Source organism: Marmota flaviventris, chromosome 17 (assembly GCF_047511675.1).
Source record: "Marmota flaviventris isolate mMarFla1 chromosome 17, mMarFla1.hap1, whole genome shotgun sequence".
NCBI classification, from domain to species: domain Eukaryota; kingdom Metazoa; phylum Chordata; class Mammalia; order Rodentia; family Sciuridae; genus Marmota; species Marmota flaviventris.
In genome coordinates this window covers 41,615,411-41,899,926 of record NC_092514.1, presented here as the reverse complement: position 1 = coordinate 41,899,926, position 284,516 = coordinate 41,615,411, and the positions used below count along the sequence as shown (strand labels likewise).

The 284,516-nt window shown below is 38.8% G+C and overlaps 3 protein-coding genes, 1 long non-coding RNA gene and 5 pseudogenes across 10 annotated transcripts; 3 read left to right on the top strand and 6 right to left on the bottom strand.

The window, feature by feature from the left end:
- Window positions 1-9,828: 9,828 nt before the first annotated feature.
- On the bottom strand, window positions 9,829-22,119 carry Chct1 (CHD1 helical C-terminal domain containing 1). Of its 3 annotated transcripts, XM_027950344.2 has the most exons (5): window positions 21,975-22,119; window positions 19,661-19,762; window positions 18,705-18,804; window positions 14,736-14,931; window positions 9,829-10,059 (listed from the first exon to the last, which is right to left on the bottom strand). In XM_027950344.2, the coding sequence occupies exons 2-5, from the start codon at window positions 19,693-19,695 to the stop codon at window positions 9,974-9,976; spliced, it is 417 nt and encodes a 138-aa protein (XP_027806145.1). In that variant the 5' UTR covers window positions 19,696-19,762; window positions 21,975-22,119; the 3' UTR covers window positions 9,829-9,973. The 3 variants fall into 3 exon arrangements, with proteins under 3 accessions (XP_027806145.1, XP_071459358.1, XP_071459359.1); XM_071603257.1 differs by lacking the exons at window positions 19,661-19,762; window positions 21,975-22,119 and adding an exon at window positions 19,217-19,386; XM_071603258.1 differs by lacking the exons at window positions 19,661-19,762; window positions 21,975-22,119 and adding an exon at window positions 19,310-19,345.
- A 17,185-nt stretch (window positions 22,120-39,304) lies between these two features.
- On the bottom strand, window positions 39,305-39,951 carry LOC114104196 (isopentenyl-diphosphate Delta-isomerase 1-like; annotated as a pseudogene).
- A 5,834-nt stretch (window positions 39,952-45,785) lies between these two features.
- Window positions 45,786-50,609, bottom strand: LOC114104232 (glyceraldehyde-3-phosphate dehydrogenase-like; annotated as a pseudogene).
- Window positions 50,610-51,160: 551 nt separating this feature from the next.
- On the top strand, window positions 51,161-218,520 carry Usp32 (ubiquitin specific peptidase 32). 3 transcript variants are annotated; one of them, XM_071603755.1, is made up of 34 exons: window positions 51,161-51,273; window positions 103,450-103,577; window positions 123,385-123,490; window positions 128,797-128,915; window positions 135,998-136,157; window positions 141,353-141,484; window positions 143,128-143,235; window positions 145,216-145,331; window positions 145,720-145,782; window positions 149,152-149,235; window positions 151,008-151,069; window positions 155,166-155,268; window positions 162,107-162,299; window positions 167,828-167,979; window positions 168,418-168,558; window positions 177,374-177,533; window positions 181,032-181,186; window positions 182,290-182,371; window positions 183,611-183,685; window positions 184,079-184,217; window positions 184,651-184,756; window positions 186,451-186,624; window positions 187,365-187,539; window positions 188,118-188,269; window positions 190,038-190,149; window positions 191,868-192,079; window positions 198,707-198,891; window positions 202,580-202,666; window positions 204,331-204,451; window positions 210,142-210,333; window positions 212,175-212,463; window positions 214,620-215,044; window positions 215,557-215,649; window positions 216,267-218,520. In XM_071603755.1, the coding sequence occupies exons 1-34, from the start codon at window positions 51,216-51,218 to the stop codon at window positions 216,438-216,440; spliced, it is 4,833 nt and encodes a 1,610-aa protein (XP_071459856.1). In that variant the 5' UTR covers window positions 51,161-51,215; the 3' UTR covers window positions 216,441-218,520. The 3 variants fall into 3 exon arrangements, with proteins under 3 accessions (XP_071459856.1, XP_027806041.1, XP_071459855.1); XM_027950240.2 differs by having other exon boundaries at window positions 167,804-167,979; window positions 177,374-177,491; XM_071603754.1 differs by having other exon boundaries at window positions 167,804-167,979.
- Window positions 70,793-76,978, bottom strand: LOC114104224 (large ribosomal subunit protein uL22m pseudogene; annotated as a pseudogene).
- Window positions 174,792-175,879, bottom strand: LOC114104223 (high mobility group protein B3 pseudogene; annotated as a pseudogene).
- A 14,312-nt stretch (window positions 218,521-232,832) lies between the features above and the next one.
- Ca4 (carbonic anhydrase 4) lies at window positions 232,833-241,735 on the bottom strand. Of its 2 annotated transcripts, XM_027950348.2 has the most exons (8): window positions 241,570-241,735; window positions 236,937-236,987; window positions 235,643-235,795; window positions 234,818-234,963; window positions 234,612-234,710; window positions 234,336-234,402; window positions 234,045-234,208; window positions 232,833-233,148 (listed from the first exon to the last, which is right to left on the bottom strand). In XM_027950348.2, the coding sequence occupies exons 1-8, from the start codon at window positions 241,625-241,627 to the stop codon at window positions 232,954-232,956; spliced, it is 933 nt and encodes a 310-aa protein (XP_027806149.1). In that variant the 5' UTR covers window positions 241,628-241,735; the 3' UTR covers window positions 232,833-232,953. The 2 variants fall into 2 exon arrangements, with proteins under 2 accessions (XP_027806149.1, XP_071459633.1); XM_071603532.1 differs by lacking the exons at window positions 236,937-236,987; window positions 241,570-241,735 and adding an exon at window positions 236,029-236,116.
- A 30-nt stretch (window positions 241,736-241,765) lies between these two features.
- Window positions 241,766-247,156, top strand: LOC114104283 (uncharacterized). 2 transcript variants are annotated; one of them, XR_011705044.1, is made up of 3 exons: window positions 241,766-242,011; window positions 244,788-244,901; window positions 245,801-247,156. It is a non-coding gene; the product is annotated as an uncharacterized lncRNA (long non-coding RNA). The 2 variants fall into 2 exon arrangements; XR_003584817.2 differs by having other exon boundaries at window positions 241,786-241,993.
- An 18,686-nt stretch (window positions 247,157-265,842) lies between these two features.
- On the top strand, window positions 265,843-267,604 carry LOC114104230 (eukaryotic translation initiation factor 3 subunit E pseudogene; annotated as a pseudogene).
- The last annotated feature ends 16,912 nt before the right edge of the window (window positions 267,605-284,516 follow it).

Sequence of the window (284,516 nt, the reverse complement as noted above, 5' to 3'; positions counted from 1 at the left end):
TGAGAAATCCTAGGAAATCAAAGTCACGTAGTTAAAACACACTGAAATTCCACACGTGGACTTCTTTTCTAAAGAACTTGTTTATTATCTCAGTGTAGAAGTCTTGAGAAAAATTTTGCCTTTGAGCTCACAGATCACTAGCACCACCCAGATCAGAAGGATAGTATAGACAGATCCACTCAAGTTTGAGGCTCCTCCATGTTCCCAAGGATCCCTCTGCCCTAAGGATATCCTCCATCATTTCCTAACTTCTTTTGGCTTGACATCCCAGAACCATCTCTAGTAGGGTTGTGGGTATTGAAAGCCATATATGAGCTATGGATTTTGCTTGAGCCATTAAGGTAGGGAAGCTGCTTTTCTGGGAACTCCTTGGTGAAATTCCCTGGTTTAAGAAAGCCCAGATCACACTGGTACCCTGCCTTAGCTCACAGCCCTAGGATCTGCCAAGCACCAAACAACCTGTTTTCCTGAAGAAGCTCCTTACTGATACCGCTATAAATAAAGCATTTGCTGGCTTTTCTCTTTGTTAGGATCAGACCTACCAGGTCTATCCAGAGTGGATAATGCTTTATTTATAGCGGTATCAGTAAGGATATTTCTTAATATTACTTTCGTAGCTTTTATTTCTCAGCCAGCCCACACCTCTTACAGTTACTCACTGCCCCCCACGCAGGACATGGGCAGAATGTGGGCACACATTTGGAACTAGACTAAAATCCCAGATCTGCCACTTAGCAGGAAAACACCCACATTTTTGGGAGGACAAGCTGATCACTCATAAAGGTATTATAGATACCACTGAGTTCTCTGGCTGCAGACCCTCAGCCCTGAACCTAGAAAGCTACCTTTCTGCACTGGGAGAAATTATACTGGGGGGTGGGGAGGCAACAAGTGTCTTTGTGTATAATGAAATAAAATAATATTAAAAGAAGTCACATGAGCTCCGGAGGGAAAGCATTCCTGCCCTGCACCCGGAGATATGTGGTGAGCCACCCCACAATGGGGTTCCTTATTCACCAAAGCATGGCTCCACAGCCCAACATCAGGGTACATATAGGCTTGAGGCTGCCACGACCACAAAACTGGGATATCTCCGCTTCTATCAAGGGATAACAATAAGGACTTGGTAAGAAGTCACCAAGGTCCCTGTGGGCGTGGCTGCACCAGAGGTTTCTCTACTAGGGGTGCTAACAATTATCCTGTTACTGAGGTAAAAGAGAGTCTTGCATGGGGTTGCCTATCTCTTGTTTCTCCTACTAACAGCCAACTTATTATGATTACCCTCTCACTTGTCATATAATCCAATACCTCCATATTCTCACATCCTACCTCATAAACATCTCAGCCAACTCCCCAGACCCCCATTCTACTGTAAACCATTTCACAAACCTATTGACTATAAAGTAGAAGATAACCGAACTCATGATTTCTGATTATAATGACAAAACTGTAAATATAAAAACAGAAACTAACTGATATATAGTTGCACGTTGGGTACAGTGACTGCTGTAATATTGATCTCTCCCTTAAAAGTGAGGTATTGGTAACCTACAGGGACACTATAAGACAATAAGGCAGAAGCTGTCATACTTTGGATCTACACTGCAAGAGAGGAAGACTCATAAACATCATGAAAAAAACAAGGGAGGAAAGTGCCCCCAACAAACCAAGATACTACAACAATAGAATCCATAGATAGCACAGTAGGTGAAACGTCAGAGAAGGAGTTCAGAATATACATAACTAAAATGATTTGGGAATTAAAGAATGACCTAAGTGAGCAGATACAGGCAAAAATTGATCACTCCAACAAAGAGACAAGAGAACAAATTCAGGCAACCATCGATCACACCAACAAAGAGATAAGAGAGCAAATACAAGTTGCAAGAGATCACTTCAAGAAAGAGATAGAGATACTGGAAACAAACAAATAAACAGAAATCCTTGAAATGAAAGAAACAATAAGCCAATTAAGAAACTCAATAGATAGCTAGCATCACCAATAGACTAGATCACTTGGAAGTCAGGACCTCAGATAGTGAAGACAAAATACACAATCTTGAAAATAAAGTTGACCTCACAGTGAAGATAGTAAGAAATCATGAACAGAATATCCAAGAATTGTGGAATACCATCAAAAGACCAAATTTAAGATTTATTGGGATAGAGGAAGGTTCAGAGATTTAAACCAAAGGAATGCACAATCTCTTTAATGAAATAATAGCAGAAAATTTCCCAAGCATGAAGAATGAACTGGAAAATCAAATACAAGAGGCCTATAGAACACCAAATGTACAACATTACAATAGATCTACATCAAGACACATAATGAAAATGGCTGGCATACAGAATAAGGATAGAATTTTAAAGGCCACAACAGAGAAAAATCAGATGACCTATAAGGGAAGACCAATTTGGATTTCAGTAGATTTTTCAACCCAGACACTCAAAGCTAGGAGATCCTGGAACAACATCCTGGAAGCTCAAAAAGATAATGGATGCAAACCAAGAATCTAATATCCAGCAAAATTAAGCTTCAAATCTGATGATGAAATAAAAATCTTCCACGATAAACAAGAGCTAACAGAATTTACAGCAAGAAATCCTGCACTACAAAACATTCTTGGCAAAATATTCCATTGAGGAGGAAATGAAAAACAAGGTAGAACAATGAAATCTGCAAAGGAAAGAACTACAATAAAGGAAAAGCCAACCAAAGGAGAAATCAAGTCAAGCTTAATATCAAAAATAAATAAAAAAGGGGCTGGGTTGTGGTTCAGCAGTAGAGCGCTCGCCTCCCACGCACAAGGCCCTGCGTTCCTTCCTCAAATAATAAATAAATAAATGAATGAGGGCTGGGGATGTGGCTCAAGCGGTAGTGCACTCGCCTGGCATGTGCCGGGTGCTGGGTCCGATCCTCAGCACCACATAAAAATAAAATAAAGATGTTGTGTCCACTGAAAACTAAAAAAATAGATATTAAAAAATTCTCTCTCTCTTAAAAAAATTTTAAAAAAAAGGGGCTGGAGAATGTGGCTCAAGTGGTAGCGCGCTCACTGTTTATCTCTAAAACACAAAGAAATTTAAAAATATATAACCAGAATGCTATCACCCCCCTAAAATATTAACAATTATTCCTTTCTATTATTAAATAACCAGACTGTGTTCAAATTTCCCAAAATGATTAATAAATGTTTTTGTATAATTGTTCTAATTAGGGTGCAAACACAGTCTTCATCTCATTTGATCTCATAAGTTTCTTCTGATCTCTGAATTTTTCTTTCTTTCTCTTTTAAAAATAGATCTCTCCATAGCCGAGTGCAGTAGTGCATGCATGTAATCCCAGAGGCTCAGGAGGCTGAGGCAGGAGGATTACCAGTTCAAAGCCAGCCTCAGCAAAAGCAAGGTGCTAAGCAACTCAGTGAGACCCTGTCTCTAAATAAAATACAAAATAGGGCCGGGGATGTGGCTCAGTGGTTGAATGCCCCTGAGTTCAATCTCTGGTACAAAAAAAAAAAAGGATCACTCCATATTGTTTCCCAGGCCTCAAATTTGTGGGCTCAAGCCAATCCTCCTGTCTCAGCCTCCCAAGTCACCTTATTTTCTTCTTTCCCTTGCAGTTTATTTATTAAAGTAACTGGTCTGTTTTCTCTGCAATTTCCCATCATCTGCAATTTGTTAATTCTACCCTTGAGGTGTCATTTAATATGCTACTCAGTTCCCCAGAACTGTCCCTTAGATCTGGAAATTTGATCAGATTTGGGTTCAAATTTTTTTGAAAGAATACAATTTAACTAGAAGCACATAATGTCTGGTTATTTCTTTTCATGATGCCAAGAATGATCCATGATTCCTGAAAGTTCTATTTGGTTCTTTTCCAAATCCTATACTCCTTTCCTGTCACCTATTTAATTTATTTATTTGGGATTAGAACCCAGGACCTTGTGTAAGCAAAGCAAGCACTCTACCAACTGAGCTATATTCAGCCAGTAGTCACCTATTTTATTACTGTATTTCTTTTTTCTTCTTCTTTTTTTTTTTTTTTTGCAGTACTAGGGATTAGGAGGAGGAAGAAGGAAGAATATAAGAAAAACTATAAAGCCAAAAGACCAGCTCATGGTGTGGCATGAGGAGGCCTGGACAGTCAGCTGTGACTCAGCCCGTAAGCCTCAATTTGTTTCTCTGCAGTGAGGAGGAGTCTCCCCATGCATTTGACTCAAGGTCTCACCCATGCTAGGTAAAGTGTAAAGTACTCAACCCCCAAGTTACCTCCCCATCCCTCTTTTTCTTCTTTTTCATTAAGTCCCAATCCCACATGCATACACAGATGCATGGACTGTGAATAAACCCAAATAAAGCAGGAATTTATAAGAGTGGCATTATTTATAAGAGTGGCATTTTAAATAAGTGTAGAAAAATGGATTATCCCCACACACACCCACACATGACCTAGCCTACAAATTAACTCCCACACCTGCAAAGAAAAGTGTTTAACCATCTGAAAAATATATATATTGGATTCCTACTACACAACTTAAATTTCAGATAGGCCAATGATCCAGATATAAACACCGAAACCCAAGGTGTGCTAGGAGAAAACAGAGAAGAATTTTAAGTGTTCTCTGAATGAGGAAGGCTTTAAAAAGTCATACAGCCGTGAAAGGAGAGACTGATGATCTAACATAAACAAAAAATATCTGAGCTGTGCTCAGTGGTACATACCTGTAATCCCAGTGACTAGAGGCTGAGGCAGGAGAATCTTGCAAGGCAAATTGCATATTTGAGGCCAACCTTAGTGAGACCCCTGTTTCCAAATTAAAAGTAAAAGGGCTAGAAATCTAGAAATGTAACTCAGCAGTAGAGCAATATCCCAGGTTCAAGGAAGAAGGAAAGAAAAACTATAAAGCCAAAAGACGGGCTTACGGTGTGGCATCAGGAGGTCTGGACAGTCAGCAGGTGACTCAGCCTGTAAGCCTTGATTTGTTTCTCTGCCATGGGGAGGAGTCTCCCCATGCATCTGACACAAAATCAAATAAGAATGAATACAAACCACTTAGCCATCTCTCCTGAGTTACAGATATGGTGGTAGTGCTATTATGAAGAGGAGATTATGGGTTACTCTTGGGGGACTGGGGTGGGAATGGGCCTGGCAATATTCAGTTGTCATGTCTGTGGTTAGAGTTCTCTGCCATTTATAACTGCAATCCCAGGTACTCAGGAAACGGAGGCAAGAAGATCACTTGAGTCCAGGAGTTCAAGACCAATCTGGACAACATAGCGAGACACCCATTGCAAAAAAAAAAAAAGGGGTGGGGTGGGGTGCTGGGGCTGGGGCTCAGCAGTAGTATACTTGCTTGGCATGTGTGAGGTACTAAATTTAATTCTCAGCACCACATATAAATAAATAAATAATAAAGACCTATCAACAACTAAAAAAAAAATTAACAAAAACAAACAGGGGCTGGGATTGTGGCTTAGCAGTAGAGCGCTCGCCTAGCATGCACGGGGCCCTGGGTTCGATCCTCAGCACCACATAAAAATAAATGAATGGAATAGAGGTATTGTGTCCAACTACAACTAAAAAAAAAAATAAATATTTTAAAAACAAACAAACAAACAAACCCAGCCAGGTGTGGTGGTGCACACCTGTAATCCCAGTGGCTCAGGAGGCTGAGAAAGGAGGATTGCAAGTTCAAAGCAATTTAGCAAGGCCCTAAGCAACTCAGCGAGACCCTGTCTCTAAATAAAATATTAAAAAAGGTGAGGATGTGGCTCAGTGGTTAAGTGCCCTGGGTTCAATCCCCAGGGCCAAATAAATAAATAAATACAAAACAACAACAACAACAAAAGAAAAAAACTGACTTTAGGGACAGGAACACTTATGCTGTAGGAAAGGGATCCTCTTGGAGGGCTACTTGGTCTAGCTTTTGGGCATTTCTCTAGGTTGAGCCTAACCTATAAGGCAGCACAGGCCAGGTGTGATGTGGGGATTTCCACCAACCTCCCCACTTCCACATAGTCTCCCCCAACCACCTTTTTCTAGCATCTCAAAGTCTACCATTAGAAAATCATACTTTGGGTAGATACCTTAAGTAAGAAAATATAAATGATTCTAAAAGAAGTAATACATTTAATCATTTAGTCTTTTTCTTCTTTCTTTTTTTTTTGGTTGGGGGGCTGCAGGGAATTGAACCCAGGGGATCTTTACCACTAAATCACATAGCATCTCCAGACCTTTCTTTTTTCTTTTATTTGGGTATCAGAAGATTGGAATCTGGGGTGCTTAACCACTGGGCTACATCCTCAGCCTATTTTTTATTTTGACAGAGGGTCTCACTAAGTTTCTGAGGACCTTGCTAAGTTGGTGAGGTTGGCCTGCCTCAGCCTCCCACGTTGCTGGAATTACAGGTGGGCACCACCACATCTAGCCATACACTTAGTTTTGGGGGTTATTTATATTCTGTGAAAAATTAATGTTGGCTGAGAGTAGGTGGAACATATGTCGTTGGTGAATGGGGAGCAGAGTGGACTGGGGTGGTAGTGCGGGGGTTCATCAGAATTGAGTTCTAGTACTAGTTCTTACAGATCTGTAGAACCTTGGAGAAGTCACCTCTCTCTTTGGGTCTCTATTTTCCCCTCTGAAAAAGGGGTTGGATAAAATGCCCTGCTTTGGTGCATTCATTTATTCAATAAAAATTGGTTAAGTAACTACTAGGTGCTGGATACTACTGTAACTGCTGGTGATATAGCAATCAACAAGACCCCAAATAAAAATCTCTGCCCTTGTAAAACTTAACCTTTTAAGAAATGGAGACAGTCAATAAATAAGAAATACAATCATTGAATAAATTACATAATATTTGTGGGGTTAAGTGCTTTAGGAAAACAAAATCAGAGGACGGGGTATTCAGAGTATGAGGCTTGCAACTTAAAACAGGTGGACAAGCTAGGTCACATTAAAGAGGTGACACTGTGTTATGGTTTGGATGTTTTAGGTATCCCCTAATAGCTCACAAGTGAGACAATGCAAGGTTTGGAGAAGAAATGGTTGGGTTATAGCCTTGACCTAATCAGTGGTAACTAGAGGCAGATAAGCTGTGGCTGGAGGAGGTGGTTCAGTGGGGGCGTGCCTTTGGGGTATATATTTTGTGTCTGGTGAGTGGATTCTCTGTCTGCTTTCTGATCATCACGTGAGCAGCTTCCCTCTGCCACTCTCTTCCACCATGACATCCTGCCCCACCTAGAACCCTGAGGAATGGAGCTGGTCTTTTATGGACTAAGACCTCTGAAACTGTGAGCCCCTAAATAAACCTTTCCTCCTTGACAGTTGTTCTGGTCCGGTCTTATAGTCACAGCAGCGAAAAAGCTGATGAAAACACATTTGAACCAAGATTTGAAGGACCTGCAGGGGTTAGCCAAGTGGATACTTCAGGAAGAGCATTTCTCTCAGAGGAAACGGCCAGTGAAAAGTCCCTGGGACATTGGAGCTTGGGTTTGGATCTTTAATGTCCCCCGTTGCAGGTCTTAGGTCATTGGGGTGTGCCCTTGAAGAGAATATTAAAACTCCAGCTGCTCCTCTTCCGCTCTTCAGCTTTCCAGATGCCATGAGGATTCTTGCTGCACGAGATGCTCTCTGCCATTATGTCTGCTTTGCCACAACCCCGAAAGCAGCAGGGCCAACAGACCATGGGCTGAAACCATGGATGCCTGGAGCCAAAATAAGTTTTTTTTTTCCTTATAAGTTGATTATTTCAGGAATCTTATCACAGTGACAGAAAGCTAACACAGTGGTGTGCTTGACAAGTAGGAGAAAAGCAGGATGAAGATGGACAGGTGGCAGAGTGGACGGACAGTGGGCATAGATCTTAGAGGGCCTACTAGGCCCTTGCAATGCCTTTTTTATTTTGGGTGAAATGAGCTGTTGGAGGGTTTTCAGCAGAGCATCAACGTGTGGGCTACTTTTCTGGAAATTCTAACCTCCTATTGAATTTGAGGAAAGAACTAAGAGGCCTCCAAACCCAGCTTCACCTGTTGCCCATTTTGCCTTCAGGCCCCTAGACTCTTCCCCATTCTCTTGATCTTCATCTTTTTTTACACACCCTTCCAGCCCTGATTGGAGCAAGAAGGTTGTACTGTCCCGTAGTTCCTCTAGGTGGCAGTGCTGCCTTGCATGAGGGGGACATCTGTCAATCTAATCCCAAAGCAGTTTGTCCCTAGGATTTAGTGAGATCTCTCACAAGTGGAAAACATCCGGGATGGCTGGGGGTACTGGGGGCGCAGTTGCACACACCTGCAATCCCAGTGGCTCGGGAGGCTGAGGCAGAAGGATCACAAGTTCAAAGCCAGCCTCCGCAACTTAGCAAGGCCCTATCTCTAAATAAAAAATTAAAAAGGATTGGGATTTGGCTCGGTGGCTAAGCACCCCTGAGTTCAATTCCTGGTACAAAAACAAAACAAAACAAAAAAACACCATCCAGGAGTCTCTAATCATCATGGTCACCTTCCCGCTTGCTTGCCTTCTCACCTAAGTTCTCTCTGCTCTGTAAAAACTGTCAGGTAACATGCCTGTAATATCTGCAATTCGGGAGGCTGAGGCAGGAAGATTGAAAATTCAAAGCCAGCCTCAGCAGCAACTTAGGGAGACCTCAGCTTCCTGAGTAGTTGTGATTATAAGCCAGGCTATGCCTGGCTTGATGGTTTTTTAACATTTAATTTTTTTTAATTGTCGATGAACCTTTATTTATTTATATGCAGTGCTGAAAATCGAACCCAGTGCCTCACACATGCTAGGCAAGTGTTCTACCACTGATGTTCTTAATGTGAAAAAAATCAAGTTTCAATATTGGCAACTGATTTTTTTAATGTCTGTCGTTTACCATGAGTAGAACCCCACTGGAGAAAACAAAACACGGTGGTAGGCTGCCATTTTTTCCTTTTGTTACCAGGGATTCAATCCAGGATTACTTAACCATTGAGTCACACCCCCAGTCCTTTTTATTTTTTGAGACAGGATCTCTAAGTTGCTGAGCTTGGCTTTGAACTTGTGATCCTCCTATCTCAGCCTCCCAAATGGCTGGGAATAACAGACTTGTATCACCACTCCCAGCTAGGCTGTCCATTTTTGACTGATGGCTAAAACAACTGATGCTTCTTCCTGTTACCAGCCTCGATCACTTCTGTTCACTTTGCTCACAGTCACCATAGCATCTCCCAAGGCTGAAATCATATCAGTTCATCCCACTGCTTGACACCTCCCTCACTACCCCACCTCAAGTTATCCACAAAATGAAATCTAGCTGATTTAAGCAGGCTGCCAGACTTGTCACTGACTGACTCCAGCTCATCCCCCCACCGCCCCTGTGTTCTCCCAGGGCAAACACTCATCAGTTCCTTTGTTCCCTCCCCTATCACTCATCCACCCCACTGTGGAGTCTTCTCACATGTCTGTATCCCCATTGGACTCTGATGATCCTTGACACAGGGACTATGGGACTCTCTCTGTGTGTGTGTGTGTGTGTGTGTGTGTGTGTGTGTGTGTTGGTATGGGGATTGAACCCATGGGTGCTTTACCACTGAGCTACATCTCCAGCCATTTTTTTTAAAAAATTGAGACAGGTTCTCATTAGGTTGTTTAGGGCCTCACTAAGTTGCTGAGGCTGACCTCAAACTTGTGATCCCTCTGCCTCAGCCTCCCTAGTGGTTGGGATTACAGGCCACTGCACCTGGTTGGCAAATGTTTTTAAAACAATTTTTTTAAAGTGAAAAAAGATGGCTATTAGCCAAGTAAACAGAATTGTCTTAGTAATGTTTATCTTCCACCCCATTTATTCATAATCAAGACCTGAGCATCCCTTCAATAAGAATGATTTTGTTCTTTCCCTCACTGGTCCCCTCCCCCCAGGTGCTGACAGGTCCAAGTCCCATTAGTGCTCTGTGAGCCAGGTGAGCAGGCCTTCTGTCCCAGCGGGTCTTCTTATTGGCAGGTCTCTGGAGTTTCTTGAGCTTCCTTAATCCTCTTTCTCTTGAGTTTTGGCTTTTGAGGAAGTTTCGTTAAAGAACCTGAAAGTGAGAAGGTCAGAGAAGGAAGGTCCTGAGGATATCATGGATGGTAAGAGAATCTCTGCAACATAGGGGAAGGTGGAGGGGGCAGAAAGGAAAAATAACACAATTTTATCTTCCTTCCAACTGTGTTCCTTTTTCCTTACTGGAACCCCATACGGTAAGGAGACAACATCACTCCCAACATATAGATGAGGAAGAGTAAGGAAGGGATCCCCGCCCAAAGCTTTGCAGCAAGTTAGGAGCACAGTCAAGACCAGACCCAAGTTTTCTTGACCTCTGGCTTTGTGTTCTGATACCTTCCTACCTCTTGGGTCTAATACCCCAATTCCAAGTGTGTTGCTGCTGGGCTGTAATCAAACACTAATTACCAAGCTTTTTGTTTGTGGTACTTGGGACTGAGCCCAGAGGTGCTTGACCACTGATCCATACCCCCAGCTCTTCTTTTTTTTTTTTTTTTAAATATTTATTTATTTATTTATTTTTTTAGTTCTCGGCGGACACAACATCTTTGTTGGTATGTGGTGCTGAGGATCGAACCCGGACCGCACGCATGCCAGGCGAGCGCACTACCGCTTGAGCCACATCCCCAGCTCCCCCCCAGCTCTTCTTATTGTTTATTTTGAGACAGGGTCTCGCTATATTGCTTAAAGTCTCACTTAGTTGCTGAGGCTGGTTTGAACTTGCAATCCTCCTGCCTCAGTCTCCCAAGTTGCTGGGATTACAGGCGTGCCCCAACATGCACCACTACACCCAGGTTACTTTATTTTTTAATATTTTTTTTTGTAGTTGTACACAATACCTTTATTTCATTCATTCATTTATTTAATGTGGTGCTGAGGATCGAACCCAGGGCCTTGCACATGCGAGGCGAGCGCTCTACCGCTGAGCCATAACCCCAGCATTCCTCCCCTCCAGGTTACTTTTAATTACAGGGGTTGATTCTGTGATTAATCTTGCCTGCTCATAGTGGATTCACCAGGTATCATGTGCTTCCTCATGTAACAATGGGCAGGACACAACCTCATCTCTCATGTATCAACAAAATGTTTAATTCATCAATATCTTTTTTTTTTGAGGGGCTGGGAATTGAAACTGGGGCCTTATGCATGCTAGGCAAGCACTCTACCCCTGAGCCACATCCTCAGCCTAATACTTTCATCTAACATCCTGTTTATAGGTAAATAAACAAGCTGAAAGATGCAAAAAAAAAAAAAAACCAGAACATGGAACATTCCATAGAACAATACTGATATCTTCAACCAGTCAAGGATATTAAAAAGGGGGCACAACAGGGGCTGGGATTGTGGCTCAGTGGTAGAGTGCTCACCTAGCATGCATGAGGCACTGGGTTTGATCCTCAGCACCATAAATATAAAATAAAGATATTGTGTCCACCTAAAACTAAGAAATAAATATTTAAAAAGGGGGACACAACTTTGTTAGGTAAAAAGATTTAAGAGACAACCAGGTGAAATGCATCATTTGGGAAAACAGAGCTATCATTATTTCTGAAATTTGAATGTATTTCAACTATCACATGAATGGAAAATGTTGACCTGGAAAAGTTTATGCCATTAACTTTTTAAATATATTTTTTAGTTGTAGATGGACACAATACTTTTATTTATTTATTTTTATATGGTGCTAGGTGAGCCACAGCCACAGCCCCTAATGCCATTAATTTACAATGTAAAAGCAGTATGGAGATTCCTGGGAAAGCTGGGAATGGAACCACCATTTGACCCAGCTATTGCCCTTCTTGGACTATTCCCTGAAGACCTTAAAAGAGCGTACTACAGGGATACTGCCACATCGATGTTCATAGCAGCACAATTCACAATAGCTAGACTGTGGAACCAACCCAGATGCCCTTCAATAGATGAATGGATAAAAAAAATGTGGCATTTATACACCATGGAGTATTACGCAGCACTAAAAAATGACAAAATCATGGAATTTGCAGGGAAATGGATGGCACTAGAGCAGATTATGCTTAGTGCAGCTAGCCAATCCCTAAAAAACAAATATCAAATGTCTTCTTTGATATAATGAGAGCAACTAAGAACAGAGCAGGGAGGAAGAGCAGGAAGAAAAGATTAACATTAAACAGAGACATGAGGTGGGAGGGAAAGGGAGAGAAAAGGGAAATTGCATGGAAATGGAGGGAGACCCTCATTGCTATACAAAATTACATATAAGAGGTTGTGAGGGGAATGGGAAAATAAACAAGGAGAGAAATGAATTACAGTAGATGGGGTAGAGAGAGAAGATGGGAGGGGAGGGGAGGGGGGATAGTAGAGGATAGGGAAGGTAGCAGAATACAACAGTTACTAATAGGGCATTATGTAAAATTGTGGATGTGTATGTAACCGATGTGATTCTGCAATCTGTATTTGGGGTAAAAATGGGAGTTCATAACCCACTTGAATCTAATGTACGAAATATGATATTGTCAAGAACTTTGTAATGTTTTGAACAACCAATAAAATAAATAAATATGTTCAAATTAAAAAAAATTAATTTACAATGTAAGTTCAAATCAAAATCACAAAGCTGTGGCAAAACAAATCAAAATCACACATACAACATAGTCTCAATTTGGTTAAAGTACATACATTTATATGCATAAAAGTGATCTGGGAAGTGTTAGTGGTAATGACAATGTAATGTTTATATTTTCTTATTTTTGCTCAGCTGTATTTAATTTTCTATGTTTATAATAGTAAAAAAAATATTTCAGTGGGGTTGTGGCTCAGTGGCAGAGCGCTCACCTAGCATGTGTGAGGCACTGGGTTCCATCCTCAACACGGCATAAAAATAAATAATTAAGGGGCTGAGGTTGTGGCTCAGCAGTAGAGCACTTGCCTAGCACATGCAGGGCCCTGGGTTTGATCCTCAGCACCACATAAAAATAAACAGAATAAAGGTATTTGTCCATCAACAACTAAAAGAAATTTCTAAAAATTTCAATAATTGCTTGAAGGGGCTTGGGAATACAGCTCAGTGGTTGAGCACTTGCCTACCGTGTGAGGTTGAATTCCCCAACACTGAAAAATAAAATATGAAAACCAAATTTCTCAGGTCACTGTCCAAGTCTTTTCCCATTACACCCCTGCACCTCTCCACCCTGCTCTCCACCTCCCGCCTCAGACTGTCCGCTCAGTGCCACCTCACCTCTGCCCTAACCTGCACCCATTCCTTTGTCCCTTTCTTTAAAGCCTGTCCCAACCTACCTGTCCTGATTAACACACCCTTTGCCCTATGGATGCTGCAAGGGTCACATGAAATGAAGATACAGAGTACCTTGCACAGTGATGGGCTGCCATAGCTCTTATTCTGATTCCTATTCTGATCCATGACTACTTGGCCAAGAGCACCTTGATTATGGACTGGCCTTCATTCTTTCAAGTGCCACTGTGTGTTTTACTTCCTCAATTTAAACTATAAGACTGGGGCTATGCATGGACCCTCACAGGACCCAGGCAGTGTTCTGGGCCTCACGAGCTGCCTAGCCCATGCCTATTGCCACTGACCGGTTTTCACTACTCTCACCTGCTGGATCCAAGGTGGGACTGGGGAAGAATTGCCCCTGAGCCCACTTGAGGCCTGCTGCCCTGCATTAGCCCCAACCAGCCAGGTCTTCAGAATTTCTGGGACTATCTTAGGACCAAAATCTGAGGTCCTCAAGCCACTTTGTTTGCCTTTGCCTTTCCTGCAGTAGTCAAGCAAGGGAAGCTAGCTGTGGCCTAGAAGTCAGTTCCAGAAGTCAGAGGTGGATGGGTGCAGTATCTCTCTGCACCAGAGTGCACAGGAGGCACCCTCGTGGGTTTCCACGTTGGCTGAAGCCCCTCTCATTAAAGAGACTCTGTTCCCCAACCTCACAGCCTCTGTGCAGACAGCCAGGTACTGTGGTTATTGTAGAGGCCAAAGCAGCTGGAAAGCCCGTCCCAGGCCATCTGGCTCACTGTGAGTGTGAGTCCTCTTTTCCCCCCACCTGATAGTGAGCATCCTGCTACAGCTTATGTGGACACTTCCTGTCTATACTCTTGGTCACTTAGAAACTGCTCAATCATGCTTCTTGTTGTATGGAAAAGTGCATTTGTTTAAATGTTAACTGAAAAATGCAGGAGTCAAAACTATGTATTCTGAGACCTGCTGAGGGGGAAATATATAGAATCCTGAAGGAAATACTCTAAATAGTACCAGTGGTGGCTTCTGGGTAATGGGTGATTTTCTCTATTTGTTTTGTTTTGTTTTTTTAATATTTATTTCTTAGTTTTCGGCGGACACAACATCTTTGTTTGTATGTGGTGCTGAGGATCAAACCTGGGCCACACGCATGCCAGGTGAGAGCACTACCACTTGAGCCACATCCCCAGCCCTCTCTATTTGTTTTTATACTTACTGGTACATGTTAAGTGTTCTATAATAAACTCACCTGGGGGAGAAGCTAAAAATAGAAAAGAGAAAGTGGAGAAGGGGAAGGAAAGAAGGATGGAGAGAAAAACTGCAGGATGAAGAGAAGGTGAAAAGGAGGCAAAGGATCTTGTCAGGCTCAGAGTGGAGGCTCCTGGGCACTCAAGCCTGCTCCAGGGATATACCCAGACTGTACTTGGGAGCCTAGTCCAGGCATTCCTCCTACCCCCACCCCCACCTGCACCAAGTGGGCGTACCTCTCTTGACATGGAGCTGGGATGTTGGCTCCCCCAGCACAGGGGCCTCTCTGCCCAGGGCCTGCATCTTGGACAGCCTCTCCTTCATGCCGCTGATGTTGCTGTGCAACCCCCAGGCATTGCAGAGCTTGGGCAGACTGTCCTCCTGGTCAGCCAGCAAGGATCTCTCCGGTGCATCCAAGGGGCAGAATGCCACCTGCAACAGGGCCACAATGTTAAGGGGAGTGTGAAGAAGAGGCCTGAATTCTAGAAAAAACTGCTGAGTCTGGCTGTACCTAACACTCGCTGAGTCAAAAGGATGGTGGGGAGAATCACAGATGGAAGAGGAAGGACCAGGGAGACATTGAAGCCAGGATGCCATTGTCTCTTCTTAGGTCGTCTTTTATTATTATTTATTTTATTTTTTATATTTTTGCAGTGCTGAGTATTGAGCCCAGGACCTCATACATGCTAAGCAAGTGCTCTACTACTCAGTTATATCCTGTTATGGTTTGGATGTGAGGTGTTCCCCAAAAGCCCATATGTGAGAACACGCAAGAAGGTTCAAAGGAGAAATGATCAGGTTGTAAGAGTCTTAACCCAATCAGTGAAGTAATCCCCTGACAGGGATTAACTGAGTGGTAACTGACGTGGTAGGGTGTGGCTGGAGGAGGTGGACATTGGGGGCTTGGCTATGAGGTGTGTATTTTGTATCTGGAGAGCAGAGTCCCTCTCTCTGCTTCCTGATCATCATGGGAGCTGCTTCTCTCTGCCACACTCTTCCACCATGATGTGCTGCCTCACCTCAAGCCCCACGGAATGGAGTCTGCTGTCTATGAATTGACACCTCTGAAACTGTGAGCCCCCAAATAAACTTTTCCTCCTCTACAATCATTCTGGTTAGATCCTTTAGTCACAGCAGCGAAAAAGCTGACTAAATCAAACCCTAGTTAGGTTGTCCTTTATTTTAAAGTTATCTTCCATCTCTTTTTTGGGGGGGTGGGGTGGGGAGGTGATAGTGTCTTTCTTGTTAATTTGAAATGAAACAAATATACTGGTTTTAAAGTCCTAATTTACCAAAATTTAAACTGAGAGACTAGAGGTATTTAAAACATTTTTTTTTTCTGGCCAATGAACCTCAGAAATTCAGGAATCACTAAAATGACAACTCCTTATATTCAGGAGAGACTCACTAGACAGAAAACTGAGGCAGGAGGATCACAAGTTCAAAGCCAGCCTCAGCAACTGAATGAGGCCCTAAGCAACTTATTAAGACCCCCCTCTCAGAAAAAAAAAAAAAAGAATAAGGGCTGGGGATGTGGCTCAGTGCTTAAGTGGCCCTGGATTTAATCTCTGGTATCGAGAGAGAGAGAGAGAGAGAGAGAGAGAGAGAGAGAGAGAGAGAGAGAGAATATCACTAGAGCTGGTTTTGTCGCCCCCACCTTGTAGTCCCAGCTACCTGGGAGGCTGAGGTGGGAAGACCACTTGAACCCAAGAGTTTGGGGCCAGCCTGGGTAACATAGTGAGATCCCTCCCACCTCTCCTTATGAAAGATAATCAGTGAAATGATCCAGCCGTTCACACTCCGAGGAAGAAGAGACAAGAGGGAGAGGGTTCCTTTCAGCTGAGTTGCGCTGCTGGAGTGGCAGGGGTGTGGGACAAGTTATTTTACCTCACTACATTTGGGATCTTCATTTACAAAACCGTGGACAATAATTCTAATTACCACTTAGGGTTACTTTTCAATCCTGACCTAAAAAGGGTTTTTACAACTCTTGGGCTGGGGTTGTGGCTCAGTATGGTAGAGTGCTTGCCTAGCACATGTGAGGCACTGGGTTCAATTCTCAGCACCGCATAGAAATAAATAAAAAATAAAAGGTCCATTGACAACTAAAAAAAATTTTAAAAACAACTATTACCTATGATTGTTATTATGGACCTATGGTTTTTCCAAGCATTCTCAGCAAACCTCTGGGGAGCCCCCCTGGGGTCCATTTAAAGAACAAAAGACAGATCAATGGATTCTAATGAAATCTAGTATATATAAAGTCCATTCATCCAAATCTGAAAAGGTACCTACTGTATGATTCTAGCTACGTGACATTCTTGCAAAACTCTGAGAACGGTGAAATATCAGTCTTTGTGAGGGTTTGGAGGGAAGAAGGAAGAAAGAATGAATAGGTGGGGCTCATGGAATTTTTAGGGCAGTCTAACTATTCTGATACCATAATGGTGGATCCCTGTCATCATACACTTGTCAAACCCTATAGAATGCACAACACAAAAACTGAACCTTATCCTAAACTGTGGGCTTTAGCTAGTAATAATGTAATGTAGCCAGTAATAACATAACAAATGTACCTCTCAGGTATTACTCTGAACTTTCCACTCAATTTTTCTAAAAGCATCAAACTACTTTTAAAAAGTCTTTTATTTTTTAAAAGTTCATTGTTATGGTTCAGATTCTACTCTGTATTTAAGAAATTGCCACCTACTGAGTTTAATGTGGTGATCAAAGAAAAAAATCCACAATTATCTGGGAATGCTAAGAAAATGCTCTCTTTTCCAAGCATATATCTGTGTGAGGCTGTTTTTTCTTCATGTACGTCAGCCAAGTCATATATCATGGCATTGACAGCAGAGGCAGATATGAGAATCCAGCTGTCTTCTCTTAAGTTAGACATGGAAAAAATTTGCTAAAATATAAAACGCTACTATATTCTCACTAATTTTTTTAAAAATAGGGTTTTTTATAAACACTTTTAGTTCTTTTTTTTTCTTTCTCTTTCTTCCTTTTTGTTTCTTTTCCCCCCACTACTGGGAATTGAACCCAGGGCACTTTACCACTGAGCTACATCCCCAACCCTTTTTATTTCTATCTTGAGATAGGGTTTCATTAAATTGTTGAGGCTGGCCTTGAACTTCAGATCCTCCTGCCTCAAGCTTCTCTAGTAGCTGGAATTACAAGTGTGTGCGACTACCTGGCTCATCAAAATATGAACATGTAATAGATTGTCCTTATTTATATTCTCAAACAAATTAGTAAATATATGTTTAAAACTTTTCTTTAATTTCTAATAAGGTAGATATTGACAGACATGACCCAAATAAATAAATGCCTTTTTTTTTTTTTTGGTACTAGGGATTGAACCCAGGGTCATTTAACCACTGAGCCACATCCCCAGCCCTTTTTTGTACATTTTATTTTGAGATAACTGTCTCACTGAGTTGCTTAGGGTTTCACTAAGTTGTTGAGGCTGGCTTTTAACTTGCAATCCTCCCACCTCAGCCTCCAGAGCCACTGGGATTACAGGTGTGCACCACTCTGCCCATCCCTTTTGATGTTCTTAACACTTTTCAAGAAGGATAACCTGTCCGGACTAAAATGTTTGAGGGTCACTGTTTGGGGACAAAGCCAGGCCAGGTTCTGTGGGCAGGCCCCTGAGACTTCCCCAAGCTGACTGACCTCAATCATCCCACCCATAGCTTCTCAGGGATGTCCCTACCCCTGCTACCATCAGAGTGTGCATGTGGAGGGTGAATTCCTATCAAGAACTTAATGCTAACCCGGCAGCTCAGGAGGATGAAGCAGAAGAACTGCAAAGTCAAAGGCAGCCTCAGCAAAAGTGAGGCACTAAGCAATTCAGTAAGACTCTGACTCTAAATAAAATACAAAATAGGGCTGGGGATGTGGCTCAGTGGTTGAGTGCCCCTGACTGAGTTCAATCCTCAGTACCTGCTCTCAAAAAAAAAAAAAAACAAGAAAGAAAGAAAAAGAAAAAGAACTTAATGCTGAGCCCCTGCCCTCTTCAGCCCCTTTCTCTGCCCAGTGCAGGGCAGAGGCAGGAGTAGTGGAGTCTTCTTCAGTCAGTGAGCCGTGGAAAGGACCCCAATGCCTGGTCATACTAGTCCTAGGCCTCCCCTCCTGATCTAAGAACACATCAAACCACCCTCAGCAGGCCCCCAGAGGAGCTTTCTGGAAAGCCTCACCAGGAACTTGGCCGGCTGGTTGGTTTTGGTGTACTTGTACAGGCGACGAAGCTCCTTGGCTTCCAATTCAGAGAAGAGGGAGACAAATCGCCAGAGCATCCTGTGGGGAGAGACTCAAGGTTGAAGGGGGCAGAATAGAGCCCTTTCTCCAACATTTGTGTTGGAGCCAGGACCTCACCCAGGGAGAAATGGGTCCATGCTGCTTCCTTGCTTTTTGGTTGAGGGGATGGGAGGTAGGGATGTGCCAGAACCAGAATATCATGTCCTAGAGATGAGCACCTGCACCCAGTATTGTTCAGTCAAAGGGCATTCTCACAGTCCACTGTGTGCACAGCTAAGGTGCCATCAATGCTGCCCTGAATGACCAGGGGGACTCTATTCTCTCTACCCTCTCTGTCACCTCTAGGATTCTGACTCCTTCACATAAAGATGAAGGACTGGGAGATCTTGACTAGTGTAAATGGGGTGGCTCAGAAGTGAGTGTGGGTAGAAAGACTAGGAGGCCACCCTACTTCTTCCAGTGCTTGATTTCCCAGGCTCGGCAATAATGCTGCAGAAAGGTATTGATGTGGTCCCCTAGGACCACAAGGCTCTGCTTCATGTACTTTAGCCTCTTCTTCTGGGGAAGGTCCTTGGGCAGGTGCAATTTGCGCAGGAACTTCTTCAGCGGCCGCAGGTATTCTTTACACTGAGGAGGCAACAGGCACAGTGAGGGGCCATAGGGAAAAGACGAGGCATTGGGGCAGTCCAAGTGACTAGCAGATAGGCCCGGATGCAGCAGCCCTTAACAAAGCTCTGGAAGGGCTGTGTATGCTTAGTGAGGAGGTTCCAGTGGACCTCTCACCCCACTTTAACCCCGAGAGTTTGACAAGTGGGGCACTGAGCTATAGGTCTAAGACCTGCTACTTCTTCACAGAGGCACAGAGGACAGACTTTCAACCTGGTTCCTTACTCACAATTTTGAAGGTGTCCTGGTCCAAGCCCTTGGCATGGCAGACAAGTGAGTCTCTGGCAGGGATGGTGCTGGAGCTCCTCTCTAAGCAGGGCACATTCTTCACCTGAGAGGAGACAGAGGGCATTCAGCTGAGGGGATGGGGCCACCACTCCTGATGGACAGTGCTTTATAAGCACCAGCCAAATGGCAGCCAAAGCCCTTCCCCGTTCTCCTTATGACTTCCTTGACCCAGCACTGATGTGAATACACTCCGGGCAAAGAAGCCCATCTCTGAAAATCTCTGCTTTGAAAACCTATTCCTTTTATAACAAGCATAACATATTATACTAGTCAGTTTGCAAAGTTCTAGATTAACATTAGCTCATTTTATTTTCCTAAAAATTCCGTGAGGTTAGATGTCATATCCATGGTTACAGAAGAGAACACTGAGACATCAAAAGATTTAAGTGAGTCCTTGAGGGAATGATCAAGGGTTCACTTATTCTTTCATTCAGCAAACATGTATTGACTGCCTAAGTCTCAGGTCCACGTCTTTACATCTATAATCTTTATTGTCATGCCAGGAATCTTAAAGGGCCCTCAATTAAAACAACAACAACAACAACAAAAGGTGATGGTGACAACATGAATCTTTTGATAGCAAAAGTGGGGCAAAAAATTGAAAGTTAACAAAGTGACTATGAATGCCAGGTGCATGCTTGTAATCCCAGTGACTCAGGAGGCTGAGGCAGGAGGATTGCGAGTTCAAAGCCATCCTCAGCAATTTAACGAGGCCCTAAGCAACCAAGTGAGGTGGTTAAACACCCCTGGGTTCAATCCCTGCTTACCGCCCCCCCCCCCTAAATTTTAAGTGACTGTGAAATATTACTATAAATCAGAGCACAGGATTAGATTGACATAAGTATAACTGCATCTTTCCAAAGTCTCTAAGAAAAATGAGCAATAATTTCTCTCTGTGTCTGGTGGGAACAAGAAAGATGCATCCCCAGACCACTCTGAGGGGACACTAGGGGAAAGTTACAGAGGATGATAGGGAGGGGATGGGACAGGACCCTCCAGGGACTAGAAAGGGGGAACTCTGGCCAAATAACTCAATAAATACACCTACACACTACACACAGACCATAACACATGAAAAAACACGTGCACATCTGCACATGCCCTTGAGTCTTCATAACCAACCATGAGATGGGACCCCCTTCCCATCATCTTGCCAGGAATACTTGTCTTAGATAAACATCTGTTTGAATGAATTATGTTCTCTTGCTCTTTGGGTCTCTTGCTAACTCAGGTACCCCACCATTTTCACTTCATCTCTTCTTCTTTGAATTTCAGATTCTCTACTTTACAAAACCAGCCCCTAGGGACCTTCCCTCCCTTCTTCCCATCCCCTGCCTTATTTCACCTTCTCTATTGGCTTGTCTCCTTCACCCCCTTGGCCATCTAAAGCCTCCATTTTAATAGGAGTGCTGGCAGGCTCCAGGGTGGCACTCCTCAGGTCCCCTCAGCCTCCTGACCTACTGCTTCTGTGACCTGAGTATCTCAGGGAGTGAGCAAGTTGGCTCCAGAACTCGGAGGAAAACCATGGCAACTGCCAACACAGAGCCCAGCCCCCACCCCTCCCGTGCCCTCATTCCTAGAGGTGGCCACCAGCCATCTCCTCCAACTGGAACTGAACAAGATGTATTGAGTAGACTGGATTGTGTCAGCTCACAACTGGCCAGGAGGGGCTGGCATCCCTTCTCCCAAGAGTACTGTCAGATGCAGTTGATTTTGAACCCTGGTAAGTAATTTTCCTGCGTGTGTACCATTCCCGCCTCCTCAGTTACAGGCCGTGGGCTCCCTGAGCATGAGGACCAGGGTTTGTAACATTCCTTTCCCTGATTTGGGACAAAGGACTAGAGGGGGCGCTGAAAGAGCGAATGGAATACAGTAGATCTCTACTGAGATCACATCTTCTTTAAGCCAGCTGTGTCAGGTGCTGGTTGGATAGGTTAAGGGAGAAGTACAAAAATAACAGCCACTGTGTCATTTCAGTAGCCACTCACAACTACTCCCGGGGGAAGGTCCCAGGAGTGAGCCCATTTCACAGAAGAAGAGCCGAGAGGCCCAGAGGTCCGCTGCCACTAAGTAAGGTGCCTGGGGTGGGAGGAAACACTGCCGGCCGGATCCAGGTGTGTCAAAGTCACTGGCGCCTGGACCAAGCGGCGTCCACCGCGCCCCCATCGCGGCGCCAGCGTCCCCTGGTGTCCCTCAACAGTGCGCATGGCGGGCGGCGGGCGATGGTGAGACCGTTGCCGCCGTAATTTCCTCACCTAAGCCTCATCTTCTTCCCTGGGACGCTGAATTCCATCCTCCGGATCTTCCTCGGTGTCCTCCCGGACCGGGGCGCAGTTTTCTCCACCCAGTTTGACCCTATTCTCCTCCTGCCTCGGCGGCCATCGGGTCGCACAGCCGTCCGCCCACCCAGCCCGAACGCCTCTCCACCGAGCGGCGGAACCTGTACACGACAGGGACTCGGTGGCTGTTGACTGCTGGAAAGGAGGCGGCCAGGAGGCCCCGGTGGAGCGCTGCTGGAGGCGGGAAGTTTCTGTTGTGTTTCTGACAATTTTTAACCTGCTCTCTATGCCATCAAAATGATAATTACATTGGCAAGGGCCAGGAGAAAGGAGTCCTCGTATGCACTTTTACTGGGAGTGATAACTGGTAAATTATGTGTTTCAAAATGTTAAGTGTGAGCTGGGTGTGGTGGCGCAGGCCTGTAATCCCAGCAACTCAGGAGACTGAGGCAGGAGGTCCACAAATTGGAGGCCAGCCTCTGCTATTTAGCGGGGGCCCCAAGCAACTTAGTGAGATCCGGTCTCAAAAAAAAAAAAAAAAGGCTGGGGATGTAAATTGACCCTGGGTTAAATCTCCAGTACCCAAAAAAAGTATTCTTTTTGACCCACCAATTCTACTTTTAGGAATTAGTCCTAAGGATAGAAGACAAGGACTGTTAAAATAGTAACATTTTGGAAACTATTGAAATGTCAGCCATAGGACAAATAAAATGTGGCATATCTACAAAAACATTAAAAATTCTACTGTAGGTCTATTGACATAGATAACAGGAATTAAATCAGGATTATGGTATAATGCCATTTTGGATATGCATAGCAAAGAAGTTTTGAAGGATACACTTCAAAATAGCAAGGGAGGGGGTTAACACTTTGTGTATTGTCTGCATAATAAGAAAATAATGAATATGCTTTAATTTTACAGTCAGAAAAGAGTCTATTTTTCAAAAGTTGCCCATAAGGACTAAACATCAATAAAAATATTATATAACGCTAATTTAAAAGAACAGAACCCCAAAAGAGTCTGTAGGCTACAACTTATACATGGAGATGAATATGCACCAAGACTGTAAGAAAAGTTAAAATAGATCTATATGAATATATGTGTCTGTATATGCATGAGTGTATATATGTGCATAAATATATGTCCCTAAATAGCTACAATTTTGAAAGAGGGAAATACATGTTAGAACCTCAGAGCTAAGCTGTCCCTGCCTGTTCCCTTATCCTATTCCACTCCTCCTTTTTCCTCCCAGAGCCTCCAGTAAGCCCTAGGCTCTGGATGGCTGCCCTACTCCCATAATGATTGTATTATCAACCACAGGGAGCAGCCTGAAGAGACAATTGAACGTAAGAACAGCAGGAATAATGGCTCAACACACAATAGTTAGCTAAGAAAAAACAAAAATCCATTGCCTTTGGGGGACATTGTTCAAAATCCAATTGGTCAGCATGAAATGACTATGGACTCAGGCAACTCATTCAATAAAGTTATTATCAGAATTGAAATTATGCTGTCTCACCCCTGCAACATCTATTTAAAAAAAAACAACTACTATGTGCCATGTACTTTAGGTATCTGGCAGGTGAGGGGTGAGCGTTGTTAATCTGTCCATAGTCCACTTTGTGCAGGCTGGCATACTCCTTGATGGCACAGAACAGCCTCATGATCATCAGGCTTCACTGCACCTCCCCCAGTCCAAAGACAGAGTTAATATAATTGTTTTATGTCCTGAATTAAGCCAACATGGAAAGTGACTCTTAGCACTTACTGCTTACACTGCTTTCCCTGGTAGATTTGATCTCTCTCTCTCTCTCTCTGTGTTAAATAGTGACACCAACTTTTCTTTCCCCAAAGAACTCTCTTCTATCATCTTCCTTGATAAGAAGCTCCAGGACATTTTAGAATTGCCATAAGAGGCCTCTTGATCTTGCTGCAAATTATTCAGTTATCTAATTCAAATCCTATCAAGATGCTATGAAAAGCAAGGCCATTCAAATTCCTGTCATAATTGGAGTGCTGGGGCTGCAGAGCATGCCTACCACTCCTAACCAGAGACCAAAGCCATCTCTACTCCAAGGCTACCAGCCTGTGGATCACTAAGACAGAGTTAAGATCACTAAGATCACTTATTGAGTTCCACTGGTGGGCTTGAGGGAGTAAAACCTTTAAGACTCTATCCAGCAGCTGGGCGTGGTGGCGCACACCTGTAATTGCAGTGGTTCAGGAGGCTGAGGCAGGAGGATCGCAAGTTCAAAGCCAGACTCAGCAATGGGGAGGTGCTAAGCATCTCAGTGAGACCCTGTCTCTAAATAAAATACAAGGGCTGGGATTGTGGCTCAGTGGTAGAGCAATTGTCTAGCACGTGCGAGGCCCTGGGTTCCATCGTCAGCAGCACATAAAAATAAAACAAAGGTATTATGTTCAACTACTTCTAAAAAATAAATATTAAAAATAAATAAATAGATAAATAAAATGCAAAATAGGGCTGGGGATGTGGATCCAGTGCCCCTGAGATCAATCTCTGGTACCCAACCCTCCCCCAAAAAACCCTATCCACCAAATTGCACCTGAAGACTCATCAGAGAGGTCTGTAATCCCAAAGATGTTAGGAACCAATGATCTAACAAGTCTAATCTAAGGATGTGCACTTTTTTATCGGTGGCTTTTGCCATTAGATGGGTCTTAGATCTGAGTCATGGAAGTCCTGAAATAAAGGCACAGAGAAACACCAGAAAGAGGGCTAGTCTTGAAGGCAAAAGGTCAGAGGAAGAAGGAAGGCAAGGAGACCTAAAACTGAACTAACCATATTCCAGGCCCAACCAGAGGAAGATTTGAACTTCTAAATGGAAGTCCAAGGGGATCCTCAAACACATGTTGAAGCTGAAGCATTGTGTCTCCTTCAGTCCCATCCAGCTCTGAGCAGTGGACAGGAGACTCCTCCTCTTCTAACCTAATGTATCAGGGCCTGTCAAGAGAGGCTGCAGGGGCAAAGTCTTTGCCTCCCCACCTGGAAGGATGTAGGCAAATCCAAGCATAGAATTCCAGGAACATTTCTCCATCTCCTCTACTCTCAAAATAGTTCTCAAAAAATATTTGGTATTTTCCTCCCACTCTTACCTGATATTTACTGTAGTTTTCCATTTAATGGAGCCCTGATTTAATTTCACTTTTTTTTTCCTTTGTAGCAATGTTTTAATTTGGGCTTCATATGCTCTAAAAATATCTTGTCAGGGTATCAAAATAACACTGCTGAATGCAACCTCAGAACTTCAGAGCATGTTTCTAAATAGTCTAATGATATGCAAGTTGTCTGTGATGGTGTCAAGTTGTTGGGTTTAATGATTTCCACTAGGATCTTTCTGGAAGGTTTTCTTTCCTAAGGTGGGGTCCATGGAGACGAGTAGGACAGAAATGCAGTTAATAAATGTTGGAGCTGGGAATGATTTTGGAGAGCAAAAAATATGCATCCCATATTTTGCAGCAGTTTCTCCCCAAAGCACTCACATTTGCTCTCTCTTTTCCAGGCTCCTATATTGGTACCCACTTTCCTTCAGGTCCTGGGGGCAAGTATGATATCAGAGTTTTCCAGACTGAAAAAAATCACCTTGCCTCAGACCTTCAGAATCAGAATCACTCAAGAGGGCATGAGAATTTTAATAGATGTCCCAGGAAATTTTTATCATCAAGCAAATTTGGAAAATACTGGTGTGGTGTGCTTGAGTCACCAGTTATCCCTTGTGCTCCTGAGATCAGTCCCTGATACCCAATTGGGTCCAACTGGGTAAGTTACACTTTCCTGTATGGTGCTAGTACTGTCTCTAACAGACTCTCCAGAGCTGATTATTAAATTTTCAGCAATTTTACTGGGTGTTTGTTAATACACCATTTTTAAATATTAAGTTGTATTGAAAGTAGGGAACCAAAGAGGTACTTGTATACTGACGTTCATAGCAGCATAATTCACAATAGTCAAAAGGTGGGAACAACTCACGGGTCCATCAACTGATGAACGTAGAAATGATGGTGATGTGCAAGTTTATGCATAGAATAGAATATTATCCAGCCATTAAAAAGGAATGAACTGTATGGTGACTCACTGTAATCCCAGCCACTACAGGGGCTGGGGGTGGGTGTTTGAGACAGGAGGATCACAAGTTCAAGGACAGCCTCAGCTATTTAATGAGATCCTATGCAATTTAGTGAGACTCTGCCTGAAAATAAAAAAAATTAAAGGGTCTGAGGATGTGGCTCAGTAGTTAAGCACCCTGGGGTTGGACTCCTGATACCACCTCCAAAATAAAAGGAATTAGGGTTCAATTTTAGCAGCACAAAAAAAGGAACTGATTCTTTTTTAAAAATATTTTTATTAGTTATTGATGGACCTTTATTTATTTATATGTGGTGCTGAGACTTGAACCCAGTGCCTCACACATTCTAGGCAAGCACTCTACCACTGAGCCACGATCCCTGCCCTGAATTCTGATATATTCTGCAATATAGATGAATCTAAAAACATTGCGTTAAGTGAAATAAATAGGACACAAAGAGCAAATATTGTATGAATTCACTTACATGAAAGATCTAGAATAGGCAAATGTATACGGATAGAAATAAAATAGAATAGAAAAAAAAATAATATAGTCTGGAGACAGAGAGGAATTGGGTACAAACTTTGGAGTATTGGGATAGTTCAGAAAACAGTGGTGAAGATTACACAACTTTTTGTTGTTGTTTTGGTATGAAGGATTGAACCCAGGGCACTCAACCACTGAGTCACATCTCCAGCCCTTTCTTTTTTTTTTTTTTTTTTGTTTTGTGACAGGGTTGCTAAATTGCTGGGCTGACTTTGAACTTGTGATACTCCTGCCTCAGCCTCCAACGCTGCTGAGATTATAGAAATACACCACCATATCTGGTTGCATTATATTATTTTAAAATTCTACTCAGAAGGCTGAGGCAGGAGAATTGCAAGGTTAAGGTCAGCCTGAGCAACTTAGCAAGACCCTGTCTCAAAATGAAATATTAAAAAGGGTTGGGGATATAGCTCAGACGCAGAATCTCCAGTACCACACACATACACACAAAGTATAAAAAGGTAAATTTCATTGTATTTATTTTACCATAATTAGGAAGTTGAATTCTGTTTAAAAATTCAATATAAATTTGTAATTAAATAGATTTTATTGAAAACAAAGCAATAAATACTTAAATCTCAGCAAATCCTAGTTAACTTTCTACAGTTTACAACTGTCTTTGCTCTTGAGCTCTATTGGGTCTATATCATGGAAATACTACTTAATGATATGCTGCCAAGTGTCTTTTCCCAACTGTGCATTTAGTCATGTCACCTTGATAGCTGGATAGTCACAGTGGTAATATTTATACAACAGAAACCCCAAACACTAGAAATCAGGGTCCCCCATTCCCATTAAGCTGGTTGTTAAGCATTTACCAGCATACCACTAACTGTGAGCATTATTACCTTAATAGTAAAAAGGAAAGAACAGAATCAACCTCACAGAGCCTCTTTGAGGATGAAAAATAATTCCAGTTAAAGGATATATTAATGGGCTTGCTGGTCATGTGGTTTGTTTAGCATTTGTTCCCTTTCACTAGAGACCAGGAGCTCCTTGAGGGCAGAATCCTGTTTGAATGAGCTGCTTATTTTCCAATTTCTCTCTTAGAGGGGCTCAATAAGTATTTGTTGAATAAGTGATTGAATGGCTAGATGTTCTTGATACTAATGTAGAAAATGTTATTATCTTAACAGCTGGCACCAGAATTACTTTTAGGAAAGGAAACAACTTCAAAAGCTACTGGGGCAGGAGGTGAGACCCAAGGGCATGGCAGGATTCTTATTACCAAAGAGAGAAAGCTAAGATGCTCTGAAAGAAAAAAAAAAAAATGAGGATTTGGCCTCTGTTTTTGTTTTTAATCTAGAAAAGGACATCAGAAAGAAGAAGAAAGTGGAGGGGACTCTGCAGAAATAGAAGCCAACAAAACACACATGGTGAGAGGCTGGGGGTGAATTGAAAGTTGGGTAGCATGGAAACTACATTTCCAATAAAACATTCCTGAGGACGAGGTGGCCAAAAGTATTATTTTGTATTGTATTTGTTTGTTGCAGGGTATGAGAAGCAACTGTTTATTATAACACAAAATCTTCAGTAAAATTTCTAGTCTACTAAAGAGGCTTGAATATGTGTTCATTTTGGAATGAGATGAATTAGAAAGAAGCGGGGCTGTTCTATTTGAGCCCAGCCTGCCAGTTAAGAGATAGAGGGATAATGACAAGATACGTTGTTACAGAGAAAAATGTGTGTCAGAGGCAGGAAATGCAATCAGAAGGGACCATTATGATAAGATAAATTCCTAGGAATTTGGAGAAACTTTGAGAGGCATTTTGGACTTTGTGGTTTATAGATTGAATCTCTGAATCAATTTCTCTAAATTTCAAGGAACTGGGAGATCCCAAATGCTGGTAGTTTACATTGGATCACCTTGAAATTTTAGAGCTATATAATATTCCAATGCTTGCCCAGGGGTATTAATAAATTTTGGTTCATTCTATAACTCAAAGTTTTAGGACATGAGAGGATTCTTTGCATTTTGAACTCCAGTATATGAATTAGGAATGGTCTGGGTGAACCCATAAAAACTAAGGCCATTATAGTGTCGAATTACCTTGCTCTCTTATTAAATGGCTTTTGATATCCATCAAAATCTGAGCTATCTGAAGAATAGAGCAGAAAAAGGAAAGGCTAACTTCTCAGTGGAGATGCCCAGCAAATACTACATTAAGCAAGTGACAAAGGTTAAGGTTAGCAGTGATGTCTTGTGAACATCATATACTCTCAGGTATTATGTGATGAGAAGGACATATAACCTCTGCAGTAAATTCTCTCAAAAAATCATTGCCCCAGTCTAATTATGAGAAAAATGCTAGATTATCCCAGATTTGGGGGCACTCTATAATCCAGCCGGTGCTTCTTCAAATTGTAAAGGAAAGACCCAAGAAACTGTCACAGAGGAGAGCTCAACATTTTAAGTGTAGTGTTCAGTGAGGGGTTTTTATTGTTTTTTGTTTGTTTGTTTGATTTGGGGGGCAGGTTGCTGGGGATCAAACTCAGGGGTACCTTACCACTAAGCTAAATCCCCAACATTTTTAATTTTGAAACAGGGTCTCTCTAGGTTGCTTAGGGCCTTGCTAAATTGCTGAGGCTGGCTTTAAACTTGTGATCTTCCTGCCTCAGCCTCCTGAAGTGCTGAGATTACAGGCTTGTACCATCCTTCCAGTCAAGTTTAATGCGTTTTAGTAATTACACCCTTATAACTTAAATAACCACAATTGAGATACAGAACACTTCTGTTGCTCCCACAAAGTTTCTTTTTATCTCCCTGCCTCTCTTTCCAGCCTCAGGCAACCATTGATGTGCTTTCTGTACCCTGGGTTAGATTAATCTTTTCTCTAGTTTCTTATGACTAGACCATACAGAATGTATTCTTCCCCATTTAACTTCTGCATATGTTGAAGAGACTCTTGCATTAGTTATCCATCTACTTCTAGGAGACAAATTTTAAAAACTTATTTTGTGATATTGGGGGGGATTGAATCCAGAAGTGCTATGCCACTGAGCTATATCCCCAGCCATTTTTAATTTTTTTATTTTGAGACAAGGTCTTACTAAATTGACCAGGCTGGCCTTGAACTTGTGATCCTCTGCCCCAGCCTCCGGAGTTGCTATAATTATAGGCATGGGCTATCATGCCTGGCATCAAATTGTTTTCAATTCAATAGCTTAGAATAACAAATGTTTATTTTCTCCCACAACTTCTGTGGGCCAAAAATTTAGCAGTGTCTTAGCTTGGTGACTCTGACTCAATGCTTCTTGGAAACTGTAGTCAAGATGTTAAGCAGGCTGGGTGCTGTGGTACACATCTATAATCCCAGCAGATCAGAAGGCTGAGGCAGGAGCATTGCAAGGTCAAAGATAGCCTCAGCAATTTAGCAAGGCCATAGGCAATTTAATGAGACCTTGTCTCAAAATAAAAAAAATAAATTAAAGCCTGGCATGGTGGCACACACCTGGAATACTGCTAAGCAACTCAGTGAGACCCTATTTCTAAGTAAAATACAAAATAGGGCTGGGAATGTGGCTCAGTGGTTGAATGCCCCTGAGTTCAATCCTTGATACCCACCCCCAATTAGTTAATTAATTTTTTAAAAGGTGGAGGGAGCTGGAGATTTGGCTCAGTGATTAAGTGCCCCTGGGTTCAAATACTGGTACCAAAAAAAAAAAAAAAAGAGAGAGAGAGAAAAAAAAAAAGATGTTAGCACTGGCTAACATCTAACTGAAGACTGGATTGGGATTGGTAGTCTACTTCTAAGATGGTGCATTCACAGCCTGGAACTTAATGTTGGTTGTTGTCAGGAGGCTTCAGAATATATCTATATATCTTCAGTATATATCTATCTACTATAGATATAGATATATCTACTATAGATATAGATATAAATATATACATATTTATTAGTTGTTGATAGATCTTTATTTATTTATGTATGGTGCCAAGAACTGAATCCAGTGCCTCACACATGCCAGGCAAGTGGGCTACTGCTGAGCCCCAGCCCCAGCCCTCCATAGGACTTCTTGAAACTCTTTATAACTTAATGTCTTGCCAGACTTTAATCTATGGAATTGTAAGATAATAAGCATGTTTTGTGTGAAGCTGCCAAGTTTGTGGTAATTTATTACTGCATTAAAAAACTAATTCACTGTCATTACAGGCATTGTGCCTTCTTATCTTATCCTCTTTTTTCTCCAACCTTTATGATGAAGTTTTCATTTCAGATATTGGTTTTTCACCGCTAGGAATTTGATTTGATTTTTTTTCATATCTTCCATGTCTTTCCTCATCATATGCATGTTTTCCTTTAAATGTTCAAGTAATTTTATCATTGTTTAAAATATTTAGTTGTTGGTGGACCTTTATTTTATTTACTTTTATGTGGTGCTGAGGATCGAACTCAGTGCCTCACACATGCTAGGCAAGTGCTTTACCACTGAGCCACAACCCCAGTCCAATTTTATCATTCTTGTCTGTTAATTCTAGTCCCTTCTGGGTCTGTTTATGCTGACTGCTTTTTTCTGTTTTTTTTTTTTCCTCCCCCTTGCTTCTTGGCATATATTGTATTACTATTAGTTTTAGTTGTAGATGGACACAATACTTTAATTTTATTTATTCATTTTTTATGTGGTGCTAAGGATTGAACCCAGTGCCTCACATGTGCTAATCAAGCACTCTACCACTGAGCCACAACCCCAGATTTATATTGTAATTTTTGATTGGATGGTAGCAAGTTACATTGTTGGGTGTTATTTTGTAGCCAAGAGTGTAGGTCTTTGTTTTACCAATTAACTCAATTTCAGATTAGTTTGATGTTTGAGGCTTGTTTTTAAGCTTCGTCAAGCAGGTATAGAATATAATTTAGGGCTACTTTAGACCTATTAGTAGGATTGCATTCTTCTGAGGTCTCTCCTGAACATCTTGAGAGATCATTGTGGTATTTCTACTCTAATTGGTCAGGATTTGAATGTTTTCCAGCCCTTTATGGGTTCTGGGAATTGTTTAGTTATATCTCTTCGACTGCTCTTTGCTCAGCCTCCTGGAATTTAACTCTATGTCTGCCCACATTAATATTCAGCAAAGACTCAAGATCCTATGCATATTTTGGGGGCTGGGGATGTGGCTCAAGCGGTAGCGTGCTCGCCTGGCATGCATGCGGCCCAGGTTCAATCCTCAGCACCACATACAAACAAAGATGTTGTGTCCGCCGAAAAACTAAAAAAATAAATAAATATTAAAAAAAAGATCTATGCATATTTTTTTTAGAGCTCTGTTTTTGCATGCTTTCTTCCTTTTTGGAATTCTATGTAGCAACTTCCAGCTTCCTTAGCTTCCCTGAACTCCAATCTCATGTCTCCAACTCATTGAAACTGCCATGTTCTCATGTTATGATCCAGAATGTACGTCTAGACAGAAAGCCAGGGCAATTATAAACTTACCTCGTTTGTTTTCCTTCTCATAATGATATCATGTGTGCTCTGCCTATTGCCCAATGTCTAAGAAGAGTTGTTTTGCATATTTTGTCTTGCTTCCTAATTGTGGATGGCAAAAGATCTCTTTTAACTCCATTATGGTCAGAAACAAAAGTCCTCTTTTTCAATGGAATTTTATTAACATAGGCCAGTCTTTGAGAAATTGATCACCTTGATAAAATGGAATTTATAAACCTAGAAGTTTCTCAGCTAAGGTGAATGTACTAGAATCATGTCAACCTGGGAGGGCTCTTTTGGATAGCCACAGCCTTGTTCAGGTTACATCTCACACCCTAGTTTCTTACACAAATGTCTGTGGAGTGAGTGAGTTACTGAGTGAGCTTATTAAATTTAAACATGGTCATTCTCGGATGAAAAGAAGGACCTGACAGATTTGATTTTTCCTAAGAATTTATCAACCCCTGGATCTATAAATATAAAGACCCAGAAATTACTTAATCAGCTGGATACAGTGGTACACACCTGTAATCCCAGCAATTTGAGAGGCTGAGGCAGGAGAATCACACATTCAAGGCCAACTCAGCAATTTAGTGAGGCTCTGCCTCAAAATAAAATAATAAAGAGAGTTGGGGATGCAGCTCAGTGGTAAAGTGCCCTAGGTTCAATCCTCAGTACCTCTTCCTCCAAAATTACCTCATCATACTTACCATGAGAAATGAGACTTGATCTATCAGAGAATGGATAGTCATCATACATGTGGCCAAAGCTTGTCAACTTTCTCAGTTAGGAAAACTAACTTTACAAAGCAGTACCATGTTCACTATTTTTCCTAACACATAATGTTAAGTGTGTAGGTTTTAGGCCTGATTCTAGATCCAGAATATTTGGGTTCAAATCCCAGTTCCATCATCAACTAATTGTACAACTTTGGGCAAATTATTTAAACTTGTTGGACCTCAGTTTTCTTCATTTCTAAAAAGGAGACAGTAACAGGGCTGGCATTGTGGCTCAGTGGTAAAGCACTCCCCTAGCACTTGCGAGGCCCTGGGTTCAATCCTCAGCACCACATAAAAAAATAAATAAAGGTATTTTGTCTGACTACAACTAAAAAATAAATATTAAAAAAAAAGAAGCAATAACAGTGGCTGTAGGTGTGGTTCAGTGATAGAACACTTTCCTAGCATGCGTGAAACACTGGGTTTAATCCTTAGCACTGCATAAAAATAAATAAATAAAACGAAGGTATAAAAAATATTTGAATTCTAGTTTAAAAAAATAAAGAAGAAATCAACATATACCTCAAAGAAGAAAACAACATATACCTCAAAGGGCTGTTGTGAGGACTGAATAATTTGATACTATCTGTAAAATCCCTTAAATCAATATCTGACATGTTTAAGAGTTGATTTAGAGCTAGCAATTATTACCAAATATTTGGGCTGGGGTTGTGGCTTAGCATGCGTGAGGCACTGGGTTCTATCCCCAACACCACATAAAAAATACTAAATAAAGATGCACACAAAGTATATTAATTTAAAAAGTATTTAATAGCATTTACCTTGACTATATAATAATCTCATAAAATGAACTCTTTAAATGTCTTTGGGTAGTACACACCTGTAATCCCTATGACTCAGGAGACTAAAGCAAGTAGATTGCAAGTGTGAGGCCAGCCTCAGTAATTTAGTGAGATCTTGTCTCAAAAAAAAAAAAAAAATGGGGCTGGGGATATAACTCAGTAGTAGAGTTCAATTACCATTCCCCCCACACACAGAGTCTTTGGTATGGTTAATTACTTCTTTTTAGGTGATAACAGTTCTGATACAGGTTTAAGGATTTCAGAATAATCAGCTTTGAAGGAACGAAATTATATGTTTATAAATAAATTTGTTAAATGGCCATCATGTGAGTTTCAGTAAGGATTATTTCTTGATTAGGGACTGTGACATTAGCTAAAAAGGCCCACCTTCTATTTAAGTGTCCCTTTCTAACTGGAAACATGAGAAGTTAGTTCTCAGAAGCCACTATTTTTAGAACTGGTGTTCCAAAGCTGATGGAGAGGTTTTAGGGGAGCTAATCCCAGTCTCTTTTGTTACAAGGAGGCTGATGTGCATCCTTTACCTATATATAGCCAAAGGAAGGTTCAAGATGCCTTTAGTAAAGTAAGAGATTCAAAGAGCATTCAAAGGCTGAGTTTCAGTCTGGCCAAATCTCCCCTCTCAAAGAGGGATTTATGTTAGAATTAGTGCTTTAAGGAAATGGGATATGTCTTTGTGTAGACATTTGTAGATATTTGAGCAAAGGAAGAGGTAAAGCACTTTTCCTCAGCCTACAAAGTTTAATACAAAAATCAAGTCAGAATTTGCCTCTGGAATTAAACATGTCAAAATATTAATGCTTAGAACTTATTCTAAGTGTATTATATTAAAAACAAAATCTTTATGAGCTAGGCATGGTGGTATGTACCTGGAGTCCCAACTATTTTGGAGGCTGAGGCTGAAGAATTGTTCAAGGCCAGTCACATCTACCTAGAGTAAGACCCTGTCTCAAAATACAAAAAGAAAAAGAAAGAAAGAGAGAGAGAGAGAGGAAGGAAGGAAGGAAGGAAGGAAGGAAGGAAGGAAGAAAGAAAACAAAAAAAAGCCAGGCTTGGGGGCAGGGTGCTGCAGGACACTGAGGATGTAGCTCAATGATAAGAGCACCCTTGGGCTCAATCTCCAGTATTGTGAGAACAGGGAAAAACAAACAAGCAAAAAAGCCCCCAACCAAACAAACAAATCAACAAAAAACAAACAAAACCCTCAAAAACAGCCTGGGCAATGTAGTGAGACCGTTTCATATTTCCCAAAATATGAAACGGGGTTGGGTGGGGGCTGGGGCTGGGGCTCCGTGGCAGAGCGTCTGCCTCACACATGTGAGCCACTGGGTTCAATCCTTAGCACCACATAAAAATAAATAAACAAAATAAAGATTTGCGTCTAAAAAATATTTTTTAAAAAGATTCTTTTAAAAAAAGTATGAAACGGTATAATATAGGCACATGACTATAATCCCAGTGGCTCAGGAGGCTGAGGCTAGAGGATCAGGAGTTCAAAGCCAGCCTCAGCAACTTAGTGAGGCCCTAAGCAACTTAGTGAGACCATGTCTCAAAATAAAAATTAAAATTAAAAATAAAAAAAGGACTGGTTAAGCACCCCTGTGTTCAATCCCTCCTACAAAAACAAAAACAAACCCCTAAACTGCATAATAAATAAATTAAATAAATTTTTAATTTGGAAATATTTTTGAGCTAACAGAAACGTTGCAAAAATGAGACTATCACAAAGAACACTTGCATACCCATACTCAGAGTCACCTTATATTTTTCTCAATTTGCTTTATGATTTCTACTCTCTCTTTCATATTCTATTCTCAGGTGTAACTTGGTATCATTTCTGCTGCTTTCTATTCATTTTGAGGTTTTTTTTTATTGTTTTGTTTTTAAATATAGTGCTGGGGACTGAACCCAGGGACTTGCTCATATTAACCATATGCTGTACCACTGAGCTACATCCCAGTTCCATTCATTTAAGCAGTCATTTAAGTCATTCATTTAAGCATGACTCAAAGGGAAATAATATCCAGAAATCTATTTATGTGTATTTGTGTGTGTGAAATAATGTAGTTTTTTTTTCCTGAGACATTTAAAAGCAACCTGCATATATTACAGTACCTGTCCTCTAAATAAACTCAGTGTATGTTTACTAGAAACAGGTGTTCAAGGCAAAAGGCATGTATCTGAGGGACCATACCTGAGATACCTCAGTCATATCTAGACCTGATCTAGACCCTGAGATCCTAGACTCCAGTCTGTCTCTGATGCCATACCAGGGATTTTGGAGGAAGAGTAAATGTATCTTGCATATGGGAAAATATAAATTGTTGTGGCTAAAAGGCAGACTGTCATAGCAATATTTCCTGGAGATTATTTCCCCTCCTCTTGAACATGGGCAGAACTTTGCGACTACTTCAATGACTGGAATGCAGCACAAGAGACTGTGTTATTTATGTGTGTGTGTGTGTGTGTGTGTGTGTGTGAGTGATTGAGCAAATTATTATTATTTTTTTATAAACACACTGGAGAAACACACAATGCGACAGCATTGAAAGCAATCCTGGACCACAGTCTGCACAATCTTGCCACTGGTCCTGTGATGGCAGAAACTTTCATCTAATCTGTATTATTTATTATGACTTCTGCGTTATCCTCAAAATAACAAACACATCGTTTTTTTTCTCCCATATAACTTTTTTGTCTCCCATATGTACCTTCTTTCTGGCTTTGGTTTGTCGTCCTTCTTCCTTTTTTTTTTTTTTTTTTAGGTACCAGGGATTGAACTCAGGGGCACTTGATATTGAGCCACATCCCCAGCCCTATTTTGTGTTTTATTTAGAGACAGGGTCTCACTGAGTTGCTTAACACCTCACTTTTACTGAGGCTGGCTTTGAACTCTCAATCCTCCTGCCTCAGCCTCCCAAACCGCTGGGATTATAGGCATGTGTCACTGCGCCCGGTGTTGTTCTCCTTAACTATAGCCATCACCATGTCACTCACACCAGCTGCAGGAAACCTGTTCAGCCATCCCTTGATCCCCTCTACAGAAATTATATACAGATTTTTGGCTCCTGTGTTGTGAGCACAAGTGATCATGGCTCCTATTGGAAGAACCAGAAAAATACAGTATTTCCTGCTGAAGGACCCACCACATACATACTTGCTTTGACAAATTTTGTTTTGTTTTGGTTTTGTACCTACTTAACCACTGAGCCACATCCCAGCCCTATTTATTTATTTATTTATTTATTTATGTTTTGAGACAGGGTCTTGCTAAGTTACTTAGGGCCCTGCCTAGCTGCTGAGGCTATCTTTGAACTTGGGGTCCTCTTGCCTCAGCCTCCTGAGCCCCTTTGGTTTGACATTTTGAATGTTGGACAAGGATAGAAAAGGAGACTGTTACATTTTAGGCTAGGTCACAAAAGGCAATACAATGCCTCTCTCTCTATCTTTCTCTGTTTCTTTCTCTTTTACATTAGGAATCTAGCTACAATGTTATGAGGAAGAAGGAAGTAACTGGCAGCTCCAACTAAGGTCTCAGCTCAACTAGCACCAAACATGTGAGAGGACAAGCCCTCAGAAGACTCCAGTCCCTAGTTGTTCAGCCCAAAGTGCAGATTCATAAGCAAAATAAATGTCATTGTTTTATGCCATTAAGTTTTGGAGGTGATTTTCTTTTTTTTTTTTAAATTTTTTTAGTTGTTGATAAACCTTTTTATTTTATTTATTTATATGCAATGCTGAGAATTGAACCCAGTACCTCACACATGCAAGTCAAGCGCGCTACCACTGAGCCCCAGCCCCAGCCCCTTGGAGGTAATTTCTTATGCAGCATTGATAACTCGGAATCACAGACAGTAGCACAGCCGCACTTCCTTGGGTAAACAAAGATTTTTCTATTAGAATGTGATTTTGATTAGTGCTTAAGCTATTTCAGAAGAACAAGAGATTAATGACAGTACTGAGGATGGAGAAAATACCGGTCATCTGTCAGTCTTCACCCTTTGAGAGATAACTGTAAGAATGAAAGATTCTTTTTTTTTTTTTAAGAAAGAGAATTTTTAAAAATATTTATTTCTTTTTTAGTTCTCGCCAGACACAACATCTTTGTTTGTATGTGGTGCTGAGGATCGAACCCGGGCCGCACACATGCCAGGAGAGCGTGCTACTGCTTGAGCCACATCCCCAGCCCATGAAAGATTCTTTTTTTTTTTTTTTAATTTTAATATTTATTTTTCAGTTTTTGGCGGATACAACATCATTGTTTGTATGTGGTGCTGAGGATCGAACCCGGGCCGCACGCATGCCAGGCGAGCGCATTACCGCTTGAGCCACATCCCCAGCCCCATGAAAGATTCTTATATTAGGATTTCTAAAATGCAAGATTAGATGTAGTAAATAAATGCATACTATAATCTATTAACTAGAATTTAACTCTGTCCATTTTTTTCCCCCATACCCATAGAAATTAGATGATTTGGGATAATTTAGCACCCCTTTTTAGAAAGATTGCTCATGACACTGGCATGTAGTCTAAGCTACTAATTAGGGGAGTGTTTGTATCATTGATAATATTTGAACCCTTCCTTTATGAATTTTCAGGGAAAATCTAAGCATCCACTGGCTGCTTCCTGAGATTCCTGTTGAATTGGGTTGGATTGGGTTGTTAATGTTATCCCCTAATGTACACAAAAGTTTGGGCTCTACCAGTCTCTTCTGAGTAACATCTGAACTGTGCTGAAGTTCATGTATAAACAGAAACCTACTTTCAACCCTTAGTTATCACACAAAAATTTATTCATTTTTTTGTCATGTTAAATTTAAGGTTTATTTTTGGGGGGTGTTGGGGATTGATTGAACCCAGGCATGCTCTACCTCTAAGATATACCCCCATCCCCTTTTATTTTATTCTATTTTGGAGACAGGGTCTTGCTGTTTCCCAGCCTGGCCCCCCAGTCACTGGGATTACTGTTGTTTGCCATTATGCCCAGCTAAATTAAATTTTATTTGCTATCTCTCTTTTTACAATAATGTTCCATACATTTTACAAACAGCTGTATGAGGGTGTGATATAAAATTATGTCAGTTGTTCTTTTCACACAATTTATTATTATTATTATTATTATTATTGGGTACTGGGATTGAACTCAGGGGCACTTGACCACTGAGCCACATCCCTAGCCCTATTTTGTATTTTATTTAGAGACAGGGTCTCTCTGAGTTGCTTAGTGCCTTGCTGTTGCTGAGGCTGGCTTTGATCCTCCTATCTCAGGCTTCTTAGCCTCTGGGATTACAGGTATGTTCCACTGCACCCGGCACCACACAAATTCTTGTTGTAAAGTATCAATGTATCATATAAAAGTCATCCTAAAAGGGGGCTTGAATTTTTTTTCTTATTCTTTTTACTTGTAAGGGGGCGCAAATTTAAAACAGCCTCATGCAATGGCGCACACCTGTAATTCTATCTAGAGAGAGAGGAGGCTGAGGCAGGAGGATTGCAAATTTGAGGCTAGCCTGGGCTACTTAGTGAGACCCTGTCTCAGTGGTAGAGCTCCCTGTGTTTAGTTCCTAATACCACAAAACAAATAGACAAAAACATTCTAAACTCACTAAATAGACATTTTTTGGAGGTAATCATTTATCTACACATTCACATTCTCTATATTTTCTTGTCAATAAAATGATTTGAATGATTTCATTTTCCCACTATTTAAAGAAAAATATTACCATAATTTGAAACCATGGAGTTATTTTAATTTCACCATTGGCTGCTGTTTTAGGAAGTTCTTCTAGTCCTTCCTTTGACACATATTAATAGGGTTAAATCTGTTGGCATCTGGATTCAAAGTTATGTTCTTCCTAACAAACAGAATGTAATCAATTTCGTATTCACTCTGATGCCATCAGATGGAACCCTGTAATGAATTCTTCTTCATTTCTTCTGAAGGATCCTCTCCCATGGGGATTCCCAATTCAGCTCCCAAATGCCCCTGTGCTGCTCCAATGGCTTCATTTTCTTCAGGCTCACCTGGATTACTTAATGGATGAATATAAGAAGTATTGGTAAAACAACTTGGAAAGGTAATTTTAACATCTGATCTCTGCTGTAACAGGAGAGTCAGTGTTGAATAAGAGGACAACTAAAAGCTCAGTGTAATGATCCTTTCTCAATGTTCTCATTCAGGTGACAATTCCTGATCTCAGTCCCAATTTTATTGTCACTGTCATCAATAGGAACACATACCTCTGCCAGGAGTTGAAACCATTGCTTCTGGAGATGATATTTATCTCAGGCATTTTTTTTTATTGGTTGTTCAAAACATTACAAAGCTCTTGACATATCATATTTCATGCATTAGATTCAAGTTGGTTATGAACTCCCAATTTTACCCCAAATACAGATTGCAGAATCACATCGGTTACACATCCACATTTTTACATAATGCCCTATTAGTAACTGTTGTATTCTGCTACCTTTCCTATCCTCAACTATCCCCCCTCCCCTCCCCTCCCATCTTCTCTCTCTACCCCATCTACTGTAATTCATTTCTCTCCTTGTTTATTTTCCCATTCCCCTCACAACCTCTTATATGTAATTTTGTATAGCAATGAGGGTCTCCCTCCATTACCATGCAATTTCCCTTTTCTCTCCCTTTCCCTCCCACCTCATGTCTCTGTTTAATGTTAATCTTTTCTTCCTGCTCTTCCTCCCTGCTCTGTTCTTAGTTGCTCTCATTATATCAAAGAAGACATTTGGTATTTGTTTTTTAGGGATTGGCTAGCTTCACTAAGCATAATCTGCTCTAGTGCCATCCATTTCCCTGCAAATTCCATGATTTTGTCATTTTTTAGTGCTGCGTAATGCTCCATGGTGTATAAATGCCACATTTTTTTTATCCATTCATCTATTGAAGGGCATCTGGGTTGGTTCCACAGTCTAGCTATTGTGAATTGTGCTGCTATGAACATCGATGTGGCAGTATCCCTGTAGTACGCTCTTTTAAGGTCTTCAGGGAATAGTCCGAGAAGGGCAATAGCTCGGTCAAATGGTGGTTCCATTCCCAGCTTTCCCAGAAATCTCCATACTGCTTTCCAAATTGGCCGCACCAGTTCTAAGCAGGAAGTGTGAATCAGGCGGTATAGCGATACCAGATTTAAAACTATATTACAGAGCAATAGTAACAAAAATAGCATGGTACTGGTACCAAAACAGGTGGGTGGACCAATGGTACAGAATAGAGGACACAGAGACTAATCCACAAAGCTACAACTATCTTATATTTGATAAAGGAGCTAAAAGCATGCAATGGAGGAAGGATAGCATCTTCAACAAATGGTCCTGGGAAAACTGGAAATCCATACGCAACAAAATGAAACTGAATCCCTTTCTCTCGCCATGCACAAAAGTTAACTCAAAGTGGATCAAGGAGCTAGATATCAAATCAGAGACTCTGCGTCTGATAGAAGAAAAAGTTGGCTCCGATCTACATATTGTGGGGTCGGGCTCCAAATTTCTTAATAGGACACCCATAGCACAAGAGTTAATAACAAGAATCAACAAATGGGACTTACTTAAACTGAAAAGTTTTTTCTCAGCAAGAGAAACAATAAGAGAGGTAAATAGGGAGCCTACATCATGGGAACAAATTTTTACTCCTCACACTTCAGATAGAGCCCTAATATCCAGAGTATCTCAGGCATTTGTTACAAAAGGTGTGATCTGTCTTAGAATACTCAGGCCTGGAATTCAAGTAAGCCTAGATATCTTGTTCTTTTAGAGCAAATTTTAGGCTGCCTAGAACTTCCTATGAAGTACCACCCATTTATAACTCAGAGATCAAGAAATTTGACAAAAAAACAAAACAAAACCGAAGAAACTCTTAGTCTACCTGAAAGCATTCTTCAGCTGCTTAACTGCTTATGATTCTTACCAAATATTAAAAGTAGGAAATATTACCTTGTTGGTTAATAATAGATTCTGATTTTTCAGTTGTTTTGGTAGCTATTTATTTATTTATTTTTAGTTGTAGATGGACACACTATATTTATTTATTTTTATGTGGTGCTAAGGATGCAATGCAGGTGCTCCACCACTGAGCCCCAGCCCCAGCCCAGCTAGCTTTGATTTTCTTGGCAGAAAAGGCGTTTCTGATGAGGCTAAGCTTCTTATCTGAGTTCTATTTTATGTTCCTGTGCCTTTACTCACATGTCTGTCTGTCTGTCTCTCCTTTCTCTTTTTCTCGGCAAGACCTCCTCTTTTTGGTACTGGGGATTATTAAACCCAGGGGCACTCTACCACTCAGCTACATTCCCAAACCTTTTTATTTTTTGAGACAGGATCTCACTAAAAATAAAAAGCCCAGGCTGGCTTAGAACTTGCGCTCCTCCTGTCTCATCCTCCTTAGTGGCTGGGATTACAGGTTTGCACCTCCATGCCTGGCTGCCTTCTCACCTTCTTTGCTTCCTGCCTTTCAGACTTTGCCTTCTCAGTCAGCTTGCTCATCCTCCATCTCCCTGAACTTCTCATTTTGGAAATTCCAATTACCTTGGAAGAGGATCACACCCTTGGAGATCTCATCCAGTCAGACAGCTTTAAATACCACCAATTGCTAATGACTTCTTCATTTGTACCTCCAGCCTGATTTTTCTAACTTCAGACTGAAATATCTAATTTTCTATTCAGTGTTTCCACTTGGATGTCTAATAGGCATCTCAAATATAACAGATCCAAGCTCAAAGCCAGACTCAGCAATTTAGCAAGGCCTTAAGCAACTTAGTGAGAACTTGTCTCAAAATTAAAAAAAAAAAAATGGGCTGGTAGGGGATGTAGTTCAGTGGCAGAGAGCTTGCCTAGCATGTGTGAGGGGCGCTGGTTCGATCCTCAGCACCACATGAAAAAATTAATTAATAAACAAAGATATTGTGTGTTCATTTAAAATTTAAAAAAATATTTAAAAACAAACAACAACAACAAAACTGGGCTGGTGATGTGGATCTGTGGTTAAGTGCCCCTGGTTTGGATCCCTGATACAAAAAAAAAAAGTAACAGATCCAAACCTGAGTTCCTGGTCTTGACTCTTGACTCATAAACTTTCTCTTCCTAATGTCTGCCTCATCTTAGTGAGTGCATTTTTATCCTTCTAGTTTCTTAGGTTATCAACTTTGGAGTCATCCTTCAATATTCTCAACAAGTCCTGTTTACTCTTCTTTCAAAATAATATCTGGAAACCAGCTTCTCACAGTTTAAACCTCCTTGCCTGAATTACCGCAATAGCTTCCCAACTAGTCTCCTATTTGTCCCTTTCCTCTCACTTCTATCTATTTTCAACATAGCAGTTAAAATGTATATCAATGCACAAGGCCCTGGGTTCAATCCCCAGCACCACACACACACAAAAAAGTATGTCAGTGCTGGGGACACAGTTCAGGAGAACTGAACTGTTACCTTATATATGTTACCTACCATATATAAGCCTTGTGTTTGACACCCAGCACCACACACATACTCACATAACAAAAGTATGACAAATCTCTTCTCCATTAAAAAAAAAAAATCTTCAACAGTATCCCATTTTCTAGAGTAAGAGCCAAAGTTTTATTTTTTAAAAAATATATGCATACATATTTAGTTGTTGATGACCTTTATTTTATTCATTTATTTATATGTGGTGCTGAGAATCGAACCCAGTGCCTCACACATGCTAGGCAAACACTCTACCACTAAGCCACACCCCAGCCTGCCAAAGCCTTTAAGGAGGATTTGCCCCACTCCCTTCCCTCACTCTGCAATCATACTTGCTTCTTTGCTGGTCCTCACACCAGCCAGGAAGTCTTCCACCTTAGTGCCTAGGACAATTTTCCTTGGATATCCACAATGATTGCTCCACCTTCTCCTTCAGATTTTTGGCTAAATATTACCTCCCCACCCCCGATCATTCTGGATGGTAACCTTCATCTTAGCACTTCCTGTCCCCCTCCTCTGCAATTTTTCTCCATAGAACATTTAATTTTTTATTCAATGTCTATGACTTACCATTTTTTTTTTTTTTACTTTTTTTGGTCATCCTTTTTCTACTAGAATGTAAATTACATGAAACTGCATTTTCACTAAAGAGTGCCTAGAACATAGTGTAGATGCTTTGCATTTGTTGGCATGAATGAACAGCTAATTTCTTATTTATTCTTCAAAACTCACATTCCCCAGGCTTCCCTCCCTCACCCGACTCCTTCAGGTTGGCCTAATATTTCTCCCTATTATTGATTCCCATATTTGTCTTGATCATAGTACTTCCCAGAGATTTTTTAAAAAACTTTATTTGTATTCACTAGCGATTAGCACACGGAAAGTGTTTTTAAAATAATTAAGATGAGGGCTAGAGATGTGGCTCAGTGGTAGTGAATTTGCCTAGTATGAACAAGGCTTGGGTTCAATCTGCAGCAACACACACACACACACACACACACACAAAGATGAGCTATTTCCAATATTTATACTAAATGTTAGAGCAATGGGGGAATGTTAAATAGGTGTGAGGGACTTGCCAACTTCTTCTTTTTTATATGAATTTCCTTCCCTTTTTTAAAAACCCACATCAGAGTACCAGTAACTGAACAGAGTTGCCAACATTTGTGTGTGTGTGTGTGTGTGTGTGTGCGCGAGCGCAAATGCTATTTTATAGCTTTTAAATTCATTTGGAAGAAATTAGGATTTTCAAAGATGGTAATTGTTGGATCAGTGACACCAAGCAAAATGTTTTGCCTCTACCTAAGACACAAATCACATGTTATATATGTAGCTTCATTTCCTAATTCCTTTACAGACTAATGATTTGCCCCATCCTCACTTCTTTTTTTTTAATATTTACTTTCTTTTTTAGTTGTAGTTGAACACAATATCTTTATTTTATTTATTTATTTTTATGTGGTGCTGAGGATCAAACCCAGGGCCTTGCCCATGATAGGTGAGCGCTTTACCTCTGAGCCACAATTCCAGCCCCTGCCCCATCCTCACTTCTGCTGTAAATCCCTAAGAGTTTTTAAATTATGGGGTTGTGTTTGTAGCTCAGAGGTACAGTGCTTCCCTTGCATGTGTGAAGCACTGGGTTTGATCCTCAGCATCATATAAAAAATGATAAATAAAATTAAAGTATAAAACATTAAACAAAATACCACAATTACTATTAAATACTTGTGCATAGGCAAGGCAATATAGGAGTTTTAGTCTTTTTAATTTTTTTTGTCCTTTCTTGCCTCTCTTCCTCCGCTCTTTCCAGTATAAGGGAATGTTACAAAGATTAAATGTTTAGCCAGGTATGCCTGTAATCCTACTTACTTGAGAGGCTGAGGCAGGAGGATTATGGATTACAAAATTGCGTTTGAGGCCAGCCTGGGCAATTTAGTGAGATCCTGTCTCAAAAAAAAAAGGGGGGTGGCGGGGGAAGTGGTGGTGGAGTTGTGGGTGTAGCTCAGTGGTAGAGGACTCAGGTGTGAGGGACTGGGTTTGCCGTCCTATCAAAAAAAAAATTACTCATAGGATTAGTGGGCAGTGTAAATTGTTTGCTAAGCATAGGTTGCGGTAAAACAGGAAAAGAGAACCTCTATAGTAGGTATATGTTGAAGGTTCTTACTTCTTTCCTATTCTTGGTTTTAGTTTAAGAGTCTTTTGAATCTTAAGCTTTTAGGGAATGAGCCCTATTGAAATGTTGCCAATTTTAAAAAGAAAGTAGTAATGTTTTTAATTGCGATTCAGAGAATGATTTATCTTTAGTCATTATTCTAATATTTGTCCGGGTTTAAACTGAAAATGAACTACATGTCTAGAAAAGCAGGAGTTCAATTCTTTGTTGGTAGGATTAATGGTAGGTAAAGGGTAATATAAAAAATTTTGCTTAAATTGGTGTTAATGTTAGTAAGCATGAAGCAAAATTGGCTTGCTGAGATTTTGGGGGGCGGGTGCAGTGTGGACTTGGGCTCCCTTAGGCCTTTCCCTTCTTTAGGGGGTCTGGGATAGAAACTGGGAGAAGGGCAAATTCTCAGTGTGTTGGCGAACTGGATTAGGGGCAGGGACTCCCTAATAGCTAAAGGCCTCTCTCTTTCTTGTGTTCTTGCTGGTGTGGCTGGTCCAGAGGCTCTTACTCCTTGGAGGCCACGTGGACCATAAAGTCCAGCACCCTGTTGCCATATCCAAATTTATTGTCATACCAAGAAATGAGCTCTACAAAGTGGTCATTGAAGGCAAGGTCATCCCCAGCATCTGAAGTAAAAGACTAGGTGTCATTGTTACTGTCATGGGAGACAACCTAGGCCCCTTGAGTAGGCCCTCTGATGCTTGCTTCACCACCTTCTTGATGTCATTGTATTTGGCAGCTTTCTCGGAGTGTAGGTCAGATTAAAGTCTGACACATTGTGGGTGGGCACATGGAAGGTATTCTGGTAAGCTTCCTATTCGGTTCAGGGATGACCTTGCTCAAAGCATTGGTAGCTCTGATAGACTCAACTATGTTCTGGGCACCGTAATAGCCATCACACCCCAGTTTCCCAGAGGGCCATCCATGGTCTGAGTGACAGCGACGGTATGGACGGTGATCATGAGTCCCTCTACAAGGCCAAAACTGTTTTGGATGACCATGGTCAGGTGGCTAAGAAGTTAGTGGCACAGAATTAATCGCTACTGATCTTGAGGGAGTCATACTTCTCATGGTTTACACCTGTCAAAAACAAAGGGGCGGGGCTGGGGATGTGGCTCAAGCGGTAGCGCGCTTGCCTGGCATGCGTGGGGCCCGAGTTCGATCCTCAGCACCACATACAAACAAAGATGTTGTGTCCGCCGAAAACTAAAAAATAAATATTAAAATTCTCTCTCTCTCTCTCTCTCTCTCTCTCTCTCTCTCTCTCTCTCTCTTCTTAAAAAACAAAAACAACAACAACAAAAAAACAAAACAACAACAAAAAAAACCAAAGGGGTGACCCCAGTGGACTCCACAGCATATTCAGTATCAGCATCACCCTATTTGATGTTGATAGAATCTTGCTCCTGGAAGATGAAGATGGAGTTTCCATTTATGACAAGCTTCCTGTTCTCAGACTTAACTGTGTCACTGAATTTGCTCTGAGTGGAATCATACTGGAACATGTAGACTATATAGTTGATGTCAATAAGGGGTCATTGATGATGACAATATCCACTTTTTCAGAGTCGGAAGCAGCCCCTGTGACCAGGTGAGCAACATGGCCAAATCTGTTTAGTATGTTTACACCATCGTGTCTCCGGGATGCAGCTGGCACCACACAAGATGTGAGATGTGGTTGCCTGGTGTGGTTAAAGATACTCTTTTTTTTTTTTTTTTTGAAAGAGTGTGTGAGAGAGAGAGAGAGAATTTTTTTTTAATTCTCGGCGGACACAACATCTTTGTTTGTATGTGGTGCTGAGGATGGAACTCGGGCCCCACGCATGCCAGGCAAGCGCGCTACCGCTTGAGCCACATCCCCAGCCCTAAAGATACTCTTTATTAGAATACAATTGGTCCCACTTTTTAGGCAAGCAATTTGGCAACATCTATCAAAAGGTTTAAAGGTGAGGGCTGGGGATGCAATTTTATTTCTGGAAAGTCTGTTTATAGATAGACTTACATATGAAAACAAGGATAGTTATTGCAGGGTATTTATTAAAGATTTTATTTGTCTAGAATGTAATACTTAAACATTGAAACAATCTAATATTCAATAGATGACTATAAAATGCATGCAATGGCATAATATACATATGATAAAGAGTAAGGTATATTTACATAAAAAGCAGTTATGATTTACAGGTGAGTGAAATAAAGGACTTTAGATGAGAATATATAGACCATGAAAAAGTATGTTAAAAAAGGAAGTACATTTGTATATTTTATATGCATGGAAAATATCATGAGTGTAGTCATAAAAATTGGAATGATACACTTACCTCTATGAAATCTTTTATATATAAACACTTGACTACTGATGGAAATTTTTTAAATGAGCATGTGTTATTTGCATAAAAATAGTTTGAAGTTATTGTTTTGTGATACTTAGGATTGAACTCAGGGGCACTCTACCAATGAGCTCTATCCCTAGTCCTTTAAAATATTTTTTTAAGACAGCATCCCACTAAATTGCCTCAAACTTGTGACTCTTTGGCTTTAGACTCCCTAGTAACTGGGATTACAAGTATATGCCACTGCACCTGGCAAGTCAACATTCTTCAGTGCAAATAAAAACATCTTCATTATGTGCCATTATAAGGTAACAGGTCCCTAATACTGGAAAATTAGTTCTCTTACTGTATAGTCACACTTTGATAGAGTGTTGGCCTCATGTTGCAGCAATCAAGTTATACATAGGGCAGGCCAGGTGCAGTGGTGCATGCCTGTAATCCCAGTGGCTCAGGAGGCTTCAGGAGGATTATGAGTTCAAAGCCAACCTTAGCAAAAACAAGGTGCTAAGCAACTCAGACCCTGTCTCTAAATAAAAATACAAAATTGGTTCAGTGGTTGAGTGTCCCTGCGTTCAATCTCCAATACAAAAACCAAACAAACAAAAAAGTTAAACAGAGATCAGGTGCCATTCCACGCTTCTTTATTCTATTGGCTTCCCTATCTCTATTTGGCTAAGCTTCTTTGGCAAGTTCTAAAATGACTGTCCTATTCTTATGTCATTTCTCTGGGAGCATAAACTAAGGAACACTGTCATTTAGGTTGCCCAACTGGAAGTAGAAATTACATAGCAATCTGCCATGCTTTAAATCTTTGTATGCACAACCCTTTCACAGGCATGTAATTATAGTTAAAGCGATGGTTTCCTAAGTACAACCGAATGCTCCAAGTGAGGTGGCCAGCCAACTCTTCTATGGATTAAGTGAAACTGAACAAACTAAAAGATTAATAGAATTCTTTTCAGCATGACAAATAGACTTTAGATTTTCTACATCATCAAACTTAAGTACTGTATCAATTTTAAGTTATAAAGGAATGTTTAACATTAGATTTCTGATTTTGTGAATACAAATCAAAATGCAGATTTTGATCCTAGCCTAACATCTTAAATTCCCATCAGATAAAACTACCTGCCTCAGTGCCTTTAATAATATGCTTAATTTAACTTAGACAAAGGAGAGAAAAAGCATTTCTTAGTTTGCTATCTCAACTCACAATCCATGATAAATTCTGTGATGGAGTGAAAATTTTTATAGCCCTTGAGGAAGCCAGACCTGAAACTTAAGTATGAAAATTTAAAAGTTCCCAAGTGTTTGTACTACTCTGAATCTTACATTATAAAGTTTTACTCTACTATTTCCTGAGTGTTTTGTAATAATTTATTATCTCATGAGATAAATTCCAATATTAGTCTCACCTTGCAAGTGGGTGAGTGTCACAAGAGAAAATAAGTTGCTTCAACAATTGAGTAGCTAAACACCCAAGTCAATCCTTCATACAGCAAGGTCATTTTTATGTACTAATTGTTTAGGACAGTAATAATGTTTCCAGCACATTGTAACTAAACTCTCCAGGAGTCTTTTCTCTTGTTACACTTTTCCTCTAGATTCACTTCCCATTAATTATGATAATCTAAGTCAGCACCCATACTGTGTAGACTGAAGATGACTGAGTTGTTTTGTCTGAAGACTGTGGGCTGTCTACACCGAACTGATGACCTGGAAATTAAAGGCTCTGAAATACATTCCCAACCCTCTGATTCAAGGCCTTTCAGCAATGCAGCTAATCGTAGGTCTTAAAATTAACTGCCTCACAGTAAACTGGAAAGGGCAGCGTTGTGACTAATGCCACGCTGCTGATCTGGTCTGCCAGGAAAGGTGAGAAACAGAATATTACCTTTCCCTGGCAGGGCATTTAATAATCTGTTGGCTTTAGGAACTAGAATCCTTTTGCTGGCCCTAAATTACCTAGTTGGCACGTTGAGTCAAATCTAATCCAGATGGTCATTTTTCAATGTTGTTTCCTAACCAGAAGCTTTATATTGTAATATGCCATTGTATTTATATGTTACATTTTGTCTACACATTCATGACACTTCCGTTGTTTTCATCTCTTGACTACTGTGCATAACGCTGCCATAGACATGGGTGCAGATTCCTTTCTTTGAATTCTTTGAGGTATATATCCTTAAGTGGAATTGTTAGAGCATATGGTAAACCTGTGAAAGTTTGACATGTGCTACATAGATGAGCCTGGGAATTGCCAAGTGAAATAAGTCAGGCACAAAAGGGGAAATATAGTTCCATTCATAGGAAATACTCGAGTAGTCAGATTAATAGAGACAAAGGAGAGTGGTGGCCATGAACTGGTGTGGGGGATGATGGAGAATTATTTGTTCAGGGGAATATAACTTTCAGTCCTGCAAGATGAAGAAAAGGCCCCAGGATGGATGAGGTTAACGGCTGCATGATGTAAATACACTTCATATCACTGAATTCACAAGAAATGACCCAAATGGTACATCGTTACATATATTTTACCATAAAAAAAAAAAAAAAAAAAAACTGCAAGTCACTCCACCCTGGAACTGTCACTCCTGGAGGAGGGCGACTCTCGCAATGAAGCAGGATAAGCCTTTGGCAGAGCGCTTCCCAAAGAACAAGAGAGGGGTAGGCTCGGAGCCCAGAAGCTGGAGTGGGGGACCAGCGCTTGGATCTGCGGATGAAAAAGGAAAGCCAAGGCAGCTGGGCGGGCGGGGGAGATGACATGGAAAGGAAGGCGAGCTCTCCACTTTGTTACAAGATTTGCTTTCCTTAGGGATCTCCCCACTGGGAATGAGTTCTTTCGTCAGAGGAAAGCCTTGAGAGCCTTCTTTCCTTTCACAACTTCCAGTCAAAAAACCCCCTAAACATTAGGAGTTCTTTGCCTGCCCATTCTTTTTTCTGACGAACCGCACCCCTCAGACCCCCGCTCCTTAAGATCCCTCCCGTCTTCCATAGTGGGTCGCAGCCGAAGATGCACCAACAGTCGGCGCTCGGGCCGTGGAGCCCAGAAAGCGAGGGCGACGGGGATAGTCCCCGAGCGCCCCGGAAGTCACTTCCCTCCCTCCACCGAGACGCCCCCTCGGGCCTCGCGTCCTGGGATTGGCGAGAAGACGATGATGCGTTACGTGCGGTGGTGCGGCCCCGCCCTTGCGCTCCTGCGCGCGGTTGGCGTGGGGCGGGGCGGAGTGTGGCCCCGGGCGGCCATTACCCGGAACAATCCCCGGCCTCGGGTCAGGTGACCCTCGGCGGGGCTGGCGGGAGGGGGGCCGAGGGGCGGGAAGAGGGCGTGAAGAGGGAAAGGAAGGGAGGAGAGAGGAGAAGGGCGGAGTAGGAGGGAAGGGAAGGGGGCGGGGTGGGAGCGGGTCACGTGATTCGGCATGGAGGCGGTGGCGGCGGCCGGGAGGAGCCGCCCGCCGGGGCAGTAGCCGCACTTGTTAGTGTTGGGGGAGGAGGGGGTCGGGGGACGCCAACACCGTCACCCCAGGACGCCGAGGAGAAGGCGGGCGGGGGGTGGGGGCGAGATCAGGCTCCGACCCCCGGCCGAGGGGATGAGGGGAGCATGGGCGCCAAGGAGTCACGGATCGGATTCCTCAGCTACGAGGAGGCGCTGAGGAGAGGTGAGGGGGGAGGGGTCTGGGCGAGCTCCCGGGGAGGCCGGCGACGGGCTGCCCTGCTGGTGGGTGACCAGGGGAGGGAGAGGAGGTTGAGGGCGTGGAGCGCCTGAGGCGGAAGGCAGAGGAGGCCGGCAGGGGGAATATTCTCGGGGAGAGAGGTTGGGTGGGAAGCTGTGTTTGGGAATTGGGACCTTATGGAACGGGCGAAGCTTTCCCAGAGAGAGGGGTATCCAGGGCTTGCAAGGCAGTGCCTGTGCTTACTGGTGGCGTTGCTAATCCTGGCTGTGTCCAGTTAAGACCTCCTCTCCCCGCTTTTCTTGGGTAGCTCCCAACCCTTGCAGCCCCCTTCATCCTTCACTGCCATTTTTTTTTTTTTCATATCACTCCTTTATAAAAACCTCCAGCAATATCCTAAGCTCGTTCCTAACAGCTTTGGCTGGAAGGAGAGACTCGAGGCGGCTGCAAAGCGCTCTTTGCAGCTAGAACTCCCTTCCTATTGGGGAGTCTGCTTTTTTCTAAGGGCCTTTGCCTGTCTCTTTGAGAACTATGGCCATTCACTCCTGCCATCTCTCACCCTTGAGCGGCTGACTTTGATAAGAAGGACCTGAAATGAAGTTGTGTTTGAGGTGAGATGAGACTGGACAGCTGGTGTTGCCACAAGACCTTGTCTTAGGTTTCATCTCTTCAGACGTTGAGTTTTTTTTTTGTTTTTTTTTAAACTGCACTTGATTCCCAGTCTAATCCCCCCCACCCTCTAAATGGCATTCGGAAATCCAGCATTGTGATACTGTGGTATAGCTCCCTTTAGACACTGGCCTTGCTGCCAGTCCTGGCCTGCTACTATTGGCTTTGATACACAGTGTGTTGTTAACAGCCCCAACCCCCTACCACTTACTTTGATACCGCTGTCCATGATCATTAAAGCACACGCTAACTGGAAGTGTCTGTTGCACAGTTTATGGCCGGAATGTGACTTAATTTTTCATGACTGAGATTTGAGTGTGTGTATACGTGTGTGCCTTGTATTTCTTTTCGACGTTTAATGGATTTTCTTGGTAAGAAGTGAACATTAAGCAGATTAGGTGCTAGGCATTATTACTAACAGGTTTCTAAGTCAAGAAACCGGCCACTCTCCAGGTGGTTTTAGTAGCTAAGGATATAAAATGAAAATCAGATTAAAAGGCATTCAAAAATTAGAATGAATATATATATATATATATATATATATATATATATATATATATGAGGGATAAGTGGACCATCACAAGATAATAACATACAGAATTTTAGATGTATTTGTTGTGGACTTAACACAATAACAAAAAATATACCTTTTATATCTTTTTTCCCCCTACAGAACAATATAATGATTGTTCTTAAGCACAATCTCATTTGAACTTTTTTTCCCCCCCTGCCTCAATATGAGAAATATTCCAAATTCTTGATGTGTTTCCAGCTCTAGTAGGCTAGTCATTTCCGGGATGCTGTTGAGCCTGACAGGTCTGGCCTCAATTAGGCAATGGCTTACATGGTAAGAGGACATCAGTCAAACTGAGTTACAGCTTTGAGGTTCAGAAGTGTTTCTAAAGTTTGAGGGTGTGAATGCCATTGATGCACCTGGCATTAAAAAATTCTAAAGTTAACTTTTACCCAACTCTAGCTTGCTTAATTATATAAAACTAAGTCTGTATTTTTAAGTGTAAACGAAGTTAATGATGCATTCTAAACTTATTTAACTGAGGTTTTTGTTCAATTTATTATGTAGTTTCTGTTGAATTTAAAAAAAAATTTTAGTTGTAGATGGACACAGTATAATCTATTTTTTAATTTTTATGTGATGCTGAGGATCAAACCCAGTGCCTTATGCATTGGAGGAGCACTCTACTGCTGAGCTCCACCCCCAGCCCCTCTTTCTGTTGAATTTTAAAACATGTATTTGAACAAATTATTTGTTAAAACTTTATTTGTAAAGATTGAATGCTTTTTACCAGTTTAGAGGAAAATTAAAGCAAAAAAGAAGAACAAGTTGATAAAGTAGCATTCCATCATCATTTTTTTTTTTTTTTTTCAGTTCTGGTTATTGGACTCAGGGCCTTGTCCATGTTAGGGAGAAGCTCTACCATTGAGCTATATCCCTGTTCTTTTTTATTTAAATTTGGGACAGGGTCTTGCTAAATTGCCCAGGCTGATTTAGAATTTTCAATCTTTCTGCCTCATCCTCAGAATTAGCTGGGATTACAGGTATATACCACCTTGGTGGGCTACAAAGTAGCATTTCTAAATGTAAACAAGGAGCCTTTTTCTTTTTATTTTTTTAAAGTAGGTAACTTAAATATGGTGCTGTTTACTCAAGTAAATGTGGGACTTTAATGTAGAATTTCTTTCAGAAAGGTTACAGAAGTTGTTTATAGAGATTTTTTTTAAATATTTTTTTTAGTTGTAGTTGGACACATAACCTTTATTTTATTTATTTATTTTTATGTGGTACTGACGATTGAACCCACCGCCTCACAAGTGCTAGGCACTAGGTGAGTGCTCTACTGCTGAGCCACAACCCCAGGGCCTTTTTTATTTTTTTTAAAAGGGTCACTTTTATTTATTTATTTTTAAAAATATTTATTCACAATACCTTTATTTCACTCATTTATTTTTTACGTGGTGCTGAGGATCGAACCCAGGGTCCCTCGCATGTGCATGCGGGACTCTACCGCTGAACCACAACCCCAGCCCCTTTTGTTTTGATATCCTGAACTGAAGGATTCTCCTGCCTCAACCTCCCAAGCCGCTTCCTGCTACCACTCTCAACTTAGAGAGCTTTTGATGAAACTAAAAAATGATCTGAAAACCTTTTATTGGCAGTTGAATAATCTACATAAATACTAAAATCTGCATCACTTAGTTTCATTTGTTTGTTTATAGTGTATAAGGTGAGTGGTGTCAGGGAAATAGGATTTGTCATTTCACATTACTCTAATGTGAACTATGTGAATCATTATACAAGTAAAAAATGAGCTTGATGAAACTACTGAAATATTTGTTCCTTGGCTCTAACTAAATGATTGAATACTATTGCTTGTTCATAATTAAATAGCATTAAAAATACACTCCAATAAGTATTATCACAAACAAACATGGAATTGTAGGCAATTTATCTTGCAAAGAGGACCTTAGAAATGAAGTCTTATGTTAATGACAGATAACTCTGGATCTGAGTGAAAGGATGCCTAGTGACTCATTTACATTTGAGAAGCTCTAGAAATTAGGAAGATTGGATTTGCAACCTATTTTAGGTAGACTGTATGTCAGTTACATAAACCTTAACATGTTGTCTGAAAGTATACCTTTAAACATTTTTAAGGAGATGTGTAAGTGGTAGCTTTTTATTTTGGGTTCATATCTTGAGTAGAGCATAAGGGAGGACTTGACTCTTGTTAGTGCATGCGATTTCTAGAGAAGTATGCCTATTGTATTTCGTTGATGCTGAGAATTTTAGCATCTATATTCTTCATTTCACTTCTCTTATTGCATCTGTTGCTTTTTTGGGGGCGGGGGTACTGGATCTTGAACTTGGGCCTCAAGAGCCCTGCCACTGAACTACAATCCTAGCCCTTTTAAGAAAAATTCAGTTTGAGTAGAGTCTTGCTGATTTGCCCAGGCTGACCCCAAACTTGTGATCCTTCTATTATACCCTCCCAAGTATCTGGGAGTACCAGATTGTGTCATCATGCTTGGTTTATAGCTTGTGCATTTTTTTTTTTTTTCCAGTACTGAACCCAGGGGTGTGTTACTACTTAACTACATCTTATCCCCCACTTCCCCCATCTCATACCCTCCCCCTTTTTTTGAGACAGAATCTTACTAAATTTCCCAAACTGGTCTTAAACTTATCCTCCTGGCTACTTGTGTATTCTTAAAATTATATTTTAAGTTCTAGGAACATAGCATTAAAAAACATTGTGCTGGGCACAGTGATGCAGAATTGTATTCCTAGTGACTTGGGAGGCTAAAGCAGGAGGATTACAAGTTTGAGGCTTCAGCAATTTAGCAAAAACCTATTTCACAAAACAAAACAACACCTGGGTTGGGGATGTAGCTCAGTGGTAAAGTGCCCCTGTACCACATAATACAAATAACAAAAAGTATTGAAAGAAAGGTGAGTTGCAGTTTGTTTAGCATTTCAGAACTCAAATCTTAAAAAATCTTCTCTAGTTCTTTCCTTCCTTTTATCCTCTGGAAATAAAATTATAAGAGTGCGCGCATGTACACGCTTTTTGAATTAAATGGTTCTTGACTTTTCAATTGTGGTAATAAAATATAGTGGATAAATTTTTCTAATTTCCTTTTTTTTTTTTTTTAAGATGGACAGCATCCTTTTATTTTATTTGTTTATTTTTATGTGGTGCTGAGAATTGAACCTAGTGCCTCACAAGGCAAGGGCTCTGCCACTGAGCTAGAGCCCCAGCCCTTCGAATCCCCTTCTTTAATTAGAATTTGGCACTTATTTTGGGCTAAGTAGTGGGCTGATGAACTGTAGTGTGTCAGAAAGTTTTATTGTGCATTTATATTTTGATTGTTCCTTTACTCATTTATTCAGCAAGTTTTTACTGAAATCTGGTTATGAATTAGGCATAGATGAAACACATAAGAATAAGTCCCTTTCTGTAGGATCATATATCCTGGGTCAGTGATCTCCATGTATACCTTAAAGTATATACAAGACTCTCCATAAATAGTGGTAATAAAATATTAGAACTTTGATCTGAAGTTCTAATTTGAGTATGTTTAATAATGGACACAAACTATTTAAAAGTAGTCTATATGCATGTCATTTATAAATGATTAACATGTGGTATATTAAGTGCCTTAGTGCCTTAAAAGGAAATGCTATGGGAATACAGAGTTAGGTTTGGGTATCTGTCTTGGAAGTGCCCCTAGTGCTGTACTCATTTCATAATATGTGCTCAAAAATGACAGGTTAAAGAACCTAATTTCCTGGTCCCTTATAGGTGGTTGTATTTGCTGTTAGAAAAATTATTTTGCGGGCTGGGGTTGTAGCTCAGTGGTAGAGCACTTGCCTGTCATGTGTGAGGCCCTGGATTCGATCCTCAGTACCACATAAAACTAAATAAACAAAATAAAGGCATTGTCCATCTACAACTAAAAAAAAATTATTTTGCTTATCCACCAATCCTAGGATGCATTAAAACACTGACTCCCTAACCAAGATTTTGTTCACCAAATTTCTGATTATTACCATTATAATTTCCTTAGTTTAATACTTACTGTGATGTTAGCTAAGCTAGTTTAGCATAATATCAGCCTCTGAATGAAAACTGAATTTCACAGCATTATTTATTCTGTCATTAAGCCTTTATTTTTCTTCATCTGAATTTATTAAATTCACCAATAACTTTGTGACATTTAGAATAGATCCTGGCCTGTTCTTATTACTTGTAATGGAGAAAAATGAGGATTTTTAAAAATTGGTCTGCTCATATGTAGTTAGGTAGGTGCCATTCTTCATAATCTCCAGTTTTTACATTTGGAGAGTCAGTGACAAATACACCAGTGAACACTGGATTTTGGGGGATGAGCAGGATGAGATGACATCAGTTGCTTATTAGTCCCACTTACCAAACTGAACAGCTTTTGTTTGTTTTTGTTGTTCATTGTCTTTGTGCTTAAATGAGACTTTACAGTGGCAGCCCTCAGGGTTGCTTTCCATAAAAATGTGCAATTTCGAGTGAGTTGGGATTGTGATGCCCAACCAGTAGCCAGATATTTTCACAGGAGAAAGGGAAGATTTTTGGCACTTGGAAGATTTTTGACTTGGTTGCAGAAAAGTAATTATTATTATTAGGGTACTGATTAGTATTATTTCTATGACTATAGAAAATCTGTTTTTTGAGCAGTAGAAATTGAGGTTGACAGTTTGAATTAGAAATTTCAATGTTAAACAGCTGCAGTGGTGGATTTTATTTATTAATTAAAAGTTAGTTTTCTTGTAGTGGTGCTGAAAAGACAAGAATGGGACTGACAGTTATTTTCATACTGTATCCAGGAAGTGTGGCTTCTCTTTAGAGGGGTTATTTATGTTTCTGTTTTTGCCTTTTGGGCCTCATGATATTTGTGTTTAAATTGAGATATTTAATTCTTTTCTGCATGCCAGTAAGTTCTTCTCATTTAATAATTGGGAGCTCATGGAAGTTAGTGGTGGATATTTAATTATTGACAAAAAACCTGATAAAACTGTGTTTTTTGAGAATATACTATTATAGTTAGAAACTTATCAATTCAACAACACCTACCTATTCAAAGATGATGGGTATTCAAGGCCTTTTCTTACCATCCCTCTTTATTAGGGATTTAGTACTCATTAACCCAAGACTTTTTTTTTTTTAGTATCTTTATTTTATTTTTATGTGGTGCTGAGAATCGAACCCAATGCCTCATGCATGCTAGGCGAACGCGCTACCACTTGAGCCACATTGCCCCACTAAGACTCTTTATTTTAGGAAATTCTCAAGTTCATCACTGTCTTATGAATGAGATTTGGGAAAAATTGATATTTTAAAACCTTTCTATAACATGTTTCTTGATACTGGACTGCATTAAAAGCAGAGTTATACTAAATAAGGTTTTACAGAGGAAGTTCTCTTTCATTTCTATAAAGAAGTTAGGTTGTTCAAGTATCTTACCCCTTTGGAAAAAAGCCTTGTAACATTCACTGTGGTTGTTTTTTGATAATATATGAGATTCTGTAGAAATTCCTTTGTGAAAAAGGATTCTTCTATCAATATAGGGCTCCACTAGTCTTACCCATGACAGTAAATGGCACCACTATTCCAACCTAGTTGCTTAAGCCAAAAATCTGGAGACATCTCAGTTTTTTACTCTCTAACCTATTTCCTTATCTCCAGTTTGAATCTGTCACCAGATCCTGTTACTTTGGGGGCCAGTCTTTTTTTTTTGGTTAATGTTTATTTTTTAGTTTTAGGTGAACACAATATCTTTATTTTACATGTATGTGGTGCTGAGGAGCGAACCTAGTACCTCATGCATGCTAGGTGAGCACTCTACCACTGTGTCACAACCCAGCCCTGGGGGGCAAGTCTTTTAACTTCTGCTGCTCATCTTCATTGCTTCTACTCTAGTCCCAGCTCCTGTCATCTCTTGCTAAGACCATATAGTGGGTTTATAATGTCACACTGTACTATGCTCTTATAATCCAAATCAGATCTTCTATCCTTTCTTTAAAGCTTATTATTATGTTAGGGAAAAAAATATAATCTTTGTAGTGGTCTACAAGGCCTAAATTACTTGGCTCCTGCTTAAAATTCCAACCTCAATCGTAGTAATTTCCCTTTTGTCTTCTTTATACTAGCCACATTAGCTTTCTTTTTCTTTTTGGAACATAATTGTGGCTTGCCACCTTTGCATTTGCTGCTTTCAGCTTGGAAAGACTATTTACAAATTTTCACACATCTAGTTTATTTTCATACCTGATGCCCCAGCTCAGATGCATTGAGGAGGTCTTGTTTATCACCTTATATAAAGTGGTATTCTTCTGTCACTCTTGTAATATTCTGAGTGAATATTAGTTTGTAGCCTTTCTGTATGATTATTATGTTTATTTTTAGGTGTGTTGCTGAATCCCTGGTACAAAGATAGGTGCAGTGCTTGCTTATTTGTTTGCAATACTGGGGACTGAACCGAGGAGGGCTCTACTACTGAACTACATTCCAAGCCCTTTTTAAATTTCCTATTTTGAGAGAGGGTCTTACTAAATTGCCTGGGCTGGCCTAGAACTTTGAATCCTCCTGCCTAAGCCTCCTGAGTAGCTGGGATTGCCTAGTGTATATTAAATGCTTGATAAATTTTGGATGATTGGGGGAATGTATAAATGTGTAATTTGTCAAGAGATGTAGAAAACTTGTATAATGTTTGTAAGTTTGGGACTAAAAAATGGAATATAAACAGGAGTTGAATATACTAAGCAACATGAGTCTCAGATTATTTTCCTTTTCAGCAACTTTAAAAAAGTTTTTGCTAGGGCTGGGGATGTGGCTCAAGCGGTAGCGCCCTCGCCTGGCATGTGTGCGGCCCGGGTTCGATCCTCAGCACCACATACAAACAAATGTTGTGTCCGCCAAAAAGAAACTTAAAAAATAAATATTAAAATTCTCTCTCTCTCTCTTTCTCTAAAAAAAAAAAGTTTTTGCTAAAAGTTTTGAACAATAGTTAAAAATATATTAGTCTTAAATATAATATATGCTTTATATATTGTGACTTGTTTCAAATATTTAAAAGTTGATATCTAACAAATACTTGAGACAACGGAATGGGAGTAAAGTAACTTTTATGCTTACGTGAACATGAGAGTGCTTTTTTTTAGTTTTAGGTGGACACGATATCTTTATTTTGTTTTTATATGGTGCTGAGAATCGAACCCAGTGCCTCACGCATGCTAGGCGAGCACGCTACTACTTGAGCCACATCCCCAGCCTTAAAAAATATTTTTTATAGTAGATGGATACAATACCTTTATTTTATTTTTATGTGGTGCTGAAGATCCAACCCAGTGCCTCACACTTGCTAGGTGAGCGTTCTACCAACTGAGCTACAAACCAGCCCCCATCTCCATCCCTTTTTATTTTGAGACAGGCTCTTACTTAGGTGCCAGGACTGGCTTTGAACTTTTAATCCTATTGCCTCAAGTCTCCTGAGTTGCTGGCAAGTCAGATGTGTGCCTCTGTGGTAGTACATTTAACTTAGAGGGGATCTCCTTGATTCCCAGTTTGTCCTTGAACTCCTGGGCTTAGGTGATCCTCCTGCCTTGGCCTCTGAGTAGCTGGAATAGGGACTAGCCGCCACAAGTACTTGGTTGCCTTACTGGGTAAAAAGCCCCCCCCCCTCCCCCAATGGTGCTGGGGATCAAACTCAGGGCCTTGTACATGTTAGGGAAGCACTACCACTGAACTACATCCATAGGCCCTCTTTTTTCTTTTTTTTTACTAGCTCCTTTTTCTTTTATACTTCATGGCTAATGCTTCCCCCCACTTCTTTTCTTCATTTGGTTTTTATCACAGTGATAGATGACCAAAATTTAGAATCAAATAATAATACAAGGCTTATTACTGAAAACAGTTGTACATACCCTTAATTCCTCTCTCCTCCACCAGTTTTCCTTTCCTCCATCAGCCAGTGCCTTAAATATTTTAAATTTCTTGGTTTGCTCTTTGCTTATATATTTCAAAATAATATGCTTATTCTGCTACTTTTGTCCATTTAAAGGCTTATTTATTGGCTTCCAACTATTGAACATGAGGATTTAGCTGTATGTTCTACCAGTTCACCAAACATTCAAATATATTCCTCCTGTCTTCCCATTACCTCATCCTTTGTGTGTGTGTGTGTGTGTATTATACACACACACACACACACACATATATATATATATATATATATATATAAAATAATTTTGGTTAAATTAATGTCAGTGTTTACATTATTAGACCTTTTTAAATGTTTTTCAAAGCTAATATGGTAGGATTATTTTTCTTTTCCCTACATGATTTCCTTATTTTTTTAATCTTTATTTAATTTATTTATTTTTATGTGGTGCTGAGGATCGAACCCAGGAAGGACCTTGCACATGCTAGGTGAATGCTCTACCGCTGAGCCACAATCCCAGCCCTGATTTCCTTATTTTAATAATTGCCTTTTTTTGTTGTTTGCAACTGTTTTTATAATTCAACCTCAAAAGCTTCTGTCTTCTCCATATATTCAGATACGTCATAAGTTGTATATCCCGTTTTCTGTATCCCTTGTTTCCTCTTTATTTATTTATTCCATATTGGTGGAGCTCATTTCTGGTAGCTTCTTAGAAAAGGTGTCCACAAGGTAAAGTTTCTTGTATCTCTACTTTTTCCTTCTCTTTAGTTTTCAAGAGCTTCTGTTTCTTTTATCAGTTAATTATTCTGAAAGTGTCTTTTAATAATCATTATGCTTGGTCTCTGGTCATTTGGATTTTTTTTTTAAACAGAGAGAGAGAATTTTTTAATATTTATTTTTCAGTTTTTGGTGGACACAACATCCTTATTTTATTTTTTTATGTGGTGCTGAGGATGGAACCCAGCGCCCTGCGCATGCCAGGCGAGCGCGTTACCGCTTGAGCCACATCCCCAGCCCATCATTTGGATTTTGGTTTAAGACTTAGGACAGTTTTCATTGCAGTGATCAGAGACTGGGGTTTCGAAATGCAGTTTTCATGACATACCAGTAGACTATAAAACTCCACGAGGGTAAGGACATATGTATCTGTCTTAACTGGTATGTCCCTAGTACTTGTGTAGTGCATACCAAATATTAACTACCAATTCACATTTGTTGAAGGAGTGAATTGGATATCAAAGCAATCTTTTCTAAAAACTAGGTTGTATTTAGTGGAAACTTAGGGTGTGTGTGTGTATGTATGTATGTATCTTAAGGCTTATAATTGTATGTGTATTTTACTTTTAAAAATAGTTGCATTCAATATGTCTGTCATTTTTGGCTCTACTTTAAATATGGTTTTGGAATTTCTTGATGAGCAGCTGTGGTAGGAAGCTGTGGAGCCTTCTAACAGTTGTTAGATTAATAAATTTGGTTTGGAGATTCTTTAGTTTAGCAAGCATCTATAAATGAACTCTTTCACTGAGTGGAGTGGAGGTTTATAGACTGATGTTATTCTTTGTCAGAGATGCTAACTTGATAGCATATACAAGGTCCTGGCATCAATCCCCAGCACCACCAAAAACAAAGACAAAAACAAAAAAAAGCTGACTTGTGGAACCACTGGTACTATAGAGATTCAAATTGAAATTGATAGAAGATTGCCAAGCAAATATACTTAAATAGTAAAAGAAATGGGAGATCACCTGAATGAACACTTGGCAGAAAACAATGTCTCATAGAAAAATGTTCCAAAGTTGGAGGTGTAACTCAGTGTTAAAAGTGCTTGCCTAATGTGTGGGGCGCTGGGTTTCATCCCTAGCACCACAAGGGAAAACAAAAAAAGTTTTACATTTTGAATGGAACATATTTTAAGTTTTTTTTTTTAGTTGTAAATGGACAGCATTCCTTTATTTATTTTTGTATGCAGTGCTAAGGATTGAACCCAGTGCCTTACACATGCTAGGCAAGCTCTCTGCCACTAAGCCCCAGCCCCAGCCTACATATTTTTTATATTATTTTAGTAGAGTCCAAAACTAAATGCAACTTATTTTTCTATAACTTTTCTTATATGTTTCATGTCTTTACGAATTACACAGGCCCAAGCCAGAAACCAGGCCATTAATTGAAATACTTTTCTTTTTTTCATATTTAATTTATTTACAATACTACCTCTTTATACCTTCTTATCTTCTGTTCTCCATCTGTAAAGTCATCAACTTAGATTAGACCTTCATGTGTACGTTGGACTGTACCTTGCCAATCTATATATTTTTACCAAAGTAATCTTTCTAAGCTCAGCATGGCAAACTGGTAGTTTCTGTGATTTGGTTTCTCCCTGAACTCATGTCTTTGCAAATAGAGTGGAGGATTATAGTCTGATCTTGAAATGTTCTACTTCTCCACAGGTTCTCCTTTCTTCTTTTATATACATATGTATGTGTATATATACAACACATATATGTACACACACATATAGTTTTTTAATTGTAGATGGATACAATACCTTTATTTCATTTACTTTTTAATATGGTACTGAGGATTGAACCCAGAGCCTCACATATGCTAGACAAGTGCTCTAGTACTGAGCCATACCCCCAACTCAACTCCCCCTTCCTTTATTACTTACATGTAGTAAAATGCACACATTTTACTGTATGGCTTGATGAATTTTTAGGTGTGCGCCCAAGTAACCACCATGCAAAATCAAATATAAATTTCCAGAATCCAAATACACTTCTTCCTTTCCTATCCCAGTTGATACTGTCCCTCACAGTTATTCTGACTTTTGTCACCATAGATTGCTTGTACTATTTTCACACCTTATGTAAATAGAATTCGTGCAATATTTACTTTTTTGTGTATGCATGGGTGAAATAATTTTTATTTTTAGTTCTCTTTGGTACTAGGGATTGAATCCAGGGGTGCTTAACCACTAAGCCACATCCCCAGCCCTTTTTTATATTTAGAGACTGGGTCTTGCTGAGTTGCTCAGGGCCTTGCTAAGTTGTTGAGGCTGTCAAGTTAAACTTGTGATCCTTCTGTCTGAGCCTCCTGAGCCACTGGGATTACAGGTGTGCACCACCATGCCTGAGTCGCTCTCCCTCTCTTTTTTTGTTTTTGATTTTTTAAAAAAGTTGACATTTATTTATTTATTTATTTGTATGTGGTGCTGAGAATTGAACCCAGTGCCTCACACATGCTTGGCAAGCGCTCCATCACTGAGTTACAACTCCTGCCCCTGATTCTCAATTTTAAGACTTAAAATTGAAGCATTGTTTTTATTTATTTATTTATTTTAGTTACACATGACAGTACAATGATCTTGACATATCTACATTTGAATCAAATGGGGTATAATTTCTCATTTTTCTGAGTGTACAGGTTGCAGAATCACATTGGTTTGAAGCATTCTTTCTGTGAAGGAAATTGCTAACAAGATTAATTACTAATGTCTTGAAATTAGGGCCAGTGTGTTTATTTCTAGCATTTGACATAGTGGTAGGCATGCTTATCAATGAACTGGCATGTATCTTTCCCTTGAACTATCAGGCCAGATTTTTTTTTTTAAATATTTTTTTAGTTGGACACAATATCTTTATTTATTTTTATGTGGTGCAGGGGATTGAACCCAGTGCCTCATGCATGCTAGACAAGCGCTCTACCATTGAGCCACAACCCCGTCCCCAGATTTTTTTTGTTTAATAGTCTTTGGTTATACATGACAGAGAATGTATTTTTTTTAAAAAACAGTTTTAATTAGTTAACATGACAGTAGAATGCACTTTGATGCATCATCTATAATGGAGTATAATTTCTCATTCTTCTGGTTACATATGTTGTAGAATCCCACCAGTTGTATAGTTATAAATGTACGTAGGGTAATAATGTCTGATTCTTTCTACTATCCTTCCTCCCCCTAGCAGAATGTATTTTGATATATCATACATACATGGAGTATATATAACTTCTCATTTTTGTAGTTGTACATAATGTGGAGATACACTGGTCATGTATTCATATATGAATGTAGGAAAGTTATTCTATTGTCATTCTACTGTCTTTTCTATTTTCCAATTCTCATTCCTTTTCTCTGCTCCCTACTCTCCCTGTTCAATCTGGTGAAGCCCCTCCCATTGTGAGTCAGCATTCACATATCAGAGAGAACATTAGGCCTTTGGTTTTTTGGGATTGGCTTAACATTTCACTTAACAAGATAGTCTCCAATTCCATTCATTACCAGCAAATGCTATAATTTCATTCCTCTTCATGACTAATACTCTATTGTATATATTTACTACCTGACCAGGTCTTTTATATTAAAAAATATTTATTTTTTAGTTGTAGTTGAACACAATATGTTTATTTTGTTTATTTTTATGTGGTGTTGAGGATCGAACCCAGGGCCCAGCATGTGTGAGGTGAACATTCTGCTGCTGAGCCATAACCCCAGTCCCCTGATCAGATCTTTATAATCAAAATTAAGCGGGGCTGGGGATGTGGCTCAAGCGGTAGGGCGCTCGCCTGGCATGCGTGCGGCCCGGGTTCGATCCTCAGCACCACATACAAAACAAAGATGTTGTGTCCGCCGAGAACTAAAAAATAAATATTAAAAAAGAAATTCTCTCTCTCTCACTCTCTTTAAAAAAAAAAAAAAAAAAAAAAAAACTAAGCCCAGGAATTGAGCTGTATTAGAAGTTTTCCCTAACACTGCCCTTATTCTTCCTCCTCTGTTTTGCTATAAAAAACTTTGTAGTAGTCATCCCAATACATTACAGCTGCTAGTTTGATTGTCTTTACTTTTTTGATGGATTTCAAAATAAGGATTAAGGGGCTTAGAGGTGACTGACAGGGGCTTATTAAAATGTTAATTGAGATTGTGGAACTTCTCCCTGTTGCCTGCCTACTGAGAACAGCCCTCTGATCCATGGGAAGAAATGTTGACTGAAAGAAGGGATAACTTGGTGCTCTATGAATAAAGAAAGCTGACAGAAAAAAGCTGGTAATGATAATCTATTAAGTTGTAGATTTTTTGGGGGGGTTGTACCGGGATTGAACTCAAGGGCACTCAACCACTGAGCCACATCCCCAGCTCTATTTTGTATTTTATTTAGAGACAGATTCTCTGAGTTGCTTAGTGTCTCGCTTTTGCTGAGGCTGGCTTTGAACTCAAGATCCTCCTGCCTCAGCCTCTGAAGCTGCTGTGATTATAGGCATGTGCCACTGTGCCTGGCTAAGTTGTAGTTTCAATAGAATAAATCATTGTTTGACTGATGTTGTTTATGTAAATAGTCAAATATTCCAGAAATATCAACATTTATTATTAAGGCATTATAAATAATGCTTCCTAATCCTAAATTAAAGTAATTTGAACCCATGAAGCACTCAGTAGTAAATATAAAAGAAAGAAGAAGACCTTTTATATAAAGGCTAGATTTTTTTTGAACCCAGAAATGTTCTACCACTGAGCTATGTCCCTAGCCCTCAGTTTCTTATTTTTATTTATTTTTGATACTGAGGATTAAACCCTCTGGTGCTTAATCATTGAGCCACAACCCCAGTCTCTGTTTTATTTTGAGACACGGTCTCACTAAATTGCTGAGGCTCGCTTTGAACTTGCGATCTTCCTGTCTCAGCTTCCTGAGTTGTTGGGATTACAGGCGTGTGCTACTGAATCTGGCCGTTTTTTATTATGAGCCAGGTTCTTGATAAGTTACTGAAGCTGGCCTTGATTTGACATCCTCAGCCTCCTGAGTCACTGAGATTACAAGCGTGGGCCATCTTGCCTGGCTCGGAACTAGTAGATTTCTGATTTGTGTATAATTAGCACCTTTGTTTAAATTTGGGTGGCCACTTTTTACAGGTTAACCTTGGTGTGATGATTCTTAGGTATGTCTCTTGAACAGCGAGTACTTAGTGTAAATAGGGGACTTGGGAAAGTCATGTAAAAATTCTATGCATTTTGGCACCTTTTTTCACCATGTAATTTAATTTGATACATATTCCTTTTTTTTTTTTTTTTTAAATTTAAAAGAGGGTCTTAGTGTTGTGCTCAGGCTGGCTTTAAATTTAAAATCCTCCTGTCTCAGCCTCCCTACTATCGGAACTACCAATGTGCACTATACCAATTGTCCCTGCTTAAAAATTTTAACCTCTTCTCCATAGTAAGCATCCTATGGGAATAATTGGTTTGCTCTTGTCATATTTCTGTCACTTCTATTATCTGGGATGACTTTTTCCTCCCCTCACATCTATTCTGATAATTGTATATTATACAAGGTGTTGACAAGACAAGATGAAGTTAGATTGTAAAGATTTATTCTCATTTGATTCTGTCTATTCTGGTCTTTGCCAAAATCTTAACTTCCTTTGCTAGCCTTTGTGGTGCATGCCTGTAATCCCAGGTACTTGAGAAGAAGCTAAGGCAGGAGGATCACAAGTTTGAGACCTCCAATTTTGTCTCAAAAATTAAAAAGGATTGGGGATGTGGATCAGTGGTAGCATGTTTCCAGTGCCACAAAACAAACAAAAATCCTGGTGTCTTCTCAGGAATTGTTGATGTATTATCTAGCACTTATTTATCTCCTCTGAAATCTTGTGACTCTTAATTTACATCCTTTATATTTGAGTATTTTTCATACACATGATATTGTTTCCTGTGTAATGGTTTACTCTCCCCACTAGATTGAGATCTTGGGGATGAAACTTTTTTTTTTTTTTTTGCACTGTTCTAAGCACTCCTTAGGTATTTACCATGTGCTTGATGATTGAGAAAACCATATGGTTATAATCATTGGTTTATATAATTGTGATAGGTTGCTTTAAAAAAATTCATAGTTCTTTCTTAAATAAGAATTTAAGAAATTTTTCTTTTTGGGGCTGGGATTGTGGCTCAGCGGTAGAGCCTAACATGGGCGGGACCCGGGTTTGATCCTCAGCACCACATAAAAATAAAGGCATTCGTTGTGTTGTGTCCATCTACACCTAAAAAAATAAATATTAAAAAAAAAAAAAGAAATTTTTTTTTAATTACACCCTTTTAGTTTCATTTCCATGTCTTCTAAATGTCAGATAACATTGGTTCATATCTCCAGCTTCCAATTTGTAAGTATAGAATGTGACTGCAGGTTACAATTATAGGTCTTAGAGAACTGCACTGCATGACAATTCTATTTGTGATAGAAGAATTTATTAGAAGATAAGACAGTTGTAGGTTGCTTTGGAATTTAGAAGACTTGCTTGCCTCATGTATTTGTGTCACTTTGAGGATTTGAAAACATACCCCAAATGTCTACTCTTTACCAGTGCCTCTTGTGTTCCTGGCTGTGGTAAGCTAAACTGAAAGAGGGTAGACTTTGCTGTTTATCTTAGTGTGTTGAGTCCCTTTGTCTGGAGTATGGTAATTATTTATGCATTTTCCTATGGAAGTGAAAATAACTGCGGGTGGATTTTTTAGCTCTTCAAAGTTTTCATATTTACTAAGTCTTCACAATTATCCTTTAAGAGTTAAGAAACCCTACTGTTTTTCTTAATTTATGTAGGGGCTAATTTGACAATACATTGTTGTAAAATATTCTGTAAAAATTAGTATATATTTTTTGAAAGTATTTTAACATACTAACACATAAATACGCATTTTTTATGTATGTTATGTATCTCTGAGAGAGAAGCAGTATTATATTTTCAACTAAGTCATTTTTTTTTAACCACTAAATTGCCTAGGTTGAACTCCTAGTCTCAACTGATCTTCCTGCCTTAACCTCCTGAGTAGCTGGGACTACAAGTGCATGCCACCACACCTGGCTCAACTACATCTTTAAAATTAATTATTATTATTATGGGTACTGAGGATTGAACTCAGGGCACTTTACTACTGAGCTACATCCCCAGACCTTTTAATTTTTTTATTTAGAGACAGAATCTTGCTGAGTTGCTAAGTGCCTCTCTAGGTTGCTGAGGCTGGCTTTGAACTCCTGATCTTCCTGTCTCCCCAGCCACTGGGATAACAGGCGCTTGGCTGAAAAAATACTTTTTGAATGAAAAATGTACATATTTATGAGGTATAGTGTGATCTCTTTCTGTCTCCCTTTCTCTCCTTTTCTTCTTTGTGAGTGCACTACCACTGAACCACATCTCAGCCCCAATATGATATTTCAGTATATATGTTTTCATATATATATATATGATCAGATCAGTAATGATTATTTCCTTATCATTACTTTGTGTTTTGAGCCTCTTCATGTTTTTTAGGATAATTAAGATACTTCTGGATTATTTCATTTGTTTTTTTTGGGGAGATGCCAGGGATTGAACTCAGGGATGTTTAATCACTAAGCCACATCCCTAGCCATTTTTTTGTATTTTTATTTAGAGACAGGGTCTCACTGAGTTGCTTATGGCCTTGATAAGTTGCTAAGGCTGGCATTGAACTCATGATCCTCATTATTTGAATTTTTGTTGAATTTTCCCATACTCAGGTATACACATTTTTTTATGGTTTTCCAATCCATTTTATTATTTTGGTAAAATATGCATAACATGAAAGTTATCATTTAAGGTTTTTTAAGTGTATAAATTATACACTATTATACTAATAGTGTCCTTAAGTATATTCATGATCTCATACAACCTTCACCACTGTTTGTTTCCAGAACTTGTTCCTCATCCCAAACAAACTCGCTACCCATTAAACAATAACTCCTCATTCCCCTTTTGCCTAGACCCTGGTAACCTCTGCTGTACTTTGTGTCTCTGAATTTGCCTGTGTAGGTACTGAATTAAATAGAATCATATATTAATCCTTTCATGCCTTATTTCACTTAGGTTAATGTTTTCAAGGTTCATCCATGTTGTAGCATGTAGCTGAATTTCATTCCTTTTTCTAGCTGAATGCTGTGTATATACCGCATCTTGTTTATACGTTCATTTATTGATGGGACATGTGAGTTATTTCCACCTTTTGGCTATTGTGAGATGTTAACATTGGTATACAGATATTCTTTTGAGTCTCTATTTTCAATTCCCCCATCCCTGTACTGGTATTGAATCCAGAGGCACTTTGACACGGAGTCTCATCCATAGCTTTTTTAGACAGGCTTTCATTAAGTTGCTGAGACTGACCTTGAACCTGCAATTCTCCTTCCTCGGCCTCCTTAGTACTTAGGATTTATAAGTGTGTACCACTGGAGCTGGCTCTACTTTCAGTTCTTTTGGCTCTCTACATAGGGATGAAATTTCAGGGTCATATGGTTATAAGTTGTATGTTTAAATTTTTTAAGGAACTACTAAACTTGTTTCCACCCCAGCTGTAACATTTTATATTCCCACCAGCAATGCACAAGAGCTCTATTTTCTCTATATCCCATTCAGTTTTTGTTATCTTTTTAAATTAGTAGACATCCTAGGGAGTGTGACTTAGTATCATTATGGTTTTGATTTGTAGTTCCTTAATGACTGATGATGTTAAGCATCTTTTCATGTACATATTGGTCATTGGTGTATATTTGGAGAAATGTCTATTTAAGCTCTTTACTCATTTTTTAATTGGATCATTTGTTTTTATTTGTTGACTTATAGGAGTTTTTATTCTGGATATTAATCCCTTATTAGAAATATGATTTGCAAATATTTTCTCTCATTCTATGAGTTACCTTTTATGTTCTTGAAAATACCTTTTGGTTAAATGTTTTAAATTTTGATGAAGTCAGTTATGTAGTTTTGAATTTAAATGTTATAGATTGTGCAGAGATTATAACCAATTACAAAGCATTGGTAGATTGACTTCACAACTGCAGAAAAATAGCATAAAAGGAGCCTTAGTCCTTACACCTGTACCTTCCAAAATGAAGAATCTGTTGGAAATATCTGAGTAATTTACAGTATGTGGGTAAATTAAAGCAGATGGTACTGGTTAAAAAAGCAGTGATGTCTGTGAAAAAGCATAGGAGAGCCAACTTTATTTCAAATCTTACCAGGAGTAAAAAAAAAATCAGGATTTTCATTAGGGAACGTCAAAAAATGTTTGTCTTTATTACTGACTACATGTACACATATTGATCTTATTACTGAATACCAAAAAAAAAAAAAAAAAAAAAAAGTAGTAGTAGTACTCTGTGTGTGTGTTTTTTTGCCTTTAAAGTTTCTTTGTTCTCTTTCCTCTCCCCTAACCTTTCTCAGTACTGGGGGATTGAACCCAGGGATGGGTGCTCTACCAGTGAGCCACATCCCCAGCCCTTTTTAAAAATTTTAATTTTGAGATAGGGTCTGGCTAAGTTGCTCAGGCTGTACTCAAACTAGTGATCCTCCTGCCTCAGCCTCCTGAGTAGCTGGGATAAGCATGAACGATGGTCTGGCTGCAGAGGTCCTGAATATACTCCATGGTGTGAGTGACTGTTGTCTTTGGTTCCTCAGGTGAATGTTGGGATCCTTCCACCAACTTGGTAAAATGATGACAATAAACTTTCTCCATGATTCCAAGTGACCTCCGCCTGTGGTTGCTAGTGGATGTGTTTCAGGCACTAGCTTCACCCTAAGGTAGACTCAGCTGTCCATAAAATGGATCTGAGTCCACATTGTGGTTGGTCTCTTACTGCCATATTTTGTGCTTCTAAAAGAACTGTTTAATTTTTTGTTCCCCTCCTTTTTGTGTCACTGAATTCCATTTGAGCCAAAGCCTGGTCAGTGGACATTCCTCACATTAATTTTGCCTTTTTTTTAACTTTGTTTTTGTGGTAGATTTTTGTTGGTCTTTGAAGTTTGCCAGGCAGTTGTGGAGGGTAAACAATTTTATTCTTCCTCTCCCATCTCCCAGAAATCTCAAGTGAAGCCCTTGTGTGAACATATGATTGGGGTAACACACTGTCAGGTGAAAAGAAGTGGTTTCAGAGGTTTCAGTCCATGGTTGGTTGGCCTCATTTCTTTGAGTCTAAGGGGAGGCAGAACATCATGGTGGAAGGGCCTGTAAGAGGAAAGTTTCTCAGTTCATGGCAACCAGGAATCAGAACAGTGCTTTATTTGTATGAATTCTTAAATTTTACCTTTGTTAACTCAATTGTCTTCGGTGGTTAAACTGACATTTGTCTAGAATACTGTAAATTTCCAGAATTCAATTGTTTATTAAAAATCTATCCAGAGGGTTGGGGTTGTGGCTCAGTGGCAGAGCACTTGCCTCACACATGTGAGGCTTTGGGTTCGAGCCTCTCCACACCACATAAAAGTGAATAAACAAAGAGATTGTGTCCATGTATAACACAATTTTTTTTTTTTTTAAATTGATATATCAAGAATAGTAGCTGAGGCGGGCTTTGAACTAATGATCCTCCAGCCTCAGCTCCTGAGCTGCTGGGATTGCAGGCATGCACCATTGTGCCCAGCTCTCCTTTTTCTTTTTTAAATATAGAAGAGCTAAGGGGATTCTACTGATAAGGCCAAAAAAAAAAAAAAGTTTTTTTTTTTTTTTGAGGGGGAGTACCAGGGATTGAACCCAGAGGCATTTGGCTATTGAGCTACATACCCAGCTCTTTTTTGTAGTTTATTTAGAGACAAGGTCTCACTGAGTTGCTTAGTGCCTCGCCATTGCTGAGGCTGGCTTTGAGCTCGCAATCCTCCTGTCTCAGCCTCCAGATCCTCCAGGATTACAGGCATGCTCCTCCGCGCCTGGCAGTACTTATCTTTTCTTATTATGTAACTAATAATTTGGATTGAGCATCTTTTCTATGTCTAAGTTTGGCTCAGTTTCCAAGTTTTCTTTTTTTGTGCTGTCAATATTGTGAAATACCTGAGAGAGCCCCTTTAATTTAATTTTTTTAAGAGAGAGAGAGAATTTTTTAAAAAATATTTACTTTTTAGTTTTTGGCAGACACAACATCTTTGTATGTGGTGCTGAGGATCGAACCCGGGCCGCACGCATGCCAGGCGAGCGTGCTACCACTTGAGCCACATCCCCAGCCCACAAGAGCCCCTTTAATTTAAATTTGTTTTTGTGAGCATCACCTCCTCTGGTCATCTTCTTTCTCTTTATTACCTTCATCTTTTTGCCACATCTTTTTAATTTAATTTTTTCTTTTTAGATATGCATGACAATAGAATATATTTTGACATACATATATGCAATATAACTTATTCTAATTAGGATCCCATTCTTGTTGTACATGATGCAGAGTTTCACTGGTAGTGTATTTATATGTGAATATAAGAAAGTTATGTTCTATTCATTCTACTGTCTTTCCTATTCTCATCCCTCCTCCCTCCCATTCATTCCCCTTTGTCTAATCTAACTAACTTCTATTCTCCCTTCCTCCCTCGCTTATTGTGTGTTAGCATCCTCATCAGAGAGAACATTCTGGCCTTTGTTTTTTTGGGGGGATTGGCTTATTTCACTTATCGTGATAGTCTCCAGTTCCATTCATTTACTGGCAAATGCCATAATTCCATTCTTTATGGCTGAATAATATTCCATTGTATATATACCACATTTTCTTTACCTATTTATTCATCTGTTGAAGGGCACCTAGTTTGGTTCCATAGTTTAGCTATTTGTGGATTGAACTGCTATAAACATTGATTTTTTTTGCTACAGTCTTGTTGAGAAGTCCACCTTTAGTAAGGTCTAGCTATATATCAACAATTCAGCATTCTCATAGTCTGTTGTTTTCTTCTAAATCTCTCTTCATGTTTAGTCCAGATATAGCATTATCACTTTTCTTTTTTTTAAATTTTTTTAGTTGTAGATGGACATGTACCTCTATTTATTTATTTATCTTTATGTGGTGCTGAGGTTAGAACCTAGGGCCTCACACATGCAAGGCAAGCACTCTACCACTGAGCGCTCTACCCCAGTCCTGCATTATCACTTTTCTTTGTTGCATTTTCATCTTTGTTGTGCTGTTCCCTTGTTTGATTATCAATTTTCATGAAATATTTTGTGGACTTACTGCACAACTACTCTGGATGAACTAAATAGCAGATACATAATGATCAATCAGTTTTGAAAGAAGTGATTTGGTCAGTTAAGATGATGTGCTTCATAGATTGAAGAACTAGCAGAGAAATTTGTTCTTAACATAGCTTTTACAGTTAATATATTGTGATGACTGAAATTTGAACTGTGTTTTGGGGGGACTTGTGCTAATTTAACTGTGGGAACTGTAATTCATGCCTACTGTAACCATGCAAGGAGGACATTAGTACACATTTATACATTAGTATGTCTAAATGTGAAACATATACCTTGACAGAGACATTTGAGGAATGTGGTGATTGGTAGGGAAAAAGATAGGAGGCTTTGCTATATAACCTCACATTTTTTTTTTTTTGTAATTTCATTTTTTCTTCCTTCTTAAAATTGTACAGGCTTCCTGTCTTATGTGGTTTATTTTCTGTGGTTAGATTTTTAGTATTAGGTACTTTTTATTTCTTGGAGAATTGATTAGCAAAGATATTAATAATTTTTTTCACCAAATGATTTATGACTATTTATTATATAATGTTTATACTTTTGAAAGAATTATGAATAACCTAAGTGTCCATTAGTAGAGGATTAGTAAAATAAATGTTTTATCTATACAATGAATATTGTACCCATTAAAGCTCATATGAAATATTTTATGTATTTTATTTTTGTAAATAATGTATGTAAAGAAAACAAATTGGATATATGTTTTGCAAACATTAACTGTGTGGTACAGCTGAAGGTAGTTTTTATTATTATATCTTTTTTATAATGAATTTAAATTGTTTTTCAAAGACTCTCTTATTACAAAATAAAATCAGAAGTAAAAAAAGAACTGTCATCTTTTAGGCCTTTTTTTCATGAATAACCTATGTTTCACATGTGATGTAATAAGTAGTTTTTTCTTTATGTTGGTATTTCATTGGAATTTGAAGTACCCTTTTAATTTAAAAATTTTTGTGATATGCCTTTTTTAGGTTAGTAGTTTTCAGATTAATGGGTAAAATGCTTTTTGTGCTTTATAGCCAGTTGCTTCATGAAAATCAAATGGTGTTTGTGATGTTTCCAATAGCTTCTTTTAAATTATTTCCTTTATTGTTTCACAACTTTTTGAAGTATTTTGAGAACCAGAAAAATTGCTGTTTGGTAATGTTACTGAAAGTATATTGATGCAGAGTATGATAAGAAAAGAGGTCTTGGCCTTTTATTCAGTTAATTATAATTAATTATAGTACACTAATTATATTTTAAAATAAAATTAAAATCTGTTTTTAAAAAGTGTAAAATTCTTTCCAATCTCAAAGTTTTATGAAGAATTTTAAGATAAATTTTGAGTTTATCCTTCAGGTAATCATCTAGTAAAGATGTGAAAAATATTTTGTTCATCTGTGTTCTATAAAGAAGTTAAAGGCAGATTATTTTAAAACTTGAAGTAGAAAAAATGAAATTTCATGAGAAATCATATTTTCCTTTAAGAAAGCTCTTCTTTTCTGTGTATATTAGTTTCTTTTCTCTTTAAAAATTATTTTTAAAAAATTTTATTAAAAATTATTTTAAAATTTTATAAAAAAATTAAACATTTTTAAATTAAATATTTATTAAAGACCTTCACTGTTCTAGGTTCTGTACTGAGAAAGAATACTACTTTCTAGGTAGTATCCAAACAGGGAGCAAGTGTTGTAAGCAAAGGCAAACAGGAATATAAACTACCAACCAATCACACTTTCATAAAACTTACTTAAAAAATTTAAAAGCTATATAAAAGTATTGTTTAGAGATTGGAAAATATGAAGAAAATTCTGCTTAATTCTGTCAGCTAACAGTTAATTATTTGAGTTAACTTTTTTCAAGTTAATATTTTCTAATTGTTTTAATCATTATGTACATGCAATTTTGTACCTTGTATTTCTGAGATGTATGTATATATACATATCTTTAACTTTATTTATTTATATTTTTATGTGGTGCTGAGAATCGAACCCAGTGCCTAACTTGTGCTAGGCAAGAGCTCTACCACTGAGCCACAACCCCAGCCCTGAGATGTGTATATATATATATTTTTTAAATATTTATTTTTTAGGTGTAGATGGACACAACACAATGCCTTCATTTTTATGTGGTGCTGAGGATCGAACCTGAGTCCCGCCCGTTCTAGGCGAGTGCTCTACCACTGAGCCACAAACCCAGCCCCAAGATGTATATTTTTAATCAGTGTTATATATGCCTATAGTTTAAAGTGTTAAATAGTTTGAACAAGATTTGTTAAATGAGAAGCAGTTCTCTTAACCTTCCTTGGTATTTTCTCCTTCCCTGAAACCACATTATATTCTGTTAGTTGATCTTTGGTATTTGGTATTGATTTTTTTAAAAAAACTTCATATACACATATATTTTTGTTGATGGACCTTTATTTTATTCATTTATTTGTATGTGATGCTGAGAATTGAACCCAGTGACTCACACATGCAGGCAAGCACTCATCCACTGAGCCACAACCCCAGCCCTGGTATTGATTTTTTTCAGATTTACACATTGACTTCCCATTTCCTTTTTTAAAAAAAAATTTTTTTAAGTTATAGATGGACACAATACCTTTATTTATTTATTTATATGTGGTGCTGAAAATCGAACCCTGTGCCCCACGTGTGCCAGGCAAGCATTCCACCACTGAGCTACAACCCCAGCCCAACTTCCCTTTTCTGAGCATGAGAATTTGGTCTTTGTTCCTCTCTCCCCCATAGCCACTTCCCTCTCTCCTGTCCTTATTACTTGTTATAACCATAGTTATATGTTAATGTTAGATAAATATTCAGTGTTTATCTTATCATGACCCTGTTTATATGATCTTCAGCTGAGTTATGTAATAGGCTGTGACAACTTTTTTTTAGCATAACCTTTGTTTCCCTGGAGCCAGTAATTGTTGTGGTTTTGTTTTTGCTTCATATTCTAAGTAGTTGTCACTTATTTAGTAGTAACCTTGGGAAATTGATTTTTGGTGAATTGTTGCAGAGGAAACCCTGTGTCCTGAAGCTATTCCTGCATTGTCCCCCATGCTTCTCCAAGTTATAACTTTGAGTCTTTCAGAAAAGACAGCCTCCTGACATCCTTATTACATATATAGACATGATTACTGACCTAAGGATGAGATTCTTTATATATATATATATATATATATATATATATATATATATATATATATATATATTTTTTTTTTTTTTTTTTTTTTTTTTTTCCTTCTCTTTCCTTTGGGAATATACATTGGCTTTGGGTACACTTCAACTCGTGAGGGCAGCTTCTTCACTTAAGTATCTTTGCCCCATAAGTCAAGTGAGAGCACCTTGGCTATGACTGCTGCGCCTGGTACTTTTTGAGGGTGGAGAGTGAGGCACATGTTACTTTACCAAGATTCCTGTCAAGACTACCAGATGTTGGCAGTTTCTTCTTCTGATGTCTCCTGTGGCTGGCCATCTCACTGGTTTCAAGCTGAATGGTTACTGTGTGAACCTGACTCATATTTATGTTCTGGGGAACTCCTTCACCATTCATCCTGGGAATTCTCTACTAGATCTTTTGTTACTTGGATTCCAGATGTTCTGCTTTCTAAATTTTGTCTCAGTTTGAAACATGACTTCCTCTTGGAACTTTCTGAGATTATGAGGTAATGTATTTGAGATAAGCTTGACAATATTTTAAACCTATCCTCATACTTGACTAAAAGTCTGAGTTAAAATTCTAAGTTAGAAATAATTTTTCTGGGGCTGGGGATGTGGCTCAAGCGGTAGCGCGCTCGCCTGGCATGCGTGCAGCCCGGGTTCGATCCTCAGCACCACATACAAACAAAGATGTTGTGTCCGCCGAAAACTAAAAAATAAATATTAAAAAAAATTCTCTCTCTCTCTCTCTGTCTGTCTCTCACTCTCTCTTAAAAAAAAAAAAAAAAGAAATAATTTTTCTTCAGAATCTGTAAAGATACCACCTCAATTTTAGCCTAGCTTCCCAAGTAGTTGAGATACCCCGTGCCATTCTAATTTTAGAACCATGGTAATTGTTTCTGTCTACAGAAGTTGATTGGATCTTTATTCTGAAATTCCACCTTTTATATGATTCTGTTTTCACCTGTTTGTTAAAATGAGTTCTTTTAGTCTGAAGACTAGTCTTCTTCAGTTCTAGGAAATTTTCTTTAATATAATAATTTCAGAGATAAATTTTTCTCTTATAGTTTTGTCTGAAACTTCTTATGTTGGACCTCTGAAGGAATCTTCTGATTTTCGTTTTGGGCTGAGGATAAAACCAGGAGCCTCATGAATGCTAAGCTTGTGGTCTTCAAATAATTTGACATTCGTATCTGAGTGTTGACTTTACTAAACATTTGTCAACATTTGGTAGTATAATTTGCAAAAAATTTTTTTGCCAATTGAATAATCTAAAAATGACAGTTTTTAATTTGTATTTTTTGGATAGTGTCAAGGTAGAGAACCTTTCTCCACATTTTTGCTAGTTGTATTTCCTCATCCTTGTAAATTTTTTTTGTTCTTTATTTCTTATCATCACTATTAGTTCTGAAAATTGTTCTTTAAAATCAATTTGTAGTTGGGCATAGTAGTACATGTCTGTAATCCCAGTTACTTGGGAGGCAGAGGCACAAGAATTGCAAGTTTAACGACAACTTCAGAAACTTAGTGAGACTTTTTCTCAAAATCAAAAATTAGAAGGGCCAAGGATGTGACTCAGTGGTAGAGCACCCCTGGGCTCAATAGCACAAAATGAAAAAAAAAAAAAAAATCAGTTTGTAGAACACTTTAGAATAAATACCTTAAATGTTAACCACTTCGCAAATTCACTGTAAGTACTTTTCTAATTAGTTTACTATCTTGCAGCTTTTTTTGCTGTTTTGAATGTGCATGAATTAAAAATTTGTTGTCAAATCTGCTGACTATTGTGTTTTACCTCTGGTATTTTGCATTTTTACTCCAACATGTGTTTGAAAAATAATACTAATTTAGGACTTCATATATTTAAACTTAATATTCAGCTTTTGAAAATTTACCTGAAATTTATATTGGAGTGTGGTAAAACATAGGGTCTGAATTTATGACCTTTTTAATTTGCTAAGCAGCTAATCCAATATGAGCTAGGGAATCATTTCTATTCTTAATTATACTCCTCCTCCCTTACTAGAGAGAATCCAAGGCTGCCTGCATGCTAGGCAAGCTTCTACCACTGAACCACACCCTAGCACTCTGGTCTTTAAAAAAATAAAAGTCTTAAAAATAATTTCTATATACATAAAAATATCTTTTCTGTTTTAAAAATTGTTTTATTTTTCCAGTTAGTTTTGTATCAGAAATGTGTGTATTTTCTCAAGAGAAACTTGCATTGCACCATATGAACTCCAGACTTCCTTATTTTAATTATTTTGTTCTGCTTTTGTTGTTTATGAAGTTTTTGTACACTTTTGCAATTATGTAATAAAACTTATGAATGTTGCCATCTTGAGGTTGTATGTAGAACCATGTATGGTTATCAGGAAATTGCTGAGAAGGATGAAATACTGTGTCCAGGAAACCCCTAGGTTTATTTTATGTTTTATCACCATCAGCATGGTCATCATTATCATCATTGTTTGGTACTGAGGATTGAGCCCAGAGCTATATCCCTAATCCTTAAAAAAAAAAAAAAAATTATACACACACACACATATTCAACACACATATATGTAGTTACATGGACACAATATCTCTTTTTTTTATTTATTTTTATGTTGTGGTGAGGTGTCTACACATGCTAGACAAGTGCTCTGCCACTGAACTACAACCCCAGTCCTTATTTAGTTCTTTTTTTATTTAAGTTATACATGGCCACAATGTCTTTATTTTGTTTATTTTTATGTGGTGCTAAGGATCAAACCCAGAGCCTCACGTGTGCAAGGCAAGCGCTCTGCCACTGAGCCACAACCCCAGCCCATCATTTAAGTCAGTATTTCTGAGCAACAACCCTATCACTCTGGCCCTGTTAGTAAAACAATTCCATCCTTCCTGCTGTAAGAGATAATGAAGAATTCCTTTCTTCTCCACCTTAAAATTTACTACATATGGGGAATGAAAGCAATCTAATGTTTGTATAAGTGTTGAGTTTTATAAAAAATTACATAAACGGCTGGGTTTGTGGCTCAGTGGTAAAGTGGTGAGGCTCTGGATTTGATCCTCAGCACCACATAAAAATAAATAAATAAAGACATTGTGTCCATATAAACAGCAAATGGTACACTGTTCAGTACTGGAGCACAATGTGAAATCTTCCATCATCTCTTGCATTTCTCTTGCAGCAAGAAGGATGGAATTGTTCTTTTAAACAGGGTCAGAGGGGTAGTGTTGTTGCTCAGTGGTAGAGTACCTGGGTACCTGGTTATAATCCCCAGTGCTACCATAAAAACTAAAAAGTGAAATAGGGTGAAGTGAATTAAGTGGAACTTTTATTTAAGGACAATCCTTGAATATTCAAAGTTTGTTGTTATTGGCTATCTTATATGATTCTTTTAAGTATATGAGATTCTTTTAAAATGTAGCCTTAAAATTCTTACCCACTTTTTGTTTTGTTAGTGCTGGAAATGGAACCCATGGTGTTAGGCATTATGTCCCTAGCCTCTCTCGTATGCTTTAATAATAGCATTGTGTTTCTGTTTCTGGAAGAAAAGCAGCACCAAGAATTTAAACAGTAGACTTAAGTGAAAAAAATTTGAGAAAATTTAATATATATATTAAAAATTTAAATTATATCTTTATAACATCCTTTATAATAAACCAGTAAATATAAAAATTTTAATTATATTTAAATACAATTCTTAATTTTTAGATTATGGAAATTAATAATCATTGGTTAGTTCTACTAAATCTAACAAAGTAATATTTCTTTTTCCTAAAATTTAATTTTATTTAGTTTATTTATTTATTTATTTATGTATTGGAATTGAACCCAGGAACTCTACCACTGAACTACATCTCAGCCTTTTTTTTGTGGGTGTGTATGTGGTACTGGGTATTGAACCCAGGTGTATTTTACAACTAAGTTGAATCCTAAGTCCTTTTTTAAAAAAATCTTTATTTTTGTTTATTTATTTTTATGTGGTGTTGAGGTTTGAACCCAGGGCCTCATCTGTGCGAAGCAAGCACTCTACCACTGAGCTACAACCCCAGCCCATCCTAAAACCTTTTTATTTTTTATTTTGTGATAGTGTTTTGCTATGTTGTGGAGGGTCTCCCCAAGTTACTGAGGCTGGCCTCAAATTTAGGATTCTCTTGCCTCAGCCTCCTGAGTTTCTGGGATTTTAAGTGTGTGCCACTGTACCTGGCTCATTTTAATTTTAAAGTGAGAGTCCTACCGTTATTGCTGTTAAAAAACAAGAATTGCTCAGTGATAGAGTGTTTGTCTATCATCGGTTTATTTCCAAGCACTGCAAAAAAAAATCAATTTCTCAAGTTATTTTGAAGCCCAGAACTTTACAGAAGTTTGGTTTAAGGCAAACTCTTTGGTGTCTTGGTTCGAATTTTTCTCTTACGTTTGTTTTGCGGCATTATTTTTGGTATTTTAATAAAATCACGTATAAACTTTTGCTTATAAAAACTTTTCTCTGTATCCTTTTCATAATTACTTTGTTTCTTAATGAGTTAATAACCATTACCATGAAGTCACAGTATAATGAAAAAAATAATACAATTTTTTGTGCTTAACTAGGACAATAATTCCTTCAGGAAATATTGAGTGAATGATTATAAGGAAGGTAATTCTTTAGTTACAGATTAATTGACTTGAAAGTTAAAATCAACTATAAAACAGTCATTTTAGAGAAATAATTTATGAAATTAGATTAACAACAATTAAAACTTGGGTTTTAATAAGAAGCAATAACAGTGAACATTTTTCTCATTTAAGTAAAACTTAACACTTATTGAAATAACTTTCTTTTCTTTTTTTCGTCAAACCATAAACAAGAAATGGTAATGTTACTGTTTATTTCTTTACCTAAATTTTTAGTGGCAATGACTTTTATCCTTGTTATTTATGAGTGGATTGTTAATATGTTGCCATCTATGCCAATGGTTTTTATAGTCAGTCACCTATCTGAAAGTTATGATTGGGAATTTAGGATACAATGAATATATAGTTATCCCTCTGAATCTGTCAAGGTCTAGATTCCCCATGGATTCCAAAAACTTTGAGTTCCTTAAAATCTCATCCAATTTCCTTATATAAAATGGTATAGTATTTGCATATAACTTAATATATTCTCCCATATACTTTAAATCATATCTATGTTACACACCTATAATACCTAATACAGTGTAAATGGTATGTAAATAGTTATTATTCTCTACTGCTTGGGGAAAAATGACAACAGAAGGTTCATACATGTTCAGTTTAGGGAATAATGACAAGAAAAAGTTTGTACATGTTCATTCCAGTTGCAGTTTTATTTTTCAATAGTTTTATTCTTTGGTTGGTTGAATCCATGCATTTAGAACCCAGGTTCAGTGGGCCATTTTCATTAGTATTATAAATTTCAGATTAAAACACTTATTACCAAGGTTGGTATGCACTATTTGTTTTGTTTGTTTTTTGATCCTTGGGAGCTACATCCCCAACCCTTTTTATTTTTTTACTTTGAGACAGGTTCTCACTAAGTTGCTTAGGGCCTCACTAAGTTGCTGAGGCTGGCTTTGTACTTTGATCCTCCTGCCTCAGCCTTCCAAATTGCTAGGATTTACAGGCATGTGCCATTGTACCCAGCTTGGTGTTTATTTTCAATCATAAATTATTGGCACAATACTGGAGAAAATATAACTCAAGAACTCAGTTTACAGTGTAAACGTGAATTTCTTTAAAGAATTCAGACTTGTTCATACCTGACTCCTATGGGTTTAAATAATTCTCTTAGATTTGCTTTTGGTATTAAAAGGGTTATTAGATATTTTTGTATTGGTATCATTAGAGGTAACGAAGATGACATTTTTCCTGTGATTTCTTAGATGTAGTGGTTGCTAAAACATCAGTTTTCATTATTGTTTCTTCCCAAATGACATCAATTTTGAAAAGTGAAGCACTGTGAGTGCTCTTCTTCACCAGTTTTCCTAGGATGTATAAAAACACCAATTATTTTCATTTTGTACAGAAAGAATAATCCCAAAATCATGAATATGTTTTCTAGTTCCATGAATTTATTCTCATCCAAAGTGGTATTTTTGTTGTTGTTGTTTGTGTTTTTTGGTATTACCTTTTAACAAGGATCTTAGAGACACATTAGGATGGCTGAATTCTGAGAATTATAGGAAAATTTTCATGTTTTTTTTTTTAACTAAAATGGACAAGGAGTTAACTTTGAATTTGATTTTTTTAAATTTTTAAATATTTTTAAACGTGGTTATAGACCTTTATTTATTTATTTATATGTGGTGCTGAGAATCGAACCCAGTGCCTCACACATGCCAAGCAAGAGTGCTACCGCTGAGCCCCAGCCCCAGCCCTAGCCCTTGAACTTGAAAATTATGGATTTAGCTAGTACTAGTAGAATGTAGATCTAAACTTCTTTCTATAATCATTTAATGGAGATGTTAATTTACATTTGTGGCTTTCTTATAAATGGGAACCTAAAATATTAAATTTGAGTTGTATAGAATACAAGATGGATCTCATTGGAGGATTGGGCTTTTCTTTTCTTTCTTTCTTTCTTTTTTTTTTAGAGAGAGAGAATTTTTTTTTAAATTTTAATATTTATTTTTCAGTTTTCGGCTGGTACAACATCTTTGTTTGTATGTGGTGCTGAGGATCGAACCTGGGTCGCACGCATGCCAGGCGAGCGCGCTACTGCTTGAGCCACATCCCCAGCCCCTTTTCTTTTCTTGATTAGTATATTAATGAATAATGAAGTTTATGTAAAAGAAGTTTAGGATAAATTACATTTTTCTTTATCATATTGTAATAGATTGCCTTAAAATGAGTAGAGGTAATAAGTGATTGTAAATTCATGGATAGGAAAATGGGTGAAACTTGAGAATATTACGTTAAGCAAAATAAGCCAAATTCAGTCAAGGGGCATATGTTTTCTCTCATGTGGAAGCTAGAGAGGAAAAAGGAGAAGAAAGGTTAGGAGGGATCTCATGAAAATCAAGGGAGATCAGTACAGTATAGGAAATGGGCCAGGGGGAATAAGGGAGGAAAGAAGGGAAAGGGAACATACTGAGGAATGATATTAGCCAAATTATATTGTTATATTGTGTGCATGTACAAATGTGTAACAACGAATTCCACCATTATGTACATACCAGTTGAAAAAAAAATGTGGAAGAAAAAAAATATCCAGCCTATAATGGGCTACAAAAACAAACAAACAACAAAACAGTGGAATCTTTGGGAGGGAGTTGAGTCATAGAAATGTGTAGTAGCCCTCATGACTAGGATTAGTGCCCTTGTAAAGGAGGCCTAAGGGATACGTTACTTTGTTAATAGCCCAAATGGACCAGTTTTTGAAGCATGATAATTAAAAGAGAAACATCACTGGTCCTTTAAGGAACCTGCAAACTTACAACTTTCTCTACAGGGTGACCTCCCTACTTTCTTCTCCATCCCCCCTTTCTTCTTCCCTTGCCTTCCCCAAAACAAATGAAGCAACACAGATACATGTTACCCTTATAAGACTGTTGTAAGGTTCTTATGTGATATTGTCTATGAAAATGCATTTTTAAAAATAATTTTTTGAGTCATACATGGACACAATATCTTTATTTATTTTTATGTGGTGCTGAGGAGTGAACCCAGGGCCTCACACATGTAGGCAGGTGTTCTACCACTGAGCCACAACCCCACCCCTGAAAATGCTTTTTAAAGAGGCACATTAATTTTCTTGTTTAGTAGGTTAAAGATTCTGGAGACAACTTGTTATTACATTTTGGTTAATTTATTCATTTATTTTTTGTGGTTACTGGAGATTGAGTCCAGGGGTACTTTACTCTCTTTTATTCTTTCTTCCTTTGTTTTAAGACAAGTCTTACTAAGTTTTTTGAGTCTCACCTTGATTTGGGAATCCTGCTTCCTCCTCTCCTATAGTTGGGATTACAGGTGTGCACCACTTTTCCCAGTTATCTTTGTTTAATTTATAAATGAGTTTGGGCTACTAGTTGTCTTTTTTTCATGTATTTTTAGTCGATGATTAGACCTTTATTTTATTTATTTATATGTGGTTCTGAGAATGGAAACCAGTGCCTCACACATGCTAGGCAGGCACTCTACCACTGAGCTACAACCCCAGCCCTACTAGATGTCCCCCCCTTTATTGGAGGAGTGGAGGGTACTTGGAAACATATTTTAATCTAGTTGAATTGATGAGTGCCATGTTTTTGTTCAGAAGTTTATGAACCAGGAGAATGATAAATTGTATTTTTGATTTGAGAAACTGCTGAAAGCAAGTAATTAAACTAGAAAATTTGTCACTAATGAGTTAGATTGTCACTTTGTTATATTATGAAAAATAAAAAACTAATGAGTACTTAAGGGCATTGTCTTTATGATGGTTTTAAACCTCTACTGTGGCAAATTTAACCGAATTCCTGTGACCATAAATTAAGTGATGCTGTTTTTGATTCATGTTTTGTTCTTATGGACAGTTTTACAGACAATTTCTTACCCCCAGATTACTTGTAGTTAACTTTATAGTGACACATTGAAATGTTCAGAATGGGACCTGTTACTCTTCTGAGAAGAAAACTTGTACAACTTGCTTGTTTCTCCATTTGTGCTCTGAAGTTGTTACTGGTTCATTGTCTCAAACAAAGATTCCATTCTGTATTATTTCTTTTTCACATTTTTACATTTGTTAATAAGAACTTTCTAATCGGCAGGAGAAAGCAGACAACTTCAATTTTTTTTTTGTGTAATGCAGCCAAACTCAGGGATGCTGGGGAACAGAAGTAGTAGCAGATGGGGTAACCTGATGCTCCGTAATGTTGGAGTGGTTCATTTTGATTACAGACACAGGCAATTTGTGAAGTGAAGATATGGAGCCACAATCTATTCTGCAGGCTGCACTAACCATGTGTGTTGTGGTAAAGCCAAGAACAGCTTTATATGGACATAGCAGAAGAGACCTGATCCATTTTTGGTTTCCAGGCATAGACCCCCACATAGCAACACTGTCAACACTGTATCTGAGCATTGAGGCCAAATGGTGTAGATATTACTATACTTTTTTTTAATATTTATTTTTTAGTTGTAGCTGGACACAATACCTTTATTTTGTTTGTTTATTTTTATGTGGTGCTGAGAATCAAACCCAGGGCCTTGCACATGCTAGGGGAGTGTGCTACCGCTGAGCCAAAACCCCAGCCCACTATACTGTTTTATACTTCGAATGACAAATGATCTGCTCAGGAATGGGATATAGTAACAGGGAATCAGATTTATACCTTCTCCTAAACAGAAGTGGAAATTTGTTTTTCTTTTATAACTATGCTTAGATGGGCTATTCAGAATTATTTAGAATTTTTTACAAGTTTGCATTGTAGAGTCTGTAATCAGTAGTGAAAAAAAAATGCTAAGAAAGCACAGTTTTAAGAATGTAAATTAGTAGAGCCACTTGGCAGGATGTGTGGCCATATTCATTAAACTAGAAAATGCGTGTGACCCTAGTTTCCAGAAAAGCACTCTATAGATATATCCAAAGAGATATGGATATGATTTTATCATGACAAGTGTTTGAAGGAAAAAGGGAAATAGCCTGAATATCCAAGCATAATTGAATAGCTAGGTGATCTGTAGTATTGTTGTATAAAGGAGCCTATGTACCAAGTAATGAATCTATATGTAAGAGTCAGTTGCATTGTAATATGTATAATGTGGTACCACTGTAAATTTTTATAGGTACATCTTATAAAAGCTTGAAAAAAGATCTGAAAAGAGATATACCAATCGTTGATTGTCTTTTGAGAGAGTAGAAGAGATCAAGGCTGGAGGCTGAAATTGACTAGGATTCAGTGATGCTGGTGTCTTTAGCTTCATTTATATGCACTTTTTTTTTTAATTTAAAAGAAGAAATTTTTTATATGCCAACTCTCACCCAAAACAATAGCTACTTTTTTCCATATGATCAATGTATATGTATTTTGATAAAGATTTTTATTTTTGTAGTACTAGGGATTGAACCCAGGACTTTGTGCATGCTGGCAAACTCTCTGCCACTAAACTATATCTGTAGCCCTAATGTGTATGTTTTGTATAGTTTTAATAATCTTTGGTTATGTACTATCTTAAAAACATGTTTTGATATTTCTGTGACATCTTTATTTCCAGCTTTAATAATACTCACATTATTTCTTTAAGATAAATTCCCTACTGGTGGGTAATGCACACCTTTATTCCTAGTGCCTTGGGAGGCAGAGGCAGGAGGATTGTGAGTTCAAAACAGCCTTAGCAATTTAGCAAGGCTCTAAGAAATTTAATGAGATCCTGTCTCAAAATATAAAAGGGCTGGTGATGTGGCTCAGTGGTAAAAGTCACCCTGGGTTTAGTCCCTGGTACCAAAGGAAAAAAAAACAAATTAAGATAAATTCCCAGAAATGAATCACCAGATCAATGGATATGGTAAATATTGGGCATTCTTATATATTGCCATATTCCTCCAAAAAACAATCATCCCAATGTATAGTGCTCTCAGCAATGATGAAATATATTAACTTCATCTCAACTTTACTGTTAGACTCCACCTCCACCCCAGCCCCTGTTCCTGGGGATCAAACTCAGGACTTTGTGCCAGACAAATGCCCCACCACTGAGTTATATCCCTAGCCTTCCCTTCCTCCCCTCACCTTTCCTTCCTCCCCTTACCTTTCCTTCCTTCCTTCCTTCCTTCCTTCCTCTCCCTCCATTCCTCCTTCCCTTCCTCACTCTAGAGATTGAACCCCCAGGGGTGCTTTACCCACTCAGCTATATCCCCCTGCCCTACTTATTTTTTATTCTGAGATAGTGTCTCACTAAGTTGCCAGGACTTCTCTTGAATTTGCCATCTTCTTGCTTCAGTTCTCTGGTAACTGGGATTACCAGTGTGTTCTACTGTGTCTAACTAGAATTTCTTTTTATTTTTTTAATATTTTTTACTTGTCAATAGACCTTTATTTTATTTATTTACATATGGTGCTAAGAATCAAACCCAGAGCCTCACACATGCTAGGCAGGAGACTTGACTCTGAGTGCAAATCCTTCTGCTGGTAGTCATTAACAGCATGATATTGGGAATGTAACTTAACTTTTGTGCTTTAGTTTCCTCATTTGTAAAATGGCAACTACAACTTACCCTATAGGATTGTTATAAGGTTTAAATGAGTTAATATTTGTAAAACACCTGGAATAGTGCCTGGCATGAATGTGTTTGATAAGTTTTAAAAGTGTATATATAAATTTGAAAAGCTTTCAAGTTGTCATATCCATAAATATATAATTTTTGAGGGCAAGCTATTTAGTCTGCTTTTAGTGATAAGGAAAAAAATGCATGTATCAAAGGTAAGAGGTTTTGAGAAAGTCATTTGTTTTTTTGTCTTTGGGTAGGTAAATGTCTAAGTTATGCCTATTCAGCATTTTAATATATTTCCCTCCTGTGTTTTATTCATTAGATTAATAGATGAAGCTGATTCCAAATTAAATCTTAGGTTAAGGAAGAATATAGGAGAGAAGATAAGTTTTAGTGATCATAAATACCAGTTGCAAGATAATGAAAAAACATTTTTATTGAATTCTTACTATGAGTTGGATAGTGTTTAGATGCTGGGGTTCAGTACTAAGCATGAGACTGTGAACCAGAGAATACATAGCACATTTGTTTGAGTATTTAAGAAAATTTGTCTTTATCCAAAACGTTTTTGAATATCAGTAATATTTAAGATTCTTTGATAGGTGTTAGAGATACAAATAAATAAGTCCATTGTTTTGTTCTCAAACAGCGGAGGGAAGATGTACATTTAAATATAGTATAATTTATTTTAAAGTTAAAATAAACTTTGAAAGTTTGACCTTAAGTGATTATAAGGAAAGCCATTCTATAGATGGATGTTTAACTTAAGGTCATTGGTCATGGAAGCATTTAAAAGAGGTTTCTAAAAAGTGAATGAGGGACTGCTGAAGCCAAGATTTGAAGAATGCTGGCCCGTTAAGAATGATTGGGGCTCATAGGCAGAGTACATATGTAAGCAAGGAACAGTAAATAGTTTAGAATAGCTGGAGCCTCTGATGCATATCTTCCTTAGTTCTAAGTTTTACATTTTTAATTTTCATCTGTTATTTCTTATATTTTAGTGTTTATTTATTTTTAATCTTAGGGATTCTCAGTCTTGGCAAGTGATGTACTTTTTGGCCTTAGTTTCCAGCGATGCTCATGAGGCGGTCTCCAAACTAGATCTATAATAAACTCTTGCTATAAGAATTGTTTTTATCTTTTAGTCTAATTTTTATTTATTTATTTATTTTAAATATTTTATTAGTTGTTGATGGACCTTTATTTATGTATATGTGGTGCTGAGAATCAAACCCAGGGCCTCACACATACTAGGCAAGTGTTCCACTACTGAGCCACAACCCGGCCCAAGTCTAATTAATTTTTAGATATAAAAATTCTTACTTGGCCTCCCATTTTTGGAGTGGTCTTTGATATTCTTGATGTATAGAAAAATATGACTTTATTGAACCTTACCTTTCTTTACTGGGATTCTGCTCCTTTGAATTTTACATTATTTCCCTCTTTCTAGTAGTATTTTTCAGCTGCAGGATTCTCACCTATAACAAACTATTTTCTGATTGCTTCCTATACATTTTTGTGTGTGAAGTAGCCATTAATTGCCCCCCCCCCCTTTTTAAAGTATCAGAGATTGAACCCAGAGGTACTCGACCACTGAACAATATCATCAGCCCCTTTGTATTTTATTTAGAGACAGGGTCTTGCTGACTCAGGGCCTTGCTAAATTGCTGAGGCTGGCTTTGAACTTGAGATCCTCCTGCCTCAGCCTCCAGAGCTGCTGGGATTATAGGCATGCACCACTGCGCCCTGCTTAATTGCTTTTTGTAATGCTCATTGTTAGGTATTTAGATCTGATTCAGAAAGTGTCTTTTTATATTCTAGTTATATATCTAGCATCTACCTTTGCACGTATTCTACCTTCCCATGCAAATTTAATTTTTGAAAGTTTAGTTTTTATAATTTTCCTGTTCATATTTGTAGAAATATCTGCTATAGAATTTCCTTCTGTGTTTTTACTTTTTTTTTTTTTTTAAATTGTAGTTGTATATGGACAGCATACCCTTATTTTGTTTATTTTTATGTGGTGCTGAGGATTGAACCCAGTGCCTTACATGTACTAGCAAGGGCTCTGCCACTAAGCTACAGCCCTAGCCACCCCCCTGGTGTTTTACTTTTATATTTAGTTAACTGTTCACATTTTGCCATTTTTTTTTTCTAATTGATTTTTTGGAAACTTTGGAAAAATAGTTGTTTTTTTTTTCCAAAATGATATATTTCTATAATTTCAAATCAAAATATTCTACATGCTTGTGAAAATGTTACTTTTGTAGATTTGTTTACTATTAGTGATTAGATTTGTACAGATAATTTTAATGACGGTTTCTCTAAACACTGGACTAATTAAATTATTGTAACATACTGTCATGAAAGAGTAAGCCCCATTGTTTTTTGAGGGTACCAGGCATTGAACCCAGAGGTGATAATCACTGAGCCACATCCTCAGCCCTTTTTCATACTTTATTTAGAGACAGGGTCTCACTGAGTCACTTAGGTCCTTGCTGAGTTGCTGATGCTGGCTTTGAACTCCTGATCCTCCTGCCTCAGCCTACTGAGCTGCTGGGATTACAGTTATGTACTACTGTGCCTGGCAAGTCTACTTTTTAAGTACAATATAGATTGTGTTCAAAAATTTGTCTGGATATAAAACTTGTTTCTCCATAGAAACAATGTTAAAAATAAAAGTGATGATTAGGTTCATAGGGTGGTGGCTTCCAGAAAATCAAATGATAATTTAGCTGAAATACTATATAGTTGCAATAAAAAAGCAGTAGGAAAAATACTATGGGAATGCTAGATGAAGCAGAATAACAGTAATGCAGGAAAAAAAAAGTCATTTAAAATTGTATCAAAATGCTAATACTTAAAGATAGGAAAAATCCTTCCTTGCTAGGTCAGCCAATCCTTTTTAGAGATTAATACAGCTGCAGCCTCAGTGTTTATTTGGTATTAACATTAATCACTTAGAGGGGAAAAGGATATTCTAAGGAAATTTTTATACATTTGTAAAGATCTGGGACGTTGTCAGTCTGATATTTTGTATCAGACTGTGTATGTAGGACAGATTTGTTAGTTTATATAAATGAGTCATTTATGGCTTGAGATAGAATAGTTGGTTTAATTAGTTACTCTGATTGCATAAATTTCACATTATATTAATCCAGCATATTATTTTGCTGTGCTGAGGATTAAACCCAGGACCTGCATGTGGTAGGCAAGCACTATACCACTGGTTCATATATATTATTTTTTAGAACTATTTATTCATCATTTCTTTAAGTTGGTATAGTTCTGTAGTTTACATTACTTGATCATTAGGGAGTATTATTCATCTTTTTAGGAAATATCTGCTTCAGTGTTTAGTGTTTTATAAAGGACTTTCTTATTTGTTCAACTAATTATGTGACTGGCACTGTAGTGCTAGGTGTTGGAGATGAGTTGTGAACAACAACAAAAAGCATCACATATAAATAAATAAATTAAAAATAAAGTCCAGGGCTGGGGTTATAGCTCAGTGGTAAAGCACTTGCCTCACATGCATGAAGCCCTGGGTTTGATCCTCAGCACCACATAGAAATAAATAAAAATAAAGATATTGTGTCCATCTACAACTAAAATAATATATTTTTTTAAAAAGGTCCATGAACAAGTAGAAAAATATTAATAAAAAAGAGTTATGGTCCTTGCCTTCATGAAATCTGTGGTGTTGTGGAGAAAAAATATTAATGAAATCAGAAACTATGCAAAATGCAATAAAGGCTGTATGAAGGCAGTATCTGACTTAGTCTTACAGAGTGAAGGCAGTATCTGACTTAGTCTTACAGAGTAGGTAAGATTCAAAGTAACATTTAAGATGAGATCTGAAGGGTAAATTAAGTTTTTAAGGGGAATTGGAGATACATGTGTGGGTTGTATTTTAGCCAGTGGGAATAGCAGTGCCAAGCAATATGATGGGAAGAACTGCAAGAACCAAAAGCTACACTGGAGATTTTGGTCTTCATTCTGAGTATATTATGGCTTGATATATTTTTTCCCCTCATTTTTTGTTTGTTTCCAGTACTGGGGATTGAACTCAGGGCCTCATACCTGTGTACTGAGCTACATCATTAGCCCAGTCTAAGAGCAATATGAATACATTGAAAATTTTTCATATATGAGGGAGTAACATGACTAATTTTGAGATTTCAAAAGATCTTGTAATTTGGTAATTATATTTTGATCATGTACAATTTGTTGCATTACTAATAATAGTGGTGAAAGTTATGAAATATAATCTTGAATTTTGTATAAAAGATATTAGATACATTTCTGTCCTTAAATCCATCTCATTGAGCTCTACCTTTTGACCTAAAACAAAAATTCCTTATTTATGTAGGTGCCTTTACCAGTGCTCTTTTATTTCTTTGTATAGATTCAAGTTACTCTCTACCATCCTTTAATCTCAGTAATCCTTTTAGTGTTTCTTGTAAATTGCAGTAGTTTTCTTAGTTTTTGTTTATCTGGGATTATTTAAAATTTTCCTGTTGTCAAAGGATAGTTTTCTTGGATATATTATTCTTGGTAGAAGTTCTTTTTCTTTCAGCACTTTGAATATGTCTTCTCACTGCTGCCTTATAATACATAAGTATATGTAAAAGTATATATAAGTATAATGAATGTGATGTACATAATGAATTGCTTTTCCCTTGCTACTTTCAAGATTCTCTTTTTGTATGTAGACATTTTGACTATGATGTGCCTCAGTGTAGATATCTTTGAATTTATTCTAATTGGAATTCATTGAGCTGTTTAGAGGGTCAGATCAATTTTTTTTCTCTCAAATTTGGCAAGTTTGGGGCAATATTTCTTTTTTTATTATTTATTTTTAAGTTGTTGGTGGGCACAATATCTTTATTTTATTTTTTTTATGAGGTGCTGAGGATCGAACCCACTGCCTCATGCATGCTAGTCAGGTGCTCTTCCTCTGAGCCACAACCCTAGCCCCTGGGGCACTACTTCTTAAAATATTTTTTCTGTGCCTTTCTCTTCTCTATTTTTTTTTTTTTTAAAGAGAGAGAGAGAGAGAGAGAGAGAGAGAGAGAGAGAGAGAGAGAGAGAGAGAATTTTAATTTATTTTTCAGTTTTCGGCGGACACAAACAATCTTTGTTTGTATGTGGTGCTGAGGATCGAACCCGGGCCGCACGCATGGCAGGCGAGCGCTCTACCGCTTGAGCCACATCCCCAGCCCTCTTCTCTATTTTTGTGTATGTATATATTCTTTCTCTCTTTTCTCCCTCCCTCCCTCTCCCCCCTCCCTCTTTCTCCCTCCCTCCCTCTCCCCCCTCCCTCTTTCTCCCCCATCCCTCCCTCTCTCTCCCCCCTCCCCCCTCCCCCCTTTTCCTCCCTCTCCCCCCTCCTTTCCTCCCTCTCCCCCCTCCCTCCTTTCACATTTTTTTATGATACTGGGGATAGAACTTGGAGCCTTGCACATTCTAGACAAGCATTGTACCACTGAGCCACATCCTCATTTCTTTTTTATTTTGAGACAGGGTTTCACTAAGTTGCCCAGACTGATATCAAACTTGGGATCCTCCTGCATCAGCCTCCCAATTAGCTGATATTAAAGGTTTGTGCCACTCTACCCAGTTTTTGTACATAACTGCTCTTGAGCAGTTTTATGGGTTTCTGAGGTTCTATTCATTTTCTTCAGTAATTCTTATTGTTGCTGTTTTAGTCAGCTTTTTTCCTATTGTGACTAAAAACCTGGACAAGAACAATTGTAAGGAGGAAAAGTTTTGTTTGGGTGCTATTGGTTTCAGAGTTCTTAGGCCATAGACAGTTAGCTGGCTTCATTCTTCCGGGCCTGAGGTGAGAGAGAACATCATGGTGGAAGAGTGTGGTGGAGGGAAGTGGCTCATAACATTATCAGGAAGCTGAGAGAGATTCTACTCACCAGAAACAAAATATATATCCCAAAGACACTTCCCCGCAATAACCCACCTCTTCCAGCCACTCCTTGCTTGCCTTCAGTTACTACTCAGCTAATCCCTATTAGCCCTATTAAGGGATTAATCTACTAATTGGGTTAAAGCTCTTATAACCCAATCATTCACCTGGAAGCCTTCTTTCATTGTCTCATACATGAGCTTTGGGGGGACATCTCAATCAAAATCATAAAAGTTAATCAGAGGATAATCTTAATTGACCTGACTTAAAGTTCTATGATTCTTCTTCAAGTTCAAATCTATGTTGAGATCCTTTAATGAATTTTTCATTTCAGTTATTGTACTTTTCTACTGTAAAATTTCTAATTGGTTTATTCCTCCACCTTTACTAGGGCCTTCTACCACTAAGCTCCATCCCCAGTCCTTTATTTTTTTTTTTTATTTTGAGACAGGGTCTTGCTAAATTGTAGAGGCTGGCTTTGAATTTGTGATCCTTCTGCCTCAGCCTCTGACTTTGCTGGGATAGGTATGTGTTGCTGAACCCAGTTTAATTGGTTTCTGTTTGTAATTTCTCTGTTAGCATTCCCTTTTTGGTGAGGCAGTGTGCTTATACTTTCCTTTATTTATACATGCTTACCTTATTCTTTGAACATATATTTTAAAAAAAATTTTTAGTTGTTGATAGACCTTTATTTTATATATTTATATGCGGTGCTGAGAATTGAACCCAGTGCCTCACACATTCCAGGTGAGTGCACTGTTGCTGAGCCCCAGCCCCAGCCCTTGAACATATTTTAAAAGGCTAACTTAAAGCCTTACCAGCAAGTATGACGTCTGGACTTCCTTAGGGACAGGTTCTATTTACTGTCTTTTTTCCTGTGTATGGGTCACATTTTCTTGTTTCTTGTATGCATATGTATGAACTTTACAAAAGTGGGTCAGATTCAGGCATTTTTGTATATGCATATGATTTCCTTTTTTTTTTTTTTGGTACTGGGGATTGAACTCAGGGCCACTCAACCACTAAGCCACATCCCCAGCCCTATTTTGTATTTTATTTAGAGACAGGGTCTCACTGAGTAACTTAGTACCTTGCTTTTGCTGAGGCTAGCTTTGAACTTGCAATTCCCTTGTCTCAGCCTCCAGAGTCGCTGGGATTATAGGCGTTTGCCACTGTGCCCGGCTGCATATGATTTCTTGAAGTAAAAAGTGTGTAGTTACAGCTAAAGTTCAGGAATTACCCATGGGAATGAAGATGTCCATCATGTGTCACTCCAGAAAAGGGCTGATAATTACTGGTATTAATAGGAAAAACAATATATGAGTTTAGAGAGGATAGCAACCATTGTGCTGTTCTTTTACATTGAGTAAGTTTTGTGCAATTATTAAAGTACATAATTTTATTTCCCTTTCAAGGACAATAAGTTCTGATCTCTTCATATGACCCTGCAAAAACCATTTAAATAGCTTCTCTAAGTCAGAAAGGAGTAGTCGTCCTGTTTATTACTGGTATTATAGAAATTGTATTAGTGTGCTCAGGCTGCCATAGCAGATTACCAAAAACTTGGTGACTTAAAAAACAGAAATTTTATTTCCTGTTGGAAGTAAGGTTTGGTTCCAAGAGGGTTGGTTTTTGGTGATGGCTATTAACTATAATTACTTACTTATTCTAAACAGAGCTATACTGTGGATTAGGGCTTCAACATATGTATTGGGGAGGGGGAACGTGTACATTTAGTTTATACAAGAAATGTAAACAGAATATAAAATATTAAAATTCTCCTATAGACTTGATCTTTATTAATGATGCTGACTTCACCTTGGAACCAAAGAGACACTTAGAAATCATGAAAGTTCATTTTTTTCCTTATCTTTTGGCAGCTCATTACTCATTAAACCCTATCCAGTTGACTAATTTTTAAAATGTACTTTCCCTTGCCTCACTTTTATGCATTCATGTCTTGTCTGTGCTAATGCAATAGCCTCTCAATTATTCTTTATGTCTCCAGTTTGGCTTTTTTCCAGTCTTTTAAAACACATTTGCACAAGTGTAAATTTAAATCTGTTTCTTATTTGTGTAAAATCCAAGAAAGGATTTTATTATTATAATAATTTATTTATTTATTCATTGATTTATTTTTATTTTTATTTTTTAATAAAAAACCTAGCTATGTTACCTGGATTGGCCTAGCTATGTTACCTAGATTGGCTTCAAACTCTTAGATTCAAGTAATTCTTTTACCTTAGCATCCTGAGTAGCTAGGGCTACAGGCATGGACCTCTGTGCCCAGCTAAAATAATACTTAAAATAAGATATAGCTGTATTTTTTTTTTCATACATAAATCTGGAAATATGACATCCATGGGTTGTTTGGCATCTTGGTTTTTCTATCTTTTTGACATTACCATACTAGTGTATGGCTTATAACTTTGAAGTTCACTCAAGGTATTAAATGGCTCCTATAAGCTTCTGAATTCCAAGTGGAAAGACTAAACAAAGACAAAAGGACATTCACTAGTTGCTACCTTTTAAGGAGCCTTCCTGGAGATCCTCTCCTAGCAATTTCTATTAACATTTTATTGGTCATTTCTTGTGTTAAGGGAAGCTTTTAGCTAAGAATATTATCATCTTGAATAGTTAGGGTTTTATTAGGTCTTTCTGTTATTCTATCCTTGTACCCTATATGCCATTTATACATGCTAGTTAAAATCTCTATCCAGAGTTACTCTCCCCCCCCCCCCCCTCAGTACCAGGGATTGATCCCAGGGTGCTCTACCACCGAAATCTACATCTCTGGCCCTTTTTATTTTTTATTTGTTTTATTTTACTTTTTAAAAGTTAAAAAAAATGTTGTTGTATTTTTTATACCTTTATTTTATTTGTTTATATGTGGTGCTGAGGATCAAACCCAGTGCCTCACACATTCTAGGCAAGCACTGTACCACTCGGCTTCAGCCCCAGCCCCTTATTTTTTATTTTGAGACAGGATCTGACTAGGTTGTTCAAATTGGTCTTACTTGCGATCCTCCTGCCTCAAGCCTCCAAAGTCACTGGGATTGCAGGTATTGCCACCACAACTGGCTCTTGAATTGTTCTTTAATCATGCATGTGTATTGCCAAAAAAGAAACCCTAAAGCAAATATAATACTTAGTATTCATGTATGTGGCAGATTATATTTTCAAACAATGGCCAAAAGATTATTTTGCATTACTTGTTTCTTACAATGTGACTTGGATAACTTCTCCCATTGATAGCCATAATATATGGTTCTTACCCTTGAGTGCGGGCAGGCTTGTGATTTAGCACAAGCACCACTCTTGTTTAATTTTTTATTAGGATATCAATAAGAAGATTTCCTTTTTCTCTTTTAGCATTTTCACTAATTTTTATCTTTGTTGTTTTCCTTTGTCCTTTGTTTTCCTCCTGCCTCAGCTTCTGGAGCCCTGGGATTATGACTCTGCTTATGACTCTGCTTCCAGTTCTTTGTTAGCTTTAAAACTTTGTTAAAAACTTTGTTAGCTTTCTTATTTTGTTTTTCTCACTTTTTTCCAGTTGTTTCCTGAGTCAGTTCTTTCTTTGATTTTGTGGCAGATGGTGGACCTTTTGCTAAGAATTCTCAAACAGAAACCCATTGGCCTTTCTTCCTTTTTCTGTTATCAGAAAATGAAATAATTAATCATTGGTAGAGTCATTGTATATCTCTCTAGAGTATCTTTTTTCAAACTATCAACTTTTTCATTGTGAACTGTGTTGTGTTTATGAACACTGTTTTTAAATCAGATTTACTTTTTCAGTATCTTCAAAATGATTTGAGAAATTTAAAAAAATTATATTTTATTACACTTTTTCCATATTTTCACCAAAAAAAAATTCTAAGAGGAATTCCTTGAAAAGTCAAAATTTATTAGCATATTTTCACTCACTTAGGTATTCCTTTCACTTGTACTTTTCTCTCTTGCAATCTTCACATTTTATATTCCATCCTCCCAAACTATAGTTCAAGCATTTCTAATATTTCCTGGTCTGTGTTTCTTTTCTTATTCCCTTCTGGCTATTGGGTATGTTCTTCCTTTCTGTTTTCTCTATTAACATAGCACTTACTTCTGTTGTTAGACTGTTTATTACTTTATACTTTGTATATTATTATGCTAATATGCATTTGAACCCCTGGGTGTTATGGTTTGGATATGCTGTGTCTTCCAAAAGCTCCTGTGTTAATGCAGGAAAAAGTCAGAGGTGAAATGATTAGATTGTGGAAACTGTGACCTAATCAGTCCATCTTAGTTTGAATGGACTGAGTTAGGTGATAACTGTTGGCAGGTGCGATGTGGCTGGAGAAGGTGGGTCACTTGGGATGTGCCCTGGAAAGATTCATCTTCCTTGCAGCCCCATTCCCCTTCCCTGAGTAGCTTCCCTCTTCCCTGCCCTTCCACTGTGATGTGCTGCCTCATCTTGGACCCAGAGTAATGGAGTTGGCTACCCATGGACTAAATCTCTGAAACTGTGAGCCAGAATAAAATTTTTCTCCTCTAAGTTGTAAGTTGTTCTTTTTTTTTAGAGAGAGAGAGAGAGAATTTTTAATATTTATTTTTTAGTTTTTGGCGGACACAACATCTTTGTATGTGGTGCTGAGGATCGAACCTGGGCCGCACGCATGCCAGGCGAGCACACTACCGCTTGAGCCACATCCCCAGCCCATACTTTAAGTTGTTCTTGTAAGATATTTTGGTCACAGTAATACAAAGCTGATAAAAGGAGTGGGCTTCTCAGAATTTGCTAAGATTTCTTTTGTAACAGAAATTTCTGGACAAACAAAATTATTTTTCTTGTCTTATTTATATTTTAAATACAAGCGAAAGCATATCCTCTAGGGAAGTCTTGGATTTAGTGAACTATGAACTAGTCTTATGTGTTTGATCAATGGATTAAATGTAAGAAGCCTCAATCTTAAATCTTCTGGTATAAGATAGTCTGTATAAGATCTGTATGTATTGAATTTTAGAGGTGACTTTAGTCTACCTATGACTAATTAGAAGTCTTGTAGGTAAGCATAGTAAATACGGCAAATGAATGTACCTATGCCTTGAGTAAAAACTGGAAATGTTGGGTTTAGATCAACCTATAGCAGGTGAATGCTACAGTTTTACTAGATTAAACTGTTTATATTTGGCAGGGGTGGTGGAGAGTGCTGGGGATTGAACCCAGGGCTTGGTGCTTGGCGTAGTTCTCTTCTTAATATTCTTTCTCTCTTGCTCTTTCCCTTTTCTTTTCCTCTCCTTTGTTTCAATGTTAGATTTTACCCAGATCTATAGGTACAGAGAAAAGAGGATAGGGGAAGAAAAATCCATTGTTTTTGTTTGTTTTATCGGTTTTGTGCTCTACCACTGAATTATACTCCCCTGCCAGAACCTTTGACCTTTTAAGACCAAGTCATCCCTGGCTTGCTTCTTTTAGGCAGTGTTCATGGCAAAATTTGTTTTATGAAAGGAGACTTCATTTTGCTTATAGTTTTATGAAATATTAAATGTCCTTTGAATGTGTCGGTGTATACTTAAAAGTAATGTGACCTAACTATATTTGAATAAGACACTACTCATGCTCAAAAAGACCATGACTTGGGTACATAATCTACAATAAATGACAGTTTTCTTCTTGTTAGTCCTCCTATCCTGGTTTTTGTTTCATTGTTAGGTCATAACTGGGTATGCTGGGTTGGAAATAAGGGTCTATAGGTAAAAAGGAGAATAGGGACAGAAAAATCTATTGTTTTTGTTTGTTTTGTCATTTTTTTATGTACTTCCTTTCTCTCATCTTTATTTTCATAACTTCCCTACTGTTTCTCTCCAGAGTTAGAAGTAAAATGGAACAGGTGAATCCTCACTATGCCCGGAAATCACCTTTTCTGAGACTATTATCTATTGGGCATCCATTATTTTTCAGTGCTTGTTAAGTTAATGTGTGTATATATTCTCTCATTAAATCCTTGTAGCAGACTATAGCTTTGTAAACTAATTATGCAAAATCAAACTCAGTATTAGGAAAGGCAAATGGCTTTTTTTTTTTCTTTTTGTACTAGGGATTGAATTTAGGTCCTCATGAATCTTAGCTAGTGCTCTAAGCTTCATCTCCACTGAGCTTCATCTCCTCCCCTCAATGACTTTTGGAATTTCAGGTTTCAGTGAAATGGATAATCAGTCACAAAGGTCATTAAGCATCATTGACTCATCATATATTCAATAAGTTTATTCATTTATTTATTTTTGGTGCTAGGGATTAAACCCAGGTGTGCTTTACCACTGAGATACATCCTCAACCTTTTTATTTATTTATTTTTGATATTTTGAGATAGGATCTCACTGAGTTGTTCAGGGCCTCACTAATTTGCTGAGGCTAAAAAGCAAAGGCAATGATCATGTTCAAAAAGTTTCCAATTTTGGCTAGGCTCAGTGGTGCAAGTCTGTAATCCCAGCAGCTGCAGAAGCGGAGGTAGGAGGATCTAGAGTTTAAACCTAGTCTTGGCACTCTAAACAACTCAGTGAGACCCTGTCTCTTTTAAAATATAAAAAGGAGTGGGGATGTGGGGATGTGGTTAAGCACCCCTGGGTTCAATCCCTAGTACCAAAAAATAAAAATAAATAAATAAATACAGGTTTCAGATTTTGGAGCATTTGACTAACTTTTAAGTCCTCAGTTCTCTTTGTTTTTGTAATGATGCTTTTTTATTCTCATGGCAATTTGATGAGGTTGGTGAGGTTGAGAGAGTATTATACTTTACTTAAAAACTTACTAGGCTTGATTCTATTCTGTTTTTTTTTTTTTTTGGTCTTGCCTAATAAGTTTTTAGCTTTTCTACTGGTATAACAAACTTTTAAAAAAAATTTTAATTTTTTAAAAAATTTGTAGTGTTGTGGATTGGACCTAGGGTATCATACATGCTAGGCAAGTGCTATACCAGTGGGCTAAAATCTCCAACCTCATACAATGAATATTTTTATGTATTCCTTATCAGTAGATTAGCCAAATGTTAGTTTATTTTGAGTAAATAAAAAGTGTTTATTTTCAGTAAATATGGATCTGTGGTAGCATTTTTGTGTCTGATATTCTAGATAGTCTCTTTTGAGTAACTATAATAACATTCAGTCTCTTCTGTTGATAGACATTGTTTGCTTTTTATAAATGCTTAGAAAAGTTTATATGTACATTTCTCTCCATTATAAAATGAATAAATTTGTTAGTTATCAGATTTCTCTTTTTTAAAAAAATATTAGTTTTTCAAATAATCTGTACCATATTATGTTTTAATGGTTGATTTTCTCATCCCCACCAGATCATGAGCAACCTAATTTGTTAGTCAAAGCATTAATGAAAATTAGGCATCATGGGCTGGGGATATAGCTCAGTTGGCAAAGTGCTTGCCTTGCATGCACAAGGCCCTGGGTTCAATCCTCAGCACCACAAAAAAAAAAAAAAAGAAAGAAAGAAAATTAGGCGTCTTGAAAAAAGATTTTCTAGTAGCTGAAGGTACCTCTTTCTTTACTGAAATCTATGATATGAGCTTTGTTCTGCTTTTCATTTTTACATTCTAAAAAGAAAAATTATAAATTTGAATATTGATGGTGTTAATATTATAAGTCTGGTTTTTAGTGGACTAAATATACTTTTTTTTTAGTGCAACTAATATACTTTAGTTACTTATTCAAGTGTTCTTTTTATTTTATCATTGCCTACATGTTGTTGTACTTGAACCCTCCCTCCATATGACAAATGTTTACTGAATGATTAGCTATGTGCCAAGCACATTTTGGTCTTTATCTTGTTGCCCTTACTGCTTTATTGGATACTGTTGATCTGTGCCTTCTTCTTGGTCTTTGGAGACCATGTTCTTCTGTTTCTCTTTTGTCCTACTGATTATTTTTTTCAACTTTTTTCTCATTTTCTTCCTGTAGACACTGTAAACATTGACTTCTTTCAGTTTTATACTTTTTATTCATTCTATAGGTATTGTTGGGTGCTGGAGGTCAATTCCAGGGCCTTATGTGTGCCAGGAAAATGTTTTGACCCTGAGCTGTTTCCCCAACCCCTTACTTATGGTTTTAATTACCACCTATATACTCAAAACTCCCTTCAGACCTCTTCTAAGCTTTATATGTTCAAAAATTATAAACACAGTGAATCTTCTTCAGATCTCCCATATTCAGTACGTCCTTAACAGTTAATTATATGTTTCTTCTTTCTTCTTTTCTTTTTTTCTTGGGTGGGGGGCAGTATGGGGATTTAATCCAGGGGCAGTTTACCACTGAGCTACATCCCCAGCCTTTTTTATTTTTAGGCAAGGTCTTGCTAAGTTGCTGAGTCTGGTCTTGAACTTGTGATCCTCCTGTCTCAGCCTCTTGAGCCACTTGGATTACAGGCATGTGCCACCACATCCCACATCATCGTTTCTTTCTGTCTTACTCGAATTCTTCTTTCTTCATTTTCCTGATAACATCATTCTTCAAATTTTCCAGGATAGAAACCTGGGTATTATTCTCTACTGTTTCCCCTCTTCAATCAAGCTTCAAGTTCTACTTTACTTCTGGATCTTTCCCAGATCTAGCTTCTTTTCTTCTGGTGGTAGCAGTGTACTTTTTGCCCCTCTACAGTATTTTAGAGTGAGTTGTCTGATTTTTATCTGTCTTGTTTCTTCTCTATCCAGAGTTTATATCTGAATTGTATCCAATCATATCCCTTCCTTTTTATGACAGAACAGTCTCTATGACTTGGTCTTGCTGTCTTTCTTGATTTATTCGTTCACCATTTACTATCTCTTGCCTTGCTTATTTTGCTATAGTAATATACTATACATCTCTATACACCTTTGTATTTTGAAATAAACTGTTAACCCTGCCTGGCATGCTGTTATCCCTTAGCCTTTAAAATTCAATGCAGTCTTCTCCATCCAGAAGCCTTGTGTTTCCTCTAACATGGATCAAGAGAATCATTTCTGCACTTCCATTCTAATTTTACTCAACACATAATATTGAGGGTAGTAATTTATCTGTCCTTGTAGGTAGAGATTATTCTATAAAGTGAATATGATCTTAAGTGCCTAAATTAATAGCTTGGTAATTATTTTGTTTTTGATAGTGGATATCTAAAAATTTTAGGTTGTTAGTCTCATCTGTTTATGGTTTCCTTTGTATAGATGATAAAAATCTGGGCTAAATTTGGGCACCTTCCTCTTCATAGATAGATGTGCTTACAGAGTACATATTGATTTTATTTATATATATATATATATATATAGAGAGAGAGAGAGAGAGAGAGAGAGAGAGAGAGTGTGTGTGTGTGTGTACGCACGTGTGTGTAAGTACTAGAGATGAAACCCAAGGTCTTGTGCATACTAGGAAACTGCTGTACCACTGAGCTAGATCCCCAGCCCTTTACCACAAATATTTATTATAAAGGAAATGAATGTATTGCTTGTGAAGTCTGTTGCCAGAATCTAATTCCATTTAGTTTATCTGCTAATTTGAAATATTTGTTACTTCTTCCTAAAATTGTTACTACTTCCAGCCTCAAATTGTACACGTATATAAATTTCTGTCTTTTGAAAATAGTGGTCAAAAATTTTTATACTTTCTATAGTAGATTTGAGAATATTAGAATTATGACTAATTATGATTATAATCTGAAAGTATTTGCCACTTTTTCTTAGGAACTGGATTTTGAGAGACTTCTTTCCTTTTCTGATTTCTTATCCACCTTCTGTTTCTGCATTGTAGTTACAGATGTAGAGCTGAAACGACTTAAAGATGCCTTCAAGAGGACCTGTGGACTCTCATATTACATGGGTCAGCACTGCTTCATCAGGGAAGTGCTTGGGGATGGAGTGCCTCCAAAAGTTGCTGAGGTAATCTTTATGGTCTAGGTTTTCTTTCAAATATTGTTCAACAGCTGGGCTGTTATTTTTTTTCAAAGTTGTTTTTGTTTTAAATTATTTTTAATATTTCTTGTTTTGTTAAATATTTTTTAAATTTTTATTTAAAAAATTTTTTTTTAGTTGTAGGTGGACACAATATCTCTATTTTTATATGGTGCTGAGGATCGAACTCAGTGCCTCACACATGCGAGGCTGGTGCTTTACCACTGAGCTACAGCCCCAGCCCTTGTTAAATGTTTTTAATTTAGCCTTTTCCCCCGTTCTTTGTAATGGCTAGGAATTGAACCCAGAGTCTCAGCACACTAGACAAATGTTCTACCACTGAGCTAGATCCTCAGCCCAACCTATTTTAAAGTTACTGGGGTGGAGGGGAGCTCCTGTTTTTAACAGATTTAATCTTCCTGACAGTTATTTTCCTTGCTGAGTAGATACATGGGTCTTGTTTTTGATATCAGTGTGGTTGTATTCTTAGAGGCTAAATGGAAATACTGTAGAGCTGTGCTTTTGGGCTTTGATAGCAGACATGAATCATGGGACCATTTATGTGATTGATCGCTTATTTTATAAATTTCATCTCTGGTATAAAATCTGTATATTTTATAATTCTTTCTTTCTATCTATCTATCTATCTATCTATTTATTTTTATGTGGTGCTGAGATTGAACCCAGTGCCTCAGGCATGCTAGGCAAGTGCTCTACCACTGAGCCACAACCCTAGCCCGAAATGCTAGTTTATTTGAGCTTATTTAAATTCTAGTAAAATTTTTAGGATGAGATAAAATATGATATGGATAGCTGATATGGATAGTCCTTTTCTAAGAGAAAATTTGCTATTTTATAGTTATATACACAGGTATGCATAGTTAGTCTAAATGTGAAAAAAATTGTAAAACAAAAATTATAATAAGAATTTTAAGTTTAGTATATTACATAGAACCTTAATTCTGTTTTTAATTTACAAGTTTGTATTTCTAAACTATGCTGTCGTGTTTTTTACAGAGATTTTTGTTTTTGTATATATGTTTTGTGGGGGTTATGTGTTGTATATATTGCATTTATTATTATATATTCCTTTTGCCTTAAATGCTAGTATACTATAAAAACTTGGGATTTAGAAATTTAAGTTCAGGGTCTAACCAGCAGTTTAATATGATGATATTAATTGTCCATTAGAGGAATGGACTAAACTTTTTAAGTTTATACTATTTACTACAGGATGCTTCCAAATTCAAATATATGCTAACTTCAGCTTTTCTTTCCCTTGAATTTCTTTCTTAAAAGTCAGAAGTGACCCAGTGTATTCATGATGCTGGGAAAAACTTAGGTCATAGTATATGATCTCTTGGAGTCACATATAAAGGTCTACATATGCATATACACAAACACACACACACACACACACACATATATATGCATATATGTGTATAAAGATAGATATCTGATCAGGTTCTTGCCCATTTTTATTTATTTATTTATTTTTAATTTTTTAAAATTTTTAAAATTTATTTTTTAGTTGTAGCTGGACACAGTGCTTTTATTTATTGTATGTGGTGCTGTGGATCAAACCCAGGGCCTTGCACATGCTAGGTGAGTGCTCTACTGCTGAGCCACAACCCCATCCCTCTTGCCCATTTTTAAATTGGGTTCTTTTTTCATTTTTGAATTTTAAGAATTCCCTATATATTGTAGACATAAGTCCCTTATAAAGATACATGATTTGCAGGTTTGATCCTGTGGCATACACCTGTAATCCTAACAACACAGAAGACTGAGACAGGAGATTGAAAGTTTGAGGCCAGCTTCAGCAACTTAGTGAGACCTCGTCTCAAATTAAAAAACAAAAAGGCTGGGGATTGTTGCTCAGTGATAAGCAACTCTGGGTTCTATCCCAAGTACAACCTCCCCGCCCCCCAAAGATGCATGATTTGCAAATACTTTTTTCTATTATTGAATTATAAGAGTTCTTTATATATTCTGGATGTAAGTCCTTTATAAAAGATATGATTTACAAATCTTTTCTCCCACTCTGTGTGTTGTCTTCTCATTCTTTTGACTGTACCCTTTGAAACATAAAAGTTTTAAATTTTGATGGATTCTAATCATTGTATTTAAAAAATAATTTTTATCAAAAAATACAAAGACTGGATAGTTTTTAGGTTAGGAGTGATATTCTTTCAGGTTTTCCATATCTAAGAGATAAAATGGGACTCCTGAAGTGTCATTTATGTCTGAATATTTCATAAACTTCGTTTCACCCAAAACTATCTTAATAGACTTTTTCTGCCCTTTGGAATGTCTTTTAAAATTCATTTCTGCCTAGAATAATTTAAGTGATTGTTTTACAAGAATAATTTTTCAATTTTCAATTGGAAAAAATCATAATGATTGTTTCAAGTTTGTTTTAATATATTTAACAATTTTTTGTGTGTAAACTCTTGAGTGCAGAAATTTTATAAATGCTTTAATAATGATGAACTTCTTTTGCTGTATTATTTTTTGATTTAAGCTTATTTTAAGTGAGAAAGGGTTTTATTAGTATGTGAATATTGATCAGTATGTATGCTAAGGATGGGTCACTATGTGAATATGACTCCTGTAAATTTTTTCTTGAAGTCCTTCAGAGAGATAGGGCCTTAAATTTGGGTAAAGAGGATCACTTATGCTTGGTGAGATTCTGGAGTCATGTTTTGAGACACAATAGCATTATTTTAATATCAACATATCTATAAGGAAGGCCACAGGAACCACTTAAGCTGCCAATTGTAGGTGCAAAGAGAACATAATTTCCTAGCTAATAGTGTTTTTTTTTAAATAATAAAGTAATAACATTTTCAAAGAACAAAACATGTATTTGGAATTTAGTGCAAAAACATCAAAAGCTTAAAAAATAATAACTTTGGGATATATTAATTAAGGAAGCAATGTTAGTTTCTAAATTATTTTCTAGAAGATAATAGCTTTATATTTTTAGAACTTTTACTTTTTCTGTAATCTTGCTATCATAAATTCCAAGATGGAGATGATTTTAATAAGAAATAGGAACTCATGGCTGTTTATAATTTTTATATGTAGACATTTTCTTTTTCAGTGCTGCAGATTAAATTCAGGTCCTTGCACATGCTAGCCAAACTCTTTACTACTACTAGTTATACCTCCAGTCCTCAGACTCATTTTTTTTTTTTTTGAGGATAGATTAAAATAATTAGTATTTTGGTACACTTCTGATCTTATTATAGTAACTGTGTACTACTTGAAGAAGATGCTAAATGCATGGTAGTATGCATCTTAGTCCAGCTACTCATGAGGCTGAGGCAAGAGATCACTTGAGCCTATGAGACTGAGGCAACATAACAAGATTCTTACCTCAAAAAAAAAAGAAAGAAAGAAAGAAAGAAATTAAGAAAGAAAGAATAGATGAATAGAATTTGAAGAGATTGAAAAAATAAGTAGAAATAAATGAAAAAATGTGTTCTACTTGAAGTTAGACTTTTTTGAACCAGGCTACTAATTATTTTTTTGCAGGGGGCGGGGGGACCGGGAATTCAACTTGGGGCACTGAGCCACTGAACCACATCCCCAGCCGTATTTTCTATTTTTATTTAGAGACAGGGTCTCACTAAGTTACTTAGCACCTTGTCGTTGCTGAGGCTGGTTTACTCGTGATCCTCCTGTCTGAGCCTCCCAAGCTGCTGGAATTACAGACATGTGCCACCATGCCTGGTTAAGGATACTAATTCTTTTTTTTTTTTTTTTTTTTAAAGAAAGAGTGAGAGAGAGAGAGAATTTTAATATTTATTTTTTAGTATTTGGCGGACACAACATCTTTGTCTGTGGTGCTGAGGATCGAACCCGGGCTGCACGCATGCCAGGCGAGCGCGCTACCACTTGAGCCACATCCCCAACCCCAGGATACTAATTCTTAATGATCTTTATATTCTCTTTAGAATACTGCTACTCTCCACCAAGAATTTTAATAACAAAACATTTCCACGCAGTATTAATTTGAATTTGTTTCCTACTGTTTTTACATTCACTTTAAAGTGGTTTTCTTGGCTGGGGTTGTAGCTCAGTAGTAGAACTCTTTCCTAGCACACATAAAATCCTTAGTTCATCCCTGGGACTTCCCCGAAGTGTTTTTCAGCATTTAAAAAATGTGATCAACAGGGTAAATTTATAGCTACTCATTAAATGTTTCTTTGAAACAGAAACTCTTGGGTTTTTTGCATTTTTGTTTTGGTGTTGGATATTGAACCCAGGGCCTTCTGCATACCAAGCAAGCTCTCTTATTACTGATCTACATCCCCAGCTCTAAGTAGAAACTCTTAAATCCCCATCCCAGAATTGATTTCAATCTTGGAGGACAGAGTAATATAGTAATACCATTTTCCCTTCCTCCAGGAAGCTCCTCTGACAGTGTTAGCTCATGCTGTTTTCCTCCTATCCCTTGAATCTTACAGGCATAAATAAAGAGTTACGTATAGAATGTAGCACAACACTTTATTAGATAATGGTTTATTCATGGAATTCCTGTCTAGCTGAATTATTATTTTTTATGACTTTCAAAAAATGTCCCAGAGTTCTGTGCATGTAATATAAACTTAATGTATATTTGGTTTATTAATGCTTTCTCTTTAGTAATTATAGTATTCAGCAAAGTCCTGTTGAAAGAAAGACCAGGATAATGACTATGAAACCATACTCTTGAAGTTAGTTTGCTTTGTTAACCTTTTAGTCTTTCAGCACTTAAACCATTTTCCAGTTAGAGGAAATGTACATTTTAAGCAAAAGTAATCTTGGAATCTGGGGTATTTTCAAACATAGTGCTCAACACGTGAAAGCAAACAGTTCATTAATTTTTCCATTAATGTTGATGAATTTATGCTGAGGTATTTGTGTTGCATTTAGATGTTTCTGGGAACTAGAGGTCTACATTTACTAGATAGTTTAGTGGCTCCCAAAATAGTGATTTGTGTTTATTTTTCCTTTTTTATTTTAATCTGTATAATTGATTAAATCTTTTTATGTTAGACTTATTTGCTTCATGGGCTGACAACTTTCTTGACAAATCTAGTTATTGATTATTAGCTCTTGATTCTATTGATCATTGACAGTTGTAACTTGCTAAAATAACTTATATATGTGTATCAATCAGATAAGCAACTAACATTTTCATTTTATAGTGAATCCTGATCTTGATGTTATAGCCAACAGAAGAACATCTTGAAATCTTTGAAATCTTTCTTAAATGCCAAGATTTAATGTAGAGTGATTTTTAAACAACTTTATAAACTATTGGAAAACAGTTTAGCTAGGCATAATAGTGCTCACCTATAATCCTAGTGACTCAGATGACTGAGGCAGGAGGATCTCAAATTTGAGGCCAGCCTCAGCAACTTAGGCCCTCAGTAACTTAGTGAGACCCTCTCTAAAAATAAAAAAGGGCTGTGGATGTGGCTCAGGTGTAATGTGTCCCTGGATTAAATTCCCAGCATCCAAAAAAGAAAAAAAAAGAAAAGCAGAATTTATAGAAGAGGTGACATGTCATTAAGAATAAAGGGGTTGGGTTGGGACTGTAGCTCAGTGGCAGAGCGCTTGCCTAGAATGTTTATGGCACTGGGTTTGATCCTCAGCACCACATTAAAACAAACATATTAAATAAAGGCCTGCTGTCCATACACAACTACAAAAAAGAAAAAAAAATAAAGGGGTTAAGGAACTCTTCCCTGTAAAAATATACCAAGTACATTACATAAATTATGAATGTTCTAAGTGACATACTAAATGTCAAAGAAGTTATTCACTTATATTGGTACTTAAAATACTCTTACAGAAAATAACTTAGGTATAATCACATATTTTGAATCCTTGTTGTATAACCTGAGCTAATGACATGACTGGTATAGTAAATGATAAAAATGATTGAAATCCTGGTCAAATCAGTCTTAATAAGATACTTCAGTGTAATAGCATATTCTTTAAATGGTGTTTTAAATAAAATAAGGTTGACTTAATTTATAACTGTCACTGTTAAAAAAAAAAACTCTTCTAAAATTTAACTGAGTTTGAAAATAAAAGCTATAAATTTCATGTAAAAAAAGAACATTAAATGGTAGAGAAGCTATCTAATATTGCTAAACAGATGATCTGGATATTTTTCATTAGACAAAGCTTATTTGCTTTTGAACTTGAGGGAAACATAGTATTCTGTTCTCTAAATTTAAGGACATTATTGGTAACTTACTTTCTTTTTTATTTTAAGTTGTAGGTGGACACAGTACCTTTATTTTATTTATTTGTTTTTATGTGGTGTTGAGGATTGAACCCAATGCCTCACATGTGCTAGCTAGGCAAGCGCTCTACCACTGAGCCTACACCCCCAGACCCGGTAACTTACTTTCTCACTTTGCCTTTTTAATTTTTTTATTTTTTTCCCCTTGTTGGAATTGGGGGTTGAACCCAGCGACCCTTTACCACTGATCTACATCCCCATCCCTTTTTGTTTTTTTTATCTTGAGACAGGGTCTTGCTAAGTTGCTTAAGTCCTTATTGAGTTGCAGAGACTAGCCTTGAACTTGAGATACTCTTGCCTCAATCTCCCAAGTTTCTGGTATTATAGGTGTGCATCATGGTGTTTTCTGACTTGTAACTTTCTATAAATTCATGCCTAGCATGTGGTAGTTATCAATTCTATAGAATGTATATTTGACACATCCCTATGGAACCCTAAAGATTTAACCCTCCTCACCATCACCACCACGACTAGGGATTGAACCCAGGGTCTTGTGAAAGCTAGGCAACATTCTGCCATTGAGTTACATCCCCAATCTTTTAAAAAAATTTTTATTTGAGACAGAGACTTCCTAAGTTACCCAGGCTGACCTCAAACTACGGATCCTCCTGCCTCAGCCTCTAGAGTAGTTGGAATTATAGGGTGTGAGTTACCACACCTAGCCTTAGGATAATATTTATGTGGAAGAAAATAATAAGGATTGTAGAGAAAATAGAATTATACTCTGAAGATGGAGCAATTATCCTATTTTTTTTTCCTGAAAATATGTTTTCTCTTTCACAATAAATTAAGCAGTTTATTCTCTAACAGCAAAATAAATTTGCAGTATAGTAATCTATATAAATAAAATTAATTTATGCCTTTTAGAACATCCTGTGAAAATAACCAGATTTATTTTTATAAAACTTGGTGATATATTTGTGGGAGACTTTCTTTTTTTATTAATATTTTTAGTTGTAGTTGGACATAATCACTTTATTTTATTTGTTTTTTATGTGGTGCTAAAGCTTATTTGCTTAGACCCCATGCTAGCAAGGGGTCTACCACTGAGCCACAACTCTAGCCCTTGGGGAGGTATTCTGTACTGTGTGGTGATTCTCTGTGTGAACCTGAAAGAGATAGGCATCCTACAGAGCATCTCATATTGAGATTTAAGAAATCCGTATGACTTGCTATAAGTACTAAGTTCCAGTAGAATGGCAGCTCCACTTTGTCATTCAGGAATTAAGAGCCCCTTTGAACAAAGAGACTTTCTGGAAGTCCACACATTGACTTATCTCTAGTTGCAAGAAATTGTGGAAAGTATATAGTTTTAATTGGACAAAAGAACTTGGGAAAAATTAGTAAAAAATTTCTATTACTAAGAAAGAAATAACAAGCTGCCTCACACAAGCTGTACTGTGAGCCACCGTGAGTAGCAACATGAATTTATTACATAGATTTGGAGTATCATAGAGTTAACTTCTTCCTACATAGATGAATTTTTTATTTAATAAAGTTACCTGTTAAGGCAGGAATGGGGGTAAACATCTTTAATCCCAGCTACTCTGGAGGCCAATGTGGGAGTATCGGAAGTTCCAGGTCAGCTTGGGTGGTAACTCAGTGAAATCCTATCTCAAAAAAAATTTACCTTTTAAAAAATATATGGGGGCTGGGGATGTGGCTCAAGCAGTAACGTGCTCGCCTGGCATGCGCGGGGCGCTGGGTTCAATCCTCAGCACCACATAAAAATAAAATAAAGATGTTGTGTCCACTGAAAACTAAAAAATAAATATTAAAAAAATTCTCTCTCTCTCTCTTTCCCCCCTTCTTTAAAAACAAACAAATAAATAAATAATAAAAAATATATGAAACACCGTAATCCCAGAAATTTAGGAGGCAGAGGCAAGAGGATTACAAATTTGCAGCTAGCCTCAGCAATTTAGGGAAACCCTGTCTCTAAATAAAAAATAAAAAGGGCTGGGGATGTAGCTCAGTGGTAAAACGTTGCTGGATTCAATCCCCATTACCAAAAAGCAAACAAAAATATATGTGATAAGTATTCTAGTCATTTTATTTTATTTATTTATTTTTGGTAACAGGGCACTTAATCACTGAGCCACATCCCCAGCTCTTTTTATTTTTTGTTTTGAGACAGTCTGGCTAAATTGTTTAGAGCCTCACTAAATTACTGAGGCTGGCCTCAAACTTGTAATCCTCCTGCCTCAGTTTCCGGAGTTGCTGGGATTACAGGCATATGCCACATTGCCTAGCTAGTTATATTATTTTAATCAAATTACAGTACTCATTTGTTTTTAATTGCTCTGTATTTCATGTCTTTTAACTTTCTGAAATATTTATTAATTGATTTAGAAGAAAGAGATAATGTTTGTTCATGATATATCTGTTGATAGTTACAGAAGTGTATTTAGTGAAAACTTAAGTCTTCTCTAAAACTAAGTTCTCTTGTCTTTTCCTTGGTACTAGGGGTTGAACCCAAGGGTCCTTTACAACTGATGTAGATCCCAGCCCTTTTTATTTTTTTGACATAGGGTCTCACTTGCCCATCCTCCTGCAATCCTCCTTCCTTAGCCTCCCAAGATCTGAGATTTTAAGCATGCACCACCATGCCCAACCAAGCCTTCTCTTTTATCCCCATTACCTAGTGTCCTTCCTCAGTAGCAACAAGATACCTCTTTTTGAAAATAGAACTTTTTATTTTATGTCCCTAGCCCTTTTTATTTATTTTTTATTTTGAAATAGGGTCTTGCCAAGTTGCTGAGAATAGCCTCAAACTTGGGCTAGAGTTACAGATATTCTCCCCCATGCCCAGCAAAGCCTTTTGAATTAAAAAAATTAATACTAAAAAAAATTTTTTTAATTGTAGATGGACACAACATTTATTTTTAAATTTATTTTTATGTGGTGCTGAGAATTGAAACCTCACACCTGCGAGGCAATCACTCTACCACTGAACTGTAGCCCCAGCCCGAAGCCTTTTAATTTTTATTTTTATCAGAGTTATAGTTTTTATTTTTACCAGAGTGCACATAGATATTATATTAAAAAAAATAGTGGGACTACACAATCAAGGGACAAATCAAGGACAGTTTAATATTACTTAGTAAAGTAGATAAGTAGAGAAGAATTCTCAAGAAATATGCAATTCTACTCTTACGTCTTCTTAGAAATGCTAGAGTATGACTATTGATTATATTTACCAGGATACACACATAAGAACGTTCCTTGTAGTTGTTTCTTTTAAAGACCTGAACAATAGGAAACACCTGATTTGTTTATAAAAAGAAGAATGCTAGAAAACTATTGGACTAATGAAATTAATGATATATACAGCTACCTGTGATATGGTTGGATCTCATAAACAAAATAATCATGTGAAATAAGAAAGCTACTATATAGATAGATAAATGACAGATCAATAGACAGATATATAATAAATTCAACCATGAATAAAGTTAAAAATAAATCATTTAAGAGCTAAGTGGTAAAGGGAGATCAGTAGAAGAAAGGGACCAAGTGGTCAGAGGTGGGCAGGAAGCAGGTAAATGCTGGAGAGTGATGTTGACCAAATCATGTTGTTAAATTTTGTAAATATATAAATATGTCACAATAAATCCTATCAATATGTAGAACTATAATGCACCAATAAAAATGTGGAAACACATAAAAAAAAAATGGAAACAAGAATCCCTGTTGTAACCTACTACAGTCTTTGCCTGGGTTCCAAAGGAGACTACTTGAGCTACATCTCTAGCCCAGTAATAATGTATTCTTAAAATTTTTAAGATCTTAATGTTTTCCCCATGCATGCAAAAAGATAATTGGGGTATTAAATATATTATTAGCTTGATTGTGGCAATAATTTTACAATGTATACTTATATTACAACATCAAATTTTATAATTTAAATACATATAATTTTTGTCTATTATACCTTTAATAAAACTGGTGACAATATAATTCATTTGTTCTTGTCCGTTGAGTAGTCTTAGTAAAGCTCATTTAGTAGATAAGCAGTTTTGAACTTAGAGAATTACTGTATATGTTAGAAAAGCATCTTATCCTGAAGTTCATGCTTTATAAGTGACCCAGAAGACTGACATGAAATTTTATTCTCTTTACTGTTATTATAATTTTATGGGGCTGGGGATGTGGCTCAAGCGGTAGTGCGCTCTCCTGGCATGCGTGTGGCCCGGGTTCAATCCTCAGCACCACATACAAAGAAGTTGTGTCTGCCGAAAACTAAAAAATAAATATTAAAAATTCTCTCTCTCTCTCCCCCTCTCTCTCTCACTCTCTATTTTTTTAAAAAAATAATTTTATGTGCTTTTTACAAGGTTATTGGTGCTTTTTAAAACTAAAACAAAAACAAAACATGCACGTTTAGCATTCTGTATCCAAAATGGTTGGGACCAGAAGTGTTTCAAGTTTAGGATTTTTTTTATTTTGGAATATTTGCATAGATTTTACTTGTTGCATACCTAAGCCAAAAATCTGATACCCTAAATCTCCCAAATCTGAAACTTGTTGAGTATGCTCATTAGCTTCGCATTTTAAATAGGAATATTGGATGAGTCACTGAATTCTCAAAAGCTTAATGACACTTGGAGTATCAAAATCCATTTGACTGCCTTTCCTAATACTGAGATTGATCTTACATACAAATGGTAGATCTGTAATCATCATTGATATTTTTTAAACTTTTAATGGTTTTATGAATCTAGGAACTGATCATAACAACAAGATAGTTAAACATTTGTTATGTGTTGCTGGATGGAGCTATATAAAGCACCAACTGGGCAATCAGTATCTTTGCCAAAAAAAAAAAAAAAAAGTAATTTATATTTGGTTAGTTTTCTTGGTTTACCTACTATTTCATAGAAATTTCAGAGGACAGAAGATATACTCATCAAAATGCAGACTTTGATAAACTCCAGAGTTTCTTGGTTTCTTCAGCAAGAAAATTGCAAAGAAAAAATTTACATGTCAAATTAGGAATAAGCTTTATAGCAATTAAAAACAAAAGCATAGAATAAGCCATATATGATGGTGCACGTCTGTAATGGCAGTGACTCAGGAGGCTAAAGTGTGAGAACGATTCCAAGTTCAAAATCAGCCTTGACAACTTAGTGAAACCCTACCTCAAAATAAAAAATAAAAAGGGATTGGGATGTAGCTCAGTGATGGAGTGCCTTAGGCTCAATCCACAATATTGACCAAAAAAAAATCTACAAAGTAAAAGTTATTGATGAGACTTTCCCAGAAAAATCATTTCTTTGTTAAGAAATTTAGATCCTTTTAAATTTGCTTTGAGAAAATTGGATTTGATAGAATATTTCCAAAAAATAGTAGAGAAAAATATTTACGTGGACAAAAACTGATGGTTCTAATCTTAATTAAAAAGTATTGATCCTCATGAAAATTATGCAAAATGAAAATTTGAAATCATCAATTTGATTCTGTTGATTGTTAATTAGTTAAAAGGGTATAATAGATGCTAAGTGAAGTTAGCCAATCCCCAAAAAACAAATGCCAAATGTTTTCTCTGATATAACGAGGCTGATTCATAGTGGGGTAGGGAGGGGGAGCATGGGAGGAATAGACAAACTCTAGATAAGGCAGAGGTGTGGGAGGGTAAGGGAGGGGGCATTGGGTTAGAAATGAGGGTGGAATGTCATGGACATCATTATCCAAAGTACATGTATGAAGATATGAATTGTTGTGAATATACTTTGTATACAACCAGAGATATGAAAAATTGTGTTCTATATATGTAATAAGAATTGTAATGCATTCTGCTGTCATACATAAAAAATTAATAAAAATTTTTCAAGAAAAAAATTTAAGGTATAATAGAGTTTCCTCAGAAAAAATATTTTCTGAAGCAAAAGTCATGAACTCATCAATGCTGATTTAATTCTTACTAAGTAACAAAGTTGGAGTCAAGATCTACCTTTTGGCCTCTGTCTTGGGACAGCATTTTCACACAGGGGTTGCTCCTTAGTCTAGGTCCTGAAATGGGAAGATGTGGTATGTTGCCTCAACAAATGTGTCATGGAATGTAACTAAGGCTCAGGAAATTAAGCAGTTTGCTTTAGGCCACGCAGCTAGTATGTTAATAAAGCCTAGTTTCAAACTCAAGTCTTTCTGATTCCAAAAGTCATGTGATATAAGATAGTATGCATCACTTTCTGCTTCCCCCAGGGAGCAGTGGGATAACCCTGTGTCCTGTATCCAAAAATGGAAGAAGGACCAGGTCCAAAGAGCAGTAGTTGAAACATGATAAAACCTTTTTCTAGACTATGGAGACCTGTACACATCTCTGCCCTTTTTGACCTCTTTATTATAAGGCAAAAGGTTGGTTTGGATATTGTAGTATAAATCTTTCTCATTGAAAGTGTAGACTGACTTCCCTCTGTTCTGAAGTAATCATATTATTTTCTGGCATGACATCATTTGTCTGAAAGAAGGCTAGTGAGATTATTACCACCAGATCATTACCATCATTGCATAAAATTAAGAGCAGGCCTAATATGTCTGGATGTTTATGGCTACCAAATATTTAAGAAAATACTTTAGTTTTTAATAACTAAACAAAATTATTAAAAGGGATTTTTAAAGAGTTTTTTTAAACAAATTATAATAATAGTTACCATTTATTAAGTGCTTTTAAAAACATATCTTAATATCCTTGCTATCCCGTGCATATACCCTCTCCTTAATCCTAAAATAGGATAACATGGCTCTTAAGTGTAATGTGCTGTCACTTGTAAGGTAAACATTGCTTTAAAAATATTTTTGAGGGGTGGGGGGAAGAAATACACATATTAGATGCATACTGATTCTGGAACATTAATAAAAGGGAAAAAATAAGTACATCATATTTTCTTAGATCTCATTTATCATACTGGGTGATTTTTTTTAAAAAAAGATGTGTGTGTGTGTGTGTGTGTGTGTGTGTATTTGTATTTAGTTGTTGACGGACCTTTATTTTATTTACTTATTTATATATATATGGTGCTGAGGATCAAACCCAGTGCCTCACACATGCCAATCAAGTGCTCTGCCACTGAGCCACAACTCTAGCCCCAAACTGGGTGATTTTTAACAAATTATTGTTGGTATATTTTGGGAGTGAAAGAGAGGTACCAACTATAGTGTCATAACATTCCAACCAGATTTATTGCAGACGTAATAGTGTGTATTCTACAAATACTTAGAAAACTGAAAGTCATACCTTACCCAAAATTTCATTATTTTTATCCTCACTAGCTTTACTGTCTAAATTAAAGTCACTGAAATGGTCAAAAATGAGGGTATTGGATTATGAATTTACAGGGGAGGGGGAGAGACACCAAAGACACATTGTTTATAAATTAATTTTGTGATCTAGTAAAATTTCTAAGTTTGATCTTCACCAGATTTCATCAAAATGACATATTTTACTGATGATGTCTTTCATGTAATTGTAGAGAAGTCAATCAGAAATGAACATACAGATGTGTGCAGTGGCACATGCCTGCGATCCCAGCTACTCAAGAGACTGAGGCATAGGATCGGAAATTTGGGACTATCCTGGATAATATAGTGAAACCCTGTTGCCTCGTTTTGAATCCTGACTCTGCCACTTTTTTTTTTTTTTTTTAAGAGAGAGAGAGAATTTTAATATTTATTTTTTAGTTTTCGGCGGACACAACATCTTCGTTTGTATGTGGTGCTGAGGATCGAACCCGGGCCGCACGCATGCCAGGCAAGCGCGCTACTGCTTGAGCCACATCCCCAGCCCCTGACTTTGCCACTTTTTGATGTATGACTTTGGACAAGGACTGTAGTTTCCCCATCCAAAAAAAAATGGACATCTGTTTTATGTGTACTTGTGTTTTGCTTTGCAACTTGTCATATGAGGTCAGGTTTGGAATCTTCCTTGTATCTGAACTTAAGGAGTTTCAGATTTTGGAGTATATTTGATTTCACATTTTCAGATTAGGGATGCTCAGCCTGTTCTATGCATGAATTATCACACTGTACCATTTAATGGTATATTAAATAGCATTTATCTATAGTATACAATAGTATACTTCGGATTCCTTCCATCTTCTCTTTTACTGTTTTCATGTATTTTACACAATACTGCAAACAGATGGGGGTTGTAGCTCAGTGGTGGATCGCTTGCCTAGCTCTTGTGAGACATTGGGTTCCATCCCCAGCACTACATATAAACAAACAAATAAGTAAACAAATAGATAAAAGTATTTTGTCCATCTACAACTAAAAGTTTTTTTAAAAAATATACTCTAAACACACATTTTAGATAACCAGTTAGTTATCTTTCAGAGCAATTAAAAGTTAAGATATTAATCTTATACTTACGTTCATTCATGACATTTCCAATAACCTTATTTTTTTTTAATGTAAGTACATGTATCTGTAGCATCATATATCCTTCAGCCTGAGTACTTTGTTTTATCTTTTTATGTAGTACAGTTTTACTGGTATTGACTTCTGTCTTGTTTCCCTAATATGATTTCTTCCTTCTTTTTTCCTTTTCTTTCTTTTGTGCTGGGAATTGATGAAATACTCTACCACTGAGCTACATCTCAACCCTTTCCTTTCTTTTTTACCAATATTTTACCAGGTGTAGCATCTATGTTGAATTTTTATCATTTTTCATGCTCTAAATATGTCACTTTGATGACTTCTGGCTCATGTAGCTTTTTTTTTTTTTTTTTTTTTTTTAAGTAGCTGATGGGCCTTTATTTTATTTACTTATATGTGCTGCGGAGGATCGAACCCAGTGCCTCACACATGCTAGGCAAGCGCTCTACCATTGAGCCGCAACCCCAGCCCCTCATGTAGCTTTTGATGAGAAATCTGCTGTGAATCTTTTTCTCAGTGAAGTTTTTTTTTTTCCCCTCTTCACTGCTTTGAAGATTTTGTCTTTGGTTTTGAGTAATTTGAATATGATTTGTCTCGCTGACTTCAGAGGTTAAAGGTGTAATGTACTTGCCTGTTTCTGAGCTGCTTCTATGTGATTTTATGTCTTTCTTAGATTTATAAAATTGTCAACCTTTATTTCTTCATATATTCTACCCTATTCTCTTTCTCTTCTAGAATTTCAGTTACATATATGTTATTGATATTGTCCCATAGCTTTTGAATTTTCTGCCTCATGCACACTTTCTTTTCCCTTTGTGTTACATTTTGGATGGATAATCTCTTATTGAGTTTGCTTTTGAGCCATTTTTCAATTTTTTTACTGTGTTTTTCTTCTCCCCTTGCTTTTTGGTGTGAGACACACACACACATACAATTTGGGGGGGGCGGGGGGGGCGGGGCCGTGCTAGGGCTTGATCCCAGGGCCTTGTATATGTGAGGCAAGCAGTCTACCAACTGAGCTATATCCTCAGCCCTACAATTTATTTTTGAAAGAAGGGAGCTTTGCGTAGGACCTAAAGACTGAGCTAAAGTAGTATTTATGTCTTTAATGTGTGAAGTTGAATCAATCTAGTCTGCAATTTGAACTGTGATGGTCTTATTGTTAACTTCCATTACAGACTTTAAAATTCCAGTCTAGGTATAAATTTTTTTTTTTTTTTAAGGTTTGGGGGCTCCTTGCCAAATAATTTTTCTAATATCTTCTCAACTCTTGACTTCTGATCTTCTCATTGTTACTGTACTCTAGAAAGATGTTCTGTCTGCACTCTGCCTTCTCCTCTAGGTATATTTTGTTATTTGTTCCTTAGTGTTTGCCAACACAATGGTAGAAGTAGGGAGTACTGGGTAGGGGGACATTCTCTGTTGCTGTATTTCTGTCTCAGATTTAGGCAGGCTTCATGTCCTTGACATGTTTTCCTCTTCTAGTCCCAAGGATAAAAGATTTTCGTGTTACCTACTTCCAACCTATTTCCACCTGTGGGTATGGAATAAAATAGTTTATCAACAAAATTTTATTTTGCTCTTTTATTTTTATTTTTTGAAGGTCCAATCTTATTTATTTGTTACTTTTAAAATTCTTGTTTCTGATTGGATTCAAGTAGAAGCTCTCAGAGAAGACAGCCTGCATCTCTTGGTGATGTGTTCCTGACATTTTTCTTTGGCTTCTTTCATTTTCTTGGCCAAAAGTTTGACATATTCTTATTTTTCTTAGTTTGCTGTTTCTTGAGAGCAATATGCTGGTGCTTGTGTTGCAGGACATGTGGAGTAATGAGACACTGAATCTTCCATGTTTTGTTTGAGTTTTTTACCTTTCTTACATAGGGTTTTCTGACAACATGTTGACAGACATCATTATCTTTAGAGAGATTGAAAACTTCGCAGAATCTGCTAGTTCTTTTGGGATTTAGGCAGTGAGGATCAGTAGTATCCTATCCATTAAGTCTGTTCTTTTTTTTTTTTACAATAACCAAATTGTGAACACTCAGATTGGTATCCACAACACAACGCCAAACAGATTTGTACTTTCTTTCTACAATATCCCTTGGTCTATAACAGAAATGCCCCTTAACTCTGTAGCAGGCGAACTTTGCTTATCATTCCCGCCACTGATTCAGACCACATAACTCTTCCATTCTTCACTCAGCATCAGCAGTAACTTTCATGTAAAAAGTATGAAGTTTGTGTTCATCTTCTACTACAGTGAGTTTCTAGCAGCCGGTGGCTAGGAAGGGGATTTTAGCGTTATCTTGGTGCAGCAGGTTGCCTACAAGGTCCTGCGAAAAAGAACCATTTTGTTGTTCTTTTTTTTTTTTTTTAAGTTGTATATGGATTCAGTGCCTTTGTTGTTTTTATGTGGTGCTAGAATAGAACCTAGTGCCTCACACTTGCAAGGCAAATGCTCTACCACTGAGCTACAACTCCAGCCCCCATTTTGTTCTTTAATATATATATGTATGGTAGATTGCTCCTTGGTTCTGGGTTCAATCCTCAGTATCACCCCAGCAAAAATAAAAACAATAAATGTATGTGTGTAGCATTTATTTTTATTTATTTTATTTTTAAATTCTGATTTGTTATATATGACAATGGAATGTATTACAATTCACATTACATATGTAGAGCACAAGTTTTCATATCTCTGGTTGTATACAAAGTATATTCACACCATTTGTGTCTTCATACATGTACTTTGGATAATCATGCCCATCACATTCCACCATCATTTCTAACCCCATGCCCCCTCCTTCCCCTCCCACCCCTTTGCCCTATCTAGAGTTTGTCTGTTCCTCCCATGCTCCCCCTCCCTGCCCCACTATGAAACAGCTTAATGATGGTTGTTTTAATGAATGATAGTAATAGCCATTATTTATCAGGTGGCTAGTATGTGCCCAATACTGTTAAAACACTTCATGAACTAGTTTTCTTTCTAAAGTCATGTTTGTTGAGATGTAATTTATATATGGTACAATTACCCCATTTAGTTTTATAGTTATATGAATTTTGATAAAACAAATATAAAAATGACAACATATATATGGATATATATAGTACTACCAACAAGATACAGAATGTTACCTTATTCTCCTCTACTTCTTTTTTTTTAACTAATAGAAAATTTAATTTTAACATATTTTTATTTAACCCAATGGATTACCAACATAATTTGTGAAGAAAATAATTATTAGGGGCTGGGGATGTGGCTCAAGCGGTCGCCTGACATGCGTGCGGCCCAGGTTCGATCCTCAGCACCACATACAAACAGAGATGTTGTGTCTGCCGAAAACTTAAAAAATAAATAAATAAATAAATAAAAACCCTCCCTCTCCCTCTCCCTCTCCCCCCCCCTCTCTCTCTCTCTCTCTCTCTCTCTCTCTCTCTCTCCCCCCCTCTGTCTTTAAAAAAAAAAAAAAATAGGGGCTGGGGATGTGGCTTAATCGGTAGCGCGCTCGCCTGCATGCGAGGGGCCCGGGTTCGATCCTCAGCACCACATACAAACAAAGATGTTGTGTCCGCCAAATAAATAAATAATTAAATATTTTTAAAAAATAATTATTAGTAAAATAGTTCATATTCATATTCTTTGTTCTAGTAATTCTTTGGAATCAAATGTCTATTTAACACATAACACACCTCAATTCAGACTAGACCACATTTCAAATACTCAGTGGCCTCTTGTAACCAGTGGCTGCCATATTGGCTCCTTTCTCCATCTTTTACCTTTTGATGAGACATATACTGTAGGCTACATAATAAGCCCCCTTGTTATGTAGTTTCTTGCTTGTTGAGTTCCATCAGAAAGGAACACCAAAGAGATGTACTTGGAATATACAAGAATAGAGCAAGGTGTTTTATTCCTCCCTATAAGATTCTGTTAAACTGTGAGTTGGTTTCTACATGCCTTTGGTGGGAATAACTTCAGTTAGGTCACCTTCTCCTACAAGTTTTTCATAATGGCTCTCTCTTACTTCACCTCCTACCTCTCCAAGTTTACGGAAGGAAAGGTGCTTCACAAAATTTGTTAGTTTCCCTCAACCTTGCTCTTACCTTTATAAATACCTTATTAAACTCTTTTTACTCTGATATATCTTTTTTCATCCTTGAATCTTGAATAATGGATTTTAAATTATAAGGGTAAAATATACCTCATCTCATATCACAGGCAATGTAATACACAGAAAATAGAGATAAAACTTTTAAAGAACATATTTGTGTAACTTTGTGAATAGAAATAGAAAAAAAATACAAAATAAACAAAACCCTGAAAAATTAGATGATATTGTAGTTAAAATTTTTATGTGTAAAAGTTTATCAAAAAGAGTTGAAAGAGACATGAATTGTATGACAGATCATTTTTGTTAATTTTTGATATTAAGCTTGATTTCTTCTTTGGTTGGCTTTTCCTTTATTGTAGTTCTTCCCTTTGCAGATTTTCATTATTGTTTTTCATTTCCTCCTCATGGAATATTTTGCCAAGAATGTTCTGTAGTGCAGAAGATTTTTTGCTGTAAATCCTTTTAGCTTTTGTATATCATGGAAGGTTTTTATTTCATTGTCAAATTTGAAGCTTAATTTTGCTGGATATTAAATTCCTGGTTGACATCCATTATCTTTTAGAGCTTGGTGTATGTTGTTCCAGGATCTCCTAGCTTTGGTATCTGGGTTGAATTAGAGAATGACTTTCTTCCAATGTAAATAATGTAAGTTTTACCGAGATTAAAGGAAGTTCTTTAATTGTACAAAATCCTTTTCACATTATCGAAGCTATTGAACCTTCTTAGATAAGTACTCCAGAAGGAAAGAATAAATATTCAGTTGTGTGAACCTATAATATATTTACTTTAAAGTGATGATTATATTCTTGACTGAGCGCAATAACAAGGTGCAAAAGAGGGTGAAACTTAACATTATTTCACTAAATAACATTATTTCACTAAACATTATTTCACAAGAACCTTGTTTGAGATGGAGAAAAGATTTATTAAAGGTGATAAACCACCTCATTCTTCCATAACTAAAACATGCCCTCAAGTTGGTGTTATCATTTTCTTCTAGGTGATTTACTGTTCTTTTGGTGGAACATCCAAAGGGCTGCACTTCAATAACTTAATAGTTGGACTTGTCCTCCTTACAAGAGGCAGAGATGAAGAGAAAGCAAAATGTAAGTACTTTTATTATCTCAAAATGATAATAATAATACACATGTGCACAATAATTTACCTCAGAATTCTGACAGGCAAAAGGTTTGAAATATTTCTTCAGAGATATACAAGTAGCCACTAACCACTTAGAAAACTCTGAACATAATTAGTCATTAGAGAAATGTAAACTGGAATCACAAAGAGATACTACACTAGGGTGGCTAAAATAAAAGATAACAATAAGTATTGACAAGGTTATGGACAAATTGTAACTCATATATTGCTGGTGGCAGTGTAAAATATTGTAGCCACCTTCGAAATTAGCTTGGCAGTTCTAATAAGTATTGTGTTACCAAATGACCCAGAAATCTTACTTATAAATATATACCCAAGAAAATATAACATATGTGGTCTCAAAAAAACACAAAAACATACACACATGTTCATAGTAGCATTGTTGATTATGATTATAATATAGAAACAGTCCTCTATCATCTGTTGATGAATAGATAAATAAGATTTGTTATTTCTATACAATTTAATATTAATCTTCAATAAAGGGAAATAAACTTCTGATTCATGCTATGACATGGATGAACCTTAAAAACATTTATTGAGTAATAAATGCTAGTTATAATATGCCACATTATGATCCCATTTATATTAAATTTCTAGCTTAGACAAATCTCTAGTGGCAGAATATATTAGAGATTTCGGGGCTTGGAGGGTAGGGGAATGAGAGTGGGCTGCTACTGGGTAATAGGTTTATTTTCAGGTTATGGAAAATATTCTGGAATTAATGGTGATTTTTTTTTTTAAATATTTTTATTTTTATGTGGTGCTGAGGATTGAACCCAGGGCCCCACATGTGTGAGGCAAGCGCTCTACTGCTAAGCCATAACCCCAGCCCCATGTGGTGATTTTTGTACAATGTTGTGAATATAGTAAAAACCATTGTATACTTTATAAAGGTGTATTTCATAGGGTATGAATTATGTATTTGTAAAGCTGTGATTTTTTTTAATACCTCTATTTCGTTTATTTATTTTTATGTGGTGCTGAGGATCGAACCCAGGGTCCCTCAGATGTGAGGCCAGCGCTCTACTGCTGAGCCACAACCCCAGCCCCAAAAGCTATGATTTTAAAAGCATTGTAATGACACAGAAGTAATAGTCTAATCTTTGCTTACTTCATCAACCAAAAATGCACTTAATAATGTCTTATGCTTAATAATTAAAAGTTCACTTAATAATTTTTGCTACAAGTTTTAATTATTTTAATGGTTTTATTTATAACTTCAGGAATTAATTTTATTAGATGAATTATCTAAGCTTAGAAGATGTTAGCACCTTTAAATTCTACTAAGAAGGGAAATTCTATTACGAGAGGGCATCATTTATACCCACCCCCAAATATGAAAGGGGTGATAGTTGATTATTGTTTATTTGTATTTCCTGGGGTTTGGATTTATTTACTTATTTTAAAATTTCATTCATTTAATTATTTATAAAGTCTTCTGTGCACTGCTTCTTTTCTTTGACTACCCCAGAGACAAATCTGGTTATTAAAAGCATTTAGAGCAATGTAAATTTCATTGACGATTTCCCTGGGGAAGTATAGAAGGCTGTTTATATAAATAGAATGTAACATTTTGCTCCTCGTTTTGATTAGGTTTTAATCCTTGGTCACTGGATACTACAGTTTTCTCTCTTTTTCCTCCCTTTTTACTCTACCTGCCTACATTCTGTCTCCCAAATTTCAAATGTTGAGATCCTAACCCCCAAGGTAATGTTATTAGGAAGTAGAGCCTTTGGGAGGTAATTAGGTCATGAAGCTAATCACAAGTGCCTCATTCATTGAATGAGATTAAGTGCCATTATAAAAGAAGGCTAGACCTCTTGCTCCCTCCCCCAAGTAAGAATACAGTGAGAAGATGACATCTGTGAACCAGGAAATAGTTCTTCAATAAACACCAAATTTGTTCACTCTTTGATCTAGAACTGTTTAGATTCCAGAACTGAGAGAATTAAATATTTGTTCTTTATAAACCATCCAGTTTATGGTAGTTTGTTATAGCAGCTCAAACACTGCCCTTAGCCGGATTCTTCTAAATCTTTTATTATCCTTTTTCTTGCTTCTGAATCTAGGCTGTTCTTTTCAATTTTTTAAAACATTTTTATTGAAGTATAATTGACATATGACAAAATACACTTAAATAAAATGTACATTTTAATCTGTTTGGCACATATATATGCCCACTGATTATTTTACCATAATCAAGGTAATGAACATTAAGTTGATTTATGTGTTGGGATATAACTATGATCCTGTTTTTCCTTTTACCAGGCATAATGGAGCACAACTGAAGTCCCCGCAATTTAGGAGGTTTAGGCAGGTGGATCACAAGTTCAAGGCCAGTCTCAGCAACTTAGTGAGAACTTGTCTCAAAATAAAAGAGGATAGGATGTAGCTCAGTGATAGCATATTTGTGGGTTCAATCCTTAGTACTCCCAAAACAGATAAATAATAACAAAAACCCAATACAGAACACAAACTGTCTCTAGGCTGCAGTAATTGAAAGAAAAAATTTTGAGTCAGATGTGGTCGCATACCTATAATTCCAGTTACTTGGGAAGCTGGGGGCAGGAGGATTGGAAGTTTAAGTCCAGGCAATTTAGGGGAGATAAAAGTGTTGGCAAAAAAAAAAAAAAAGGCTAAGGCTCTAAGGCTCTATCTCAGTGATGAGAGCCCCTGGCTTCAAACCCCAGTACTGCAGTCAATCAACAATTATCAGTTTTTAAAATAAAAATTTGATGGTCATAAGCATGAATATATTTATTTTTATTTTTTGGTGCTGGGGATTGAACCCAGGACCTCATTCATGCTAATAAACAAATGATGTACCATTGAAGTACTCCCCAGCTCACATAGGCATACATTTTTAAAGTTTCTTCATTTTTATTATGAGTGTTAATAGTTTTTTAGGGCTGCCATAATTTTTTTTGTCTACAGCATTTTTTATTTGTTCTTTTTAGATATATACATGACAGTAGAGTGTATTTTTTGAACATTTATTTTTTAGTTATAGGTGGACACAATATTTTTATTTTATTTTATATGGTGCCGAGGATCAAACCCAGTGTGTCATGAATGCTAGGTGATTGCTCTACCTCTGAGCCATAACCCCAATCTCAGTAGAGTGTATTTTGATATATAATGGAGTATAACTTTGCATTCTTGTGGTTGTACATGATGTAGAGTTACACTGGTCATGTATTCACATATGAACATAGGAAAGTTATGTCTGCTTCATTCTTTCTTCCTATTCCCATCGCCCCACTTCATTTCCCTTTGTTTAATCCAGTGAACTTCTGTTCTTCCCTCCCCCCTCTATAGCTGCCTTATAACAAAGCAGCACAGATCTGTGGCTTAAGACAACGGGTGTTAATTCTCTTATAGTTCTGATGGCTCTAAATCTAAAATTGAAGTTTCAGCTGGACCATCCATGCTTCCTCTGAAACATATATGGGAAAATCTTTTCTTCCTGCCTATATCAATCTTTGGTATAGCCCTTGACTAATACCTGCAGCTTTCCAGTCTCTTGTCTCTCTCATCATGTGTGTATGTCTTTTCTTCCTATTATAAAGACACCAGTCATATAAGATTGAGTCCCACCCTAACTACCTCATCTTAATTTAATTATATCTGCAAAGATCTAGTTACAAATAAGGTTACATTCATAATTAAAATCTATCCTGTGTGTTTTGTGCCTTCAACCAACTGTGGGAAAAAAATTGCATTTGTATTAAACGTGTATAAACTTCTTTCTTGTCATTTCTTTATTTATATGTACATGTTGTATTAGTTATTATAAGTAATCTAGAGATAATTTAAAGTATAGGGACATGATATGCAGAGGTTGTATATACGTACTATATCATTTTAAAGGGACTTGAATGGATTTTGATATCCTTTGGGTTCCTGGAACCAGTCCCACGTGGATACAAAGGGGTAACTGTACTTGAAGATTAGGACTTCAGGATCTTTTACAAGATACAGTTCAACCTATAACAACAATGTTTCAATCATATATATATATATATATATATATATCATATACTTTTACCTAGATTTATACAGTCTTAACATTGTTATCCCAGTTTTGGATTTTTTTTAATATTTATTTTTTAGTTGTAGTTAGACACAATACCTTTGTTTTATTTATTTATTTTTATGTGGTGCTGAGGATTGAACCCAGGGACTCACACACACTAGGCGAGAGCTCTACCACTGAGCCACAACCCCAGCCCCCAGATTTTGGATAGAATATTAGACTGAGATGAATCTTTCTAAGTATTCCTGAATGATTACATTCTTACCCTTCAGAGAGATTATCACTCTCATGAATTTGGTGATCATTCATTCTTTATGCATGGCCTTATATTTTATGTTTTTTATCCTTAAATGTATTTTCAACTGGTCTGTAGGTCCTAAATATTTTAATAAATCAATAGATTATTTTATAGTTTGCTTTTTCTCTGAATATTTTAAAATATCCATCTTGAAGAACTTAGTTTCTCTTAAATGCTAAATGATATTTCTTTTTGTGTCCTTATGTAATCTCAGCTTCCTTTTTTAAAAAACTTTTTTTTTTAGATGTTGATGGACCTTTATTTTATTCATTTATTGATATGTGGTGCTGAGAATCAAATCCAGTGCCTCATGCGTGCTAGGCAAGAGCTCAACCATTGAGCCACAATCCCAGCTCTCTCAACTTCCTTTTTATCTTGTTAACAAACATTTATCTTTTTTCCAACTTTTAGTGAACATCTTGTATTTTATGCACAGGAATCAGAGTTTCTGAAGGATTGAAGTGAAATTACATGCAAGTGGAGTCTTTAGCATACATCTTCATCTTTACTAGATTTGGGCAAATTACTCTCTATGGTTGTTGTATTACTCCCATTTACGTTGTATGAGACCCTTTTTCTTTCAGCCTTTGCTAACGTGGTATTGTCAGACAAAGACATTTTTGCAGATTTGGTTTGGTGTTTTCTTGTTTTTGCAGTACTGAGGATTGATCCCAGTGTTTCACACATACTAGGCAAGTGTTCTTCCACTGAGCTACATTCTCAGCCCAAATTTCATATCTTTGAAAGATACCACATTGCCATTTTGTATTGCTCTTATTTTGGGGGAATAAGTTAATTTGTATTTAGAAAGTCTCAGCTCTAATAATCACTCAGTTATTTCTCTTCTCTCCCTACTTCTACTTGGGTATATTTGTTCTATTTAAGATAACTTATTTTATCTTTTTTTCTCCTAGATATTTTTAGTCTCTTTTCAAGTGAATCTGGGAGCTATGTTGTACGGGAAGAAATGGAAAGAATGCTCCATGCGGTTGATGGTAAAGTTCCAGAAACACTCAGGAAGTGTTTCTCAGAGGTATATTTAAAGATGTACATTTCATCCCTTCTTGGTGTCGAATTGTTAACTCTTAGTTGTGTAATATCTCTATTCATGATGAATACATGTTTATGTTTAGAATATTCTTGGTGTTTTTAAAACATTTTTTATTTGTTCTTTTTAGTTGTACATGACAGTAGAATGTATGTGGCATATTATACATATATGGAGTATAACTTCCCATTTTTATGGTTGTACATGATGTGGAGTTACACTGGTTATGTATTCATATATGAACATAAGAAAGTTATGTCTGATTCATTCTGCTGTCTTTCCCATTCCCTCCTCCTCCCCCCACACACTCCCTCTTGTCCAATCTAGTAAACCTCCACTTCTTCCCCGTAATCTATTGTGAGTCCGCATCTGCATAATAGGACATTAGGCCTTTGGTTTATTGGGATTGGCTTATTTCACTTAGCATGAGTCTCCAGTTCCATCCATTTACCTGCAAATTCTTGGCTTTTGTTTTTAATATTAATTTGTTATATATGACATCAGGATGCATTACAACTCATATTACACATATAGAGCACAATTTTTCATATCTCTGGTTGTACACAGAGTAGAGTCACATCCTTTGTGTTTTCATACATGTACTTAAGGTAATGATGACCATCGGATTCTACCTTCTTTCCTACCCCTGTTCCCCTCCCTTTCCCTCCCTCCCTTTTCCCCTTTGTCCTATCTAAAGTTTATTTAATCCTCCCATTCCCCCCCCCAAAACAACCACTTAGTATTTTAAAAATAATTGCCTCAACTGTTTATGCCTTTTATGCCTCAACTGCTGTGCTCAAAGGTCCTCGAATCTCATTATATTTGAGATATGCATATATGGGATTGATATATAATATATATTTACACACATGCTACATTTGTGAATCTGAAAATTCTCAATTCTACTGTTTATATTTACATTATAATGAAAAGCACTCCCATATTATTTAACTGACACCCACATACACACAGAATTCTGCAGAACCCTGCAATAGTGCTTATGTTGTGGGCTACTGCTTTTCATCATGGATATACAGATATATCATTCATTGGCCTTGAGCCATTCTGTGATATCAAACCATTCTATTTTACTTAATGGATTTGCATAATGAAATATTTGGATTGAAATTTGTCATCTTTGTTTTCAAAAATAATTTTCATTGTATCTCTAATAGTAGAGAACCGAAGAATAGAGAAGCCAGGCATAATGGTGCATGCCTGTAATCCCAGGGCTCAGGAGACTGAGGCAGGATCACTACTTCTAGGTCAGCCTTGGCAATTTAGCAAGACCCTGTCTCAGAATAAAAAATTAATGAAAGGAGTGGAATACATATATAACTCAGTGGTAGAGCATTTGCCTAACATAACATGTCCAAGGCCCTGGGTTCAATGTCCCTATCCCTCAATAAAAGGAAAACTGAAGAGTGAAAACAAACAGTAGAGAATGTGCAACCTTACCACCCCCCACCAAAAAAAATTATTTTATTTTTCTTTTCTGAGGTCTGCTATTATGTGAAAAGTCCCTAGAGGTGATAATGTAGAAACCCTTTTAGAAATTTCTAATCCTTTCATGGATTACTAATGACTACCTTCTTTCTTATGGGTGACTGTTTGACTTACTTTCATTTCTCTAATATGACAGTACTTAATTGGTCTTGCTCTTTTTCAGGGAATTCAGCTTTATGGCATACAGCAGCCATATGCATATACCTAGTTCTAGTATCTGTTTGGACTATCTATTTTAAACTACTTAGCATCTGGTTTGAGTTTCTTCTATGTTGATAGCACCTGGTGATTTCCCTTGTTTACTTTTGAACTCAGCTATGAGTTTTTGGTGGTTATTATGGTGTTACATTTTATCCAGCATTTCTCTGTGTTAGGTGTATAACACATAGGCCTCCTACATTTTTGGTTCTACCAGATTGACTGGAAGTTGCTGTCATAGTATTTCAGTACTTCAGGATAAACTGGGCTATGGTTTCTTTGTCTTATCTGTTTCCCATAATAAAAATTTGCTACCCTAGCCAGAAAAAAAGTAATTTAGTCTTTTCAAATCTAATTTGATTTTACATAAATTGCCAAATACATTATTCTTCTGCTGTTTTTTCAGGAAGAATATATAGTTTTTCATTTAAATACAGTTTATGCATATACTCCCATTTTGTAAATGAAAACTCAATGTGTTTGGTCACCCAGTTCCCTAAAATTAGGCCTTATAGCAGGCCCATGTTTTAAGTGATGATTAGTCCTATAGGGAAAAATAAAGTAGAATGAATGGAATAGATGGTGATTTGGAAACAGCAACTGAGTGTTGCCATTTTATATAGGATGGTTAGGAAAGTCTGTCAGAAAAAATAAAATCCAAGCAAATAATTTATAGGAAATTAAAAATAAAATCATGATGATACATGGGGGAATACCTTCCATGAAGAGAATGCACAAAGGCCCTGAGGTTCAAGTATGCTTTTGCACATTCAAGAAACAATAACAAGATCAATTGATTGATTTATTAATTGATAGATAGATGCTGGGGATTGAACCCAGAGGCACTTAATCACTGAACCACATCCCCAGCCCTTTTTAATATTTTATTTAGAGACAGGGTCTTGATGAGTTGCTTTAGGGCCTCCCTGAGTTGCTGAGGCTAGCTTTGAACTACTGCCTCAGTCTCCTGTGCTGCTAGGATTATAGGCATGTACCACTGTACCTGGCAACAAGACCAATTTATTTGGGATAGATTTAGAAAGGGAATAGTAGGAAAAAAGATCATTGAGGAGTGGAGGGTAGATTATAATGTGAGTTCTTTGAATTTTACCCTGAGTCAGATAGAAAAAAAATTTAGTGAGATAGAAACCCTGTGTTACGAGCAGAGGTATAATGTAGTATAAGGATTAAAAAAAAAAAAAAAAAAAAAAACAACACCATCACTTTGTATCTTATGTGGAAGGTAGTCTGAACAGTTCAATTTCAGCTTATCCATATAGTTCAGTAATAGAGGAGATATCACCTAATCATTTAGAGTAGTGGAATAGCAGCAGGATGATTAGAAGTTTTTAGATTCTGCATTTTGAAGGTAGATTTGACACATCTTCTCTTGTTTTGATTATGGGTTCAGACAGAAAGTAGAGGAAGCCTAATATAGCGAAAAATTGGAGATGCTGTTAACTGAGATGACTAAGACTATTGGAAAAGGAGGCTTGGATATCAAGAGGGATTTAAGTAAACTCGAGAATCCCATAAGACACTGGTATGGAGTTGTCAACTGTGCTTTTACAAGTAAAAATTTGTTGTTTACAGGAAGAATTTATTGGCTTACAGGTGAGGATGAGCTCATCTAGGATATCTAGATTACCCAAAACAGATCAGAAGAATGACTCCTAAACTCCAGTGCTTAGAAATTCATAAGATAAAGAGGAATCAAAACAGGACCCTAAGAAAATGGCCTGTAGTATCCTGAAAGCCAAGTTACTCTAGCTACTAGGGAGGCTGAGGCAGAAGGATTGCAAATTTAAGGCTAGCGTGGGCAATGTAGTGAGATCCAGTTTCAAAATAAAAAATAAAAAGGGCTGGGGATATAGCTTAATGATAAAGTGCCCCTGGGTTCAATCACCAGTACTTAAAAAAAAAAGAGAGAGAGAACTTAACTGTGTTAAACATATTGAAATGTCAAATGAGTTGACTTTTGACTGTTGAGAAGTTGTTATTAGATTTGTCAAAATGCAGGTAGGTAATTGGTGTTAGGTCCTATGCAATTGAAAAAAATCACTGGAGTCAAGATAGAAGAAGAAATGTGCTCATAAGAGGAAATTATGTTGGAGAGCATGAAATGTTTTATTTATTTATTTTTTTAATTTTTTATTGTTGGTTGTTCAAAACATTACAAATTTCTTGACATATCATATTCCACACTTTGATTCAAGTAAAAGTGCAATTGTAGGAGGGAGAACTCTTGTTGTAATAAAAGATCATAAGGTGGAGGGTCATGGGTATATTCAGTGGTAGAATGATTGCTGTGTTGGTTATCCAACATCCATCCATCTCTCTCTCTCTCTCTCACACACACACACACACACACACACACACGAAGAAAAGAAAAAAGCCTGTTAAGACTTAATTAGCTTTAATTGCATTTCTAGAATTGGACAACCCTTTATTATTATAAATAAAATAGAACAAGTGTTCTGATGGGTTTTATAGACAGAAAAGGGGCTGGAAAAGGCAGATTGGTCAAAATCACTTCCTTTGTAAGGTGAGAATAGGGCAAAGGAACGATAGAAAACTAATTGGTTAACATCAGTGTACTTCAGGTTATCTTTTTGTGAGGAATAAAGCTGAGGGAACTTAATTGTAATTCAGTTGAAGCTGTTGTGGACGTTTGATTATTTTTCTATCCTGGTTTTTTTTGGGGGGAGTGATACTGGGGATTGAACCCAGGAGTGCTTCACCACTGAGCTATATCCCCAGACCTTTTATTTTTTATTTTGAGACAGCGTTTTGCTAAGTTGTTCAAGGCCTCATTAAATTGCTGAGACTGGCCTCAAATTTGCAATCCTCCTCTCTTAACATCCAGAGTCACTGTGAATGGCTTTATGCTGATTCTTTTCAAAGGTCAGATTTGGTTTGGTTTCTTGGCACTTTAGTATGAATGGCTCCATTTTGATTTTTCATCTGTTCTTTTGGGGTCTAGCATAAGAGTTTATTCCAAAACAGTGGCCCCATATAATTTTTTTTTTAAGACTGGGTTGGTGTTATTTTTAATGACAAGATTTTTTAAAAGAGATTAAAGAAATGCAAGGTTTTGGAAGGCTCATATATGTAATTATTGGAATTATTACATAACCTATGTTTAGTTAAAACTAACACTGAAGAAGTGGGGTGTAGCTCAATGGTAAAGCACTTGCCTAGCATGTGTGTAGTCCTAGGTTTAACCCCCAGGGCCACAGAAAACAACCCAACACTGATAATGTTATCTGATTCAATTTTTTGATATATTTACCTGGTCTAGTTTCTTAATAGTTTGTCTGATGATTGCATCCAGACTCTTGATGTCCAAAATAGCATATTTTTCATATCCAGTTTATATTAGAATAAATTTATTTGTACCTTCTACAAAAATATATATATATATATATATTTTTTAATGTGGTGCTGAGGATTGAACCCAGGGTCCTGCGCATGGTAGGCGAGCACTCTACCACTGAGCAACAACCTCAGCCCCTGTTGTGTTGTTTTTTTATTCTTTAAGTTAAAAAACAAAACAAAACAAAAAATCTATGAAGAGAAGCACTATTGCTAAAAGAAGGACCTAGCCTCTAAATTAAGTGTCAGGAGTCTCAGCTTTGTTTTATGCTTTATTATTGGCCTTGACAGATGAAGTTATAAAGGAAATTCCTTTTAGAGTTGTATTGTTTATTTTTTACTGATTTTTTTTGGGGGGGTGTTGATTTTTTTTTTTTTTTAGTTGTAGGTGAACATAATACCTTTATTTATTTTTGTGTGGAGCTGAGGATCGAACACAATGCCTCACACATGCTAGGCAAGTGCTCTCTACCACTGAGCCACAACTCCAGTCCCTTGGTTGTTGATTTTTAAAGTGGAAATTTATATCTGATATCATTTTTTGAAATTTTAGGAGTCTGTTGGTTTCATTGTCATTTCTGGTAAATGGCAGAAGAAAAACGGAGAAGACCAAATATATATTTCACAATATCATAACCATTAAGAAAAAAACTGCTACTTATAATTGAAGAATGCTAGTTTATTTAAGACTTATGCAGTGTCAGAATTTTAGCTATAAAAATATGCATCAGCTTTTAAAATTTATACTGCTAAGCTTCTTTCCAGACAGCTGTGGAGTAATTAAAAATATGGATCTCTCAACATGTTGGCAGTGTCCTCTTGTGTCCCTGCAGCAACTCTGAATGCTGTAGTTTTCCCTTCAGAAAATCAGAACTGTCAGTGTTAACTTGATTGACTGTATTGCACTGACATTAAATGTCCTGAAACTAATAGTCTAAACATATTGCTGTATTTACTTAGGATGCTACTGAACAGTGTTTCTATCATAATTCATTTTTAGGTTATTATTTATTTCTATCCTTTAATATTTGTATTAGGATTAGACCTGCTAGGCTCCTAAATGTCTTTCTCTTTGTATTTCCTTGTGAGTTTTTTCCTTTTTCTCTTAGAAATATCAAGCCTTCACTAAACTTAGGAGCTCTTGTTCAAGCTAAGGGATTGACTTGGCACCTATATGATGCTCCTTTTCAGCCTGTTTGCATTGTTTTTTCCTCTAGAGATTCAGGAATACAAATATTTGGAAAGGAAGCTAAGAAATGGAAATCAGCTTGCTTCTTTTTGTACTCAGGTTGGCTTGTGAATACTTGCCTTCTGGGATCCTGGTTGTCTACTCCAGGAGAATTCCTGGATAGTTGTTTTTTAATTTGCAAATGAAACTTAAAAGAGTTTAAATTCCATACAGATTTAATTAAAATATGCTAATTAAGACAAATTTCAAAGTGCTAAAGAGGGGGGATAAGGCAAGTGGAAAATTGCATTTATTAAACATTGAAAGAAATATAGCCTACTGATTTCAGGATATACCTTAGCAAATAAAATGTGGCTTATTATTGACAATGACTACATCAATGAATTGATGAAATAATTTGCACTTAGCACATAGATTTTTATGCTGGGGCTGTAGCTCAGAGGCAAAACACTTGCCTAGCATGCGTGAGGCATGGGTTCGATCTTCAGCACCATATAAAAATTAACAAATAAAATAAAGGCATTCTGTCTATCCACAGCTATTTAAAAAAAGAAGAAGAAGAAAAGAATGGCCTCACACATGCTAGGCAAGCACTCTACCACTGAGCCACAACCCCAGCCCAAAGTACAGTTATTTTTAAAAATAGTTTGATTTCCAAGAGTAGGCACCTTGTAGCATTATTTATGTAATTCTTCCTTTGTAGATACAGTGTCAACTAATTGCAAAGTTTAGGCTGTGTAGGTTTTAAGTAAGATACCCTAAAATTTGACTGAATTTATTTTTATTGTTTTAATTTTAGGGTGAAAAGGTAAACTATGAAAAGTTTAGAAATTGGCTTCTTCTAAACAAAGATGCTTTTACCTTCTCTCGTTGGCTACTGTCTGGAGGTGTATATGTTACCCTCACTGATGATAGTGATACTCCCACTTTCTACCAAACTCTGGCTGGAGTCACACATTGTAAGTAATGGCGTTTCATTGTTTTCTGTTTATCTCTTACTGTAATTTCCTGGTAATATTAGAATATGCTTTTGAAAAAAAAATTTTTTTTCAGTGCTCTCCCCCACCCATTATATAATAAAATGAAATACTGAAGCATAGTAATCAGCCCTTGACATATTATTATCTTTAAGCTACGTTTGGTTACTTGTGATGCTACAACAAATTACCACAATTCATAAACTAAAACAGGAGACATTTATTCTCTCACAATCTATAGGTGAAAGTCAAGGTATTAACTGGACTGTGTTCCCTTCAAAAGAAGAATCCAGCTGTGCCCTTTCCAGTTTTTGGTGACTATAAGCATTCCTTGGCTTGTGGCAGCATCCCTTCATTCTCTCTTTCACATGGCCACCTTGGGGTGTTTCTCTGTCCTTTCCTCTAATCATTGGATTTAGAGTGGTACCTAAATGCAGGATTTCACTTTAAGTTCCTTAACTTATTCCATATGCAAAGTTCCTATTTCTAAGTAAGGTCACATTCTGGAATTGTAGTGGTCGTGAATTTTGGTGAGACTGTTCAGTTCACTACAGAATCCTAATTTTTAATTTCTGTTGTTCTTTCTGGTAGTTTCAAAAGCCTGATTACAGTCTGCTTTTGCTTCTTCCTAGCACTGGAATTCCTTTCCCTTAGCTTCTACCTATTAAATTCCAGTCATCCTGGAAGACTTTACTGATATACCCCCCTTCTGCCAACATTTCTTTTTCATGAAAACTTTTCTTGCCTTCCTATCAGATATCATCTCTCCTTTCTCTGAATTTTCCTACTTACTTATACCCTTCAATGACTTATCACCTTCTTCCTGTAGTAAAAGGATTTGTAGCATTCTGTCCATTCATATATCATCTCTCCTAAATCATAGGATCCTTTCAGGCAGAGTCTATATTATTATTATTATTATTATTATTATTATCATCATCATCATCATCATCATTATTATTCCCTTCTCCCAGTACCAAGTATAAACAAATATATGTTCACTGAGTAGAGAACTTTGGGAGTCAAGTGATATTTGTATCTATTCCTTTGCATGACTTATAATCTTATTACTAATTACACACTAATTACTTTCTCCAATTTTTATTTTATAGTTATCAGAAGTTGTGAATGATAAATTCTGGTAATAATAGGCACTGAACTTGATTCAAATAGTTTTCAGTTCCCTTGTCTTTTCATTTTATCTATCTATCTATCTATCTATCTATCTATCTATTTATTTAATTTATTATTGCTGTACCAGGAACTGAGCCCAGGGGCTGTTTACCACTGAGCTACATCCCCAACACTTTTATTTTATTTTTTAAATTTTGAGATAGTTTCTCACTAAGTTGCTTAGGACCTTGCTAAATTGTTGAGGCTGTCCTCAAACTTGGAATCCTCCAATCTCAGGCTTTCCAGTTACTATGTTTACAACATGAGCCACCAAGCCCAGTTAACCTTTGTTTAAGAAACTGATTTATGGGCTGGGGATGTGGCTCAAGCGGTAGCACGCTCGCCTGGCATGCGTGCGGCCCAGGTTCAATCCTCAGCACCACATACAGCAAAGATGTTGTGTCCGCCGAAAACTAAAAAATAAATATTAAAAATTCTCTCACTCGCTTTAAAAAAAAAAAGAAAAGAAAAAAACTGATTTACAATTTAAGTTCAGAATTCAAGTTTTTATGGTTTAGTGGATTTAATTTTTTAAATCAGGATGTTTACATTTTTCTATAATTACTTGGCATTTAAATACTAAGATTAAATTTCATTTTAAAAAATTTTGCTAAGTATCAACAGGATTCTTGATAAGTTAATCTTTAAAATCCTTTGTATTAGAGGGGCTGGGTTATAGCTCAGTGGTAGAGCACTTGCCTCACAATGTAAGGCATTGGGTTCGATCCTCAGTACCACATAAAAATAAATAAAATAAATAAAGATATTGTGCCCATCTTTTAAAAAATCTTTTTTTAAAAATCCTTTGTATTAGAGATAGACAAAGTTTGAAATAGGTTAGTTCAGTTTATTACGTTCTTTCTTGTCTTCTCCCTGATCCATGGTATTTTGGATTTTTCTTGTAATAACCTATTCCTGTTCATTTTGCCGTTATTTAAGACACTTGGAAGAGACAGACCAAAACTCTAAATATAATTAATTTTAATCAGCTTTTCACAATTTTAAATGTGTGTATCCCATCCTCTACTATCGTGCATGAACAGACCTAGTCAAGCACACAGACTTGTATCCAGCTCTGAGTCCTCTCTTCTGCCTCTGAAGACTGTTGCTAATCTTTGAAATGTCTACATTGTGACTAAATTGCCCACTAGTTCTAGGTTGAACTGTCACTTTTAACACCATTTGTTTGTCCTTGGAAAGCAAAATTCTTTCCTGTTTTATTGCCTTTTATCTTAGTTCCTTCTTTTATTTTAATTTATTTTTTAGTTGTAGTTGGACACAGTACCTTTATTTCACTTATTTATTTTTATGTGGTGCTGAAGATCGAACCCAGGGTTCCACACGTGCAAGGCGAACGCTCTACCGCTGAGCCACAACCCCAGCCCAGTTCCTTCTATTTTTAAAAAATATTTTTTAGGGCTCACTGGTAGAGCGCTCACCTAGCATGTGTGAGGCGCTGGGGTTTGATCCACAGCACCACATAAAAATAAATAAATAAAATAAAGGTATAAAAAAAAATCACATCAATCTTTTAAAAAGAATAGATTTTAGTTGTAGATGGACACAATAACTTTATTTTTTTATTATCTATATTTTTTATGTGGTGCTGAGGATCAAATCCAGTTTATCACACATGCTAGGCAAGTACTCTGTCACTGAGCCACAACCCCAGCCCCTGATTCCTCCTCCTTTTTTCAACTTTTTTTTTTGGGGGGGTGGTTATACATGGACACAATATCTTTATTTTGTTTATTTATTTATGTGATGCTGAGGATCGAACCCAGTGCCTCACATGTGTGAGGCAAGCACTCTGCCACTGAGCCACACCCCCAGCCCTGATTCCCTTATTTTTAAAGAGAAATTAATTCTCCAGTTTTTGTTATGTAATATATTTTCCTCCTATCTTGGTGCCTTTAAGATTTCTCACTGCCCCTCCCTCCTTCTCTTTCTGCTTTGCTGGCAAGCAAGCCCAGGGCCAGTGTGTGCTAGGCAAGTACTCTCCACTGAGGTACATCCCTAGCCCCAGTATTTTCTCTTTTTCAGCAATTTGATTGGTGTACTTGGATCTGGGGGATCTTTTTTTACCAAATTGATTTCTTGTTTGATACTGGGCATTGAATGCAGGAGTACTCTATTACTGAGCTATATCCCCAATCCTTTTTTTTATTTTGAGACAGGGTCTTGCTTCATTGCCCAGGCTGGCCTTGAACTTGCAATACTCCTGCCTCAGCTTCTGAGTCACTGAGATTACAGACATGCTCATCATGTTTTATCAAACTTAGAAGATTTTTCACTATTATTATTTCATGTATTTTCTGAGACCCCAGTTGCACACGTGTTTGATATTGACTTATTAGTCACTAAAGTTCTAACAATTTTTTTAGCCTTTTTCTCTTTACGCTTCTATTTGAATAGTTTCTATTGACCAGTGTTCAAGTTCACTGATCTCTCCTCTCTAGTTTCTAATCTGCTAGTAAGTTCTCTAGTGAATATTTTAAAATTTTTAAATGTTTTTTCATCTTTAGTGTCTTTTTTCTTCAGTATATCCATGTTTTTTTTAATTCTTGAGATATTTCTAATAGATATTTTGAAGCCCTGTCTTGTCTGTTAATTTCACCATCTGTTATTTCTTATATTTTTTTCTATTGACTAATTTTTATCCTGAATTTGGGTCACATTTTTCTACTTCTTTTCTGTTTTCTTTCAGTGCTAGACATTATAACATTATGTGGTGTCTCCTAGCCCTCTATGAGCTCTGAGAATTTTTCAGCTTACAATTTCTCAGGATTTGTTCTAGCCCAGCCTCAATGAGTTTCACTCTGTGAATATACAGGATAGTGTTCTGCCAAAATTCAGCAAGACACCTGTGAAGATTTTCTGTGCTGTTTCTTTACATAACTCTTTCCTCACTAGTACTTAAACCCTTCAAGTGCCAGCTATCTCAAACTCCCTGAATATTCTCAACTGAACTATATGAAATCTATTTGGTTTTTCATCCCTTGTTAAAGTCTAGAAAGTGACTACAGATCAAAAGCCAGGGTAGTAGAAACTCTCGCTTTATGAGGAATTATAGTCCTGCACTGTTTATTCTTTAATTTCTAGAAATAGTGGTTATATATTTTGTACAGTTTTCTAGTTTATGTCAGGAGAGCAAATCTGGCCATAAAAGAACATTTCCCACATTAACATTTTAATAGGATCACGTTCACTGCCATGATTAGTTGACAATTAATATCTTAAACATGTTTTCTAAATTTTACTTTTAATTTTTTGGAAGGGAAAAAACACATAAGTTGTAACCCTGGTTGAGCTGATCTGGATTTTTAACATGTCTTTTGATGAGTGAAGGGAGATAGATATTCATGTTCATGCTTTCATGATTTTGTGAAACCTCCTCCACCTCCTGTCATTTACTGACTTTGTTACTTTTGCTATCATATACTATATATATATATTTTTTTCCCTTTGTTCAGCAAGTATTGAATATATAAGTCAGTCAGCGTATTGACAAGATGAATAGACATGGGTCCTCCTGTTATGATGTTTATAGTTTTACAGGAGAAAAGATAAACATTGAAACTTTAAATCTAAGGTACAGGTTGAAAATTAATGAAAATGAAAACAGATTAAAAAGTGTGAGACATCCAAAAAAAAAAAAAAAGACTTAGTCGTATAATATTTTACATGTTGTGTTGGATTTAAGCAGCATACTGAATGGGGAACTTATTATTATGATGATTTAATTTTCCTAAGACTTTAGTTGCTTGATTTTGTTTTGTTGTGGTACTGGAATTGAACCCAAGGTCTTGCACATGCACGTCAAATGCTCTACCACTGAGTTATATCTGCAGTCCTCCTGTCATTTTAGATATAATAAATTTTATTGTTTTCTTTTAATCATAATTATTTTTAGTAATTGGGAAATTAAAAGGTATATAACCAGGATGAGCAAATTGCCAAGAAGAGCATTCTGATCTTTTATAATGTTGTTCAATTTGATTCAGTGGAAGAATCAGACATCATTGATCTTGAGAAACGCTATTGGTTGCTGAAGGCTCAATCACGGACTGGACGATTTGATTTAGAAACCTTTGGCCCATTGGTTTCTCCACCTATTCGTCCATCTCTAAGTGAAGGTAGGAATTATTCCATATTATACAGATGTTCATTGGTAAATAAATATTCCTGAACCCATTTCTTATTTCTAACTCTAAAATGTTATATTCTTGTAGGTTGTCAAGTTTCTTGGAGATAGTATAGTCTAGTAGTTTTGAGCTTCATTTTCTGTTTTGCCTTACATAATCAGCTTAGCTGTCTATACCTGAATGTCCTCAAACATAAAGTGAGTTTGACCAAGTCAGTGGTTATGAAATTGTCTTCTAGTAAGGGATGGTGGTGGCCACTGAATAGGTGCCACCTATTCCTCTAAGGTGCTTCCACTTTTTTTCTTTCAGATAAACTTTCACTGCTGAATCCCCAAACACCCCCCCCACCCCCCCCCACCCCCCCACCCCCCCACCCCCGCTCCAGGGGAAAAAGAAAAACTACTAGACTAGGGCTAGGATGCAGCTCAGTGGTAGAGTGCTTCTTTAGCATATGCAAGGCCCTAGGTTCAGTCCCCTGTACCATCAAAAAGAAGAAGGAAACTACAAAACTAGATCATCTCAGGTTCAGTGTATCTCTAAATTATTGCTATGACTTAAAAAAAAAAAAAAGAATACATGTGAATGACATCATAAAAATCATCATTGGAAATCTGAGTACTTGGGTTCTGCTTCTGGTTTGAAGTTTTTTTTGGTTTTTTGTTTTCTTTTGGTTGTTTTTGGTTTTTTGTTTGTTTTTGCAGTGTTGGGTATCAAACCCCAGGGCTGTGCACATGCTAGGCAAGTACTCTACCACTGAGCTATACCCCTAACCTGGTTTTGAAGATTTTAAAGTTAGTACTTTTGGTAAATCACTTAACTCCTGCTGCATTTCAGTTTTCTTATCTTTATATGGACGATATTGGATTAGTTTCTTGAAATATATGATCTGTATTTTTCAGATATCTCAGATACATTATTTTTCAGATATCTCAGATACATCAGAAGTACTCATTAGGGGAGCCAGAGCAGATAATGCCCTAGGTTTCCAGCTACTTCAGCAGTCAGTTGTATTTTTACCTTTTTAGAATTATAGATTGATATATCATTTCATTTGAACACAAAATCATTCCATTTATATTTTTACAAAAAAATTAAAAGCATAAGATTCAACTTTATAAGTTCCTTTTCATTTCTGAAATTTAAAACATCCATGTGTGAAAGATTGGTACAAAGAAGTTGATGTGTAGAGAATTTGTTTCTTGTAGTATGGTGTAAATCCCTTTGTTTCATAAAAGAGCTTTATGGGAGTTTATTGAAGATATGATGGTGTGTCTTTAAATATTTGCTTACTGAACAGTTAAACTTTTCTAAATATAATTGTTATAATTTCTGCCTTGTGTTAGTTCTTAATTTTTATTTGCCAACTTTAAAAAATGTAGACATTTTTAAGTTTTTAGAAGAATTGATAAGAAAAAGATACAGAAAGACCTAACCAAATAATAAAAGATTATAATATGTTTTCTGCTAGGATCATAAGTTTCAGTTATAATTATACCAAGAGAAAAAGATATACTTTTTTCTTTTTTTTAAAATTTCAGTCCATGGGAAAGTCATTCCTCCTTTTACAAACATGCCAGTGTTAACATTAGAAAGTTTGTTGGCTGGGATTTATAGTGTCTTTTTCTGTTTTCTAGGTTTGTTTAATGCTTTTGATGAAAATCGTGACAATCACATAGATTTTAAAGAGATATCCTGTGGGTTATCAGCCTGTTGCAGGGGGCCCCTAGCTGAAAGACAAAAATGTAAGTATGATAAACAGTATGAGAAAAATTGCAAACTATGTAGAGAGAAAATCAGCTTTCTTCTGTGTAAGATTATCCATGGATTAAGGCTTGAGTTTCCATTGACTCTCAAATGTGTCTAATATTAATCTCATTCTGGAGTTTTACTAAGGTCAGTCTAAAGAAGCAATTGTCTGTTTTACTAATGCGTAGTTAGGGATGTTTGCTATTAATAATGGGTTCATTTTCCTGAAGCATTTGTAATTCACGATAAATGACAGTTTATGCATTTAAGAAATATTTTTTGTTAGTTTATATTGAGAATTGTGTGTCTTGCATAATTTGAAGAGTAATTCATTTTCTGTCACATGCATACATTAATATTTTATTTGAAAAATGAAATTTATGATCAGAATATAATTTTATTAAGTATTAAAATGGCCTTTTAAACACCTAAAATGTTGTAGCATAATTTATAAGCATAAATATATTGCATTATTAAATCTTAACCATACATGAAAAAAATGTAACAATTTACATTTAATCGGAATTTAAATCAAATATATTTCCTAGGATGATATTTCTCTCTTTCTAAAATAGAACTTCACAGATTTGCCTATTTGGGAAGTTTTACTTGATATTTTTATCTTTAGTAATTTACTTATGATGTACTTAGTTGATTTAATACCATAATTACTCTATTTTAGGGATTTATGAAATAGGTAATTTATAAAATTCAAATTTATTTTTTGTTCCCTATTGATAGACCATTATTCCAAACCTGCTATGTGATACATTGTTCTCATTAAAATTTAATGCTAAATAAGGAGGCTGAAATCTGCTTCTCATGTGAGGTTGATTACATCTTTAAAAGTTTTTGTAAAGGGGCTGGGATTGGGATTGTGGCTTAGCGTTAGAGTGCTCGCCTAGCATGGGCGGAACCCGGGTTCGATCCTCAGCACCACATAAAAATAAAGGCATTGTGTTGTGTCCATCTACACCTAAAAAATAAATATTAAAAAAAAAGAGTTTTTGTAAAGTTTTAATGTTTCTATTTTGCTGATGTTTCAATGGAAATTGACCAACTATAATAATTCACTTGGAGTTAATTAGCAAAGGGCTGATTTTCAATTTCTTAGCATACTGCATTTGAACTTCTTTAAAAAGTTAACTGTTCTTAACAAAAATAATATAGATTAGTTACATTGGGGGAGATAAAGTGAAAAAACAAGTTATGTTTACACCAGCTTGTTGTTACTGATTCTCAATGTAATTGAGATATTTCAAACATCTGTGAAACAACTGTGCAATTATCCTTTTTATGATACTAGGGCTTGAACCCTGGGATGGATTACCATTGAGCCATATTCCCAGTACCTGCCTATGTATTTCTTTTCTTTTTTCTTTTTTAAAGTTGCAGGTGGACACAATACCTTTATTTTATGTATTTATTTATTTATTTACTTACTTTCTTAATGTACTTACTATGTGGTGCTGAGAATCGGACCCCGTCCCTCACATGTACTAGGCAAATACTCTACCACTGAGCTACAACCCCAGCCCCTGCCTACTCTTTTTGAGGCAGGGTCTTGATAAAGTTGCCCAGACTGATGTCAAACTTGCTGTCCTTCTTCCTCAGCCTCTGGGGTTGCAGGAATTACAGGCATGCACTGTCATGCCTAGTCCCATCCTTTTTGCAATAATCAATTTCAAGTAATAGAAATTAACTTAGGGAGGTTGGGAACATAGCCCAGTGGTAGAGTACTTGCATAACATGCTCAATGCCCTGGTTTCAATCACCAGCACTGCCAATAGATTGACAAATTCTGTGCAGGAAGTTCTGCAAGTTCCAAAAAATGTGATATATAGTCTTATCACCGATGAGAACTATTCCAGAATATACTCATTGAAAAATTAATTATACAATTGCAGCTTCTAATAAAAGGTAAAGACTTCTTAATATGAAAATAAACTCCCTCTGTAAGAGTTTCTTGTCATTAGTTTGTTTCAAGGTATTTGATGTTGACCGTGATGGAGTTCTCTCCAGGGTTGAACTGAGAGACATGGTAGTTGCACTTTTAGAGGTCTGGAAGGACAACCGAACTGATGATATCCCTGTAAGTTCTGATTGTTTATATCTTATTGAGTATAAGCTTCCAACAGTAAAATGGATTGAATGATTTGAGAAAGAGAAAAGAATTTGCTAATGCTTTTTTAATTGCTTTATAATTCTGCTCAAAATATTCATAGCCTAAAGATTTAAAATTGGGAAGAGAGTTTGGCTTAGAAAATTGGCTTAGAAAAATGTAATAAACTGAACTAATTTTATAAAGTAATAATGAATAACAAGAAAATTGTCTTAATTTTAAAAACAATATGAGAACCTATTTATAGTTTTTAAAAAATACTTGAGAAACATACAGTATAAGCTTTACTGAATAATAAAATAAAAATTATATCCACTTACTCTTTTCTAATTACTCTTTTGGGTTGCTGTTTTTAAAGGAATTACACATGAATCTCTCCGATATTGTAGAAGGCATATTGAATGCACATGACACCACAAAGGTGAGTCTAGCTATGACTAATATCTTTTTATAAATGAAGATGTGTAGCTTGTTTCTATATTCTGTTAATCCTTCTGCATCATTCGTACCATGTATAGTTAAAATACCTCCACATTATCTCTAAATTAGTCCATTCCATCTTTAAACAACTCTAGGATGACTAACGTAAGAATTAAGTAGACACATTCTTTTACATCTGTGGTTGTATCATCTTTGTTTCTTCTATTTTAATAAGATATGATTTGGCTAACATGATATTTGACAAAAAAAAGCCAAGTAGTATCATACAATATATACTGTACAATCCCATTCATATTAAGATCAGAAACAGGGGCTGGGGTTGTGGCTCAGCAGTAGAGTGATCACCTAACATGTGCTAGGTCCTGGGTTTGATCCTCAGCACTACATAAAAATAAATAAATAAGGGGCTGGGGATGTGGCTCAAGCGGTAGCGCGCTCGCCTGGCATGTGTGCGGCCCAGGTTCGATCCTCAGCACCACATACAAAACAAAGATGTTGTGTCTGCCGAGAACTAAAAAATAAATATTAAAATCCTCTCTCTCTCTCTCTCTCTCTCTCTCTCTCTCTCCCCCCCTCTCTTAAAAAAATAAAATAAATAAATAAATAAAATAAAGGTAAAGAGTCCAACTACAACTAAAAAACTTTAAAAAAAAAAAAGGATCAGAAACAAAACAAACAGTGATAGAAGTTGGTGATTTTAGACATATTTGAACTAACTGTATGAACCATAAGGATATCCAAGATGATGGGAATATTTTTTATCTTAAATCTGGATGGAGCATGTATTCTTTTTTTTTTTATTTTTATTTTTTAGTTTTACATGGACACAATATCTTTATTTTGTTTATTTATTTTTATGTGGTGCTGAGGATCGAACCTAGGGTCTCTCACATGCAAGCCACAACCTCAGCCCCAGAGCATGTATTCTTTAAAAAAAAAAAAAAAAAAAAATAATAATAATAATAATAATTTTTTTTCTATTATTGTGTAAGGGTCTTTCTTGAGCCCTTAAATAGTAATCAGAATACATGTATTTTATAAAGATAAATCCTTGAATTATTTTGATAAGAAAAAAAAAAAACTTGTTTACTGCTACAGCTTGTCTTACTATGATGTATATACATGCCCCTCTGAAGTTGAAAATAATGTACTTATGTGAGACACATTTGAGTTAAGTTTATGAGTCTTTGTACTCACAAAATGACATGTACCAAATAGGAGACTGGTAGAATATAGGTCACAGTAATATTATTAAATAATATTTTTTTTTAAAAAATAATAATCAGAAGGAATTACCGTAGCCTTACTGATACCCAATAGAAACAAATAGTAGAAGTGAGTTTTTCAGGGCTTGAGCTTTATTTGGTGATTTAGACAGTCTTCCCCCTTCTTTTATCTCTTCTGTTAAAAATGAAGATATCCACTTATATTTGATATGTATAAAAATAGAAACCTGGAAAAGTTTTATTAGAAATGCTTGGCTAGGGTTGTGGCTCAGTGGTAGAGCACTTGTCTAGCATGTGTGAGGCACTGGATTCGATTTTCAGCACCACATAAAATAAATAAAGGTCCATTGACAACTAAAAATAAAAAATTTTAAAAAATGCTTTAATAAAGGTGCAATTTATAACACCTTTTTTTCTGAGAATTTTATAAATATATAGGTATTGGAGCTGGGGTTGTAGTACATAGGTACATAGGCTTCTAAGTCAGCGATCTTTTTTATTATTTATTACATTATGTACATCAGATCCAGATGTTTTTCAGCTTCTTGTACTGTATTTGAAAAATAAAGTCTTTAAAGTCCTTTCTCTTAATTAAGAGAAAACAGAGGGCTGGGGATGTAGCTCAGCGGCAGAGCACTTGTCTAGCATATGTGAGGCACTGGGTTCAATCCTTAACACTGCATAAAAAAATAAGCAAAGACATGCTGTTCATCTACACCTACAAAAAAAATTTAAAAAGAAAAGAAAATGCTTCTTTGAAAAAAAGAGTAAACAGTACAATTTTTAAAAAGTGATCAAGAAAAGAAAGATTTTATGATTCACTGTTAGGCATGACCTTATGGTTTGCCTACCCCTTTTCACTGCTTCTCACTTTTTGAACAAAAGCTCTTTTAAAAATGTGTGAGTGTATTTTCTTTATTAACTTACTACCATCAGTATATTTGGGTCATAAAAGGAGTGTTAAGCATCTGTAATCCCAGTGACTCAAGAGACTGAGGCAAAACGAATTGCAAATTCAAGGCCAGCATCAACAACTTAGCAAGACTCTGTTGATAGACAGATGGACAGGGTAAATGTTACTAGAACATCTGTTTGGATTTAGCTATCTATAATTTTGAGAATGCAATGTAGTATTGTGTGTGTGAAATTCACTAAATATAACATTTGCATTCCCACAAATCATAAAATTTTCCAATGGATTGCATCTAGGCAAATATATAAGAATGAACTTATACTAATTTACCCTTGCCATTGTGGGAAAGTTAGGAAAATGAAGAGGAAGAAATTTTTTTTCTGGTTTGTTTTTAGCTAACATTTAGATTGTTAATATATCTAAATAGAAGTTGAGTCATGAAAACCTATAATTATAAGGGTGATTTAAAATCTTATGTATCATGATATTATGTAATGCAAAGAAAATAGATCAATATCACTAAATAGCAAAAGCTAAACACATTATTCAGGGTTTTAGGCAGTGGTTGGACACATGACATATATGCATTTGATTATATTTTGGCTTGATGAGAAAAATATATGTATTGGCTTCTAGGTTTGTGTAATTTTTAGTATACTTGACATGACAAAAATGTTACTTTGCTGTACTTAAGAAAGTAATATGTTCAGTTTTATTTTGGAGAAGTGTACTTAGATACTCATTCTAGACATATATTAAGTTTTTAAAAAATCTCTTAAGCCTGTTAGTGTTGCCTTATGTTTCTAAGAAGATCTTAGAATATTGTTAGGATGATAAAGCATAAGCCAAAAATCTGTTTTTTCTTTGTTTCAAAATTAATAAACATTCCATTTTGCCCACTTAGGCTTTCCTATGGTTTTTCATAGTCCTTGAAGCACAAATTTCTAAAGTTACTTTTCAAGTCTTATTGAAAAAAGATTATCCATAATAAGCACTTTGACCATTGACTGCAAATGGAATTTGTATAAGTTTTATTACTTGTAAATTTATACTAGCTGGCCTGCTTTTCAGATGAACACATAGCATCTACTCTAAATTACTGTTTTGCTTTTAGAAAGATGACCAGTATAAGTTTAATAAACTATGTTTATTCAAATGCTATAAAAAATAAGGATATTCTTAACATGATATCTTTTTGGATATCTTTCAGATGGGCCATCTTACTCTGGAAGACTATCAGATCTGGAGTGTGAAAAATGTTCTTGCCAATGAATTTTTGAATCTCCTCTTCCAGGTATGTTTAAGGTAAATAATAGGTACAGAAGGTAGTAGTACCCTAGTTCTGTTCTTTTCCATCATATAATAGCTAGTATTATCACATGTAGACTGCATAACCATATATTATGAAAAGAGAACTACATTATCCTGTATACCACTGGAAGATGGTAAGGTAGAACATGAATGCTCACTGAAAGTTCTCAAAAATTTTGAGGTATCAAAGGCACATAAAAAGTACTAACAATAAAGGAAAAGATTGGTAAGTTCTACTTTAGTAAAATGATTAACTTGTTTTTTATCAAGAGATGCCATTTAAAAAGAGAAAGAGAGATACTATTTTTTTTAAATATTTTTTAGTTGTCAGTGGACTTTGATTTGTTTTTTTTTTTTATTTATATGTAGTGCTGAAAATTGAACCCAGTGCCTCACACGTGCTAGGCAAATGCTCTACCACTGAGCCACAAACCCAGCACGAAAGGTACTATTAAGAGAATGAAAAGATAAGCACAGAATGTAAGAAGATACTTGCAATACCTATATCCAATTAACAACTCAATATAGGGCAAACAACAAATATTAGAAAAATACAGAATCCCAACATAAAAAATCTGCAAAATAATAAAAAACCAAACAAATCCAAAACAGGTACTGTGCATAGGTATAAAAAAGAATATCAAAATACCTGATACTTTTATGAAAAAAGGATAACCTTTTTAGTTCCTGTGGAAATATATATTAAAACCATGATTGGAATTCTATAAGATACCCACCAGAATGATTAAATTGTTAGTGATATGAATTATTATTGTTGAGTAACAAGTAAGTATAGTTCTCACACAGAACTAATGGGAATATAAATTGTTATAATTACTTTGGAAATTGTTTGATAATACTGATGAATCTTGGAGCATATGCATACCCTGTGACCCAGCAATCACATATACCCTGGTATAAATCTACAGTTTTTCACTAAGCACCAAAAGACATAGAGTCTTTTTTAAAAAAATATTTTTATGCATATTTTTAGTTGTAAATGAATACACAATATCTTTATTTATTTAGTGCTAAGGATAGAACTCAGTGCCTCATGCATGCAAGGCAAGCGTTTTACCACTGAGCTAGAGCCTCAGCCCAAGACATATAGTCTTATATGTCATTCTTACATGCCTTGTGTTATAGCCTAAAACAGAAAATGACCTACATATATATCAATAGTAGTTGGATAAATAAACTGTGGCATAAGCATCCAATGGTATACTTTACAGCAATGAAAATATACCCTCTAAGAGCATTATATTTAAAAATGTAATATTAGGGATAGTGGTCTACCTCAGTGGTAGAGAGTTTGCCTGTCATGAGTGAGAACCTGAGTTCAATCCCTGCATGGAGAGGGATACTATTAATAAAATATTCTGAGAAGTACTTATTTGTTCCTTTTCTATTTCCACTTTCCTTTCTCCTTCCCTTTTCTTTTGTTCCTTCCCTTCCATTTCCTCCCCTCTTAGAGACTGGAAGTTAATCTTCATTTAAAAAAAGAAAAAATTCTTGGGCTGGGATTGTGGCTCAGCGGTAGACCACTCACCTAGCACGTGCAAGGCCCTGGGTTTGATTCTCAGCACCACATAAAAGTAAATAAAATAAAGACATTGTGTACAACTAAAAAATAAATATTCTTTTTTAAAACACCACAATTATTGCTAGAAAGTAGATTTCGTGCAGAAAATGTGAAATATTGCACAGCCTAGTCATTTGCACCAATGAAGTCTTAATTACCATTTTCCCTCATAGGTTTGTCATATAGTTCTGGGATTACGACCAGCAACTCCAGAAGAAGAAGGACAAATTATTAGGTAAATTTGTAATATCTGTGTATTTTTTTCATTATATAATTGAAGATTCAAACCTGTAAAACATAAAGTACCTTTCTAACTAAAGGAATAGATTAATTTAGAAATCAAATTCTCTTTAACATTAAAATGTCACTGGGCCTGGGGTTGTAGCTTAGTGATAGAGTGCTTCCTAGCATATATGAGGATTCAGATTCAATCCCCAGCACTAAAAAAGAAAAAAAAAATTTTTTTACATTAAAATTGAATTGCATACCCAACATTTTTCAGTTTAAAAAGACATCTTATAATACATAGTCATTTTTCTTTGATAGAAGAACAATTCATGTGGGAACATGAAGAAAATAGAGTTAATCAAAAAAAAAAAAAAAAGTGCACCTGACCTCTGTGTTTTTAGATAACAAGTGTTGATGTTTTTTATACTCACATAGCTACTTACATATATGTCCACCATTATATTTGTAAAATTTTTACAAAAATTGAAATATTCTGGAATACTATTTTATTTCTTATTTTGATGATGCATCTATAAAAGGCCTTCTTTAATATAATTTTATAAAATGTGTATATAAAATTTACATATATAAATATTATATTAGTAAAGTCTATATGCCTTTACCTAAGGATTTTTGTGGGATAAATTATTTATGGTAAAATATGTGTGTTATATCAAAGAAAGAATGCTATACAGCTGTATTTTTTGGTTGATTTTGCAACTACTTATTCCTATTCTTTAAAAATAATAATATACTCAAGTTTTTATAGAAATGTATTCGTCATCAAATACTTCCATTTTCATTATCCAGCCATCAGAATAAATGCATGAAATTAGTGTCATCTCATTTGGTAAAAGAGGAAACCAAGATTCAAAGAAGTGAGGAACTTAACCCAAAATTACCCCAGACATGGCAAAATCAAGTTGGGACCCCTTTCATTAAAACACTAATAATGTACTACTTTTTGTATTCTTTATTTTATTTTTCAATAAATCAAAATTTGAAATTCAGAGTTTCTAAGGGGTACAATATCATGCACCTGTAATTCCAGCAACTTGGGAGGCTATGACAAGAGGATCACAAGTTCAAGGCCAGCCTCAGAAACTTAGGACTTAAGCAACTTAGACCCTGTCTCAGAAATAAAAAGGACTGGAGATGTGGCTTAGTGGTAAAGCACTCCTGGGTTCAATCCCCAATACCAATAAATAAAATCATTAGTTCCAAAATAGTTTATTTTATTTGGGATGTTTTGAGTTTTCTTTGGGTTTTGCCTCCATTTTTACTTAAAAGAAATTCATTTGGGGCAGTATATGGTGGTATATGTGGGAAGCTGAGGCATGAGGATCACATGAGTGTGTTTGTATATATATTTCTATAGATTATTGGTCCAGGAAGTCAACCAAACCAGAGATATAAAAATTCAGAGTTGGTAACATACATTATCAAATGTGTCTAGGTGAACAACAGAAAATCATGAGACATGAAATGAAACAGGGAAGTATGTCCCTTATACAGTTAATAGAAACTATCTCAGAAGTGGTCCCAAATGTTGGACTTAACATACAAAAACCTCACTATTACAGTATTAACAAAGAATTTCACAAGGAGAGAAAAGAGAAAGGGGCATAATATTTGAAGAAATAACTACTGAAAACTTCCCAAATTGATAAAAAGACATCAACCTACACATTGAAAAATCTCACTGGACCTCATGAAAGATAAACTCAAGTTCCACACTGAGACACTTTATAATGAAATTGTCAGGAGAGAATTTTAAAAGCAGCAGGAGAGAATCTGCTTATCACATGAGAGATTCTCAACATGATTAACATATTTTTTCTCATCAAAAAGTATGGGATCCACAATTGAGAGGAACAGTATTTTTCTTAAAGAGCTGGGGGGGTGGGGAGGGGAGCTATATGAACTCTATAGCTAACAAAATGATTTGGATTTTTACAAAAGTTTTTAGGTTTTAACTCAAATATGAGCAACCAAAGAAAACTATAAATTTGACATCAACATTTATACATCAAAAGATATTATCTAATTACTAAAAAGACAACCTACAGAATGAGAGACAGTATTTTAAGAACATATATGAGTATAGTAAACAAAAGATATAAAGAACTCCTGTGATTCAACAAAACAACAAACAGCCCAGCTAAAAAATGGAGACATAAAAATGGATTTAAATACACATTTCTCTATCAGAGATGTGCAAATATTTATCAAGCATATGAAAAGATGTACAATGTAATTAGTCATTATGGAAATGCACAATGAAATCACAATAAAATTCTATTTCTTACCCAGTAAGATGGTTATAACTTTTAAAATGAAAGTTTTGATAAGAAGGATGTAGAGTAATTGGAACCCTCATGCTGGTGGAAAGGTGAAATTGTATGACCACTGTGGAAAACACTTTCTTGGTTCCTCAACACAGAATTGGCATGTAACACAGTAATTCTGCTTTTAACTATATAAATTCGACCTATAGGTTTATACCCAAAAGATTTGAAAAATAGGTGCTCAGACAAATACTTGTATATAATGTATATAGGATAGCATCACTATTCACAGTAGCAAAAAAGGTGAAAACACTCTCTATGACAATCAGTGGATGAATGGAGAAATAAGAAATTATGTATATGTGTATATGTGTGTGTGTACACACCCCCACACACAATGGATTATTATTTAGTAATGAAATACTGTTACATGCTACAGCATGGATAAACCTCACAAACCTTCTAAGTAAAAGAAGGCAGACTAAGAGGTCACAAATTGTGTTATTCCATTTATGTAAAATATCTAAAAAAGGTAAACTCATAGGTACAGAAGGCAGATTGATAGGTGTTGAGAGCTGGGGAAAGTAGGTCATGGGGATGAGTGTTAAATTGGAGTCTATGAAAATCTTTTAATACTTAATAAAGATTATGGTTGAACAACATTGCATTGTGTTAAATATCACTGAATCATATACTTTAAAATAATTAATTTCATGTTATGTGATTTTTTTACCTCCAACATAGATACTTCTTTAAAAATCATAATTCATACCTACTTGAAAATTTATAATAGAAAAGACTGTGTATAACAAATGTTCTCAATGGTGTAGAGAAATTAGAATATAGATAATATTGCTAACAGGAATGTTGTTGGAAATTGGTTAACTAGTTTCATACGTTCACCAGCTATTGGGTAGATAGACAAAATATGGCATGTCATTATTTGAGAGTTGGAGTCATGCTGTGTTGCCTAAGCTGGCCTTGAACTTCTGAGCTTCAATGATCCTCCTGCCTCAGCTTCCCAGTAGCTGGGACTGTAGGTGCTACCTACCACCTATCACTAAATGTGGTGTATGTATACAATGGAATAGTACTTAATAACAAAACTACAACATAGATGAACCTCCAAAACATGATGCTAAGTAAAAGGCTAGATTTTAGAAGACCATGGGTTGGCTGGTGTGGTGGCCCATGCCTGTAATCCCTGATACTCTAAGACTGAGATAGGAGGGATGGCAAGTTCAAAGCCGACCTCAACAGCTGTGCAAGACCCTGTTTCAAAATAAAAACAGAAAAGGACTGGGGGTGTGACTCAGTGGTTAAGCCCCCTGGGTTTAATCCCTGGTCTCAGAAAAAAGACCAGTTGACAGGGTATAGTGGCACATGCTAGAAGTCCCCGCTACAAGTTTGAGGCCAGCCTGGGTGGCTTAGACCATCTCAAGATAAAATTTTTAAAAGGGCTGGGCATGTGGCTCAGTAATAAAGTGCCCCTAGGTTCAATCTCCAGTGCCAGAGGAAAACAATGGTTACATACATTTGTAATTATGTTACTAAAATCACTTAGTTGTATATTTGAAACAGATAAATTTTATGTTATTGTAAATTAATTCTTTAGGTGAAGTTCAGTGGTGGCCTATGATTATTGAAATTAGCTTATCAGTGGAACCAGTATTTCAGTAATAGAAATTGTGGCACTCTCTAGGGTACATTTGTTTCATGTTTTTCTTTTTAAAAATTTATTCTGATAAGTTGTGGGCATTGTTCTCAGTTTCACACAACTTCATTTGATGTACTGAATTTCTTTTGTATGTACAGAGGATGGTTAGAACGAGAAAGCAGGTATGGTCTGCAGCCAGGACACAATTGGTTTATCATCTCCATGCAGTGGTGGCAGCAGTGGAAAGAATATGTCAAATACGTGAGTTAGATTCCTGTTTATCTACCCTTTTCATAAGATTTTCAGCTACATCAGACTTTCTGTGATTACTGGCCAGTAATATAATATTTCAACATAAAGGTTTGAAGGGAAAGGAAATGAGTATTTATATATCTTCTGTGTTTGCTATGGGCTGGGCTCTACACATAAACTTCCACACAAATTTCTTCCCTTGCAACAACCTTGTAAACAACATAACATTGAACATAGGGATGCCTGTATATGTCATGCATCTCACATTTCATCTAATTCTCAAAACATCCCTATGAGGAAGATGATACTTTACCTGTGAGGAACTTGGTCCTGAGATACAAAGTAAGGTGAATATCTTGTTAGGGTAGAAGATCTGGAATTTAACTTAAGGACTAATGTGAAAACCTATATCATGTATACTATTCTTCATTAGTTAATCTTTTCCATTGAAAAGTTGAAGACACTTGGGTAAGAATTGTTAATATCTTATTCACGAAATTTCATTTCAGAAATAACATTAGAAATCTAAACTCTACCAGAGTCTTTTTTTTTTTTTTTGAGGCAGGGTCTTACTAAATTGCCCAGGCGTGCTTTGAACTTGCAATTCTTCTGCCTCAGTTTCCTGAGTAGCTGGGATTACAGGTATATGCAACTCTACCCAGCTTCTAGAGTCTTATTCAAGATAGACTCCCCCCCCCCGCCCCGAATTAGAAAACTAAAAAGAGTAATGCCAGGAATTGAATGTCTCCATTTGTGGAGAACCAGTTGGTAGATTGCTTATTGTTATTTACCAAGTTGTTACCAAAATTATAACAACTTGATTCATATTTTTTCCTATATTCTTTTCTGTCACTGCTCATTCTCAGACTATTGGTAATTAAAGAGACTTTTTACATTATCTACTCTATCATTCTAATTCATTCTTTTTCCATTTTGCCAAGTATTATAGTATGTTTTCTTCCTCTCTCTCTTTTTTTTTTTTTGTACTTGGAGTTGAACCCAGAGGCACTTTACCACTGAATTACATCCCTATCCCTTTTTATTTTATGTATTTGTTTGGGGGCAGTATCTCACTAAGTTGCTGAGACTGTCCTCAAACTTGGCATCCTCCTGCCTCATCCTCCCAAATTACTGGGATTATAGGCATGAGCCACAGCACACAGTTATAGTATGTTTTCAAATATAAAATATTAATTAACAAACATGACCTTGGGGGTATCTGAAGGAATAAAAGTAGGCAGGTGATTTAGGGATCTTGTAGGTGGGTAATGTTGAGTACAGATAGTAAACAAAAACATTGGAGTACATCATCAGTCTATTTTGACACACTTTTTGGTCTTTATATTCTTAGTTTGGCCCTAAAATGACTAGTTATTAATATTTTACCACATATAGACACAAACCTAATTTTATATCAGATTTATTACTTTTTATTTTGTGTAGGAATATAATAGAGGTTTGGGTCTTATATGCATGTCCGTCCCTTATAAGCAGAAGTACACTGCTAAGAACATGAACCTAGTTTATACCTTATTGTGCATTTAAGGAACTAGGGGAGGTATAGTAAGGGAAAGATTTACAAGGGAGAATCTATTCCTTTACCCACTCTGATGTTCTGTATTTTGTCTTGGGTCTATCAAATGCAGATTTTTTAATCTACTTAAAAGCCAACTGTTATGAGACACCTGAGCAGAAAGTACCACTTAATATGGAGAAGGAGGAGGCAGGGACATTGACAGCTTACTAATACGTAGAGTGATATTACTGTAGAGTCCTGACCAAAGGCATGGCTCTGGGGTGCAGAGGGGTATGAATGGACCAGGCTTGGCTCCTGACCTCAAAAAACCAAATTGAAAAATTAATGGTAAAGCAGGAAAGAAATTTATTCTCAAGTATGGCCACACTTAGGAGACAGATCTAAGTACTGTCTTCATGGTGTCAATAATAGCTTTAGGATTTAATAGGTAACAGAAAAGGTAAGAGTTGAGGGTGTTTTCAGAGCCAGAAATCTTGGTCAGGCTGTAGTCTGGTTTATTACTATCCTGGGTCTGGTTGTGCAGAATCTTGTCAGGGCCAAAAAAATTGATGATGCTCAGCAGGCAATTTCAATTTCTGTCACAAGATGTTTATCTCTGAGATCTAGAATCCTGCAATTGAAGGTAGACTGAGGTAAAGAATTACTCAGAACAAAGTTTTTAAAAGTCAGTAAAAAAAAATTACTCAGAAAAGAACAGGCCAGAGAGAGACAAAATTAAGGTAGTCAATGATTGGGTCTCCTTTGTAGTAGCAATTCTTTCTGAAGATATATATTAGGAAAATATTCTTTACTAAATAAAAAATAATTTCCTAAAATTCATGTAACATTTTTTAGAAATAAAACAATACATAGTAAGTACTGAATAAGTATTAGCTGTTATGAGAAAGTATAAGATAATTGTTGTGAATGTGAACACTCTGTATTGGAGTTCTGTCCCTGTACCTTTCCATATGACCTTCAACAAATAATTTGTCCTTTATTTCAATTTCCACATATGAAGAGTGGGGTTAATAATAAACTGCGGGGCACACTGGCACACACCTGTTATCCATCCCAGCAGCTTGGGAGGCTGAGGCAGAAGGATTGTGAGTTCAAAGCCAGCCTCAGCAACCTCAAGGAACTAAGCAACCCAGTGAGACTCTGTCTCTAAATAAATATAAAATAAGGCTGTGGATGTGCCTCAGTGGCCGAGTGCCCCTGAGTTCTATCCCTGGCACCCCCAATAATCAATCAGTCAATCAATAGATAAATGAAATAATAATAGTAAACCTATATTAATGAGGATGTTATGTCAATTAAATAAGTTAATATATGTGAAACACTTCCCTAAGTAACTTTAGAGTCAGTAGTGGTAGTAGTAAGTAGCAGTAGTTGTAGCAGCAGCTGTAGTAATTAGTTTGTGATTTAAATTTTGTTTTTCCACACATAGCAACATTGACAAATTGCCTTCTTTAAAACAAAATTAAGAGTTTTTAACATGTCAAAAACTTGACTTTAGGGGCTAGAGGTAGAGCTCAGTGGTGGAGTGCCTGCCTCGCAGTTGTGAGGCACTGGGTTTGATCCTCAGCACCACATAAAAATAAATAAATAAAAAGTTATTGTGTCCATCTACAACTAAAAAAATATTTAAAAAAAACAAACTTGCGTTTACTCTGGGCATCATATGTCTACCTAAGTTATCAATTAGCTTTAGTTATATTTTCTCTTTACAGAATGACATACTTGCTTATGTGAGTTACAAATTTTCTGTGAGGGCAGACAATATGTTTTACATGTGTAATGCCAAAATGAAAAAAATCACAGACCAAGGAAGCAGGAAATTAAGGCATCCTTTCTTGGTATGGTTTAACTCAGGTTGACTATGATTCATTCACTTGAATATATAATTGTATCTTTGCTCCTGAGATCTTACCAATTATAGAGCCAAGATTTTTTCTTATAAGTAAAAACTTAAGTGAAGAGAAATGTTGAAATTGTTATCATTATAGTATATATGAGTGTCGTTTTGAGACCTATCAGAGAGTAGCTATTACTATTTATGTACAGATATTACTGTTGAGTTTTACTGAACTTTAAAACTAGAATGTACTTTAAAGTGCCTCTCTTCTCTCAGTTTCCAAATGAAGCTTCTGGGCTCTCTTTAGGTTTTATAATAAAAAGCTATATTAATCAATTACTTTCTTACCCATTTAGATGTGGAGCTCAGTATATCTTAGTACTTTTTCCATTACCCCATATATCCTAATTTTTCCAAAACCAGCATTTCAGAATACTGAAATGTAAAATTAACATAATATAGTAATTTAAGATCATTAAGCTTTCTCTGCTTCTTCGTTGCCACCTCATGAACTGCTTTCCTCTGGCGTGCCCTTCTGCCATGATGTTCTGCCTCACCTTGGACCCAGAACAATGGAGTCAGCCAGCCATGTACTATACCTCTGAAACCAGTCTTGCTTTGTTGCCCAGGCTGGCCCACAACTTGAAATCCTCATGCATTAGCCTCTCACTGGCATTACAGGCATGTTGTTCTGCTTCTTCTATTTCTTGAGGATAATTAAAGACCAGAGAATAAAATAGCATTAATTTATATGTAGTAGTTAGAAAAAGATCATTAACATTTATTGTTTATATGTGAAGGAGTATCATGAATAGGAAAAAAAGATGAAATCTGACTAATATTTTGGAACACATAAACTTTTTATACAACTCAGAGGTAATTATAAAATTCTCAAAATAGAATTGTTACAGTAAAGTATCCCTTAACTCTTTGAGGATCAATGACTCAAAGCAAGGAAATGTCTCACCATATGTGAATCTTTTATTTATCTGGAAAGCTATCTTCTGAAAGCATAGACTTCTAGGATAATATCAGATAATTTCAGATCTAGAAGTCAATAAAAACAAAATGAAATCTGTTGTTGATGTTTAATTTAAAAAAATAAAATCCCTAAGAAGCCAGAAACATACAATTCTGTCAAAAAGAGGCAATGTGGGGCTGGGGATGTGGCTCAAGCGGTAGCGCGCTCGCCTGGCATGCGTGCAGCCCGGGTTCGATCCTCAGCACCACATACAAACAAAGATGTTGTGTCCGCCGAAAACTAAAAAATAAATATTAAAAATTCTCTCTGTCCCTCCCTCTCTCACTCTATCTTTAAAAAAAATAAATAAATTGTAGATGGACACAATACCTTTAAAAAAAAAAAGAGGCAATGTTTCTTGAAGATTCTACAGTGTATAACCATGATTGATTTGATCGTTTTTTTATTTTAAGGAAAATAATGATAGGATTAGTTGAATGGATAAAGTTAGCTATTTCACTAGAAGTCAAGAAGTGTAGAAGCTGAAAGAAAGACTAAAAGGATTAACCAGTACATCAGAATCCCATAGGCACCTGAGAAGATAGACAATAGCGTGTACAAAAGAATTCAGTGGCATTCAGTAAACTCTTGACATGAGCTATAGTAGATAAAACTGTACAATAGGGCTAGGAATGTAGCTCAAAGGTACAGCACTTGCTTAGTATGTGCAAGACTCAGGGTTTGATTCCCAGTGCTGCAAAAAAGAAAAGATTACTATGTAAATATCAAATTTAAAAGACAAAACTCCAAGTCCTAGCATATAAATAATAGCAGAGTTCATGTTTTTGTTTCTTTTATAGCAATTATGACTTCTCTAATTTTAGCCAATATTATTAGAGAAACATTGCTCAACATTTTTTAGCTGTTTTTTCCTCATTAATCTGTAAGCCAGATAAATACTATCAATCTTTGGATCTTTTAGCAGTCAGCTCTGAAGAAATTTTATAACTCAAGTAGTACTTCACTCATCTTCTACAAACACATTTTTTTAAATATTTTTTTTAGTTGAACACAATACCTTTATTTCATTCATTTATTTTTATGTGGTGCTGAACCCAGCACCTCACAGGTGCTAGGTGAGTGCTCTACCACTGAGCCACAACCCCAGCCCCAAATATATATTTTTTAGTCATAAGATATAAAGAAAAACAACTGAGTTTGGTGGCACATCGCTTGTAATCCCAGATACCCAGGAGGCTAAGGCAGGAGCAACATAGTAAGATCTTATCTGAAAAATAAAATAAAAAGGGCTGGTGATATAGCTCAGAGTTGAAGCACTTGCTTAGTATGTATGGGGCTTTGGGCTCAGTCACCAGTATCACAAAAATAAGTAAATAGAATAAGAAAAGAAATAGAGAAAACATGCCAGGCATGGAGGCACACACCTGTAATCTCAGCCAGCACAGAGTACTGAAGCAGAAGAATCGCAAGTTCAGAGCTGGTCTCAACAACTTAGCAAGGGCCTAATAAGCAAATTAGTGAGACCCTGTCTCAAAAAGGGGCTGGGATGTGGCTCAATGGTTAAGCATCCTTAGGTTTAATCCCTGGTACCAAAAAATAAAATGTAATAAACAAAACCAAAAAAAAAAAAAAACCCACATCAAAATGTCAACTAAATGGCGCTCACCTATAATCCCAGTGACACAAGATGCTGAGGCAGAAGGATCTCGAGTTCAAAGCCAGCCTCAGCAAAAGACAGACGCCAAGCAATTTATTGAGAACTTGTCTCTAAATAAAATACAAAATATGGCTGGGGGTGTGGCTCAGTTGGTGAGAGCCCCTGAGTTCAATCCCTGGTACAAAAAAAAAAAAAAATAGTCAACTGTAGTTATTGTTAAATTATGGAATCTGAGTACATAGGATATTTATTTTTATTTTATTCTACAGTGATCTTATAATCTTTAATAATAAAAATGAATGAACTTCTTACATGGTGGGACATACCTGTAATTCCAACTACTTGTAAAGCTGGAACAGGAGGATTACAAATTTGAAATCAACCTGGACAATTTATCTGGGCCATGTCATAAAATAATAGCATAGTATCATATAGCATAGCAGGGAATATAGTTCAGTGGTAATTTGCCTAGCATATATGAGATGTTAGCTTCAATTCCCTGTGCAGGGAAAATAAAAAGTATCCAACAGAATAAAATCAGTTAGGTATGTGGTGGAGTCCTTCAGTCTTTAACATTCTTTTTTGCCAACTATATATAAAAAAATATTATAAATGGATGAATTGATAATATACACACTCATCCTTCCCTCTTAAAGAGATTAAAATTTAGTACATATTCAAATATTTTAGAATGACTTTCAACCCTCCCAAAAGGATAGGAAATAATAGATGATTGTGTAATTCATTTTTTTTTCTGAGATTTGTTTTTTGAAGGACATGTAGTTATTAGATGATTAAATTTTGCTTTTTTATCTCTTGACTTCATGACATTAGGATGCCAACCCTGTTGTAATTGAGCCATCATCTGTTCTGAATGGAGGGAAATTTTCCTTCGGAACAGCACTACATTCTGTGGAGCAAGGTGAAGATAAAATTGGAGGCAACCTCAGTTATGTGAATACCACAGAAGAGAAATTTTCAGACAATATTTCTACTGCATCTGAAGCCTCGGAAACTGCTGGCAGTGGTAAATATGACTTGATTCCCATGGTTAGTTCTTAACCAAGCCTACTTTGGCAAATGGTATGGTAAGTGGAGTACTGGGTATTAGGGTTCCATTCACAAAAATAAGTTTTGAATAAAATGGGTAGTTATAGCTTGGTGCAGTGGCTGATGCCTATAATCTCAGTGACTCAATAGGCAGAGGAAGGACCATAAGTTAAAGCCAAATTGGATAACTTAATGAGACCCTGTCTGAAAATTTTAAAGAAAAAGTGGGGGACTGGGGATGTAATTCAGTGTTTACACACCACTGGGTTCTATTATAAGATTCTTGAACCTATTAATAGTTTTCCAAATAAAAATTTTTCTGTATTATACTTATTAATCTCTTAATGTGAAAATATTTTCAGTTTTCATTAATCAAGCAATATCTTTCCATATTGCTTTTAAATTTGTCAATAAATTTAGATTTGGGCTGGGCACAGTGGCTAGTGTACCTATAATACCAGGAACTTAATGAGTCCCTAAGCAATTTAGTGAGACCCTATGTCTCAAAATAAAAGGACTGGAGATTTAGCTTGGTGGTAAAGGATCCTTGAATTCAATCCCTTCTTGTTTTTTTTTTTTTTTTTTTGTCCTCCTTTGCCCAGTTTTTCTCTCCTTCCCTTTCAGCCCCCTAAGTAATGTAATAGTAATCTTACTGTCTTTAATAACTAACTTTTCAGCATATTCCAGAACATTACTTCAATTTTACACCCATAATAGAGGAACTGTGGAAAACATTTTCAACAAGTTTTTATTTTTCCTAAGGTTGATTTGTAGATGGCTCTTTGCTTAAAGTGATTGTAGTTAATACAGAGTAGTGCCTTCTCTCAAAGTGGTGCTGATATTGGGAATAGTAGAGGACACATGTTGAGTGAAAGTATCAATACCTGGGTATTCACCAAACTCAGGGCACTTAAGAAAAAGAAGCTCACCATACAGTCACTTCATAAAAGTAGACATGGTAATCATTCTACCAGATTTGTATACATCCAAACAGTATGAAAAAGCAAGGGAACAAACAACCACAAAGAGCCCACAACACTTCAACACCTGATCCCATTGACACTATGATGAAGGAAATGTCAGAAAAAGAATTTAGAAAGTTTATAGTTTAAAAGTTCAGTGAGCTGAAAGAACATGGAAGGAATGAACTTAGAAAATACAGGACCACCATTATGTACAATTATAATGCACCAATGAATATGGAACAAATAAAAACTAATAAAATTAAAAATTAATCAAAAATACAATAGTTTTACATAAAAAATACATATGTAATATAAAAAAAGAAAAAATATAAGAAATGAAAGATCATTTCAATAAACCTTCAGAAAAAGAACTAAAAAGAAATCCTGAAATAAAAAACTCATTAAATCAAGTTAAAAATTCAAATGAAAGTATCACTAATCAACGAAAGTACTTTGAAGACGGATTCTTAGGCCTTGAAAACAAACTATGTAACCTTGAAAATAAAGTCAACAATGAAGAAAAGATATTAAGAAACTATGACCATTAACATTAAACAGGGATGAGAGGTGAGAGGGAAAGGGAGAGAGAAGGGAAATTGCATGGAAATGGAAGGAGACCCTCAGGGTTATACAAAATTACATACAAGAGGAAGTGAGGGGAAAGGGAAAAATAATACAAGGGGGAGAAATGAATGACAGTAGAGGGGGTAGAGAGAGAAGAGGGGAGGGGAGGGGAGAGGGGATAGTAGAGGATAGGAAAGGCAGCAGAATACAACAGACACTAGTATGGCAATATGTAAATCAATGGATGTGTAACGGATGTGATTCTGCAATCTGTATATGGGGTAAAAATGGGAGTTCATAACCCACTTGAATCAAAGTGTGAAATATGATATATCAAGAACTATGTAATGTTTTGAACAACCAACAATAAAAAATTTAAAAATAAATAAATAAAAATAAAAAAAATATGACCAAAAGATTCAAGAAATTTGGGATATCAAAAGTGAAGGAATGTACAACCTTTCAATGAAATAATATGAGAAAATTTTCCAAATCTTGGGAACAATATAGAAATCCAAATATAAGACACATTTAGAACTCCAAATAGGCAAGATCAAAAAAATCCTCTCCAAAACACATTATAATTAAAATGCCTCATATACAGAATGTGAATAGAATTCTCAAAACTGCAAGAGAAAACTGGCAGCTCTCATTTAGAAGTAAGTCAATTAGAATTTCAACTGAATTCTTGGGCTGGGATTATGGCTCAGCGGTAGAGCGCTTGCCTAGCACATGCAGGGCCCTGGGTTCAATCTTCAGCACTACATAAAAATAAATAAAACAAGTTTAATGTGTCCAACTACAACTAAAAAAAAATAAATATTAAAAAAAAAAGAGAGAGGGCTGGGGATGTGGCTCAAGCGGTAGTGCGCCTGTCTGGCATGCGTGCGGCCCTGGTTTGATCCTCAGCACCACGTACAAACAAAGATGTTGTGTCTGCCGAAAACAAAAAAATATTAAAATTCTCTCTCTCTCTCTCTCTCCCCTCTCTCTTTAAAAAAAAAAAAAAAAAAGAATTTCAACTGATTTCTCAACCTAGACCCTAAAAACCAGGAGGACTTGGAATAATGTACACCAAGCCTTAAAAGAAAACAGGTGCCAACCAAGGATATTATATCTAACAAAACTATCCTTTGTGATTGACAAAGAAATTAAAATCTTTCATGATAAGCAGAAACTAAAAAGAATTTTTAACCACAGAGCCTGCACCATGAAACATATTAGTTGAAGTATTTCATTAAGAGCCAACACAGGGATGACTCTCACTAGAATTATATAGTCAGTTAAATGAAAATCAGGGTAAATGAAGTATTAAAAATAAAATGTCAAGAAATAGGGCTTGCGTTGTAGCTCATGGGTAGAGTGCTTGCCTAGCACACTGTATCTGATAGCACCACATAAAAAATAAAAGCATTGTGTCCATCTACAACTAAAAATTAAAAAAAAAAAAAGGTCAGGAAATAAAAATAGTCTCTATAACAACACAGAATGAATGTAAATGGTCTAAACTTTCCAATCAAAAGACATAGATTGGCAGAATGGATCAAAAAAACAAGACCCTACCATATGGTGTTTACAAGCGACCTTATGAACAAACACATTCACAGGCTAAAGGTGAAAGGATGGGGAAAAATATGCTATGCAAATGGAGACAGAAAGCAAGCAGGGCTAGCTTTCTCATATCAGACAAAGTAGACTTTAAAGCCAAAATTAATCAGAAGAGACAAAAAAATGTCACTTTATACTGATTAAGGCAATTATCTCAAAACAAGATATGATTATAAATATTAATGCTCCAAATGTCAGTACACCTATGTACATATTACAAACCCTTCTCAATTTTTAAGAACGAAGTAGCCACGTTAAAGTAATACTGGGTGATTTCAACATACCTCCCTCACCGTTAGATAGGTTGTCCAGAGCTAACTAAGTGAAGATTGTTCAGAACTAAAAAAATACTATTAATTAAATGAATCTAACAGGCATCTCTAGAATATTTTATTTCTGTGACTGAATTTACTTTCTTCTCAGTAGCACATAGAACTTTGTCTAAAATAAATCATATTTAAGGACACAAAGCAAGTCTTTGCAAATAACAATAAATAATAATAATTTCTTACATCCTATCAGATCATAATGGAATGAAATTAGAAATCAATAAGAACAAAACCTTTTTTAACATCTTGATTAAATGATATACTTTTGAATATAGAATGGATCATAGAAGAAATCAAAGGAGAAATTTAAAAAGTTCTTGGAAACAGTACAAGAAAAGAGATGCAACATATCAAAATCTCTGAGACAATATCAAGGTAGTGCTAAGAGAAAAAAAATTATAGCATTGAGTTCCCAAATAATCTCAAATAAATGTTATACCGCAAGGCCCTAGAAAAAGAACTCACTCTAAAATCAGTAGAAGAGAGAAAAAATGTATATTTATAATATTAATAATTAAGTTCTACAATAATTAATAATTAGATCAGAGCCAAAATTAGTGAAATTGAAAATTAAAAAATGCAAAGGATTAGTGCAACAAAGAGTTGGTTCTTTGAAAAGATAAACAGAATTTATGAATGCTTAGCCAAACTAACCAAAGGAAGATCCAAACCAGCAAAATTAAAGATGAAAAAGGAGATATCACCACAGATCCTTCTGAAATCCAGAAGGTCATTAGAAACTATTTTTGAAAGTTTTTACTCCAATAAACTGGAAAATCTCAAAGATACTAACAAATTGCTAGACAGAAATGACCTGACCAAATTGAATCATAAAGATGTAGAAAACTTAAACAGACCAATATCAGGCAGTAAGATCAAAGTAGCAATTAAAAGTCTTTCAACAAAGAAAAGCCCAGGGGGCTGGAGTTGTAGCACAGTGTTGGAGTACTTGCCTAGAATGTGTGAGGCACTGGGTTTGTTCCTCAGCACAACATAAAAATAAATCAATAAAATAAAGATATTGTGTCCATCTACAACAACAATAAAAATATTCAAAAGAAAAACCCAGGACCAGATGGATTCTTGGCCAAGTTCCTTCCAGACCTTTAAAGAGGAACTGAAGCAAATTCTTCTAAAATTATTGCATGAAATAGAAAGGGAGGGAGCACTGCCAATTTCATTCTATGAAGCCAATATTACCCTGATCCCAAAATCAGACAAAGATACATCAAGGAAATAAAACTTCAGACCATATTCCTCATGTACATAGATGCAAAATTCCTTAATAAAATACTGGCAAATCACACTCAAAAACACATTGAGAATTTAGTATACCATGATCAAATGGGTTTCATCTCAGGGATGCAAGATTGGTTCAGCATACACAAATTAATAAATGCAGTTCACTACATTAATAGCTTTAAGACAAGAATCACATGACCATCTCAATAGACACAGAAAAAGCATTTAACAGAATCTATCACCCATTCATTTTAATTGTGCTGGAGAAATTAGGGATAGAGGAACTAACTGATTGACAAAGAAATTGTAAAGGCTATAAACAAATCCATCCCATATGCAGAAGAATGAAACTACATCCTTCTATTTCACCCTGCACAAAAGTCAACTCAGAGTAAATCAAAGATAATAGGAATTAGACCAGAAACTTTGTAACTGCTAGAAGAAAACATAGGATCTAGAAAACATGATAGAAGAAACGCCAATATATTGATGCATACACTGACTTCCTTTTACAAGACTTCTAAATAAAAAAGTCTGGAGGTGTAGCTCAATGGTAGAGCAACCCTAGGTTCAGTCCCTGATACCAAAAAAAAAAGTGTGTGTGTGTGTGTGTGTGTGTGTTTCCTGTCTCATACAGATTTATCCAAATCATACTGTTGTGCCAACAAAATAATAGCATTAGCTCAATATATGGACATTTGCATTCATATATTCAAGCCTATTTATGTATAGTAGCTAAAAATAAAGAGACTCCATCCTTTTTTCTCATATAGGCTTTCTGTATTCTACAACACCAGGGACAGATATGTGCTTTGCTCGACAACATAACACTTCTGACAATAACAACCAGTGTTTGCTAGGAGCCAATGGGAATATTCTGTTGCACCTTAATCCTCAGAAACCAGGAGCTATTGATAACCAGCCACTAGTAACTCAAGAACCAGTAAAGGTATGTAAGTTTTCTTCTAACCTTAAAATTATTCTCTTTCAAGTTGCCAGTAGGTTTCATTTTAGAGGTTTTGGCACATAGCAAAATGTGTGGCTCATTTTAACTAACCTGTTGTAGATGGAAATCTCTTAGCATAGTATATTTCTGTGAGAATTGTCTTAATACTTGCTTTGAAATAGTTTTCCTTGTAAATACTGTTGTTATTCTTAGGAAAGCTGTGAAAATGGTGTTTCATGTATATATGGAAGTTTCCATTCTTAAATACCTTATTTGAAAACCAAAAAATAAAAATCTCTCTGAAAATTGTGTTTTCCCACAACATGAGCTGGGCAGCGACATATGAGTTTGTTCTCCTAAGTTTTGTTAATGCACAACAGACTTCTTACTATTAAAAATCGACACTTAAATTTTATTCCTTCACATTTCATTCTTTCTAAGGCTACATCATTAACACTAGAAGGAGGCCGATTAAAACGAACTCCACAGCTAATCCATGGAAGAGATTATGAAATGGTTCCAGAACCTGTATGGAGAGCACTTTATCATTGGTATGGAGCAAACCTGGCTCTACCTAGACCAGTAAGTGTAGCTAATAATGTCTTACATAAGTAGTTACAAAAGTGGGTTTTTTTATTACTTCTCTATATGAATCCAAAATTAGTTCCTACCCTATTGTAGCAGAATATTCAGAACCTGCTGAAATTAATTAAATACTTTTAGATTCCTTCACATCCATATCTATTCATTCAGTATGTAGTAAACACTTATTAGATGCCAGCATATATTGATATGCTAATGGAATTGAGTGGCTAACATGGAGTACCAAGAATAGTCACTGACTAAGTAAAGTTAAGGAATTATGAGGGTAAGCTGTTAAATGAATCATTCAGATAAATGGAGAAATCACCTAAGACCTTAGGCCAGGGGTGAAGGAAGACAGAACACCAGGTTCAAAAAGTTCAGTAAATGTAATGAGTGGTATAAAAGTTATTTCTGAAATTACTATTACAAAGATACCAATTAGGTATCTTTATAAATTTGGTTGGATTTTTTTGGTTTATCTTTTGAAGGGGGAGCATATAAAAGATCATAATTCAAAAGCCAGGCTAGGGTTGTAGCTCAGTGATAGTATCCTGCCCCCTTCCGGGGCAGGGGCTAGTGGAAATGGGGTTTCCCTCGGTTGGAATGGGCTGGCTGAGAAATAAAACAGAGAAAACCACTGAACACAGAAAGTAGTTTCAGAAGCCGGGGGCAGGACAGGCAAGCTGATCACAGGGATTGAGCTTCTGGCAAAGATGGCGCCTGCGCCTGCTTTGTTTATATTGAAGACATCAAAGGCCTTCCATAGAAAATTATTTTCCAAAAAAGGTTAAAGGTGAGCTGTTTAGTACCTAAGGGGTTATACCCATCTAAGGAGCTACTATGAGGAACCTTCCTAGCAGAGCGGAGGGAAAGGTCACATGCATTGGGCAATCAATTGCCATGGGAGAGCCACAGAAAGTTCCCAATGCCAGGGCCTATTTCTCCCTGGCTTCCATGCCGAGAGAAGATACTCATGTAATTTCACAGATGGCTTCCAGCAGTAGTGTGCTTGCCTAGCATGTGTGAGGCTCTGGGATAGATCTTCAGCATCGTGTAAAAATAAATGAATAAAATAAAGACATTTTGTCCATCTACAACTAGAAATATTTTTAAAAAGAATTCAAAGCCAGTGAATTCTAATTGTTGCAATCATTAGGATGAGTCATTTAGATGAAATAAAATAAAGGAGTTGGAGTATGTAACAGTAAAATATTAGTAAATTACTTATATAGCATCATTTGTTATACAGTAAACAGCAAGACTCATTCCCCTGAACTATACTGTTTATATTGTCAATGAAGTAAAAATACCTTATAATAAAATTTATTTTAGTATATAAGAAACACTCTTTTGGGGCTGGGGATGTGGCTCAAGTGGTAGCACGCTCGCCTGGCATGCGTGAGGCACTGGGTTCAATTCTCAGCACCACATAAAAATAAAGATTAAAAATATGGTCAAGATGGTAAATTAAAAAAAAAAATTTAAAAAAAAAGAAAAGAAACACTCTTTTATGGTGTTCAAGTTTTGTTTAGCTGAGACATGGTAACTTAACTTCCATAAAGAGTAAAAGTATTCATTAAAGCTTTTCAAAGTGATTTTGAGGTAATAATGATTATATTTGATAAAAATTATATTTAATGGCTATGAAGAATTTAGGGTTTGTATTTGTGAGCTACAAAACACTGCTGTAGGCTGGGGATATAGCTCAGTAGGTAGTTTGCTTGCCTCACATGCACAAGGCCGTGGGTTCAATCCCCAGCACCTCAAAAAAAAAAAACACTACTGTATTCAGATCAGGTTTGATAGATAATTCTTTTTTATCTGTTTGCAGAGGGAGCACGAAACAATTCTTGAGTTAATCTCATTTCTTGAAACTTCATTGTTTATTGTGATACATCATATTCAAATATTCTAAATCTTAAGTTTTCTTATCTGTAAAATATGAATAATTTTACCTACCTCATTAGAGTTGTTTTTTTTTTTTTTTAAGTTGTAGATGGACACAATTTTATTTATTTATTTATTTTTATGTGGACCTGAAGATTGAACCCAATGCCCTCACACATGCCAGGCAAGTGCTATACCACTGAGTCACAACCCCAGCCCATCAAGAGTTGTTTTATGGATTAAATCATGTGTATGGTTTGCATATCATTTCATTCATAGTAGTCAATAAATGTTGACTATAGCTACTATCAGCATTATCATTATTATTATTATTTTTAAACAGGTATTTTCAGAGCCTCACAAAAGAGCATTTTTTTTACATTGATGCCAGATATATATTACTTTAAGCTACAGTTTAAATAAACTAAAGATCTATTTACTGGCTTAGGATTTTTTTTTTTTTTTTAATCTCTAGTTATGGTAAATTTGCCTGATTCCAGGAATGTTTGCTTCAAAAACATTTAAAATATGAGGTTCCAAATAAGTGTTTTCTCCCTTTGACCCAGTTATCCCACTCCTTGGTATATACCCAAAGGACTTAAAATCTGCATACTACAGTAGTGTGGCCACATCAATGTTTATAGCACCTCAGTTCACAATAGCTCAGCTATGGAGCCAACCTAGGTGCCTTCAATAGATGAATGAGTACAGAAAATGTGTATACAACAATGGAATATTGTGTAGCCATAAAAACAAATGACTTTTGCTTGTAAATGGATGAATCTGGATACTCTGATAATAAGTGAAATAAACCAATCCCAAAAAACCAAAGATCAAATGTTCTCTCTGATATGCAGATACAAACACACATTAGACAAAGGAGAATGAAGGGAAGGGAGGGAAGACAGGAATAGGAAAGACAGTAGAAAGAACTGGTTGTAACTTTCCTACGTTAATGTTTCCTATGTTCATTCACGAGCAGTGAAACTCCATGTACAACTACAAGGATCGAAACCTAATTAGAATAAATTATACTCCATGTATGTATAAAATGTCAAAATACACTCTACTGTCATGTGTATCTAAAAAGAAGAATTTTTTTTGTAGTTGTACACAATACCTTTATTTTATTTATTTATATGTGGTGTTGAGGATTGAACCCAGGGCCTCACACATGTGAGGCGAGAGCTATACCACTGAGTCATAACCCCAGCCCCAAAGGAAGAAATTTTTTAAAAAGTGTTTTTACCTTTATAAATCATACCACTTTTTAAAAAGTAACTATTTTATTACACATGTCAATAACAATTTAAGCAATATATTAAAAAAATAAAAATCATTTTACATCTTGCTACCTGGAACAACTATTAACATTTTGGTGTGCATCTTTCAGTTATCTCTCTGAACTGGGGATATAACTCAGTGGTAGAACATTTGCCTAGCATGCACAAGGCCCTGGGTTCAATCCCCAGTACTTCAAAAATCAAAATCAGTTATTTTTCTGTGCCTATCCATATTCATAAATGAATAATTTTATGAAATATAATCATACTATAACTGATGGGTTATGATACCCTATTCTTAAAATTTGTTTGTTTAAATAAATATACATGACAGCAAAATGCTCTTTGATTCATTGTATAAATGGAACACAATTTTTGACTTCTCTCTGGTTGTACCCAAAGCAGGGTCACACCATTCATGCAATCATATATATACCTAGGGTAATGATGTCTGTCTCATTCCACCAGCTTTACTACCCCCATATCTCCTGTCCCCTGCCCCTTTGCCCCATCCAAAGATCTTCTACTTATCCCACACCCACTCCCCCATTATGAATCAGCATCCACTCAGTTATCACAGTAAACATTCAGCCTTTGGTTTTTTGGGATTGGCCAACTTCACTTTGCATAATATTCTCTAATTCCATCCATTTACCTGTAAATGCCATGATTTATTCTCTCTTATTGCTGAGTAATATTCCATTGTGTGTATATACCACAGTTTTTTTATCCATTCATCTATTGAAGGGCATATGATACCCTGTTTTTAATCTAGCATATATACTGTGGATATGTGTGTAGGTTAATAAATTTAGGTCTATGCCATCATTTTTAGTAATTTCATAGTATTCCTTTATATACATTATATGTGTACACATATCCTATGTGGATAAATCACAATTTATTAGCCACTCACCTACTAATGAACATTTTGTTTACCTCTACTTTTAAATTGTTGAACATTCTCTTTCTAATCATGTGTGATGATTTCTTTAAAGTAAATGCCTATAAATAGAATTGCTATATCAAAAGGTAGGCACAATTTGGGGCTAGGGTTATGGCTCAGTGATAGAGTGCTCGCCTCGCATGTGCAAGGCACTGGGTTCTATCCTCAGTGAAAGAAAGAAAGAGAGAGAGAGAGAGAGACACGGAGGGAGGGAGGGAGGGAGGGAGGAAGAAATTATGTATAACTACAAAAAATAAATATATTTTTTTAAAAAGGCACAATTTGCCAGGCACAGTAGAATTTGCCTGTAATCCCTACAGCTGGGGAGACTCAGACAGGAGGATCATGAGTTCAAAGCCAGCCTTAGCAACTCACCAACGCCATGTCTCTAAAGAAAATACAAAAAAAAAAGCCGGGGGAGGGCCTGAGGATATGGCTCAGTTAAGCGCTCCTGAGTTCAATCCCTGTTACCAAAAAAGACAGGCACAATTTGTTTTGACAGATTAACATCTTCTGTAAAGATCATCTAAACTAGTTTTTAGATAAAGGAATTATATTGCATCTCATTTGTTGTGAGACATTCAAGTTTGAACAAGTTTATAGAAAACAACTAAAATATAAGTGAATGTGTGTGGATATGTGTGTGCATTTGTATATGAGAATCTGTTAAAATTATAATTTGCTTCCAAAACCTCTTATTAATCTTCAGGGGGAAAAGATATGTATTATAAAACCTACTTTATTATCAGTTAAGCTTCTATCAGAGATATTTTTATGTAGTCATAAAACTATAGTTATTATTCTGAACAGTGTATTTAAACTGAGATCATAGGAAATTATGATTGGCTTTTCAGTTGTCAGTGCCTGTCTAGGAAAGATGGACAAGTTTTATTTCTTCCAGTGGTCTTAGAGGAGAATGTCAGAGAAGGTTCTTTTTTTAAATTTTTATTTATTTATTTTGAGATGTAATACTGTTTATTTAACTTCAAAAACATTTCAGCATTCTAAACATACAAAAAATAACATAACGTTGCAAATTATATTTAAATACAGGAGATTCTTTAAATTTCATTGATGCAGTGGCTCTTTGCTGACAAAGAAGAGTTCTACAGTTTGCTTGAAAACAAAGTTTAAAATCTACTGAATTTAACTTAAAAAATTTCAATCGCTTCTCATGCCAGCTGATCCCCCTTTTTCCAAAACTAATAAAGGCAGCAAAATGGTATATCACTATATACAAAAACAAGACAACTTAAAGCTAAATGGATGCCCACTGCAATGTCAACAGGTCCAGCTTCACAGTTTACACCAAACTACAGCCCTCCAAAAGGCATCTTGCCCTATAGGGAAGGCTTCAACGCCAAGCAAGGAGCATCAATAGTTTGTCTTGATTGTTTTGTTCTTTTTTTAAAAAAAATTTTTTTTAGTTATACATGGGCACAATATTTTTATTTTGTTTATTTATTTTTATGTGGTGCTGCGAGTCAAGCCCAGGGTCTCACACGTAAGAGACGAGTGCTCTATTGATGAGCCACAACCCCAGCCACTGTTTCATTCTTTTTACAGACTAGAGAGATGCAAAGTTAATAATTGAGAATTTCTAACCAATAACTATATAGTTAATACTATCTTACAAATTAAAAAAGAAATGCCAGAAACATTTTCGATTGCCTTGTCACACCAACAACAAAGTACACAAAGTAAGAAGAACACAAATGTGCCTTTTTATTTTAAAAAATGGGGCTGCAGTTGTGGCTCAGTGGTTCAGCAATTGCCTAGCATGTGTGAGGCACTGGGTTCAATCCTCAGCACCACATTTAAATAAATGAATAAAATAAAGGTCCATCAATGTCTAAAAAATTATTTTTAAGAAGCTTATAAAAAAAGTTTGGAAATATGTACAATTTTGATACAGTTTTAGGGTGCTCTGTAAACCCAGGGCCACCTCATGTAAACCACTGACAATTTCTGGAGCACATTGAGAGACTACAATATGATCCTGATCAAATTCTATATTTGAACCTAATGAAAGAAACAGACACATCTCACGTAAGATATGTCAATCACAGTGTTCCTCTACTCTAAGGTATTGACAAAGAGATGGATAAAGTTTTTTACTCATTTTTCTCATCCCCTTCTTCCTCTTTCTCTTCTTCCTGTTCTTCTTCCTCTTCATCCTCCTCTTCTTCATCTTCCTCTTCCACCCTTTTCCAGCCAACTTTAGCAGGACCCTTTGCACCATCAAACTTTGCTTTAGACTTATAGTCAGCAACATCCTTCTCGTATTTCTCCTTCAGCTTTGCAGCCTTAGTGATGTATGGCTACTTTTTGCTGTCACTTGAGTTATTCTACATTTCACCCTGCTTTTTTGCCATGTCTCCAATGGAGATACCAGGATTTGTAGATTTGATCTTGGGGTGTAAGAATCAGATGATGGTCTTTGAGGGCATTAGGGTCCTTTTTCTCTTTGCTTCCCTTAGCTGGTCCATAACTCTTCATTTCCCGATGATAGCATACTTTATCTGCCTTTGCCATTTCTTTAAATTTATGTTTTCCAGACATTGTCTTCCATTTCTCAGAGCACTTCTTGTAAAATTCTGTACAATTGACAGGGACTTCTCTTATGCTCTCCTCTGCAAATCTGCACAGAAAAAAAAAAAAAAAAACATAAGCATACATCTTTCCCTTTGGTTTCTTGGGGTCACCTTTGGCCTTCCTGACTATATTGTTCACTAATCTGGGCAGCACAGGGCAAATGTGCGGCTCAGCATTCCCCAGTCTCAAACTAGCTATCTCCACAAGGCTGCCAACAAAAACTCTTATTACTGCTTACTGCTTATATAGGAATTCAGAAGCTCCCAAAGATAATTTTTCAAATTACATACAGAACACACTCTGTGATTTTGAAACATGTGGAGTACTTTTGAGAAATAATCCTAAAGGTTTGAGACATTGATTACTAGTGCAAAGGGAAATAAAGTAAAGCCTGACCACCTGAGACTGTTAAAGAGTCTGTAGGATTTTCTGTTTTAAAGAATCTGAATATTACTCGTGCAGTGACACGTGCTGATAATACCAGCTACTCAGGAGACTGAGGCAAGAGGAACACAAATTTGAGGCCAACCTGGGCAACTTACTGAGACCCTGTCTGAAAAAGAAAAGGTCCATCAATGGGAATGTAGTGCAGTAGTAATGCATCCATGGATTCAGCTTCCAATACTACACACACACACACACACACACACACACGGAGAGTTTGAGTGTTAACCATATTATCCTGTTAGAACACAAAACTGAAAACATGCTAATCTTAATACTCATAAAAACATATTTTGATATTAATGTTTACCTGTGTCTGTTAGCGGAGGAGCAGGTTATTTGGAAGGATCTGTTTAAAAATACTGTTTCAACAATGTGAAACCTCAATTTTGGTGTTTTAATCATAGTCAAAAAAAATATGTGAATGGATCAGTTACACAAGCAGAACATAATTAAAAAACATAGTAAATTTTTATATGGAAAAATAATATACTATTTAACATAAGAAATAAAATTTTAAGCAAATGTATAATACTGTTTCTATGTATTAACAAAATGGGGATTTTTAAAATGTTGCTCAAGGATAAGAATTTGTAAGAGTTACATACTCAAAGACATTACTGGAAATAGTGTAGATTGCTAAACTTTGGGTGGCAACAGGGCTATATAGGTAATGGCATGTAAACTTATGTAATCTTTTTACTTGTAACTCCAATTCTATGAATTTGTCTTTAAAATATCACTCATTTGTATACAACACGTGAAATAGGTAAAAGGAAAAAGTTATAGTGTGAGTGTAGTATAATCATAGTTAATATTTAAAGGATCCTTCTCCCTTAATTTTGTTGTTACTTGAATTTATTTGTTTGTTTGTTTGTTTATTGGTATTGGAGATCAAACCCAGAGACGCTATACCCCTAAACTATATCCCCAGTCTTTTTTCATTTTGAGACAGGATCTCCCTAAGTTTCTAAGGCCAGCTTCAAATTTGCAATCCTCCTGCCAAGTAGCTGGGATTACAGGCATGCACCACTGGGCCTTGGTTCATTACTTGCTTTTTAAATGAAAGAAAAGAAAGTACCCTCAAGGAGTTGATTTTATGATCTGGAGCCTAAGAATATTCAACCTTATGTAATTTAAATACATGAATTTCGGTAATTTATTGAAATATAGATAACAAACTTATTAAATATTTTAGTTTAAAAATAAATCTCACCATGGTGACATGATGTTTGTAATCCCAGCAACTCAGAAGGCTGAGGCAGAATTGCAAGTTCAAGGCCAGCCTCAGCAATTTATTGAGGCTCTAAGCTACTTAGCAAGACCTTTCTCAAAATATAAAGTAAAAAGGGTTGGGGATGTGCCCCTGAGTTTAATTCCAGTACCAAAAAAGATAAATCTCAAGGAGGATTGCAAGTTTGAAACCACCCCCAGGAACTTATCAGGCCCATAAGCAACTTAGTTGAGACTCTGTCTCAAAATAAAAAATAACATAAAAGGGCTAGGGATATAGCTCAGGGGCAAAGCATTTCTGGGTTAAATCCCCACTACCAAAAAATAAATAAGTAATTTTTACAAAGAAAGAATAAATCTCTGAGATTAAATGGCAAATTTGGTTTACTCTTTTAGAATGATCACTTTTTATCATTTACAATAGGTGATCAGAAATAGCAAGACAGACATCCCAGAATTGGAATTATTTCCTCGCTATCTTCTCTTCTTGAGACAGCAGCCTGCCACTCGAACACAGCAGTCTAACATCTGGGTGAATATGGGTATGATGAGCCTGAGAATGTTTCCTCAGCATTTACCGAGAGGTAACGTAAGAATGCAGCAAGAATACTACACATTTCTTGAAAATAAAGAAAAAATGAAAACCAAGTTGCTCCAAGTCTGCCACTGTACTAATTCACATTCCCATCCATTTTCATATAGAATCAGTGAATTACTTGTAGGGCTTAGATCTATGGTCACGCGCAATACTGGTTAGAGCTAAAGCAAAGTCTCAACAGCAAACTAGGAAGAGTTCTTTTCCTTTTTTAGTTGTAAGTTTATGAAAATAATGAATAGATTTTATATTTTTTTTCTTTGAGATAAACCATTATAAATTGTTGCTAGATTTAAGTTATAGTGTACCACTTATTGACTGGTCTTTTCAGCTCCACTCAAATTTATAAGAGTAATTCTTTTGGCAATGATTTTTTTTTTTTTTTTGATCTGTTTTTGGCAAAACATGATGTGTTTCGCATGTTAAACTAAGAATGCTTTATAAGAGACAAATTATGCAGAGCAAACATATTTTTGAAAATGAACATTATACATTTGCTTTGAAAAATGTCAAGTTCCCCCCCCCCAAAAAACCCACCAAGTCATCAAAATGAAATATAATACACAAAAAGTTCTCCTTTGATTTAGAAAGTTAAATTTTATTGATATACAATACTTGTTGAGGGCTGAGGCTGTAGCTCAGTGGCAGAGTGCTTGCCTAGCATACATGAGGCACTGGGTTCAATCCTCAGCACCACATAAACAAATAAAATAAAGGCATTCTGTCCATCTACAACTATAAAATATATTTTAAAAAAATACTTGTTGAGCTTTTTGCTTACATATAAGTGAAATTATTCTTCAGCAATAAATAATGAGTTCAACCATTAGCAAAGTCTTAGACTTTGTGTTAATAATGTCAGATTGTGTAGTTTGCAAGAAGTACTAAGCCACCACCCCTTTGTGAGTACTAGGTTCCTTTGAATTTAAACAATTTTATGTCCTCCTAAAAGGTTATATACAGATAACTTAGAAAGACTCTTACATATTTTTTGTTAAGAATTATAGCAAAACAGTGGCCTCTGCTAAACAAACTTTGTTGTGGGGGAAAACATCAAAATCAAGGAACAGAGAAAGGGAATTACTCGGAAACATTCTTCCATGGCACCCATAGCATATGTCTTTTTTGATTCTCTTTGAAAGATAACAGAGGCAAGATGTGTTGTTGCGCATTTAGTAAGTATTTGTAATACTTGTGCTGATCCTAGATTTTTGCTGCTTCTATAAATTCCCCTAGATTTGTTGGTGCTACTCAAAAGCACAAAATTATGTAGAATAAGTGACTGCCTGGGAATTGAGCTATGCTATAAATCCGTCCAGAACACAAATTTTCTTATTGTGGCTTAGGACGATTGACTTGGACACTATACTTTTGCCTATGCTTCTGAATCCTAGAACTGTGTAGTTCTGGTGCTCCAAATTTATTCTTAATTTGAAATTTTATTCATTACTAATTAGTTGTGAAATCAATCATTAATCATTTTTAATTTTATAAAAATATGCTTTCTTGCTGTAATCTTATAACTAATCCTCTCATGTATAATTGGAGAAATTTGCACTTTTATTTTCTCTTATAGATTGTCCTTTGCTTGCTGATAGTAAAAGATTTGCTTTGCTATACATTTAAAAATTGATCATGATTAAGTTTTGTTCTGCCATAAAATAATGTTCATCCTTCTTTAATACCATTTATTACAGCTGTTTTTTAGGCTCTTTTATTCCATTTGAAGTAGCAGGTATACAAATTTCCCATAGTTATAATGACTTAAATGTAGCCTTCTGTGTAGACAAGACTATAGAAATCATTATTCCTTAGATGGGTTTTCAGACTATTTTAGGTGAGTGAATTTTCCTGGAAGGTTTAAAAGAAGCAGTTGATACTAATATTTTTCTATTTGTTTAGTAGATGAAGACTCACACTAAGCTGGGCGCAGTGGCGCATGCCTGTAATCCCAGCAGCTCGGGAGGCTGAGGCAGAAGGAACACAAGTTTGAGGCCAGCCCGGGCAATTTAGTGAGAACCTGCCACAAAATAAAATAATAAAAAGGGTTGGAGGTATAGCTCAGCAGTAGAGTGTTTGCCTAGCATTCAGAAGATCCTGAGTTTAATCCCCCATCCTGAGGTAGGGTTGGGGAGAGCTCATTAAAAAGCACATTTATTGCGAGGAAAAAAGTCACTACTGAACAGATGGACAGCAGCAACCTGGAATGTATACTTGTGCCCTAGACAGATTATATTGATATGTTTTGGGGGGGTCGTTTTATAAAATATAGCCTGCCATTGACAAAGATAACCATTTTAAACTACAGCTTTCTCTTGAATTTTGGTTATATAGTTAATCAGGATTTAGCAAGATTTTTTTTTTTTAACAAGCTATCTTTGATTTTCATACTCGCCTCATTTCATCCCCCTCCTCTTTTGAAGTATGTAGTGAGACTTGATATAATCTTGCTTCACGCTGCACTTCTTTCCCCCTGTATAGTCTCCATACCCACAGATTTCTCATCTGCAGTTTCAAAAGATTTAAAATTATTTCTGTACTGAATTATGAACAACTTTTCTTGTCACTGTTCACTGAATAATATAACAATGATTTACATAGCATTTATATTGTATTCGGTATTATAAATAATCTAGAAAGTATATGGGCAGGTGTACATAGGTTATATTCAAGGACTATGCATATAAGAGACTTGAGCATCCATGGATTTTGGTATCCTAATGGTGGAGCTTCTCAGACTAGTCCCCTGAAGATTCTGAGGGACAGCTATGTTGCCACTTTTATTTCCACCTTGAGTCCTTCAGAAAATCAAGGTCATTTTGGTATTATCTTTTTGGGCAATAGCCTATATATTTCCCATCCTTTTCAATAGAACTATTTATTTATATATTTTGTCATGGGAAACTTCTTGGCCGAATTTTAAAATTGTTTGGCCATTTAGAATCTCTACCTATTTAGAATCTTAAGTAAAAATTTCTGTTAACTGTACCAATGTGCCAAGTATTTTGTCCATTTAATGGCTAAGAGTAATAGAATTAGATGGAATTAGTTTAAGAATGTAGATGAAGGGAATCCAACTATCTGCCTGGAATTGAAATCCAGTGCTATTTGATCTCCCCAACTCTTACACTGAGTATTATTTTATGTTGCTCTTGGATGTGATCCAACACCAAAGAGACAGCCAAATACCAATGCCAATTGTTGGCCAGCATGTTCCACTCTTGAGATTCAAATGTCATCAGTTATTTGGGCCTCTGAGCTTTTATTATTCTCTTTTTTTTTTAAGTTGAGACTTGGGTCTTAATTTTAAAGCTTTGTGGTACTCTTCATTTATAAAATTATTAAACCTATAATTCTCATTTCTCATCATGATTTCCTAAAACAGTGTGATTCCTATTGCTGAGAGGGGTGCACTTGCTTTCTTCTCAATTTTTTCTTGTTTTGTTTTTTATCTGCCTTTTCCTTATTGTGATTACTATAACCATAGGAAATGTACCTTCTCCGAATGCACCTTTAAAGCGGGTGTTAGCCTATACAGGCTGTTTTAGTAGAATGCAGACCATCAAGGAAATTCATGAGTATCTATCTCAGAGGCTTCGCATTAAAGAGGAAGATATGCGCCTGTGGCTATATAATAGTGAGGTAAGAGGCTTCTCATTGTCATTGCCATAGAGTCTGATTGAATGTTAAATCATCATTTCATGAGTATGAGTTTTTGTGTAGTAATTATGCTAGAAGTCATATCTAGTATCTCAGTGAAAATTTCTACTTTTAAATTATTATTTTCACACATGAAGATATTTGTCATAATCATCATTTTTTGTCATGATCCATAAAAGCATGAACATGACTGTTAGTTCATACTAAATAGATTTCATATTGGATTTGGTTTTGAAGTAGGTCATATACATGTTAAAAATTTGAAACAATCCAAAGTGTATAATTTTGTCTTCCCATCCTCTGACTCCTATCTTCCATTCTCCTCATAGGCAATGCTTTTTAATCCTTATATATTCAATATAGATTATACTGTGAAATTGGTTAGTCAGTGTAGTTTCAACCAGTTCTCCAGTCCCTGGTGCTTTCTTTTTTGTATCCTCTTTTGGTCACCATTGAAAGGCAGTGTCATACTACCAGGAATTAAATTCTGACTGCCTCATTTTAGTTGTGTAACTAAGGGCAAGTTTCTTAATTCTCTGTCTTAGTTTTTGCTACAGCGAAGCAAATAAATAATAGTATCTCCCTCAAGATAGTCATGAGAATTATAGGAAATAATTCTGTAAGCACTTTAGACAGTGTAAGCTTAAACAAAAATGTATAATCCTACTGCATGACTTTTGACTTTACATTTTCAATTCCTAGTAAGTAGTCTAGTTTCATTCAGTACATTTACGAAATTTCATACTAGGTACTAAAGACATTTTTTTTTTCTCCAAGCTCTTCAAAAAACCGGTTTCAATGAACTTCATTGTGACATTAGATGGATCTTTTCCTGATCACTCCAAAATTACATGTAATTTTGTTTTAAGGATATAAAGAATGTTTCTAAAATGAAGGAAAGCCAATTTGTCTTTCCCTCATTTTGCCACCTAAATTATAAATATTTCTGAACAATTATAATATGCTAAGTTTTCATAACATAAATTATATAAATGCAAGGATGTTTTTGGCATTCATTTTTATTTGTACATTTGTTTCAAGTTCACTAATCAAATTAACAGAAACATTTCGTCTGCCTTATACAGAATTACCTTACTCTTCTGGATGATGAGGATCATAGATTGGAATATTTGAAAATCCAGGATGAACAGCACCTAGTAATTGAAGGTATAAGATAGATGTGTGCATCTATATATTAGATTTATAGAAGAGGACTTTAAGGAGTTACTAAAATCCATTTTATAATTTTTCTGAGACAACTATTACTTAATCATTATGTTCTGGGCAGAGTGGGGGGTACCAAGGATTGAACCAGGGTTGCTTAATCACTGAGCCACATCCCCAGCCTGTTTTTATATTTTCTTCAGAGACACAGTCTCCCTGAGTTGAGTTGCTAAATGCCTCACTAAGTTGCTCAGGCCAACTTTGAACTTGCAATCCTCCTGCCTCTGCCTCCCTAGTCACTGGGATTATAGGCGTGTACCATGGCACCTGTCTCATTATGTTCTTTTTGATAAAACATATATGTTTTATCAAAACATGGACTCTTATGTACTCTTACAGTACTATTTAGATTACTTTAAAAGAAAAATTACCTATAAAAATTATCTATAATCATAGGCTGACATGGAATGGAAAAAGTGGGTAGAAACAGGTAAATTCAATTGCACATTGACACAGTGTCTTTAAGATTTTTAGACTGCCTTTTTGAATTTAAGTAAGCCGACCAAATTTCTGGTAGTAGCATAGGCTTTCATTAATCATCAATACTGGCTGCTCACCAACAGAGCTACTTGTGTATTCACACATAAATTTACATGTTGGCATGTATATGTTATTGAAAATTTCATGTGTCTTTTTTCCATGAAGTTTCATGGAAACATTGTTAATTATGTTTATATTAAATGAATGGTTTACACTAACTATTGTTAGAATGTAAGGAAGAGGGGCTGGGGTTGTGGCTCAAAGATAGAGTGCTTGCCTAGCATGCATGAGGCATTGGGTTCGATCCTCAGTACCACATAAATATAAAGATATTGTGTCCACCTGTAACTAAAAAAATAAATAAATATTTAAAAAAAGAATTTAAGGAAGAAATATCACAATTCTGAGTTTTACATATAAGAAATTCCATTGTATCTGAGCTTTAATTACTTCCCTAGATAGTTGAGTATAATTTTAATTCATGAAGATAATTGAGGTATAGTAGCTTAATGATTCTATCAAGTGACTTTAAACTCACCAATATAAAGAGAAGGAGTGGTTTCAGGGCCAGTTAACTTAAAATTACTTATTTTTTTTGTTGTTGTTGTTGCTTTTTGAAGTTTCTGATACAGAAATAAGAACTTTTTTTTTTTTTTTTTTTTTTTAGCAGAAGCAATTAACACATTCCTATCTGTCTTTCAGTTCGAAACAAAGATATGAGTTGGCCTGAGGAAATGTCCTTTATAGCAAACAGTAGTAAAATTGATCGACACAAGGGTAAGTCTCTAGTGTGTTGTTTTTAAAGAGATGATTTTAAATTTATTCTTTTTTATTCTTGTTGGGAAAACCCAACATCAAACTATTTTCTAAATTTCTTTTAGAAAATAACCCACAGTTAAATAATTTATATATTTTTAAAGACATACTTGGTGAATTGAGTTCTCAAAAAGAAAAATTGCTATTTTGGGATTATACATGACCACAGATCATGATTGCCAAAGCCATTCTCAAAAAACTTATAAGCTGTAGCATTTGAAAGGCCTGCTAAAGAAAGATTAATACTGTTTAACTGATTTTAAAAGTTATCAAAAAATATTACATTGAATATAAGTAACTTTGTTCTACAACATATTACTAAAAGGACTTTGGTTCTCATATTGTTTGTTCCAGTTCCCACAGAAAAGGGAGCCACAGGTCTGAGTAACCTGGGAAATACTTGCTTCATGAATTCAAGCATTCAGTGTGTTAGTAACACACAGCCACTGACACAGTATTTTATCTCAGGGAGACATCTTTATGAACTCAACAGGTAATCTATGATTTTTTATACGACTCCACTATTACCTCGATCTTCTCTTTCTTTGTTCAGCCAATACCAAGCTTGTTTTTATGGCATTGGATTCCTTTTTTTTTTTTTTTTTTTTTTTGCACCAGGGATTGAATCCAGGGACATTTAACCACTGAGCCACATCCACAGCTCTTTTTTATATTTTGTTGAGTTGCTCCTAAATCACTAGGATTACAAGTGCATGCCACCTCACCCACCTTCAATCTTCTCTTTTTTTATGCTAGAAGAGAAAAATCTTTTCTTATTGCCCTATTCAGTATAAAATTGGGGCAAAGGGATACTTCTCTTGTTTCAAAAAATAAGATATTTTTGATGTGATGTGCTAGACATTTCTGTGCCTGTGTGTTGTGACTTAATGAGAACCTTTGTTACAAATTTTCTTCAAAATTTCTAGGACAAATCCCATTGGTATGAAGGGGCATATGGCTAAATGCTATGGTGATTTAGTACAAGAACTTTGGAGTGGAACTCAGAAGAATGTTGCCCCCTTAAAGCTTCGGGTAAATATGTTAAAATAATATCAAAGTATTTAATTCCTAAACAGTGATTTTAAATAATCATATTTCTTTACATGTTTTGTATGTTTTTTTTTATTTTAATCAGTGTTTTTAGATCACTTACTCAGCATAAACCAGATGTCCAGTACTTTTATTTGTTCAGATGCATGCAAAATACTGCTGTGTATCTACTGGCTAGAAAAAAAAACCAAAGGCACAGTCTAAATTTGAGATGTTGTTCATTTTTCTGATTTATCAAATATCTTCTTTGTATGAATAGTAAGCGTTTTTTGATAATCCTTTATTAGCAGTATTCTAACTGCAAGATTAACCTCGGTTACATTTTCAGCACTACTAAGTTAATTAGTTTTATCTGTGGAACAAAAAAGTAGAATAAAATAATGAAATTAATGGATACAAGTTTTATGTTAGTATATATTTAGTGGATTTTAATGAATTTGGAAATGTTAATTTAAAATTTAAGTCAAAAGGTTTTTGAAGTTAAAAATTAATAATCATAATAGCTAAATTTTGACTGCTTACCATTTGCTGGGTACTATTTTAATTTATGTGTATTATCTCATTTAATTCTCTAAGTAATCCTATAGTGCTGTGTCTTAATCCCCATTTTATTGTCCAGGAAACTAAAACCCAAAGTGATTAAGTAATTTGCCCATGCTTGCAAGTATGAAAGTTTTAACCCTTAAATACTATGTTTTTTTGCCTCTAATAATAAAAGTTAGGCTATAGGCCAGAAAAGGTTACTGTGAAAAGAATCTTACATAATCTAGGGTGTCTTCTTTTGAACAATGCTGCTTTACCATTTCTGTATTAAATAACATCTGTGGGCCTTAAGAATTCAGTTTGCCCACCACAGTGAATCTCACCATCTTGTACATCCACAAGACTGGGGTCCTAATTAGAATAAAATCTATTTCATGCTTATATAAATATATCCAAATAGATTTGACTGTCATATATAACTAAAAAGAACCAACAAAAAAATAGAACTCAGTTTGCCAGTGTGATTCTGCACACAGAATTGTCCAAAATGCTTCTCTTTTTTTTTGTATGTGTGGTCATTTGAAATAAAGAACAGTAAAATTAAATGATTTTCTAAAATATAGTTGCTCCACTCTTGAAAGCAGTATGAAGATCCCTCAAAAAACTCGGCCATAAAAAGGAATGAATTTATGACTTCTGCTACTAGTAAATGAATGATCTGGAGACTATCACCCTAAGTGAAATAAGCCAATCCCCCCAAAACAAAGGTTGAATGTTCTCTCTGATATGTGAATGCTAACCCATAACAAGGGGGAGGGAAGGAGAATAGAAGTTCAGTGGATTAGACTAAGGGAAATGAAGGGAAGAGGGAAGGAATGGGAATAGGAAAGACAGCGGAATGAAACTGAGATAACTTTTCTGTGTACATATATGAATACACCACAGTAAATCTCAACATCTCATGTACATCCATAAGACTTGGATCCTAATTAGAATAACACATGCTTGAATAAATATGTCAAAATAGATTCTACTGTCATATATAAAAAGAACAAGTAAAAATACTTGCTGAAATATAGGCATACTAAATACTGTGCTTTACTTTTTATGATGTCTCTGATTGAATTTTAGGACATGTTCATTCCAAATTTTATGGGGTAGGAAATAATGAGTGTTACTCCTCGTATTTATAGTGGACCATAGCAAAATATGCTCCCAGGTTTAATGGGTTCCAGCAACAAGACTCCCAAGAACTTCTGGCTTTTCTTTTGGATGGTCTTCATGAGGATCTCAACCGAGTCCATGAGAAGCCATATGTGGAACTGAAAGACAGTGATGGACGACCAGACTGGGAAGTAGCTGCAGAGGTTTGTCCATTTTGAGTTTCTAATATAAGCAATAGATTAAATGTTCTGGCCACAAATACGTGTGACACCACTTAAATGCAAACTAAAATGTTCTGTAACCATAATTTTACTGAGAATAAAAGAATTTGTTTTATCTGCTTAACTCTTAATAATACTGAAACAAAAGCACATTTAATGAAAATAGAAAAATATTGCTATTTCACATTATGACCTTTATGCGGTGGGATAGGAATAATTATCCAGTGGAAGAGTTCCAATAATTGCTAAAATAATGTATACAGTGACTGATAGCTGTCTCTTATCTGCTTCTCACGAACAAAGAACTCTAATACTCCCCATTGTTAACGTGGTAAGAACAAATAAAAATTAAGATTTTTCATATGAATTTATTTACTTACTTACTTAACTTACACACTTATGATGCTGGGAGTGAACCCAGGACCTCACACATAATAGGCAAATGTTGAACTTTAACCCCAGCCCCTGAATTTATTATTTTACACACTATTCAGAAAAAATCATACTCTATTCTCTATTCCCTCAGTAGATAATATATTTTAAATCACATATCTGAATTTATAAATTTGTAGGCAGATAGCTTTTATATTTTAAATAAAGCAAAGTTTTATGTTCTTTGCATTTAAATGCAATATATTTAGCCAGTATTTTTGAATTTATGTAGAAGTCTTATCTTTTGAATTTTGGGAGGAAAAACAAAGATTTGTATCTTTTCTTGCTAGGCCTGGGACAACCATCTGAGAAGAAATAGATCAATTGTTGTAGATTTATTCCATGGGCAGCTAAGATCCCAAGTCAAATGCAAGACATGTGGGCATATAAGTGTCCGATTTGACCCTTTCAATTTTTTGTCTTTGCCACTACCAATGGACAGCTATATGCATTTAGAAATAACAGGTGGGTCACAAAGATCTGAAATATTATTTGACTCCATTTTCTTCTATCTTATACATGCCGCCTAAATTTCTAATTATAGTTATTTGCTTGTAGTGAGTTCTCATAAAGATTAAAAGCATGTTAAAACCTAGTAATCTGCATTCAGGCTGATTTGGGATTTGAAAGATGTGGCACCTGGGCCTATATTGATTGTTTTGTTTCAAAACAAGTTGCTGATGGTGGTGGTTTTGTTGTTGTTGATGTTGTTTTTATTTTTAACTTGATTTTATTTATTTACTTATTTATTTTTATGTGGTGCTGAGGATAAACCCAGGGCCTTGCACGTGCAAGGCAAGTGCTCTACAGCTGAGCCAGAATCTTTGAACTATTACAGAGCTGCTCATAATTGTATCAGATGAACATTTAAAAATCTTAGTTTTCCCAATATTATTCTTAAGTACTACTTTAGTATTTACATATAAAATACAATTCTAGACTGAGTTATTTGCTATTTGCAAGTCAGATATATCTGCTGACAGTGTATAAGACTTTGAGAGTAACTTGGATTTTACAAATAAAAGTTCTTTTCTCTTTACTAGTAATTAAGTTGGATGGTACTACCCCTATACGATATGGACTAAGACTAAATATGGATGAAAAGTACACAGGTTTAAAAAAACAGCTGAGTGATCTCTGTGGACTAAAATCAGAACAAATCCTTCTTGCAGAAGTACATGGTTCCAACATAAAGGTAATATTAGCTACTCTTTCTAGGAAATCTTTGATTCTATCCATCAAAGTTTAGTTTTCTCCATTATTATCAGTTAATTGTTAAATGGCCATGCGAGATACTAAAATATAACAAAAACAGAACAGGAAAAATACAATTTGGGCGGGGGAGTTGTTTGTTTTATTTTTGGTACTGGAGAGTGAACCCAGGGGCACTTAACTACTGAGCCATATCCCCAGCTCTTTTTTATTTTTTATTTTGAGACAGAGTTACGTAGGGCCCTGAAATTGCGATCCTCCTTGCCTCTGCCTCCCAAGTTGCTGATGGTGGTAGTTTTGTTGTTGTTGTTGTTTTTATTTTTAACTTGATTTTATTTATTTACTTATTTATTTTTATGTAGTGCTGAGGATCAAACCCAGGGCCTTGCACGTGCAAGGCAAGTGCTCTACAGCTGAGCATAACCCCAGCCCCTGATGGTGGTGGGTTTTGTTTGTTTGGTTTTTGGGTTTTTTTAATCTTTATTTTATTTATTTATTTTTATGTGGTGCTGAGGATCGAACCCAGGGCCTTGCACGTGCTAGACGAGCGCTCTACTGCTGAGCCACAACCCCAGCCCGTGATGGTGGTGTTTTTATTTTATTTTTTTTTTTAGTTGTAGATGGAGACAGTACCTTTATTTATTTATGTGTGGTGCTGAGGATTGAACCCAGTGCCTCACATGGGCTAGGCAAGCGCTCTACCACTGAGCCACAACCCCAGCCCCAATAGTGGTGTTTTTAAAGAAGGAAAATATATAAGGCTATCAGTATGAATTAATCTAGCTGTGTCATTATAATATAGGCTCTCCCCTGCAAATGTTACAACTATACCCAACAGCTCTTCTATATTACCACTGTTAATGGAATTCTTCCCAGGTTATTTTGTGTATTTATGATTATATATTTATGAATAAACAGTCCTATGTCTGAGGGTTCTGCATCCTCTGACTCAACCCACCATGGATGAAAAACAATCACATTTAAACTAACCATATACAGACTTTTTTCCTTGTCATTAGTCCCTAAATACAGTATAACAACTATTTACATAATTGTTATATTGTATTAAATATTAAAAATAATCTAAAGATTATTTAAAGTATATTAAAAGGTATGCATAACTTATATGCAGACACTACTCCATTTTATATAAGGAACTTGTATCTTCTCATTTTAACATCTGCAGTAGATCCTAGAACCAGTTACCTAAAGATACTAAGGGAAAACGACATGTTTTGCCTTTCAAAATGCTTAGAAATTAGAAAGTAAAGACAAATTGACACAATCATGTTTCCTAGATTCCACTTTGGGAAATCATCTAATATATTGTCTACCCTATATTGAGCTTCTATGGTAATAAGAGTTCATTATAGTTGTCCTTGAGGTTTCTCAACAAAACCCTACCTCACTGACATTTTCTTCATATGTAACTTAAAAAACAAGGTCTCTCTGAGGGTTTTGGGTGTTTATTCTTGAAACAAAAAGACAAGATTTAGGAAGTCAGTTATACACAGCATACTTTCTCTTTCTGAAAAGGGATAATGATTTTCTTTGATGAGGTGAGTTTTCAGTTATTTTATCAAGTATACATCTTTTAGTTATGGAGAAAATTTATTTGGTTCCCTTATTTGTTTTACCACTGAAACTCCTAAGACATTCTCTTCAAGTAGATAAGAGATAATTTTTCCATTTTACCTGAAACGTCTCTTCCTTCTCCCTCTTGCTTTACTTTTTCTTTTTTTCCCCTGTAGAACTTTCCTCAGGACAACCAAAAAGTACGACTCTCAGTGAGTGGATTTTTATGTGCATTTGAAATTCCCATCCCTGTATCTCCAGTTTCAGCTTCTAGTCCAGTACAGACAGGTAAGATAAAACTAGAGCTCCTTCTCATGATCTCACCTTTGAATACTGGTTTAAGAGTTGTCATCTTTTTTTGTATTTTTTTATGCTAAGAATATTAGAGCAAAAGGGGTTTTAATGTCTTTTTATTAAATCACTGTAGTTATACATAGTAGTTGATTCATCCCAACAAAATCATACATACATGGGGCTGGGTGGTAGAGTGCTCGCCTAGTATGCATGAGGCACTGGGTTCGATCCTCAGCACCACATAAAAATAATAATAAAATAAAGATATTGTGCCCACCTATAACTAAAAAGTAAATAGTTTTTAAAAAATCATACATACATGGGATTTGATCCAATTTCATGTCATTCCCCATTCTTCCCCTTCCTTCTCTCTATTACCCCTCCACTCCACAGATTCTCCCCTTGCTCATCCATTTATCCATCCTTACTTGGTGCTTTCTATACACATCTATAGGTGAAATTCCCTGTAGTATATTTATATATGCCCATAATATGATTTTGTTAGATTTATTCTGCCTTTCCTCTCTTTTCCCATCCCTCCTCTCTTTCTTTTGATCTTCTTCTACTTAGAGCAAAGGAATTTTTGAGCCCAAAGAAACTGTAATGATCATTTGACTCAAATTTCTTTTATAAATAACAATCCATAAATTCTTAAAACCCAAGTGACTAAGTTAGGTAGGTAGTTACTAGCTCGTATACCATTGGCATTCAGATCTCTTTTAACTCTTTACCTAATACTAACAAGGCAACCGTTGGTATAAGAGCAACATATTACCAGAAAACATAAACAATAAATTTAGCGAAAAATAAATCAATCCAGTTATTAAATGTGATTCAATATGGGTCAGTGAGTTTTTTGGCCATTAATATGCCTTGTCCTTCTTTATACTGCTTATAATTAGTTTAATACTCCACCTATAAAAGTCTTCATAGGTATTAGGCTCCTCTCACTGGCATATAGTAGATACTACTGATGATGAGTTGGTAGATGATTTAATGTTGCTTTACTTTTTTTGTGCTACTAGGGATTTAACCCAGATGATCTTAACCACTGAGCTACATTCCCAGTCCTTTTTATTTTTTATTTTGAGACAGGGTCTCACTAAGTTGCCTAGGTTCTCACTAGTGAGTAAAGCTGGCCTTTAATTTATAATGCTCCTGCCTCAGCCTTCCACATTGCTGGGATTACAGGTGTTTGTTACCCTGCCTAGCATAATGTTGCTTTTTATTTAGAACATCACCATCCAGTAGAACTTTAATAATGGAAACTTTCTATGATCTTTTCCCTCCTATATGGTATTTACCATTCACATGGACTGTTGAGCACTTGAAATGTGGCTAATGAGACTAAGGGAATGTATTTGTAATTTGATTTAGATTTAAATTTTAAAATCAACATCTGTCTAGAGGCCAGATGGAGAATTTTAGAGGAGAAGAAAAAGAAAACAAGTGGCAGAATTGTTTGTATGCAACAACATGATGTTCATATAGATTTCTGCAAGAATTCTACTTAACAGGTTTCCAACAGTTATTCTTGTTTTGCCATTTAATCATAGTGTGAGTTACAAAAGTAAAATCTGAAATTAAATCTTCCAATAAACCTAGAATCCTTATTACACTATCAATGGTCCAGGTCTTCAGAATACTTAAGAAAAGAGCAAAGATGAAGGTACCATAAGCTGATGATGCTGTACATATCTTTGAATTTACAGATTTCTCCTCTTCCCCATCTACAAATGGAATGTTCGCTCTAACTACCAATGGGGACCTGGCTCGACCAATATTCATCCCAAATGGAATGCCAAACACTGTTGTGCCATGTGTAACTGAGAAGAACTTTACCAATGGAATGGTGAATGGCCATATGCCATCTCTTCCTGACAACCCCTTTACGGGATACATCATTGCAGTCCACCGAAAAATGGTTAGTTAAATGTTGAGCAACTTACTGTTGATGTTGTCCGTGTCATTTGTGAAACAACCATTTTCTGTCTTTACAGCATCTTCATTAAATACATTTTCTGTATGATGTATATACTAATGTGAATAATCAGAGTCAGAATTTAGTATCACATGTTATGGTCAGTGTATGCAGTGATACTCCTCTCTTGTATATTAAGAGGCACTAGGAGAGCCAATGCATCAGAGTACTACTTTCTTTTAAAATTTGGGTCTCCTGTGTGTTCGCATCTTCATAGGCATGTACATCTTCTTTGCCATTTAAATGTGAATGCCTTTGGTTAAAGTCTTGTCAATATTGTTTTGCATGTTTTTTTTTTTTAACACAAGAATATTCTTTTTTTTTTTTTTTAAGAGAGAGAATTTTTTAATATTTATTTTTTGGTTTTCGGTGGACACAACATCTTTTTGTTATTTTATTTTTTTTATGTGGTGCTGAGGATCGAACCCAGCGCCCCGTGCATGCCAGGCGAGCGCGCTATCGCTTGAGCCACATCCCCAGCCCATAAGAATATTCTTTGATAAGTTTTTCATAATGCCTTCCTTGATAATCTAATTTCTTCATTAAAGGCTAACTCTTCGATGTAAAAAAAAAAAAAAAAAGAGTTGAAAACTGATCAGTAGATAAAAGGTTGAATCCGGGCAGTTCAAGAGGCTGAGTCAGAAGGAGCACAAGTTCAAGGCAGCAACTTAGCAAGTCACGGTCTCAATTAAAAAAAGCAGGGGAGCTGGGGATGTAGTGTGGTGGTAGAGCACTTGCCTAACGCTGGTGAGACATTAGATTTGATCCTCAGCACCACATAAAAAACAAACAAACAAAAAGTTAAAGTTTAAATTCTTAAAAAAAAAAAAGAGGTAGTTAGGGCACTGGACTGAGAATTGGAAAACCTGTGTTTTAGTTCTTTCTCTGCCACTAGATAGCCAATTGAGCTCTTTTGACTTTTTTTTTTCTTTTTTCTTGTTTAATATTTATTTTCTTTGTTTTACATTTTTGTGGTGCTGAGGATCGAGCCCAGTGCCTCATGCATGCTAGGCGAGTGCTCTACCACTGAACCAGAACCCCAGCCTTGAGCTCTTTGGACTTTTGCAGTCTACTTTTATAAAAATAAAGGAGGGCTGGGGTTGTGGCTCAGCGGTAGAGCACTCACCTTGCATGTGTGAGGCCCTGGGTTCGATCCTCAGTACCACGTAAAAATAAATAAATAAAACAAAGATATTGTGTCCAACTACAACTAAAAAATAAATATTAAAAAAATAAATAGAAAAAAATACAGGAATGGTGCTGGTAGGTAGTTTCTAAGATCCATTATTACCTGATCTATGTTTAAAAATTTACTCTAGTTTTTTTATTTACATTTATTATAGATAAAAAATACTATTCCCTACTCAAATAAAAAGCCAATGAATTAAGCTTTTGAGGGGGGAGGGAGGTGCTTGGGATCAAACCCAGGGTCTTATGCAGGCAAGGCAAGCACTCTACCAACAGAGCTATCCCCAGCCCCTGCTTTAAGCTTTGTGAGGTACAAAGTCAATATAAAAAAGTCAAGTATAGCACTGCTTAATTAGCATATTGAGCACATTCCCAACACCACCTAAGAAAGGAAGGAAAAGAAAAAAAATATCAAGTATATCACTTATATAACAAAATAAAATGAAATATTTTTTTAAAAAGAAAAGGTACTATATTAATTTCCTAGGACTTCTGTAACAAATTACCACAGAATTGGTGACTTACTATAATAGAAGTTTTCACAGTCTACATGCAAGAAATACAAAATCAAGGAATCAATAGCCTTGCTCCTTCCAGAGGCTCCAGGAAAGGATGTTATTTTGCCTCTTTTAACGTCTGGCTCCAGATATTCTGTAGTTTATGGCTGGCTGTATAACTGCAATTTCTTCTTCTTCACATGGCCTTTTCCTGTGCTCTCTTCCTTTCTTTTAAGGATACTTGTCATTGGATTTAGGATCTATTGAGATAATGTAAGATGACCTCATCTTGAGCTCCTCAACTTAAGTACATCTGCAAAAACTCTTTTACCAAATGAGGTTGAAGTTACTCATTCCAGGGTTTAGAGCATGAATATATTTTTGGAGGGACTACCATTTATCCTCTCCAGATATTTTTTTATCATATAAAAGTTGAGTACCAAAAATTAATTAAGTATCTAGGAAAAGTTTTATAAATGATATACAAGGCATCTATAATAGAAAACAATAAAATATTAATATATATTAAAGAACTTAAATATTTGAAGTAAAAACTAGTGTTCATGGATCATAAGGCACTATTTTAAAAATATTTCTGTGGGGTGTGATGGCACACACCTATAATCCCAGCTGTATATATGAATACTTATGTGTGACTTAATAAGCTGATTGTCACATGGAAATACAGAGTACCAAGAGTAGCCTAGACATTTTTTTTATTTTTTTGATGGGGTGGGATGGCGACCAGAGATTGAACCAAGAGGCCCTTAATCATTGAGCCACATCCCCAGCCCATTTTAGTTTTTATTTTGAAGCAGGTTCTTGCTGATTTGCTTAGGGCCTTTCTAAATTGCTGAGGCTGGCTTTGAACTTGCATTCTTCCTGAGCTGCTAGGATTACAGGCTGGCACCATTGTACCTAGTAGTCAAGACACTTTTTTTTTTTTTTAGTTGTAGTTGGACACAATATATTTTATTCATATATTTTTATATGGTGCTGAGGATCGAACCCAGGGTCTCCCATGTACAAGGTGAGTGCTCTACCGCTGAGCACCCCAGCCCTCAAGACATCAAGCATGGAGAACTGAACAGCAGATACCAAGATTTATTTTTTAAATTTGGTACTTAACAATGTGATGTTGGTGTGAAAAAAGACAAATCAATAAAATAAAATGGAGAACTCAAAAACAGGTTCACACATGTATGAGAACTTGATTTACAACAAAGGTGGCATTGCAGAGCAGTGAGAGAAAGATATTTTTCTCAGTAAATGGTGCTTGGGCCAATTGGATGTCCATATGAAATTTCTTTACCTACTAAATCTAGGAGGACTATAAAACTAATTCTGAAAACAAAAAGAAATGCCCCTTGGAAGATGATAAAAGTGAATATATTCATAATGTTGGTATAGGGAATGACTTCTTAAATAGTAAATAGGACACAGAAAATATTAATCATAAAGAAAAAGATTGATAAATTGGACTTCATTAAAATGGAGAATATTAGTTCCATCAAAAGACACCATTAAGAAGCCTGGGATTGTGGTTCAGAAGTAGAGCACTTGCCTAGCATGCGTGAAGCACTGGGTTCCATCCTTGGCACCACATTAAAATAAAATAAAAGTATTGTGTTCCCCTACAACTAAAAAATAAATGTTTTTTTAAAAGTTGTTTTAAAAAAAAAAAAAAAAAAAAAGACACCATTAAGAGAGTGAAAAAGCAAGCCTTGGGAAAGAAAGAAAAAAAAGATCAGCCACCCTAGTAATCAGGAAAATATAAAACCTTATTTTTATATCACTGCTTACCCACCAAAACAGCTAAAATTGAAAACTCTTGGTAGGTATAATAGAACAATAGGAACAGTCCTACTTCTAATGAGTAAGTAAATTAATAAAGCTACTTTGGAAAATAATTTACTAGCTTAAGCTAAGCATTTCCACCCCTGGATATCCACTCAGTGGGTATGTACATCAGGAAATATGTACAAGAATATTCATAGCAACATTATCAATAATAACCCAAACTGAAAAGACAAAAAATGGAAGCATTAAATGTTCATTAGTGGTACAAAGGATAGACAGTTGATATATATTCATACAATAGGATACTATGCAGCAATGAAAATAACAAATTTTTAGTTATGTCACTATAATCTTCTAATGTTAATGAAAATAGTCTAGACACAAGAGAATATGAATTATTCCTTTAAAAAATAAAAATTATAAAAACAAAGTGATATTTAGTGTTTATAGGATTTTAAATCATTGAACCATAATATATTGTCAGCTCTAGATTTTCATCATTGACTAGTCCTTATTACCAGTTTCCTTCATAATCTAACCAGTGCTTTTGGAAATGCCTAAAATTGATTTTATTCTCTCTCTCTCTGTTATAAATGAACTCTTTTTCCCACTATTTTGGTGAATGGCAACACCATTCTTTCATGCTAAAGTCTAAAATCTGAGAGTGTTCTTACTATTTTTTTCCTTTTCTCCTAAAACTTCTTATTCAATATATGACCATGCCTTCTTTTTAAAATACAACTTGATCCTGGCACAGTGCATATGCCTGTAAACCCAGCTCCTCAGAATACTGAGGCAGGAGGATTGCAAGTTCAAGGCCAGCCTGGGCAACAACAAAACCCTGTTTCACAACAAAATGTTTTAAAAGGACTGGAAATTTAGGTAGTTCCGTGATAGGGTGCTTGCCTAGCATGTGTAATGCCCTGGTTTCATCCTAGTACTACAAACAAAACAAAACAAAGTAAAATAAAATTTGAATTTATCATTTCTTCTTTGTTTCGTTACTACCATTCATACCCCTTTGATATCATGGTTGAAAGGGCCAATTGGATTGCTTTGAAAGTAATTTTTCCCCCTTTTTTGGGGGGGAAGGGGCAAGATAGTAACAGAAGAGGAATAGGCTAGGCAACATAGGTAATATTGGGAAATAGGAGAAGGGAAAAACAGGATATTGACAGCAACTAAATGATGAGTCAGTTTTGAGAAAAAAGTAGAGAAGTCTAAAAAGAATGAAAAGTAGAAAACGGCAGTGTGATCAAATAAATAGGGTAAAACTTAGCAGAGTTCAAGCGAGTTGAGTTTTTTCAGATGAAAGAAAAAGTTGTGAGGAAAAAACAAGAAAATTCCCAGTAGAACTGGGAGTAGAAATTCTCCTGGGAAGAACTGAGTAAACTTGGGCTCTAGGGCACTGGGATAAGTTACCCTTCAGATGGCTGGGGTTGTGTCTCAGCAATAGAGCATTCACCTAGCACATGTGAGGCCCTGGGTTGAATCCTCAGCACCACATAAAAATAAATAAATAAAATAAAGGTATATTATTTTTACAACTAAAAAATAAATGTTAAAAAAGAGAGAGAGAGAGAAAAGAAAATTGTTTGGAGTTTTTCACTTTTGGTACTAGGGATTGAACCCGGGGTACTTTACCACTGAGGCACATCCCCTAGTCCTTTCTGTGTTTTAATTTTGAGACAGAGTCTTGCTAAATCATTGAATCTGGTTTTGAACTTGTAATCCTCTTGCTTCAGCCTTCCAAATTGCTGGATGACAGGCATGTGCTGTGTGGGTTTTATTATGAGACAGGGTCTTGCTGAATTTCCCAGACTGGCCTCCAACTTGTGGTCCTCCTGCCATAGCCTCCCAAATAGCTATGATTACAGGAATGCATCATGATGTGCAGCTTCACTGTTTCTTATTTTAAAATACATTTGAACTGAACTGTCTAGGTTCCTGCGAGTATTACAACAAAATCAACACATGAAATAAGGTCTTAAAAAACTTTGTGTTTAGCAAAGCTTAAATGAGTAATGTCAAAAGAAAATGCTTGAGAATCTGAAATAAAAAAAGGTCTTTTCAGTTAGAAACTAGCTAATCCCTAAATTATTGATTTAGCTTTTCTCACTACTTCATAAAGACCAAACTATTTAAATAATTAAATGTCTAAATACTCAGCAGCTTTTTGAATAATATTGACCTCCCACCATCCATCTAAACTTCTGATTTATTAAGGAGTCATTTCCAGTCAAATTTTTTATAGATATCCATATATTATATACATATTATATATTATATTACATATAATATATATATATGGGTTGAGCATCCCTAATCTGAAAATTTCCACATTAAGGATGCTTCCCAGGTAAAGTTTAATGCATATATTTAAAACTCTAATAAAAGAACTGGCAATCTGTCATGTCTGTAAAAAACAAAAATAAAGTCACTTTGTTGCTTTTAGTAGAATGGATAAATTGTTATAAATTAATAACTGGGCTGGAATTGTGGCTCAGCAGTAGTGCGCTCGCCTAGCATGGGTGGGGCCCAGGTTCGATCCTCAGCACCACATAAAAATAAAGACATTGTGTTGTGTCGACCTACACCTAAAAAAATAAATATTAAAAAAATAATAATAATAACTTGTTTTCAGAAGTCCCAAAGATTTGGGAATTGCTTCTTTAACAATCACTATCAATAGCTTATTCTTAGAAAATTACATTTTGAAGGGAGGTTTTTATTGCATACTTTCTAGAGAGAGAAAGAATAAGTTGTAATTATTTAAAGACCTTGAGCTATGAAACTATTACCAGTTTTTACATATGACTCAGTATGTGTGACAAGTATTTATCAGAGAAAATTGTACTTTGGAAATATTAAATACTGAACTCTTTGATATAAGTCTGAAATTGGCAATACCTCTACCTTTCAGTAATTCCACTTTAAATAACCATTGCATATTTTTTTAAGATGGTTCCATAAAAGAAGAGTATAGTAGTAATTAAGTTGAAAATGTCTAATAATGCTATTATTGGCAGTCTTGGGAGAATCAGAGTCCTGTCTTTTTACTCTATTCTCTTATTTGTACATATAGATGAGAACAGAATTGTATTTCCTGTCATCTCAGAAGAATCGCCCCAGCCTCTTTGGAATGCCACTGATTGTTCCATGTACTGTGCATACCCGGAAAAAAGATCTATATGATGCAGTTTGGATTCAAGTATCTCGTTTAGCTAGCCCTCTCCCACCTCAGGAAGCTAGTAACCATGCTCAGGATTGGTAAGTTCGGGGGTAACCTAGACTTGAAGTTTCCAAACTCTAAGAGAATAATTTATGTGAATTCTTATGATATAAAGGACTCATTCCATGTCAAGTTAAGTCACACTTGAAAGAACCATTTGGTTTGATCTTTTGAATAAAAGAAGATATACTGCTTCCTTTTGTCACTTAGATATTCCAGTTTCTAATAATTCTTTCATTCTCCTGCTGATGCTTCAGGTAATATACTTGTCTTCTATTATTACAAAAGTAAAGAGTATGAATTTATCAATAAATTTGTATTACCTTGATTGTCTTTGAAATTCAGAATGGGAGTCACAGTGTACCTATCTATACATGAACTCTGAAAAAGTCTCATGCCATAATATATGATTCAGTTGGATAGTTTCTATACTATGTCATTTTAATATGGAATAATTTCATAAATCTAAGTAAGGATAATAAGCATTTTCGGTTTTCCTTCTATTCCTCCAGCCATTATTCTATTGGATTAATAAATGCACTGACTTTGAATAGCATTGGCATTATGGTGCCTTATTTGTATCTCAGTTTAATTACAGATTATTTTCTTGCTATCATAATGCAAATGAAAGTTCTATTTCTGTAATAATATGAATAAAAAATTTATCTTTGTTATGGTACAGGGTATTTTGATTATTAGATAGGGCTTAAAGAATAACTACAAATAATAAGCAATTTAGTTGATGAATGTTTAGTATAAGTGAGATTAGATTTGAAGTGACAGGTGGGGGGTTGAATTTAAAGGACTTCTAGGTAAGGACTTTTCCCAGGACTTGCTAATGAATTGGATGTGGATTGTGTGTGAAAAAAAAAAAAAGGAGTTCAGGCTAGGTTTTTAGCCTGAGCAATTGTTTTTGAATGGTGTTCCCTTTTATGAAAATAGGAAAACTGGAGAAGGAGCAGATTTTGTCATGAAAGAATAGAATCAAGTTAAATTCAGTACACCTGTTATTGTATCCAAGAGGGAAATTCACTTGAATGTCTTTTGCTGGAGATATATATAAGGTGTCACCAAACATTTAATAGTTGAAATTTAAATCCCTGGGACAAGACTCATTTAAGAGAGCAAGAGTTAAACAATCAGATACCCAAGATCTAATTTTCTGACTCATTCCAACATTTAGAGGCTGAAAAGAGAAAGGAGAATTAGCAGCCAGTAATGTGTATAGAAAACCTAGAAAAGAGCAGGTTAACCAAAAGTTAAGTGAAGAAAGTATTTCAAGGAAGACATGATCAGTTGTTTTAAATCAGAGAGATTGAGTAAGAAGAGGACTAAAAATTACCTACTACATTTCATAAAATGTCAATCTTTGGTGACCTTTGTGAAATCTGTTTTAGTGGAGTACTATAGAGGTTGCAGTGGCTTAAACAGAGAATGATTTTAACAGCCATTTTAAAGATAACAAGAGTTTATCTTTTGGAAATACACACTGAAATATTTATAAATAAAGTGATAAAATCTCTCTGATTTCCATCAAATGGATCTAGTAAGTCACAATAGCCAAAAGATTAAAAACTATCCAAGGGTCTTATCAGTGGATGAAGGGATAAACAATAGCAGTATATATGCAATGGGGAATATTATATGGCCATCAATAGAAATGAAGCACTGACACATTTTGCAATATAGATGAAGCTTGAAAACATTATGCTAAGTAAAGTAAGCCAGACACAAAAGGATGAACATTGTATGATTTTACTTTTATCAAGTATCTATAATGAGCAAATTCATGGAAACAGAAAACAGATTAGAAACTATGGTTAGAGGGTGGGGATATTGGTCAGCTTTTCATTACTATACCAAATACCTGAGATAACCAGGTTAAAAAGAGGAAAGATTTATTTTGGCTCACAGTTTTTAAGAGGTTTTAACCCAGGGTCAGTTGGCCTCATTGCTTTTGAGCCCTTGGTGAAGCAGTACATCATGGCAGTAAACAAGCTGCTGACCTTGGTGAGGAGGTATAGACATGAAGAGGCCAGGGTTCCAATATCCCTTCAAACACAATATCTAATACCCTCAGTGACCTAACTTATCCCACCTCCTAAAGATTCCACATACTACTATCCCAGTACTACCATGGGCTCAAGACCAAGTTTTCAACACACAGGCCTTTGGGGAACATTCAAGATCTAAATTAACAGGGAAGTTATTTTTGCTCAGTGGATACAGGGTTCCCTGTGAGAGTGCTGCTTGCTCATTTTGGCTCCTTATCTTTCATTTGCTTTCTCACTTAATGTTGATTTGGACAGAATACTGGACAGTAAGGACTATCAGTATCATTCATTGGACAGGTTATGCAGAAAGATGGGGAGTTGCTGTGCAAGACACATTATTCACTTTTGCCCTTACAGTGAGTCTTTATCATGGTTTAATTACTTCTAGCAGCCATGTGATAGCCACTATCAATGGCCAAATGAGCTGAAAAAGTATACTGCTTTTAGGTTAACGTCCCTTGCTTTGCTTTTTTTTTTCCTCCCAGCTTTATGAACTAAAATTAAAAATAGGAGTTGGGGGACAGGGAGGGAGCATCTTGTTTTTCAGGGATTTTTTTTTTTTGGAGCTAGGAAATAAACCCAGAATCTCACACTTGCTAAACTTGTGCTCTATCACTGAGCAGTACCCCCAACCCAGAAATTATATGTTTAAGATGTACAACTTGATATTATGGTATCATGTATAAATTGTTGTTTGTTGTACAGGCAAGGTTTAGTAGATTTTTTAAAAATTTGGATAACTTACAAATTATTGGCAGTTAAAAGAATAGTACGTGCAGGGCTGGGGATGTGGCTCAAGCGGTAGCGCACTTGCCTGGCATGTATGCGGCCCGGATTCGATCCTCAGCACCACATACAAACAAAGATGTTGTGTCCGCCGAAAACTAAAAAATAAATATTAAAAATTCTCTCTCGTAGAGGATAGGAAAGGTAGCAGAATACAACAGTTACTAATAGGGCATTATGTAAAAATGTGGATGTGTAACCGATGTGATTCTGCAATCTGTATTTGGGGTAAAATTGGGAGTTCATAACCAACTTGAATCTAATGTATGAAATATGATATGTCAAGAGCTTTGTAATGTTTTGAACAACCAATTAAAAAAAAAAAAAAAGAAGAGTGAAGAAGGAGGTTTTCACAATACCAAACAAAAAAAAATCTCTCTTAAAAAAAAAAAAAGAATAGTACGTGCAGCTTATGTCTTTAAGTAGTTAACGTAGAGAAAAAGGGATGCCTATCTTACCTGTACCATAAACAAGGAATCTGATTAAAGAAGACCTTTAAATATATAGCCTTCAATGGTATGTCAGTGTTCTTAGAGTAGAAAAGTCGAACATTAGTTTAATATGAATTAAATCCTCTGATAAAATTAAGGCTGAAGGATATTTGGTGATTTCATGATTAGATTATCTTGTAAGGTTTTTGCGTGCCACGTAGACCTAATTTTAGAGATATCTAGTAATCCATGCCTTCTGTAAGCAGAGATGTGGCCTATTGTGGCTGGTACATGGCTATAGCTGATGAATTAGAATAAGCAACATTGAGCTACCAGCACGAGCATAATGCTATGGCAGAAGCCCCTTCCTACAATCACTTTAAGGGAAGAAGAAAAGGAAGTGGACCTCAAGCCAGAAATGCTTCTTAGGTTTATGTTCTCTTCTTCTATTTCAGTGATGACAGTATGGGCTATCAATATCCATTCACTCTACGAGTTGTGCAGAAAGATGGGAACTCCTGTGCTTGGTGCCCGTGGTATAGGTAAAGTGATCTCCTATAGAAGAAAAATTTTAATAGAATTGCAACTTCAGATTATTTTAGTTTTTTCCTAAGATTTCCAGTCTTGAGAAGTTAATAGCAAATAAGCAGTCTGAAATAAACTTAGAATTTCTTTCTTCCTATCTTATTTGTGAGATCAACAGCTAAATTTTGCCTTTGAATCTTAGCTGGTTTTATAAACTCTATAGTACATCACCTTATGATCAACACTCATTATTCAAACTTTTTTTTTTTTTTTTTTTTTAACTTAGTCTTACTATGTTGCCTAGGCTGATCTTGAACTCCTGGTATCAAGGGATCCTCCCACCTTAGTCCCTCAGTCTTCCAGGTATTGGCACTATAGGCCCACACCACCATGCTTGACTATTTTTACCCTAAACTTTCTGCTTCTTAAATATAAATCAGTTAGGTCAGGCATGGTGCACATGCCTATAATCCCAGTGACTGGGAAGGTGAGGCAGAAGAATCACAAGTTTATCCTTGGCAATTTAGTAAGATCCTGACTGGGAATGTAGCTCAGTAGTAAAGTACCCTGGGTTTAATCCCCAGAACCTCAAAATAAAAACAAACAAAACCCGCACAGACATAAAACAATAACTATCTGTCAGTTTGGAAGTTCTGAGCCAATAAAACATGATATACTTAGGGTATTTAGACAGAGGTATGGAGATTGATTGGTCATTTCTGTTATAGCAGGCAAAGTGCCTGACAGTATTGAAATCGACTTTTAGAGAACTGTAATGGACTTAGCAAACTGAACCTGAAATAGGCTTTGGAATCATAGCTTTGTCGTGTACTATTCCCTGCAACTTTAAAAATTTTTGTGTTTTTTTTAAAGTATTTTTTAGTTATAGATGGCCACATTATCTTTATTTTGTTTATTTAGTTTTATGTGGTACTGAGAATCGAACCCAGTGCCTTACATGTGCGAGGCAAGCACTCTGCCACTGAGCCACATCACCAGCCCATTGTTGTATATTTTTGCTGGGTGCAGTGGCCCATGCGTGTATCCCAGCAGCTTGGGAAGCTGAGGCAGGAGGGTTGCAATTTGGGGGTCAGGCTCAGCAGCTTAACAAGATCCTGTCTCTAAATGAAAAAAAGGGCTGGGGATGTGGCTTAGTGATTAAGTGACCTGGGGTCCAATCCCTGGTACCATAAAAAAAAAAAAAAAAATTGTATATTTTTACCTAATATCATTTTATTAACAAATTGTTATACCATTGTTATAGCAGATAAGTTATTAAATAACTGAGTTTAGATTTTTTTTTTTAATGTGGTGCTGAGGATCCAACCCAGTGCCTCACGCATGCTAGGTAAGCGGTCTACCACCGAACCACAACCCCAGCCCTGAATTTAGAATTTCTGTCTGTTCCCATGCTTATTTGTCACTATGCTCACAGCTTCCTGTATGTTAACAATTGTTTCTTTGGTGCTTTGTAAAATCAAGGACTTGAGAATTAATAAATATGATTCCTTGAACTAATAAGTATTAATAAATATTATTGTATTTTTCCAAGTCTGAAGTTAGAATCCCATGACCAATTGTGAAGCCAAGAGGGAAGTAGGAGGAAGAATATTTCTGATTTAGAAAATTTAGATCCCTTCATAGTTATTTTTTCCTTTATGGACCTTTTTCTCCTTTTTAGATTTTGCAGAGGCTGTAAAATTGATTGTGGGGAAGATAGAGCTTTCATTGGAAATGCGTATATTGCTGTGGATTGGGATCCCACAGCCCTTCATCTCCGCTATCAAACATCACAGGAAAGAGTAAGTATGCAGGGATACCATAAGATGTGATTTTTATTTAGGAAGTTATTTTTCAGTTTAACTATCATGACAATTTGAAACAACCAGAAAAAGTCATCCGCATTCAACCAGTTGGCACGTCAACATAATTGCTTACACTTTCTGTTTTAGCTTCTGATATCATCGGTATTGGGGTGTTAGATTTCAGAAGTATTAATAACAAGTAAATCCTGGAACAAAACTCAGTGTATTTAAGAAGTTATATTCTCTAGCCCTGACATACCAACAAACATCTCTTTGCCCGTTTGTTAAATATCCCTAAAGCTGTAGTATTTGATAAGCAAAATAACTTAGCTCATATGTATTCTTAGATTATAGGTGCTATCTTTTTTTTTTTAATATATATATATATGCTTTTTGGTTGTAGATGGATAGAGTGCTTTTATTTTATTTATTTATTTTTATGTGGTACTGAGGATTGAACCCAGTGCCTCACACATGCTATGTAAGCACTCTACCACTGAGCCACAACCCCAGCCCCAATAGGTGCTATCTTTAATGGGCATAGTAATCAAAAAAATTTTAAAAAGGATTGAAATATTTCAAGACTGGATACATGAGAGTAAATATTAGTGACTGTTCATCACACTTTACATTTCTCTACCACTGTTAGGTCAGTGGTAGAGTGCTTGCTTAGCATGCATGAGTCCCAGGGTTCAATCCCAGCATGACAAAAATAAACAAAGTACTCCAGGCACTTTTTAATAAACCAAATATTGTTTGAAGGATGGAGATATTAAAACCCATTAAGTCCCAAGTTTTCAATTCTGGGACTTTTTCAATAAAATTGACAAAGGTGTATTCAAATAAGTTGGAAATCATAATCTAGAGCTTATGTATCGTTAATATGATAGTATAATTAAATATTTAACTTTTAAAAAAAATTTTAGTTGTTGATGGACCTTTATTTCATTAATTTATATGTAGTGCTGAGAATCGAACTCAGTGCCTCACACATGCTAGGCAAATGCTTTACCACTGAGTCACAACCCCATCCCTATTCATTTGTTTATATGTGGTGCTGAGAATCGAACCCAGTGTACCACATATGTAAGACAAGCACTCTACCACTAAGCTACAACCCCAGCCCCAGATAATTAAATATTTATATTATAGTATATAATTATATATCAAATGCTATATAAGTGTTTAGAGTTCCACATCAGGGACATTGGTACAAAATGGGTTAAAAATCTGATGGAGAAGTAAAAGTAGCAAAATCAAAGGAGTTTCTTTTTTTAAAAAATATATATATATTTATTTTTTAGTTGTAGTTGGACACAATACCTTTATTGTATTTATTTATTTCTATGTAGTGCTGAGGATCCAACCCAGGGCTTCGCACGTGCTAGGCACGCGCTCTACTGTTGAACCACAATCCCAGCCCTCAAAAGACTTTCTAGTCATGAAGAATTGTAGTGCGTTTTACATTTATATAGCAACTGAATGTTGGAAATTTATTTCTAAAAGCATTCCTTTTAGTTAATTTAATATATCTTCTTATGCTTTTGAGGATTGGGGAAACTGTAGATGTAGTTCCCTAAATATGTCCCCACACACTATGAGGTTCCTGGGAGCTCTTTCTTGACAAATGAAAGATCAGTGGGCTAAAAGCTAAAGAAAAACTGAAGAGACGTTGATGTTCAGACCATACTCATTGTAGCAATGTAATTCATTAACTTCAGCCATGCTTCCTTTGAAGAGGGAAAGATTCTTAAATCTTTGTCAACACAAAATCTGACAAGACATTATTCTGACAAAACATTTCTATCAAAGATTAAAAAAATTTATTTGGTCTGTAAATCTCTTCCTCTTTTTAATAATCCCATTGAGAAATCTAAAAAGCTCTGGAGGACATCCTACTTCTAGGAAGAAGGGCCTACATGACTTATTTAATCTCACCCCACTTTCATTTTCAGTGATACACTTGGGATACCATGGAAACAGAACTATTGAGATACCGTGAATTACTGGGGAGTTAGGGACATGTGACTAATCTGGACTTTCCGTACATGTGGTTTCTGTATGTGTTTTAGAGAGTCACGAAGACATAGGAAATACCGTGGTTCAAAATTGAGTTTATTGCATATATGCTTTATATACTTTCCTTTTTTAAATTTTTTCTAGTTAGTGACAGTAGAATACATTTTGACATATTGTACACAAATGGAGCACAACTTCTCATTCCTTGGGCTGTACATGGTGTAGAGTCACTACAGAAGTGTAATCATACATGTATATAGGGCAGTAATGTCTGTCTCTTCCTCCCATCCTTCCCACCCCACTGTCTCACCCCTCCTCTCACTCCCCTCTGCACCATCCAAAATTCCTTCATTCTTTCATACCCCCACCTCCACTATATTTCTTATTCTGAGTATTTATAGAATAACTATAAATAGTTATTCTATTTATCAGAGGGAAATAGAATACTCTGTCCAACATATGACATTTTTCAAAATACCAAAAAATTAGAAACAATTTTATGTTTGCCCACATTTGAGGAAAGGTTAAATAGAGCATGGTAGACTCAAGTATTAAAAAAATTGCATATACTGGAAAAAAAATTCCTTCAATTATCAAAAAAAAAAAGAAAAGAAAAAAATACTGTTTGTGAAAAAAAGAATAAAATCTGCTAACATGTTGACAGTGCCTCCCTTTGCAAAACGGGGGTGTTGTGTCCAACTACAACTAAAAAATAAATATCTTTAAAAAAAAGAAGAATATAAAAGGTGGGGCTGGGGCTGGGGCTGGGACTGGGCCTCATTGGCAGAGTGCTTGCCTGGCATGTGTGAGGCACTGTGTTCAATTCTCAGCACTGCATATAAATAAAATAAAGGTCTGTCAACAACTAAAAAAAAAAAAAAAAAAAAAAAAATTTTTTTTAAAGAATATAATGGATTTCCTACCTTTTTACATTTTGAAGAGGATGTCTATAAGTAATTTAAATTGTTTGAACTAGTAGAGTATCTCAGCATAGAGTAGTACAGGGAATCTTTAAGGAAAACTTATTGATAAATATATATTGTCAATTCACAAATGTTTTTAATTAGCCTTTTATCCTCCCAGTCCCCACCTAGCTCCATATCCTTGTGTTCCACAGAAAATATAGTCAATAAAAATAAACATTCTTCACTAGCATACTTAATTTGTGGTTGGCCATAAAGCATCTCTGGTAGAGAGATTTGAGATAATATTTAACTGGCTATGAGAAGAGACACTAGTATATTTGATATACCTCTTTTTCTGCTTCTGCCAACAATCATGATACAGCATGTTTCCTTTGAAGCATGTCTGTTTTTCCCTTAAATGACCAACTCAAAAGATACTGAGAAGTACAGTCTTATTACTACAGAATTTGTGCTCAGAAAAGAAGTCAGTGAACTAAGGTCAAGCCCAATTTCCTTTTTAAAAACAGAATTTTCCTTCAAGTTCCTCTTTTTAAGTGAGTTCTATAGCCCAGATGGTGATGCAATGTTAAAACCATAATTGCGGGCTGGGGATGTGGCTCAAGCGGTAGCGCTCTCGCCTGGCATGCGTGCGGCCCGGGTTCAATTCTCAGCACCACATACAAACAAAGATGTTGTGTCCGCCGAAAACTAAAAAATAAATATTAAAAAAAAAAAAAAAAAACATAATTGCATGATCAACTCCAACCTTCATAGTTTATTGGGGCATTTGACAGTCTCATGACTCCCATCCTCTCCAAAGAGAAAAGGTCTCACCTGAAAATTATTCTAAACAGAATGGCCTAACCTGTGCCAGTTTGTAATCCAAGCAGCCCAGTGTTCCTCTCATGAGGTTCAATAATGGAAACTTATGAGAAATTGCCTTAGGTAAAGATAACCAGTCCACCTGTGGGAGGAAGGGGCAGCAAATGAAATGATATGTGACCTTTACCAGAAACAGAAGCAGTCTTTGTTATACTTGTAGTCCAGTCTCTGCCTTTAGAGAAAAATACCCATGTGTGAAGTCTCATGCAGCCTTCATAGTCCTGATGCTGTGCCTCTCCCACCTTCTCATATATAATAGATAAACAGAAGAGTCTCAGCTCCATGGTTCTGGAATTGCTTGTCAAGTAGAAGTCAGGAGTGGAGGAAGGAAAAAAATCTTTTACTGTTGCGTTCTAAGTTCTTCTTTCTTCCCACCTCCCTATCTCACTCACCCTCACATACTTACCCTTTTTACTCTCCCCTTTATTAGCTCCTTCTTGCTCCAAAGCCTAGCAAACTGATTAACAGAACCCCAAAGTTTTGGGCAGGTATTAAGAACCTTACTAATAAAAGCAGCATGCATTTTTTTTCTTTCTTTCTTTTTTTTTTAAAGCTAGCTCCTTTCCCCCCCCCCCCTTTTCTTTTTCTTTTTTTTCTGTGGTACTAGGGATTAAACCCAGAGACACTTTACCACTGAACTACATCCCCAGCCCATGTTATTTGTTAATTTGAGACTGGGTCTTGCTAAGTCACTTAGGGCCTCATTAAATTCCTGATTGTGTCCTTGTGATCCTCCTGCCTCAGTCTCTCACTGGAACTACAGGCATGTGCCACCATGTCAAGCTTACTGTATCTTTTGTTGCTGCTATCTCAAATAAAAAGGCACACAGGGTTAGGGGTACAGACCAATAGTAGGATGCCTGCCTAGTGTGTGTGAGACCTGGGTTCAATCCCCAGTACCCCAAAGAAGAAAGAGAGGAAATGATAAATGTGGTATTCCTTTTTTTGTTTTGTTTTGTTTTAATATTTTTTAGATGTTGATGGACCTTTATTTTATTTATTTGTATATGGTGCTGAGAATCGAACCCAGTGCCTCGCACATGCTAGGCAAGTGCTCTACCACTAAGCAAGTGCTCTACCACCCCAGCCTAATATATGTGGTATTCTGATAAATCACTGTTACATGGTGTATCCTCTGGGGCTATATCCTGGTATACTGCCTTCTCACGGTGAGCTTTTCTGTAGTCTTTCCACTTCATCCAGATCTAGCATCTGTGTTTCAGTGATATAATTTCTCCTAGCCTCTGTACTAGCATACTAATGATGTTGTCTTCCTGATTAAAATATAAATGGCTTACTAAACAGAGCAGATTGGAGATCGTAATTCACATGTGAACTATTTCAGTATTCTAAAATTGAAGAAAAATAAACAGGTAATTCCTTATTCGTTTTTGTCAATTTGAAACATTCAAAAATTGTTCCCAAATGGTCTTATAAGTAGAAATTTTATCCAGGGTATTATTGTTGTAATATTCTTAAATAAATTCATGTCTGTATTTACTCAGACTCTATTTTGGGTTGTGTGTGTATGTGTGTTTATGTATATATATATATATATATATTTTTTTTTTTTTCTCCTCATCTAGTGTAAGAAAGGAATAAGTGACAGAAAGAGCGATGTATTTATGTATATCTTTGTGACTTTTTTTTTCCCCAGTACTGGAGATTTAACCCAAGGATGCTCTTCCATTGAGTCCTTATTATTTTTATTTCGAGACAGGGGTCTTGTTAAGTCACCCAGGCTGGCCTTGAACTTGAGATTCTCCTGCCTCAACCTCCTGATTTGCGGGGATTGCTAGTGTGTACCACCACACCTGGATGGATGACCATTTCAAATACCCTCACCACAACCCCTATTCATCCTAATCCCTCTCCCTGCAGGTTGTAGATGAGCACGAAAGTGTGGAGCAGAGTCGGCGAGCACAAGCTGAGCCCATCAACCTGGACAGTTGTCTCCGTGCTTTCACCAGTGAGGAGGAACTAGGGGAAAATGAGATGTACTACTGTTCCAAGTGTAAGACCCACTGCTTAGCAACCAAAAAGCTGGATCTCTGGAGGCTTCCCCCTATCTTGGTATGTTACAGCCCTATCCTTGAGTGAACAGAGGTCTAATATAAAGGGGGAAAAATCCATTAACGTGAATTTTTGTTATTTTTTAGAATAAGACTTCTCCTATAGCATTGTTTAAAATATTTTCTGTGCAAGTTCTTTATGTTGAGTACAGAGGTGAATTGTTCTAAAAATATTTAGTAGTTCCTATTCCTAAAAAGCTTACAGCCTAGGAGAGAGAAGTCATATAGGCCAGTAACTGCAATTCAGCACAGTATGAGGAGTGCCACAAGTGGTATAAGCTAATGAGTTAAAACTTTGGAAGAGGTTAAAGACACTTCCAGGTCTCTGGAGAGGAGGGGGGTGCTTTAGGCTAGCCCTTAGTTGGACTATCGGAGAGTAAACCAACTGGGAGTTTCCATTGCCCACTGAGTTTGGTCACGTGGCTATGGCACACTGCTGAGTTAAATGTGTGTGCACAAGCACGGGAGCTTATGTGTTCTTTTCTTTTCTTTATATATTCTAGTTGTAGATGGACACAATCCATCCATTTATTTATTTATTTATTTATTTTTACGTGGTGCTGAGAATCGAACCCAGTGCCTCACACATGCTGGGCAAGTGCTCTAACACTAAGTCACAACCCCAGCCCCAACTTATGTGTTCTTTTATATTTGATTTACTTCTTCTCTCTTCTTTCATATATTAGATTTTCCTTTGGTCCATCAGAAGAGTTTGAAGTAACAGATTCATTTAAGAAAGCATTTTCCTGCCAGATGTGGTAACACACACCTATAATGCCAGCTACTCAGGAGGCTGAGGCAGGAGAATCTCAAGTTTTAGGCCAGCCTGGGCAACCTTAGGGAAACCTAATCCCAAGAAAAAAGAAATAAAGTCTGGGGCTGCAGCTCAGTGGTGGAATGCCCTGGGTTTAATCCTCAGTACTGCTTTAAAAAAAAAAAAGAAAACATGTTTTTCTTACGGGTGGAAGTTGCATCAAATATAACTGTAAAGCCAGGCAAGATGGCACACATTTGTAATCCCAGCAACTTGATATGCAAAACAGGAGGATAGCAAGTTCAAGAGACCGGCCTTAGCAACTTAGCAAGATCCTGTCTTGAAATAAAAAAATAAAAAGGGCTGGGGATATAACTTACTGGTAAAACACCTCTGGATTCAATCCCCATTACCAAAAAATAAAAAATAATATATATAAGGTACTAAGGTGTTTTTTTTTTGTTTGCTTTTTGAGGTGCTGGGGATTGAACCTACAGCCTTATGAATGCTAGGCAAGCACTCTACCATTGAGCTAACCCCTAATAATACTAGTATATTTTAACCAGACATTATATATATTTTCTTACTCATGTCTTCATCCTACTATTCTGTGAAATGAATGTAAGTTTTTCTTTCCTTAGACCAGAATAGCTTCCCAGGGAAGGATGCACAAGAAATTGATAGCACTGATTTAACTAGCTCCAGGAGTGGAAATGAGGGGAAAGGAAGACAAGAGCAGGGAGGGGAAGGCTTGGAAACAAGGTTGGTGGGAAACGGGGAGACTTTTTTTAAATTAAGGTATATTTTGATAATTGTGTATACTCATATAACCATCACATAAAATATATTATGGAGTAAAGACACTTATAAAAAATATTTTCAAGGAACTAGGGTTGTGGCTCAGTGGTTAGAACACTCACCTAGACCGTGTGAGGTGCTGGGTTCGATCCTCAGCACAGCATAAAAATAAATAAATAAAGGTATTGTGTCCAACTACAACTAAAAAATATATATAACAAAAAATATTTTTGAGGTCTTTAAAAAATAATGTTGTTATTATATATTGTTTTCTATCTTTTCATCTCCAGATTATTCACCTTAAACGATTTCAGTTTGTAAACGGTCGATGGATAAAATCACAAAAAATTGTTAAATTTCCTCGTGAAAATTTTGACCCTAGTGCTTTTTTGGTACCAAGAGACCCAGCTCTCTGCCATCGTAAACTACTCACACCCCAGGGGGATGATGTCTCTGAACCAAGGGTTCCAGCAGGAGAGGTGAAGAAAGTAGATGCCCAGAGCTCTGCTGGGGAAGAAGATGTGCTCCTGAGCAAGAGCCCATCCTCACTCAGTGCAAACCTTACAGGGAGCCCAAAAGGTGAGGAGGCCTGGGGTGACCTGACAGAGGGACTTTCTTGGGCCCTGTGTACGTTGCATATTTCCCTCTGTCTTCTACTCTGGAGGAGCTACTTGGTGGGGTGGGAAGAACCTAAAGAATCTATCTAAAATGAGACTTATCTGTATTTGAACTGTGTGACTTTTTTTTTTTAAGGTGAATTTAATTTGTTTACTTTTTAAAAATTTTATTTTATTTATTTATATTTTATGTGGTGCTGAGGATTGAACCCAGTGCCTTACATGTGCCAGGCAAGCACTCTACCACTGAACCACAACCCCAGCCCCTGAACTGTGTGACTTTTAGCAAAAGATGCATCCTCCCTAAATCTAGTTTCTTATTTGTAAAATGGAGCTAATACCAAGTTCACAGTGTAAGGATTTGAAATACCAACAGTGATGTACTTTATATAATGCTTAATATGTGATAACATGAATGGTAATTTTCATCCTTGTTCCCTTCAAGTAGAAGCTCTCCAAGCATAGTCTGGGAAACCCACAGGGGTCCCTAAGACCCTTTCAAGAGGTCTCAAGGGTCAAAACTATTTTTATAAAAATAATACTAAGACAGTCTCTGGGTATCTGGATTATCTTTTAAAAATCAACATCTGTACAGATTCAAGGCCAGTCTCAACAACTTAAAAAGGACTGGGGATATAATTCAGTGGTAAAGTGCCCCTGAGTTTAATTAATTCCCAGTACCAAAAAATTTTTTGTTAAATATTTATTTTATAGTTTTCAGTGGACACAATTTCTTTATTTTATTTTTATGTGGTGCTGAGGATCGAACCCAGGGCCCTGCGCATGCCAGGCAAGTGCCCTATTGCTTGAGCCACATCCCCAGCCCCAAAAAAATTAAAAAAAAAAAAAAAATTTTAAGGGCTGGGGATGTGGCTCAGTGGTTAAGCACCCCTGGTTTCAATCACCGTACATTAAAAAAAAAAAAAAAAAATCAAGATCTGGGACAAATATGACACAATGGTAAAAAAATAATAAAACTTGAGTATAAGCACACACTATAGGTCTTAACTGAAATATTGTTGTTAGATGTTAAACTATATCCTCCAAAAAGATACGTTGAAGTCTTAACTATCATACACAGTCATCCCTTGGTGTCCCTGTGAGTTTGGTTCTAGGACCTCACATGGATACCAAAATCTAGATTCTTCAAGTTCCTTACATAAAATGATGTAGTACTTGCATATATTTCCATATAGTCTGTACATAACCTCCCAGTGTACTTTATTTTTTATTTATTTTTAATTTATTTTTTATTTTTTGGCGGACACAACATCTTTGTTTGTATGTGGTGCTGAGGACCGAACCCAGGCCACACGCATGCCAGGCGAGAGCGCTACCGCTTGAGCCACATCCCCAGCCCCTCCCAGTGTACTTTAAATAATCTCCAGGTTACTTGTAATACCAACACAATGTAAATGCTACGTAAATAGTTGTCATGCTGCATTGTTTTTTGATCTGCAGTAGTTTTAATCTGTGATGTTGATCCTTCAGTTAAGAAAGGCCAAGTGTACATGACTTTATGCTTTCATTCTCTCACAAATGTACAGTGGAGTCAGAGACAGTATATCATGTGAATATATTGTCACTTTGACAGTGAATGTGCTTGTGTATTATGTTTTTAAATTCCTTAGTTTTACTTTCTAATATAGGAAATACTAAAAGAAGTGGGTGGGGATGGGAAATTGTGACCATGAAGGTTAAGTCCCACTGCTCTACAGGATTTTTATGTGAAGTAGAGAGTTTATCCCTAGTACTGTGCTTAGTAAGTACTTAATTAATTAATAGTAAGTACTTAATTAATAGTTATATTTTTTGTCTAATTTTACAAAGGAGAGGAAAATGTGTTTATAAAGCTCCTTAGTCTAGTAATTACATTGTTTTGAACCGAGTGTGACATAAATCACCTTTCATGTACTAAACATTTTCAGGATATTGCTGTCTAATATATTGGCTGTATAATAAGAACTAGAGAGTAACCAGTCAGCAGTGGCCAGTCAGGACTCCCCTATGTTTACCTTTTTGTATACATTTGGGATGCTGGCTTCAAAGTTAGCATGTGGTATCTGTCTTACCATGTGGTATTTGGATTTATGAATCTTTCTTTTATCCCTTTCACAGGTTCACCTTCTTCATCAAGGAAAAGTGGAACCAGCTGTCCCTCCAGCAAAAATAGCAGCCCTAACAGCAGCCCACGGACTTTGGGAAGGAGCAAAGGGAGGCTCCGCCTGCCTCAGATTGGCAGCAAAAATAAATTGTCAAGTAGTAAGGAAAACTTGGATGCCAGCAAAGAGAATGGGGCTGGGCAGATCTGTGAGCTGGCTGATATCTTGAGCAGAGGGCACATACTAGGAGGTAGCCAACCTGAACTGGTCACCCCCCAGGACCACGATGTCACTTTGGCCAATGGATTCCTTTATGAGCATGAGACATGTGGCAATGGCTACAGCAATGGTCAACTTGGAAACCACAGTGAAGAAGACAGCACTGATGACCAAAGAGAAGATACTCATATTAAACCTATTTATAATCTGTATGCAATTTCGGTAAGTAATTTGTTGTGTGGTTTTCAGAGAATAGTCTACACTTTTCAGTGGTTTGTTCACTTATCTTCATTTGTTAATCACAAGCAGTTTTTCACCACCTGCTTATTTGCTAGACTTTTGCTTGGTGATAGAAAAATTAACAAAGAAATCTTGGCCTTTTGAATAGACTCCAAGGAGCTCAAAGTATGATGCAGGAAATGGTCATGTAATTAGTATAAGTGGAGTCAGAGGTTCAAATTATTCATTATCATGTGTTTCTAAGGAGTTTTGCTTTCTAAAAAAAATAATTATAAAAAAGTTGTTTACCCACACAAAGTTGAGACTTATGACATTTGTTTTACTTATGACATTTGTTTTCTGCTTTTTGTTTATTTTGTTTTAGGAAAAAATTAAAAGGTTCCAAAACATTTCCTCTTACCCATCTAATGTTCAATTTTCTTTTGCTCAGATCCTAGTGCTTTGCCCTGGCTATAGTACTGGTAACTACTGACATACTCTCTTCTCTTCTTTAGTGCCATTCAGGAATTCTGGGTGGGGGCCATTACGTCACTTATGCCAAAAACCCAAACTGCAAGTGGTACTGTTACAATGACAGCAGCTGTAAGGTAAATATTCTCAATCTGAATGAAAGTTGGAAACAGAATGTAGTAAATCTGGGGAATATTTGTTGAAAGAATAGACTTTTTCCTCAATAGGAAATAGATATTTCTGTTAGGATCAGTTTATAAATGTTGTCAGTATTAAGGGACCAAAGGGGATATGCAGAGTGGAGAATGAAAATGTGAATAGTGAGGAAAAAGGAGGTATTAGTTAATGAGAAAAAATTCCAATCTTTGGAGGATGGAGGGGTTGTTTTATTTTCATTTTCTTTTGTTTTGTTTTTACAGTGTTGGGAATTAAACCTACCTAGGGCTTTGCACATGCTAGGCAAGCACTCTACCACTGAGCTACATTCCCCAGCTCCAATATTTTGAACTATTAAAATTTGAAGGCATTTTAGGTCATTCCTTTGACCTGTCTTTGGTTATAATATTTTCCCAAAACAAAAATTGAAGATAATGGTACTCATTTTCAATGCAGATAAGAGATAGTTGACATATTAAATTAATTGGAATCGATCAGGTTAAGTAATTAAAGAGGGTTATCATCATTTCCCTGACAAGGATTAAGACCCAGCACAGTGATGGCTTTTTTTTATTAAAGGCTTTTCTTACCCCTTCAGGAACTTCACCCTGATGAAATTGACACCGACTCTGCCTACATTCTTTTCTATGAGCAGCAGGGGATAGACTATGCACAATTTCTGCCAAAGATTGATGGTAAAAAGATGGCAGACACAAGCAGCATGGATGAAGACTTTGAGTCCGATTACAAAAAGTACTGTGTGTTACAGTAAAGCTACCACTCTGACTGCTAGACAGGCTGGTGGTGAGGGAGATGACTCCTTGTAGCTGACATTTGGCAAAAGCATCGCTGAAAGGCAAGCTAAGTGTAGTTATTTTATCCTGTGACCCTGAAGCACAAAATAAAAATCCTAATTAAAATAGTAGTTAACTTTAAGAGTAGTAATAATTTTGTTTTGAAGTCTCTCACAAGCTCTTCAAGAACTTTCAGGCAGATCCCACCATTAGCCTGTAAACAAAAGGGTTTGGCACCAACTACCTGGGACCAAATAAGAATTCAATTGTGCTTGTCCAGATATGAACAAACTTGTAGTGAGTATAGAGTTTACCAATAGTCATAATAATATACTAAGGATTTCCTTGGAGTCAAAGTAAAAAAAAAAAAAAAAAAAAAATTATAGTGTTGTCTAGGGACGACATGATATGCTACCTCCTTTTTCCTGAAGTTTTACTCTATTATATTGACAAGATGGAGAAAGAAAGATCCTATAGGTGTGCAAGTGATTCTTACAGCAAAGATGCAGATTTTTCAATTTATTTTTTAAACCATTTCCCTACTCTTCCCTTTCTTTTTGTTTTTGTTGTTGTGTTTGTGTTTGAGACACAACCAGTCACTGTTGGCAGAGGCATATAGTGGTCAGGCTTAGAGGGAGAATCCCTTAAAACTACGTGCCTTCTACCCAGGGTCTTTGTTGGGAGACCCAGTAGAAAGAAAAAGCATCCTGGGAAATCCATCTAAAGTGGCCCTCCCAATAGAGGCACCTTACTTTTAGGATACTTGAAGTGTCCTCAAAAATGTGTATCTGCTGAGTGTTGCAGGGTAGTTGCCAGTAATTGCACCATCAAACCATGCATGTGTTGCACAAAGAGCTTCTAGGAAGGTAAGTGGCATCAGAGCTAGATGGTGTTTCACATTAGTGCTTGTTTTTTGTTCTTTGTTTCTTTGTTTTGCACTTTAAAAAAAAAAAAAAAAGAAAATACATGCAAACAAACATACTTGTATTTTGATGGCTCTAAGGGCTATAAATTAACTTGACTGGGGTATTTTCCCCCCATCATATTGTATTTAAAAACAAAACACATAATACATCCCAAATATTGATAGTTCATAAGTATTTTTTATGAAATTGGTGGGTTTAGGAAGTAAACTTCTGTTTTATTTGCATGTCCATTTTATTTTGTTTTTGAGTATTTGTCCCCCCCCCCATCTTTTTTTTTTTTTTTGCACTAGTCATCAAAAGTCATTTATTTACTGACTTCATTTATTCCTCTGATTACTCAAGACTGGAACAAAGTATACATGTTATTTATTTCTGGAAGCATTTTTTAAACTCTTTTTTTTAATATATATTCAAAGAAAATGCAACTGCTTATTTTTGATCTTTTTAAAAATTTATTAAGACCCTAAACCTTGATTCTCATTTACTGTCAAATTTTATTACCTTTCCTTGTTTACACACAGTAAATACCAATGTATTTAAGCATTTGTATTCTGATATCTGAGGCCAGTAACTACCTAGTTCTTCTCAGAGCATTTGGGAAAGTTGTCTTAAATGGCTAAAAATAAGTCTATAATTGCAAGTAGGAAGGAATGACCTAAATGATACAATAAAGTCAGATAAAATGCATACTTTATAGTTTCAAGATTTTCCATTCCTACCTGGACAAGCCCCATGAAAAAAAGTAGAAGTTTTAAATAATTTCTTTACCGGTGTTTTATTTAAGCAGGTAGCACAATCTACTAATGTTTGATCTGTGTTTGTTATATTCGTTGTAATTAATTTTTTTAATTCATGAACTAGCAGAAAATTTATTAAATTAACTATTAACTACATTCACCTTGTAAATTTCTGTATAAAACTTGTTGACAATGCACTGACTTTAGAAACATGTACATAAATAGAGTGTAAATAAAATAGTGTTGATGTACTGAAATATGAACTGTATAAAAAAGTATTGGTAATTGTATATGGAGTGTACCTGTTTCTCTGTAACTATTATCCAAACAAATTAAAACCGTGGATGCCCATGTGCTGTTTTTCCTCACACAAGTAAACACGAAAAGTCAACTTCTTCAGTCTTTTTCTCTGTGACCCTGTTTTAAGTCCCCTATTTGAATACCTTTCTGACTTACAGAGTGGATGCTCCACCTCTGAGAGCAATAATAGGCTGAATTTGATTTAAACATGGTTCACATCCCTTTTAGAAACTTATTCAGAAGACATTGAAGGGAGAAGGGGGTAGAAAGCTGGTTGTGGGGGAGTTCCCACAATAGTTTTCATGCTCATTAGGAGATGAGATGAAGAAGAAATTGTTTGTATCATGCCGTGAAATACCCCTAGTTCCTAGAGGGCACTGAGAAACAAGGGATGTGCTTGGTTACCTGGGAGGTATCCAAGGAGGCAGTTGGCAAGAGTTCATAACAAATGAAGATTTAGAGCTTCAAGTCCTTCACCCTCTAGTAATTTTATTTACCTGTAAAATCAGATTACTCAGGCTTCTAAGAAGTAAGTGAAGTATATAAATGTCTGGCACAGTGGTTTGTGGGTTTTTTGTTTGTTTGTTTGTTTGTTTGGGGGGAGGAGGGATTGAACCCAGGGCCCTTTGCATGTGATGCAAGCACTCTACCAACTGAGTTATATCCCCAACCCTGGCACAGTTTCTTGGGGTGCTTAGTGAATGTAAATTCCTACTCCCATGCATGAGATTCAGTCTTGTTTTTACAAAGAATTTAAAAACTCCCCTTGCTCTGCTAAAACCAAAACATTTTAATAGCTCTCTTCTCACATTCTTAAAAAATGGGAATACACATTAAAAATATATAAAATGAAAAGCTGAATCGGCCGCAATGGCAGCTTGTTCAAGGAAAGAAACAAGTAGAAAATGGGTATTCAAAGAGCCCATAAAAATCAAGCAGAGCTCTGAAAGTACTGGTTTGTCTTCCTCTCTCTTCAAATTACAGCCTTGGAAGAAAGGACCAGCTTATGGAGACGAACAAGCATTTTGTTTCTAGTTTCTGAATAGTCTTATAAGCTGAGAATGGTCTTCAGCCTTCCTGCCTCTAGCTGAGTGGTGATTCTGTGTTGAGTCTTTTCACCACTTGGTGGCATTACTTGCTGAGACCATTTTCTTAGAAATACCATTGAATTGGAGCAAGTACACGATTTGCCATATTTTTCCTGTGTATTTTAATGGTCGAATGTATAACTTGAAGAGTCAGGGATCCCAGTTTTCCTTATGATATAAAAATAGTTTCCTTAGTATTGAAATCATAATGTCAGAAATAAACACACTTTTATGATCAGAGACCTATACAGAATGAGGAAAAAGAGGCCATCTTTGGGTTTGCCACACTTCTGACCAGTGGGAGGCAAGATAGTAGATAAGAGTGCAGGAGAGACTAACCCAGGCCTAAAGGGACTACTTGAGGAATAAAGTTTAAGACCATGGATGAGAGTAGGGAGTGGTGGGGACATACCCATTTAAAGCTCCATCTGATTGTTGCCATGGGCCATGGAAGAATGTGAGCCCCAATGTTAATCAGATCTCCCTCCACCAAAGAGCAGTCAGAAATTCAGATACTAATTAAAGTTTCCAATTTAGAAATATTCATAGTTAATTTGGAACGTAGGCACTTGAAATTGAACCCCTAGTCTTGCATATTCACACTATGATTTGAGATTTCATTTTTAAAAATTTTAAACATTGTACTGTTGAAATAAAAAATTTATTTGCAAGCAGAAAATGGTGGCACAGGCCTATAGTCCCAGCATGTGAGGCTGAGGTGGGAGAGCCGCTTGACCAGCCTAGGCAACATAGACCCCCCCACACACCCATCTCAAAGAAAAGAAAAAGAGAAACTTATTTGCAAGCCAGGTACAAGCCCTCTAGTGAGTAGAAAGGTCATGGACTTTGAGCCTTTTAAATAAGAAGTCAGATTTCCAGCTCTGCTATTAAAACAGCTGTGAACTTTTAAAACAAATTCCTTAGACCCTCAAATGTCTTGTACCCACCAAGGATGCCACTTTATTTCCAATAGTTAATAAAAGAAGTAGATCTTGTATATGAATAGGCACAGCTTGGCAACTCTTCATTAGTGAAATAAATACTCTCCCCCTGCTTAAGCAGTACATAAACATAATGTAGTAATAATGTTTTTGTTTGTTTGTTTTTATGGTGTTGGGGATTGAACCCAGGGCCTTGTGAATGCCAGGAAGGCACTCTGCCAACTGAGCTATATCTCTAGCCCAGTAATAATGTTTTGATCATACTCTTTACCTGTCCAGAGATGTAAGCTAAACAATATGTGAATACCTACCATGTACAGTGGCATGTACTAAGGTTCTCTGGGGTGCAGCCATTCCCAGCTCCTCAGAAGAGATTCTTTTGCAGCCTTTTTGCAGCAGACATTTATGGGAACCTCTGCTCCAGGGAATGAATCACTGTTTCCAGTCTAATTAGGGAAAGATGAATTCAAGTACGTACGTATATAAGGAGGAGTGATAGTAATAACCAAAAGCTCCCTAGGCATAATTGTCTCTGATGAAGCACTTATTGAAGACATCAGATAGATAGTAGGATGTTGACAAAGTACCTAGGGTTATATAACTAAGTGGAAAAAGGAAGTGAGCTGTTCCATGAAAGCAAGATCAGAATTATATTGTCAGAAGCTTGGAGAGTGGCGGGCTGGGGATATAGCTGAGTTGGTAGAGTGCTTGCCTCACATGCACAAGGCCCCTGGGTTCAATCCCCAGCACACCACACACACATAAAAAAAAAAAAAGAAAAAGGCATGGAGAACAATATAGACAGAGAAAAGAGCAGGGACAAGATCCAGAGGCAACATAGACATTTTTCTCCCCCTCTCTGCACCAGAGATCAAACCCAGGGGTGTTCTACTACTGACCTACACCCCAGCCCTTGTTATTTTGAGATGGGGCCTAGCTAAAGTTGCCCAGACTAGCCTTAGCATCCCAAGTAGCTGAGATTACAAGTAGGTTACAGATGTGCCACTACACCTAGCTAAAATTTCCCTTTTTTATACAATCCACTTGTGCTGCAATTTTTCTTGATAATGAACTTTTTTGATATTGACACAAGCCCAAGAGAAACTCATCAATGGGCACTAGATTTAAAATGCTCCAAGATCAAGGTAGAGGCAAAAGAAAAATATGGTCAGGTAGGAGGGGAAGAAAAACTGGAAGAGGTCTGAAAAGGAAGAAGGTGTGTGAGGAAGAGTAGTGCAATCACAGCAGAGTGTGGCCCAGGAAGAAGACCCTGGGTGGCTGAGGTATCTGAGGTCCATAGGGGTAGAAGTCAGGGCTCCTCTGCTACTAGGAGAGGAGCCCTCCATTCCCATCCACTGAAATTACCAATAGAGCAGAAAGAAAGGGACTTGCATACTGGGGGTCAACAGGGAGCCTAGTGGAATGGAGTAGGAGATGCCCGTGGTCATCGTCAGAGGCTACAGAAGTATCAAGTTCAGAGCAGGCATTTTAGCTGGATGGAAAGCAGTGGTCTAGAAGTCAATCCACAGTTTTTGCTCCATGCCTTACAGAATTGTGACTGTGACAGGCCACTTGCCTCCTCTTCACCTCAGTTCCTCTTCTGAATTGTGGTGGAGTTGCATTAGATCAGTGGTCTTCGGTTATTTTGAACCAACATTGGAACCAGGCCCTTTCTTCCAATCATATCTTCTAGAGCAGATGAAGTTGGAATTGCCCAGGTTGAAGTGAAGGTGGGGAATGCAGTGCTGTCTTTGCAATCTCCATAGTTAAGCATTCAGAAAGTCAGTCATACAGTGCTCCAGCAGTGCCTGATGAGCCCTTGGAGAATGGTCCCTAGCAAGAGGGCTTGGTAGCTCTCCCAGTAGAGCTGGGAATCATGGTAGCCACAGGGTGGACCTTTCCAAAGGCCTTTTGCTTCTCTCCATATTTCTGGGTAAGAGGGGGAAGCCATCCAACTAGGGTGAAGGCCAGTCAATCTCCTCCCCGTGTAGAGACCACAGGTAATACCTGGAGCAGCCAGCCTACTGCCTGTCAGCTGTCCTAGAGACTGGGCATCTGTAGGGAGCCAGCCCCAGGGCCTGTGACCTTTAATTATTGTGCCAGCAGGAGAAAGTTGCTGCTACCACTCCTTGTTTGCAGAGCTCCCTGTGGCTTGGAGCTGCAAATAAACATCTTGTCACTTGCCGAGAGAGGGGGGAAAGGGAGAGGCCTGAGTTTATTGCTCATTCATCAAATGTTTATTATGGAGTATCTATTATGTGGCTTTAAAGATAATCCTGATATTGGAAGTGGAAGAAAAGGAGGACACTTAGACACTTAATGAACTTCTATTTGCCAGACCCCATAGCACTTTGAGGGATGCATTATCATCCCTTTTTACGGATAATGAATATGAAACTTAATGACATCAAGTCATTTGCCCAAGGTATCACTCAAAAGGAATGTTTCAGAGCTGGAAATGTAACCTAGGTTAGATTCAAACCCAGCTGCTGCTTTACTACCCTGTCTCCCCTTGAACTGAAGTCTGTTCTACCACTCCGCAACTCCTGGCAAGATAGTCACCCTGAGCCTCAGAGGCCTCATCTTTGACAAGACATGAGAGTCACCATGACCCTGACCAACTCACAATGTTGCAATAAGCACTAAGAAAAAATGAATGTGAAACCTTACAATCAATAGCACTTGTGCCACCGCTCAGTATGTTTATGTAAGGAGAGAAAGCAGCTCCTTCTGTTTCAGGAACGTGAAACTCTCAATCACAGAGAGCCATACAGAGACTGACATTCTACATTTATTCTCTCTGTCTCGTATGGCCCAAAGACCTTAGTTGAAAAGAAGGAGGAAGGGGAGAGAATAGGTAGGGAATTCAGGTGAGGGAAAGAGAAAGGATTCTGGGTTGGATAAAGTTCCCTACCTCCAGACTGGACTCTGGAGTGTCTGGTAGCATCTTATCAGAGATCTCCAGGGGTGTGATCGATTCAGAGGCAGCATGGGAAAGAAGGTTTGAATGTGCTCTTCTGGGGAAGGCAGCACCCCTCTGGCCCCCTGCCAGAGCAGGCTACCTGGTAATGCTTAACCCACTGAAGACAATGCCTTCTTCTTCAACTAGAGCCCTTTCCTTCCTGGCCTTTCCTGAGAAGGGAGAGAACAATTGAGCCTGACTATTAATCCAGGTGTTTGTATTCGGCACAGCCTGGGCTCTGAACCAAATACCACATGTCCATCCGGCCATCATGGCAGGTCCATCGCACAGCAGGCCAATTTCCCAGCTGTCTGCACCCATTCAATCCTGAGTCTGCTCAGTCCCAAATAGACAGCCCATTGTCATTTCTCCTGGATTTAAAGCCCAACTTTGGTTTTCTGATCCTTTCCCCTGATGGTAAGGGAAACATTAGACCTATCAATCCAAAATTCTGATATATATGAAAAAAGAAGAAAAAGGGGAAACCAATCATGCCTAATGAGGACTCTGGGGAAATAGCCAGAATAAATTTGGAGAAAAATCCAAACTCCATAATTGACATGAAAATAGACTTTGTGGACTCGAACCTACCACATAGCCCCGTAATCCCCCTCCAGAAGTGGCAGCATGGGCACCATGCCTGCAAAGGCTTGGATGAGACATTCCATCTGTAATAGTATTTGCATTGGTCATTTGTGCTCTGCTAGAACTCAGGCCAGATTCAGCCCCATTCCCTAAATCATCACCAAATTCCAAGCAATACCACTTCCATGAATCGGCTTTATGCTGTGTCATCCCAGCCACAATGAAAGGCCATGGAACCAGCCACTTAACTGTAATATTACAAATTACAATGACTCAGATTCCATTGAAACCTACCCTAACCCCCTGCAAAGTCCTACTCTCCTTCTAAATATTGATGGCAGCCTCCAGAAGGTATCTCAAATGTGCTCCTAAATGGATTCTTTTAGCTGCCATGTGGTATGTCAGCTGGGAAGGACCACCTGATCTTCTGGGTACCCTCACCCAACACCACCATCACTGCCTCCTCTAGATATCACCTCACAGACTGAGTGCCTCATACTCTACTACAGTGTATCCAAAGCAGGGACGCTTGTCTCCTGTTTGTTTTAGTGAAATCACTCTTTCCAGTTTCATGTGTATTAGCCTATTTTTTGTTACTATAATGAAAAAACTGAGGCAGGCTACTTTATAAAGAAGATATTTATTTTGGTTCATAGTTCTTGAAGTGCAAGGTTGAGGCACATCTGGTGATGGCTTTGTCTTTTCTTTCTTTTTTTTTTTTTTATTTCTAGTGCTGGGATCTAACCCAAGTCCTTGAGCATGCTAACCAAGTGGTGAGGGTTTTCCTCCTGATAAATTCCCTAGGTAGTGTAGAGACAGATCCATGTATGTGTGGATATGTGTGTGTGTGTGTGTGTGTGTGCATGTGTTGTTCTCTCCCTCATCTTAAAAATCCACCAGTATTCAATCACAAGGTTTCTCCCTAATGAACTTATCTAATCCTAATTATCTTTCAAAAGCCCATTTCTAAACACCATAGCCAGGTTAAATTTGTATGCTCTTTTTTTTCCCCTCCTTTTGGTTACTGGGGATTGAACCCAAGCATGTTCTATCAGTGAGCTACACCCCAGCCCTTTTTTTATTTTGAGAATGGGTCACACCAAATTGCCCAGGCTGGGCTTAATAAACTTGTGATCCTCCTGCCTCAGCCTTCTAGGTTCCTGGGTCTGCAGGCATGAACAACACATCCTCTTACTACCTCACAATTGAGATTAAATTTCAACACAAGAACTCTTAGAACACACTCAGACCATACCCAAACTGTAGCACTACAGTACGACTTCCATTCTCCTGAAACCCCAGCGTGACCCCCAAGGACTGCTTGATAAGTGCCACACAAACCCCAAATGTCTCTTCCCACACAACTCTGAAGATTGATTTGGACCCAGAAAGTAGACCCAGGCGAGTTTGCCCAGCGGCACTCCAAGCAGCTTTTGAAGTGGCTATGGCTCACATGGCCCCTCAGCTTACGCTGAGCAAAACCCCAGTTTGAAGCAGATTCCCTGAGGAAGACACATTGAGGTGGGGGACCGTAGAAGCCAAGAATTAAGCACCTCACATACCCAAGCCCCCCATGTGGATTGAGCTGTTCAAATTCTAACAAAACCAGGTCTATTGTGTCAGCCACTGGAGGAAAGCTGGCAAAAATAGAGCTAAGAAAACCAGGTTTATCTCTCAGGATTGCCCAATGGGCAAGGTAAATATTTAGCCCGAGCCCTGGAAAGATGCCTAGTAATTCCATTCTTTCATTTTTTCTTTTACTCATTCATCCTACAAGTATTTGCTGCCTGCCCTACACTGTGTGGCCAAGGTTGACCTAGGCACTTTAGTACTCTGATGGCTCAGGGTAATCTTTCCTCAGGGAGTCCTGGTGGGGGAGAGGAGGAGAAGCAGAGGCCAGGGAGGGCATCACAAGGGAGGCAACTTTTTTGTTTTTATTTTTGCTACTAGGGATTGAACCCAGGGGTACTTAACCACTGAGCCACATCCCCCACCTTTTTTTGTATTCTATTTAGAGACAGGGTCTCACTGAGTTGTTTAGGGCTTCACTAAGTTACTGAGGCTGGCTTTGAACATGTGATCCTCCTGCCTCAGCCTCCCAAATTGCTGGGATTACAGGTGTGCACCACCATGCCCGGCTGGGAGGCAACTTTTAAACTGGGTCTGGGTGGATATGTAACCATCACCTTCACTGTCGAAACCAAGACAGGTATGGGGGGAGGGGAGGAGAGCATACAGACCGGGGAACCTCTGACTGGCCTACATCCCAGCTTCCCTGTGAGTAGGGACTCCTAAGAAGAACTTTCAGGCCAGACACAGTTGAAGGGAAGCAGCAAGGGTATGCAGATCTGGATGAAATTCCCCTTTGGCTACTCCTTGGCCTTCAAGGGGTATGTTCCTTTACCCCTCTGAATCTCAGGTCTCTCAGAAAAATGGCCAAGTCTAGTGATTCTAAGCGAGTGGGCTAGAGCTTCAAAATATCCAAGTTCAAATCTTGGTTCTATGTCAGTTGTGTGTCCTGTGCATTTCTTTTCCCTCAACAGAAAATGAGAAAAATAGAGATATTCATCTCGGAACGTTATTGTATAGATACAGTATACTTATTGTATAGATCTAAAGAATTTTGATTAACTTTACCTGCATAAATATTAGCCATTATTGTTGTACTGTTGTTCTTTGGGTAGCAGAGGGAATGGAACAGTCTACCTGGTTTCCTTCCAAGCCCACAGTATTGCCGGTGAGCCTGCTGTGTTCTGTGTCATGCTGGGACACTGATGGGCCACCAGGTTCCCCAGGAAACTAGTGGAGTTTAATATGCAGTTTGTTTGTTTTGTTTTTAATATTTTTAATTGTTGATGGACACAATACCTTTATTTTTATTTATTTATCTTTATGTGGTGCTGAGGATTGAACACAGTACTTCACATATGCCAGGCAAGTTCTCTACCACTGAGCTACAACGCCAGCCCTTGTTTTGTTTTTGTTACCGGGAACTGAACTCAGAGGCACTCGACCACTGAGCCACATCCCCAGCTCTCTTTTTGTATCTTATTTAGAGACAGGGTCTCACTGAGTTACTTAGGGTCTTGCTAAGTTGCTGAGGCTGGCTTTGAACTCATGATCCTCCTGCCTCAGCTGCCAGAGCCCCTGGGATTATGGGCATGCCCCACTGTGCCCAGCTAATGTGCAGTTTCGTAAGGAGTGCCTACCTACTAGGGCCTACCCTGTGGAAGGGAGGAAAAGGAAGCAGCCATGGGAGAGGGAGAAGTCCAACTGCCAAGGTTATCCAGATGATAACCTTGATTGGCCCCACAGGAAGCACAGAGGTTGTAATGGGCCTTTGTCATCCTGAGTTGGGCCAGCCCTTTACATCCCCACATCCATAGACACTAGCCAACCGAGAGGGGAGTGTGACCTTGAGCATGGAGGCTGAGAGCTTCCACGCACAGCAGCTGGAACAAGCCTTCCGTGGAGGAGGCTCTGGGCTGCACATCATAATGCCCACCTTAGCGACAATCCCTGCTGTCCCCAAGAGGCCGTTTCACTGGAAGTTTGTGTTCTAAAGGTTGCTGTCAGGATTAGTGAGATAACAAGTATAAAGTATCTTGCAGAGGGCCTGGGATAAGATAGTAAGTTGCAAGTAGCTAATGGTAGTGACATAGATCAAGATTATAAGATGAAAAGAACTGGAAATTTAAAAAGCTTCAGACTTGGACAGAGGTGCTCAGCCCCTCTGGGATCTGGATCCCACCCTTCCTGACTTGATAGAGAACCGTGGAGAAAGGCAGACAGACACATAGACCGTTCTAGTTGGCAGCCCTCCCCACGGGGAGCCCAATGCCAGGGTCACTGAGGAGGGGAAACCCCTCGACCAGAAGGTTATCATCAGTCAGTCCCTGGAGGGCCTGGCCAGCTGAAGAGAGGAAGGAAGAAGAGGAGGAAGAAATGGTGGTGCAGTCCCAGTCCACCAGTCCCCGTCGCGTGTCTACCCTTCTCTCTTGGCCTCAGTTACCCTGAGATAGGTGGGACAGGGATAGGATTACCAGACTCAGTAAATAAAAACTACCAAGACAACCAGTTAAGCTTAAATTTTGAATTAATAAATAATATTTTCAGTATTTTCATGCAATCTGGAGATAGTACTGAATTATTGGTGGCTTATCAGAAATTCAAAGGCATCTGGGCATCCTGTATTTGATCTAGATGGGGCATTGTGTTGGCCTTGTGTTGGGAAAGCCTGCCTGGACAGGACAGGCAGGCGAGCCTCGGGCAGAGCCAGGGACAGAGAGCCGGACATGCAGAGGGCCTAAACGGCAACCCTGGGGCTCTGGGGAAGGGCAAAGGTTAACAAATCCCCACAGCAAGAAAGCAGGAAGGGCCCTGGGTCAGAGAGGCCTTGCTTCCAGCCATGCGGGTTCAGCCTGAGTCCAACCCTGTCCCCAGGATGTGCTTCAACAGGTCCCCTTTCCTCCCCTGATGTTCTGGATAAACAGTAGGCAAAGGTCAGGCTGAGAGGCCTGCCTTAGTAGACACCTCTGTATGGTTGGGACTGAGTTCTAGGGATGTTCCTGGGTGTTTGAACAGAGAGATGGCCCCATGAGGGAGCTGAGGTTTCTTCCTTGGAGGGGTGAGGACTGCCACTCCCCAGAACCCAGCCTCTTCCCAATGGCCCCGTCTATAGGTCCTACCTGTCTTTCAGTGCTCTAATAAAAAGAATCATGATAATAACCACAAAAATATTGAATATGTCCTCTATCCCAGGCATCTTGTTCCATCTTTCAGTAATCCTGTATGGTAGATACTGTCGTCATCCCCTACTTATAGATGAGGAAACTGAGGCTCAGCTGAAATAAGTTACTGAAGGTGCCTACTCAGCAGTGGAAGGGGATCCAACCACAGTTGTTGTTGTTGTTGTTGTTCTTCTTCTTCTTCTTTTTTTTTCTTTTGCACTAGGGATTGAATCCAGGGGTGCTCTACATCTGATATATCCCCAGTTCTTTTTATTATTTATTTTGAGATATTATCTCACTAAGTTGCTGAGGCTGGTCTTCAAACTTGGGATCCTCCTGCCTTGGCCTCCCAAGTTGCTGGACCAACCCCAATTCTGTGCAACTCTGGTTCGTGTGTTCTGAGCTTTCTGCACCCATCTCCTGGCCTCTGTTTCATAGACCTGGTCCCACTGTGCCTGACACGTCTGACCTTCAGTTAGGAATGTTGAAGGAAGGGCCTAGGCTGTTTTTTCTCCCTGAATCCTTAGTCTTTAGCACTGAGGAAATAATAGTATTTGTTAAAAGATTAAATCTTATTGAAAGTAAAACTTGTTCCAAAATGAACCCAATACCCCCTCCCTGCGTGCTGCTCCTTTGTCCCTCTCCAGAACAACTGAAGAGCCTCCCCTGTGTCCAATCTCAGCGGAAGGAACTGGCTTGTGACTTGTCTGTCCTGCAACCCTCCCCCAGAGGAAGCCCCTCCCTGGGCCTACCCCAGGCCTGGGACATGGTCCTCCATCCGAACAGGAGGTCATGCCTTTGTCCCTACTCAGATAAACAAACAGAGCCACTAGGATGCGTGTAATGTGAGGGGCAGGAGCAGTGCCCCACCCATGGAGACAAGGCCTGGCCTTCTTCCCGAGGTCATCAGCAGAGGCTAGGCCCAGTTAGATGGGAGGGTCAAACCTAGTCCCTTTTACAGATGCATAAACCAAGGCCCAGAGCAGGGAGCCATACCTTCATGCCAGCAAGTCCACCCTGTCCTGACTCTTCCCACTCAATACATGAAAAGCTGCAAGCCTAGGGCTACCGCATGCTGGGAGCACAGTGGGGTCTCTGTACAGCCATCCCCTGAAGTTCTGTGACACAGCAACCTCTGAGTCCATGTGCGCATGAGCACCACCTCACCCCATGACTCTGGCCCCTTACAAACCCTTCCCCTCTACTTCCTCCCCCTCCCTACACACTGTCAGATCAGAGCCGCAGGAAGCAGGGCCAGCGAGCGTGCAAACCCAGAGCCAAGATGGGGAAGTTTATTTTCCAAGAATCATCTAAACACATGGACAATATTTTTAGCCCCTGGCTCCCACCCGGATGACAGACCTAAACAGGGGAGAAGAGAGGTGGCCTAGTGGGGACAGAAAGCAACCTGCAGAGACAGGATGGGACAAGGCCCTGCAGACCCTATCCTGCCCTATCACAGATGCCATCTTCCCTGATGTCTCTGCTAAAGGTGAAAGCTGACCATGGAGCCAAGGAAATATAGAGTGACCTCAGGCTCTGGCCCAGGTTCTCACAGGTTCCCCGACCCCTCTCTGTGCCTCGGTTTCCTCATCCATGCAATTGGAGAAATCTCTAATAGAAACAGTGAGGCCCATGCTGGGCACGTAGTTGGTAGTCAACCAGTGTGTCTCATATTCTGTGCTGAAGACCACGAGAAAAAGCCCTCAGAGAAATCAGATTGTGGCTGACGCTATCAGCCCTTTGCTGTCCCCAGGACTGCAGCTGCAGGCAAGTGTGTGCATGTGTGTGTGTGTGCACACCAACACAGTCACTCAAGGGGTGGGTGAAAGCAAAAGAAGAACTCAGGGGGCCACATTGCCCCCCCTTGTGGATAAGGGCCTTTGGTAGCCCCTATCCCCAGACCAGGCTGGGCACATGAAACCAAGAGCCACCTTCTCCAAGGTGAGCAATTGGGCCAGCACAGAGGGAGTAAATTTCCTGAGAAGCCACAGCTCTTCAGGAGCACACAGTCACAGGAAGCTGTGCCCATCAGTCTCCGCCTCCAGCCAGCTGCCCGCTCCTGAGGTGGCTGGCAGACTGACTTGCTAGGAATCGTGGGCTGACAGCACCTACCGGGCCTCAAGGCCACAGGAAAGACAGGAGAGGAAGTGGCCTGAGCCCTGGGCCCTGCACAAGCTGCACCCATTCTGCCTCCTGCTCACTGGGTTTTTATTATGGTGCCGGGGCAGGGGCCGGAGAGAGTCCTGTGCTTCTGCTGGGGGGTGGGAAAAGCCAAGGCTCCCCTAGTCTCTTGCAAAGAGCTGGGGCTTCCTGGTTCTGTTGCCACACTGTTCACTGGAGGCTAACCTGAGGACAGGGACCAGACTGGAGTGGGGGTGTCAAAGGGAGGGGCAATTCTGGCCTCAGAGTCCGGAGCCTGGGGAGGACCCCCCACTGGCTGCATGGGAACAGTAGGAGAACAATCTCAGCGTCCCCACACACCCTGCTGACAAAGGCTGCCTTCTGTTGCCATGACAACAGCCACCCCCCCACAGCCGTGTGGTCACTGGGAAGGGGGAGGGTACTTCTTCTTGATCAAAAATGGAAAAGAGAGGAGAAGGTGGGAAGAAGGAGGCAGCTCTTTTCTCTCTCCCCCTGGTTAAGTTGGAGGTGGCCAGGGGCTCAGGGTGTCACCGTGGGAGAAGGCTCACAGGTCACCCCCTCCAGTTGGCTCCCCTCCCTAGGTCCATAGCCAGCCAGGCCTTTGGGACTCATGCGTCCTCCTCACTTGCATGCCTGGGGAGTAGCTAACTAACTGCTCCCTGGGGAGTAACTAACCACTCCAGAGGGACTCCCACCCCAAGCCAGCACAGCCTGGCCCTGGCCCTGGCCCCTGGGTCTCCTAATCTCTCCACAAGGCCTGGTTTCCCTTCTCCACTTGTGAAGGCTCTTGGTCCTCCAAAAGTCAGCCCTGCCCAGAATGAGGACCCCAGGGCCCCTCAGGCTACCTGTGGGTCTCTTCTTTCCTACCTCCTGGTTTTGGGGACCAACCCCTCCCCATCTGCCTCCTATGGTCTCCCTCATCGGGCTCTAGGAGGGTGAAAAAAAAATACTAAAGATACAATGTCCATGGTGGTGCTGTTTTGGGGACTCTTCCCTGACACATCCAGGTTCCTCTTTCCCTCACATCCCATTGCTGACCCAGTGTTGCTTCTGGGCTTTGGCCTGGGCACTGGCCCCTGCTCCACTGTCCCCTCTACAGCCAGCTCTACAATGCAACCGGACCAGGTCCCACAGCTCGAACCCTCCACTCTTCGGAGGCTCCAGCATTAGAGGATCCTACAAGAATCCAATGCTCTGGCCACTCCACTCCCTCCACACCCAGCTCTGCTGCTCTGCTTTCCCCTCCTCCACCCACTGGCCTCCCTGCTGCTTCCCACAGGCTCTCTTCCTCCCTCAAAAGCCTAAACACTGGCTGTCTCCAGATGGCCTCCTTCCCTGGCCTCCCTCCCATTTTCCTGATGCCCCTTCCCCCACACCCTCGTAAACTACAATTGTCCTTCCCCGATTTGCCCTTCTCCGCAGAACTCACTGCCTCCTGATGTCCTAGGCAACGTGTCTGTTTTATTTATAGTCTCTCCTCCACTGGACTGTGAACTTCTGGAGGGCAGGTATTTTCGACTGTTTTATTCCCTACCATATCCCCAGAGCACAGAACATAGATGCTCAAGAAATATTTGAGCAAACAAATGAATTCCCTGTGACCCACCCTACCCTACACTATACCACCTGGCCAGGTGCCTCAGTCAGCTCAGGTCTGGCCCTGATACGTGGCCCCCGTCTGGCCTCTCCTTTCTGGGTTTCCGATCCTCCAACTGTAAGATGGACAGATGGGGCTGAAACTCCACCAGTATTCAGTGTGTTTGTGTTCCATGGTGCCTTCTACTCTCTGAGGCCAGAGTAGAAGCGGGCGGGATGTAGACAGGGAATTCACAGAGGCAGGGGATGGGGGTAATGGATGGTACCTGTGGGGAAGAAATCTCTAGGCCTGAAGTCTCCTGCCTAGAAACAGGTGGGGATATGTTGTTGGACGGAGCTAACAAACAGACTTCAGAAAGGTTTCTCCAAAAATATATCCATATTTTAAATCATCTTCAAAGTCCAGTCTGGGAAGCATAAGGAACGGAAGTCAGGTCCTCTAAAGGTTAAGGTTAGGGGTCGTAAGTCCAGAACCGAGTTGTTACCAGAGGAAGCCAACCATCAGGCAGGTCAGTGTGGGAACCAACAGGGTGGGCAGGGGCAAGGCCAGCAGCTGTCCTGGAGCCCGGGACCTGAACACCTGTCGATCTCCCAGGCGCTGCAGGGGCCTGACATTCTCACTCATCTTCAGCGTCTGCTCCTTGTTGTAGTACAAGTTCTGGGAGAATGCCAGGATCTGTGGAAGGAAGGCAGGGCTCAGGTGGAGCCACACTCCCTGCTCTGTGACCTCAGGCCAGTCACCTCACCTCTCTAAGCCCTCACTAGGAAAAAGATGCTCAGAATCATTAACTCTCCAGCTTGTCTTGTCATAAAGATGAAAGAAACAAGGGACGTAAATTACCTAGCATTGATAGGGGGCTAAGTTTCCATTATTTTAACTCACAATTTTGAAGGGCTAGGATTTGCCATCACTGCTACCACCGTCACTATTCACTGCAGCACAGGGATTCTCATTCTTGACATCTATTAACATCCACTAGGGGCTTGTTGGGCTCCAGATGGGCCCCACCCCACAGAATCTCCGATTCAGCCAGTCTGGGTGAAGGCCTGAGAACTGGCATTTCTGGCAGATTGCTACTGGTGCTGATGTCACTAGTCCAGGGACCACACCTTAAGAATCAATGTTGTGGAACAAAAGTACCACAGAGTAGCAATTGGGGTCCTTGGGGCTTACTGCTGTCTCCCCAGAGGCTAGTAGACTATGGAGACTCAGATACCAGTTTCTGAATGAATGAACTGTTTCCTCCTGCCACTGAGCAACTACCCGCCAGCCCCAGGCCCTCCCCCAAGCTGACACCTCTCCCTAGGACACCAGCAGGGTTGACTCCCACTGACTTTTCTGGGAACCTTTTGTGATCATCCCCTTTCACAGCCTCCACTCAACCCTCAGTGCGGGAAAGAAACAGGTCGGATCTTCCTCATCTGTCTGCTCCATGGAGTGTCCAAAGATTGAATTAATGGACTTCCGTTCCCTGGGCATCCCCACCTCAGGGGACCTCTGGGGACAAACCAAAGCATGATTTCTGAGGAGCTGGGCGGTGGGAGGCTGCACCTTGCCCTGGTACTGTGTACCTGGTCCCTGTGGAGCTGGATGGGCTCCTCGAACACGGTCCAGACCACAGTCTCAGCGCAGCTTGGCGTGGTGAGCGAGCCCAGGTAGCGGAAGTAGCGCCTCAGCTTCTCCTCTTCAGGCAGCAGGTCCAGCAGGCTGCTCTCCCTCATCGTGGTGTTCATCTCTGGGGTTGGGGGTCAGAGACCCTTATACACCTCACCCTGACTGCCAGCTGCCCCCCCACCCCTGCCCTTCCGGTGTGGGGAGAAGCTCCCTCCTCTCACCTGCCCTCCTTCCCCATCCAGACTCACCAGGTTTGGGGATATGGGACAGAGCCTCCACCAGGGGCTGGAAACCCTTGTTTGTTTTGTTCCCCTCCTGAAATAGAAGGGAAGAGGGCTTGGCAGGGGACCCGGGGAGCCACTAGTGACTGCCAGCTCATTCTGATCTGGGGGAGGAGAGGCAGCTTCCAGGACTGAGGCTCTGAGTGCCTCTCGGGCTTGGGGGGCATCGGCCTGCCTCCCCCAGGCCTCTAAGCAGCCGCTCCTCATGCCCGGCTCGCTGGGCGCTGGGCATGGGAGTCCTACCTGCACCAGGAAGGCCAGCACGGCAGTCTGGTCTTTAGGAGTCTGGCCATCCTTCTCATTGCTCCTTGTCCCCCTCTCTTTCTCATGTACTATGTGCATCTGGGAAAGGGTGAGAGAGGACCCGTGAGGGGGATAGAACACCCCCTTGCCCACCGTGGTTACACACCCAGAGCCCAGCTGAGGCACCCACTGGGAAAAGACCTCACCTCCATCGCAAAGCGCTCCCCGTCGAGGCTGTGCTCCGAGCCCCTGTCTAGCTCCTTAGACCAGTGCAGGTGAAACTGCGTGGCCCGGTACGGCGCAGCCAGGCCTCCTCCAGAAATCCTGGACTCATTTCCCAGCGACACCATGACTGGGGGACACAGGAAGGGGCCCAATCCCTGTACCAGCCTCCCTTCAGCCTCTCCCAGCCCCCCATGACAACTCCACACAGACAGGACCTTCTCCTACCTCCCCCACTTTCTGAGCTCCAGTTCTGGGCCTGGATGGGGTGATGCAGCCCCAGACCCTACGGGGAATGCCTACCTGGCCTCCCTGCCTCCCTCTCCCTAGTCTGCACATACCCCACTGCCCCAAAATGCAAGTCTGCCCTGGTCTCTCCTCTGCCTCAACCCCTCTGTGATGCCCTGGCCTGGTCAGGGTAATGTCCAACCTCCTCAGCCCTGGGTGACCCGGCCTGGCCGTGCTCCGCCCCTCCTAGTTTTATTCTCGGTCCTCCATGCACACAGAACTACAGCTCGCAGTTCCCTGAACACCTTGCTTCACGCCTCCATGCCTTTGCAAAGGTCGTCCCTTCTTCCTGGAACAGTCCCTCCCCCACCCCAGACTAGTCTGATTAAATGACTGAAAACAGCTACAGTGTCCCTCCTCTGGGAAAGTCCTCTCTGATGGCCCCTCCCCTCCTCAGCAAAGGGGACCTGGGCCTGGAGCACCCCTTCCCTCCCAGCCCTCAGGGCCTCGGGGGTCCCTGCCACAGAAACCTATGCCTGTCCCGGTCCTCTAACCTCCATCCAGCCCCCCCTGAGACCCACCTGTGTGCCCATTATTTTCCACTGTCCACTTTTGCTTTTTATCATAGCCAGAAAAAGAGAAGCGTCCCAGGTTGTAGTTCACCGCCTTCCTGGTGACGATGTTGACAGGGGACTGGTGATTCTTCTGGCAGTCTCCACCCCACTGGTTGGGCCCTGAGCAGGGGGGAGGGGGTGGAGACTCAGGGCCACCTCCACATCACTGAGTTTAGGCGCCACCATCAGCCCATAGGCGGGGAAGTCTTGGGATGGGGAGGGCACTGCAGTGGGGGTGCTCCACTCAGCACTCAGCCCACCCCACCCCACTGTCTTCCTCCTCCTCAGTCACACACAGGCAAAGTCAGGGAGGCCAGTTCCAGGGGCTTGGTGCAGGGTGGGAACAGGCTTGCCTGCTGGTGGCTGTGGTAGGGACAACCTCGAAATGCTGGGCATATCCCTCTCTGAGCTCTGGTGTTCTCAACTATAAAGTGGGAACTTTGATGGTAACCTGCTTCCTGGCAGCATTAGAAGAGTGAAGTCACTGAAGGGGAGATGACTTAGGAAGCCGTGCAGCGGGGCTTCCTGAAAGAGCCACCGTGAAAGGAACCTCAAACATGACACAGCATTATCTGAGGAGTGAGAGGGAGGAAGTAATCCCCAGGGGAGCCTGGCTCCACACGCCCTGGTGACATCAACCCCCAGATTTGCAGGGGAAGAAGTGGGGTGCCACTGGCAGTCACTCAACACAGCAGGGCAGGAAGATGGCAGACCCGAGGGAAACTGGTCAGGATTTGAATAAAAAGTGCCAAGTGCCAGGCACCATGGAACGTGCCTGTAACCCTAGTGACTCAGGAGGCTGAGGCAGGAGGATCACAAGTTCAAGGCCAGCCTGGGTGACCTTAAGGAGACTCTGTCTCAAAATAAAAAATGAAAAGGGCTGTGGGTGTGGCTCAGTCATAAAGCACCCTAGTACAAAAAAAAAAAAAAAAAAAAAAGAGCCAAGAACCATCTCCCACCAGAAAGGGTATCACTGGAAGAGAGCCAACTCCCCAATGATCCACTGTGTTGTCTCTTTACAGCTGTTGCTGACCTATTTCCCAGGGAACTCACCCTCAAAGTGACAGGAGGTTCCAGCAAAAGCACTCTATGTGAGTGTGAATGTATTTGAGAAGGAACAGATGTCTGACAGGGGCCTATGGTCACTCCTCATCCTCCTCACCTCCCTGGAGGAAGTAACCCCCAGAGGAGTTACTTCCATTTTGATTTGAATGGACTCTACCATGCAGCAGGGCCTGTCCTCAAGACTGGTTGTACTCACCAAGGCAGCTGGCAGAGCAGTTGACTTGAACATCGTAGCACCAATGTGACTCTGGGGCAGAGAGAGGAAGAACATGAGGCCTGTGCGTGTTTGTGTTTAGGTCAGAGTAGCTGTGAGCACAGACCTCTGTACCAGGGCATGTGCTCACAACTCCGTGTGTACACAGGAGGATCAGAGGCAGGCAATGTCCCTGGGGTTGAAGCATTCCCTTGGGGTGGTATGGAATGTTCCCTGCGGGGCATGAGAGCCCAGGAAAAGGAGAAGATAAGAAAACCCAGGAATGTTCCCAACCTACCCAAGGACTGCTCATCCGGGTCATCTTGCCTAGGGCCCCATCCTCAGGGGCCCCCCTGTGACTGTCAGCTCCATCCCTGGAGCTTACCTCAGCCCTCTGCACCCAAGGGTCATCAGCCTCTCCCTCCCTCATTCCCTCCCTGAACCTGGGAGGAAGTTTAGGTGAGAAGGGAGGAGGAGAATGGGAGCTGCTAGTTGCCATCCCAGGGCTGATGGAGGGGAGGGAGGAGGTTGGGCGAGCCCTGCCTGGAATGCCCCCTAGTATTGTTCAGAGAGATTCTTGGTTAAACCCTCACACCATTGTCTGAAAATAGAAGACTCCAGTAAGTCTGAAGAAATGCTGCCCCACACATTGATCATATGGATGCAAGTTGTGAATAATCAGGGAAGCTATGTGCAGGACAGAGGGGGCCTGTGGGAACCCTCTACGCCTTCAGCTCAATTTTTCTGTAAGCCTAAAAATGTTCTAAAAATAAAGCTTTTAAAAAGGGTGAGGTGGGCTGAGGTTGTGGCTCAGTGGTAGAGCGCTTGCCTAGCATGTGTGAGGCTCTGGGTTTGATTTGCAGTACCACATAAACATAAATAAATAAAACAAAGGTCCATCAACAACTAAAATATATATATATATATATATATTTTTTTTTAAATGGGCGTCGTAGCACACGCATGTAATCTCATCAATTAGGGGATGATGCGGGTTGGCTGAGGCAGGAGGATCGCCAGTTCAACTTGGCAACTTATTGAGACCCTGCCTCAAAATAAAATCATAAAAAGGGCTGGAGATGTAGCTCAGTGGTAGACTGCTTGCCTAGCATACATGGCCCTGCCTTCAATCCTTAGTCCCACCAAAAAAGAAAAACACACTCGTCCCAGGGGAAGAATAAAGCATTGCACCTAATAGTAGAATTCTGGCTGAGCTGCTCAGGAGCTTGTGGGTTTAGGAACAAGTTCCTTCATCTCTCTGAGCCTCAGTTTTATCATCTCTAAAGTGGGAGTAACACACCCACCCCATTGGGCTGTGGGGAGAATTGTGTGAGGGATGGTATAGTTCTGAATCAAGTCCCATGGACAAGTCTGTCCCTTCCCCCTGCCTTCCCCCCTCTGTCAGTGAGCAGATGGCCAAAGCCAAGGAGGGACAGGAAAGGAGACACATGGAGCAAATTGGAAAGAACTCAGAGATGAGGAAATTCCTAAGAAAAGCACTGCTCCCTGCTCAGCCTCTGAGCACATACCGGTTCCCTTCCTGCCTGGGCTCCCCCACAAGCTCATCTCCTTTTGGAAGATCTAGGCCTGGGAAGGAGTCCCTGGAAGGGGGACAGAGTGGGGAGGAAGCCACACTCTGGATGGGGGTGGGGGAATTTCTAGGCCAGGAGAGTGAGCGCCCCAGGAAGCTGCCCCCAACCCAACCCCCAAGAGCTGCTTGGGTTTTCAAGTTTCCCAGCTGTGGACCAGTTCTCCAGCTACCCTGCTGGCATGGCCTTTTTTTAAGAAATGCAGTGTCTTCCCCTCTGTCCAACCCCCCACCTCCAGCTGCTGCATCAGGAGAACCCCCATGTGGGTCAACTCTGCCAAGAGCTTTGGCTACCTCCCCTAAAGCCCCTTCCTGAAGGCATAACATTTCTCTCTCTCTCTCTCTCTCTCTCTCTCTCTCTCTCTCTGTTGGGTGGGAGTGCCAGGGAAGGAATCACTTGCTCAACACTGAGTAGCACCCTGCCCCCACCCCTGGGTAGGCAGAGTCTGGAGCTGAGTCTGTTTTCCTGCCTTCCAGCCCTGCTCCTCCTTTAGCTTAATCTCTGCAAGAAACACAGTTCACTTTTCTGAGCCCCATCCCCCTCCTGCAACAGAAGGTGCTACTACCAGGGTTCCTGTGCTATGAGATGAAGGACTGGCGGTTATTCACACCAAGACAGGCGCCTCCTTATCATCCTGTCATATCCCCACCCCTCAGAAGTCTTGGAGGCAGAAGAAGCCTCTGGAGGAGAACCAGCCCCTCCTCTGTGATGGATGACCAAGAGGAGTTATTTCAGGAAACCATGCCCAAGCCAGAGTTCTCGGGAGCCAGTTCTGAAGGGTAGAGCCCCACACAACCTCTCTGGTGGCCCATCTGGTCCAGGATTAGCTTTTCTTAAGAATTTGCCTTTCCCAGGCTCTGGCTTCTGCTCTTAGGTTTGTAGTGGTGACCTCTGATCCACTCTCTTAATCATAGAGACTTTTGACCTGCCTGGCTGAACACTTTTGTAACTACCCTCTTCAGGAGGCAGAAGCCAAGAAAACATAATGGTGATGAGACCAAGGCCAGGGGTCAGGTCTGTGTCTATGGAGTGAGGGTGGGGTTCTGGCTTTCAGTCCAGAGGTGGCAGGGCACCAATCAGCTCAGGTTTGTATTCATTAAAGGAAGGGCCACACTTGCAGAAAATTACCAGCCCACTGTCTCAGGACACTTGCAAGAGGGTCTGGGGAAAAGACAGCCTACTCAGGTTTTGGCTCCCAGCCCCAGATCTTACCTAGTCCATCTGCTAGTCACTCAAATACTGTCCCCCACCTTAACTTACCTACTATCCAACACCCTTCTTTAGAAATGACAGAAGAAGCTCTAATGGACCTTGCTCTCCCCACCCTCTCTCTCTCTTTCTCTCTCTCTCTCTCTCTCTGAGGGAAGGGGGAATCTTGGAAACTAGCTCAGCAAAACCCAAGTATGTCCTGGGCAAAGTCTCAACACCTCCTGGCCAGGGGTCTGGGGCTCTGATGGGGGCAAATATTCTCTCTTCCCTCTCTCTCAATGGGAGAAGAAATATCTGATTGAGATTTTTGTTTGTTTGTTGGGTCTTTTCTTTTTTAGAACTGGGGAGCCAACCCAGGGCTTTGTACATGTGTAGCAAGTGCTTCAGCACTGAACTAACTACTTCCCCACCTGTGGGAGCAGCAATCTCTGGGAATTTCTATGTGCAACCTGGTCACTCTGTGGCCTTAAGACCCTGATGGGATGAGTCCCACTCAGAAAGCACTTGCGCTAAAAAAGGGAGCCCAGTTAGAGCAAGGGGGGTCAGCTGAGATAGGTTCTGACCAGTTGGCCTCATAACCATCACTAGGCAGCACTTATCACATTCCAAGGTCCTTCACCAAGCACACCATAACCTTACTCCAAACTTTAGAACAACACCTAGTATCAGAATTACTTTCCCCGTTTTGCAAAGTAGAAAACAGGTTAAATGACTCACCCAAGGCCATACAACTGCAATGCTCCCAAATTAAATGCAAATAGGTATTTTTCCTACTAAGCCCCATTGCTTAGTGGGTTTGAAATGCCCAACTCCACAAATGAATTTATTTTTACATTCTGCCTCCTCTTTCCTCCTCCCCAGGGAAGGGGCCCTAGGAGTTGCTGCAAGATGCCTCTCATCCCCATACCCATTCGGCCAGCTAAGTCCCTCCCGCAAAGGGCACACACTCTTTCCCTCTCTGCCTCTGAGGACACCCTTGCCCCTCACTCCATGACTCCAAGAGCAGAGAACATAGAAGATTTGGCCAGGGTGGATCCCAAGAAACATCCCAGGGGTAACTTGCCTGGGGACTGGCAGATGAGGTCTTCCTGTGAAGGGCTACAGGTAGCAGAGCAGGTGCCAGCCACTGAAAGCGCTTTTAGCTCCTTATCAAATATTAACACGCCTCTCCTGCTACCTCCCACCTAGACGAATAATTAAGAGCTCGGCCTCACCATTAATCTTTAAACGAAAATCACCTTGTCCGGAAAGACCGGCTCAGCGGGGACCTCGGGTCTCCAGGTGACCCCCGCCGGGATCCAAATCCAGCACTGGGGATTGGGGAGAAAAGGGAAGCCTACAATCCTCGGAGCAAAGAACCCAGGGTGGGAAGAGGGGAACGCCAGGATCCCAAATGTACCCCCACTTGCTGTCCCTGGGTCAGTGCCAGCCCCAGCATTGAGCTGCGGCAGGATGGACGGCCACACTCGGACAGACCAAGGAAGATTAAGGTGAGAAAAGGAGGCGTGCGTCGAGGCGGGTCCGGGAAGCTTCCTATCACAGACTCATACACCCGCCTCGCCGTGGGCCGCCGGGCCACGCGCACACACACCGCAATAGTTCACACGCGTGCACACACTCCCCGGCACCGGCCAGCGGACACGTGTGTGCGCACACGAGCTCGCGCAGGGCCCCATCTGGCTTCAGTCTAGCCTCTCCGGGTGCACACAGCTCCGTGCACAAGCAACCCGGGACGATGCGCAGCCGGAGCGCACCAGCCGGTACCGGCGAGCGTCTGAAGCAGAACAGAGCTAGGTGAGCAAAAGGGGCCACCCGAGGGCTTCCTGAGGCGCGCTCACCTGCGTAAGCCAAGGGCCCGGCAGTGGCAAGGGCCAGGAAACCAAGCAGCAGCCACATGATGCGCCAGAGCAAAGAAGCTGCCAAGCCCGGGATCGCGCACCAAGGATCCCGCGTGTGTGTGTCGGGGGGGTGTCGCGATCATGCCGCCCAGGGTTTTATAGCTGAGCCGCGACGGGAGGGAGCCCCGACAGCAGGCGTCGGGAGGCGGCTCCTCCCCCTGGCGGGTCGTTCCCTCCCCTCGCGGTGTCCAGTCTCTGATCTGAAATCTTCCGCTCTCCCCTGTCCCCCGCCCCGCCCCGTCACCCTTTGCTGGGTGCACCAGGACCCCTCACCCACTCCACATCCTCTGGCTCAGAAACAACACCTTTTCTGCTCCGCTCCCTCCCTATCCCAGGTTTGAGAACAGGGAAGCGACACCACAAGGTACTTGATCCACCGGGGGTGAGTGCCCCAGATTCCCGACTACCATCATTTTGATGCCAACCATTGCTCAGAGGTCTCAAAGTGGGTATTTGGAATGCCTTGGGTAGGGATGGGTGGAAATAACCTCGGAGAGATGGGCGAGTTAAAGGCTGTGCAAAACTGTTTGTTGAATCGGTGACTCAGTAGGAAGGTTCTCTTGTCTCTCAGGCAGTGGTTGCTGATTCTCTGTATATCATCTCTTTTTCCTCCCAGGATGCAAATTTAAATATATATATATTTGTAAGTAGACACAATACCTGTATTTTATTTATTTATATGTGGTGCTGAGGATCAAACCCGGTGCCTCATATATGTTAGGCAAGCGCCCTAGGGCTGAGCCACAACCCCAGCCCCCCACCCCACCCCCGCCCCCAGGAAATTTAACTTTTAAGCTGACCAAACACCCTTCTTCCCATATAAAACAAAGCTGTCCCTAAACTGCTGTTGCCGGACTTTATTTGATGACCAGAGCTGGGAGAGGGGATAAAGGGACAGAAGAGAGGAGTGAATTGCAAAAGAGACTCAATGAGGGAGAAACCGATGGTGTCAGAAGGGAGGAGCTAGGTCCTGTTGAGGTCCCCCCAAACCCAATAGACAAGATGGTAAGAGAAGAGACCAGGGTCTGCCTGAATCCACCCCGAGTTTTTCCTTCTGCCAGGATCTCCAGAGTCCAGAGAAAGTCCTCCTTTCCTTGAAGGAGGTTCCAAAATGTGGGGAAATGGAGTTGTCCTCTCTATCCAAGCAGTGGTCTCTTGTGTCCTCTCTTAGATGTGGTCCTCCTCCCCCCAGCCACCTCCACGTGGTGAGGGCTTCCATGGAAGTTTAGGAAGCTCAGACTTAGGGTGGGAGGGACAGGGAATCAGCCAGTGGACCCCTCCATCAACAGGAAGCCCTGTTTCTCTGGTCCAGCCACTTCCCCATCCGTTGCCAATCTCCCAGTCTCTACCAGCCTTTGAACTGGGTTAGGGACTACTGAAGGGGGATCGACCTCCCCAGAACAATCAAGGCATAGGGGCTTCCTCCTTGGTTAGATTCATGGCTGACTCTTCTGGCCCAGGATCACACAGCCTCACAGAGCAGCTTTGATCCTACAGGGGGTGTCTAAATCAGGCTTAGAATTTCTACACTGTTTTAGAATTTAATCTCCAACCTGGAAGCATAACAGTCAGGGGAAGGATTCCACACCTTCTTCTAGGGAGCTTCTTGGGGGCGGGGGGAGAATTTGTGTTCATAGGTCTGAAAAAAGAAGCCTGTCCCTGGGAATTAAGACTACTCCGTGCTGGACATAGGACATAGTGATGCCTGTCTCTGTGATCCAGCAACTCGGGAGACTGAGGCAGAAGGATCACAAGTTCAAGGCTAGCCTGAGCAATTTAGGGAGACCTAGTCCCAAAATAAAAATTTAAAAGGCTGGGGATGTAGCTCAGTGATAGAGTGCTTACCTAGCATGCACAAAGCCCTAGTACTACTCCCTTCATTAAAAAAAAAAAAAAAAAAAAAAAAATCCAGAAGGTCCCTAGGACCCATGTCAACTGCCTGACAAGAGTGAGATTTGATGGAGTTAAGGGGCTTTTTTTTTTTTTTTTTTAAAGAGAGAGGGAGAGAGAGAGAGAATTTTAATATTTTATTTTTTAGTTTTTGGCGGACACAACATCTTTGTTTGTATGTGATGCTGAGGATCGAACCCAGGCCGCACGCATGCCGGGCAAGCGCGCTACTGCTTGAGCCACATCCCCAGCCCAGTTAAGGGGCTTTGATCAGTAACTTCTGGACCCACTTAAAAATCCACTGCACTGCAGGGTGGGGGCTAAGGGAGAGGAGGGTGGGAGGGCCCTGGGTATATTTTTGGGCCAGGCTGTGGGGGTGTCCCTCTGAGTAAGTGGGTGTGGTTTGGACATTCACTTGCTCACAGATGCATCTTAATGATGGCACTGCAGAGGCTGAGAATGGTGCTGTGGATAGTCAGGGGATACACCTATCTGGCGTCTTTGACATTGGAGTCATGCACGTGGAAGGCTCCTCATTCCTGTCTTAACCTTCCCAGCATTATCTCCCAGCCCCAGATCCAGTCTTGGGCTACCATAAAATAGTCACTTGTCACAGAGTCTAGACTACCTGGAGCCCAACTTCCCTGAAAGGGACAAGGCCTGATTTAGGGTCATTAGAGTAGAGATGGATGAGGACATGTTCCAGTGACTTACAGGACCCATAAAAATTGTCAGCCTGAAAAATCTGAGTGGGAAAGCCCTGCCCAGTGTCCCAGCCCTGCAGTGGCCTCCTTTCTCTTACTTAACCCAAGGTCTACTGTGTTCTGAACTCAGTGTTCTGAGTTCAAGTCTTTACTCTTCCTCTGACTCAGGGATAACCTTGGGCAACTTTCCTATTTGTCTCTGATTGCAACTTCCTCATCTATAAAATGAAGGTGATAACCTCTGCCCCGCTGACCTGTGCCAATAAACAGTTACTGGGAACCTGCTGTGTGCCAGGGACTGCCCTGCCCAGCCTTTCACAACTGACTTCATGCTACCTGGGTGTGGCCAACAGCTCATGGGTGATGAAAGATGAATCACAATCCTTGTCCTCTTAGTATTCTCCCTTGTTTGGCCCTGTCTAGATCAGAAGGGAGGCAGTGGGGAAGCTAAAGGACTGTAGAGTCAAGTGACCCTGCTGGCTCCACCCACTTTTCTAGGATGTCCTCTAAGCCTCAGTTTCCCTCATCTGTAAAATGGAAATCATACTCTTATCTTTCTCATAGTTGGCTGTGAGGTTCAATGAGTTAAAGCCTGAGGGAGGTTGACCCAGGGCTTGGCACATTGGCACATGTGACCATGAACTCTGAGAAGAGGTCCCTTACCTGGATTAAACCTAGGTGGGTATGAATGTGTATTAGTGGGAGGGGACACTAGTCTAGACCAAGGAGGATCCCTGGTACATTCACGCTCTTCCTGGGTTCCCAAGGGAAGGAAGGGAACTTCAAATGTATAGATTTGAAAATGTGAGATTTGGACTCAATCCCTCCTGGGACAATGACAGGCATGGGATAGAGGCAAAAGGAGCTGAGACCCTGCACTTCTATTCATAGGTCAAAGGAAGGTCAAGTACACAACCCTAAACAGAAAACCACCATTTCTTGTGTTCAGGGTGGAGGGTGGGCAGACAATGTAAGAAGACTGGCACAGTTTGGGGACCACACTGCCTTGGGTTTTCATCCCCAGTGTTCACCCTTCACCTCCCTCAAGCCCAGTGTCCTGACTAGGAAAATGGGGATAAAGACAGCCCCTTCACATGGGTATGGTTTGAATTCAATTAAATGGTACTGGGTAAAAGCCCTGGTAGAGGTCCAGGCACAATAAACTTCAGTTGTAATTAATAGTTGTTAATGGAGTTATGCCCAGAATATTCCAGGAGACCAGAGAAGGGGCAGTTAAATCAATCAGTGGGTGGGAGACTGGAGAAGGGTTCCTAAGGGAGATGATATGGGCTGAGTCTTCAAAGACAAGAGGGTTATTGGAATGAGAAAAGCCATGGAGGTAGGGTGAGAGATGAGACTGGAGAGGTATTTGGCCCCTGACAGACAGGACTTGATTTTTTGGATTAGAAAGTTGGACTGATCTTTTCTTTGGTAGGGGGCATGACGTCAAGACTCTGATTGTGTGTGTGTGTGTATTTCGGGAGGTACTGGGGATCAAGTTCCTGGCTGCTTTACCACCAAGTTATATACCCTGCCCTTTTTGTTTTTATTTTTTATTATTCTAAATTTTGAGACAGGGTCTCACTACGTTACCCACGCTGTCCTTGAACTTGAGTACCTCCTGCCTCAGCTTCTGGAGTCGCTGGGATTGCAGTTGTGCTCCACCACAGCCAGCAAGACCCTGATCTTCCAGGCCAGGAAACATCCTCCGAAAGAGACACTCACCCCCAAAGGGAACAGGGATCCTAAGTGACTTCTCTGAGCTGCGGAAGAGAAGCTGAGGCTCTGAGGGGCCAACTGCCAACAAAGAGAGAGCAGAGGTGGGATCTGAACCCTGGTCTCCTGCCTCCGCCTGCCGCTGCTCCTTCCATGCTGTCTCACCTCTCCAACGCACTCCTGCTTCCCTCCTACGGAACCCCAGCCTCCATCTGTCCTTGTTTTCTGCACTTTTAGAGTCTCCACTGATTAGCAGAGGATTCAGGGAAAGATTTATGGAGATTCCAGCTTTTGAATCCCTGAATGTCGACATTGAATCCACACGCAACCAGACTTAATCAACAGTGTGGGCTCCACCACTCCCCAGGCTGGATCTGCCATATTCCAGAAAAAGCAAGAAAGTTTTTCTTTTTCTTTTTTTTTGGGGGGGGGTTGGGCACCACCCATGGAGGCTGCAGTCCCTCTCCCTCCTCTTTACACCTACATTGTTCCTCTGGTCTGTGGAGACAATTCTGGTGAGTGAAGGGAAGAGGGGATGGGGGAGACAGAGAGAGAAAAAAAAATGAGCAAGCTGGAGGCTGTCACTGGGTCAGGGTAGAGCCTTCCATGGTAGAGGAATTTGCAGAAATGTCTGCCCCCAAACATACTGAAATAGGAACAAGCAGTATGACACACAGAAAAATCCAGCAATGGAGATGACATAAGTCCTGTTCCTGCCCCACAGAAAGCGTAGGAATTACACTCTTAATGGTTGTTCCTTCCTCCTCAGCTCTGAGCCTTAAGAGGTCAGGCAGGAGGCTGGGATCAGAGCTTCCTTGGATTTTCCAAGTGTTTCATTCACATTCTGGCTTTGGGGCGGAGAGACCCCTAAAAAGGGCCATGAGGGGGAATCATGTGGGGAGAAAAAGAAGAACCACACAGGCACCTTGGCTGGGGGAGGGCATATTCCTCAGTGAACGTTGTGGCAACATTAAGAAAACAGGCTTTTTCTGGTGTGTGTGTTTGAATTTTTTTTTCCCCAAAGTCATTCAAATAACACCTTCTCATTGTAGAGCATTTGGAAAGAAGGAGGAAAATGATGTCTTCCAGAGGCAATCATTTAAAAATTTGGTATTTTAATTTAGAAAGAAAATATGCACCTTAATTTGTGTTTAATTTTTCCATGTTTCCTTCCAGTCTTTATCTATATATAAACACACCAATGACAACATGAACAATTTAGTCTCCTGCTTTTTAACCTTCACAAAACAGTGCAAACATGAGGTCATGTTACTGCACAGCCTTCAACTGTGATTTTGTGACTCCACACTATAACCAGGTGTGTCATCAACGTACTTACCATTATAAATAACTGCAGAGAACATCTTCCCACTGGAAGAACAGGGCCACAAAACAAGGAAGGAAAGGAGGGATCCCAGTTCCTCTTTCCAGCTCCTTATTGATCAGAGCTACTGTAAGTTCATGAAATGGGGTGAAGTTAAAGTAAAAAAGTTTGTGAGGGTCCCTTGAAAGCCAGGTGGAGAATCTGAGCCTGGAGTCCTAACTCTTTGACCTCTGATGTATGTAACATAGGGACTTTGTGTGGTGGTGATGGTGGTGGTGGTAGTGGTGGTGGGGAGTAGGGGGTTTCTGGGTAGATTTGCAGGGTAGAAAGGGTATTAGGAAAAAAAAATGCATCTGCACAAGGGCGCCCTCTGCTGTTCTTGCTCTTCCAAGAGTTTGGGGTTGTTTCACAGTTTGGAAGTTCTCCGTTTTAACTGTAGGTCCTTCCTTACTCTTTCCTTTCCAAGTGAGAGTAGGGTATCATTTCACAACAGTGAAATAGAATTTAGAGAGCTGGAAAAAAATCTTTAGACTCACACCATCTTTGATACCCAGAACTTTAGCCTCCTTAAAAGAAAGAAGCAGTTGAGAATGAAGTAGCAAGTCCCCTGAAGAAGGTGGCCTAGCCACTTCCTTCTCCAGGTGTAGGGCAGGATGGAAGTATTTATTAGAGCTGCAGAAAGCAGCTGAGGTGTACCCAGAAAATACAGTTAGATCACCTGTGCATCTGACAAGGGTTATCTACAGGAACACGTGAGGGTCTGATAAACCTACTCTTCCTCCTTCCTCATGGCAACTGGGAAAGGGCTGGCTCTTTCAGAGTAAGTAACCCCAATGTCCCAGAAGTGTAGTTAAAGTTTAATGAAGCCTCTGTGGGATGGGTTGGGGCAGGTGGCTTCATGGGGTGTAGGGCTTGTGCAATTGCAGAAGGCTGTACTTTGAAGGTCGTTGCTTGGCTTAATGCTCTGCTGTCGTTGTCGTGAAATGCTTAATTTTTGAACAACAGGCTCCACATTTTATTGTGTAGCATACAATGGAGTGAGGGTGGAATGGGGGTGTCTGTCTTTGGGCTGCAAATCCACCCTCCCAGGACTGTCTGGGGAGCATCTGGGCAATGGGCGTCTTAAAAGAACAACCTGTGAAACTGCAACCCTTTGTAGAGCCCTCTTTTGGCGCAGCTTCTGCTTTCACGAAGTGTTCGGCGATTGTTTGTTCGCCGCCCACCGCGCTAAGCCAGGGCAGCCTCTGAGCCCTCCAAGGCGCAGCCTAGGAGTCCCAGGATGCATGCCAGCGCCAAGGCTACCCGAACGTCCACCGCCTTCTGCTTACCGCGCTGCCTAGCAATCGGGTCAGTGGTGCGCGGTCCGTGGCAGCCCTGCGCATGGTGCGCCATGGCCAGCCCCAGACTCCTCTCCACCTGAGCCAGCCTCAGCCCGCGTTATCTGGCAGTGCTGGGCGTGACAGTTGGGCGCTTTCTGCAGGCTTGGCTCGTCTGTGATGTGCTGAACAGCACCTGCTGGTCTGACTTCTACCTTTATTATCTGATACTGCACCCAGAGCTGATAGACTCCGGGAAGCCCTGGGACACTGCGCAAGAGCACGTCCGCAGCAAGGTGGGACCCGCCCCTCTGTTCTCAGTCGAGCGCACACGCATGGCCTTCTGGTTGCTCCCGTGCCTTTGGGGCTTTCTTTTCTGAACTGGTTCCCGCTTTGAAGAGTTAGACTCCGCCTCCTGGAGCTTCCCTGAATCCTGTCATAGGGCTGGGGGTGCAGCTCAGTGGCAGAGCGCTTGCTTAGCATGCACAGGGCCCTAGGTTCCACCCCAACACCGCAAAAGCCCGAACCAAACCAAACCAAGAACCAAAACGTACAAAACAAAACAAAAACAAGAAACAAAACAACAAAACCCAACCTCACCCAGTATCACAGTCACTACAGTCGTGCTCAATTCATTGGGCAACCTTGACACCTACACCCTCTGAGGCAAAAACCTGACCCTGAACCTCACTCCTTGTCAAGACGTTGGGAAGCAAGGAACAGAAATGTCCACACAATCTGGGGTAAAGGAGGGACATTCAGTTCGTGAAAGACGCATGGGAGGGATCCCAGGGCTTTTCTTTCCTGTCTTGCAATTAACAGTATCTGTACAGCTTAGATGCTGTAAAAAGGGCTGAGTCCTTGGAAACTGGGGAAAGGCTTCCTGGGCCCAGCTACCCAGCTTCCCCAATTCACAGGACAGGTCTTTAGTGGACAGGGACTATGTTCAGAATGCGTGAATAATTACCGAGGCCAAGACAAAGCATGGCTTCAGTTTTGCCCACCTCTCCCTAGCTGCCTGAGTCTGCTCAGACCATGACCTTCGCTGAGCCACTCGGGCAAGCTTGGCCTTCCCAGGTGATTCTGGTCAAATGAGCAGTGGCCTGAATTATTGAGGCAACGGTTCAGAAGGGTTATTGGACCGGTGTGGACACTTTCTGGAGTCCAGGTCGGATTCCGAGTGGAGGCCGTAAGTGGGGGACGTGATGAGTTTCAGCACCACAGGGTGGACAGCAACCCGGAGGCAGCCACGGAACAAGACTGCGGCCTGCCCCAGCCTGGCTCTTCCCTCTCCCCCTCCCACCCGGATCCTTACCCAGGGAATCCCCGCGGAGGGGCGGTCCCCCGCAGCGCCGAGCTCCCTCGCCGGCCTCCAGACGCAGAGGCTGTGTGGAGCCCGGGGCTAGCGCTCTGGGAATGAGCGCCCCATTTGAAGTCAAGGATGAGGGACAGAGGGAGGAGCGGAGCCGAGCTTGCCTAGGAAGGCAGGTGCTTCAACGGGGGCTGAAGGGTGAGCCCTGGTTAAACCCCTTGAACCTCTCTTGAGTTTGCTTTGGAATCACAGTGTAGAGGCCTGGCCGGAGGAGAATGGACCCTCAGGCCCTTGCAGGTCCAGACCTTGGCAACCTCAACCTTAACCTCCTGCTCAGGCAAGATGAGGGTACCTCTGATGGGGAAATGGGTACAGAAGGGTTATTTGGGAGAGAAACAGAGCAGTCTAGCTGCCCTGACCTGGTGGCAGTGAGGGAAGTTAAAAACTGTCTTGGCCCTCTGTGGGGTTAAGATCACAAAGCTTCTGCAGTCTGCTCTAAGCCTCACAACAGCCCAAAGAAGTAGGTACCCCCAATGCACTGTAATCCATGAGAGAGCTCAGACAGGGTGGGCATTTTCTTCAAGTCACACAGTTAGAGATTATTTGAGCCAGGACTTGAGCCAGGTCTTCTGCACACCAGATCTGCTGCTTGTCTTTTGCAGCTTGTATCACTGGGAGTAGTGTCTTCTCTCCAGTTGGGGCTCCCTGCTGCACCTCCACAGGTTGAGGTCAGTTGTGGGCCCCTGGGAATGTGACCCTGGCACTGAGTGTACAAAAATAGAGGGGGAGGCACTTGGAAACAGCAACAAATTATGGCCTTCAAAGGGCAGGGGCATGTGGCTAGGGAACCATGGACAGATGGGGTCTTCCTATCCCCCTGTCTTCTTCCCCTGGCAGGAAGAGGCATAGATCTCCCATCAATATGGAAGGTTCAATTTAAGTCACACCTCATCTGTTTGGCCCTTTTGGGGGATCTGTTCCACAGGCAGTCCCTGGGAGTAGGTCAGGGTCTTACCTCCTCACTATTTCAGCCTCCTGAGATTTCCCATTCTACCTACCTGGCAAAGTCTTCCTTCCTTTCCTTCTATGGTCAGGCTTCAAGCAGAGCTGAACTGAAAAGTTCCAGTAGCAGCATCCCCCCAGCTGAGGCCTCTCAGCTAGGAGCCCCGCCTCAGGCAGATGTCACTGAGAAGTGGAGATGTCTCTTGCCTCTATCTGGGCCGGTCGTCCCCCACCTGAGGCTGTAAGCTTTCCCAGGACAGGAACCACATTGACTTCTGCAGCACAATTAGACACACACACAGAAGGACTCCCCGGATACATGTCAGCAGATCAGCCCTGGGTGACCTGTGCCAAGGAAAGTCAGCAGAAAGGTAGGCTCTTTCCCACCAGTGGTGGCTCAGGATTGCCCAGGGAGGTTTTGCTGAAATAATTGTCCCTGATTCAACCTTAGCTGGGATCCAGCCTTATCCAGTTGCAGGATATATTCAGCATTATGCAAATGATGTGGTAGAAGAACCCTAGGATCTCAGAATATTCTGAATTTATTTTATAGACTAGGTTATAGGCTCAGAGATGGGGCTGTAATTTGCCTTAAATAACATAGCAGGTAGGGAAGGGCCAGTGTCAGAATTTTACTAACACATCAACAGATAGGAGAAAATCACTTTCTTCTCCTAGATTATTTGATCTCCCAGCAGCCCAGGAGACAGCCAGAAGACACAACTGCCAAACAGACTCAGCCTCTTCTGGGTCAGCTGCAGATCACAGTACAACCAGGCTCTAGTTCTTAGTCTTGAGGGGACAGCAGGATCCATTTATTGGTTACATCTGCAGAGTGATGCTAACCCTGGATTTGTCCTGGTCCAATCACTGAACCAGGGAGGTGTGAAGAACTCACACCCAATAGAACTGGTACAGAGGGGACCAGGTACTGTAGCATACTGTCGGCATGATCTATGAGGGAAGAAAATACCACTGGCAGTTCCTCAAAGGATTAAACAGAATTACTGTAATAGTCAACTTTTCATTGTTGGGACCAAAATACCCCGCAAGAACAATTTAGAGGAGGAAAAGTTTGTTTGGGGTCCATGGTTTCAGAGGTTCAATCCATGGTTGGCTGGCTGTATTGCTCTGGGCTGGCGGTGAGGCAGAACATTCTAGAAGGGAAATTTGACAGGAAAGCTATTCAGCTCCTGGAAGTCAGAAAGCAGAGGGAAAGAAGGAAGTGTGAGAAGAAAAATAACTCTCTCAAGAAGCTAGAGACAAAATATAATCCCTAGGGGCATGGCTCTAGCAACCACCTTCTGCAGCCACACCCCATTTTAATTAATTAGTAATTAATTAAATTATTAATCCATCCTCTGGCTCAATCCACTGATTAGGTTAAAATTTTCATAATCTAATCATTTTGCCTCTGAACATTCTTTCATTGCTACATGAGCTTTTCAGGGGACATGTCATATCAAACCGTAACACTTACCATATGGTTCACCAGTGTCACTCCTAGTCACATACTCAAGTGAAACTTATGTTCATGTAAAATCTTGTACATGAATGTTCATAGCAGCATTGTTCTCAATAGGGAAAAAGTAGAAACAACCCAAATGTCCATCAACTGATGAGTGGATAAATAAAATGTGGTATGTTCTTTTAATGGGATATTATTCAGATATAAAAGGGAAGGAAATTCTGTTACATGCTATCACATGGATGAATCTTGAAAAAGTTATGCTAAAAAGCACTCACAAGAGAACATATATAGTATGACTCCATTTGTATGAAATGTAAAGAATTGGCAAATTCATGGAGACAAAAAGTAATTAATGAGGCTGGGGCTCAGGCTCAGTGGCAGAGTGCTTGCCTAGCACATGTGAGGCACTGGGTTCAATCCTCAGCACCACATAAAAATAAATGAAGAAAGATATTGTGTCCATCTATAACTAAAAAAAAACTTTAAAAAAAAGTAATTAATGATTGCCTGGGGCTGGTAATATTGGGAGAAAATGGTAAATGGCTGCTGGTGGATACAAGGTAGGGATTTGGGGCCTGGTCTGTGAAGGACTTACCCCCTTCACTTAGGCCCTGTGAATGGTTTGATAAAATAAGGGAACTTTCTGCTACTTGGAAAAGGTGCCTCTTCCTTGGGACAAGTTAGTTTGTTAGTCTGTTTGTGCTGCCATAAAAGAATATCTGAGTTGGGTGTGGTGGTTTATACCTATAATCCCAGCTACTTGTGCGGCTGAAGAAGTAGGATCCCAAGTTTGAGGCCAGCCTGGGTAATTTAGTGAGACTCTGTCTCAAAAATAAAATTAAGGCCTAGGGTTGTGGCTCAGTGGTACAACACTTGCCTCACATGTGTGAGGCACTGGGTTTGATTCTCAGCACCACATATAAATAAATGGATAAAACAAAGGTCCATCAACAACTAAAAAAATTTAAAACAAAACCAAACAAAATAAAAAGGGCTGGGGATGTCATGATACAACAATTGCCTAGCATGCATGACACCCTGGGGTGGATCCCCAGTACTGGAAAAAAATCTGAGACTGGTAGAGAGTGCGCTTAGGATATGTGAAGTCCTGAGTAGTATTCAATCCACAACATGAGAGAAAGGGGAGAGAGAGAGAGAGAGAGAGAGAGAGAGAGAGAGAGAGAGAGAGGGAGGGAGGGAGAGGGAGAGGAAGAAGGAGGAGGAGGAGGAAAGAAAAGGAAAAAGAAAAGAATAGTCAAGACTGGGTAATTTATGAAGAACAGAAATAGTTCTGGAGGCTGAGAATTCTAAGACCAAAGTGCTGACAGGTTTGGAGTCTGTAAGGACCTGGTTTGTGCTTCCAAGATGGCACCTTGATACTGCACCCTCAGGAGCTGGGGAGTGCTATTCTTCATGTGGCAGAAAGAAAGAGCAGAAACTTGGGAAAGCTCGTCTTTCAACCTGAATCTGTCCCAACCTGGGCCCTGTCTCGTCCTTGAGGGTTCCACCCTTAGGACTTAATTACCTCTCAGGGCCCTAAGTCTTAATATTACCATATTGGGGATTAGGTGTTAGCATATGAATTTTGAAGCGGACACAAACATTCACACCATGCACAACCACTGCCCTTATGCAGTGGGAAGATGGCGTCACATTCCTGGCATCCCTGCCATAGTGGGTGCCACAAGCCCTCGAGAGTGTCAGGCCTACTTAGACCTCTGCTTGTCCCATTCAGTGTGACAGTCCTGCTCCTCATTAGCCCAGGGCCATGCCAGCTAGTCTCTGTGCCCGGATGCTGGGGCCCAACATGAACTGTCTCCTCCTCATTTGTGGTCTGCCCTGTCCTAGTTGTTGGTCTTGATGTGGATGATGCAATGGGGGGTGTTGTGTTGTGCAGGACTTACAGGAGGGGGTGCAAGCTCTAAGATTGGAAGGCAATTAGGACATATTAGGGGCTTGTTGGGTGGATCCAACACCTATAGAGATACCCGAAAACCCCAAGATTGGAAGCCTAGAGACCAGTATCCTCATATTCCCTTCATATTCCCCATTGAGAGGACCCTAAGCACACTCCTCTCTTAACATCCTTACTTTCTTCAGTGGCTCTTCCAGGTGGACCAGGAGGACCCCTGTCCTCTCCATATGTTTTGACATCTTGCTTCTGTTCTGGTGTCTTCCCATCCACCCCCCACCCAGGCCAGAACAATTTTTCCAGGAGAGGAGAGCATCAAGATGTCCTTTATACAGAAATACTTATTAAATGCCTCCTGGGTGCCAGAGCTGGGTCAGCAGCTACAACAAGAGCCTTCTCAGCTCTCTCCAAGCCCAAGATCTAAAGGGCCCTAGTGGGCATGCCTGGACTGATGCCACACATGCATAAGGTGCTAGTTGAGTGTTGGTACCTTGATAGGTCCTCCCATAGGAGCTGAAGATAAGGTTGAAGTAAGGAGGAGGAGAAAAAGTGAACTAAGGGTGAGATGTGGAGGTCAGGACTGAAGGTAGAGTTGAAGGGCTGTGATTGATGGGCATTCCGGAAGGTGAACAGTACATACAAAGAAAGACTCAGAGAAAGGATGGAGCGTGGGATATTGGAGGAAGCTAAAAATCTATTCTGATTGAGTTAAGGGAGGTGATTGTAAGAGGTGGGACTTAGACGACATCAGTCACCACCAGGACCCCATTCCAAGCAGAAGGTTCCTCCCTCCTGTGAACTGTCTTTGGAGTCTGTAGCAAATGGTGTCTGGTTCAAGGGTTTCTAGGATTGCTGCAGAAGCTTCATCCTTTTAGATGGGGTTAGCTCCATTGGTCAAGGTAAGGGCAGAAAATGGGGGAGGGCTAAGCCTTGAGCTGCATGCTTCTCATGATGCCTAGATGCCAAGGATAAGGAAGGACTCTAGCAGGGGAGGGGTGCAGAACTCAAGTCCAAGAGAAGAGCTGGTCTCTTATGAGAACAGAAGCCCAGAAATCCAGGTCTACGTCGGCCATTAGCAAAGATTAGCTAGGCCTAAGTTGGTAATCCTGGACTCTGGGAGGATGTTCAGAAGGAAGAGAGGATGTGAAATGAAGGCCATTTCATTTCATTCTGTCCTTCACAGAGAGGGCAGCTGGGGCCTGGAGAACAGCAACTTCCTCAGAGTGCATAGATCTGCTCACCCCAGCCACACAGTGCACAGGCATTGCCACAGTGGCCCAGCAGGTGGATCACAGAGCCCTGTGCCTCAGCACTTCTGAGGCTCCCCTCACAGCTTTTCCAGGGTCGTCTCGTCTCCTGGCATCACTATCAGGACTGCAGTGTGGACGCACATGGATACCAAGTAGGGCATCACTGGGAGGTCAAGCTCAGGGTGAAGCTTGTTCATGTCTAGACAGGGGCTTCCTGTTAGTGCACACTAGATATGTCTGGAGATGAGAGTTGCCACTTGGCCCATTGAGGGGACATTTCTGTGTGGAAAAGGAGTAGACAGTCAACTAAAGGATGGGAACACCTACATCCTACTTTCTCATGGGCCCCACATTGCTGGCCCACCTGAAAATAGAGTAATAACAACCCTGGGTACCACAGTGACCTCCTAGAGGTATTAGCAAACCCACTGAAGTAGATGGAGAGCCCAAAGGACTGAGAAGATATGGGGCAGTCACCAATGAAAGGTCAATGACTGACTTTTGGTGTTCTGATCACTGTGATGCCCTCCTCTCTATTCCCTATTCTCCATCTCATCCATTAGAAAGCAGATTCTGTCCCCTACGTCAGATCCAAACTGCTCTGATTCCTTTGGTAGTTAATAAACAACCACTCCTGTCCTTCAACAACATGACCCTCTTGGAGGAACTGGCATGGGCTCTTGTGGCCTGAGGGCCAACATACCACCTACTCCTTGGCTGGCTTGGCAGTCACAAGAAGCACATGAGCAGGGCCCTACCTCTTGGGTCCTCAGGCAGTGAGCCACCAAGTGCTGCTTTGGCTTCCCATTACAGTAGTTGACCCAAGGCTGTGACAAGCTGCTGATGGGGAAGAATATGAATCCAAACACATCCAACAAGCCTGATAGAATGAGGGAAAATGAAGAGCCACTTCAGGGGGACACTGGGAGAGAATTTTCCTACCCAAGGTAGGAACCCTGCCAAATTAAGTGACTGGCAGACCGAGTGTTCACATTTGATCATCCAAAGAATCCCACACCTGGAGCACCTGGTTATGAGACTGGGAGCATCAAGAGAAGCAAGGGGCAGTGTGTAGAGCAGTCATCCCCACACACGGTGGATGATCCTCATCCTTTATTCCTGCCTCCTCTGTAAGCCCAGAGCAAGCAGAAAGCCCCTGTAGCCCCGCAGCTTGATATCTTGGTTATAACAACTATGTTGCCTACCAGGTAACCTTGGCATGCATTCCAAATCCTACAGGATAAGCAAAGTGCTTAAGACAGTCAGCCAAGAATTTTGTGCCAGACACTGATGCCCACACTGTTTCTTCACTGATGTTACACATGCCCACTGGTCTAATTTAGCATGTAAACCCATTTCTCCTGACTTGGGGTTGTGGGGATCTTCCTGTCTTGCTGCTGCCTCTGACATGTTTTTTCCCCATAAGTACCTAATAAACTGCACTGTGTGCAATCCTGGATCTCTGCCTCTTTCTTCAGTCTCATGGCACCTTCCACCTTTGGCAGCTGGTTCTCATAAACCAGGGCCAGGCTTTTCTGAAACAGGTCCTATGAAGGATGAGGGGCAGCCCAGGGCACCAAATCCCAGTTTTAGCCTCACTTGTCTGGTCCTGTTTCCCTCTCGGCTGACCCATCTGGTGGAAATCACCTTTCAGGAACATTTTCTGTGCTGAAAGGAATTGGCCTCAGCAGGCCACCTGATACCTAGAATTCTACCTTTAAATCAGCCAACTTCATAGGCACTCTGGTGCTTTAATTCCCTCCCCATCTACTAGCCCTCTTTGGCTGTCAATGAGTTTGACCACATCTCCCAACCAAACCTGTCTCATTTCCCATCCCAACTTTCCCAAGGGTGGAAGTGGGCAAAAGGAAAATCCTTGCAGACCAGGAGTCCCCTAGTCTGCCTTGGTGAAGAGATGGACACCCAGAAGGAAAGGGACAGGTCGGAGTCATGCATTAGATATGGGACTCCTGTTCTTCTGTCCAGAGCTCATTTATTCTCCCTGAGGGCAGTCACTTCAGGGTCTCCTCTTGGACTGGAGTTTGGGCAGGAGGCAAGGTGAGTCCCTGTTACCTTAGAACATCAGCTAGTGAGGGTCAGTACAGGTGTCACCATGGTGTCAAACAGTCACCAAGCATGCTGGGGAGGAGGAGAAAGGTCTTTGGAGAGTGGGTGGGGGAACCCAGGCTGAGCTTCTCAGGGTCAGTGGGCCATACCCTGGAGGACACTGTCTTCTGGGTGACCCGTGAGGGCTATGCTCTGCGCCAACAATGATAGATTTTCGTCCTGTGAGGAATGAATGTTCGTTCCTCAGACCAGAACCCAACCACTACTCCCAGCAATTGCTCAAAATATACACTCCCTTGCTAGATATTCTCTACAAAATCCACCCAAGGGGCCGAGGGTGGATTTTGTAGAGAATGGGCTCAGTAAACCTCCACTCCATCTGTGCAGCCCACAGCCCAGGCTCTGCAACTTCCTCTCCATTAGGTTAGGCACAAGTGGCAGGTAGAGCAAGGGAGAATGCCAGGGGTGCTCTAGGGTGCTCTGCTAAAATAATCACTGCTGGTGTCCCACTGACCTTGGAAGAGCAGGGTCTGAAAGCAGCTTCCCGGGGGTCCCAGAGATGATGGGAGGAGGCAATTCTCCAGGATAGGCCCTAGGGGATGGTTTGATTTGGCACATCACATTTCATGTTGACAATCTCCCTTCCCTCTTCTATCTTGCAGCCTTCCTGGTATATGTGGTAGGGACTGCTCTGCTCCTTGAGTGTGTGACTAAAGCTCTGAGGCCCAGCACCTCACCTGGCCTTCCCTTGCCCTTCATGTTTGGCATCCTCTATCAACTCACATAATTAGGCTTCGTCTTCTGAGCCAGGAATCCAGATATTGCTAAGATCCGGCTGCTCAGCTGGGCTGAGATGCTAGAAGAACGGGGTCAGAAGCAAAAAGTGGGCAACTTGTCATCAAGGATTAGAGCTTGGGAGGCCTCTTTCTTTCTGAATATAGTCATAACAGCTTCCAATTATCATCCGAATACTGTGGGCATGGCACAGTAAGTTATGCGCATCGTTTCATTTCATCCTTCTGTGAGGAATGTGCTCTGATGATATCCAACTTACAGATGCTGCTATTGGAAGTTAAATCCTGGACCATGATCAGAAAGGGAAAAGCAAGGATTGGAATCTAGGCCACCTGACTTGAGATGCCTCTCAGTTGCTTTCCTGTCCTTGCAGACATTTTTGTTGGTAAAGCCTTGATGGCCAATGTTTCTGACCTCTCTGATCACCTCAAGACAAACCTCTGCAAAAGAATCCCAACTGGGTGGTTAGCCCAGTGGAGGCAGTCCACGTTCAAGAGTGGTTGGGTGAATTCTGGTTCAATCTGTAAGGTCAGACAGCAGCGACCAAAAGGAGGCAGATTTTAAAAGGCTGCTGAGGGCTGAGGTTGTGGCTCAGTGGTAGAGCGCTCACCAGCACGTGCAAGGCCCTGGGTTTGATCCTCAGCACCACATAAAAATAAAATAAAGATACTGAGTCCAACTACCACTAAAATATATATATATATATATATATATATATATATATATATATTTTTTTTTTTTAAGGCTGCTGAACTGAAACTTTACTGAGATTTTGTTCCCAGATGAGACCCTCATGGGTCCAAGGAGAAACGCAGGGGCTGAATCTAATTGGAATTTTTATTGGGCTTAGAGCAGGATGGGAGGGCGTGGGACAGGAAAAGGGGTTTTTAGAGTCCCTTGTCCTACTGGAATTGGTGGTAGTGGAGGGGTGGGGGAGTTGGTTAAGACACAGGATTGGCCAGGAGACCCTGCTGATCAACAGGCGGTTCTGTCAGTGCCTGATTGGTGGTTCTGGGCGCTGGAGGGTTGCTTGGTGTTTTGTTCCTCAGCCACCTCCACCTAACACAATCAAAGTGCCAATTCCAAGGTTTGGACAGCCAGGATAAGAGGGTTTCTTCGGGGAGGGAAGTGCTACTGGAGTCTTGGTCTCCATGGCTCTCTTGTAGATCTGTGAGTAGAAGAGAGCTGGTGGCCAAGTTGGGAGTCCAAGAGGAGCCCAGGCCCATGTGGGCCTGGAGTTGGGAGGTGAGGTGTGGGGAGAGGCAGCGGTACAGATCTACAGGTCTCTGGAGGAATCAGTATGGACACTACAGAGAGCATAGTTCCTGATGAGAGCAGCTTGATGAGAGTGTAACTCTCACTGTCAAGATCTCAGGGTCTGATGGGGGGAAAGGTAGCCTTCACTGGGGATGCAAGGACCACGCCTTTCTTCCAGCACCAGCATGGTGCCATATAACAGAAGCACAATAAATATTTGTCAATGAGCAAGTCCCATTTTTCTTTTTCCTATGCCTCCATTTCCCTAGCAATGGCATCCAGGACTGGGAAAAGGCTGTCTGGAGTGTTGTTACTGCGGGCAAAGCTTCCGACCACCAGGCCAGAGGGAGACCACTGATGACAAATAGAGAGACGAGGGCGCTGATCGTGCGTTGGCAGGAAGAGGGACTGTAGGGTTCACTTTGATCCATTCCCTCGTTTTATAGGTAGAGCAACAGACCCATAGAGAATAGTTTGACTTGTCCCAAACTACACCAAAAGGCAGGAGAAGGGCTAGGGGAAAACACCGTCTTTCTAGAACCTGAATTATTTGAGGTCAACCTCTTCCCACGCCAAGGAAACTAGACCTTTCCCCTGACTGCCACCTAACAGTCCCAGACCCAAGACCTGCTACCGATCGAGTCCACGACCCTCTACTCCTAGATCTTGAGTTCAAAGCAGGATCAATCGATTGGTTTTCCCTGTCAGGCGCTGCTGAGCGCTGATTGGCTCTGGGTAGGACCCGTGCGTGGGAATTGAGGGTGGAGAAGAAATCGCGCGGGAACTGGAAGGCTTGGGGCCCGTCCGGGCGTTGCGCAGGGAGAAAGCGTCCTGAATACGATCTATTCGAGGAAGCCCAAATGTGTTGTCGGGCCCCTGGGAGCAGAAGAGGGTCCACTCACTCCTTGCTGCCTGTTGGTGACTTGAGTGTTTTAAATCGTCTTCCCTTTTGGCTGCTCCTCGGTGTCCTCAGAGGCCTTCCCCAAACCCTCAGGCTCCATCGCCTCCATCATCAGAACTCCTCTTCACTCTCCACTATCTGTTTGAAGCAGTGGTTTTCAACAGCCGTGCAATGAAAATTGCAAGTGGTCCTGCCCAGCTGAGAGCAGCGTTGGAGGGCCTGGGTTCCCGAACATCTCCCTCTTTACCTCTCCCCTTTCGCTGCAGCCCTCCGAAGCCCCTCCTTGAGGAAAACTTAAGGGCAAGAAGTGGCTCTTTACGGAGTAGTCCGCTCCTGCCAGGGCGAGGTTTCTGGAAATGCAGATTGGAGGAAGACAATCCGCTGGTGCATAGTCAATGGCTCCCTAGCATCGAGGGCAGTGGTCCCTAACCTGAGCGCTGCCGTTTGGGGGCAGAGAAGATTTGGTTTTGTTGTGGATTTGATCTTAAGCATCCTTCCCATCAATTCCCACCACACCCACGTCCTTCAACCTGATACACAAGCATCTAACCAAAAGTCTGGCTTGGGTGGGGATATGTGCAGTGCTGCCACTAAGATCTGGGTGCTGTTTCTGAGTGTGTCTCTTTCAGGGCAATGCAAACCTGAAACTTATCCAACCATGAAAGAAACAATTTCAGCTTTCGGCACATTTGAAAGACTGAGAAACAGAGAAGGTAAATAATTAAAAAATCAGAAGAGTTTCATATAGACTGAGTGAAAAGAAAAGGAAGGAGTCGTGGGGCAAGTGTCAACTTTCTTATCCCTGGACACCAGCAGGGGGGAGACATGTTGTCATGGTGGCACTGATAGAGCAGCTTCCTTCAGGAAAGGAGAAATGTAGGTGAGGAGCAGGGGAAGGCGGTGGACGGATTTGAAGGTGTGTGGACCCTTCTGGCAGGTGCCTTCACTAGTCATGGTTTTGGGATTCCTCCATTGTTCTGTCTGGAGCCATCAGTTCACCTGTGCTAGGTGGTTTTGCTCACCTTGCTGCTCCTGGTGGTCCCCACAACTCATTGTGGAACTCATCTGTTGGTCCGTCTGTCCAATCCTCCCTAGTGTCGAACTCTTCTGGTCTCTGAAAGCAGCCCTTCTGGGACCAACAAATGGGTATTGAAGATTCACAGCAAAGGGATGGGCCGTTTGTATCATTTGAGAAACTTCTGGGGTAGGTTCAGGCAGCAAAAGCAATTTGTGTTCATACTGAAAGCCCAAGGATTCTGATAAAGAGTTTACAGAACAGGGCCAGAAAAATTGAGAAGCAGGGGTGATGGCAGTTATAAAAATTAGTCCCCAAGCTTCAGCATCTCTGGGAAACAGTTTTCAAACTCCAGGACAGTTTGTTAAATTGAACTCACTCATTCTAACTTTGGTTTTCTTTTCTTGAAATAGGGCTGTTAGGGTGAGTGTCCAGATTCCTTGGCAGAATGGGAATTTCTTTGTCTACTTCTGTCACCACAGGCACATGTATTTTTTACCTATTGAGGTACTTTTTCAAATCTAAAGCCTTGGCCAACCGGTGGACGATGATTTTTTGTTTTTATTCCCCTTAAGTGACTCATCTGTAACTGATATTTCTTACTCAACATTTGGAAGAGGACAGAGACTCCTTGAAGAATTTAAATCACCTAGGTAAGCCTGTATGGTATGTTCTAATCGCTGTGTCAGCCATTAAAGTACATTTAATCTGTTTCATCAGGCATGAATTTTTAGTTATTAGCTACCTCAGCATGTTATCCAGGTCCTCCCTGCTCTCTTCCTTTTGAGTCACACAACTTTTTTAAATATTCAGAACCTTTTCAGCCTTCCCATATTCTGTTCTCTCTGTCCAGAACTTTCCTACTCTTCTTGTAGGGTTTCTAGGTTTCTGTCCCTCCTTCAGCCCTCAGGCAAGTTTCATTTCTCCAGCAAACGTTTTCCTCATCTTTTCTGTCTCAGTCTGAATTAAGCATCTTTTCTGGGTTCCCCAAGTGCTTTGAGCGTTCACCACATTTTTTTGGCAAGTGGTGTGTATATGCCCCACTGCCCTGCATGTGTTCCATTGTGGCCACCATGCTCGGTTCATAGTTGAAACAACAGCCCAGATTGGTAGTCAGTGGGCTTTTTGTGTGTGTGTGTGTGTGTGTGTGTGTGTGTGGTGCTGGGGATTGAACCCAGGGCCTTGTGCGTGCGAGGCAAGCACTCTACCAACTCAGCTATATCTCCACCCCTCAGTGGGCTTTTTTTTGTGTTCATGTGTGGCCTTTCTACCACAGAGCCACACCCTTAGCCCTCTTTAATTTTATTTTTTATTTTGAGACAGATTCTTTTTTGTAATATATTTTTTTTTAGTTGTAGATGGACACAATACCTTTATTTCATTTGTTTTTATTTTTATGTGGTGCCGGGATCAAACCCAGTGCCTCACACATGCTAAGTGAGTGCTCTACCACTGAGCCACAACCCTGGCCCCTTGAGAGACAGATTCTTGTTAAGTTGCTGAGGCTGGTCTTAAACTTAACCATTTTCCTGCCTCAGTCTCCTGAGTCACTGGGCTTATAGGTGTATACCACTGTGCCTAGCTATTCAGTGGGCTTTATAAAAGGGGAAATAAAGGTATTTATAACTTCATAGATCACCTTGTCTGCTTATGTTATACTTGTAACAGTTCCGTTTTTTTTTTTCCCCCAGCTTGTTTGTTTTGTTTTTGGGTACTGAGGATTGAACCCAGAAGCATTTTACCACTGAACTACATCCCCATCCCTTTTTTATTTTTTATTTTGAGACAGGGTCTTGCTAACTTGCAAAGGGCCTCACTAAGTTGCTGAGGCTGACCTTGAACTTGTGATTCTCCTGCCTCAGCCTTCCAAGTTGCTTGGCATGTGCCACCATGCCTGGCTAGCAGTTATGTTTTGCGTATGGCTGATAGGCTTAGGAGGGCACTGTTTCATTCTCCCTGTGTCATGTAAACAGACTGAGTGGTGATGCCATGCCCCCTGGTCTGCAGGTAACTGAGGCTGAAGCTGAGCTTCAGTTTTCTAGACTGAGAAATATGGAAAGGAGGATGGAGAACTTATAAACTGTAAAGCACTGTGCAGATGTTAGTGTTAGTTCAACATTGTCATTCCTGCCAAATCGTGTGGAAGCTTTTTATAGACTTAAGACTGTTTGGCTGCAACTAGCCTCAGCCCTGGGTACTTTTATTTCTCTAAATAAAATACATCATGCCCAGTTTAATGCTCTCTGTACTCTTTATATTTGTGCTAGTTGAATAAAATTTAATGGCATACTGGTACAAGAATCACAAAGAAATTGGAGCCAAGCTTGCATCTATGTTTAACTCAGAAATTGTCTCACCTTGGGACTGGGGATGTGGCTCAAGTGGTAGCGCGCTCGCCTGGCATGCTTGCGGCCCGGGTTCGATCCTCAGCACCACATACAAACAAAGATGTTGTGTCCGTCTAAAAAAACTAAAATAAATAAATAAATATTAAAAAAAAAAAAAAGAAATTGTCTCACCTTGATGGTGTCACCTGGCTAGATGTGAAGCATTAAGTGATGTGTGGATTTCAAATGTTTTGTTTTCTGATGCTAGGTATGGAGCGGAAGACATTACTCATGAGCTCTACCACTGAGCTCCAGTTCCAGATCCTGTTAGGAATTACTGACCCATTCCAGGATGAAGCTTCTGAAAATGAATTCCTGTGCTGCCTGCTCAAGCCCCTGCTTAGTACCCGAAAGCCTCTTTTTCCCAGAGACAGACTAGGGCAGGGAGATGCTTGCTGGAGCCCTAAGCAAGGAGGGTTGATCTGCAGGTGGACTCAGGGAATTTGGGCCTTCACTTTCATCTACACAGATAATGTTTCCGATGTGTTGGGGTATTCAAGATGGCCAATTTCTTGTGGAAGGAAAGCTTGACATTCATTTACTATCAATTTTTTTTTAATTTTTAAAATTTAATTTTAATTTTATTTACTTATTTTTGGTGTGAGGGATTGAACCCAGAGCCTCACACATGCTATTGTACACGCTACAACTGAGTTTTAACCACAAGCCTATTTTTAAAGTTAAATTAAAATCTTAACTGACACATTAAAAACATGAAAAAGCATACATATTAGTGGGCTAACAGAATGTTTCTGCACCCGTATACATGGGATGATGTTGACATCAGGTTAAATATATCCATCTCCTCAAATATTTGTCATTTCTATGTAGTGAAAACTTTTCAAATCTTTAAAAAAAATCCTTTCTTATAACTTTTTGAAGTATTCAGGACATTATTGCTATTTATAGTGACCTCACTGAGCAAAAGCACACTGGAACTTCTTGCTTTTAACTGTGGCATAGTTTTCATTGTTCAGTCTTTTCCCTTTTCCCATCCCTCTCCTGCCTGCTCTCTCCTGCCTTTCACTGTCCTACTTTCAACTTGTGTGAGATCACTTTTGCAGATTCCACTTGGTACATCAGGTGGGATTTATCTTTCTTGTCCATATTTCACTTAACATAATGATCTCCAGTTCCATCCATGTTGTAAATGACAGGATTTCATTCTTTTTACGGTTGCATAGTATTCCATTGTTTATGTGTGCCACATGTTCTTTATTCATTCATATCCAGGCAGGAGAAATTTTCTCTTACTCAGGGGAGGGTCAACCATTTGTTCTAGTCAGGGCTTCAACTTATGTAGGGCAATTTGCTTCACTCAGTCTGTCAGTTCAAACACACACACACACACACACTTTTTTTTAAAAATGGTGCTGGGATTGAACCCAGGGATGCTCACATGCTAGGCAAATACTCTACCACTGAACTATAGACCCAATCCCCCAATTTAAATACTAATCTCATCCTGAACATCCTCCAAGAAATACTTAGAATAATGTTTGCTCCAATCTGGGTACACTGTGGCCTAGTCAAGTTAACACATGAAATTGACCATCCCAGTGATACATGCTATAATGCCTATAAAGCTTGAAAATTTTATGCTAAGAGAAAGAAAGCCACACATATCACAAAGGACCACCTGTATGTGATTCCATTTAAATGGAATATTCAAAGTAAGCAAATATATAGGGCAGAAAGGTTAGTGGCTGCCTAGGGTTGAGGGGATGGTAGGATTTTGAAGTGATGATTGGCGGGTGGCCAGGGTTTCTTTTTGGGGTGAAAACTGTTCTAAATTTGACATGGTTCTATGGTTTGTCTCCCAGAGGACATGCAGGTGTTCAATACACAAAGTCATATGTCAATGGTATTAAGAGAGTAGAAATTTAATTCAACAATGGCATTTAGAGGTGGGGCCTGTGTAATGTGATTAGGATTCAGTAAGGAGTCCCTGTGAACATAGACTTGCCCTTTCTTTCACAAAATATAGTGTCTGATTGACTAATCCTATCACACACTTTTTGGATGGGCATCTTCTTTCTACTTCTTGAGTTTCTCTTTGATAGGGAGATATAAAACAAAAAAGAATTATTATAAGGGAAATCGCATCTTCTTAGTTGGCCTAACAAGGTAGACTTTGTTATGGATGGGTACATAAAACCTTTATTCTTTCTTTCTTTTTCTTCCAGTACTGGCATTAAACCCAGGTATCTGTGCATGCTTGGCAAGCACTCATTCACAGAGCCACATTCCCAGCCAAAAACCTTTATTCTGATGATATTCAGAGAGAGAGAGAGAGAGAGAGAAAGAGAAAAGAACCATAATTGTTGCACAGCTGAATAGCTTCAGGCACAAACAGAATCAATTGTGAAGATGTTTGACAGTCCAGAAACTGCAAGGCAAATGCAGTCAGCCAGGGATGGTCAGATATTATTGGACTACCTGCCAGACAAGCATGGATTTAGGCAGGAAGATTTAGATACAATCTGCTGGTATGCAGAATTCCAATATGAATGTGGAAATTACCCAGGAGCAGCAGAATATCTTTACTTTATTAGAGCTTTGGTCCCAACGACAGATAGAAATGCTTTGAATTCTCTCTGGGAGTAAAGTGACTTCTGAATTCTTAATGCAGAATTGGAATGCAGCCATGAAAGACACTTACATATTTAAAAGAGAAATGACATAGATAATTATTCTGTGAGTTCTCCACTCCGGTCTCTTCAGCAGTGACCATGGCTCATTTACGGTCTCTTATTTTCTTCAATCACTCCAAAAATTGTGATAATATGATTGATTTCTTCCTTTACCAGCCACAGTATCTTTTTTTTTTTAATTTATTATTATTATTATTATTTTTAGTTTTCGGCGGACACAACATCTTTGTTTGTATGTGGTGCTGAGGATCGAACCCGGGCCGCACGCATGCCAGGCGAGCGCGCTACCGCGTGAGCCACCTCCCCAGCCCCCAGCCACAGTATCTTAAGGCAGCTCAGGCAGTGTGTTCACATATTTTCTTCCACATGACTCCTGCGGTCATAATGAACAAAGATGTTTGACAATGCTGGAAATGATAAAGAATCTAGTAAAAGTTATGCAGTCAGAGTCTCACACATCCAAAGACCCAATTACAGAATTTGTTGAATGCCTGTATGTTAATTTTGACTTTAATAGGGCTCAGAAGATGCTGAGGGGATGTGCATTGGATGACTTGATGGCTTGCCATGAGAATTTCATTGAAAATGCCCCATCTCTTCCATATTTGAGACTTTTGGTTATATCCACCAATGTACCAGTATTATTATGTTGGTAGATTAAACTGAACATGAATGACTCCAGAAGAGGCTGAGAAGTGGATTGTGAATTTGAGTAGAAATGAAAGACTGGATCCAAGATTTATTCTAAATGAGGTTGTGTGATTATGAATAACAGTGCAGTCTCACTTTATCGGCAAGTAATTGAAAAGACCCAAAGCCTTTCTTTTAGAAGCCATATGTTGGTCATGAATATTGAAAAGAAACTTATTCAGAATAGTAGGTCAGAGGCTCCTAACTGGACAACCGTAGATTCTGGGTCTACTAAAAAACAGTAAAGAATAGATGAAAAAAAGAAAGATGAAATAATAAAGCCATTATGTAAAGGGTGACCTACATTTTAAAAGCAATTAACATATTCCGTATAAATTCGGAGCATTTGAATAAAATTGTCCCCTATCCATTAAAAAAAAAAAAAAGAAGAAGAAGAGGGACAGAAACCAAACTGGGTGCAATGGTACATGCCTGTAATCCTAGTGGCTTGGGAGGCTGAGACAGGAGGATCTCAAATTCAAAGCCAGCCTCAGCAAAGTTGAGGCGCTGAGCAACTCAGTGAGACCCTGTCTCTAAATAAAATACAAAATAGGACTGAGGATGTGACTCAGTGGTCAAGTGTCCCTGAATTCAGTGTATCCCCACCCACAAAAGAGAGTCAGAAACCAGACACATGAACATGCTCCCACTATGATGCATTACAGCCAAGGGGAAGTCTTGGTAAGAATCTGTGAGCTGTGTATGCAGTGGTGCACACCTGTAATCCCAGAAATTTTGGAGTTTGAGGCAGGAGTATTACAAGTTTGAGGCCAGCCTTGGCAACTTAGTGAGATCCTGTGTCAAAAAAATAAAAAAGGGGCTGGGGATGTGGCTCAAGCGGTAGCGCGCTTGCCTGGCATGCGTGCGGCCCGGGTTCAATCCTCGCACCACATACAAAGATGTCGTGTCCGCTGAAAACTAAAAAATAATATTAAAATTCTCTCTCTCTCTCTCTCTTAAAAAAAAGTTGAACACCAGCCTATATCAGAAAACATTTTTATCTAATAGGTAATTAGAATATAGTACTTCTTCATATTTGTATTAATCATTGCCATGTGGAACTATCAGCCAGACTTTTAATATGAAATACACTGTTATTACACTGAAGTTATAGGAAGCTGGCCCAAAATTCAGAATCAAAGTTCCAGTTGTCCTACAGTCTTGAGGCAGGTAAATGAGGAACTTCCACTAGAAATACCAGAATAGAATTTTTTAAATTCAGGGTCCCTGGATCTCTAGAAGACTTTTATTAAATGATATTCATGATATGTTCATGTGAACATGAAGACAAACATGAGCATGACTTCCTCCCTTAAACATAGGCATGATATTCAGATTTATTTAACTATCTGATAAGAACTGAATATTTTTATCTTCAAAAGTCACATGTTAAAGCCTAATCCCCAGTGTGATGCTTCTCAGCAGTGAGGCCTTTGGTTATGACTGGAACCCTCATGAGTGGGATTAGTGACTTTTTAAGAGGAGAAAGGCAAGAAATTATCTCTTCTTTTGCTATATGAGAAGGCAGGAAGAAAGCCTCCCTTTGTAAGCCAGGAATAGCCCTCACCATGACCAAAGAAGCCAGCACCTTGTTCTCCAGCCTCCCAGTCTCTGGTAATGAGTGAAATAAGTTTCTGTTCTTTAGGTTTTTCAGGCTGTGGTGTTCTTGGTATGTCACACAAACTGATGAGGCAAACATGGAGACACAGGAACTCTAATGGTACAGAAGTCACTAACATGTGGCATGAAAAGAACCCGGATTTTGGTGTTAGATAGATCTAATCAAACATGAGTCATTGGTAAAATTTTCTCCTAATCTCAGATCATCCATCTGTGAAAGATGACTAGTAACATCCATGGAAAAAACCTCAACACCTTTCAGATCATAAAAGGAAAGCATTGGGTAAAACCTAAATCATAAAATAGTGAAAAGTAAACAGCAGGCTGAGGACATTTCTATATGTAAATTGAGAAATGAATGACCTGATTATATTAACAGCATTTAAAAGATAAGTAAAAAGATTCTCAGACAGAAGAGTTGACAATGTACAGTATACAAAATTCACTAGCACAAATGTATGTGGTCAATTGACATATTAAAATAGCCAATGCCATGACTAATCACAGACTATTTTCCACTGATGAACTTGGCAAAGACTTAGTGAGGAATGTGTTTTTTATTTGGTAAAATTCTACTTATGTACATATCAAGCATTTTTTAAAGAAATGATAATAAAATGAAGAACAAGGAAAAAAAATTCTCTCTCTCTCTCTCTCTCTTAAAAAAAAAAAAAAAAGTTGAACACCAGCCTGGGTGTTCAGTCTCAACATAAACATTTAATAAATAAATAAATAAATAAGGACTGGGGTTGTAGCTCACTGGCCAAGCACCCCTGGTTCAATCCCCAAATTTAAAACAACAACAACCAAAAAAGAAGCTGTGTCATGCTGTCTGGTCAGCTTCCCATAAGGCAAAAATAAACTCTTTTCTTTATAAAGTGGTCTGCTTCAGGTATTTCATTATAATATTGAAAAATAGACTAACAGGCATCATGATGGTTATGCAACTCTGGATTTACTAAAAGTCACTGAATTGTACTCTTTAAATGGAAGAATTGTGTGGTACATGCATTATATCTCAAGAAAGCTCTTAAAAATAGCAATTACTCATTTTAGCCAAGAGAGAGGTATATTTGGTATTTTACAGATGATAACATGGTAATTGATTTTGTCTGCCCTTAGACAAAATTATGAAGTGGTCTTGTTTGTCTCATTTTATCATGGCCCCAGAGTAATCTTATCTGAGGTTGGTATTCTAGGAGACTATTTGCATCCAAAAGGAGAACAAAATGACCTGACTGTGTCAGATCTGTTAGTGACAACATCAAGGTCTAGCTGGGAATGTCAAATCACTTGTCAGGGGCTGCTTTTTTTTTTTCCTCCTTCTTTCTTTCTCAGCTGACACTTAGGAATGTCTCAGCTGACGTTCCCTTGGGAACACATAGGAATGTGAGTAAACACACTTGGAAAGTCCACAGCTCTGGTCCCAGCCTCCTGCTGGTGTGAGCCTGGCCCCTGTGGCTGGGACCTTGGGAGTTGGTGGGGATCAAGGGTATGCTGGGAGAGCACACATGCTATCTACATGGTAGGGATTTTCTGTGCTTCTTTTGTTGGTTGCTATTTCAAAATATTTAAAAGCAGAAATTTCCCTGCCTGCTCTGCCAGGGAGGCTCCGTCATACCCCAGCGACCTGCAATCCTCTTCCCCCTCTGTTGATCTCCAAGGATTCCCCCAGTTGTCCGGGGAGGGTTTGTGGGATAGAGGTGAAAGGGAAAGGACAGAGGCTGCTGTCTTTTCAGGCCCTGGCAAAATAGAAATTGTGCCTGCCTTTCCTCTTTGTTGTAGAAATCAAGGCTGATTGACCCTTATGTCTGCATAGACACTGAGGGGCACCAGAGGATGCCAGGACCCCACATTGGGTAGGGCAAAGTGCTTCACTCAGCCCTGCTTTTGATCCAGCAGAGACAATATAATGCCGGTGGCACCAACAGAAGGAAGCAGTATTTCTCCCATCAGACGCTACAGCTGGACAGTATCATAACCACCCCTTCTTTGAGTTACTAGTACTTTCTTACTGAGAAATGTGTTTTGTTTTTTTCCCCTGAAATCATAAGGCATCAAAAGCTTTTCTGGTTGAAAATTACATCAGTAAGAAGGATGTATCCCACCCACTCTTGTCTGGAGGGTCCAAGTCACTTGATACAGAGGCAACCTCAATTCCCAGCCCAGTGGGGAGCTTCAGATAAGGGTTTTCTGAACACAACATTCCACATTTATCTAGTTTCCAAGGAAAATAGAACATTGGGCCCGTTGCACACATCACTGTTGTGCGTAGTCTCTTTAAATTTTTTTTTTTTTAATTTAAATGTCATCTAAACTTTACCCTTCCCCCTAAACCTATAGTGACTGTCTTCCTCTGGTGAGAGGCTTCTGGGTCCTCTCGTGGGTGTTCCTCCTGACTTGGTTGACTACAGGTCAAGTCAAGGTGATTGGGCCAGGACAGTCCATTTTTGGGGTGGGTACTAGGGATTAAACTCAGGGGCACTCAACCACTGAGTCACATCCCCAGCCCTATTTTGTATTTTGTTTAGACAGGGTCTCACTGAGTTGCTTAGCACCTTGCTTTTGCTGAGGCTGGCTTTGAATTTACAATCCTCCTGCCTCAGCCTCCCAAGCTGCTTGGATTATAGGCGGCACCACCACTTCTGGCCAAACCACAATCCTGGAGTAAGTGCTGTCTACTCCATTTTCAACCTGGGGACACTGAAGTTGAAGAACATGAAGTCTTGTCTCTGTGTTGTTCTTGACACTTGAGCTCAGAACAATGTTGCCCCAAAGCTCACTCCAGCCTTCTGTCTCATACTCTTGTCCAATACCCCTGACCTCAAGCCATACTGGGTTTCTGTTTGGGGTGACCTTTGGACATTTCCCTGGGCTGTCAGCATGGCGGTGCAGGCCTCTGCTCCCTATGTTTCTGCTCCACCTCTGGAATGCGTCTAGCAGAACTGAATCCAAATCTTGCAAATACCCACCCTGTCACTAACATCCAACTCCCAGGTCTTTGGGGTGTGGAAATACCATGTCACACACTCTGATTCCACAGACAACATAGGGGTTAGACTCATGTATCATGGGCCACAGAGACCCAACCATCCTCTCCTTGTATTAGGATAAGAGCCCTGTTATGGTTTGGATGTAGTTTTTCCCCTGAAGTTTCATGTGTTGGAGGCTTGGTACCCGTATGGTGATATGGGAAGCAGTGGGCCCTTTGAGAGATGGAACCTAGTGAGAGGTTCTTAGGTCAATGGAGACTGTTCTAATGCTCTTGGAAAGGATTATGGGACTCTAGACTCTAGTCTCCTTCATTGAGATATAATCTCTTGCTATGGTATGTACTCTCATCATTGCCATCTGCCATGATATGAAAGCCAAGAAGCCCCTTATCCGAACTGAGCCAGTGCATGTGCCATGCCCTTGAACTTCCAGATTTTTGACCTAGATAAATCTTTTTTTTTCTTTATAGCTTGCCTCAGGTGTTTAATTATGATAACAAAAGCAGACTAATTCAGTCCTTTCTGGCAATACTAGGTTCCTGAGACCTAAATCAAGCTGGACAGGGAAAGGGCCCAAATCTCAGCTCTTGGACTTCCCCCAACTTCCCCTATATACAGAGTATCTAGGAAGTGCCTATTGTTTTCACCTCTCAGGATTGTTCAGAAGACCAGGCCCTGACTTGGGCTGAGGTCACACAGCCTCATGCAGTGGCCCTCTGAGTAGTTTCTAGGGATTTGGGCTGGGCCTGATACGATTTTTTTTTTTTTTTTTTTGATACTGGAGATTGAACCCAAAGACAGTTCACCACTGAGCTACATTCCAGTTGTTTTTGTTTTTTATTTTGAAATAGGTTCTTGCTAAATTGTTGAGGCTAGCCTGGAACTTGTAATTCTCCTGCCTTAGTCTCTCTGAGATTATTCACTGAGTTTACAGGCATGAACCACCCTTCCTAATCCTGATGTTGTTTTAAATTTAATTTGTTTCTGTCCAGTAGTAATGTCCAGGCAGCAGTTGGGGTAAAAAGTGTTCAATAGGATTGGATTTTTAAAATGTTTGTTTTTCCTGTACTTAATATTTTACTTATTTCTCACTTGCTTAGTTTCTCTTATAGTTCATGTATTTTATGTCATGTTAAAGAAATCTTTCCCAAACATAACCAGGTGTGATGGTATACACCAACATTCTCAGCCACTCAGGAGGCTGAGGCAAGAGGATGCAAATTCAAGGCCAGCCTCAGCAACTTAGTGAGACTGTCTCAAAATAGAATTAAAAGGGCTGGGGCTGCATGGCGTGGTGGCACATACCTGTAATCCCAGCAGTTTAGGAGGCTGAGGCTGGAGGATCAAAGCTAGCCTCAGCAAAAGTTAGGTGATAAACAACACAATGTCTCTAAATAAAATATAGAATAGGGCTGGGGATGTGGCTCAGTGGTAGAGTGCCCCTGAGTTCAATCCCTGGTACCAAAAAAGGACTGTGGCCAGGCATGTTGGCACACACCTATAATCCTAATGATTCAGGAGGTTGAGGCAGGGGGATCATGAGTTCAAAGCCAGACTCAGCAATTTAGTGAGGCTTTAAGCAACATAGCGAGACCCTATCTCCAAATTAAAAAAAAAATAACAAAGTCTGCTGGGGGTTGGGGGCTGTGGTTATAGCTCAATGGTAAAGCACTTACCTAGCATGTGTGAGACACTGGGTTTGAGCCTTAGCACCACATAAAAATAAATAATAGAATAAAGGTATTGTGTCCATCTACAACTAAAAAAATAAAAAGGCTGTTGGGGATGTAGCTCCATGGTAGAGTGCTTGCTGAATATGCAGAAGACCCTGGTTTTAATCTCTAATATTGAAAAAACAAAATAAAACTTTCCTAGGACTGAGGTTGTGGCTCAGAAGTAGAGCGCTCGCCTAGCATGTGAGAGGCTCTGGGTTTGATCCTCAGCACCACATAAAAATAAATAAAATAAAGGTATTGTGTCCAACTACAACTAAAATAAATAAATAAATAAATAAATAAATAAATAAATAAATAAATAAATAAATAAAACCTTCCTAAACTACCACTCCTATTTTCTTCTTCAGCTTTATAGTTTTACATTTTACTTTTAGGTCCATGATCCATTTACAATTATTTTTTCCATACAGTATAGCCTTGTGATTGAGGATTTTTTTCATGTGGAAATTTTGTTGAAGGGGATTATTCTTTCACCATTAAATTGCCTTGACATATTTGTCAAAAATCAATCATATTAAATTTAAGTCTATTTCTAGATTCTCTATTCTGTTTCCATATATCTATTATATAATTAATTCTAAGTGTGACCACAAGAACTGGGAAACATCTCCAATAATATCAGCAAATGCAAATGCATCATGTCTAATATATCCTTTTTTTTTGAGTACTGGGGATTCAATCTAGGGGCACTCTTATGGCTAAACTACATCCTTGTTCCTTTTATTTTCAATTTTGTTTTGCGATAGAAGCTCACTAAATTTGCTGATCCAAACTTGGAATCCTCTGTCTCAGCCTCCTGAGTCTGGGATTACAGGTGTGCATCACCTCACCCAGTTTGCTGACTTCATCCTCTGCTCTTCTCAAACTTAAGTCACAGTAGTCACAGGGATCGTCTTGTTCTCTCAACATGACACGCACATTCTGGCATTCTGGTCTTTCCTTGATACTCCCTCTACCCTAGATCTTCTTATGTCTTTCTCTTTCATTTCTTTCTTTTTTCTTTTTTGTTTTTTTTATACCCGGGAGTGTTTAACCACTGAACCACATCCTCAGCCCTTTTTATTTTTTATTTTGAGGCAGGTTCTCACTGAGTTATTTAGGGCCTTGCTTAATTGCTGAGGCTGGCTTTGAACTTGGCAATCAACCCTCCTGCTTAAAGCTTCCGAGTCTCTGGGATTATAAGAGTGCACCACCATGCTGTTCACCACTGTGTTCTTGTAGCAAGCGATCTTGAAGTGCTTACCCATGCACTTCATGCGTACCACAACCAGGGGATCTGGTTGGTGAGGGTGAAGATGGACACGGTGGCTGCTCACAGACTTTGGTGGGAGAACCAGGGCTCCATGCCTTGGGGCCACTGGCTCCAGGCTCCACCAGCCCTGGGCATGCTCAACCATCTTGTTTTGATTTTTTTTTTGGTGGGGGGAGGGACAGGGGTCTTATATATTGCCCAAGCTGATCTTGAATTCCTAGAGATTCTCTCAAAGTAGCTGAAACTATAGGTGCATATCATCGTGCCAGGCTGTCTGTTGAGGTTTTTGTCTTTCATTATAGGAGTTCATGAAAAAGTTAATGACCTTTGGCTATTTCTGTGCATGTTTAGGAGAAAGACATTAAAAGTCTACTCAGAAATTCCCACAGAAGGGGCTGCACCCCAAGGAAACAAGACCAGAAATTAGACTAGTAGGTCTTGGTGTCTGGGGCTACCCTCCTTCTTCAGGGGGCCTTTCTGCCTGTTCTGAGCTCACAAAAGGGGCAGAAGAAGAAATGGTATGTTAACTTTATGTCACTATAATAAATAAGATAATCAACGTATAAGGAGAATTTTGGAGGTTTCAGCCCATGATTGATTGGCCTGTTTCCTGTGGGGAGGCAGTGCCTCATATTAGTGTATGTGGTAGAGCAAACCACTCACCTCACAGCAGGGAACTGAAAGAGAGAAGGAGGAAGAGGCTGAGGTTCCATAATCTCGAGGGCATGGCTGTGGTGACATGAAGACCTCCCTCTAGGCCCCAGCTCTCAAAGTTTCCACCACGTCCCAAGAGCACCATGCTGGGGATCAAGCCTGGAACATCCCAGATACAAACTGTAATAGTTGGGGACCCCTGGACCCATACATGGAGATGTTATTTTCTCCACTGCTCAGTGTGATGTTCCCCAATGTAGCCCCAGGTTATCCTGATTATGAGATTCTTCTGGTGCACATGGACACCCAGTCATTGAATTTGGCAGGACTTGCCACCCTGGGCTTCAGGAAAACCCTCTCTTGGTGGCTCTTGGTTTTCTCCCCTTCTTTCCAAATATGTCAGGCCTGCTTGACATTTTTGGATTCACATTCTTCTCCAACAACAGCTTGTCCTAGCTGTGGATCAACAACTGCAATAAGAAGATGAAGCCACACTTTGAAGCTCACTGCCTGAGGACCCGGCAGGTGTGAGGGCAGCCACATCCTAATGTCTACATTTCTTCCAGGTCCCCTCTTCCCCAGGGTATTCCCAGCAGTCTCCTTTCCTCATCGAGTGCTTTTCACATCCTTGTCATGACTGACAAGCTAGCCAAAGGGTAACATGTTGGTTCTCAGGCCATACAATCTCCTTTTGACCCCCTATGGGATTCTGTTGTTAAGAGCTTGGAGTTTGTTAACTACCATGATGGCCACAGAAGTTTGGATTCTCATTAATGTTAGATGAATTGGAGAACAGGGATAGGAAGAAGGGCATTGGAGTGAGATGAACATCAGAAGTTGATTATAGGGCTTTCTCTAGGACCTTGGTAAGTATTCCATGTCCTCTCTGTCCCTTCATGCCCCATCTGCCTAATTGGTTTGCTAATAACCACTTTGTCTACCTTAGAGAATCACTATGATGCTCAGGGTGGCAATAATTTTATATTGTTTTCTGACTGTAATTTCAAATCCATTGTCACAGAGTTCATGGTGTGGGGCCCATGAGGAAGGCTAGGCTTCCCCTCCTGTGGTTGATTGTCCACTGTTGTCCCACAGAGGAGTATCCCCTGTTTGGGCCAAACAGCACCACCTGCCTCAGACATTTATCTAGACTATACCAGCATACACTCTCTATAAAGATGGGGGCAGGCTTCAAGGGTCAAGCAACATGATTCAGCACAGTAAGGATCTTCATTCTGGGAAGGCTTCATCAATTCTTGGCCTACCACCTGCTCTTACCCCATGATGTAAACTGGGCCCAGCCATGGCACCATGGGACTCTGTACCCTAGGTCTAGCCAGAATGCTTTTTGCATTTTGATTTGGAGCTGCCTAGAGTTTGTAAGCACTGGACTGAGGTCCCTGAACACATTTCTTCAGACCAGGACATGACATTTTTTTGCATCTTCCAAATGAGTGCTGGTCACAGGCTCCCTTCCTCTGGATGTACTCTCAAAATCCTTTTGCCTATAATCAGGCTTTCTTCTGGCCTGCTCTGAGCCTTGGATGACCCTAAGGGTGAACCCATGGTTGCCTGAGATGAGCCAGGGCATGACCCTGAGTACCAGCATGGTCATCTGACTTCCCCTTCTAGTGTCCTATGGGCCTCTTTTCCAATTTGCTGTATCCAGGAGCGGTATGTAGCATCTTTAATGCTCTCCAACATCTCTCCCATCACCATAAAACTTACCACACTGGAAACTGTGTCATTTACTCTTTCTAGGGCAAGATTCCAGACCCAAAGTTGCAGCACCCTTCACTGGGGACATCTCATCTCTTTGCCTGCTTGGCTTTGGAGGAGAGGGAAGGGGTTTTAGTTATCTATGGAAGGAAGCTGGTTTGGTACATCAAGAGAGGAGGGAGAGGCATCTTCACTGCTGCCATGTGTATGGGAGAATTCCAGGGAATGACTCTAGGCCCTGTCCACCCCACAGGTAGCAGTGCTTGCCAGGTTTGGAGGCTGGAAGGAAGACTTGAGTTCCTGGAAAGTACATGGACCTTCCTCTGGGCTTAGTCTCCCACAAAAGTCATAGGACAGGTCTGGAGCTGGCAGTGAGGTATCTATAGTGTGCAAATGCCTACAGGCTCCAGGATAGAGCACAGAAATGGAGTTCTGTTCTCTTCTAAAATGCTTGGCCTGGGGACAGGTCTTGGCCTTCCCGGGCCCTTCTCCAGGGAAGCTTCCACCTCCCAGGCCATTTCTGTTTAAGCTTGCTGAGGCAATAGATAATCCTGTGTATTATCAGCCTGTGTGGAGGCGACTTGGAGCCTTCCAGGTTGAGATTGCTGCCGCAGGCTGGGAAGTCAAACCATTAGTGGGGGAGGGCGGCGGCTCGGTTCCCAAACCGATGGGCCCAGAATGCTTCAGCACCGCGGGCTGGACAGCGCCTTAGGGGCTGCACTGTCTACACTTCAGCCAGAATTTCTTACTGAGAGGACGAGGCAGAGGTGATAGGGCTGGCCCTGAGCCTGGGGAGATGGCTGGTCGGGTGCCTTGCCTGGGAGCTGGCGGGACCAAGACGGGGAGACTTTGATGACAGCAGTGCGGCTCAGGGAGGGCTAGCGCACGTCGCCCAGGAACGCTTAACAGGTTGGGGCTGCCTTCGGGATAGGGAAGGAGCCCAGGGCTCCGGCTAGAGCATCGGTCTTTACAGGTCTCCCATCTCCGAACCTGACCTGTCTAGGCCAGGTGCATCCCGCCTGCCCAGACTCATTCCGGGCGGGTCCACGCCCCAAGGCTCCTGTTTTCCAAATCTCCTGGACTTGCTCTGCTTGACTGGGAGCTCCTCGTCCTGCGCTACTGTCCTTTGGTGCAGAGGCCCTGCTCAGTCTTTCCACTCCCACTGCGCGGCCCCAGAGCCTGCTCAGGGCTGGGCACACAGTAAAAGGAGATCCATGGTTATCCGTCTGAGGATGAGTCTCATCTTTCTTTCCTCCAATGAGGATGACTTGAGTGGAAAGCAGGGCGGAAGGGCGGATACTTGAGCAAAGCAAGGCCTGCTTCGCTGCGAAGCCCAAATCCTTATCCGTTGTGCGGATCTGGGTTTGTAAACGCAGCACAGGGTTGTGCAGCTTGGTGTTATGCAAATGACGTGGGCGGGGAGATCCCGACTCCGCCCAGAGGCCACACCGCTACTGCAGAGCCAGCCTTTCTTCCCTAGCAATGCCGTAGAGGGGGCCGCAGACCCAGAGTCGGGCTGTGAATCGCCTCACGCTGTCCAGCGAAGTAGGGGAGGGTCCGCGCGAGATGGGGCCTGAAGCTTTGGGGAAAACCTCAAGGAAACATGGGCGAAACTGCACATCAGCTTAGCTGAGTGCATGGCCTCAGATTGTCCTCCCGCTACTGTCATATGGACCCTAAATCAGTGGTCTCTCTCCCCTTCCTGCCTTTGGTCACAAGAATCTCCAAACAAACAAACTATATATATATATAAAATTTTTTTTTGGTACTGAGGATTGAAGGCAGGGGCACCCCAGCCTTTTTGTTTATTTTATTTTATTGTTTGTTTGTTTATTTATTTTATTTAGAGACAGGGTCTCATTGAGTTGCTCAGGGCATCGCTAAATTGCTGAGGCTGGCTTTGAACTTGAGATCTTCTTGCCTCAGCCTCCTGAGCCACTGGGATTATAGGCTGCGCCACCTGCCCAGCTCCAAACAAACTCTTAAGGTTGTAAAACAAAAACAAACTCAAATCACCACAAACTTAGAGATCTAATTGACTTTTATTAGCGATTCATAAAGTGGGTAGAACCTCATCTAAAGATTTAGAGAAGATGTTCAGATTAGTTGAACAGAGGAGATTGGCTTTATAGATAGGAAAGGGCAGAAGCAGAAATAAGGAACAAAAGGCAGATTTTCAAAGTTACTTGCCTTAAAGGATTATAACAGGATTTCCTTATCATGCCAAACTGATTGGTTACTATGAATCTCTTGTTTTTTTTCCCCCCTGGGGGTTCAGGGAGGATGTCAGGGACAGGGTGGGAATTAGTCCTTTTCAAAGTTCATTTTGAATATATGGCAGTTAGCAAGAGTTTGGTCTCATTTCCTCTGGAATGGTGAGACCTACTTCAGGGGCTCAGTCTGAAACAGTGGCTTCCCAAAAATTTTTTTTTTTTTTTGAGGGGAGAGGGGTACCAGGGATTGAACTCAGTCAGGAGCACTCAGCCACTGAGCCACATCCCCACGCCTATTTTGTATTTTATTTAGAGACAGGGTATCATGAGTTGTTTAGTGCCTCACTTTTTGCTGAGTCTGGCTTTGAACTTGGGATCCTTCTGTCTCAGCCTCCAGAGCTGCTGGGATTACAGGTGTCTGCCACTGTGGCCAGCTTCCCAAAATTTTCTATCTGTGGTTGTTTGGATCCATGGATGTAGAATCCATAGATATGTAGGAATAACTTTATTTCTCTAAGCTCTGAATTGTTGGAGGATTGTTCTTAAACATAATTTCTCTCTTTTATGCTGACTGTAGAATTTGTTTAACATTGAGAAAGCATAGACTATTTCAAGCCTCTTCAAGTTATTGATTCCTTTAGTAACACTTTTATTTTCCTCCTTTTCCTGTTTGAGACTGAAATGATTAGAATTAATTCCTAGTTAACTTGGAAACATACCTAGGGGTTTTCAGGAGACCACCACCTTGACAGAGGAAAGTATGGGACTGTTGGGCTAGAGGAGGCGGAGAGGGCAGCGAGAGACTGGTACCAGCAGACCTGGGTCAGAGCGCTGGCTCCACCACTGCTAGCTGGGTCACTTTAGGTAACTCATTCAACTTCTCTGAGTCAGACACTACCAATAGTGTAGTGTCTTCTTTTCAGTTCTCCTCTATTAGTTATCTTCAGATCCTGAGGCTTCTAGGACTTGGACTTAGTGTGGTGTTAGCCATTAACATAGACCAAACACATTTGTGCCTTTCCACAATATCAGAATTTATTGAATAACAATCAATTCACAAGCTACACCACTGTCAGTAGGAGCAGTTCACTGAATGCTTGTAGGTCACCTGATACTAATAAGCCGGGCAATCACAAGTCCTTTTATTCCATTACAATTTTAATTTCTAATGTCTGTGACATAGCATACACCCCACAATGATTGTGTGTGTGTGTGTGTGTGTGCGCGCGCACATATATATAGTTCACAGAAAGATTAAGAAAGGGTTAAGGTGGCAGCAGTATTATAGGATGCTATGCCAAAAGCACAAGCAGAGAGAAATGAATGCAAAGAGTCAAGAGTCACTGTAGTTGGTCATATAAGGTCATATAGGGATTTTGTTTTGTTGTTTGTTTTCTTTTTTTTAAATTTTTATTGTTGGTTGTTCAAAACATTACATAGTTCTTGATATATCATATTTCACACTTTGATTCAAGTGGGTTATGAACTCCCATTTTTACCCCGTATACAGATTGCAGAATCACATCCGTTACACATCCATTGATTTACATATTGCCATACTAGTGTCTGTTGTGTTCTGCTGCCTTTCCTATCCTCTACTATCCCCCCTCCGGATTTTTAAAAAAAATATATATTTTTTATTTTTTAGTTGGACACAATACCTTTATTTTGTTTGTTTATTTTTTATGTGGTGTTGAGGATTGAACCCAGGGCCTCACACGTGCTAGGCAAGCGCTCTACCGCTGAGCCACAACCCAGCCCATATAGGGATTTTAATGAGCCAGCTTCATAGAGTTGTCAAGGCAGAGGGTCTGGACAGACTGCAGTTTCAGTTTTAGAGAAGTGTCAGCTTGGAATGGACTTTGTGTCCTCATTACAGGCTAGAGGAATTGGCTGTGCTGAATCCCCAAGGGACAGGAATGGAGTTTTGCCACTGTGGAGATTTTTCTGGGCAAGGCTCATGAGGAATGACCAGGTGATGGGGTCAGGGTGCTGCTTTGTCCAATCTTGGGGTGATCTTCCTTTTATGGGCCTCTGGTGAGGGGGTAGCTTCATTTGATGGTCTGGTGTGTTGGATAAGCTCATGGGCCTGGTTTTTCCAATATCAGTTTGATACGCCCATGCATCCATGTGCTTCTGATTAATTTGTTAAGTTTACAGGTTGTCATTTTTACTAGTATAATTAATCTATTTATCAGTTTGTTCCTTATGGTTGGACTAGGCTGATGGTGGTTGTTTACTTGTACAAAGTTTAGAGTCACTCTGCCTTAGCACTTAGACTCAAAATGGAGTAACTCATGGCAAACTACTGCTTCGTAAAATGGAGTAACTCAGGGTTCGGCACAACCTGAAAACTACTGTTCTCTACCTCGTGGAGCAGGGCACAGTGTGCTTACCACACTTAGGCTGCATCCTTTTCTTCCTGGGCCTCTGTCCACAGAGCTCTGATTGAATCATCCCAAAATCTGAGGCCTAAAGTGTGACTAGACTTAATCCAGAGTAAGAAACACAGGCCCATTCAATGGCGATGGTGCTTCCTAGTCAAAGACTTTTTATGGGAACTTTTTTCTCCCCGGCAGTGATGGCAATCTAACATAGCCTTGTGAACTCTAGGCATGCCCTGCCACTGAGCTACACATGGGGACATTTTAAAGTTTCAGACAAACTGGAGGATAGTTAACATTTTATAGTATGAATGACTGTTGTTCCATACCTCTTTAAAGTTTTTCAATTATTATATAATTTCCTTGACAAAATTTTGGAATAGTATTTCTAGATTCCCCCTCAGGAGTACTTTGGAAGGGAACTGTGTAGCCTCTTGGACAAAGCCAGAATGGATGGGAGAAGAAGCAGAGATTAGGCATATTGTTACCTTTTTTTTTTTTTTTTAAAGAGGTACCAGGGATTGGACCCAGGACTTGGCTCATGCTAGATAAATGTTCTACCACTGAGCCACATCCCCAGAACTCCCCAACTTTGCTCTATAAAAAATTTTATTTTGAAGCCAGGTGCAGTGGTGCACACCTGTAATCCCAGTTGCTTGGGAAGCTGAGGCAGGAGGATCACGAATTCAGTGACAGCCTCAGCAACACTGAGGCCCTAACAGTGAGACCCTGTCTTTGAATAAAACACAAAATAGGGCTGGGATGTGGCTCAGTGTTTGAGTGCCCTGAGTCCAATCCCTGGTACCCCCAAAAAAATTTATTTTGAGACAGGGTTTCACTAAATTGTCCAGGCTGGCCTCAAACTTGCGACCCTCCTGCATCAGCCTCCCTAGTAGCTGGGATTGCAGGTGTGCACCTCCATTTCCATGTAGTTACTTTGGAAGCAGAATCAAACCTTAGTATTTTATAAATAAAAGTTTGCCAAGTGATATAATCTTTTATGATGTTTATCTTAACCCTATCTAAAAACCAAACATTTTTAAATGATCACTTGACAATAAATGCATGTCAAGTTTTCCTTCCACGAGGTATTTGTCACCATGAGTACCCAATGCATCGGAGACATTATCTGTGCAGAGAGAGTGAATGCCTGAATTCCCTGAGTCAGCCTGTCTACACCTCTGCAAAGCAGTCCACCTTGCTTAGGGCTCTAGTAAGCCTCTCCTGGTATACCTGGGCCCTGGGAAAAAGAGGCATTCAGGTGGCAGGAGTCAAGCAGAGGCTGAGCAGGCCTCAGGAATTCATTTTCAGAAGCCTCATCCTGGGGTGAGTCAACACTCCTCACTGCAGCGTGCAGGTGCAGGGTCCGGACTCCTGATGGTGTGCTCTCATGAACTTTGTTCTATTCTCACCTGACCAAGGCTGAACATCTCCTGTCACCATGCAGATTGAGCAGTAAACTTCTCAATCTTGTAGATTCCTCTTAAAAACAATTAACAGCAGACAATAAACTGATCTGAATCAACACAGGAACAGGGAGAGCTAGGTGATAGGTCACTATTTTATCACCTGTAAACAGTTTTCAAGAATGTTATGGCCCCTGAACATTTTTAATGCACCCTTCACCTACTGCTTCAGTCAACAACAGGCAGTGGCTGCCTGAGGCAATTTCCATGTTAAATGCAGTTCCAGGCCGGGGTTCTGTTCTTTTCTTTCTTTCTCTCTTTCTCTCTCTCTTTCTTTCTTTCTTCTTCTTCTTTTTTTTTCCCAGCACTGGGGTTTGAGCTTAGGAGTGTGCTACCACTGAGCTACATCTTTGGTCTTTTTAATTTTATTTTGAGATAGAATTTGGCTAAGTTGCCAGGACTGGTCTTGAACTTGTGATCCTCCTGCTTCAACCTCCCAAATAACTGGGATTACCAGCGTGCAGATCCTGTTCTTCATGTTATTCTAATTATTGTGCCATTGTAGCTGAGGATAACTATTTAATGTATTCATCCCTTATAATTATCCTGAGAATAGCCAGCTATGGTAGATGGTAGTACATGCAAGTGGGGAGGCGGAGGCAGGAGTATTACAAATGTGAGAATTCAAGGCCAGCCTCAGCATCTTAGTGAGATCCTGTCTCAAAAATAAAAGGGGGTGGTAGTGCTGGAGAGGTAGCTAGTGTAGAGTGCTCATGTGTTCAATCCCCAGTACTGTGAAAATAGATAGATAAATAAACTCAGAATGAAAAGCATTTGATTTTTGGCATGCTGTATTTCCTTTCTTTATATAATAAATTAAAGTCCTCTGTGCTGAGGACAATAGTATCCTAAGTGGTATAAACAGTAATCTGGCTGGGCAGATATATGTGGTATATGCCTATAATATAGTGGTAAATACCTATAATCCCAGCAAATGGGGAGGCTGAGGCAAGAGTATTGCAAGTTTGAAGCCAGCCTCAGAGACTTAGTAAAGCCTTAAGTAACTTATCAAGACCTTACTTCAAAATAAAAAAAAAAAATAAAAAAATAAAAAGGGCTGGGGATGTGGCTCAGGTAAAGTGCCTCTGGGTTCAATCCCTAGTATAAAAAATAGTAATCAAGCTTCAGGCAGAACTAGTAGCAATGAACTAATAGTAATATTTGTAACTGCTTCATAGTTTATAAAA

Coding starts and splice junctions, on each gene's coding strand:
- Chct1 (XM_071603257.1), bottom strand. CDS start 19,305: ATGAAGCAGAGCCTTGTGGTCCTAGGGGACCACATCAATACCTTTCTG. Junction 18,805..19,216: donor GAAATCAAGCACTGGAAGAA/GTAGGGTGGCCT, acceptor CTCTCCCCACAG/GATGCTCTGGCGATTTGTCT. Junction 10,060..14,735: donor CCAGCTCCATGTCAAGAGAG/GTACGCCCACTT, acceptor TCTCACTTTCAG/GTTCTTTAACGAAACTTCCT.
- Usp32 (XM_071603754.1), top strand. CDS start 51,216: ATGGGCGCCAAGGAGTCACGGATCGGATTCCTCAGCTACGAGGAGGCG. Junction 103,578..123,384: donor TGCCTCCAAAAGTTGCTGAG/GTAATCTTTATG, acceptor ATTTTCTTCTAG/GTGATTTACTGTTCTTTTGG. Junction 204,452..210,141: donor ATCAAACATCACAGGAAAGA/GTAAGTATGCAG, acceptor CTCTCCCTGCAG/GTTGTAGATGAGCACGAAAG.
- Ca4 (XM_027950348.2), bottom strand. CDS start 241,627: ATGTGGCTGCTGCTTGGTTTCCTGGCCCTTGCCACTGCCGGGCCCTTG. Junction 234,964..235,642: donor GGAAAATAATGGGCACACAG/GTGGGTCTCAGG, acceptor TGTGTCCCCCAG/TCATGGTGTCGCTGGGAAAT. Junction 233,149..234,044: donor TCCAGCTCCACAGGGACCAG/GTACACAGTACC, acceptor TTCCTTCCACAG/ATCCTGGCATTCTCCCAGAA.